The sequence below is a fragment of the Larus michahellis genome, chromosome 2 (assembly GCF_964199755.1).
Source record: "Larus michahellis chromosome 2, bLarMic1.1, whole genome shotgun sequence".
Lineage (NCBI taxonomy): Eukaryota > Metazoa > Chordata > Aves > Charadriiformes > Laridae > Larus > Larus michahellis.
The window spans coordinates 137,875,544-138,100,267 of record NC_133897.1 but is presented as its reverse complement, the minus strand read 5'-3'; the positions used below and the strand labels follow the sequence as shown (position 1 = coordinate 138,100,267).

The window sequence follows — 224,724 nt, the reverse complement described above, 5'->3', positions numbered from 1 at the left end:
TGAACATTTGTTCATGGACTAAGAAGCTGCAAACAAGGTAATTTGATATAATATTTTTATGAAGTAACTTCATGTATATTACCCAATACAGGCTGTTCTTCTGAAAAAGGCATGCATTATTATTATCAAGAGAACTGTATCACAGATACTAATTTTTTTTCATTCTTCATTCCAAACAGTTGCCATCAGCCATAAAATAGTTCTATTGCAATATCTAGCTTCAGGTTTGAGGTGAACTGTGCAGTACTATAAATGTGGCTGCTTGAAATATTGAATAATTTGCCCAGATTCTGGCTAATCATGTAGCTGCATGCACACACTTGGGAATAGAAAGTGTGAGCATCTTTGTTCTCTGCTGATCTTTGACATCATTTAGAAGTAAAGCTTTAACCTAACGGGAGCTTGGTATGCAATCAGGAGTATACTGCAGTGACACCTGGTGTTTAAAATAGAATTATTCCCTGTGAAGTGTGACTGTCAGTTTATTTTTAATTGGGTACCTATTCACTCAAAGACTCGCAGTTCACCCTGTGCTCATGGAGCATAGTATTATATTGAACTAGAAAGCATTGCAGCTAAAGAGTGGCTTGACATTACTTGGTAGAAAATGTATCTGACAGATTTGCTTCAAAAGCCAAAAATTGCAGTGGCATGATCTTTCATGAATGGCTGTTCTTCCTAGCACTCTAGCTGATGACATACTTTATCGCTACTTCTCGGTTGGTTATTACACAAATGAGATTGACCCTTCATATAACACACACCACTGGAATTTCCGTGCAGCCTTTATGGAAGGACTGATAGGCAAGAACAGCGAACTGCCAGTTCAGGCAGGAACCTGGGATCCCGTGCAAGTTATGGTGCTAGAAAGCGTATTAGAGCTACGATAGATAGTTCTGAAATAGTCCCTGCTAAAGAGCTTATTGACCAAAGTAGTCAAGGTCTGTAAGTTTACAGATGTGATTGCAACGGAATGTAAATCTCATCATCAGCTAATGTAATTACAGCTTATTAGGATAATATAATAATAACAAGGATTGTTATTATTAAAAATTACAGTTTGCCACAAAATGAAGAAAAATTAAGGAAGATCCGGTAGCAATCTGTGTATTCAGACTGTTGGAAAATTTCCATTATGCAAAAGTTTTCTGCAACCTGTTGTGAGAAGCACATACATGCTCCACATTTATGTAGTTAAACTTTGAAACCTGGCAAGGACAAAACTCTAAGGCTAGCATTGTGGTTTTCCTTTGTCCCGTAGAATTCCGTAAGGGTTTGGCTAGCTAAAAAGCCAGATTATCCTAAAATTTCTTGGTTTTCTTCATTAATTTTTCTAGGAAATTATGGGAGGCTGCAAAAAGAAACATGAACCTGAACCTTCTAAGGCTGCATTTGGGCCTTAAGTCAAACAGCAGAGAACCAAGCCTTCTCCTGTCAGCAACTCAAAGGCTAGCACTCAAACTAGCAGTCAGAGGTCTTTTTCCTCTCTTTCCCGTAGCTTATTTTCAGCAGCAAAGTACCAAGAAAAAGAAATCTGGGCAAAATGAAGTCTGGGTGGGCCACGAAGGGAACAAACAGCTGCTGCTCCAAGTAGAGTAATCAGTCTTGTAACCCAGCAGCAAAACCAGCATTGTGCTGTTTTGGGGTTAGAGGGCTGAGGCTGTCACACGCTGGAGAAGGGAGTTATCAGTAGCTTGTCTTTAAAATACCTAGGAACTGATACGAAAATGGCCTGTATTAAAATTTTAGTCACAAATTCAAGCACTCAGAACATGAGGAAATGCTAGATACCCAGTTGTTCACATAAGCCCAATTCCTTCCACAGTCCGTTCACGGAATGGTTGAGGTTAGAAGGAGTCCAACCCCCTCTGGGGGGTCATCTTGTCCAACCCCCCTGCTCAGGACACCCAGCACAGGCTGCCCAGAACCATGTCCACATGGCATCTGAGTATGTCCAAGGACAGAGGCTCCACAACCTCCCTGGGCAACCTGTGCCAGTGCTTGATCACTCTCAAAGTGAAAAAAGTGTTTCCTGATGTTCAGAGGGAATCTCCTGTGTTTCACTGTGTGCCTATTGCCTCTGGTCCTGTCCCTGGACAACAGTGAAAAGAGCCTGGTTGTGTCTTCTTTGCACCTTCCCTTCAGATACTTATAGGGGTTGATAAGATCCCCCCTGAGCCTTCTCTTCTCCATGCTGAACAGCCCCAGCTCTCAGCCTTGCCTCATAGGACAGATGCTACGGTGCCTTCATCATCTTTGCGGCTCTTCATTGGACTCTCTCAGTATGTCCATATCTGTCCTGTACTAGGGAGCCCAGAACTGGACCCAGCACTCCAGGTGTGGCCTCACCAGTGCTGAGTGGAGGGGAAGGATCACCTCCTTCTACCTGCTGGCAATATTTTCTCTAGTGCAGCCCAGGCTACCATTTCCCTTCTTTGCAAGGGCAAATTTCTGGCTCGTGTTCACCTTGATGTCCACCAGGACCCCTATGCCTTTTCTCCAAAGCTGCTTTACAGCTGGGCAGCCCCCAGCATGTACTGGTGCCTGGGCTTGTTCCTCCCTAGGAGACAGACTTCCCACTTCCCCCTTGGTGAAGTTCATGAGGTTCCTGTTGGCTCATTTCCCTAGTCTGCTGAGATCTCTCTTGGTGGCACCCCTTCCTTCCAGGCTGTTGACCGCACCACACAACTTGGTGTCATCAACAAACTTGCTGAGGATGCACTCAATCCCACTGTCCATGTTGCCAAGAAAGATGTTAAACAGCACCAGTCCCAATACTGACCGCTGAGGAATGCCATTCATTACCTTTGACATCCCTCACCAGATTTAATTCCAGTTGGTCTTTGGCTTTTCTGACTGTGTCTCTGCATGATTGGATGGGGTTTCTATATTCCTCACAGGTTACCTGTCCCGGCTTCCACCTTCTATATGCTTCCTTTTTCTGTTTGAGTTTTGCCAGGAGCTCCTTGTTCATCCATGCAGGCCCCCTGGCATTTTTGCCTGACTTCCTGCTCCTTTCGATGGACCACTCTTGACCTTGGAGGAGGTGAGGCTTGAATATCAACCATCTTTCTTCAACCCGTCTTCCCTCCAGGGCCTTATCCCATTGGACTCTTTCAAGCAGATCCCCTCCAGCCACCTCATTCACCAAACAAAGGGATTCTTGTGGAAAAGCAGTATTCTGACCTTATTTTCAATGACTTTGTCTTTAATTGTTTGATCAAGTGTGTTGTTTTTTCTCCACAGAAACTGTCTCAGTGAGTTTAAGCATAAAAATAGCAAGAAACTGTATGAAGTATGTGCAGGTATTTGTAAATCTGAGATTTCTTTCCCTCCAGATTTTGTAGTCTAGGTAACACTTAAAAAGGTTTGGTACATGATTGAAAGATGTCTTAAAGGCGCAGGAGCAGGCTGTCCCCATGTGCCAGAAGACAAGCCGTCGGGGAAAAAGGCCGGCCTGGCTAAACAGGGAGCTAGTGTTGCAACTTCGGGAAAAAAAGAGGATCTATGGCCTCTGGAAGGAAGGGCGGGCCATTCAAGACGACTACAAAGAGGTAGTTAAGCTATGTAGGGAAAAAATCAGGAGGGCCAAAGCCCAGCTGGAGCTAAACCTGGCTTCTGTTGTCAAGGACAACAAAAAAAGCTTCTATAAATATATTAGCAATAGGAAGAGGACTAAGGATTATCTCTGTCCTCTAGTAGATGGGGCCGGCAACATAGTGACCAAGGATGAGGAAAAGGCTGAGGTACTTAATGAAGTCTTTGCCTCAGTCTTCAGCAGTAGGACCAGTTGTTCCCTGAGCACCCAGACCCCTGAACTAGAAGACAGGGATGGGGAGCAGAATGAAGCCCCTCTAATCCAAAGGGAAATGGTGAGGGACCTGCTTCAGCACCTGGAGGTGCACAAATCTATGGGGCCGGATGGGATCCACCCAAGGGTATTGAAAGAGCTGGCGGAGGTGCTCGCCAGGCCACTTGGTATCATTTATGAGCAGTCCTGGACAACCGGGGAGGTCCCAGCTGACTGGAGGTTAGCAAATGTGACACCCATCCACAAGAAGGGCCGGAAGGAGGATCCAGGGAACTACAGGCCAGTCAGTCTGACCTCGGTGCCTGGGAAGGTCATGGAACAGATCCTCCTCAGTGCCATTACACGGCACATGCAGGAGAACAGGGTGATCAGGCCCAGTCAGCATGGGTTTGTGAAGGGCAGGTCATGCCTATCAAACCTAATATCCTTCTATGATAAGGTGACCCACTTAGTGGATGAGGGAAAAGCTGTGGATGTTATCTACTTGGATTTTTGCAAAGCTTTTGACACTGTTTCCCACAGCATTCTCCTTGAGAAACTGGCTCCTCATGGCCTGGACAGGTGTACTCTTCGCTGGGTAAAAAACTGGCTGGATGGCCGTGCCCAGAGAGTGGTGGTAAATGGAGTTAAATCCAGTTGGTGTCCAGTCACAAGTGGTGTCCCCCAGGGTTCGGTGCTGGGGCCGGTTCTCTTTAATATCTTTATCAATGATCTGGATGAAGGGATTGAATGCACCCTCAGTAAGTTCGCAGATGACACTAAACTGGGCGGGCGTGTTGATCTGCTTGAGGGTAGGTTGGCTCTGCAGAGGGATCTGGACAGGCTGGACCGATGGGCTGAGACCAATGGTATGAGGTTCAACAAGGCCAAGTGCCGGGTCCTGCACTTGGGTCACAACAACCCCATGCAGCGCTACAGGATTGGGGCAGAATGGCTTGAAAGCAGCTCGACAGAAAAGGACTTGGGAGTGTTGGTTGACAGCCGGCTGACTATGAGCCAGCAGTGTGCCCAGGTGGCCAAGGCGGCCAACAGCATCCTAGCCTGTATCAGGAATAGTGTGGTGAGCCGGACTAGGGAAGTGATCATCCCCCTGTACTCGGCACTGGTGAGGCCCCACCTCGAGTACTGCGTTCAGTTTTGGGCCCCTCGCTACAAGAGGGACATTGAGGTGTTGGAGCGTGTCCAGAGAAGGGCTACAAAGCTGGTGAGGGGTCTGGAGGACAAACCTTATGAAGAACGACTGAGGGAGCTGGGGTTGTTTAGCCTGGAGAAGAGGAGGCTGAGGGGAGACCTTATCACCCTCTACAACTACCTGAAAGGAGGTTGTAGAGAGATGGGGGCTGACCTCTTCTCCCTGGTGACAAGTGATAGGACAAGGGCAAACGGGTTCAAGTTACGTCAGGGGAGGTTTAGATTAGATATTAGGAGACATTTTTTCACTGAAAGGGTTATTAAACATTGGAATAGGCTGGCCAGGGAGGTGGTGGATTCACCATCCCTGGAGGTGTTTAAAAAAAGGGTAGATGGGGCACTGAGGGACATGGTTTAGAAGTGGCTCTTGTCAGGGTAGGCTAAAGGTTGGACTCGATGATCTTAAAGGTCCCTTCCAACCTCAACAATTCTATGATTCTATGTTGATTGCCACACGGCTGTGACATGTCCGTAGGTGACACTATAAAGGCTACTAAGTGTAAAGACAAGATGACAAGGATCCTGTCCTTTGTAATTTGCAACTAAAATACTCATTGGGCAGATGAGTACAAAAAGATGAGTGGGAGTAAAGTCCATTCTCTGCTTCAAAATAATACTTCTCTAATACATGTGGTATCTACAGGGCCTCCCAGCTCAGACACAGCCTGCTTTTGCGGTCCATATTACAGGAACATAGTCAGCTTTGGCACATAATGTAATATTCCCTGAGCTGCCCCAGCGCAGCTCCAGCCTGGTCCTGCAGGTCTCGCACCAATCCCCAGCTAATGAGCCTCCTTGGAGCCAAGCAAGCCCATGCAGAGAGAACTGGTATGTTTCTGTACCAGCACTGTGGTTTGGCCACAAACTAGGTAATTACCACACATAGGGGCGATAATTAGGTGGTTTTATTTGTTTAATTATGTGTGTGCGTGTGTGTCAAGGAGGAGGGAAGAAAACACAGAATCACAGCTTTGATATCATGTAACTTCCCGTTTCAAAGCTTTTCTTGTGCACTTTTCCACTTTGAATTGTCCAAGCAATGGCCTATAGTGAAAACTGTAACAAAACTCAAGATAGCACGAAAATGGGGGAAGAGCCTCCCATCCTGAGAAAGATTTCTGGTTGGTTGTGGTCAGTTCAGTGTGGTTCACAGAAGAAGAGAGTTTGGCAGCAGAGAACTCTACCACCGGAAACATGTGAGCTGGAGGCAACACCACCATGAGGTGCTACAGCAACAGAAACTCTTATTAATGAAGGGAAGACGGCCTGGGGGTTATCCTGCACCTCTCAGCCACATATATGACAAAATTAAAACCAACATGACTATCCTGGTGCCTGAGGTGTCTGTTCTTAGTAAATTAAGTAATTTTAGGTTAATCTAAGAAATCCTTGAAACACAAATTAATCCATTCTGGACCCAAGCAATTTTCCATTTGCTTTCAAAAAAAACCAACTTTAATATGTATGGAGGATACCTGTGAGGATATTATAGCCCTAGATGTTTAACACAAAATAAGAGTTAAGTGTCTGGGTCCCCTGTACCACTAATGGAGTTAAGTGCCTTCAAATGTAATGAGAACAAACTGCTTGAGGAACACAGGGGACAATATTAAGGACCTAAGACAGGCAGGTACTTCCTGGTAGTCATCTTTCACAGGCACAAGCCATTCCAGTTTGTTCTGACAGCTGGTATCTTAAAACCTGTGTGTTGGGTGAGATGATGACAACTACTATTTGTAGCATGAAAAAATTAGCCTGAAGAAATACTTAGCACATATTGTCTTCCAGAGAAGTGCAAGTATGAACTCATTCAGAGATTAAGCAACCATGACTGCATCCGTATGGGGAGCACGTGGCCTTTCAATTAAAAATGTCTCTATTTGCGTACCCTTGCCCTCTTGGCAAATCTGCATAAATCCAATGCTTTAAAGCATGTGTCATCTCCATTATAGTATCTCGAGAAATGTAAAGTGCTTTGTAACGCTCTGCATTCGGAATTGATATAGAACAGTGCTTGAACTCACATGAGATGAAGATCTGGTCAGGCCAAGACATCCCTCATTGATTTTGATGAAGTCCAGATTTCCCTCTAGAGTTTCAGAACAACAGAAACTGCTTATTGAGGGACCTGTCTCCAGTCATGCATGTACAATTTTCATACAGCAGGAAGAAGAAAGTCACAGCACTGAAAGCCAGCCTAGTCAAATAGTGCCATTTGAAGTGTAGTTAGATCATGATGAAGTTAATTCACCTGTTCCTCTGTAAAGTACATTTTCAACAAAGGCAAGAGAATGAGAATGCTATCACATCACAAGGAGTTCTTGCTACTGCTACTTATTCCTCATGGCCAGAGAGGACAGTTTGAGGTAGGCGAACAAACTACTAGAATTTTCTTCAGACAGATTTTACCTACATCTGCTTGATTTTATTATTTTTTTTAAGGACACATTCACTGAGGGGAACTGCTAACCCAGCAGCTCCTGTTCTTGGCTTGAGAGATCCAGTTTTGTAGATTTCAGTCGTGTTAGGCTTGGGGCTAGAGCTAACGGATGGCTTAGATGCCAAAAATCACCCAAAATCTGGAAGTGCAACACAGACCTACTGCTGTTTAGCAGCTGCTTGGTTAGCTCTAGAAATACAGAAATTCACTACATGCTCCTCTGTAGGACCTGCAAGTCCTCTGAGCACTTGCTTGCACACCAACTGGACCCTCCCAGCAGTAATCTAGTTCAAGTAATTAGGTGCCTGATTTAATTATATAGGTGCCATTGGTATCCAGAACCCAGACAGATCTTAAGCGGGTATGCTCTGAGCACACCTAATGTAACTCAATGTCATGGAGTTCAGCATCAAAACAGAGCCACATGCACATTCAGAGAAGGTGGGACATTTTCTGGTTAAATGCTAGGCAACGTGATGTGCTCTATTCCCAGGCAAAGGGATCTCCAACCACTATGTTACCTGACATGAGGGAATGCCTCACCTGTTGAAACAGGGCCTGTTGAAATAGGGACATGTTACTGCATCCAGCTTGTGGATTTGACACCAAAGGTCTAACCAGTAACTGCTGTTGTATGTTTGCTTTTCCTCACCATACTCAAAAAGTGTTCTCTCTTTCCTAGACAGCTGAAAGCCCTTGGCATGGTTGGCTCTGAATCCATCAATGGTCTCCACAGGATCCAGGACTTCCAATGCTCTTGTCAATGCACTCCTGAGGGTGCTATCGTTCTTGTTATGCAGGTTTTTGGGGCCTCCACATAGCTTTTCTCCTGCACTAAAAAGGTATCTTAGCTGTTTAATTCATGAATTGCACTCCATGTTGGGGCAGAAATAAAAAGCTTGCAATTAAGCTGCCAATAATTCCCTAACCCATTTCTGTACTTCATGAACAGATTCTGTACAAAAAGGATGAGAAGAGAGGCAATCCCCAGAGTCCATGGTCTTGGACAGCTTTAGTGTACTTACTGCTTATACAACATACATCCGCACGTAATAACAGCCGCTAGTTAACTACTTCTGGTCCTGCCCATTTTATTGTGAGCAATATTTGTGCTGCAAGGGATGTACCCCTCACTCCACTGAGCACAAAAGGAAGCATGTGTCCCAGAGACAATTTTGGACAAGCATGGCCATCCAGGGAGATTGCCAAGTCTTCTGTTCCTAATGGGAAGATGGTGGGTACTGCTGGGTACAAGAAACTGTATTGTTTGTGCCTGATGGGGTGGAAGGGCCAGGAGGGGAGGGAGAAGGTCAGGATTAATTTTCATTTCTAAGATTCCAAATCTAAGATTTTCATCGCTAAGATTCTAAGCTGAATCTACAATTAAAATTTCAGTCTTGGGTTGTGGCAGATATGCAGGACAGCAAGGACCCTCCATACAGATGGCTCAAAGTTCTGGGAGGTTTTAAGTTCAAAACAGTGACTTCAGCATTCAATAGCCCTGGCAAGTGTTAAGAGGAAAGCTTTGGCACGTGTTAAGGATCTCAAAAAGAGAGGGGAGGGGGAGTGCTGCCAAAAGCTCTCCATTTCAAACTCCGTTTCTCTCAGAAACTCAGTTTCTATTGCTATTCATTAAAGCTGCTATTCCTACACCTGGAAAAAAGAGACAAAGGAGGGGGAAAGGATGAGGCTCTTAGTTTCAAACAACTGTTCACTTCTTGCATTCCCACCCCTAGGTTTTTGGCGGTACATTCTTAAGTGAAATAATTATTGACTATGCTTCCCAACTTGAGTTTGGTTTAGGCAGTAACAAAGGCTTTTTTGGCAATTGGGCTTAATCTAGAAACTGAAAACAATGCTCAGTGTTTCTTAAAAACAAACAATGTTCTTACTGTTTGTTAAGGGTGGTTTGTTGGGGGTTTTTTGTGTCCTCTGGTGCTATTTTGAGTTCTAGCATGTCTATTGTACACAGGCTGGAGCGCTCACTCTGGTTGTTTACAACAATTTCCCTCGTGTTGCCAGGCTTTTCTACTATGAAGCATAATTTTGTAGGCAATGTACAAAACAAGCTGCAGTGTAAATAAACGGAGTATGTGTGAAAAGTGTTGGCTCAACACCCCTCAAAATTGTCTCTAGCCCTAAAATCGCCACGAGAGCATGAAACACGCATGGCAAGTCAAAAGCATAGTGGGTACCTACTTGGATTCAATGTTAAAGGATTGTTTTATTTGTGCAAATCTGGAATTTAAAAGATTTATCTAATTTCAGTGCCTTTAGGATAGGCTCACAGCTGTTGTTGCCACCGAAATGACTGAGACCACTAATTGCAAGGCTGGAGGAGACTTTTTTGGTTGAAATAGCTGGAAATTGTGTTTGTGGGGCAGCCATGCACGGCTGGCCACATCTGGGTACTAACAAGAGACAGAAGCTCTTTGTACCTTTGTGCTTTCATGTTCTCCACAAAAGGCCTATCTAGCTCACTTGATGCACACCTGGGAGTGCATTATGGTCATAGGACAAATCCAGTACTTTGCTGAATTTTTTATTAAACTTTCCTGGGGGAGGGCTAAGCAATCCAACACCTCACTGTGATGTGGGTTCTCTGGAGAAACAAGCAAAGAGTGAAGCAATGGGGAGTGCTCTAGTTATCAGTTCCTTCACCCTCAAAAATAGCTTGGTAGGGGGCTACCCCAGCCATGTAATCCACCATGCACGCTTCAGGCACTTCCAGCAGCCCAGTCCTGCACAGTGGTCCCCTCATCAGACACCACTTCTGCAAGGAAAAGAAGTTTTGAGAAGCATTGTCTGAATGTCAAAAGACGAAAAATACGTTTCCCAGCCCCACAGAACAGTGGGGACTATGCAGGACTGGAAGAGAAGAATCTCCCTGGACTAACAGCATGCCACCAGTACACAGTTACTGCTGGTGATAGAAGGCCAGCTCCCACAACATATCCCACAGGTGGTTCCCAGGAACTGAACAGGGTAGTTTATGTAGATCTTGAGCTGCTCTTTTCGAGCTGCTCTTTTCGAGCTGCTCCCGGACTGCAGCTCTAGAGAACAGTTCTGCAGGTGGCACATGGATTCTGCATCATTAGCTCTGATGTGGGCTTCAAAGCACAGTGAAGTCGGTGCTTGTTAACTTAGTAAGCTGCACAGAAGAACTTTGTCTCCTTGCTTCAGAAGACCAAGATGAGACCAAGGGCTGGTCTCATAAAGCGGTTCACGATATGCACATACAAATTACTGAATGATCCCTCCACCCCCACCACCACTGTAGTACTCACCAGCAAGCACCCTTCCTTGGCTAGGACCATCCCTTGCTAGCCATTTTTCACTGCATAAAATGCCTCCTGGAAGGCACTGTATTAAACACAGCCAACCTGTGTACCAAATACAGTGCCAAAGAGGGTCAAGCTGTGGTTGGACAAACCTACTGCCTAGGCTGCAAGGGAAGGTGAGTTGCACCTGATGCCAGTGATGCTGTTTTCTCATTAGATTTGTCCATCATGTCACACACATTTGCACATGCTGTGCTGGGGGTCACATATCATTCTCATCTCTTCACCACCCACTCATGCCGATGGCTTGTAGCCTAATCCTCCAACCAGGTGAAGCCACTCAGCCACTGGTGAGCAGACAAACAAATCCAATGCAAGTACCACAAGTACTTCTAGCACTAGATTCCAGCTAGGATATCACTGAGGGATCCACGTGTACTAAGGGCATCATACACAACTTTGTATCAGAAGAGCATTGTGGAAATTCTAAGCCGAACACTGGGAAGTCAGGAAAAGCCTGAGGTAAGGCTGCCTGTGCAACCTTAATTTGGCCTCCTTGTGTGTCTAGGTCATATAAAAGTCTTTAATTACAGTCACATGCTGTCTTTAACCACTAGTCCTTTGTTTGACCCTGTGCACAGAATGGACAATACCCACTTAATGAGCAGCTAGTCACTATTTTATTTTTTGCTTACTGCTTAGCATCTGGCCCCATCCTTTGTTTATCACATGCTTCTCAAATCCTGCTATGAAAACCTAATTATTAAGTCCCTTGTTGGGTGCTTCTGTCCTGCCCATAATTAGAACATTTGATTGTTTCATGAACATTTCTTTCCCTAACTCTATGGCATACTTATTATTTGATGTGCATACGGTACAATACAGCTGAATACAGTAATACTGAAAAAGATAAAAACAAACAAACAAGAAAAAATTGTCCATAAGAGGGTCACATGTGAACTGCTGAATATCTTCACGTTAGAAGAGTGGGGTGTAGAAGACATCCTCAACCAGTCTATATGAAAAGGGATGCTAATTAATGGATCCGTTACCCCAACCAGTGACAGCTCTAATTCTTCTTATCTAGTGGGTATCTCAACACAAAATTTGGTATGTGCAAGCAAGTGTGTATGCATAACACACGGGAGATTTAAGAAAAAAATATTGCACAAAATAGTATTTTTTTAAAAAAATCCTTGGAGCACTGAAGCATACAGTTACACTGTGAATTCTCCCTACTGGTTTAATGACCAGGCAGGAGCTTGTGTCATTCTCCTGTGTGCCCCTTTTCACAGTTAGAGTTGTCACATGCTCATCCTGCAAGCTCAAGGACAGCCACTGAAATCCTCATTGGTGGCTACTGCACAGACACATTTTCATTTGTTGTCATAACCACACTGGTGTAAAAGTTAGCCATGAAACATGGCTCTTGTGAATGGGTGTCTTATCTCCTCCATATGCTAACATGGACACCCTCTTAGTGTTAGAGAAAAACCTGACTCATATATGCCACCGCAAACAGACAAGAATGCTGTCGCGTATTTAAGAGCTAGGAAATTTGTTACAAGTTATTATTAAAACAGAATGACAAAGGAAGGTATTAGCAAGGCTTACAAATTTCTCACTATGATGGATGCCACTGTCCCCAAGGTAAGAGCTGCCCCAACTTGAACACACACGCAGACTTCTTTGAGAGCAGTTTCTGAATGCACAGAAGTAATCATTGCTGGAATTACCTCCCCCTGCATCTGAAACCATTAGGCTGGCTCCAAAAATGGTTAAGTAACTCAGAAATGATGTTTTGGTAGACTGTATGATCATGCAAGTCATCACAGAAAGGAAGTTCCCTTTCTATTTACCAGTTGCTTAAGAGACGGTTAGTAACACGGTCCAGTTTTCTGATGAGCTGGTGAAAAACTGTGTCCAGAACATCTGAGAACTGGCAGCTGTAGTGCATCTTAGATTGCCTCAAGAAAGAGGTCAGCTGCACTGTGAGACCTAATGTTAGAAAGAACTAGGGCTGCTGCCAGTGTGATTTCCCAAACAGAATACGTACACATGCTATGCGGAACACAAGCAAGATAAATTCAAGACTTCATGGACATGTCAAGTTTTCTGGAAGGCTGCAACCAGACCCCGTGTTTCCTAGAGGTGTCAGAGGCATTATGTCTACTGCATGGCTGATCTGCCCGTGTGCTGGATATACATGACTTTGACCAAAAGAAGAGATGTTTTGTTCAGCTTAAATCAGCATGGACTCTTTGGTGCATGTTTGCTCATGTTACTCCCATTTCCTAACCATAATTCTACTCATCTCCCCAAATGCATGCTGTAATTTACTTTCAATATGCACTTTTCCACTTCTGTGGAAAGCTCAGGCGGACACTTTGCTTCTGGAGAGGAAGCTTTCCAGGAAGGAATTGCAGTTATTTGCTCGAGGAAGCCATTGGTTTGCCAATTTGCTTGCTAACCTGAGGATTTCAAAAGGGAAAGAGAAACGGATTCCTCCTCCTCCTTTTTCTTTACTACTAAGTCTAAAAAAAGAAACTTCTAACCCAGTGAGACATTGATTTTAAGTATATCACTGAATCATTCTCCAATTTTTCAGTTGTTAAAGCTACCTAGCTAGCAGTGACATAGTAAAAGAACTTTATTTCTCCAGGTACCACTTGATATGGTTAAAGAATCCAGTAAAACTGAGACTAATTTGCTCTGAATACTGGTGCACTAGACCATAAGGTTGTGTGTCAGTAGAAAGCTGCATGTGACACACAGATTACAGGCTACTTTTTACTGTCAAATTCAATCCTTCATTCAAATGAATACATTGTCAGAAGCCTAATTATTTCTGTTAGAAATGCTGCAGCTTGTTAAAAAAGGGGCATAAAGTCTTTGTAAATTCTTGATCATTGCATTACAATTCCAAGCCATTTGTGAAATATTCCATCATTTAATTTACAGCCTGTTTCTCTCTATGTGGGCTCTGATTACAGAATCATCAATCATTATAAGGTATCAGCCCTGTGATGAACCATGCATTGTTTTTTTAGCTCTGGCCCCCCAAAAAATGCCATTAGTTTCTTCCTCATTATCTTCTGTTCCTCATAATTGCTGACAGGCAAACTGGAAAATCTTGCCTTTTATTCAATCATCTTGCTCTTTTTCAGGAGTGGGAATTCTGGGGTAGATTCAGTAACAATCCTTCTGGCTTCATCTAGTGGAAGCTGCTTCCCTGATTGTAACTCTGAATGGAATTCAAGCTTGATCAACAGAGAAATTTCAACAGGCCCAGCCCCTGTTGGTACATGTCTACACACAAAACTTGTAGCTTAATTATGCTTTGAGGGAACAAATGCACCAAAATAATAATATCTCTTGCCATTGCTGGTATCTCCAGGCTGAGTCAGCATACCAGAATTAAGGTGGCTGGAGTATAATTAGAACTCAAGGACCAGAAGGTCTGTATTTTTTTACCTCGGATGGAAATGCTGACAGCCGAAAGATGTTTTAGCTACAGTGTGACTTGTGCTGGAAGCTATGTAAATCTGTAAAAGTGATGTGATCCCAGTGGAGCACAGCCCAAAACAAGCATGTGGAAATGCTGGGTCTGGTAAGAAGAGCTGGAAGTGGCTACCTGAACAGCAAAGACCAAGGTCACACTGCAGGAAAATGTCCACTTGAGTACAAAAACAAACACCAGGTTTTTAAAGCTGTATAATGATATAAATCCCACTGAACAAGATTTACTACATCCCTGGGCAAGTAATGATACAGGGACAACCCCACATTGCTAGGTACCAGTTCAGACTGCCTTTGGTGAAACCTTGCCCTAGCTTTAACAGCTCAAGGCTATGTTATCTCCTGCCCAACATCACGAGCACCAGCTGCAAGTTATCTGTGGCTCGAAGCTCAGTCTGATCTGGCACTTTGAGTGAGAGAGAAGGAACAGCAGTTCTCCCAGGTAGGCTGCTACTGGTGAACACATTCTTCGTGGCTTATTGCTGTGAGTGTAGCACAGCAGTGACACAGCTTTCTTACAAGGTTTTTATGCCACAACCTTTGGCTTTATGTTGCTGATGTCAGAGTGTGTGTCACGTACCTAGCTGATCCACCAGTGGGAAACTGTACCTCAGAGGACAGCATAAGCCTCTGGAAGGCAGGTAAAGATACTGAGTAGGCCAGATTTTCAAAGATTTGCCTAGAAGAAGCCTCTGAAATACTATGAATAAATTATATCCTTTGCTGCACGTGGATTGGGAGTACAACAGACAAATCCTGAACTGGGAGCAACCTCCCTGTAGTGAAGCTGCCGTCAAGGTCTACTTGGGGCTTTTTAAGCATTACTTAGTACTTTCTACTTCGATTACCTATTTTATGTCTGTGTTGGTAGAACTGGATTTTCTGTAAACTAAGAGCTATGAACACTTTTGCTATTTTCTTTTGAGAAAGTTGGTTTAGTATATTTCTTTAGTTTAATAAGGAATTCACTGTGCTCATCCATTTTCTGAAACCAAACCCAGCTTTGGAGATTAATTGCTGTTCTCCTGGAGCAATTAAAAGAGAATAGAAGTCTACAGCTCGACCTGGCAGCAACACAAGGCTTTTGGGGTCTGTTTGCTTCCAGAAATTTAACCTAGTGTTTTTGAAGGGCTTATAATTTTCTGTCTTATACCTCAAGATAAAATAATACTCCTTGTCTTAAGAAATTTTCAGGAAGGAGAAAGAGGCTGATCACCTTACTTAAGAGAAAATTTAAAATTTGTCATTCCAGGATCCTGCTTTATTATAAAAGGTTGTGTTCAGTAAACTGACAGAAGTAATGTGATAAACATCAATACACGATACTGTTTAGACACATGGTATTTCTTACTAACATGAATGAAAATAAACCCCAAATTGCAAATACTCCTTCAAAAAAGCTTAACTCCTGGTTTTGCTTCTCTATTATTGCCTAGTTCTACTCACTGAAATAAATGAGTAACATAAGGGCCTCTTTCCATGAGGGAGTTCTCTAAATGAACACATTTTCATAATTTAGGTAATGATAATAGTGAAGCCCTGTTCCAGCTGGAGAGAAATACACAAATGAAAGATCTTCTCATACCTAGACCACCATACCATAACATAATTATCCATTAGAGAAATCTTACCTATGTGACTGTTCTGCAGTGAGTAGTATAAAACAGTGATGACTTTGCTAATAGTTGTAAGCTATTTGGAACCACTGAGCTCTAACTACACAAAAGCACTTTACCTGTTAAGTATCTACATTTTGGAAAAATACATCTTAAAACTGGGGGCAAGAAGAACTTTAAAACCCAAATGTTCTAGTGGTCAGGAGTCCCTAGAGGGACTACAAGTATAAAAGGAAGCCTCTGTAAGTGGCAACATACAATGTGGCTCATGCTAATGGCCTTAATTGGAAAATTAGAAATTAAGACGATAGGTGTCTCTAATGTTTCTAGATTTCACTGCATGTATTTTGTGATTACATCATAAACATCCATCTATTTCTAGTACCTCTCTTTCTGAGTAAGTCAGGCAAAGTTGGAAGATTATTTTGTTATGTTGCAGTGGAACTGAGAGAAACCTTTACGAGAAAACAATATGGAACAGATGATTTGAAGAGAAATGATACCATGTAAAAAGCATACTTGTCACAAATACTTCAGTCAGACTTTACAGCTAAATGAGGTCTGTATGTGTTACCTGCTAACTGGTCAAGACGTCAATGGAGACACTGGCATGAAAAAATAAAAGAGGCTGCTGATGTCACCTAAGGTTTTAGTGTTGCCCACTCTCTCATTGTGGTCAAATGAGACACATGACCACATCAGAACATTTAACTGGGACTTCCCTACTTTAAAATCACAGGCCTCTTCATGCTCAATTGAAGAACAATTTCTGTTAATCTTGCCATGGGAGAGAAAGTTTTATTTATTTCTACCATGAAGAGGGAGATAATACATAGACATCTGTAATGTATTCACCGAAAATAAAATCAAAGAGGTGAAGGAGGGTTGCATTCAAGGATTAAACCCACAAACAAGTGTGTTTATGTATCTCAAAGAAGCAACATATGAGGAAAGAGAAGTTTTGAATTTAACCTCTTTTGAATGAGGCAGAGAATCAAACAGCAATGGAAAGCAGAACTACTAAGGTATTACCCATTCAAAGGCAAGAATACGCATGAAAATGACTACTAAATCCATTGTCACAAATGTCTTTGAGATCAGTGAAGCGGAGATATTTAGCGAGTTGGCATTGCTCAAAACCCACTAATCTCCATGAGCAGACTGAGATTCAAAGCAGACCAGAGAGCAACCCTTTGTTAATCATAATAAAGAATTTGCTGTATTCAAATGAAGTCACAGCAAAGTGGATGCGTGCCAGTGCAGCACCAGTGTTCCAAGAGAAAAGCAAGCTAGGAAATTATAGACCCTTCATCTCAATGTCTGCAATTTGCAAAATAAAGAGTACAACCGAGGAGTAAGTTTGCAAAATGCATGTGCAAATGGAGTATCATTCTCTGTAATCTACTTGCAGATAGCTAGCAGGGATAGATGGTGTCGGTTAACTAATCTCCTTTTTGAAAGAACTGTGCAGCACTTCAGTTATTAAACTTAAAATACTCAAAATAATAATTCATGTGACAAGCTGCTCACCTAATGCTCTGTGGCAGAAGAGGTTAATTCTCCTCTAAAATCAGCATCTGTTATTCTGTAAGAAGAACTTCATGCTACTGTAGGAAAATGGTAATCTAGGTCCCAAGACTCCTAAATCTGGGGTTTGCAGACAGCTGAACATGTGAGCAGCACGAGAGGCAATGTGACCACAGAAACACAGAAAAAAAAAGATCAACATTTTTAACAAGAGCTGTATCACTTATCTTCAGGACACTTACCTGTGTCATGCGTAATTATCCCAAGCCTCTTTCACAACAGTGCAATGTCAGTTTGATTACCTGCTTCTCTTCTCTTTTGTCCCAAGTAAACAGCCTGCCTGTGAAGAAGAGTTGCATTCAAGGGAAAATCGTGAGGAAATCAATATTAGAGACAAAATTTTTGGTTTCATTAACACCTCTGCTACTATTCACTGCCCTGGGTCTACTCTCCCATTCCTACTACTTGATTCCCCTGCCCCTCCACTCTTCTGTTGCCATCCCTCTATACCTATCCTCTACCGGTTTTGTTGCTCCTTCTCTATGTTGTGTTTCCCTGAGCCACTTCGCTCAGATGTAGTTTTCTGCTTTGAAACTGCGTTTATCTAAGTAATGTGTTCCAAATGACTAACTCAGACAAGGCTCTAAACGCTTCATTAAACCGCAGCTCAAGTAAAACTCATTATCTTGCCATCTACATCAAATTTCTGCATTGTGTTAACACCTTTTGACCAAACACTTTTAACACCAAGAGGAGGGAAAGCCTCCAGGAGTACTTGGGTTGGCTTCTCCCTGTGCTCCCCTTTTCCCGACAGCCCCCAGACTTCCCACCACCCCACTGTTCTGTTCCTCCCACAGCAAAGCCTGGAGTAGCCCTTCATTCATATTAAAAAAAAAAAAAAAAAAAAAAAAAAAGTTTATACAAAAATAAGTTTGTTCTATAAGCACTGGAAAAAACCTTTGTATTTAGTAACACTTTCAGTACCCGCAAGGTTTTCTTTTTGCTTACACAAATCATAAATTAAAATACAACACACCTCTACCAAAGGAAGCCGGCAAAACAGAATAGCTCTAGTGTTTCTAAATAAAACTCAACCATTTAGAAGCCAAAAATTAATTCATAAGAACTTAAAAATTCAAGCTAAAAAATTACACTTGAAAAAATAATCACAAGAAAACGCTTAAAACACTGCCAATTCAAAATCCAGTTTTTCAGTTTTACTAGATCTTCCTTCTCAAAACAAAAGCAAAGACCTAACCACCAACCAGAAAAAAGATGAGATTTAGTATATGAAATTCAAGAGCTTTTGCTATTTCCTGGGGGGGGTTGTTGCAGTTCAAGAACTGAACTAGACACAGCAATTAGTTGTGACCTGGGCCGCATTTCATACCAAGTGTATTCCACCCAAACCCACAACGTGTTTAGTACTACATGCTTACACTTGTATTACGTCTGTAAAACAGGTAACTGCCGGAGTACGAACTGTGCCAACCTAATTCAAGGCATAGCTCCCCAGTTTATCAATTTTAGCTCAACAAACAGGAGGTGTGATTGAGCCAAGTTTGGGTCATTTTATGTATTTGACGATTTTTATGTGTTTACTTGTATCAAGTTTCCAAACTTCCCCCCCCCCCAGAGGAACATTACAAAGATTTTATTTGGTGGTTTGTTTTTTTTTTAAGGAAGCAGAAAGCTTTACACAATCCTCCCATTTCAGTAACGGGGGCTCCAAGGTGTTTATTTATAACCAACCCTGGAAGTGGTTATTGCGGAGGCTGTACCTCACACGGGAAACGGAGAGGGACAGGCGGTTTGAAGAGGGGGGGAAGCCGGAGCCAGGCCGCCCACCGCCGCCATCGCGTAGGAAATACGCAGTTACTAATAACGGCGGGACGGCAGCCCCAGGCGGCCGCGCCCCCCTCCCTCCCGCTAGCCCAGGCCTTTAACGCCTCCTCTTCCAAGAACCGAAGGGTGCCGGGGCCGTCTCGCCGCCCGCCCTCCCTGCCGCAGCCCTGCGGGTCGACGCCGCCTTCCCCTCAGCGCGACGGGCAGCGCCTACCCCCCCTCCCCCCCCCCCCCCCCCTCCGCGTTGCCGCGCAACCAGCGCCCCGGCTGGGCCGCGGGGCGGAGGGCGAGCGGGCGGGCGAGCGGGCATGGCGGAGCCCGCTGACAGGGCCGCACATGTTTACGGGGCCGCGCTCTGCCGGCATGGAGGAGGAGGGGAGAAATCTGAGGCAAAAGCCGAACAGGATCGCGGGCGGGAGCATGGAGGGCGGGCTGTGGGAGCTCGGCGGGGCCTCACGACACCGGCGGGCAGTGTGGAAACAGCGGCCTGTCAGTCTCGGCTCGTCCTCGGTGTGACGGCAAAGGGCCTCGTCCTGCAGGGGTGAAGCCCGTTTTCCAAGCGAATCCTCGTTTATTTGTGCCTTTCCAGCTCCGTGAGGGGTTGCTTGGGTTGTTTTGGGTTTTTTTTTTAATGGAGGAGAGCAGGGTGGGAGAGGCAGGAAGAGGCCAGATGGCTGCTTTCCCCAAGCAAAACAGGGAGCCCCCTGCCGAAGGGGGACAGGGGAGAAAAGCAGAACAAACAATCTAGAGGTGTCTTTTTCAGGTTTGTTTTTTTACAACGGAAAAACGGGCCAGCAAAACTCTGAATTTTCCTGAAGACTCCAAAGGAGTTGACTGGAAGGAGCACCTCCATCTGGACTAGAAGGAGAAACTTCCATCGGAAAATGCCTCCTACATCTAAAGCTAGTGACCTGGCTTGCAGCTGATTAATTAAAAAAATCTCTGAGGTGTGGGTGATCCTCAAGTTATCTGGTTATCTGGTGTTACCCTTAAATTTTGGTTACAGTGGTATTTACTTAAAGAGCCTTTAGGGTTAATGTCCTCGTGGTATGCAAGCCAAAACAATGTGGAGTGCAGAGCATTCATCTCCAACATTAAGAATTTATGCAAATAAAACTATACTATTTTATGATGGGTAACAAGATGATAAAAATAAAATTGCACCCATTGCTTAATTTATTGGAGTAAATATTTTTATTGCTGGCATTGACTTGACAGCTTTAATTTTTTTTTCTTGGTTCCAAAAGATTTACAGTGGAGTTTCCATGTAAAAAGTGAGTCTGTAAGTACTGTTTTATGTGGTCTTGTAATATTTATGTTTTCCTGAGTGCCTGATCTAATTTGTTCCTTTTGAGAAGAACGGCTAGTTATTTTCTTTGTAATTGCTACCGTTGCAAATTCAGCCTTGACTCTTAAGAATCAAGCTGAGTTCTTTGACACTTCACTGAGAAAGAGGAAGTTGACATGCCAGTCTTGCATTTTTCTTAATATATGTTTAACTTACAGAGGAAGTTACACATAAATTAAGACCATTAATGAATACACCTCCTTAAAATAATATTTCAATTATCGTCTTTCCTTTTCTGTATCCTTCCTTTAATTCCGGTGTCATTTTGTGGGTCATTATTCACCACATTGCTGTTACCACATGTGGGTGAGCACGAACAACTTTGAAACTCCTGAAATAGGGTTTATTGTGTAAAAAACCAACCAAACAAAAAAAAACAACAAAAAAAACCAACCCAGAAACTAGTCTGTGATCAAACATTTGCATGGCGGAGGCCTGTGTTTTCTGTGTTTCTGCCCTTAGTGTAGACTGATTATGACTTTTTGTCATGTGCTGCTTTTGTTAAATTGAAGTGCTTTTTTTCTCTCCCCCCCCCCCCCCCCCGGTGTCACTGTGGGCTAATTAAGCAGGAAAATGTTAGTCTTATTTTTTTTCAAATTCATCCCTCTGTCTTTCTCAGACTAGTTAATTTGAAAAAAGGGGAACTGTAATCATTGTATCAGTACTAGCATGAAACTTGGATGAGCTGACCTGTTTTTCTGGGCCACAAAGCCTTTTAAGAGACATAAATATGTTAATTGCGTGAAATTCCTTCTGGACAACAGCAAAAACTTTGGGGAGGGGTTTTAAGAGAGCTGTGCAGTTGTGGCTGATGTTCATGCTCTCACAGTCCAAGGATGGACTATCTGGAATTCCTTTCCGTACCAGTAAGATTATTCAGAACTAGTAAATGTTTCAGAGCAGTAACTGAGAAGAGTAATGCCTTAATGGCTGATGAATTTTGCCGTTTCGTTCCAATGCATGGCTGGCACTGGAATCTCCTTCAAGCAGAAGGCGCAGCCTTGTCTGCAGGGTGGCATTTTGCTGCACAACAGCCAGACGCAGAAGTGACCTCGTGCTCCCCGCTCGGTTGATGAGCGGGGCAGAGGCATGTCACAGAAGCGAGGATTTCGCTTACTGAGAAGGGGGTCGGGAGGTTGCCACCTCTCCTTTTTGAGCAGCATCTGGTAGACAATTTTCTGCCTAATATTGTCAATCATTGCCTTGTTCTTGAAGGTGCCTGACTGTCCTCCCAGCTGGAGTGAGAACTTCAATGATCACTATAAAGCAAAACAAATGCAAAGTTTACAAAGGGGGTGTGGAGGAGGCAGGTCCCCAAATAAAAGAAGTTGGCAGGGGCTCAAATGCCTGGGATTATGAGAGAAGTGGAACACACACATGGTTACTGCACATCCTGGTTTGAATACTAAAGCTCAAACAAATACATTTGTTGCACACTAACAAGTGAAAAGTGAGTGACTACTCGAGCAGGTTGTGTTTTAAAAAAAAAAAAAGGTGATTAAATGTGCCGAACATTGAGGTTTCCTTTGCTTCCTATTGCTGCCAGGGTTTTTTTAAAGGCATCGGTTAGGGAGGAGGTAGGAGCAGAGGGGATCTTGCCTCTAGTGATAAAATGCTGACATTCATGGGCATTTTTTAAAAGAACATAAATCAATAAATGTTTTCTTTCCTTGCAGGCACATCGGAAAAAAAAAAAAAAAGTAGTAGTAAAAAAAAAAAGCACAGAGCTAGCCGAGGTGGGATTCTGGGTGGTCCAGCAAAATGCAAACTGCAGTCAATGTATCCGCCTGCTCCTGTGAGGCAAACTGAAGCACAACGGTACTAGTGCTCCTTAGCCGTGGCTAGTGCTCGACGCTGCTGGCAGCTGCATTGCCATGCGATCGATCCTGCTGGAAGCAGCTCTGGGACCAGCAAGCGAGGTGATTACAGAGCAGTGCTTCCCTCAGTATTAGGGAAGAATCTCCGCTTTTCAAAGCGAAACGGACTCTTTCCCCGACGTGGTGTCAGGCAAGCCGTGCCTGCAGTCACGATCGCAGGATAAAGTAGCAGCAGCTGAATGGAACAAAATGTCAAACAGATCAGTAAATAATTATATTAAAAATGAGAGGAATACTTAACAGAGATGGACTGTATAAAATGTTTGGAAAAAGCCTGTATCATAAGAAAACTCCACCAGACATTAATCAGTATGGACTAGTTAAGGCAGTGCCAGGGAAAGCTAGATTTTTCTTCTGCAGCTAGTGCGCAGAATCCCAGTGGATTTATGGAAAGACTTTAGACAATAATTACTCAAGATGAACTGCAAACCTGTCACCGTAATTCACCTTCACAGATTGTTCTAGAAGAAAGGGAGATATATATGCTCATATATACTTATCGTTCAAATTGTCTCGTGTGTCTTTAGAGAGACATTTCTTGTTTGGAAATATGCACTGATTGCTAAAGTTATAGGCAAAGAAGCATCTGAAACGCTTCTGTGTTGGAAAGCTGTATACACAAAGGGAGTGCAAATGTGCACATTAACTTTTAATAAGCTTGGAAATCATTGACATGTAAACAGTTGTTATTATAGCCAGAGCCTGTACTTTCGTTAGAGGCATGTTATTCTGTAGTACAATCATGAGATATCTCTGTTTAGCTAAGTGTTACCATATTACCCTGAGTATCACAAGAATTTACTCGATGTCAGGATGTGGCTATGGGCCAGAATTGTTCAGCAGTTCACCCCAAGAGTGCTAAGACTGAGTCTCAGGGAAAAAATGTTGACGGGTGATAGTGGCTTATGGCTTGTGTTTGGCTCTTAAGTATTTGTGAATTTAAAGATACTGAAGAGGACTCTATCTAGGACTCCCTGACTGTCCTTAGAAAACTTTCTCCATAATCTAACTCCCCTGGGAAGCACTGAAAGGGCAATATGGGATCAGCTTCAGCTCCACTCATACTGCAAGTCAGACAGACTGGAAGAAATGGAGCAAACAGTCATTTCTATCTTTTGTTTGTATCAAATATTGTGAGAGAAGTTATTCTTACTACCGCTCCAATCTGGCTTGCCTGGGAAGTGCTAGAAATCTTTAACCAATCTGTTGTAGAGTTGTCAACACTGGCTTCTCATTGCATTTGATAACCCAGCAGGAGTAAAAAGCATTAGCAGCTCAGATTACTAATCAAAAGTCACTATTCTTCTCTAAACCCCTATCCAGGATTGCCCTGCCCATCAGCCCGGTGAACTCCGGACTGCCATTGCTTTTCCCTCCTGATCCCAAAACTATTTTGCCTCCTCTGCCTCCACCAGAATTTGGTTATACTCTTCCTCCATCACCCTGCCCAGCTTTTTCAGGGCTGACCTGCTCGGCTTTGAGAGCTGAGGGGCCATGACCTACGGGAGTCCTGGGGGAGAAGAGGCAGCATCCTGGAGAACGGAGCAACCTCCTGCAGGCAGGCAGGCAGCCAGGCCCGGGACGTTTTCTGTGTCTCTAAGAACCTGTCTGAGCCTCTCCTCTCTGCCTCCTGCCACCACGCTCCCTAACCACAGAACCCAGCTAGTAATTTTTGAAACAATTGTTGTTGAACTGACAACTAAAAGCTTGATTATTGGTAACAATCTCTGCTTTTATGTTTGCTCACTGAAACCTCGGGGTAAGAGGCGTTAAGTCATCTGTATCTTACAGCCAGTCCTGGAACTAACCTGATGAAAGGGCTGAATACAAAGTTCAAATAAAGGCTGAAATGTCATGGAAGTTAACAGACATGTCTGTGCAAGCCAAACTGTCCTTTCTCATTGCTGTTTCCTACAAGAGATCCTTCGGTCTCCACTCTGTTATTTGCTGTGTTCATGCTAGCACACATAATCCAATTCAGTGATAACACATTTGGTGTACATAATTTCTAATTTTGATTCTGTTCTTGCTACGATTAAAACATACAGACCTTTGAAGACCTCAAGGAACTCTCTCAACATTTATCTCAGTGTGCGGCAGATAGGAACGGGACCTTCAGTAATGTGGTTATAATTCAGGTAACTGTGAACACGGGCCACTACAGAAGATCACAATTAGATTTAGGTTGTATTCAAATGATACAAAATATTTCAAATAATTTTAATACTAGGAGGTATTTGCATTATTCCATTTCTATGCCCTTGAGGTACCAGTATGAAGGAGCTGAGAATACCATTTAAATTCATGGTGGAATTCATGTTTAAGGCAAAACTGAAGCATAACATTTTGTGAAATCTAAACCTTATTTCTGAACATTGTTTAGAAATAAAACTCAAAAGCATTTAATTATTTTTTTTCTTCCACAAATCTATCCTTTATGCGACATCAGCTTCAAAAACCCATGACTGACCCGCTCGACCGGCTATGAAGAAGCTAAACACCCGTACTCTGGCTGGAAAAAAGACGTGACACCTTGTCACGGCGTGGACCAAGGGCTTTGGCTGCTGTTCTGCTGTGAGATGGGCTGCCCCAACGTTCCAGTGCTGCTGAGCAAAGCCACAGTAAAATGTCTGGAAATGTCACTTTTAGATGTGTGGGGAAATCCTGCTGGAAGACCTGATACACCAGAATTTGCCAGCGATTCTGTTGCGGATCTTGTCCAGAGGTGCAGTCTCAGGAAACCTTGAAAGAATGAATGAAAATAACTGGTTTGTGGGGTTGGGTTGAGGAAATTGAAACAAATTCCATCATTAGACATGAAAAGTAACTTCATTTAAGAATAGGTACTGTATTATCTATAATTTCTTGCATAGAAAGCACTGCATGCTATATTCCAAAATGAATAAATATCACTACTTTTTGACAGGGACAAATTAACCTAGCGTTAGAGGTGAAGCTTGGCCCCATGGTGACATATGGTGTATACATTTGACCCGTTGGCTTGTCTCTAAAACAGAATGTGTGGGGAGAAAGGTACTGAACACTGAAAAGGGAATTACTGTAATTCGCTCGTAAATGGAAAAGAATATAGGGCTCAAAAATGACACGTAAATGCAGACTTAAAACTTACTTGTAGAGGAAGAGGTTAGTTAGAAAAAGCATGTGGCAACCTGAAGTATAACTCAATCTCAGGAGGCTTTAATAAATGGTATAGAAGCCTGTAATAAATCTAAGCGGTGACTGCAATAGCTTAAAACTCTGACTGGCAACTATTTGCATTTAAAAAAACTTTTCAGGAAGCTATTTGAAAGCTTAAAGCGCAGAAGTACTACAATTTAAACTGGAAATTATTTCCCTAACCATCCTGAGTAGTTTTCTCCTCGACAGGCTGAATTGAAGCCCTCCTTCAATTTTTCATCTCAAAAAAACCCAAACCAAACCAACAACCCAGTCTCTTCTCAGCCTTTTTTTTCCCCAAAAGTTCCGTTTCTTTTTTTTTTTTTTTCCATTCATGATTTCTGGGGAGAGGTGAAATCATTGTATCCCCCCCAGGCCCCAGACATCCGCCAGTCCGTCCCGCCTGCGGCGGCTGCGGGGCACCCCCCGCCATTGACACAGACTGTGGACGCCGGGGGGGTGCGGCAGGGACGGGCCGGCACCCCGCTCCCCACGGGGCGAAGCCGGCGGGGGCCGCTCCACAGGGAAACCCCCCTTCCCCCAACCTTCCCTCCTCCGCGGCTGCGGGCGGAGGCAGCGCGGCCCCGCGCAGCGCCCGGCGGAGCCGCGCTCGGCGGGAATCCAGTCCGGGTTTTGGTGCCGGGGACCGGCGGCGGCGAGGAAAGGCGAGCGGGAGCGGACCCCGACAGCCGGGCCGGGCCGGGCAGGCCGGCGGAGGAGGAGGGCGGCGGCGGGAGCAGGTGGGCGAGCGGTGGGGCGGCCTCGCCCGCGGGCCCCCATGGCCGCGGCGCGCCCGCCGCACACACCCACCGCCGCCCGCCGGTGAGCGCCGCCGCCGCCGCCCCTTGGGCTCGGCGCTGCCGCTGCCCGTAGCCGGGGCTGAGCGCGGCGGGAGGCGGGCCGGGCCGGGCCGTGCGGGCGGAGGCACCATGCAGGCGCGGCGCTTGGCCAAGCGCTCCAGCATGGGCAGCCGGCGGCTGAGCGCGGGGCCGGCGGCCGCGCAGGCGGAGGGGGGCCGGCCCCCCAAGCCCGAGAGCGCCTGGAGGCCGCCCCGGCGGGAGGGCTCCGCCGCGGCGTTGGAGGAGGAGGACGAAGACGAGGACGTGGTGGTGGAGGTGGAGGAAGAAGAGGAGGAGGAGGAGGGCGGCCTGGGGAGTCCCCCCCCGGCGCTGACCGGCCACGGCAAGGGCCCCCTCCGGGGGAGCCTGAAGGTGCGTCCCGGGAAGGGCGAGGGCGGGAGAGGGGCGGTGGCGGCAGCCGCCCGGCCCGGCCGGGTGCCGGCGGAGGGGCCCGGGCTGGGGGTGCCGGGCCGGCGGGGCGGGGCAGGCCGGGCCGCCCGGTGCCCCGGGCCGGGCCGGGGGAACGGTGGCGGGTGGCCGCGGTGCCCCGCCCCGGCCGGGCGGCCTGCGGCTGGCGGCGGGGCTGGGAGCGGGCTGGCGGCGGGGCGGCCCCCGGCGCTGCGGGCACGGGGGGCGGGCCGGGGGCGGCCGGGCCAGCGTTCAACAAGTCCCGGAGGAAGAGGGTGCCCGTGGCGGCGGGAAGGGGGCGGCCGGGGCAGGGGGGAAGGTGGCGTGCGTGGGGAGTCGCCGGTGTCAGAAGTAGTTTGAGTGTGCAGAATAACCGCTTCGCTGGGTAAAGTGCGCGGCAGCAGCGCTGCTGGGGGGCGGCGGGGGACGTTCAGCCCGGCTCAGCTTCGCGGAGAGGCTTTTTCCAGAGCGGAGTGGCACCTACGGGGTGTGCGGGTGGGTGACAGGGTGTCGGGAGGCTCCGGCGTGGGGAGGCGGCCGTGGGATGGAGACCTGTGTGGGCGATTGGTGAAAAGTTTCTGGATGCAGCAGTAGGGTGCCGAGGCCCGATTCACACCCCGTGGAAGTGTGGTCTGGATTTGGTGTGTTCCGGAGGGACCTGCTGAACACTGGCAGGCTGAGATCCCGCAGATTTAGGCTTAATTATTTTATCACGAGGGGTTTTCTGTAGTTATTTTGCTCTTGGGATAACCGGGATAGGACGGTTAAGTCTGTATGTAGGTCTGTGGAGGATTCGTATGATAAGTTAAGCACTGGTTGTGAAAAATAAATGTGTATGAAAGTTTAAAGGGTATCCATTTGGATTGGTTTTTTAATTTATTTATTTTTAAAATTTAGATAGTGATTCTTACTTAACAAGGGTTGGCATAGTAGCAGTGCCCTCTTACCATTGGGGTATTCCCTGTATCCAGAGAAATTAAAAAAAAAAAAAAAAAAGGAAACAAAACCGAGCCAACCAAACCACAAAAAAAGTCCCCAAAGGGAAGCAGCATAAATACAAATTATCCCCATATTGTATCAGAGGAAGTTTGATAGAGCAGTGACAGGATAAATCTGACCCACTTGGGTCATTGGATCCGTGTAGCTTTTCAGTGAATCTGTCAAAGGCCATGAGATGTGGTTATGGTCGGGATGGGTCGGGCTGTCTGTGCTACTGAGGCCTGACAGGCTGGAGAACTCTGCTGCTACAGAACCTTTTGACACTGGACAGGTATCCTGAGGATGAAGGGCACCATAATGTGCGTCTGGGCCCATCGGTCTCCCAGTTGCACCGAAACTCCAAGTGGTAGAGGAGGCTTAGAGAAACTTCCCCTGTGTACCTGGTAGGAAAAAAGTGTGAAATCCTCAAATGGAGCACAACAATCTGAAATATCAACCAGATTACATAGATAAAATCTGCATGTAACGGGGGGTTATCGGAGTGTACTGTTCTCTTTGTCGGCCCTCAGCATGCTTTCGAGTAGTAGGTCTGTTAATATAAGTGTTAATATAAGGTTGCTGGTATTTCTGCTTTGCACTTAAAACTATGTGTGCGTATTAGAACATGGTGCTTGCATGTATTTACTTCTCTGGACAGTAAATCTGATGAGTGGAGTACTGTGTATTAGGCTACTTTTAGTGTATGTAATAAACTCTCAAGTCATCTTCGGTAACCAGGTGCAGGTATTGACCCTCTTGAGAAGAATATTCCTAACCATCCCGACCTGCTCAGTTTTTGCTTTCACTGTTTATACTTTGAGTACTATAAACTAAAAAAAAAAAAATGTTACAATTTCATTTTTTAAGGAAATTGTCTTTGGTTTCTGTATATTTCTTTAGGGATAGTGTAGGAGTACATAAAGCTTAATCTAAGTGTTCTTCCAAGTAATTTCAAAGCAACAGATTAAATGTGAGAGAACTGGGCATGAAATGAATGCAGAGGTCCAACTGCAAAACTGCAGGAGGCACGGTCTGGCTGCGGTTTGTCAAACGGGATTCCTGCCAAACGGAGAACTGGCATGGGGTGAGCAACATTTGACTCCCAGACCTGGCCTTTCCGAATTGAGGTCCGGGAGCAAAGGGAATCAAAGGGGTGTCCATTGCTGAGTGAGAGCATAAATTGCTACAGTGTCCAGTACCCTTCAGAACAAGAGAAGTCCTGAAGAGCTTCAGAATTTAACCAGACTTGAAAGCATGGTGGCCCGGGTGCTGGTTTTGCAGTATACACACAACTACATATACACTACAACTACTTGAAAGGATGTTGTAGAAAGGTTGGTGCTGGTCTCTTCTCACAGGTAATTAGTGATAGAACAAGAGGGAATGGCTTCAAGCTACAACAGGGCAGGTTTAGACTGGACATTAGGAAAAAATCCTTCACAGAAAGAGTGGTCAGACACTGGAATAGGCTGCCCAGGGAGGTGGTGGAGTCACCATCCCTGAATGTGCTTAAGAGTCGTTTAGGTGTGGTGTTGGGGGATATGGTGTAGGGGAGAACTTTGTAGAGTGGGGTTGACGGTTGGACTCGATGATCCCAAGGGTCTTTTCCAACCTAAATGATTGTATATCCAGATAATGCAACTAAAAAGCAGCACGCAATGTTTTGGTGCGTGGTATGGGTAGAGATGATGCACACGTACACTTGATGTTCGTGCCCTTGGGTGGAATGGCATTTTAAAGCTAGAGGTTTCATGGGCTCTTCACAAAGTCACTTCCATGGTTAGCACCTGTGATACATCAATGAATTCACCAATGGAATTAATATTTTTAAAAAGTGCCTGAGAATTTGGTTCGCTAGTCGAGATGAAAAAAGTACCTGCAGCATCAGGTCTTGTAGCTGTATTGTCTCCACCAGAAAGAAGTCCACTGTGTGGCTGCACCACTGGTGGTCCATTTTTGACCCTCACTCTTAAGTGTGGGGGTCAAGAGGCAGGAAGAAGTGCTTTATAAAGACAAATCTTATTTTCTCCAATTTCTAAAGTCTTGGAGATAACAGGTATGACAAAAAAGAGAGTGAGAGAGACTGCTGGTCATGGGGAAGGTACAAAAATTCCTTCTTTATATTGCTGTAGACACGTAGATGGCCAAGTGGAGGACACTGGAGAACACTTAGTTGCTTTCTTTTCCCTCTGCTGTTCTAACACGATGCTGGGAGGCATGAGCGTGCTGTGTGTAATGGCAGGAGAGCCGGAGAGACTTTAAGAGCCTGTAAAGCCTTGTTGAGAAGTGCTGGTATTCTTATTTTGTCAGAACTCATTCAATTGTCTGTATAGGAAAACAGGTAACACGAAGGTGCTGATTATACAGGCTCATTTTGCACGTGAAACTATCTCCGTGCAACCCATACTTGCTGCTTTGGCTGCAGCTAGATTTCCAGCCGTTTGAAATTACATGAAAAAGAATAACTAGTGTAATTACCTGTACTTTGTCTTGAAGTGTGGATTAATTTGCAGTCCTCTTTATTTCATCTTCTGTACGAAGCTTGGTTCAGGTACCACAAGCAGCCACATTAGTACTGTGCTGGGGTTAATTCACCCTGTGGAAACTGCTCTTTTTGGCAATATGAAGGGGTGGTTATGAAGTAGGGGTCCGTCAGCGCTCTGCGAAGCTGAGTTTGTCAGGTACTTGGTCAGCAAGCCCCGCTGAAAGTCGCAGAGCCATGCTAATTGGCCCGTAAACCACTAGAGCGCTATGATGGAGGATTTGGGCTAGTAACAAACATGGGCTTGTGATAACTTGCCAACATGTTGCAATGTTTCTCTGCTCTTATAAATAGTAAAGGGCTTAGTGCTTTCTTCTGTTTAGCCCAGTTGAGCTACCACTTCATTTCCAGCTTGTTTTCTGTCCCCAGGCTCAGAGTATGGACACGGGACATTTCCAACCCAGCTGAGTATGGGGGCTGCTCCTGTTCCTCAAGTGTTATGTTTCCGTGGTCTCTGCCCTTTACTTTACCATAAGCACCCGTGAAATTATTCATTCCAGATACTGTCTTGTGTGTGAGCACTTCTTGGTAGTTCAGAAGGATGAATTTCCCGCAAACAGATTTGTTCCTGAAACTGTGCAACTCCCAAAATCATGAGAAATGAGCAGATGAAGAGTCTGAAAACTAAAGACCCAGAGAGCTGTGCTGTGGCACTGGAGAAATATGAAAGCCCAAGCTGTGTAAGAAAGGTTTCAACTTCATGCCCACTGGGCTCAGTTTTGCCCACCTTGCAAAGAGGAATTGCAATAAGTACAAAGTATGGAGCACATGCAGGTCTGTGCTAAAGGTTGTGGGGCAGGGGTGGCAGATATTGGTAGGAGTCTAGGTTAATCCAGTAAAAAGTATGCTTTTGGACATGATGGAGTTTTTTTTGGCTTGGTTTTGTTCTTGTTTTGTTTTGTCATTGTTTTATGGGGTTTTTCTTGTTATTTTGTTGTTTGTTTTCTTTTTTAATATAGAGACATCTGTGTGATATATGGGATGTAGAAGACTCTTCAGAGTTTGGAAGAAATCAGTTGCCTGTTACTTACATGCATTGCTTGGCTGGGTTGAATTCTCTCTCCACTTTTTTTCTCCTTTTCTCTGCATTCTTTTCAAAGTTGTGTGTGAATTCAATGTCATCCTTTAAATCAAACTTTCAGCTTTACTGTTTGAGTGGTTTATAGGCTCATCTTGGGCAAAACAAACTTATTTTTTGCTTGTTTAGCAGAGTGCCATTTAATTTAGTTTTCATATGTGCGTGCAAGTATATTTTAACAGGCAATTTGCAAAATGCAGGCTTCAAATACCAGATTCACTTAGTGGCGAAGAGATCTCAAAGGCACATTAGAAACTTGCCTACTAACTGAAAAGTACACTGAAATATTCCCTCTCAGATTAATAACGATAAAGATATTTTTATAAATACTAATAGTTATTAATACACCAGAACTCATGTTCTGACCTTGGAGCCAGATCCTTTTAGGTGAGGCTGTGTAGGAACCCAGAACATGCGTAACCCTGTTCTACCCTCTTCTATGAAGTGGAAGAGTAACACAAGAGATAACAAATGGATGCTGATGGACTGTGGAGAACAAGTAAAGGGTGAGAGGCAAGAGAGGCAGATTAACGCCAGCAGCTTAGCCATGTTTTTGTAAGTAGATAAACTTTATTAGTTTTTAAATTTCAAACTTCATTCAGTTTCTTTAAGTCCTTGAGTGAAAACCTGGCAAGTGAAGTGTGGTGCATGACTACACCTGGGATTTTTAAATCCATATAAAAAATTCTTTTAAAAGTTTGTATATACTAAGGATTAGTGGAGGCAGAGCTGAGGGTGGTAAGACTGTAAGATGGTGTTGTGGGTTTTTTTCTCCACTCTCCTATAACAAAGAATGAATGGGTGTAATTTGCAGAGGATTTTTAATGTAATATTTTTGTTGTTGTTTGTTGGACACAGACCAAGTATAACCACTTTGCCCTTAAAAGGAATTGTATTAGAAAATTGTAACTATGTGAGAAATAAGAGGTACAGTGGAGCCACTAACAGTTTTGATCCTCATTTGCTAGGCTGTTTTCAGTCTACAACGAGTTAAACTGAGAATGATCAGTTGTCTGCTTTCAGATATGCAGTCTGTACCATAGACATGTGCTGCTCAGCCTTTATCACAGAATGGTTGAGGTTAAAAGGGACCTCTGGAGGTCATCTGGTCCACCCCCCTTCTTTCTCAAGCAGGGACATCTAGAGCTGGTTGCCCAGGACCATGTCCAGGTGGCTTTTAAATATCTGCAAGGAGACTCCACAACCTCCCATGGCAACCTGTGCCAGTGCTTGGTCACCCTCACAGTGGAAAAAGTGTTTCCTTGATATTCAGAGGGAACCTCCTGTGTTTCAGTGTGTGCCCATTGCCTCTGGTCCTGTCCCTGGGCACCACTGAAAAGAGCCTCGTTCTGTTCCCTTTACACCCTCCCTTTAGGTATTTGTAGATATCTGTAAGATCCCCCTGAGCCTCCTCTTCTCCAGGCCAAACAGTCCCAGCTCTCTCAGCCACTTCTCATAGGAGAGATTTTCCAGTCCCTTAATCATCCTGGTGGCCCGTTGCTGGACTCGCTCAGTATGTCCATGTCTGTCCCATACTGGAGATCCCAGAACTGGACCCAGCACTCCAGGTGTGGCCTCACCAGTGCTGAGCGGAATGGAAGGTTCATCTCTTTCTACCTGCTGGCAATACTTTGTCTGGTGCAGCCCAGGACACCATTCACCCTCTTTGCCACAAGTGCAAATTGGTGGCTCGTGTTCAACTTGGTATCCTCCAGGATGCCAGGGCATTTTCTTTAAAGCTGCTTTACAACTGGGCAGCCCCCAGCATGTGCTGGTGTCCGGGGTTGTTCCTCCCCAGGTGCAGATTTCACATTTTCTCTTGTTGAAACATCATGAAGTTCTTGTTGGCTCATTTCTCTAGTCTGTCAAGGTCCCTTTGGATGGCAGTATGACCATCTGGTGTATGAGCTGCTCTTCCTTGTTTTGTGTCATCTGGAAACTTGCTGAGGTTGCACTCTGCCCCATCATCCACATCAGTAATGAAGATCTTGAACAGGACTGGGTCCAGTGGTGACCCCACCATTTACTGGCCTCCAACTAGACTTTGTGCTGCTGATCAACACCCTCTGGGCCTGTCCGTCCAGACAGTTTCTATTGCACCTCACTGCCTGCTCATTCAGCTCATACATTAACAGCTTGTGTATGAGAATGTTATAGGATATGGCAACAAAAGCCTTCCTCAAGTCTAGATAGAGAATATCCGCTGCTCTCCCTTCATCTGCCAGGCCAGTCATTTTGTCCTAGAAGTTCATGAGGCTGGCCAAGCATGACTTCCCCTCAGTGAAGCCATGCTAACTACTCACACTGATTTTCTTGTCCTTCATATGCCTGGAAATGGTTTCCAGACTCCATCGTGCTCCCGGGAATCAAGGTGAGGCTGATAAGCCAGTAGTTCCCTGAGTCCTCCTTCTTGAAGACGGAAGTAACATTTTTTGTATCTGAAAACTAGGTATTGAGAAAGTGCTTTTCATGGTCTGGTAACTAACATTTGTAATGTGTCCTACAAGAAATGCGGACACATGGGCCATCTTGGACCCCTGTGCTCTTCCAACCTAGCTTCTGACCCAAGGTTACGGAGAAGCCTGACAGTCCTGTAGATCAGCTTTGAACCCTTGAGTCCTACTCAAGGGTTTTCCTACCTGCTAGATTAGAAATTCCAGTGCTAGGAGAGCACCAGAGAGATCTTAGCAGACTGCAGGATAAATCTGTGCCTCAAACTGTGCCACTGGGCCATCTCAAAGATGGGAGCTTTGCTGCTTGGGCAGTAGGGAACATGCTGGTCCTGGCTGATGTCTGCTCTGCAAATAGTGCTGTGGATTGAGCAAGGGTTTTCCCCTCAGAATGAGAATGCTCGTTGGCTTTGTAATACTTTCAAGTGATTTATTGAATTGCTTATTTCTAAAAATAGCGAGCGGCTTGACTATTCCTGATGCTCGAGGCCAGCCCAAAGAATACAGAAGGACGGTAGACTAAGAGAGAAACTCGTGTTAGTTTTTGTGTTTATTTGTGAAAATTGAACAGGAAATGTAAAGCGCATAGAAGGAACGTGCACTAGCTCCTATGGTGATCAGCTTCAATTTCACGGAGTTGTGTTGATGTTTTTCAGAGTAGCATGTTGCTGAGCAGAGCCCATAGGAATTTAATGTTATCGCTGCTGCTGAACAATCTGTGATGGGATCACTTTCACTGCTCTGGCACTTTGCCAAACTTTCCAGTCCCAACCAACGATTGCCGTGACATTTGTCTCATTGTATTGAAAAGTACATGTGTGGGTGGTATTTGTTGTTTGACAGCAAAACTAATGACGACAGGAAACTGAACAACTTCTGTTGCTTGAACTCTGGATAAAAATACAGATCTTTTGATTGGGGATTTTTTGCAAAATATAAATAATCAAACTTCCATAAAATCCTGACCCAGGTGAAGTTGATGGAAAAGTCCTGCTAGTTTAAGCAGATTTGGGATTTCAGACCAATTATGTAACCACAAGGGTGTATCCATTCGTCTCCTAAAACCTTTCCACAACAGTCCTAATAATTTTTAAGTATTGCTTCGGACTATAGAATATGAATATATATTATGACCACCGGACACAGAATCAGAGGGAAGGTAAAACGCCTCAATGATTAGATACCGAAGTGTGAAATTATATAGCTCATCATTGTGCCATCTTTAATGTATTTTTTTAACATAGCAGAGAAGAGGTTACTTGAACTTCAGATAGGCAACGCAATTATAACAGGCAGTCATAAGACTGGATAGTTACTTAAATATTTTTTTCTGCTTCAGCAGATAAAGTGGCTAACGCTTGCATCGTACTGACATAGAGAACAAATTGTACAATAACCTTCTACAAATTGAACTTTGTAAAGTTGGCAAGCTAAACATTTGAGCCAACCTGATCTTTTCTGTGTACGTGCATAACCCTTTGAAATGGCGGAAAGAGCTCTCTTTGGATCAAAAATGGTTTTGACCTCATATTTCTCAACAAGTCACTTTTTTTTTAATGTAACTGTGACAAATATAAGTACTGCCAAAGGAAAAAAAAATCTGATTCTTCTACTTTGAAATACTTCTAAAGAGAACACTGTGATGCAGTTCTTGCTGCTCTTAGGTCTAAATTAGTGGTGGTTCCTCTGTAGCTCATGGTTCATAAGGCCATGGAAAGTGGTCCTCACCTGGTTTACAGAGCTGTATGGAAAAAAGCAGAAAAAAATGAGTAAGGGTGAACTGGTGTTTGCGAAGGATTTGCATTGATACTTTGCCTCAACATGCATGGCCATCGCTGTTGTAGACAATTGTTCTTACTTTCTCATGGCAGGAGAGAAGTGGTTGGTCTTGCAGGTGTTTCTCTTTCCATGTTGGTAGGTCCCTCGGCTGGGGCAGCAGCCTTTGCAGCACAGAATGCTTTGTGTGAAGGCACTGGGTAAAACCAAGAGGTGTTTGTGGAGCCGTGGTGAGATGATTTAATATTTTGTTGGTTCCAAAACGGGTGAAGCATTCCCCTCTCTGTCCTTCCTCCAGCTCCCAGCCATGCACTGGCTACCTTGGACTTGTGCCAGAATTTGTTGTGTGCTTTTGTGGGCTATCAAAACAGCGGGAAACACGTGCAGCAGAGAGTCTCTAGACTCCGTAACCTCAGTAAGTTAAGGTGACTCAGGGAAGGGCCGGTCAAGCATCTTGATAGTGCAGAGGAAAAGAAGGGATATCACAGCTAGGACATGCATAGGGAGGAAAAGAAAGGCGAGCAAGGGAGCAAGCTTTCCTCCTTTAGAGGACAGCATCCTTTTGACTGGTTGGGCTGTGCTTGACTTTGGACTTGATTGTTCTTCAGGTTCTTTGTGAAGGCTCTTCTCCAATGAGACATAGTTGCATCCCTCTAGTGCTTTGATAGAGGGCTGGTTTCTGGAGTGGCTGAGGAAGAGAAGGTCATGTTTGGTCTCTGCAGGTTTCTCCGAGTGTTATTCCATTGCTTCATAGGATAATGAGATGGAACTCTCTGGTACCATTTCTCTGTGTAGTCAGACCCAAAAATAAACTAAGTTTTTGGCACCTCTCCCACTCTGAACAGGAAAACTGCTAAATGTTTTTGTCTGGAGCCAAACATAGATTTGGGAGAATCTCTTAACTGTGGGCAACACTCCTTGCTTGTTCATCTCTTCTGAAGGACCATGCTTTCTAATTCCAGAGTTGAGATCGGTTAGAGGAGATAAGGATGTGCACTTAATTCTGGTTCTGATTCTTAGTTGATTTAGATCAGCACTGGCCCTTGAAGCTTTCATTCACAGTGCCTGCTTCATTCAAAAGTTACAACAGTTGGATACATCTGTGAACTACCTTGGTTTAATTTAACTGAAATCCCATCATTTAAACAAACAAAAAAAGAGCAGTCTCTTTATTCCCAGAATGTTAAGGCAAATGGATTACATTTCCATATTCCTTTTAAGTGATTTGAGATCTGCAGCATCTCATCTTGGCCGGCTACTTCTGAAGACAGACAGTTGCTTCTGACCTCAGAAATCTCACACCTCTCTGTACCATATTTGCAAGAGATCTTGAAAATAAAGCTAGTCTGTTTTTCTTCTCTGTAGACATACTCTGCTATGTATCTCTATCCAGACAGAGGAGGAGGGCCTTCAAATGCAGATGAACCAATCAAGGGTTTCTTACTGAGGAGCAGTGAGGCAGCATTTCCAAAATCTAGTAAGGGAGTTCCCCGCTGCCTCTTGTATGGTGTGATTTTTGGGAGCTCTTCTTACTCAATCCTGAATGAGGTGATAAAAGTGGTGGTGGTATTTCTCCCTTCTGCTTTGAACCGCTGCCATCCTTACTGATCCCAAACCACCAGCAAATGAAAAGAGAAACAAGTGGATCTTCTTGTACATCTCCAGCAATGGTCTCGAAATAGTTGAAATTAAAGATATTTTATTTGTACATGAAATTCGGGTAATACAGGCCAGACTGATATTTCTGTCCATAAGACAATCCGTACACAAGGCTGTATTAAGTTACTTAAAACCGAAGCTGTTCTGTACAACTTCTTAATGTAGACAGAATCAAAATTAGGGGCAGCAAAGACAGTAGAAACTTTCTCACTGCCATTAGGACCCTTTTTGCATCTCTTACAAGTAGGAAAAATCACCATTTCAGAGAAAACAGATGTTCATAGGCTTACCGTAGAAAATACCCTGATGTGAGTTTTCACGGCTTCAGCCAGTGCAGTGAGAACAGCTGATTTGGTGGTGCTCACTAATTACAGATTGTAATTGTGAGCAGTAATGTAATAGAAATAAGAACAAAAATGTTTGTTTGAACTTCCCTGCTACCCTGCATTAGCACACTCGTTTTTATCTCCAATTCCAGACTTTTCAAACTTTCCCAGTGGTGGCCAGCAAGACCCAGGTGTATCCTCTTCTTCTGCCCTTCAGTGCTCCTTGGCCAGCCCAGGGCAGGCATTTCCAGTCCCTCTCCTGTCCTGTGCATAGGCGCAGCTTGTCCTGGTGGCACGGGGCACTTCTCATGCTGCTTTTGCCGCAGGAGAGGCGACGAGGATGCGCTGCCTGGCAAACATCCGTCCCGCTCGCACGGCCAGGCACGTACGTCGCTGCAAGAAAATGTGATAATTGGTTTAGTTCATTTTAAACTCGCTGTTTGGGAAGCCAGTAATTGGCAAGGCAATTATGGCTGCCTGTTCCTGGCCGGCCAAGTCCTTTTTAGCCTGGTGGGGTATCCAAGCGCTCTATGATGAGCGTGTTTAGCAAATACTGAAGTGCAACAACAGGATCGCTAAATGAAAAATGAATCTGGTTTTCTTGCGACTACGATCCTCCACTTTCCTTCTGTTTAAGGCTTTCCAAGCTAGCTTCTTAATTTTTAGATGTTTAGAGGCAGTGTGTTTCTCAGGGGCTTGTTTTATTTAAGAAAAGGAAGACAGGGCTGAAAGACGTCTGCTGAGATCCTTCCAGACGTGCCATGCCGGGGGGCTGTCGTCCAGTTGAACCCAGCTAGCCGGGTCCGCAGGCATCCACTTGCCTGTGCAGCATCTCCAGACTACAGAGCATGGAGTTATTTCTTTGAGAATTAAACATTGCAAGCAAATTTTGAAGATATATGCATTCAATAATTGGTATTAATTTATGGTAATGGTTACTAATTGGTGTCTGATTATCTTAGAAGTCATGTCATGTGCTTTTCTGTAAGGAAATGGATATGGCTCGTATGGGATGGGAAAGGAAGCTGCTGTACTTTCACATTTTCATCCTTTTGTTCATATGGTAGAGAGAAGAAGGCTCAAATATCTCTGAACCATTTTTGTTTTGACCTGAAAATGGTGTATGGGAAGGGCCATGGATTCCCAGTCTTCCTCGCGGTCTCCCCCTGTAATCTTAGTAACATCTCTCTGTCCAGTTTTAATAACCTCTGTGCTGCTGGGGACAGTTAGTGCAGAACTTCAAATGTCACAAATTGGCAATTGTTCTATTTGGGATACAAGAAGTACCTGGATGGGCACCGAATTTCAAATGTGGGAGTGAAAGTTTCTGTCATTCATCTGGGTAGATGGTACATAATTCAGAAACACCTTAGGCTGGTGCTGGGGCACACGGGTTTTGTAGATGAGTTATATTTAGCCAGATAAGCGCTGACATACATGTGATGATGAAAGGGTGGAAACTTCTTGCTGACTCCTAGTTCTTGCTACCTAACACCATATCATGAATCCAGGCCACACACATGTTTAGATTTGTATTTTAAAATCTAGAAAATACATTCTGTGGATGGTTTTGTATATTCGGTCAAATGCTGAAGATAGGGACTTTGTCCTAGCCTGGCTGAAAATGATTACGTTACTATACAGTAATGCATACTACATATTGTAAAGAACACTTACAGTGACCTTAAAATGCAGTATCTTCTGTATTGTTAGAGAGCAGCAGTTTACAAATGCTTAGAGTGATTAGATTGACATGGTTTATATGTAATGAGCAACTGCTGGTGAAGTGAGTAATTAAATGCAAAATATACTCGAAAATGTAATAATACATTGAAATTCAGGGCAGATTATTTCCAAGCATCATTACGAGAATCTGTCTTATCTCTTTGTATTCCAGTATGAATAAAGATTTCTGGTGAATTGGAAATTCAATGCATTCTATCCTTCCAGTGAGGATGCCGTTTGAGATGGCAAAAATTAGAGCCTTTTTACATAAAAAACTCTGTTATGGGAACTTGAACTGGAAATACTGTATGAAGTAGTACGAATAAACCAAAACCTTTGTCCTTCTGGGGATTTAACTTAACTGTTTTTTATTTGCATGATGTTATCTTGGTAATAAGTTCGGTATTTCTCATTGTTGCTTGTGAACTTTATTCCTGATTTCTTTGTTGTTCAGAAAAGTGGCTTATCCCTGTCCCTAGAGGATAGCCTAGCTGTTCAGGCTGGCCTGAAAAGAGCCTTGCAGTTACTAAGCTCTTGTTATGGCTGGACTTTTAAAATGTGTATCGTATTAAGGACATACATTTCATTATTGTTTTCCATTAATACACTATGGTGAAATATCTTGATTCCTTATTTTCCTTCCCCTGTTGAGCTGCATTTTTCTTCTGTAGTGGATCAAAAATGTTGTTAAAGCCTTGTTTAAAAAAAAATAATCCTGTGACTTTTGTTTTCTTACCAGATGGAAGTTTTATTGGCAGTCCCTAGCACTTAGCATGCTTACAACTATTTCAGAAAACAGAAAGAGATGGTCATAAAGTCAGAATGAAAAAATTGTTTATAAAAACCAAAAGAGTTATACAGCAGGTTGGCTGGTGCTAAACCATCTTGTAGCTATTGGTGTTTAATCAAAAGAGTTTTTTGATGGAATTAGACCAACCGATTACATAGTAAGTCAGATGGAAATCAAAAATCCTTGTTCTGAACTGTCTTCTTTAACAGCTATATAGTGTTGATACTGTACATAGGACATACTGTACATATTGTGGCTAGGACTCACAATTAAGTTAAAATTATTTATTGACAATGCACATTTATCCAGCATTGGAGCCATGTGTTGGGTGACTGTTGTTGGGGGTGTTGGGTTTTTTTTAATAGTTTTTTAATTAACGTGTTCTCTCCCCTCCTCCTGCCTCCCTGCAATGTGGAAAGCATCCAGTGTGGCTTGTGAGGGATCCTGGTGGTTTTGGAATGAAGTGACACTGCGGTTGAGTCCAGTTATGGTGGCCTGTAGCTGAAATAAAAGAAGTATAACTTTACAGGTTGAGGTAGAAAAGGAAGTTTGTACAAAAATGGAAACATGGCAATGGCATCAGGATTATTAAGATAAGTCTTTTTTTTTTTTTTTAAGCATCTAGTTTCCCAAAGCGTATTCCCAGTAGCGTGTTTTTTTTTTTATAGGGAGTTTTGGATGCAGTCAACTTTTGTGCAGGTACTTCCCTACACCCCCATAATTTTAAATTAGTAAAATTTTTACCCCCGTAAATTAAAATTAGTGTTTTTTACAGGTACTTTTATTGCTGTTGTTATAAAATGAGCTCTTTTATCTGTATGAACAAAACATAATAGGCCATAGTTGCAAGATTATTTAATCTACCCAAGCCTCTAGGTTTCAAACTGTGCACGGAGGGGACTTTCTCAGACATCTGAGTCCTTCCAGAATCCCAGCAGACAACGTGAGGAGAAATAGGAGTTAGCCGGTGTCCCCCCAGAAGATCAGGGGAGCCTGCGGGGCTCTCATGGCCATCCTGCTGCCTGACAGCGTGACACAAGCCTTGCTCTGCCGAGCCCCTGTTTGCTGGCCTGCTTCTTGGCAGGCAGACGCAATCGGTGTCTACATCTTCTTCAGCTGGAGTAAATCGTTGTAGCTTCATTGAAGATCATAAAGTCATAGAATGGTTTGGGCTGGAAGGGACCTTAAAGATCATTTAGTTTCAACCCCCCTGCCATGGGCAGGGACACCTCCCACTAGACCAGGCTGCTCAAAGCCCCATCCAACCTGGCCTTGAACACTTCCAGGGATGGGGCATCCACAACTTCCCTGGGCAACCTGTTCCAGTGCCTCACCATCCTCATAGTGAAAAATTTCTTCCTGATATCTCATCTAAATCTGCTGTCTTCCAGCTTGAAGCCATTACCCCTTGTCCTGTCACCACATGCCCTTGTAAAAAGTCCCTCTGCAGCTTTCTTGTAGGCCCCCTTGAAGTAGTGAAAGGCTGCAATAAGGTCTCCCCGGAGCCTTCTCTTCTCCAGGCTGAACAACCCCAACTCTCTCAGCCTGTCCCCATAGGAGAGGTGCATCAGCCCTCTGATCGAGGTGCTGCCTCAAGCCACAGGGTTGGAGGCAGTGCTGCTTGGGCGTGCGATGCTCTGTGCTGGGCAGCTGCCTTCTGCTTGTAAACTTCCATCACATCCACTGCCCGACTCCTCGTTGGTAAATCAGCCCCTGAATTGTTAATAAAACCGTCAACAAAGTAGGCAATTCTTTCGGTATTTTTTCTCTATTGCCATCTGTTGGTGTAGACCATTACAAAGCCTGTTAAAAATGAGGTCTGTGCTCCTGGTGTGCCCACCTGGATCTGCAGGTAACGCGTAAAAAAATTGGAAATTTGAAAGGACATAGGTGGGAGTCAGTTTTCACATTCGAAGGCATATTTCTGAACATTTGGGTCACACACAGGTAAATGATGCTAATATTTTGGGGAGTTTAGTACTTTCCATTGTATAAGAAACACAGGCATCTTGATCCCTGTTAAATGCTAGTGAACTATTTGAAAATTAAATAACTTTAGTTTTTAAGCAGCAGTGCACCAGAAGCAAGGGAAGATGCTAAAGCCCAGTCAGGTTGTACTCAAGAGATCACATATATAATCTGTCAAATGTAAGTCTCTGCATTTGCATATAAATATGGTATGACTACTTTAGTGTTTGCTGATGCTTTGACTAGGCAGTTCGATACTTGAGCTGTCTGATCGATAATTTTTCTGCTGTTCAGGGCAAAATCCAAGCTGAAATTGGACTGAAATCGGAGAAGACTGAAGTTTGACTGCAACGTGAGCATCTTATCAGGCTGTGCTTTGGGGCATAACAAAAATTGACTGCAGATAAGTTAAAGCCTAAACTATTGAAAAATTGCCGTCTGCACATCCTCTGTAAAGAATAAATTTCTTTAAATTCCTCAAAATTTGTGTTGATGTTAATCATGCTTTAATTTGGGCAGGACTTCCTTTGCAACTCATGGTCTCGATTGGGGCACGTGGAGTTCAGGGCTGGTTATGAGAAGACACCACCAAATACAGTTTCTATAGGCAAGTTAAGATGACTTTTGCAGTGAAAAATTATTAATATACTGCTGAAAATATTAACTGAGGTAATCATTCAGCTGTCACACAACGTATTAAATTTTGTCACTTTAATAATAATAATAATGAATCAGGCAAGAACTGAAAAGTAAAACCCTCAACCTAAATATATACTATTGTCTTGACAACTTCAAAACAGAAACTAGAACACTTTCCTTTTTTTGTTAAATAAAGTTTCTACTTAGAAACCAAAGCACGAAATTGCTTTCAGTTTTTGCAGGAAGATTAACAGGTTGCCCAGGGAAGTTGTGGATGCCCCATCCCTGGAAGTGTTCAAGGGCTGGATGGGGCTTTGAGCAACCTGGTCTAGTGGGAGGTGTCCCTGCCATTGACTTGCAACTAGATGATCTTTAGGGTCCCTTCCGTTCTGTGATTACTAAACAGCCTGGTTGAAGCAGCATCTGTCTAGATCTGCTGGAGTGGGGCTGCCACAGCACCATGCTGCTGCGCTCAACAAGCAAGAATATTTCAAAACAAGCAAGGGGAGACTGCTCTGTGACCCAGCTCATGCCTTTGAAGAAGTTCATGGAAATGGTCATGCTACTAGGTATTGAAAACCTGAGAGGAGAGTGAGTGGCGTGGCCGGTGCTTGCTGAGAAGCAGTGGAAGGAGTAAAGCCAGATCAGACCCAAAGCATGGGGCAGTGCCAGAGCTGAACTTCAGGGCGGAAGGTGCAGGTAATACTGAGTGTGGCGTATCAGAAGTTTCCCTTGCCCAATGGTGATGGGAGAGAAGTTGTCAAAGGCAGGTGAGGGTAACTGCAGACAGAAACAAAACTATCTTTTAAAATTTGCAGATGGTTTGTAATTCCTGTTGCTGTGTCTGAATTTCCAAGTGATGTCGGCTGCCTGAGGCCAGGTTGCAAAGGACTCGGTTGAAAGTAAGCTGAAGGTTGCTAATGGCTTAAGGGTGAAAATACACAACGAATTGCGTAGAAAACCAACCTGTTATAAAATGGCTTTGTACAAGCAATAATTAATTAAGTGTATGGAAAAAACTCTGTTAGGTTTTATCAGCAGTTGATACTGGAGGCAATAGGGTGGCAAATGCGGAGGTATGATGACAATAAAAGCCAAATCATCCGGGAACAACGTGATCATGGAGTTTGAGAACAACTAAGGAAAGAGAAAAGTGAAGTGTTGGGAGTAAGCTGAAATAAATTGATGTTACAGTGTTAACATCTGTCTGTCTCCGAGCCAGGCTATGTCTACTTGGACTAGACCTTCCATGAAATTTTTGCTGAAATATGTTAAGGACTTAGAGGACCACCACAAGCCTCAAAGTGGTTAAAAGAATATGAAGGATCTTTGACCCCCAAAAAAGTTCCTGATAAGATATGACAGAACACTTACTTATCTCTAAAGATATATTGGAAATTGTCCGTATTATCTCTGAACTGTGAGTGATGGTGAAGTAGAGCTTGAAAGCAGAAGGGTCCTGGTAGTTAACGTGTTTGCCACAAAGTGAGGAACCTGATCAGTCAAGTGACTGCGGTCCTCTTTGCTCCCCACATCAGCAGCTGCTTGTGTAGGTGGCTGGATTTCCAGCAAAAGACCCCGTACCCTTCCAGATAGGGCAGGTGTCTCAAGTGGAAATGGCTCCCGTAGGCACGGATGAATTAAAATAGAAAAACTGCCTGGGGAGCAGGAGAAAGCTACCGGAAACTTGCAACTGGGGGAAACTCTTGGCTTTCTCTCATATCACCTGCTTTTAAAGCAGAAAAGATTCTTTATCTGCCATCACTCTCAAGGGAAAGTTTAGAAAGAGGTTAATATTGCCAAACATCTGTTGAAAACTGAAGGAGAGGAAGAGAGTTAGTATAAGCATCGGATTTGGTCTTCTGCTGCTTCTGGCCATTTAGCCAAAGGAGCGGAACTCTTGGCAGCAGCTCTGCAACCTGAACATGTGCTTCTGTGTTTTTTGTCTTCCTCACTTCTGTATGCTTGCATGGGAACGGCTGTTAATTATGGCGCATTGACGTATGAAAACCAAGCTGTTATTTGAATATATTTGAACTGGATGTGAATAATTTTGTTATATATGAATACCTGGTATCACAGTACGAGTATTCTGCTATTTATATTTTAGGCTGTATTTTGTAGAACATAGAATGGTTTGGGTTGGAAGGGACCTTTAAAGGTCATCTAGTCCAACATCCCCCCTGCAGTGAGCAGGGACATCTTCAACTAGATCAGGTTGCTCAGAGCCTCATCCAACCTGACCTTGAATGTTTCCAGGGATGGGGCATCTACCACCTCTCTGGGCAACCTGTGCCAGCGTTTCACCACCCTCATAATGAAAAATGTTTTCCTTATATCTAATCTAAATCTGCCCTCTTTTAGTTTAAAGCCATTACCCCTTGTCCTATCATGACAGGCCCTGCTATTTAGCCTTGTAGTCTGAGTCTGCAACCTCTTGTCACTATTTAGGTCTATAAAGAAAACTTAATAATGTATGGCACAATGTGTTTGCTGAAACTGAGTAAAGTATTACAGTTTCGTAAATTGAGGAAAAAAATACTATTTTTTTTCCTTCAGTAAAATCATGGATTTATTGGGTTAAAAAAAATAAAAATCATCCCGATGAATACCGTATTCAGCCTGGCATCGGGGAGCGGGGAAGGAGGGAGGCTGCCCCTCTCCCCTGCTCTCAGTGCTTTCTCCACTAAGGGCTGCGCAGAGCGAGGAGGAAACTGCTGGGTCCTGTCTCATACCTGTGCCATGAGTGCCACCTGTGCCACACCAGCACCTTGCCAGGTACCCCCCAGCATCCTACCACGCACAGCGGGTGTAGCAGCTCATGCCCTGCGTAGCACCGTCCTCTGCACCGGATAAGGTGGAAAAAGAGGGTGGAAGAAAAGATGTGTGGTCATGCAATGGAAGATTCCATCAAAAAAGATGTGTGGTCATGCAATGGAAGACCATGTGGCAACAGAGGGGATGGAATTCAAGTCTTACGCATACTTTTGTTTGGCATTGTATAATTTCTAGGGGCTGGATATTGGAACTTGGCTGTTTTCAGGCCTTTTTTTTTTTGCTTTGGTGCATAACTTCTAAGCCAATTTTGATGAAAATTGAAGGCAGCTCAGCATCTGTTAAAATCCTCAGGTGCTCAAAAAAGGGCTTACTGTAAATCTAGAAGTATTTTAAAAAATAATCATTAAATCAGAATTAAATTTGTTGTTTATATGTCTTCTCCTAATTCTGTGTGATCACATGCTGACTGTTTTGTCTTCCAGGCAGATTTTCTTGGTAATGTGTCATCTGTTTGTGTGTGAAGGAGTGTAAAATGACTAATTCTTTCTACTATTTACATTCATAAAGTAACAATTCTAGTTTTGTTCTTGAAGCAACTAAAAGCCCTTCCATGAAAGCACTAGAATGAGACAATTAAATCATCAGTTGTAAGTATTTATGCGCTAGCGATGTTATATACTTTGCCGAACAAAACAAAATTACCTTGGCAAGATTGTTTTTCCTGTGGACTTAAAATTGCTTGCACCATTTTTATACCTGCCAAGGTCTGAAAGCTGTAAACAGGGAGATTTGTGGTGAGAATAATACATTTTTATCTACAAATATATACACGTATACACTGATTATTTTTTTTTTGATGATGAAAAGGAGGAGGAGTACGGGGGAAGAGTTTACATGGGAATTTCAGCTTATTGGTGCTGTTACTGTCTGAGGGTGACACATCCCAGATTTCTCCACCATAAAGATCATCAGTAATTTACAAGTATCTAAAAAAAAAACAGTTTGTGAGTCCTAGAAGGCGTCTGGATTTCTCCGAGGTGGTGCATGTGGCATGGAAGTACCTCTGCTGGAGGCAGGACAAGCAGCCCTTTTGTTGGTCTGTATTTCGCCTGGCTTTTTGGGTTGGGTGGAGGGGTTGCTGCCCTGGTGCATCTCCTGGACTTGTGGCAAATTGCCAGTTGAAGTTCCTGGTAGTAAAAGCACAGATATCCAGAAATAACTCTATTAGCAGATGCTTCTGGTGGGCTCTGTGTTCACAGGGACACGAGGAAACCAGCAGGTGGAAGGGCTGGAAGAGCTTGGCCGATGTATGGCAGGATGAGAGGGTGGCGACAGCCTGGGAGATAGGTCTGGCCCTGTGAAGCTGAGGAACCTAGCTGGCCAGGGAATGGTATTGCAGGGGAAAATCAAGATGCTGGACTTGGTTTTGCTTTCTGGGAAGGTGGAGTGGCTTGGTTCTGCTGGCTTTCCATGCTCTTCAGTGCATCCCTGCAACAGTTCTCTTTATAAACACTGACACATCATATTCCAGAGAGGTAGCTTATCTCTTAAGATACCTATTTGGCTGGGAAGTCTTTGCTTACGGGAAGCAGCAGGCCTGGAGATCTGGGAAGCACTGTCAGCCAAAGAGACAACCGGACACTGCTTCTGTGTGTGTCCCTCCTCCTCACCGCTGGCCAGGCTCCTTGTGGAGATCCTGCCACCATCGCTTGCTCCCCTTTGCCTTCTGGCAGCTCAAGTGGGATCACAGCATATTACTTTTATGCTCATCGAGAAACCCTCCTTGCAAATACAACTGTTAACCCATTAAGTGGCTGTCGGAAGTGCTTTAGTTTCTTGGTTGCCTTTTATCGAGGTAAAATCTGCCTTTTTTTCCTGGAATTTTAAGAGGAGGACAACTATGATTTCTTTTGCATAGTTATGCAGCACAGGTGTGTTTACATTAAATATATGTTGTATATACTGTGGTTTCTGATACTCCAAATACCTTTTTAATTTAGCATTAAGAGGTAACTGATAGCCTTGTCAAATGGACAAGAATTGCTTATTTTCCGGGATAGTCTTCAACACTGTTGAGAAATTAATGGCAGTTTTAGAATTTATAAAGGGCAAAGAAATGGTATCCTCTGATTCAAAGAACTAATTAGAAGTAAATGCCTGTGGGTATTGGGTTCCCCCCCCCTACATTTCAGGAGAATTAGACAAAAATTTAATAATTGCTTTTAATTTTACAGGCAACCAGCGTCAAGCGTGAAATGACCTTCCCTGCATTTCAACAGGAGGATGTAAAAAGTGACATCAGTCAAAAACTGCCAGACCAACAGTTTCTCCTGTTCACCACAAAGGAGGAAGATTTAAAAACAGCAGAGACCAAAAAACCAAACAGAGCTCATGAGTGTGAAAAGGAAAACACTCGCTCTGTTTGTCTTCTGGAACAGAAGCGCAAGGTTGTTTCTTCAAATATTGATGTGCCTCCAGCAAGGTAAGGAGAGTTGGGTTTGGTTTTTTTTGGTGTTGTGTTGTGTTTTAAGCTCTACCCCCTCTTCTTTTCAAACGGGATATTAGAGGCAAATTTGGTAAGCGGTACAGTGAACTGGTGAGACTAGTATTCGTGTCCAAGCAGTCTAAAGTCAATCACAACTCTAATACTTGAGAGATCTACTAGAAGACTGAAAACACTGGTAGCAGAAACAGACCATCTGTGGTGTAGGACTGTATTGCTTTTGGAATGTTTTTGCTTTTCTAATGTGCTGCAGCTGAGGTGCTCCCAGAAAAGGACGTGTCTTAATGGGAAGAAATTTTTGACCCAGCTTCATTCTGAGAAGAAATCTTCTAAATTAGACACAGAATCATCTTACCTGCTAGGAATTTTTTAAATTTTTTGTACTGTCATTCATGTAACCACTCTATACTCATGGAAGTGTGCAGTGACTTACGCTGTGTAGTGAGGATGTAGTATCTTAGGTTCTGTTACATCCCTGTATACGTGTACATATAGGGCTGGGTCATAACGTGGTCTATGAAAATAAGTAATAGAAAAATGTAGTGAGGAAAAGCCAATTCAGGGAAATCAAATTTGTACAAAGTGGGGATTTTGGGATTTTGGTATTGCTTTTTAATTCATTATTCCGTGAGGATCTGTTGTGAATGCACATAAATGTTTGTGTCTTCAACATTCACATCTGGACGGTTCCACTTTTAATTATAAACTATTTATAGGGAAGTATTTTGAGAAGAATACTTGTTCTTTAATCTGAGATTTGACATATATCACAGCAAGAAATTCAAGGTTTGTTTTTCTATTTTTTTTGCTTCCTGATATTTAAGTGGAATAATAGTAAGAGAAGGCAAAACTGAGAATTTCATACTGGCTAGTGATTTAAGGAGAAGGGGCTCGAAAACATCAGTCTAGAACCTTGAACTTTGGGGAAGGACTTCACTGCTTTGAGAGAGAAAGGAAATGACTTCTCTAGGAAATGCTGAATATTAGTATAAAAGAAACATATCCGGTAATGCTAAACAGTCTCACCTGTATTAATGGTGAAAAACTGACAACAAATTGAGTATTCTGTGTTGCAAGATGACAAGTGCTTTTGCTTTTTGTTGTTTGTAATTTCATGTTGGCATCAGATTTTTTTCTTAACCTGCCTGATAAATTCACTTGCACATAATATTCAGTGAAATGCCTTCTGAATTAGTAGTGCCACTTAAAAAATATGTAGTCAAACTGGATGTTTTGTTGTTTTTTAGTTTGTTTGCTTTCTGAAACCCAACATAAACCATCAGGTTCAGCTACATCATCCAGAACAGCGTGACTGTTGTTTTCCTCTGGCTCTCATAGATGACACTTGTGAAAATTGCTAAGTTCATGAGCATTTTGACAGGATTTCCCCATATATCTAGTAAAAAGCTATGCATTAAAGGCTTGAAATTGTATTTGAAATTTTCACCGGTAAGCAACCCTGCAGTAGCTGAGTGTCCTTCTCATTCATATTTATGCGTCTCAAAGCAAATAGGACCATCAGAAAATTCTGGTCAGCAGGGACCTCAGGAAGTCACCTAGTCCAACGTCCTGCACCAACCATACGTTAGCATTTCCATTTTACAATTCAGGCAGCCAAAGTACAGGATTTAAGGGCCTTTTTGTGTGGCTTCATGCAGATAATCCACCTGAAGAAGGAGTCAAGCACCCCTTTTCTGTAGCTGCAAGATCATCCCTCTTTGGAGGGATGAACATTTTTTCCTCAACAAGGTGGAAATGAGAATGAATAAACATCTTTAATGCCTTCTTAAGACTAATTGTGACGCCAGTTGTGAGCACAAGATGCTTAAGATGATAAGAAATATGTTAATTTGCAAAGGCTTCTTCTAAAATTGGTCATTGTTCGTGTGTTTTGTTGCGAACAGATAAGTGATCATATTATGTTGTTGTGTGTTTTCAGACATGCAGGTTGACCTGCTGCTTTAGGAGAATTAGAAAATGAAGTAGAAAAACCTAGAGTCTAAATTTGATAGTATGATAAACATCTTGGTTGCTGTTGCTACAGTTTTGAGGACAAGTTCAAGTTTCCCTTTTAATCTAAGGTGATTTATTGGGCCATTTGTCCACACCAGACAGGAGGAACACTAAAACCTTTGCTTGGAGATCTTACTAAATATTTGTTGTTGTAATGAGAGGAATGCCCAGCCTCTCTTACTCTTCAGCACAGTTTGATCTCTTAAGTCATATTCTCTGAGAAGTAAGAGTCCAGGCATTTGGCGTTCTCCTGCCTCTTTGTAAGCCTTTTCCAGTCTTCTCTCTAGGACTGCGCTGATGGAGTTACGTGTTCCACAGAGGTGAATTCCTCCTTTGTTCTCCTCCTGGCAGGACTTGCTAACTGTCCTCTCCTCTGATGAGAACATTCATCCGCCTTTGCAGCTTGCTGATTGCCTTCGCAGATTATTTATCATATCCAGTTGTGAAAGGTCATCTTGAATTAATCAGATTATGTTTACAAAAGTGTAGGCGAAATAAGGAGTTTAATGCGATCTTCATTTTCTTATTGCTACATACGCCCCTTTTACAAAAAAACTTTCTTCTGTGGTTTTGAAGTAGAAAAATGCAATGGAAATGAAGCTTGCTATTTATTTTGTTTTAAAACCTTAGTGGAGCTGAGAAGGTTACCCACTTTACTTCAGATGCCAAGGTAAAGGGTAGCGTTAAATTTTGCGGTATCTCTCTAAACCCAGGACAATACGTAAGTGATTTTGAGACAGAAGTTTGTAATAACTGCAGAATCCTTATTAACAAGGGCATGTGAGTGTCTCCTTAAGAGCTCTGACAAAGTGTCTGCAAAAGAGCTGTTAACGTGGATAAGTATACTTCACTTTCACCACAAAATGAAACAAAGCCCATCCCATTTTATCTGTTTTTAAGGATCTCAATGAATAAGAATGAAAATCTTTGAGTCCTGTATCCAAAATAACTAACAGTTCAGAAAACACCGGCATAGTAATTGTTGCTTCTGAAGCATTCACTCACAGGGCTCTTGTTATTGCTTATAGACTCTGGAATTTTAGAAATGTGAAAATATGTAAACTGGGTCCCTGGTGTTCCGGGTGATGGATACACTCAGGTGCACTGGAATTACAGTAGATGGAAGTGTAGAGCAGGGACAGGCTGGTCGCCGTCGCACGTGCGGGAAAATGGGAAACTAATGGCAATCACGGACACTTCAGAATTTTGTGTCTTAATGAAATCTGGAATGAAGGGGTAGATCTAATTAATTAATACAACATCAAAAGGGCCTGAACCCACACCTTCCACGCTTCAGGCAAGTGCGTAACTGTTATTAATTAGATATAATTAGCCCAACACTTACCTAGTTGCCTGAAGCGTGGAAGGTGTGGGTTCAGGTTCTTTAGTTGTTTTATTTGGAACAAGGACCTGAACTGGGGTACCTGGTGTACAAGGGAGGTGTCTTAACCATCAAAGTCCTGGAATATTCAAGGTGCTTCATAGGGCAGCGCTTTAATAGCATCAGGCTAGATGTGGCAGACCTGAAATAAATATTTTATTGTGTGTAGGAGAATTTTAATATTGAAATTAAATTAAATTTTTAAGTTCGTTGTTTACATTTTCTATTTCATCTTATAAAAATACTGTAGACCTTTCTTTCTACGTTATGTGCTGTACTTGATTAAAAGAGGAGGAGACCGTGACTTTTTCTTCCTGTTTTTTATGCTTGGGAATGCAAAAATGAAATGAGAGGTTAACAGCATTAAGTCTTTCCCTTTTCAGATTTCTTCATTTGGTCATTTTGAACAAAATTTATATGAATTAAATAGCTTTCCTACTTCTGAAACTCAGATGTGCTTAAATGTAACTGTTCAGCTTGAGCAGATGAATTGTTTAATACAATAAGGAAATTTGAATTCCTTCCTTTCTCTTTAAAGTTTAAATTTATTGGTAGTTTTGGTGCATAAAGGGCTGCTGTCTTGGAGAAAGGGGTCTAACCACTCAACTATAAACTGCAATTATCTCTGAGAATTGAGATGTTATCTGTACAACAGAGGAGAGTATGCTTTAGATTGACCTGCAGTTCAAACACGAACGATCAAACACAGCCCAGATCCCTAGGATCTGAGTAGTGAAAGGTCATTTTCTAAAAAGCGAGTGGTGTTACTGAGGGACTAATCACCTTGTCTTGTGGGCAGAAGCAAGCACAGGTCTACCAGTGTTTCAGGCAGCTACATCTGTAGAGGTCTGATGTACTCGAAGATGATGGCCCCAGTAGGCAGCAGCAGGGAAGTTAACAGAGCCTTTTTGCTCATCTGTATTTTCATCAGTTACTTACCATAACGCACACTTACTCCCAAAGCAAGTCAACAAGACAGATGAGAAAAAGCCTGAGCTGCTGATCTGGTCGGTGTGAGGGTGTGAGTCATGATGTAGGGACCCAGTGCAGGTCAGGGATGTGGGGAACGGCTTCTGCCTCTTGGAGGGTGAGAATGGAAGGGTGGGCAATGGAGAGCAAGGGATGAAGTCTGAAGGGATGAGGTGTCCCTGCCCATGGCAGGGGGGCTGGAACTAGATCATCTTTAAGGTCCCTTCTAACCCAAACCATTCTATGATAAGTTTCCTTTTTTCTGGTAAAAGGTGAGAGTAAGTGTCTGGAAATGGTGAAGGGGTTCAAGGTCCTTCTAGACAGAAGTATTTGGACCAGCTGTAGCTGGAAACCCTTCAAAACCTCTATGAATTAATGTCAGAAGTGATGTCCTTTCTTGTGTCTCAGAAAGGAGTAACTGTAGACATCCCAAAGGTTAAGAGATTTAAAGAAGGAACTAGGCAGGCATCGCTCCTACCCCTCTGATGGGTGGGAGTGTTTGAATAGTTTTGCTTTTGTTAACCTTTTGCTAGATGACCTCAAAATATTGTGAAATTTTTATTATCCCCTTGCCACATCGTTCTCCTTTTCCCCAGTCCTCCTGTACCCTGTCTTCTCCAAAAAAAAAAAGGAAAGAAATATGAACTTTCTAACTGCCTAACTTTTTCTACATCATTTGTGCTCTTACAGGACAAGCCAAAGCTAAACCTCAGCTGCTTAAGCACTTCCTATGGTGTGAAAATAGCTATTGTGTAATAAAACCTTCTAGTTCCCGTGCTCTTCTGGTTCACTGCTATTAATTAGTGACATTTGCCATGACAGTAATATATTGGATTTTGCTGTCTTCTGTTTGTTTTGTATAAAAGACAAAAACAAAGTTTCTCAATTACGGCAAAATTAATTTTTGTTCACGTACCTATACTTTATCTACTAATTAGTTTATAGTTTAATGGAAGAATATGTGAAAGAATTGAAATGAAGTAAATGAAACGTCTCTAGGAGTTCTCTCCCCCATTGCATCTTTAGGTCCTCTAGAATAGCTACAGAAAACAGGGGTGAAATGAAGTGCAGACGTGTTTTCTGACCATCGTTATAAAGAAACAGTGTATAGGTAGTGCTACATTCTCATCCTTAAAGGATATTCTTGTCTGGTCTCTCCAGGAACGTAGCTCTGGGCAGCCTTCTGATTAGAGGGTGTGTTGTTGATCCGTAATCCTGCTGGGCATGATTGATTATGTACCGTGCATTTCACTGGAAACATTTGCATATTTTCATAGCCAAAACTCTCCAGGAGCCTGACTCCAAGATCAAAAGCAGTATCTGCTTAACTATAATATCCTCACTAGGAGGACTTTCCAATCTGCTCCCAGAGGGAAGCACGTGACAATGAAGTTGTGCTTTTCTGTTTATCCAGAGGTGGTGTTTATTCAGAGATTGTATTCTGTGATGCTTCTCCATCTGTTTTAGAAGACGCCTCAGTTCTCCTTGGGGGAGCTCCTTTCCTGTACCCCTCACAATTTCGGCAGAGGGGATTGATGGGGCAACTTCAGAGGGCATCAGCTGTTTGTTGGCTGCTGAGGCTTTTCAGTCAAATTGGATGTAAACAAAAGGTCAAGAAGCCAGGCTGTGCTTCAGATTTACTGACTGCAGCTCCACGAGCTTCTGAGCTCTCTAGCTTTCCTTCTAGCCCAAAAGCTCTTGATTGAAGCGTGAGGTTTTTTCACCATCCTATAGGTTGAATGCTCCCATTTCTTAAGTTTTATTTTCTGTGCATCTGTGGTAATTAGAAACTTTGGAAACGGTTGTTTTTCATATGATGAGAATTACTCCCAGAGTCATTCCCGTATTTCAGGGCTTCTGTAAAAATGTTGGCAGTTGCCAGTACCATGCATTTAAAAGCAGCTTCTCCAAATATCCACACCAGCTAATTATTGAAGTAATATAGTAAATTGTTGCTTTGTTTTGCTAGACTACTTTAGTTAAGTATGTGTGCAGCTTGATTGGATTTCACCCAAGCAGTCATTAGAGCTTGATTATGTTTCATATTGATGGTAAACTGCTCGTCGTGGTCCGCTGCAAAAAGGTGCGGTACCTTTTAGGATCTGACTGTTAGCAGGGAAAAAGAGGCTTATCCAAAGAGCAATCAGAGAATTGGTTTGTTAGTACATTTTGAAGTAAAAAACTATGTATTTCTTGATGCTGTTTTCTACTACTACATTTTCGTCATGTTCTGGAAAGACTGTTTATGTGCTTTCAGCTCGAGATGCCTTTGATCTGCCTGCAGCATGCAGAAGGGCCGTAGCAGAAACTTCTTTGAGAAGTGTAGATTAAATTGCAAATAAAAAACTTTGCAGGTAGCTACCACAGAGACAAACTAGACCTTCAAAAGTCACCTTGCTCATTTAACTGGAATGTCATCTTCCAGATTACTTGCCTGGGTGTGCATGGTGTTTGTTGCTGTGACAACTGAACCAGCTTCTCACGATGCTGAGACAGATGACCACGTTTGTGACTCCTTGCAAACTGTTGGAAACTCACCTTTCAAGCGGTGAGATGGATCAAGTCTCAAGAGTGCTGGGGAGAAGAGGACACGCTCAATAGGCCTGTCCCATTCAAAGGGTAGCTGACCGTAGGGATGGTTGAGCTTGCTATAAAGATGGTTGGATTTCATAGCTGGGTGGTACAGACTCGGGCATTAGCATTCAGAAGGTCCCCACTGCCAGAGAGCCATATGTTGGGTAGGATCATTTGTTGAGAAAGATGTAAGATCCCCTGCTGTAGAAAAATTTATTCTGAAAGTGTGCATGACGTATCTTTATTTTTCAGTGGACTTTTGTCAGTTCCCCCATTTCTCTCCTTTGTGTTGTACTGTGTGCGTATCTGAGCGTTTCAAGACCACAGAATCATGGAACGGTTTGGGTTGGAAGGGACCTTAAAGATGGTATATCTCTTACTTAACTGTATTGCTGACATCTCCACAGCCATCATGTCTAATCAGTTGCAGGTTGTAGAGGAACCAGTTACGTGACAATTTATTCTTTCATCAGCAGTCTTGGATAAGCTGGCTGGCCTCTCCAGCAGGATTTTGCCAACATAATATTCTTGTTAAAGTGTGAATTTTGGATAAGTTAACATTACTCTTAAGGTATTTTTTTCCTGGCAATGTTCAAAGCAAAGGGAATATTAATCTCATGAATAAAGCAAGGTGCTTTTTCTGCTCTTTATTCATAGTGTTTTGCATTTGATAGGGATTTTCTCACAATTTGGTATAACGGCAACTGCATGTGGTTGTAGCCTTTGAGCCTGGTTTAGTATACTTGATCCTGTGAGAGCAGGATATGATTTAAGAGTGATGGACCTAGCAAGAATACGGATAAAGCTTACTTCTCATGAATAAGTGGCTTTCTGTTTGGTAGGGCTTTTTTGTAGCAACTGGTCATCACATGGACCTCTTAGTTCATTATTCCTGGGTTTCCATAGTTGTCAATGTTCACCCTGTCCTCTGATGTGTGCGGAAGTATTAATATTAGGAGAGGGAACTTCTAACACCAGCTGGTGACTTTAAGCATCTGGATTTTTGGCCAGTGTTATTGTCCAGTTTTTTAACTGTGGACTTGCAATGGTGTTCCCAGGGAATGAAATTCCAGTGAAAAATAAAAGCATGAAAATTTGGTTGTGCAATTAAATGTGGTAATGCTAAGTTGCCCTACTGCCTGACATGGCAGTCTGTATTATTGTAGGTAATTATTATTTTCAAAAGAAGGTTTTGCTTGTGTGTGTATACATATACATATGTCTATATACACATATAAATCAGCTTTCCATTTCTCTATAAAATCCCGTATTCAAAGCACTGCTGAGAAAGATTTGTCTTCACCTCTAGAAGTGTAACTACTTCCCTTCAAAGTCTTCCTCCACTGCTAGCCAAGAGAAAAGTCTAAATAATTTTATCTGTGTGATGGAAGTTGCCAATGGACAGTGATCTCATTACCAAGCAAATTTCAATGAATTCCTCTAATGTGGCGCAGAGGAAAAATGTGTGGTTAATCTGCAGCGACCATTAGGCACGGGTTCTTGAAGAGCTGCATTCAGTCAGCGTTGCTGCTTTATCTGTTAGCCATTGATGTGAATGCAGGGCTTGTTCTCTGCTCTTCAGTTCCCTTAAAAAATGGAGTGTAATTTCCAAACACTCTTCAACAGCAGGCAATATTCAATAAGAGTAATTTCTTTGTGGTTTGTGTTAGCTGTGGCACAAAAAAAAAATCCACTTGAAATGCCATCTGTGCTGAGAAAAAGAAAAAAGTCAATGGGTACATGGTTTATAACTTGTCTATCTGTGAAACGTGCAAGAATGGGTTACAATGTATATGGCTGCATAGATTACATACATCGTAGCTATGTTCATAGCTATAATTTTATTTAAATGCTATAAAATTAAAATATTCTAGTTTATGCAGTGGTGTTCGATGTTATATCATTGAGGTCAGGAAAGACATGAAGCTGGCCTTTCTCAGAGAAGTTGTGTCACTGATTATTATTTGTAAAATATTTTTAGAAATTTCTGTCTTAACTCCTTTAGCATCATCTCCATGAAAACATTCGTTTTACACTTTTTTAAAGAAGGTGTGAGTTTTCTCCATTTATAGCAATATGCTTGCATTATGTGTACAAGGGTTTATCAGTGCTTTGTTTGTGCCCTTAAGACAACTACACTACAATGAAACTCATCTAACCCTATTGATTTTATGAGGTTCATAAAGTGTATAGTTGGTTTGTATAGAAGAAAGGTTACTTTTAAGGCGCATTTTATAAATTTCTATAAGAAAGATTTTCTCGTCTCTATTATATGATGGTTTATACGCATCAGATACCTGTTTTGTGTATTACTACTTCAGTTCTTGTGACAACAGGAGTGTTGTCAAAGGACGGAGGACTTAATTGCTTTGAAGTATCAATATCTAGATTAGGATATGTATGTAAATCAGATTTTTCTAACAGATTATTTTTATTTGAAGCAGAACCACACCTTGTGATTTTAGGCATCTGCATGGTTTAGTATAAGCTCCAATTCTTCCCTTTTAACTCCCTGGTCTTTTTGGGAAAATGGAGTGTTGCTAGATACACAAGGTTTGCATGAAACAGCTACAATTTTTTATAAGTTGCTAGTCTTTCCAAATAAAACGTGCTTTGACTTTGTAACCGAAGCAGCAGTCGATGGCATTGTATTGCCCTGAACACGTACTGCTCGTGACCTGCAGCATGGCTTTTGTTCCCTATGGAAAGTGTAGTTCCATACCTGGCTGAATGGCTGCTTTTTGGAAGTTTGCAAGAATTAAACTGTTGTGTTCGATGTATTTTTAAAACATGCTGAGTCATAAGTTCACATTTTTCTCAAGCCAACGATAAAAAATAGGGTTGTTTTTTTTTTTCAAGTACACTAGTCAAGCTCGCTACATAAGGAGTTTTGTGATTTTGCATGGGTCTATATTAAATTCGGCCACAGAACTTCCTGCAGAGGATCTGATACTGTGTCTGATGTGACCTTGGACCATCTGTGACTGGTACCCAGTGAACAGAACAAAGGTAGTAGCATCTTCAGTGGACCAGGAGAAAGCTGTGTGTGGAATATGAGCATCTGCTATTAGTGGTCCCAGCACAGAAAGTACATCCTGAAGTACCTTGCTCTTCCATCCCTAGAGTAAAAGATGAAACGAGATGAGACATTTTGCTAAAAATATTTAATGTTCCCAAGCAAATGTATGTTTACACTTTGTATAGAACCAACGTTTAGAAACATAACTTTGTTCTCATTTTGGGATAAAACATTCACTGTTAGTGGCTGTGTATGTGAAATGGTTTGTTTGATAACCACATCTTCAAAATAGCTTCCTTGGGGAACTGAGGGAAAAACTATAGAATAACATTGCCAGAAGAAAGGAGCAGAGTGTTTCTTTTCTTTAATTGTACATTATACTAAATTCTAGATATTTGAGAGTTGTCCTTGCTTCTGTCCAGGAACATACCAGAAGCCCACGTGTGGCTGCACACCTCAGCTGTGTTGTCCTATGGAAATAATTGTCTTCTGCAGTGTCAACATTGGCATACTGCTTTGAGGCTGCTATTGTGTTGACACATGGATGTTTTTAAGTAATAGCAATATTCCAAATGGTAAATGGAGTCAATGGCCAACTGAAGCTTTTAATAAGTTATTCTTATATTGTAATACTGTTGCTCCTGATTTGATTTAGTTGTCTACCCAAAACTTAATGTCTTGGTCGTTTCTTTGAGGAGGGACAGAGGGCGATATTTTGACCAGGAGCAGATGTACCATCATTATGGTCAGCTTTATAATGAAGTAAAGCCTGTATTTAGGTAATGCTTTCTCCATGAAAACACCCATTAAAATACTTGGTAGGTCTTGTACATTCTTCTTCCCATACTTTGCTTCCAAACTTAAGCTCCCTGCTGTGTCTGTCTGCTTTTCCCCCATATCCTAATTTGGATCATCTATTTTGTTTTCACTGTGAATGTCCTATTGGTTGCTCCCTTGAAGTGGAGGCAGGCAGTGAAGTTAGGTTTAAAAAAAGGCACTTAGGACTTTCCCATACACACATACTCAGTGCCACATACGACGTGGAGCAGGAAGCACTGTGTGCCTAACGGCTTGGTGCGAGGAGATTCCTTGCCTGGCTGGGTGAGGAGGGAAAAGATGCCGAAGAGGATGTGCTGGGCCTATTCTGATACTTCTTTCTAATGAAAAGTGTCTGTGAAAAAAAGTTTGATGCCAGTTCCTGAGAAGTCTGTGCTGATGATTTAGAAAGAGTATTTTGGCCTCTTTCCTAGCTTGTTAATTCCTGAGAACTGCATCCTGAAGTCATGGATCTTTGTTTTGTTAACGTCCTCTTGGATTAAATGATTTGGCCTTCTCTCTTCCCTCTCCTCTCCTCTCTAAATCGGTAATAGTGGGGCTGTTAGTGTGGGGCATGCTCATGCTATATCTTGCTTCTCACTGTTCCTTAATTTATTTTACAAAATGGTGGTTGCTTTTATAGGGGTCACTGGGCCCTTGGCTCCAAGATTACGGATGTGTAATTCTCATAGTAAGTGCAGAGTAGCTATTAAATATTATTTTTTATGTATATATATAAAATTATATACGTATATATAATGAGAGGGTAAGCATATGTTTGTGTGACATGCTTATGCACTCATCTCTAATATCCTGAGAAATATCTTGCTGATACTTAACCTTTCTAAACTAGTGTTTCTACTTCTAGTACCTAGCTAGCCTACTTCTAGATCACAGGAATAACAACAGCAATAGTAAAAATCTAATTGATGTTGAAAGCCTTTTAAAAGATGTCACATAAAAAGGCTTGTGGTTACACTTATTTATATTTTGTGGTATATATATTTTATGATGATGTTGACAGAAATTCAAAGTATTACAAAGGAAGATGCATTACTATTTCTTGCTAATCTTAGAAGCAGATACATGTAGGGGAGTGTAATAATTTTGTCATTTCATTATGTTTTGATCTAAGTAAGAAGCTTGGAGAGAAAATCTACGTTGAATGTATAATATGGGTCTTACCGAGGTAAACTAGGTATGTGCTACACTTACCATAAATCATTAAAATTAAAGCAGTGCAAAAGCAAGCTTTCACATCTTAAATTAAGACATAATGTGTAACATTAATAAACATGTCTTGTATTCGTCTTTCAGATAGAAGCTTTGAATTACATTATGCAGCAAATGTTCTTAGTTATCTTTGGGGTTTGGTTTTTTGCTTTTTTCTTGGGAATTTTTTTTTTGGCAACCTGTTGTGCAGACATCCGCACTGTTCCCAGTATTAATTGAGTTTGCCTGTCGTTATTATGGCAGAGGAATTGGAGAGGCAGCATATCTGCGGTGTGGAGTTGGATTTACGAGCCAGGGAAATATGTAGTTGCTGTGAAAGAAACCGTGAGGTGTCAGTAGATGTCCCACCTACCAGTGCTGCCCAGCACGGCCAGGGCTTCCTTCTGTGGGACAAGGGTTGAGGTCTCGGCAGCTGCTGCCCTTCAACATCATGGTTGCAGCTGAGCCTCCACAGAGGTAGATGCTGTCCTCGTTTCACCTATGGAATCCCCCCCCCGAGATGGAGGGGACTGCTCAGGTACAGCCGAGGAGACCCTGTCGCACAGGTAGTTTTTATTGTACGTGTCTGGTAAAATGCAACCCTTGTAAAGGAGCTACAGTTCATCACAGTCCTTCAGTGCCGTCTGTGCCTTTTAAAGTACCGTTGGCTCTATTGTTATTTGCCTCTCTGTGGTCCCAGAAGTATGGCTTATTTACCTGATGTCAAATAGATCAGAAACAGGAAATACAGAAGATAAAATCTTTAGTCAGACTTCAAAACTAAAAACAACCTGTCATCTTGTCCATCCTTATATCGAGGGGCAAATATTGGGCCATTCTATGTGTTTCTGCCCTTCTTACCTACTTTTTTAAATTAAAGCTTGTCCGAGCCAAATGTATCCCTTGATGTCATGGGAACTTAAAAAGCATCTGGCCTAGATTGCCCTCCTGCTTTGTAAAATCTCCTGTTGACTCACTGTGCTATACAGCATCCCACCTACCCATCTCTTGCTGCATGTTCTCTTCCTCCCACTGCTTCTCCTCGTGCTGTTTCTCCTGCGGGTATGCCTCTGCTCTAGCCATCCCTTAAAAACACCAGCAACCCTCCAAACCTCGCCTTCTTTCAAATACTTTACATTTTTCACGGTTGGACTTTTAAAACCTTCCCTTCAGTTCCAATGAGGAATACATTTTTCTTCCTCTCCAAAAGATATGCTTCCAAATACTCTGAAATGACTCCTCAGGCTTCTATGATGTATTCTATAAGCAGTGTTTGGGAGAAATTGTATTGTGCTAAATTAAGGAATTATATGGTGAAAAGCTCCTGTTCTCATATTATGCACTGAGTGAGTTTGTGAGCCTGGAAGATATCCAGGTAACCTTTGCCTGCCCTGCTGCATTGGGAAGGAAGGCTCCCGAGAGCAGTGCAAGCTCGTGGAGGGAAGGAAGTAGGTAGGAGAAAGCGGATCTGGCTAACTAATTATGCGAACCCAATGATCATTTTCTCACTACTGGTTTTGTTAATTTATCAACGTTTGTTATATAAGCTGATTACATCCAATTTTTATTTGGGCGGGGGCGGACACGGACGGACACAACAGTGAACAACAGACTGAAGTTCAAAATCTGCTTTGCTTGGTGGTAAGTATCTTCGTTGCTGTGATCTAGCCAAAAGTAACAAGCTTTCATAAGCAAGGTCAGATGTGTATACATGCTAGGATATGTTTCTATACAACACTAAATCAACAACAGGATAATTAACGTTCTCTGAGTAACTCCTGCGGTCAGGCCACAAAAAACATACACATTATTGTCTGTATGTAAGCAGTGACAGACAAATTGTTACCGATTGCTGTAAGCAGTGCAGCCTAAGGAAAACACTAGACTTTGAAGAAGCTTATCTTTCTAGTTAAAAAAAAACACCAACAACAAACACACAGAACAAAAAAAAAAAAACAAACTAAAAAACCCCAAACAAATCCAACCAAACAAAACCCCAAACCAAAAACCCACAAGCCAAGTGAAGAGTAGACAACAAAAAGCCTGGAGAACAACCGTTATGAACAGATGGCTAATTTCCTCTGTTCCTAAACCAGTTTTGTCAGTATATATTGCTAAGTCTAATGAGTTGGTTTCTGTTTACATTATACTTAAGCCCAAAATGCGCATAGTTATCTCTAGACCATTACAGGAGCCTGTTCATAGCAGTATGGGGACCCCATTCTGCCAGTTCTGCAGAAACATGAGTGGCTACCTGTTATGAAAATTACATTTTATGGGGGTTGAGGGTACCTTGGTTTGTCCCTGCGTACAAAACCAGGCCTTTTTTAGGCTATCAGAAAGCTTTGTTCATTACTCAGTAGGGCAGCTACCTCTAGAGGACAAGAACTGGAGATGGAGATGGATGCCAAGCTGCCCATGCAAGGGGCTGCTCTTGCAACTGGTGTAGCTCCACTGAAGCACATTGGCTCTGCTACCATACATCTTCCCGAATTGATTTCAATCAAAACAAGGTCTGACCATCATCTGCAGTACCCAACGTGCGTAGAAGTCTGGGGATTTATAAAAGATGTTACAGAAAGCTATGCTGTGATTGGTAAAGACTTATTTATTTCCTTGAAACATCTGTTTATGTATGTACACAGAGTAAATTCTTATTTTATGTTTATTTTGATGGGATAACTGGATATGCCATCATTATCTCAGAGCTTTGTCTTGTTGATAGAGAGAATTGCTGTTGTTTTATTGGAAAATATTTGAACAGATTTTAACAACCTTAAACTCGTACCATGTTCTGTTTAAAAAATATGCTGAATACTTTCCCAAACTCTATCTTTTAGGAGATGCATGACTGCATGTTTTATTTCTGGTGTATCGCCAGATTTCCCATATCATCATCTATGCCAAATAATTGCTCATTTATTATACTGGTAGCTTAAATACTGTTGCCTCAGAGATGTGTTTAGAAGATATGATAGATATTGGCACATTTTGATTTATAGCATTGGAACAGCAAAAATACAGGTGGAAGGTCCTCCACGGGTCTCATAGGTCTTCACTTGCCCCCCAGCCAGATCAGTTGTATGTATCCCTTTTGCTAACTGTCTAATCTGTTCTTAAAAGTTGGTATCTAATGACAGGTCATCATTCAGAAAGGCAGTCGGTTCCACGGTTTAAATATTTTTACTGCTAGAATTTTTTGCAATTACAGCTAAAACCTCCCTCATTGCTTTTCACATCCGTTGCTCCTTCCCTGTACCCCAATGGGTATGGAAAGCAATAAATCCACTCTTTTTTTATTTTCCCCTCCATCATTTTACATAGTGGAAGACAGTCACTTTTTTGGTGAGTGGAAGGGACACCTTTTATCCAATCACTATTTAATATGGGTTGCATGAATTAAGTTGAACATCCCATGGATAAACATCCCATTTCATGATGGCATAGATGTTCAGACTGTGGCCTTCTGCTGAGGGCAAGGGATTGAGGCACCCTCCAGGGAACCGGCGGGTCAAGTTGGGGATGGGATGGGAAGGAATGGAAAGGGATGGGAAGGGAAGGGGACTGATGCCGGTTAGCAGAGACGCACAGTGGCAGAAACCCTTGAGCACGTCGCAAGCACGAACCGAAGATGCCTGTGGCTTCTGTGTTGCTCATGAAGAATTTGTGGATGATGCCCTTTAAGCATCAGCATTTCCTGTGGCTTTATTATTATTTCCCACTCCTCTGTTCTCCAGTTTTAACATAGAAGACAAAATAGTGGTGAAGAAGATTAGAGGAGCTCCGCAGCTGGTCAAGTTGAGTACCTCTGTGAAGTTAGTGAGTAGAATAACCGGGTGAGACTGCTGGCGTTTTCACGTGGTAATAGAAGTAACAGGTTCTGAAAACCGAATTCAGCATTTGTTTTCTGGGAAAGGGAGCATAATATTTTCCACATTAATGCATTGTATGGGCTCAGCGTTGGACCCGACCCAGTCTGCTGTAGTTCATGCATGGCTGGAAGCCCAGAAATGCCACTTATGTCCACTGAAGAATGGCACTAAAACTAGTTTAGAGAAGGCATATCTGTTGTTCACTTGTAAAAGCAATACTCTTGTCACCACTGCTAGCTCTGCAATTTAAACTGGGTTGTCTCTTTTTTATAATGTTTAATATATACAGTTGCTCCTCCTGCCTGTGTCTCCTTCCCTCTGTGCTCCCCAAAATGTACGTAGGCTCATGAGAGCAGAGTGCCACCGGAGGTAGGGAGACTTGGTTTGAGGACTCGGTGCTGTGAATGCTGTTTATTTACAGCAGGTATAAAGCAGATGCCATGTTTTACGCTCTAAAGGAAGGGGGTGGGTTGGCAACCGTCCATCCGTGTGGCTTTGAAACTTGATTACTATTCGTTTGAATAGTGATGCACTAGATAGGTTTTGACAAACTGCAGATGGCAAAGCAGTGGTGATGAAGCATTCATTTTGTATAAGTGTATATATATGTATAGTATTTATAAAATATACATGCATATCTGTAGAGCCTTGTGAGTGTGAATTCAGAGAGTCTGTGGTTGAGATGGGTCTCAGAGGTCATTTCTATTTTCCCTTCCCCTCCCAAAGATACTTTAATTGTTTTCTGTGGGAATCGGATTGAAGTTAGACCTGGGGATGGTTGAACAGGTACTCTGTTAAAAGTGAAGAAGTGAATATTTTTAGGTGTATCATCCAGTTGAAAGGCAGGGCATCCAAAAATTAATCGCTCTGCAAATGGCTGCTTTGCTAACTGCATTTGTTAGGAATGGTTTCCTCTGTTCTTTCCCTTGTCCATGTGTGTGCACTGTTACGTGCTTATGTACTGCAGCGCATCTTACTAGTGCGCTCTATAATTTAGAAGACAGGTTGCTTTCTGCTTTGTAACTGAACTTCATGCATGCAGAGAGAGATGACAGTTTATTTTGGGGGAAAAAAAGGAATTATTCAAATGGTGATACCTTCAAAATTTATCAAGTCCGCTTATCAATCAGTGAGCATATCAGTGTGTGCAGGGTAGCAACTGTGCTGACAATAAAAGCAATAGTGCTTAGTACAGCATTTTTACGATTCAGTGCTGTACAGACACTAACATGTTCTAAAATAACAGACAACAGTAAGCAAAAATGCTTTAAAGATGTTCAAGAAGTGATACAGCAGGAGGAAGTGGCTGCCCAGCAAGGCAGGGGCTGTACCAGGATTAGAAGTGGAGACTTCCTGACCCCCAGCCCTGCTCTCCTTCTGCTTCTGAATCCCAGAATCCCAGCAGCCAGCTTCTGTTCTAACTTTTATGCCCCATTTATACTTCCCATCTGAGGTCCCTCATTTGAAATCCCACCTCAAAGTCAAGTTGAAAAATAGGGGAAGACCTCTGATCCAAACCAAAATACTTTCTACTCCATGTGAAAGCTTACACCCCCTCCTGTAAAAAAATCTGTGTCGTTCCTGCTTTGTATGCCTAATGGCCTTAAAAAAAGAAAAAGCCCATGGCTTCTCTTAGATGTTAAAATGCTTTTTCTATTCTCATATTTAGATTCAAAGGATGGTCAAAAGTATGCATTCTTAAAATGTCATTTATTTATTTAAAACCTTTTATCTTTGGGTGATTAACTCATGTAAAGCGTGGGTTTTGAAGGTGCTGAGAACCCAGACTTGCAGATATCCGTGACATTTTGAGGTGAGACCCATGCATGAGTTTGTCAAACTGGGAATCATAAGCTTTCTGAAAACGTTGGGGTAAGTGAATTGTCTAGATGGACACAATGGAGTTATTAGCCTTGGTAGTGGATTCTGACTACCCATCGTGCTGCGTGTCGCAGTTTTAGGTTATTGCCAGTCTCTGATCAGTCCACATAAGGTGTTAAAGAGCAAATTTTAATAGTGGTCAGGGGACAAAGAACTGAGATTTTTATTTTTCCATCTGGTTTAAAGCTGATTTTGCAGTCAGGTTGGTCTTCAAACAGAAGAGTGTGTTTCACAGCAGTGGAGATTTAAAAGAAGAATAAAAGCATCAGTCATTCTTTATTTGTAGGTTACCTTATGAAGAGCTTAGCATCTGTGATACCAACCTTTATACCTCACTTACCCCAAATATAAAAATGAATAGCAGAAGAAGGGTACATTTTTCAGGTGAAACAATGTTCATGAGTTTGATGTTCTCTGCAGCTCAGGCCACAGGACTGGCCTGAGTGACTCCTCTGCCAGAAGGAGGTGGGGGGTTCAAAGCACCTGTACCGTGTTTTCAGCAGTTACACACTTATCAACCTAAGCCTCATGGAGAAATACTAAAAATGGGATTTAGGCTCCCAAGTCACTCCGGCTCCTGAGGAAAACCTCAAGGGAAACAGACTCCACAAAGTCTCTAGCAGCCATGATCTAGTTGGTTTGCTTTCAATTAAATAAAAAAATAACAAAGGAAACACCTGTGGACATTGATAGTCTTTGGAATCTGATGGTGCTTGTAGAAGAGGTTACAGCTGCCAGTTAGCACTGTGTATTGTAACTGAAACGCGTTACAGAAATGAGGTGCAAGCGGACCTGCTGGGGGGACACGCAGCTGGTCACCTCCGAGGAACACGAGGGGTTGGCCACTTTCTACAGCTGACCCTCTGCAGCTTTTGAAAATTCCTCTTGTGTGCTCAGAGGAGGAAGGTGGGCGCTCAGACTTCACTAGTTTCTTTCAAGCACATTTATTCTCAATGAGATCTTTAAGCCAGAGTAAGTCACGTTTAAGTCACTGCAGATTTTATAGGCACATAAAATTTTTTAGTATAATGTACAGCAAAAAATGGTTTGTTTTTATAGCTGAAATCATGTTTTAGAGCTGAAACTGCTGAACGGATTTAGCTGAAAAGCTCCAGATAAACAACCTTGCCCATCCCTGTGGGTCAAACCCAAACTCACAAATGTCTGGGCCGAAGTGAATTAGTTTGAGAGGGTTTTTCGAGGAGCTTAAATAGCCAGCGTACCTTTTAAACTTTGAGATGAGTTTGTGAGTCATAAATAGTGGTTGTGGGAGTGTTGTCACTGAGGGATGTGTGATCCCTGGGGAGGAGGAGGAGGAGGCGGCAGTGCCTGCAGTGAGTGATCTGGCTTAGCCACTAGTCATGCAGCCGTTAGCCCCGGTTGGGCAAAAGCCTGAAAGGTGTGGAGGTACTAACCCTCCACTCACAGATCTTTAAAAATCAGTGTCACTGATTCAGAAGCAGGAATTGATTTGGAAGCGTTTTTGGAAGGTGGTTGCAAGGACTTGCCACGCGACTCCACTTGAGTGCACTCCAGGTCCACGTGGTTGGGTACTTGAAGATAAATGAAGGGCTAGATAATTGAGATCCACTGCGTTGTATCACATGTATTTTTTCTCTTACTTGTACACCTTTACCTTAAGGTTAGAAATGTAAGAGAGAAGGTGAAGAAGAATTTCTTCTCAAAGCTATATGTCAATACAAATTTTTGTGCATCAGGCCATTTCTCAACTGTATAATAATTTCCACATTATTTTCTAATTTTCCCATTTTCCGGCTTATTCAGATTTTCCTTTGCTTGCTGCATCTCCAGTTGTGATACAGCTGCAAATTTGGTCATGCTATAAATGCCCACCAAAGAAGCATTTAAGAGAATGCTTTGTAGAGAATGTTTTTTAGGTTAATTTGCTGAAAAATAGCTTTTGGGACTCTTAAAATGGACTATACAGCATGTGTGCATATTTTATAAATATATATATAAATAAATGAAACAGTACTACAGAAAATTCATGTCAATCACAGTCACAGTGGTGAAAATGGCTCTGTACAGCATCAGTGGTTCCTACGCCTTTGGTTGCCAGTCTCTCGCAGGGGTTTGCTTGTGTTCAGCAAGACTCTTCGAACTAAGCATCCCATCGCAAGGATAGAATAGAATGGAAATGCTTAAAAGACTCTAATCTCAGTCTGATAAACTCCTCTTTCTTGTTCCACATAGCGGAAACCCCTGAGTCCAAAGAAAATAAAAAAGTATTTGAAATGCCTGCCATTAGTCAAAGGAAGCAGAGCTAAATAAATAGTTATTTAAGTGCATGGTTCAGCTGAAGAAAACGTCGTATTTAATAAGTGGTGTGATGATCTGAAGTAGCGCGTTGGTGTCCTGCAGTTCTTGTCTGTTGTTTGTCTAGCAGCAAATATTAAATGAAGTTCGAGTAACGGAGCTCTGCAAACTACTGTATTGCCTTATCTTATTGAAACTGGAAAAGCTGTATTTAACCAAAGTAAACCTCTCTTTTTACAGCAGATGTTAGGGACAGGAGGAGCTTAGAAGAGCAGAGTTAGCATTCTCCTGATTATGCCGATGCTGTTTATCTTTAACTGGAGAATAAGCATTTTTAGAACAGACAGTAACTTGGCTCTATTTTAAAACCTTTTTTTTTAAATATTGACTAGAGCTGTGCTTTGGTGAATTGTGATTTTCCCTGTTTAAGCAGGCCAGCACAAGACCTGGGCTGATTTTCTTAAAGCTGATTTTCTTTTCGTACTCTTTTATTAGTAATATTTCATTATGCTTCACTGGGCACATTGAAGAGAAGCCGTACAAGCAGAGAAACGAAGTAGCCAGTGAGGAAGCGTGATTTTGTCTTCTCTGATGGTTTTTGAAATCCTGCATTCACCAGGGCACCCTTCCACTCTGCCCACTGGCATTTCAGTGCTTCTGATGGTGCCTCCATGTCTCTCTGAGCTCTGTCCTGTGGATTGCCTTGTTTTGTTCCCTGGGGATCTCTTCCCTCCTGTTTTCACCCCGGGTGTGTTTTCTGGTCCACAGGGACTCTGTTCTCTGCCGTGATTTTACGTCCACCTCTCACCTGGCACATTGTCCTCTCTTTGCTGGTTGTCCTTCTCTGTTGTCCAGCTCTGATTACTTCTGACCATCTTTGTTCTTGAAGTCTTTCTGGTTATTTCATCTAAAAGTTCCTTTATTGCTTATTCTGCTTGTGCCCTTGTGCCAAGCTATGTGTGTCCCATGGCTTGCACAACCTGATTTGTTCCACAGGTCTTTAGATATTCCTTAAAGTGCCACTTCTGCCCAATGTTACACAACAGATTGACCACCTCCGTCTGTTTTCGGTCATGCACCTTGTTTTGCAGCTGGTGATGGGGCACCTGCCCATCTTGCATCTTACGGTTTAGATCCCTGCCTGCGAGAAACTGGCAGCAGTCCTTGGCTCTGATCTTGTGTTATGCAGATCAAAGAAATGTAAATTAATACATAGCATTATGAAAAAAACCACATAAGCAAGTCTTGCATGCAATTACGGTGCTTCTATGAGTTTTTTTTAAACCATCCTTTAAAAAGTTGTAAATAAGTTACACTTGCTGTTCATATATACATATATGGACAGCATATATGTGTGTGTGTATATATATATATATAGTAGTAGTATCGTTGAAACAATCCCCAGAAAGGGTACGTTTTATATTCCATAGATTTTCAGAATAACTTTCACAGAATTAGATTATTTTTAAAAAACATTAATAATAAGTAATCAAAGTGCACCTATCACTTTCACTATCCAGGTGGAAATCACTCTGTGCATCTTTTGAAAGCAGCAGAAATACAAGTCTTTTATGTCAATAGAGTTCTTCCATATTGTAACTCTTCATTTACATATTTTCTGCTTGGAGAGGCTTATTGAGCACTGAAGACTAAAATTGTGTGCCATTAGTCACTAAATTGCATTAAATTTTTCTGCTGTTGTGTGCAGAGGGAAAGAAGATGGGAAAGAGCTTAGGTAAAAAGTTTTTTTTCCTAAATTACAAACCTAAAATTACGGTTTTTAAGTGGAAGCATTACTGATGCATTTTTGTTAGCATCTTCTGGGGCAAGGTAATAGCATAGAGAGATGAAACGATCTGTTGTTTCGTCTAAACGTTCTCTTTCTGCTTAGCCGTTGTCCAGATTAATTCCAAGCATCCCATTTTTGAGGGGAGAAGAGAGAGGTTCAAGCTGTTTGGCATTTTAAGAAGAGTAAAACTTGAAGGACAAGTATGTATCCTCAAAATGTGGTATAATGAAGCCACAGAATTTGGATCTGGGGGCTAATTGCTAAATACTTTGATGCTAAGATGGGAGATTTCCAAACAGTTCTTTATAATACGAAGTCTGTTTACAGGATTTAAAATCTGCACTTGGATCAGAAGGGATGTATTGGCGTGTTTTCCTCTGCTGAAATCTTATTTTCTGAAATCTTGAGCATATCAATGTGCAGCTGTTTACATAGGAAGGCTAGGCAGGATCCCTCGGAGTGGAAGGAGATTCAAGGAAGAGCCGAAGCGTTTGTGCAGACGTTGTTCTACTGCATCCTGTGTTTGTACATGTCCCAGAGTCCCACAGAAATTCCCCACTCTGAGAGGATCATGCCTTACCTTACTGTGCCTTCCTGTGATATAGAATCGTAGAATCATAGAACGGTTCAAGTTGGAAGGGACCTTAAAGATGATGTATGATTTTTATCCCCTGCCATGGGCAGTGACATCTCCCACTAGACCAGGTTGCTCAATGAGCTTCTGCTGCTCTACCTGATAGCCCCAGCTAAATCATAGAAGCCCCAGGAGATCATAGAATCTTAGAATGCTTGCAGTCCTTTGCTTTGGACTTGGTGTATGGTTTTATTAGTGCATTTATTCTTTTCTGGGCACATGTATTTGAGTTTTCTTAATCTCATATCTGAAAATGTACGTGGGACTTGTATTAGTTTGAAATAATGAGTCTTCCTGCTTGTTCATGGAAAAATTACTTTTACAGTTCAGTGAGCAATGAGCCTCTTCTGTTTTGCTTTTATGTTAGTATCTGAAAAGGGTCCAGGAATGACACCGCTGTACTAGACACTAAAAACGCTGCGCAAAGTCTAGTCCTAAAGTCCTCTAACCTAAAAAGGTCCTCTAATCTAAGTGCCTGGCTTTTTCCCCTTCTGCTTCCACACCAGGCGGGTCATGTCAGGCTGTAATGGTCATAGAATCATAGAATCATTTAGGTTGGAAAAGACCCTTGGGATCATCGAGTCCAACCATCATCTCCACTCTACAAAGTTCTCCCTTACACCATATCCCCTAACACCACACCTAAACGAGTCTCAAACACATTCAGGGATGGTGACTCCACCACCTCCCTGGGCAGCCTATTCCAGTCTCTGACCACTCTTTCTGTGAAGAATTTTTTCCTAATGTCCAGTCTAAACCTACCCTGTTGCAGCTTGAAGCCATTCCCTCTTGTTCTATCACTAATTACCTGTGAGAAGAGACCAGCACCAACCTCTCTACAACTACTGGAAAGGACATTGTAGAGAGTGATGAGGTCTCCCCTCAGCCTCCTCTTCCTCAAACTGAACAGTCCCAGCTTCTTCAATCCCTCCTCAGGGTCCTTTGCCCCTCTGCAGCCCCTCGTGTCCTCTGACTTGTTCCTTTCTTCTGATGGGTTTTCCAAGTGCTCCTCAGACGTTTCTAACACTTTCAAAACACCCTGGTTGTGTTCCCCTCTGAGGTGAGCAGCTGTGCCTCCATGGTGGCTAGAAGACCCCTCTTGCTGCAATGCACCTTTTATCTTGGCTTAGGCCATGTGGTGCTGACTTCTGAATGCATCCTGCTGCCCCACATCCTGCATCGCTGTCAAGTGCACTGCTTCTGTATCTTGTCTGTGTTTGGTTTCTTCTCATTTTCTATTTTTCCTGTGAATCTACAAAGCCATAATATTTTTCTTCAGAGGCCTGTTTTAATTCTCCTGTATGTTGCTGTCTGCAAAGCTCTTCAGATGTTGCCGAGAATCTGCTGTGTGCCTTTTTCTTTCTCCAAACTGTGGATTTTAGGTAGCATAGTTCAACAGGCAACGTGAAGCCTAGAAAATCCAGCAATTTGGAATTATGACTAGCCAGCCTGTAAACCTCCTGCGGCCATATTCTGTCATTCATGGAGCAGAAACCTGGTCCTTTGGTTTTGCTGTGGACTACATAAGGCAAGAGGTGATATTGCACATTAAAACTACGCTACTTAGCTTTTCGTATGTTAATTTAGGTAGTTTTTATAAAGGCTTTTAGAAGTCAACAGAAGGAAGTATCAAAAATTTCAAAATTGCAGAAAGCATTTTTTTGTGTGTGTGTTTTGTGAGGAAAACATAGTGATAAGGTTTAAAACTTTTCTTGGATTCTGTTTCTTGCCCCTTACATTCTCAAATGGGGGTTTATGTAGTATGCCCTTATTTCATACGAGGAAGGAAACCTGATCTTTGCGTGGGCTGTTTACCAGACCAGTAGATGCTATGAGACTGAGAGGTGTTTCCAATTTTGTTTCGTTGAGTGGTACGCTGACTGCATCGGACAACTGAGCTGTGCTTTCTACTGCAATCAGTAATTTTATAAACTTCTCCAGTAAAATAATAGCTTTAATTATTGAAGAGTATGAAATAGACCTAAATGAGCTTGTTAATATTAATGCTTGAAGTACTCTCTGAAGTTGCTAGGCTGGTTATGGACCTGGGCTGGCATACTCATAAAAGTAAACAAACGCAGCTGCCCTTTCTGTTCATGGACAATTAGGAAAACACCTTGGATTTCTGCAGGTTAGTATCAAAATTGTTCTTTGAGTATTTCATTCCGATACGTTATTTCTGTCTGTGGGCTTTTTATTAACTGTTCAGTGTGTCTGTTAAGTTATCCGTTATTAATAGGTTCTGACTGTTCACCTGTGTTGGATATTTTTGTATCTGCACCTTAAGTGTCTGATGGCGAACTGAAACAGAGTTAGTGAAATGAGAGGTTTCAACAGCATGGCTGTACGAACATTTTATTTTTCAACCACATCTGTTTGAGACCTTGTTTTGAGAGGGGTTTTGCACGCTAAAGGTCATGACGTTGCGTGCTTGATGAAAATCAAGTAAAAGCATTGAGCAGTCCTTTGAAAAGTACTTGTGGGTCTTACTCAAAGGCATGTCTCTGATACTTTTTTTAAAGTATTTTCTGAGCTGGACTGATAAATACACAGTTTCGTGCTTTTCCAAACAGAAAAATCTGTCTTCTGTGTCTGCGCAGGAGCTGTGACAGACCTAACAGGACAAAACCCAAGGATGCAGCAGCAGATCCTCCAGCTTCTGTTCCTTCTGCCTAGATGTATGTGTATATAACGATCTTTTCTGGGGGAAAAAAGCTATGTGAAAAAGTGGCAGAAATCCTGCGTGGGGAGGAGGAGACAGGGAGCGAGTGTGAGCGCGCGCGGGGCTTTGCGAGCATGATGTCATTCTAATTTGCAGCGCCGGGGGATGAGCTCATCGGGGAGGGGACTGGCAGAATTACAGCTGTGCCAATTCATCCCTGGTTTGATTAACATTCTCCAAGCTCCCTCCTTGAACTAAACAACAGGCGCCGCGTTATGAATTATTTAAAGACCTATGAGAGCTTCTACTAAATAAAATCAAGCATCAGTTCAAAACAAAAAAGAGTGAAAACTCTATTCTGCTTTCACAATGTTGTTAGAAAATGGCATATCTGCTGTTCCCGAAAGGATAAGCAGGTTGGGGTTTTTTTCCCCCCTATTCCTGCTCCTTAACATTTTTGCACTACTAGTTTGCACCAACAATCTGAGTTGCATTTTTGTGGAAGGTGGGTGTATAGACCTAATATATATCTGTATATACGTTTCTTGTTTAGATACGGTGTAGCATGGACAAGGCTGTATTATTCCACCCTATAACTGGGTTTTCATTTCTAATAGGAATTTAAATATAAAATGTGGACTGTTAGAAAAAAACCAAGCATATTCTTATATTTCTAGAAGCCATGCTTAGAGTCATTATTAATAATCCGTGAGAAAATATCTGAGAACTAAATACCTTTGCCCTTTGTTGTTTTCAGGAATTTGGCTAAATTAAATATGAGATAGTTAGGATTTTCCTTAATCAAATTTAAAAAATAATTTTAAAATTCTGCCTGCGTTGTAAAGGAAATTGACCTCCTGAAATAGCTGAAGATCCAGTTTGGGGTTTTTCGATTTGTTTGTTGTTTGGGTTTGGTGTTTGTTTTTTGTGTTGTTTTTTTTTTTTGACAGAAATCATGCCATTTTGCAAATGGGACAGAGCAGCTGGTTGAAAATCAGATAAACTATCTGGGAACTGCTGCTGCCATGCTGTGTCTCCTGCGTAGCCGCGGGCTAGAGGTGTTGGTGGATTTGTATGTTTACATTCACTGAAATTCTCCTCAGAAACGCGTTTAACAGATTTTTTTCGAAAGATCAAAACACTAGATTGAGATGTGGGGTGCGAATGGTGAGAGCAGAATTGTGCCTAGCGTCTCAAAAATACTTTGGGACCTCTCTAAGAAGCAGAACGTCGGATAAATGTTTGACGTTATTTTGGTTTCTCATAGATACCTTGTGCCTTGTTCTTCAGCGCAACACCCACCTCCTGAGGTGAGGACAGGGAAAACTTCTCTGTTTCTGAAGTCCTGTTTATTGCTACTGTCTTTAGCAGCTTTATAGTGTTATTCATTCCTGATGTAAGATACTTTAGCTGCTTCCTTTAGATCCGTGTGTCTTCGTAAATGTAGTATGGCGAGCAATACAAATACAGGGAAACTTGGAATTAAATACAGATGGAGGTTGAGTTATGCCACCTGGTTACTCTAATGTTGCCATGTCCCCCTTTCGGCTTTGTGTTTGGGGTCTGGGGGCAGAGTCTGCCTGAATACCTCAAAATGACCAAACAGCTGAATATTTTGCCGGGGACTAATACTAAAAGAGCATGTTGCTGGGTGAAACGATTCAAAGATCGAGCTGGTTTGATCAGTAAGTTCACCAAAAAGTTGCCAAATTAGAAAATCATAATTTTCTAAAACTCACGGGGGACAATTAGAGTGTGGAAATAGTGCGCTGCCCCTTCTCTTCCCTGAAGGGAAAGAAAGAGTATTCTCTGTATGCTGTAATAATACACATAGTTTCTTAATAAAAAAACCCTGCTACTGAAGATGTAGAAGGACTTAGTGTAATTACTATCGTCTCTATAATTTGCATGGGTGAAGAAATAGGTTTGGGTTTTTTTATCTTCGTGAAAATATTCTGGACACATGGAGAACAGGTAGCGGCTCTTCAGCACCTAGGAAAGGCTTCAGCTGGGAGCCTGCTAGCGCTCCCTGTCCTTCTCCCGCTCCCGAGCGTTAGGAAAACCTGGAGCAAAGCAAATAGACTTGCAGTTTGAGCACCCGCTTCCTTACAGTCTGCTTTATCTGCAACAGACAAATTGCATACCATGCTAGCTTGTATACTTTCAAAATAGTAATCTTCTAATTTCATACCGTGAGTGGGAGCAGTGCCAAAATACGCTTATTCAGAGGTGAACTGGGAGTGCCTTCAGCAGTACCAGCCCAGCATGTCCCTCTGAACAAAACCTGCAGTGTTGAGTAAACACTGTTTACTTTCCAGTATTTTACAGCATTTTACGTACAGCTGTGCTCAAGGGTGAACTTAATCTTCAAGACAGCAAGCAGTCTGCATTCAGAGTCAAAAGCAAAAATAAGCCTCCTGCCCAAACTTAGGCGTGTTGAGACAAAGCCACACCTTGGTTTTGTTGAAGTAAAGCTTAATTAATTGTTTTGGAAAGTTGCCTTGAAATGCTGTTGGGGATGCTGCTGGTTCCAGGATTAACGATGGAGGGGGATCTGCTCTGGGTTTCACTGCTGAGTTGGTAGCACCAGCTGATGGTGTAGCTGATGCTGGGTAAACTCCTTCACTCTTTTGCCTTTCCATATTTATAATTAGGACTATTTTACTGTACTTTTGGGGGTCTTTTGGAAAGAGCTAAATATTACAGAATAGTAGGGTATATCTTAATTTTAGGAATGTAGTTATGATTCAGCTTGTCAGTCAACAGCAAGTACCTTGGTAGAAGTTGTTGTTTAAATATAGGAGTTTTCTTATTGTGAAAAACTTAGTAAGAACGGGATTTTCCTTTCAGATGGTGGAATGTAAGTATCTCGTATAAGCTGTCATTGTGGTCAGGATATTTCCTCAGTACCGGGGCCAGCTGACATAGAGATTATTTCATCATCATCAGTTCATGGGGACAAACTTTACCAGGGCTTTTTGCGATAGGACAAGGGGTAATGGCTTTAAACTAAAAGAGGGTTGATTTAGACTTAATATAAGGAAGATATTTTTTACAAAGAGAGTGGTGAAACACTGCGACAGGTTGCCCAGAGAGGTGGTAGATGCCCCATCCCTGGAAATGTTCAAGGTCAGGTCGGACGGGGCTCTGAGCAGCCTGATCTAGTTGAAGATGTCCCTGCTCATTGCAGGGGGGTTGGACTAGATGACCTTTAAAGGTCCCTTCCAACCCAAACCATTCTATGATTCTATGGTCTTACCCTGAAGGAAGCACCAAGCGGGAGATGGCGTTGGCTGGACATAAGGATGCAGTGCCATGTTACGTGCCATCTGGTATTTGAGATGCCTGTGAGGAGCTCTGGATGTGACCCAGGAACTGCCCGAGACCTTGCTCTGGGAGCAGAAGTTAATGGCAGGGGGGTTTGCAAAGGCATCTTGAAGATGCTGGATACCTAAATGTAGGCAAGCCCAATCTTAACCCTGCCGGTAATGGCTGCTCCCTGTGCTCTGCTAATTGTTGTGACCAGGTTGCTGTTGACAGTGGTGAGGAGTACAAGCACATAGTCCACTTGTACGCATAAGTATAGATGTCCTAAACTGGAGCTGAATCCCACCCCGTGTCAGCCGGCTCTGCACATATTTCTAACCAGTCCTTCAACTGAAGCTTGGTGTCCCAAGTTTTCGGTTTAAAAATCCTCAAAAGGACCAGCATTTTAAAAACACGTCTATGTTGCTTATGGCAGTGGTTCGTAAAGCTTACTGATGCTTTAAAGGCAATTTGTTTTAAAATGCAAAAAGGCTTCTGTGAGAGAAATGCTTCTTGACAGAAACCCGCGCTTCCCTTTGCAGATCCTACGGAAGGAGCAGTGCTGGGTGTTGCACTGACAAATGTGGAGTTCTAGGCATTGAGGCAAAAATGTAGGTATTTGAGCATGGGGACTTGGAGGGAGATGCAGTGCTGCTTTCCTGCTAGTCCTCATAAGGGTACAAAAATTTGTTTCAGAGCTGCAACCAAAAAGCATCCCTCAATTATGGTAGTTAGGGAAGCATATGGAAACCACAAATCAAGTATGATTGCAAGTGGCTTGCGGGAGAGTGAGAATAATCAGTGCTTTCAACTATACCCTTTTTGTTCCCAGGAAACTGAATTAAGCTAGCTGGAGGCAGTATTTTACTACATTTAAAAACTTAAATACAGGCATGAGTGTCCTAGATTTGTTACCAAAGCTTTCTGAATATTTTTTTGTTTTCTACTGTTTACTGGTTTTTTTAAGATACTGCTGACTGTAGGTGTGGTGGGAGAAGACGGGCCTGAGGGTGGAAGGAGGAAAACTACCTCTTGGTTTTATATATCATCAAACTCAACAGAATGTGGTTTTTAAATTCGGGGCTGGGATTTGATTCCCTGAGGCGAAGCCAAGATTTCCAGGTTCCTGCAGATGTAAGAGCTTTGCCTGGGAGATGGGGGATGCAGGTTTGAACTTCCTCCGCTGGCACCGCCACCCGTGGTCCATCGCCTACGCCTCACCTTGAACTGCTGCACGAAGGGTGAGCAGCAGCATCCTTGTGCTGCCTTCTCCCCAGCAGCAGCCATCCTACCTGCTGGGACCTGTGTCAGCAGATTCGGAGCTGATTTGTGTATGTATATATACACAAATATATATTTATAATAATGTGTATATATATTATATGTATTATAACTCTGTTGTGTTGTGCTGTACAGGTGCATTTTAACGTGTGCTCGTGTTTACTTATTGAGTATTTCAGGAACTCTCATTTTGAAAACAATTTATTTTGAAGTGACTGGACACGTGCATTTTTATGTGACCGTTCCCAATACATAGTTTCCAGAACTGAGTTTTAAATTAATGGGAACATTTTTTCCTGGTATGGAAATGTAAGGCAATTTATCCACTTAGCTGTTCCTTAATCCTGCATTTAATTTTCCTAAATAAATAAATAAATAAAATCAAAGCGATTCATCACACTCTCTTTTACAGGGATGAATGCATTTTAATCCTGTAATAGATGCCAAACAGGCATTTTCTGGGTGGATTGAGGTTTTGTTGTAGAGAAAAAAAACTATGTGTTTTGGTAAGATTGTTGGAATGAACTGAATTTTACAGGATTAAACCCCGATATTTATGAAAAGTATAATAAAAAGTAAAAAATTTGAAAAAGTACATGGTTTTCATTAGTCCACCATTTGATTTTTCTAATCTGAGGACTTCTCGAAGCATTTTGTGCAGCGCACTGGTGGTACCCTGCTTTTTGGTGGTTTCCACAAGGCTTGGAATAGACGGTCATGCACAAAACCGTTGATTTTAGCATGTTTGGCTTAAAAACAGCACAGAGGAAAGGATCGCTTGGCTAAAGGAACCAAGTATTTGCAGAAACTTCTTGTTGAGTCTTTTGTGTTCCCTGCTAGGAATTTCTCCGGTGGAAAATTAATGGAAATTAAATCAAGTAGCAACTCACCGGGGCTGTCAGCTGATTTCTGAGTAGAGCAGGTATTTATTTTTTCTTTCCACCAATAACTATATTCTTGTCACTGCTATAAATGAATTTTAAAAAGTGTTACATAATCGATTGCTGTTGCACATTCAGAGCTGCGGTTCAACTTGTTAAACTTCCCCTTGTCAAACGACGCCTTAACCAAGAGAAGAAAAAGGCAGCATATAGCTTCATGAAATATTTCTGGAGTGCAAATATAGGGGGGAAAAAGGCTACCCCTTTTATCGTGTCTGCTTTTTGTTTAGTACAGAGGAGTGCGGGCTGCTGAAACAAAATTTCAGCTAGTGAATTATCCCAGGAATCTAACGTGGGAAAATGCAGTCTGTAAGTGTGCTGAAATCCTCCTGTCTATACATACTGCTTTGCTGTGTCATGTTCTAAGGCACGCTTGACAATGTGTGATTTTCATCTGATAAAGTAGTAAAAATCACAGCTTCCATGGGAAAAAGGTGGAAAATGGATACTCACTCTAAAGCTTGATTTAAGAGTACAGTTAAAATTCTGGTTGCAAAAAAGCTTCTGTAAATGTTTGTTTTTTACAGACTTCTGTTCATAGAAGTTGACGCTGAGGTGAGGCTCGAGTTAACAAGGATAAATACTCACCCCACAGATTTTGTTGCTGTGATTTAGTTTTGGGAACAGGCCTTATTCAGAATACTGCCAAAAATCATTAGAGAAAGTCTCACTCCCTCATAGCGGTCTCTCTTCTCCCAGTTTTTAAAGCAAATAACACTTTTCAAAACTGACATTGTAATAACCCCCAACCCACTCGTAACCATTCAGACATACTGGATACTACTACTGCAAGCAATTTTCAGTGTTAGAGAACATATTACATATACTATAGAAATATTGTTCCATGTTGTATCTGGTGAGAACACAGCCTTTGCTTGCTGGATTATATTCTGAATTTAAGTCACTTGTGAAAATTTTTGTGAAGGCAACTTTTAAAACATCACATGTTTCTCTGACTCTAAAGAGTCTCCTGTGATTTTTTTTCAGTAATGATAGTTTTAAAAAAATCAACTGAGAAAGAAACTACTTATTCTCGTGGAATAAGAAATAAGAAGATGAATCAAAAACTGAAGGCTGCGATTACTTTTTTGATTACTGCATTTGGATTATCCAAAATTTTGACTGTTCACCATGGCAATAATACCACAGCAGAGTTATGCTAGACATTCAGGTTTCCTTGTATAACTCAGGTGCCCTCCAGGCTAAAATGTGAAATCAGTTTTACTTCTGCACACCTCTGATTCAAGAGTGATGTGTGGCGCTGTGGTGATCACATTGTCTGATTGCAACAAGTTGTTTTTTTTTTTTTACTTTTTTTTTTGGAAAGCTGCCACCTTAACATTTTCTGAAAAACTGGTCCTTCCAAGTTGGTAGTGTGTGCCCCGAATTGCTGATTATGCCGGAAAAATCATGACTGTGAACACGTGTGCAACAACATAGTTCTATTTTACTTTAGATTTTCATGAAGTATTTTGGAAAGATGATATTTTTGACAGGTCTTCCACCGTCAAGTGATTAAGGTGGTTCAGATATGCTCCTCTGAGTCTGGATACCAAAATAGCATCTGTCTGCTGGAGTTGACAGCACATGAATATGCTTAAACAGCCCTAACACACCTTTATGCTACAGTTGTTGGTTCTCACATCAATAGTTAAAAGTTTAAATTTGTCTCAAATGTGTTGCTTGGGAGGGAGGTATGCTGAAGGAAGGTGTGAATTACAGAAGTTGGCCAAAGCTTTTTTCTTTTTTTTTTTTTTTTTAAATGTATTTGACTCTGTGCTTGCACCCAGCACTATCTAATTGAAAATCTCTGCTTTCTAATTACTCGTCTTTGGCTAAGGCATGCGTGTTACTTAAGTGCGTATTTATCTAAATGCCGTTAAATTGGGCACAAACCTTTGTGGTTACCAGGAGCCCCATTATCCAGGCAGCAGCACAGAAACCAGACCAGTTCAAACCAGTGGGAGTTTCGTACATCCCAGTGCCAGGCGGCTGACGGGCCAGCGGGAGCAGGAGGGAGCAGCTTTCTCTTTCTCCTCCTGGGCTGGTGTCTCTGCTGGGCAGCTCAACCACACACACGCTTGGTCATCAGATGTCAGCCTGGATGGAGAGTCAGGAAAAATATAACGGTTGAGGATGAAGCCATTGCATTTTCACCTTCCATTCTGTGGTGTTTGGGTTTTTTTTTTGTGCTGGGTTTCTGCTTTTGAAAGGCAGGATTTTGCCAGTTCCCGGTACTGCAGTCCCAGAGGCAGCACAGTGGGTGTTGTACTGCCAGCACTCTGTGTGCTGCTCTTCGTGAGCCAGGTACGGCAGGGAGAAGTCACACAAACGTCATCCTGTGAGTTATTTAGAGAACAAGGAGAGCCTTTTAAATACAAAGCGCGGATGCCGACACACGCTTGGCTGTCCTAAGGCGAGCAGTCGCAGCCCGCAGAGGAACCACAGATGGGCGCGTTGGGTAACAGCCCTGCTGGTCGGCCGGTTGACGTATCCCTTGTGACAGAGCATCCCTTCAGCGGCACGGAGCAGGGAGGGCAGGGAGGAGAGCAGCCGTACGGAAACCGTCACCATCTGAATCTGCCCTTGAGTTTATTTTCGGTTCCATAGAACACGGCCCTGGCTGCAAAGCCAGACCCAAAAAATCAGTCCTAAAGCGTGTGTTATTGTTTTAATAATATTTTTGTTTGTGGAGCATTTTTTGGAGGCTGTGACCTTACAGGTGCTTGCTTCAAAGTGATTTATTGTGCTCTGCATATTGCTGTTTATAGCCAAATACCTTTTGTTAGCAAATCTTTTTTGTGGATCATGTACAGACAGAAACGTGTGACTATGATTTTTTCTGGCATGATAAGTTAAAAATTCTCTTTTAAAGATAGTCCTTTAAAGTGAAGGACAAATATGCATCTGATACGTGGTTCTTTATCTTGTTTTATATGAAATTAATCAAAAATTCAACTATATTGTCCTATGCAGGAGGATGGAAGATGAGTTGTAGAACAAAAAAAAAAATTATTTTGCACGATGAATGCGTCTTTTCTAATTTTCTGTGCACATGCACACGTGCCCTTTCTCTCTCATCCCAATTTACCCCAATTGAATTGTATACATTATCAAAAAGTCAGTAAAACTTCCAGCCATTGCAATTAACGCGGGCTCTGCAACAGGCTCTGCCCTGTATTTCTTCCCTATTAGCAGTCATCCCTGCAGCACAGAAGTTCCACTTCCCTCCCCAAACTGTTTGTCATGAATGTTGCTTTAATCTGTTTTAGTTGGCCAAGTTATGAGTCCCACAGTTCTCCCAAGTCTCAAGTCAGGCAGTTCAGGGTCCTTTTTTTCCTTTCTACCCAATGGAGTAGTGCCTGAAACACACTGATATTTTGTGTGTGTGTGTCTCTATGCTGTCAGTGATCGATACCTTTCTGATAGTGCAAGCCAAGGGGTGGGTCAAACCTGCTACTGAAGTTGCAGCCACAACCATCAGGGCTGTAAGAGTAGCCTCTTCTTTTCTCTGAAAAAAGGGAGAGTTTGGGATAATTTGCAAAACTTCTGACGTCATCAACAACAGGAGGGTAAGCTGCGGTGGTCTGGGGTCATGCTTTACATTGGCAAGCTGTCGGTACATGCTGCTGTAATGGGCTTCAGCTCACACGGTTCACTACCGGAGCTTGCTCCTGCTGGCATGAGAACCGGCCTTGAGCGTTTGAGCCAAGTCCTTCGGCATCAGCGAAGGGAAGAACTTCACAAATTGAAGACGGCACAGCCTGCGAAGATAAACTTGTCCTTCCTTACTCACAGCGGGCTGTAAAGAAAGATGCTGGCCCAGATTTGCTCATCTGCTAAGAGCTGCTGTGCAAACAGCAAACGCCTGTCATGTGGAGGATAGAGAGCGATTCCCGCTGCCCAGGGGAGCTCTTCGCTGGGCGAGTTGTCAGACGCACCTCCATAGTCACTGGTGTCAGCTACACGATGCCAGTGGGACTGGGAGGGTGGAGGAGGGGCTTTTAAAGGTAGGAGGAGATGGGATGGGTCTTGCATCCAGGGAAGCTTTCCTACCTGCATTTTTTCCTTAACATCAAGTTATATAAAGACTTTGCGCTGGAGGCGAAATAAGGCAAAGATTGCCCTAAGCAAGCCGGGGGAATCAGTGACCTGACAAGTTGTGCTTAGGAGGGGAAGAGAGTCAAGGTTGTGTGTGCGTTTAGGAAGAGATTGTTGAAGGAAAGTAAGAGAGAAATAATACGATTGATCTATTTTGAAAAGCCAAAAGGTGATGGTAGAGAAGAGGCAGCAGTTAGGCTGTGCTGTCAGCTGCACTGGGGATTGAAGCTGCGTTGCAGATTGTATTGAGAAGTGCGAAGGAGGAAGAATAAATTCAGTTGCCTTGATTTTTCTGGGTGAAAAAAAAACCAGAAATTATGGATATTCTAAAGACAGCTTATTCCTTAAATAATGGCAAAACACAGTAATGTTGTGCAACAAGAGTGTTCAGTTGCAGTCCTCCGGGTGACACAAAACATAGTGTATCTACAGGGGAGCAATGTAATCTACTTCTGGAAGTGGTCATGTTTGTTCGTATCATATTTAAAACTGCTGTCAGGTAAATGCTGCTTTCAGACAGTGACTCATGGAGAAGTAACTCATTCTCTGGAAAGGCCGCGTCTCTTTTCTCCAAAGCAGCTAACATCCTAACGGGGGGCTCCCAGGAGAGCAGCGAGGAGGAGGTTGCAGTTGTCCATCACTGCAGAGGACTCCATCAAAATGGATCTTAAGCAGGCACCAGACCTTGACTGCCAGCTTCTCACTGGCTGAAGCTAGTCCTTTTCTTCCCTTTTACTAAAAGATGTATTTATTTGTTAATGGCTTCGTTTATCTTCACCTTTGAATTTTCATTAAAATGTAGCAGGAGGTTTTTTTCTCCCAGAAATTCTCTGATGGTTGCAGAAAAAGGCAGGCGTGCTAGGGGAAGTCCGTCATCAAGAAAAAAGGAGAGTACAGGAAAACCTGAGCAGAGCTTCACAAGACAGAGGGACTAAGATGACAGGGGAGAAGCTGAGGAAGAGAAGATGTTTGAAATTATGGACCGTCTGTCTGACAATATGCAAAGCGGGATGTTTTGCATTTGCAGTTCCCTTTGGCTCTCAAAGCCTATGTTTCCAGTGGGTATGATTTTAAGACTAAACTAATAACAGCGCTCCTCTGAGACTTCCCTCCATTCTGAAAAAAGAGGTGCCGTTTGCTGTGTTGTGTGTGAAAACAATTATTTAAATAATTTTAGGGAAAACTTTAAATGTCAACACCTCTGTAAATACTCTCGTTTGTTGTCATGGAGCATTGCACATGCTCGGCCGCTTCTAGGGTTGTTATACGAAGACAAAGAAACTAGACCGTTAAGCCACTGCTAATAGTGTGGAAATAGAAAAAAGATGGGAAATGTTGTGCATTGTTGGCTAACAGTGGAAAGAATCCACTTCTCTGTATGGGAATAGGAGAAGAATTTAATTCTGTAATGGAAAATGAGGCCATCTTGTCTGTGTTATCTTTGGTAGATAGACGTAGAAATAAGGTTAGTCGTTTCAACTAGAACATGGACGTTTTATAACTATTCAGTAAGACCTCGGTAAATTTTTACAACGTGCATCTGTAGTTTAATACCGAATACAGCTTCCAGGGGACAGTATGGAACGTGGTGAAGGTGGTGTCTTCAAGGTGAAGAAGGTATCTTCATCGCAATTAATTTTTTTCTGTGATTTCTTCAGGTGAGTATTACTGTTGTTCATGTATCTCTCAGTATCAGGAGTAACTTTATGGAAGTGTGAGACTGAATAACACGAGCGTAAAACCAGATAACCACAATAAGTGACTGGCTGGTTTACGTCGTGATAATTATTGCTTGTAGTATTTGTTAGAGCAGCATTTTCCTAGACAAAAAAAAAAAAAAAGGCAAAACCATACTCTGCTGTGTTATTTTAAAAGTTACAACAGTGTTATGGCTTCATAAGCAGTTACTCACACATACATGCATTACCCAGGAGAGGCTTCCTTCGAACAGAAGAAGCTGGAGAACAAGCTGGACCTAGTACTAGCCAGGGGCTGGGCAGTGTATTCTCAATTTCCCTTTGATACCTGCAGGCCACGGTTTAGTTACTTTCACGAAATGAAAAAAAAAGGTTGAATTTCAGACAAGAACATTAAAGATGACAGTAGAGTTAAGCCAGATGCATTCTTCTGCTACCACGTATTGTGTCAGTGGTTTCATTCTTTTAAATGCAAAGCATTCAAGCAATTAAAAATAAAAAAAAAAAAACCCTCCCCTGGACTCACAGAGCAAACCTGTTATAGCACAGTGAATGTTTAATGTTAAAAGCATCTTAGAAAAACATTTAGATTGGGAGTACTAATGAATATTCCTGATACCTCCCTTCAGTTTTAATCCATCTAAATTGACCATCTTGTATGCTCACAGTGGTTTATCAAAAAAACAAACGAGTTTCATAAGACTTCCTAATCCATTTTTGTTTTCATAATATCTCCACATTTTTGTAAAGTTATGTCTTTATTTCATTCAAAATAGAAGTACCTATTTTGGTTGCCTTTTCCTATAATGATGTTACAGATCATAGGTAAACTACTTGGAAACAAGTGGCAAAGCAATAATGTGCAGATTTGGTTTACACAAATCTCCCACTGTCCTGATAAGACCATGGGTGGTAATTGCTGCCCCCAGCTTTTTCTGGGTCCTCTACTACTTGGAAGGTGTTTCATATATTGCCACTTGCAGATTATTAAATACAAGTCTTCCCCTGCTCTCAAATGGTGTGTTATCCCCCCACTTGCTTGCCTGTGCAACCTGTATTTTTTGATGATTTGATGTTACCCTGTTGCAGTCGTCTCAGTTACAGGGTCAGATTCCAACTTCAGGTCGATTTGTTCCACCAGGATTGTTGTGTGTATTTTAAAAATATAATCAACATATAAAAACTATGATTTTTATTTTCATTGTAATCTCTCCATAAAAGGGCAATGTGTTCCCTTCCTTCAACGAAGGGGGATCAAGGGTGAAAAATCAGAGCTCTGAAATTTCTTGAGGGCTTGCATGACTTCCCAGTGGCTTTAAAAAGAATCTGTTGTATATCCATAGTTGTTACAAATCACCACTTGTTTGCTGATGGGTTTTAAATGCTAGGACTGCTTATAAATAAATAAATCTACATGGATTGGTGGTGGAGGAGTCCAAAATAAAACTTATTTAGTTTAAGGTAGAGCTGAAGGTTTGATACAGATAAAATAACGTTGCATAGTATACGTGAACTATGGCAAATTGCTTAACGGTCTGTAATGTAGTGTAATGCAAAGCTGTGGTGCGTAGTACTGTTTTCTGTACCGTGGCCAATCTTTCTCACTTCACGCTATTCCAGGAAGCACCATCATTCCCAACTGCAATGTTGACAGATTTGTGTGTGAAACATCCCTGTTTCATGCCCTTGGTATGTTTTGAAAGCACAACTGAAGGTCTAGTTTTGTGAATTTTAACTCTCATAATTTGAGGTGCGGGATGCTTAACAATGCTAACACCAATGAAACAAAATAATGACTCATCTGCCACCAGTGCTCATGGCAAACATTGATCAGTTAGAAAATTGTACCCTAAGAGAACATCCTGAGTTGGGAAAATATGGAAACAATTTTAGTCGTTTACAGACTAAAGAGGGACTTTGGACGGGAGATTATTTTAAAGTCATCATCAGTGGGATTGTTAAGGAGGAGCATCTTCAGTACAGTAGTTAGCATCGAATAATGAAGAAATATGTACAGTAAATATGTATAGTAACAGAGTCTAGTGCCTGACATCAGTGAATGCTGGCTGCTGTCTAGAATACATAGTCTATATGAGGACTTTCTCATTTTCTTGACAAAATCATTCTGCTGTACATAGATACCTAGATAATCTTGTGGAGAGTGTGGTTATTCCAGCCTGGGATCTCCAGGACAGTCAGGCGCACACGCTGTAGATCACACACGCAGGGATCAATGCTCTCCGGAAGCCCAGACCTTTCCACACACTGACTGTGCCGAAGGCTCCGGCAGCCCCAGGGATGCTTTGGCCTGGCTCTGCGGTGTCAGCCACCTTCGGCTCCTGCCCAGTAGGTCCTACTTTGCCCAGAGGCTTCCGAGACATTTCCTTAACTGCACATCCATCTCCTCGAATGGCCTGTCAGATTCTTGTAGTTTTGTAGTGTCTGGTTTTATATCCACCATTTTTTAAATATCTTCAGTTCATATCCATGCAACAAATGTTTAAATCGTGGGATGAGAAGATGGCCATCCATAAGGTTTTACTTGGTTCCTGTGGAAGAAATTAAGTTGTTAAGGATCTTTGAAAGGGTTGAACAATTGTTTTAAAGGCAAGAAGAAAGACTGGTGTTTACCTTAAATATATTTCATCTTTATAAGAGATGGTTCAGAGAAGAGATGTCTTGGTGCCCTGTTTGTTTCAAGACCAGGTGCCCTTGTTGAGACACTTTGTGTTAGCTGGGTCTGGAGATCTGGTGGTGGTACTTCACAGTTCATAATGTGAAGTTCAAATTTTGGGTGACAATCAAACAACGCAAACCTCTCATCTGTAACTGTGAGATAAAGAAACCCGCAACCCTCCTGAAAAATCTGAAAGACTTAATGGTAAACTACATGTCACCTGAAATGAGATAATAGAGTAGAAAGGGATTATACAGTATAGAGTGTGTGCAATGTGGTTTTACTTACCACAGAATGTATTTTTAATGTGGTGGTATCTATTTCAGTCTGTAATCTAGCACGTTCTTTCCTAAAACAGAAGGACCCAGTCCTTCTTTAGCTCTTCAACACATGGCCCATCAGTCAGAACTTCAGCTTCTCTCCTGAATCATCGTGGCATAGAATCGGTGAAGGTAGTTTCTTGCCACTGGAATAGCCTTGGGGGCTTCGCTTTGTATTTTTCACATACAATTTGGGGCAACTGTGGGTTGCTATAAATTGTGTCAGTGTCTGGGTCTCTGGCTGACTGAGGCATTATCATTCAGGAAATCCTGTTACCATTTCTTCGCTGGCAATGGGGCATATCCTGAACTATGGCTTGATAAACATAGAAAGAGCTTGATGTAAAGAAATACTGAAGTTACTGTGTATGTTCACATCAAAAAAGAGATTTATAGGAGGAGATGTCATAGTAAATAAAGCAGTGCTGAGTTTAGAGCTTCTGCTGTGCATGTCTGGTATTGTGAAAACAACAGAACAATTGGAAAAGTAACTAAATCAAACCTGATAAAAGGTAATATTTGTCTCCTGGATAACGTAACTAGATTGCAGTGCTCCCTGCCGTAGAACATGACTGAAGCCCAGACATGAGGACAATGTACAGACGAGGGAGATAATGTGGAAAAGAAGAGTACCCAGGGTGATAGCTGATAAAAAATGTATTGGAAGATCTACGTTTTGTTTGTGTTTTTTTAATCTGGTCAGGTCACAGAATGTAAGAAAATTCATAATTCCTTGGAATGGTATAGTATATTGATTGTGGGCACATCCCTATTGCATCATCCTTTGAAACAGTCAGTGTTGGCCACAGAGTACCAGACCAAATGGCCTGCAGAGCCCCACATATAAAGTGTGGGAGTTTATGCATTACCGATATTTGCACTGTATACCTTACAGCCCTCCCTGAAAACTGTCTGGAAGTGCTGCTATCTCAATAACGTTCCTTCTTGAGAAAATGAAAACCAAGAAAGGAAAATCATGAAAATCTGGCCTGTAATCAGGTTGGGTGTAAAGAGAAATGTTAGTCGTGTTTGTGACTGAATTTTGAAGGAAACATTTTAGTCACCCTTTCAAAAAGAAAAAAAATTCTCTAGCACCAATTAATTCCAACTTCATTAGCTGTAAACAAGTGATGAAGAGAAGGGCAGTGGGGTTGTATTGTTCATTACAGATTACTGAGCTATCCTTGTGAGTCAAATCAAAGAGATTTCAGCAGAGACAGGGAAATAATACTGTCCTTGTAGGAGATGTGGGCGAGACCATATCAATAACACTTGGAGCTCTGTTCGTGATGGATGTACTTGGCATCAACATGGGATGAACACAGGCTTGTCGGATGATCAGGGAAGTGGAAAGAGAACCCATCTGAATAGGTGTACCTGGAAACTCTCCATGGAATGTGTGTGCATAGACAAAACAGCTGTCAGCTAGCTATCACAGGTACTGTTGTCAACGTAGCCCTGCAGAACTGGTCCAAGGACATGGAGATGAAGGGAAGGTGAGAGTGGAGAGGACAAAATGAGCTAGCTCTGTGCCTTCCCTGTTCTGAAACAGGTTTCTAAGATTGAGAAGGACAAAAACCCAACCCGTTGTGAGGTGAGCCGTGGTGTGTGTCTCCTGAATCGCTGCAATAGCAAAGGATGACCCTGGGAGATACTTTACAGTGCTGTGACCTCTTAGCTCAAGTATGCCATAGAAACAATGGTTTAATTTTTGGAAATTCTGTTCTTTAGGATATAATATCTTGCTTTGGCAGAAAGCAGAGGGTCATCTCAGAGGTGTTTCTGCCTCTAATCTCCAAATCTCTTTCAGCAGTACTGGTGGCTGTGGACAGCCTGGTCCAGAATTGGTAGTTTTTTTCTTTACAATTTTATTTGCTTCTAGCTTTAAACAAATAAGGAACTGGAAAGCCCAAAAGACTGACATGTAAATATTAACAATGAACAGAAACTGACCCTGTGGGTCATTTTTGAGACTGATTTGATTTCAGCAAAGTGCTCGCCATCTTCTTCACATTAGTAGTTATATGTAGTAACAGGACAGCATGCTTGTGGCTCTGATTTGGTGAGAGGAAAACTTGCAGGCTTTTTCAAGTGTTTCATCAATGTATATTTTATTTGAAAAAAAACCCTGTATTTTAATGTGTGAAGGAAAAAAGCAGTTAAATATTATTTTAAAGTTGACTTACAGCAGCTTTTTAGAGATAAATTGTGCTAAACCAATGATCCATGTAGATCTGTTAGGACTGTATATAGGCATTGATATTATAAAATATATTTTGTGAATGTTAGAACTAAGTTCTAACTTAGAAGTTCTAACTAAGTTCTAACTTAGTTCTTTGGCAGAAAGAGTTAAAGAGTTAAAAGAGTTAAAAAGAAGTTAAAGCTAACTTAGTTCTTAGTTCTAAGTTAGAACTAAGAATCATCCTGTTTGCAATAGATGAGGGGGAAAGAAGAAGGAAGAGCAAAAAATTTCTGGCCTTGTATTTTGTATTTTACTTTGGGAAAGACAAAGTATGCGTAGCATCTGCCATAAGGATATCTTCAGCTGGTAAAATAATTCTTCTCAAAAGTTAAGGAAGATTTACAGGAAAAACAGTTTTGCAAAAGGCGGAGTGAGAGCACTGTGAAAAAGAGACATCAGATGCGGTGGTACTTGGGGGGCTCTGACTGCGGGGCTGGGTGAGGGTCGCAAACAGCAGCAGGCATTGGAACTGGGATGCTGGCTACCTGGGGAGGCAAAGTGTCTAACCCTCTCTGTCTGTTACCAGCTGGCATCAGCTGTCCCCTTAGCACATCACACCACTTCCTGGCACCGTTCTTATTACATGCACTTCATGAGCTGCGACCGTCGGGGTTCTGTTCTTTTTTTCCATTTCCATCTTTTTCCGTTTTCAGCATGATAAGTTGTATTGCATTGAGTGGTACCTCTTGGGCATCGGAGCAAGTGGTCCAGCCCCTTTCCCTGAAGAAAGCATCAGAAGTGCAAAATTGTCTTTCTGTAAACAGTACCCCATCAAAGCAATCCCATTTACGAAAGGGGGTGTGCCTGCGACCAAGCTAAAACAGTAGCTAAGGCGAAGGCAGAAAAGGGATGAACATGAATATATTGGGTAATATTTGGAAGAATTGGTCTGTTGCTTCGGGACATCTCTATACTTGGTTTGTAGAGACTGAGTTATTTATTGCATCAGCAAGCGGCCTCTAAAATAGAGGAGATGGAACAGAAAATCTTTCTAGAAAATCTTGGAGGCTTGTGGGTGACGGTAAGGTATAACCATTCTCTGCAGGGTTCTGTTATTCCTTTATGAATTTAATTTTTGCTTTGCACTCATAATCTATCAAGTAATTACCATTTATTTGGTTGTTCTGTTTTGAAGCAGACAGTTTCTGTGTCGTATTCCTACTTCAGCTTCTGTCGTTGCCCCGAGGGCTCTGCACCAGATAAGTTCTCCTGATATGTCCCAGCTGTTTGAAAAGTAAAAATTATTCATTGGATCAACTTCTTCAATACATAGAATAAATTGTTCCTGTACACTGCGGCTTACCTCCAAGTGTTGAATTTGGCTTGCTTAACTGTTTCCATTTATGCAGAGTATTTAAAAACTGTCGGTTTTATTACTGGCCAATAATGAGAGCAGTGTTTTATTACCCATCCTCTCCCTCCTCACCCCCAGCACACTGTATCCTGCGTTTTGTAAATCAGAAGGCAACCTAGAGTTCAGTCCTGTTCCTATTTGGATAGGTTTGAAATTTCAGCTGCCTTCAAGGAAGGCAGATGAGTTGCTTAAGAAGTGGTGATAAAAAAAGGCTTAAACAAAAAAGGCATTTTCCATTTGTTTTGCAGGCTTTCCCTTAAACGGACTTTTCTGGGGAGTCTTAGAGGGCAAATCAGCTATTCCTGCCACCAGGCTGTAGAGGGGATGGTGGCAGCAGAGCGTGTCCATGGGATGCGTTTGCACCAAATGACAGAAATCGCAGTAATTTCACATCCTTTTTGCTGCTGGTGCAGCTCTGCCAGTGCTCACCAGAGAGGTCTGGTGCAGTGGTAGCCTACAGAGCAGCCGGAGTAGCATCACTGGGTTGTAGCCCCGCAGGGAGGAGGATGACATTGGGAAAGTGTGCTCAGGGGCTCCCTGGGGATGTGCCTGGCTCAGGAAGCTGTCTGTTCTCCGGGGTCTTGAGGAGGGGGCAGAGGCAACTGAGAGACAGGTGAGACCCCCGAGTATGGGAGAGTACACCTGCCAGCCTTTGGAACCAAGTATCATGTTTTCTTTGTTATTCAAATACAAACAGTTGTAAAAGCCAATTGATTATATTCTGTCAAGTTTTAGTGCTTTTAATGATAATGGCTAGAGAACCATAGAACCATAGGGTTGGAAGGGACCTCTGGAGATGATCTAGTCCAACCCCCCTGCCAGAGCAGGGTCACCTAGAGCAGGTTGCACAGGAACGCCTCCAGGCGGGTTTTGAACATCTCCAGAGACGGAGACTCCACCACCTCTCTGGGCAGCCTGTTCCAGTGCTCTGCCACCCTCAAAGTAAAGAAGTTCCTCCTCATGTTCAGGGGGAACTTCCTATGCTCAAGTTTGTGCCCATTACCTCTTGTCCTGTTGCCGGACACCACTGAAAAGAGCCTGGCCCCATCCTCCTGACACCCACCCTTTAAGTATTTATAAGTGTTGATAAGATCCCCCCCAACTGTCTTTTTTCCAGACTGAAGAGACCCAAATCCCTCAGCCTTTCTTCATAAGAGAGGTGCTCCAGTCCCTTGATCATCTTTGTAGCCCTCCGCTGGACTCTCTCCAGCAGTTCCCTGTCCTTCTTGAACCAGGGAGCCCAGAATGGGACACGGTACTTTAGGTGCGGCCTCACCAGGGCAGAGTAGAGGGGGAGGATGACCTCCCTCGACCTGCTGGCCACACTCTTCTTGATGCACCCCAGGATGCCACTGTCTTTCTTGGCCACAAGGGCACATTGCTGGCTCATGGTCATCCTGTTGTCCACCAGGACTCCCAGGTCTCTTTCCACCAAGCTGCTCTCCAGCAGGTCAGCCCCCAACCTGTACTGGTGCATGGGGTTGTTCCTCCCCAGGTGCAGCACCCTACGCTTGCCCTTGTTGAATTTCATAAGGTTCCTGTCTGCCCAAATCTCCAACCTGTCTAGGTATAGAGAAATACCTGTTTGTTACAGAGTCTTCTTTCTGTGGAGCAGTGGAAGGTCTGATGCGAGGAAGAATAAAAGACTTTGAGAAACACACCTGCATTACACATCACTTTCTCTTAATTTCTTCTCTTAACTGTGTTTTCTTCTCCAGGATGCTGAGAACCACTCTCTGTGAATGTCTCCCATGTGATACCACTAATTTGCAGAGACTTTTTATTGTCTTTAAACCATTACAGTCCAGATAGAAAGTCTGTGTCTGCATTGCTGATGACTCGATCAGCTCTCCTTGGCCTCTTAACAGACCCGCCAGGCTTCCAAAGGTCCTTGGAATAATTGAATCACAAAATCTTTCAGCTTGGCTGGGGGTGGTAGAAAGCTTTGAGGTGGCCTTTGAAGCACTTTTCTTTTTTCCTTGAGAAGTTCAGGTATATATGTTTTTAGAAGAAAAGTTCCTGTATTAGTATAATAAACAACTTTATCATAATTAATTTCTAATCTCTGTCAGTATCCTAAAAAATTGCTGGTGTATAACCAGAACACCAGAGAGAGACACAGAAATGGCAATTATTTTGTGTATGAACTAGATTGCAAATACCACAAAATTAAGAGTGGAAAAGGTTAATTCTCTGTTTGGCCATGATGAGCAAAGGCAGAAATCCCTAACTTCTAATTAGCGCATGCTATTATTGTGTCTGTGCTTCGGATATCAAACGCCAGTTCTCTTTTTAGATGTGTAAATAGTAATGCTCCCTTAAGTTTTAAGATGATCATTATAGTACTGTAGTGGTTTAATATAATCTTTGAAAATATTTCCCTTTGCTTTTTGCTTTATTGTGAAAAGTTACAGCTTTTACCAAAGAGGACTTAGGAACACAGACTGGTTATATGGATCATTCTCTCTACAATTTTTCCTTTTGTCTTTGGCAAGCAGGTTAATTTTAAATCTTTATAATCAAGAAACAAACCTAACGGCAACTAGTGAGATCATTCATTTATCTGTACTGTCAATATTTTGAGTTGTTAGATGGTAATCAAATATTATTGTAAATGTAAGGTATTTTATGGATTAATGATATTTTGCGGCATGATACTGTAGATCTTTTCTCAAGACAGAAGACTGGTTGTAGTTACTTTAGATATCTGGAGTCACAGCCACATACATGGCTTTTCTTGACGGTTCCTTGTTAGGATGTTGCCTTTGCCATTAATGAAGAGTTGAAGAAACCTAAAATCTTTTTACTTAACTGTAGAATGTAATTTAGGATTTTTATTTCTTTCAGAAGTACTTCTGTTGTTACTAGTGCACTGATTACAATGATTCATTGTATGATGAATCATATTTTTGGCATATAAAAGCCTGTAACAACATGCTTATCTATCAGTATCGATACAGTGCTCAGTATGACGGCATCAGTGTGATGGGGCTATAATCAGGTGGTCAAAATAAGACTTCAGGGGTCTCTCTATGAGCATTTAGAACTATAAGTATGGGAGGGAGAGAACACCTCTCCTATGAATGCAGGCTGAGAGAGTTGGGGTTGTTCAGCCTGGAGAAGAGAAGGCTCCGGGGAGACCTTATAGCAGCCTTCCAGTACCTAAAGGGGACCTATGGGAAAGATGGGGAGGGACTCACTGTCAGAGAGTGGAGCAATAGGACGAGGAGTAATGGCTTCAAACCGGAGGAGGAGAGGAGAGATTTACATTAGATATCAGGAAGAAATTTTTCACTATGAGGGTGGTGAGGCCCTGGAACAGGTTGCCCAGGGAAGTTGTGGATGCCCCAACCCTGGCGGTGTTCAAGGCCAGGCTGGATGGGGCTTTGAGCAGCCCACCTCCCTAGTGAGAGGTGTCCCTGCCCATGGCAGAGGGGTTGGAACTAGATGATCTTTAAGGTCCCTTCCAACCTAAACCATTCTATGATTCTATACTGTTATTCTGTCTTAATTGTAGCATATTAATGCATGCATATTTATACGTTACTTCCTTAACAAAAGGTCCAAGATGTTTTGTGAACCACTGTCATCAGCTGGTTTTTGTGTGGAGGACAGAAGCCAGCTAACATAGCATACTAGCATTTTTGTGCCTGGCTGCCGCTGTTCTTGATCAATCCTAGTTAAAAATTTTTATTTTATTTATTTTTTACTGGGTCCCTCTGGTGGGGATAGCAGTAAGAAATAGGTAAGCGCATGCCTCTGCCAAAACAAAGAAAAATGTAAACCTTTTAATAAATCTGAATGTTTCGGGCATGTGGGCTTCAGGTGGTTATTGTTTAGAAAGTAGGATAAGGAGAGGCAAGCTCAGCAGCGCTGGAACAGCGGGGGGATGTGGCTCTGCAGAAGAAGGCTGGGTCTGTGACCATCAGCTTCTGTACCCAACCTCCACTTGAAGTAATTGGAAATGTCCTTCCCCTTCCCTTCTCTGTGGGCTCATCTTCTGATGGTCCTGCCAGCTGGAGGATGCTGCCCCCCCTCTCCCCTCCCACCTTCTCAGTGGGATTTTTAAGGATTTTTGAGAGAAAGCCTAAAAAACCCGGTAGTTCCACCTATAAATGATAGTGTGGCTGATACAGAGAAAAAACAGCAGAGGTGTGGTGTAGGTGTGTCCAGGTGGGAATAAGGCTTACTAGGGAGTGTGAAGGTGATGGTGGCCAGAAGAGGACCTGTGCACCTTTTGCAAAGGAAGGTCAGGGAGACATCCCCTCGCCAGAAAGTTGCTAGTAGGGAGGAACGACACCAAAAGCTTAAGCTGGATTCAGTCCTGTAAGGAAACACAAGTCCTAGGGGGAATCAGCTGCTGGCTGAGGCAATGGGACAGTAGGACATGGGCTGTTGTGTCGTCTTTTGACATGGCTATAGTACAAGCGGTTTTGGGACACTTGCTTAGCCTTGGACTTGTCTTGGACCCTCTTTTGCTCATCTTTTGGAGCTTAAATCCAGCCTTTCCTTGCAGAGGGCTCTGACTGTCAAGATGTGATAGTTTCTTAACACCATTAAATGAATTTTAAAAAATGGTCAATTCATCAGCAAAGCAAAGGAAAAGATTGAGTAAGAGTGAGTGTAGTAACTAATTTGAATTTGATCTTGGCTATTGAAGAGAAGGACTATTTTAAATACCAGGCTAACCAGGTTAGAGTATCATAGGGATCACGTGAAACCATTCTCCCTGCCGAGGAAGCAAGGAGACATGAAGCTGAGACATGGGGTGGTGGTAAAAGATCTGTCCTCAAGGGCCTCTAACTTCCGCTGCTTATGCCTGAACTTGTTCATTAAAATTCAGTTATTTGCATGTGTTTGGATTTACAAAGACTTGGAAATAAAAGATCCAAAACAGTTTGGTCTCAAATACAGACTGGGCTGACACAAACATATCCATCCAGAAGCTGGGAGGCTGCATTTGGAGGCTGGAATGTGGGATTGGAGAAAAGAAATCTTCATAGCTATGCAGTAGATGATTTTACAACTGATCTAGATTTCATTGCACCTAATAACAGGATAAGCAATGGCAGGGATTATAACTTCGCTCTGCAGAAAATCACCTTAGCGGTGGTGGAATAAATGGTTTGTGAACAATCGATGTGTAACGGACAAGTTATTCTCCCCTCTGAATGCAAATACTGTTCAACAGCTGTGTGTAGGTTCAACTTTCCAGCGGAGAAAGCTGGAAAAGACTGGGGCAGTCTTAAGACATGGACTCGCATGTGATGCTGACTAAATGCAGATGGCTTGAGTGGTTCCTGTCTTCAGTTTTATGCTTTGCCTCTCCCTCCAAGGCTGCTGCTGTTCCTGCAGTGGTGCTGGCTGAGTGATATGTGAAATATGTGTGTTTACATTTATAAGCCAAACTGTAAAAATGTGTTTGGGAGCAGAGTCACATAAGCCAGCACTTGTAGCTGCTAAAATTCTTGTGGCAGGGAAGTACGAGCGGAGCATTCCTTGTTTGCCGGCTGCAGCTGAGGAGCAGAGGAGCAGTAAGTAGTAAAAATGACTGTGATTCGAAATGGGCAGGGAAAAAGTCCAAAGTTTTATTTATTTGGTCTTTCCATATTGAAAACCTGTTAAATTGGATCAGGTAGAACAAAACATTCCAGTAATTGCAAGAGTGTGGTTTAGCATGGTTAGAAATGTTGGAGGTAGGGTGGGGGTGGTCATGACCACTCCTGTCCTTTGCCTACCCCTGAAAACTTTCATCTTAGACACAGATGCCAATGCTGACAATTTTTGGGACTTTATTGACGAAATTATTGGTTGGGGTTTTTTTAAAGGGTTTTTTTTTAAAGGTTGGGTTTTTTAAAGGTTGGATTTTCAGAGCAGCAGTCTGAGTCATTGTAGAAGGGAAAAACATTGATACAGAAGAGCTAGAAGTTAAATTTATAGACTATTTGGAGGAACTTTGGGATTAGCTCTGGATCTAGACTCTGACATCTTGACACCAACTTGGCCAACACTTGCAACAACTGCTGTAGCGTGATTTTGCAATTCTGCAGAGGCCTGGCTGGGAGCGCGTTAGTCCTGTTACCACACACACAGAATCGCCCTGTTGGAGGCCTGATTCCAAACACTAGCGATCAGCTTCTCCAGCGTATCAGGAACCTGTGGTCATTTTGTCTTCATACGTTGCAGAAATGGAGATATTAGTGGTTCATCCATGGCTGGATAAAGGAGTAGGGACAGTCCGTGTAGTCTTGCAGGAGTGGACTACAGAGCAGCTGAATGCTTCCCAGAGAGTGGGTTTTCATACTGGGATGTTAGGTGATGGGGAAATCATCCGGCAGGGTTGGTCTCCGGAAAATGTAGCATCTCCACGACATCCTTGAGGAAAGGTCTTCTGCACCCAGAGGAATTTGGCATTCTGAGCAAAGTACTCCTTTGCAGGCGAGAAGACCTGATGGGTGATGGATTCGGGTATTAGCTGATTATAGCAGATATCCAAGACATTTCCAGTACTTGATGATGACCATATGGCTGCTGTGCTCTTCGCAAAAGCCTTGGCTGAAGGAAAGGAGGCTTTCTATGGATATATTCAGAATGCAGCAGGAACCATCATCAGTGTTTCAGTTCCAGGCACTGATGTGTTGCAAAAGACAGTCATGAGAGCTAAGCTGTTGCACGGCATGGGAGAGTGTTCATCGGCATCTGTGCGGGTCCTTGCATCAGCCAGAAAGCAGCTGTGCACTTTTTCATGGACAAGTTTGAGGTTTGCTCACTAACATATCAAGGGGCTGTGACTGTAGCATAGTTTCCAGTTAATGTTCCTTTACCCTGATGGGTGAAATGGGATTCTAGGAAGGGGACTGCAAGCAGCATGGTGACTTTTGGTGACTTACCCATCAACAGGTGACAGAAAACATCAGGTAGATGAACACTTCTTATATTGGGCTTTAAATAAAGACTCAACCTGATCAGTTAAGTAGAGCTCGTTTCAAGGCACGGAGGAAATTCTAGAAACCCCACAATGCAGCATAGAGGGGGGGAATGTATTCTTTTATAAGAACAAATTTAACTTGATCTCTGGTAAATTAGAAGATGGGCTTGGATGATCAATTGTATGTTTGAAAGCAGGTGTTTTCAAGAAGCTATCTGCCTAGGTTCCACAGTCCCACAAGGATGGAAAGCTAAAGTCTGCTAAACCTAGTGGGTTTACCAGTTCTGTTTTGGTATGTACACTCTTCAGAATTGTACGTTATACTGTTAACCTGTCAGGAAAAATTACTTCTGGGGAAAAAAAAAGTGATAGTATGTACATTTTTATAGCCCATGAAAATTCTTCATTGTCTAAAATAAACATTGCTCCTTGAGCAGTGGGTCACTGAAGCCTGGTTTCTAGAGGCAGCCGTTGTCTCCAAATCCTCTTCTCCCTCCCCTGGAAAGCTGGCTGCCCTCCTCTCCCTTATTACCCCTTTCCCATGCCCTCTCCTCTGCTGCTATGCTGCTTTTATGGTTGTTTTTTTCCCCCAGAACTCATCGGCCTCAACTGCATGAATCGAAGCAGCGACTTAGGGCTGGTTCCCAGCGAGGCCGAGCTACAGCAGCGATGGGTCCCTCTCTTTCCACTGCACTGTCCCACTGGCTCAGGCACCCATCACACCTGCAGAAAAACTCCCCCACCGCACTGGTTTTCTGCCAATTTACTAATTATATTAAAGAATTAGTTTATAATTTGACTAGGAGAAATTCAGGATGAGTCTTTTGGAGAGAGTACGGGAAGTTTAATAGTGTTAAGCAGAAGCAACAAAGAAAAAAAATCACATCCCTCAGTTCCAGTTCATAGCTCTTCCTCACCCTACAGCGAGCAGTGTAGGTTGTCGTGGCTTAACCCCAGCCAGCAACTGTGACCACGCAGCTGCTTGCTCAATTCTCCCCCTTCCCAGTGGGATGGGGAGAAGAATCAGGAAAATAAGGAAAACTCGTGGGTTGAGATAAAGACAGTTTTATAAGTAAAGCAAAGTGAAACAAGGAATTCATTCACTGCTTCCCATCGGCAGGCAGGTGTTCAGCCATCCCCAGGGAAGCAAGGCTCCATGACTTGTAACGGTTACTTGGGAAGACAAACGCCATCACTCCGAATGTCCCCCCTTCCTCCTTCTTCCCCCAGCCTTATATACTGAGCATAACATCATATAGTCAGTTGGGGTCAGCTGTCGCAGCCGTGTCCCCTCCCAACTTCTTGTGCCCTCCCAGCCTGCTTGCTGGTGGGGCGGTGTGAGGATCAGAAAAGGCCTTGAGAGCTTAGCAACAACTAAAACCACCATCACCCTATGAACACTATTCTCATTCCAAATCCAAAACGTAGCACTGTGCCAGCTGCCAGCAAGAAAGTCAACTCTATGCCAGACGAAACCACGACAGTTATTAATGTTACTGGTAATCTTACAGGGTTTTGCATCTCTATGTCTTCATCCAAGGAAAAAAACTTAGACACTTAGCTTTAAGGATATGAAATTCTGAAAAAGGGGAACAGGGTCAAACTAATGGAGGGTCACAGTAATCCTGACAATTTTATACAAAGATGTACTCTCTTTTCCCACTGCCTTTCTTATTTACGCTGAGCTTGTTTTCTTAAAGTAGCCACTTGGTATGCTCAGGTTGCCAGAAGGCGAAAGCTTTGAGAACTCTGTTTGGTGGCTTGCTTCAGTTACTGACTTAGGGTTTGGTCTGTTATTTAAAAAAAAAAAAATACTAAAAAGTTAAGCATTTGCTGATGTGTTCCCTTCCTCCTGTTCACTGTGTTTCAGAAAATCTTCAGAAGAACTGGACATGGATAAAGTAACAGCAGCCATGGTACTCACCAGTTTATCCACCAGCCCTTTGGTCCGCAGCCCTCCTGTCCGACCCAACGGTAAGCCTTCACAGCAGCGCCTGGGCGGGGGCTGTGTACACGGGGGGCTTGTTTCCAGGAGTTGTGGCTATGGTGGAGGACAAAGGAGGACTGGCAGTGGTGCCTACGTGCTGGGGATCGTACTGAGGGAGCTTTGCTCCCGCATAGTTGAGGTCTTGGTGCAGCATTAGCAGAAATTAGAAGAAACCTTTTCTGTAACCATAAAGTGGCTCCAGTTTATGAAACAGGAGATGCCTCATGTCATAAATGGGAGATAAGCACTACAGAAGATCTCATAACCTCACTGTAACGCTAATTTTCCAAACAGCTAATTTGCATTTGCACATATGCAGTAAACACAAAAGCAGTGGTTAAAAAGTGCATTAAAAAGAGTGTGGCCAGCAGATTGAGGGAGGTCATCCTCCCCCTCTACTCTGCCCTGGTGGGGCCGCATCTGGAGTACTGTGTCCAGTTCTGGGCTCCCCGGTTCAAGAAGGACAGGGAACTGCTGGAGAGAGTCCAGTGGAGGGCTACAAAGATGATCAAGGGACTGGAGCACCTCTCTTATGAGGACGGGCTGAGAGACCTGGGGCTGTTTAGCCTGGAGGACACTGAGAGGGGATCCCATCAATGCTTATCAATATCTAAAGGGCAGGTGTCAAAAGGATGGGCCAGACTCTTTTCAGTGGTGCCTGGTGGCTGGACAATGGGCAACGGGCACAAGCTGGAACACAGGAAAATCCATCTGAACATGAGGAAAAACTTCTTTACTTTGAGGGTGGCGGAGCACTGGAACAGGCTGCCCAGAGAGGTGGTGGAGACTCCTTCTCTGGAGACATTCAAAACCCTCCTGGACACGTTCCTGTCCAGCCTGCTCTTGGTGACCCTGCTTTGCCAGGAGGGTTGGACTAGATGATCTCCAGAGGCCCCTTCCGACCCCTGTCATTCTGTGGTTCTTGTCCCCACCTCATGGAAATCAGATCAGATTTTACTCAACACTGCAATGAGGCAAAGCACTTCCAGGTGACAGCCCTCGGCAGAGAGGCTGTGCACTAGCAGTCTGCATGGCGACAGGTCTGTTTCTGCCGTTGCAGGATTAGACCCTCAGTTCCTCTGCCCTTTGTAACTCTCTGATGGTCTACCATCAAATCCATAATCCCTTAAAAGACTACTCCATTCATGGTATAGCAGAAGACACACAAATGAAAATAAATCTATAAAGTTAATGGTAATAATGAGATTGCTAATGAAATATAATTAATCTATGCAAGCTTGACTGCATTTACAAGAAATTCTTAAAAGTGTTATATTTTAAGGAATAATTTAAATTGGGACACCCTTGTTAGGATGTCTCAGTATTTTGTGTGAGTGGCTTTTCTTACTCATAACTGTTAAATTGACACTAAATGCCCTTCTACTGTAAATAATTGGAGTACTTTGAGGAATACTAACTGATTGCAAATTAATGGGTAAATAGTCTTAGCAGTTCTTCATGGAAGCAGGGGCAATCCGCTGAATGATGTTGTACCATGGATGTTGTACCAAGGAATCTGTACCATGAGAAATGTCCCAGCTTTCAGGACTTTTGAACAAACAGTGTGGTTTTTTTCATTCCTTTCCAGAAAACTTAAATTTTGCCCATTTCGCTGGAAGTCTAGCCATGAGCACCCATGGCTCCTACATGTGTGCTTTCCACACACTTGGCAAATGTTGAAACCAGAAGCATTTATGGAGTATCACTGCCCTGAGGAGCCCTGGGAAACCTCTGGCGGTGACATCCCCAGCGACTGTCCCACCTCAGGGCTGGAGGTTGCCAGCCCCCAGGGAAGGCCAATGGAAGGCAGAAAACATTCCTGCTCTCCAGCTGCTCCGGGTCACAGCCAAAACCACAGATGAAGGTGGATCTGTGCTGATGTCCCAGGCAGGGATTCAGAGTGGCTGAGGCATGTGCATGTCCCACGTTGCATCCCTGCTCATGGGGAGCTGCTCTCGTGTGGGGCAAGGCAGTATCTGCCACCTTAAAGAGTTTGAGCAGATGACAGTTGTCAGGAGCAGTGGTGCATGCTGTCGGTTGGAAAGATCTTCCAAACAAGCCCTTTTGAATTGCTAATAGGTAAATGGTAGCTGTTAACTGCCTTTGATATTTCTTCATGCAGCCTGAGTGCTCTTTGATATTTCTTCACATAGCTTGTCTGCTTGTTTCCTGAAATCTGGGAGAACAAGCCTGAAAAAGTAGTTCACGTATTTTCAGTAGTCACAGACAAGATTTTGAAGCTGTTGTTGGGCACCTTCTCCCTGAATATCTTAGTTTTTCCTGAGTGAAGCCTTACTAAAGACTTCCATGAAAGTGTAAAGATTTGATAATTCAAAGCTCAATTGGTGTTGCAGGGCTAGGCTCTGATCTCAGTAATACGAGCTACAAATGTACTAATGATTAATTCTTTCTACATCCTTTTCCAAAAAAGGGCAGTAAGTAGCAGTGTAATTAAAGGAACATTTGTTTAAACAAATGGAATTTTGCCTAGAAGTAAAAAAAACCCTACAAAAGAACATTAGCATTAATATTAAAACTTTTTTACTTTGAGGGTGGCAGAGCACTGGAACAGGCTGCCCAGAGAGGTGGTGGAGTCTCCTTCTCTGGAGACATTCAAAACCCGCCTGGACACGTTCCTGTCCAGCCTGCTTTAGGTGACCCTGCTCTGGCAGGGGGGTTGGACTAGATGATCACCGAAGGTCCCATCCAACCCCTGCCATTCTGCAGTTCTGTGATTAAAGTCTGATCTGTCTGGAATTACTGGGGATGACCCCCCATGTAAACTGGACCAGAGTTTGGCCCTTGTTTCCCTGCAGCTGAGTAATATTTGGTCGGGTTCTCTTTCACGCAACTCCAGTAATGTGAAAAGAGCCCCAAAATAAGAGTAAGTTGCATTTATTTATATTTTAAATTTCTTTTCATTGACAGATTTGTTAGTATTAATGAGAACCAGTGTTTGTTTTTTCCCTGGTGTTAGCCTCGTTCAGTCTTTTCCATACTACTTTTAAAAATTCTTGATTTATATCTTTTTCTCAGCAAGGTGAGGAGAAACTGTAAACCCTGAGAATACAAAGTACCACCATAAATGTGTCAGAAAGTAGTTGAAAGGGTGTTGTTTCCTTTGGTGTTCTGAAGTGGAAATTTTAAGCTACGCTGAGGTCACAAGTTGATACCAGATGTACTTCTTGGCTTTGGCACGAGACGCAAGTATAAATACTTAAAAGAAACAAAACCCGCCTCCATTACAGTCACATGAAGGCTGTAATCACGAACCAAAACATGACATTTTCATGTGTTAACTTATTAGCTACCGGAAATGTATATGTCCTTTTCCAAAGAGGAATTTGCCGGGGGGAGGGAGGGTTGATCCCATTTATTCTCTGTGGCCCTAATCAGTAAGTGCAGGGACTTGGCTGCTGCCCTCGCAAGGGGTTATTTTTATGCATGTGCTTACATGATGGAGCGCTGCATTCTGTTTTGTGAGCAGCTGATGTTAACGATCAAGGATTTCATCCAAAAACAACTGAGTTAGGAGAAAAAAAAATAATTCATTGGTTTGGGGTTAAGCTTTTAGTAGCAGGTGGTAGACATTACTTTCTTGCTGATGTCATTAGTTAAATTTATCTGTAAGAAATTGAGAAGGAATGAAGGAGTGACTTCTGCAGAACTCTTAAAGGCAGGCGCTGGCTTGAAAAGACTCCTGTCTCACACTTAAATAATGTTTCATGAGCAGATAAGATGTTATTTGCTTGCCAACTCCAAAGTTGGGTATTGCACAATACTCTGGCACCTACATTGTCATTGGGAAAAGCCTCCAATGCCTGAATTAGGGAGAAACAGCACCTAAACCGTCCCTGCCCACATCCCCAAGCCCTGTGAGAACCTAAAACTTCAGGCGGAGCCACCTTTGGTGGCACTGCTGGACACGTGTGGGCCATACTTTTGATGAGTTGGTGGCTGACTGTCCTGGGTTGAGCAACACGGGACTAACTTCTCTTCTAATGCTTGGGAGAACTCCACTTTTGGAAGACGTTAGTGTTGGAATTTGTGAAAATATTTACTTTATAACCGGCTAGGCTATGTGGGATTCAAGGTCTCGGTGTTTTCAAGCCTTGCAAGGTGCAGGGATGAGGAGGAGCGAGAGTCGGGCACTTGACCCTAGCTGGCCAACAAGATTATTTCATACCATGTATGACACTTTCAATATAAATTAGAAAGTTTGCTGCGTGGTTTCTCTCTCCCTTGATGGCAGTGGTCCAGAGAACTTCTTGCCCCAGTGCCGGACCCCTGATCCCTTCCCTTCCTCCCAAAGCCATTGCACTTGCAGTGTCCAACACTTGCTGCCCACCGCTGGGAGCGCATAGCTTCCTGCTGATAGAATCGGCTGAGTATAATCCTTCTATATCTTATATTAGTATCGGGATCAACACTGGTTCTTTAGTATTATTGTTAATTATTTAGTATTATTCTATTAAATCTATTTATATTTTAACCCTTGTATTTCCATATTTTCCCTGGTTTCCCTTCCCAGGTGGGGAGGAGTCATTGGGTGATAGAATAATTGTCTAATCGACAATAAATTATTATGGGTTTTCTCAAACCTTAACACCTACATACTCCTCTCCTGCCAAAAGCCCTTTAGGGACTGGGAAGAGTGACATGCCAATGTCTAATGCCTGAGGACCTCAGCACGTGAAGCATGGCTCAAGCTGTACTTCAGAGCAGTGCTGTTACTCCCACCCACCATGTTGTAGAGTAACCTGTTAGTCTGAGCGTCTGCTTCCCACCTGATATCAGGGGAACCACTGCAGTGAGGAGGGAGTTTCTCCAGCGAGTAGGTGTGGAGGTGATCCAGCATTATGCATCCCACTTCCAAAACCAGATGCCTAACAATACACACGTATGAAGAAAAAAGGATATCCTTCCAAGGATACGTACCACTTCAATTAGAGATTCAAATTAGGCAGGGGAGTGTACACGGGGAGATAATGAGAAGACAGTTAGAGTGTAATTATGGTTTTCTTTGGTGTTTCAGTACTGGGATGATGATCATGTTTTTGCAGATCTGGTTAGTGCCCTGGGGCTCAGGGCGTATGTCCTCTTCCCAGGGGATCTCCTGTTGGAGGTGGCCGTGCAGTGGCTTGGAGCTTGCTGTGATGCCCCACCACAGTCATGTGTTCCTATTGAAAGTCAAGGGTGTATTTGAAATGTTTCCCTTAATCATGCATGCAATATCTGACTGCTTATTGCGGTTTATGCTCCAGAACAGGTTATGTTTCCAAACCCAGCATTTCTTTTTTAAAAAGCACTTGTTTTTTAAAAATACCTGAAACATTAAATGTGGAATATGTCATTTGTGTGCAGTGGGATAGATGTGGTTGTCCTCTCTACATCCAACATTTTTGCTTTCCTTTGTTGAACGTACAGTTAATTACCAACATGGCATCTAAGCGTGAGATAGAAGAGCTGCTTAGCCCTAGCACAGGATATTGTTGTAATGATGGCTGTCGTTGTTCTTGACAGAATCCCTAAATGGATCTTGGAAAGAAGGAGGATTTGTGCCTTCTAGTACCAGCAGCAGTGGATACTGGAGCTGGAACGCTCCCAGTGACCAGTCCAACCCATCCACCCCATCTCCACCTCTGTCAGCTGACAGCTTCAAAGCTTTTCGGACACCTTCCCAGCCAGACGATGGTATTGATGAAGCTGAAACAAGCAACCTTCTCTTCGATGAACCCATTCCTAGGAAGAGAAAGGTCAGCCTCGCGTTAAATTTCCATACCCATGGGCAGATGGGATGTTGGTAGACGTATTTTGCTCTGAGAAAGGAACAGGTCACCCAAACAGCTCTGTGTGTGTATCCCTCCTCGACATCCGATTAACGTAGGTACTTAGCCGAGTCACTATGTCTTGTTCTACCTAGTCACCTACTGCACACACATGCTGCCACCAGCACCGCATATTTGCTGGCAGATGGTGAGGTTCTACAGAGCCTCCTGCTCAGAAAACACTAGAGTGACTTCCAGAAGGTGTTGCCTCTGGCCATTCAAGGGATTTCTATCCAACTTTGGCAAATTCTTTGTATGCAGGATGCAACAGGCAGCCTTTAGATGTCATCGCAAAAACTGGATATGGCCTTAATACTTCTTGTTCCCTGAAAGTGCTGTTTGTCTGACAGCATGTCAGATACCTTAATACTGTGAAGCTTTCTCTGTGCAAACAGATGGAGTGAAAAAAGGAGACAGAGAGAGAGATCAAACCTGATGGCTTTTGCTGCAGTATTAGCAGTGGCCAAATTTATCCTCAGTAGGAGTGCAAAAGCAGACTAAATAAAACACAGCAAGGATAAAAACCAAACCCAAAGTCCAAAACTAACCCCAAAAAAGCACCGTTATGCTAGCAAGCAAGCTCCTTTCAAAGAAAAAGAAAACAAAGAGATGGCACTAGTCCAAGTTTCCTTCCCTCCCAAGGCAACAGGACAGATTTTACATAGCAAGATGAAAAAGGGCTTTTTGTAAGGAGAAAAACCAGAGAATTTATCCTCCTCAGTGACTTTGTTTCTGGCTGAGTCTGAGACAGTTAATTCCTTCATCACAAGCAGGAAGAAGTTTTAATGATTGTTTAAACCTGTTCAGATTTATCCTTTTGCTCCAGAAGTTGCTTATTTGCCGACCCACGCTGTTCTGCCCTTGTTCGTGGGATAAGGGTGTAAAACGTTCACGCTTCTTACTGAAAAGGAAAAAAAAAATATTTTGGAAGACACCTTTGTTATAATAAATTAGAAGTTAGAGCTGACTGTTAAAGACAGAGCTGATGTTTGGAGGGGCAGGTGGGACAGGAGGAGCAGGAATGCAGAAGTGTGCTGCTTTGCCTTTTACTTCTCAGCTAAAGTTCAGCTTATTGGCATCACTCTTCTTGCTCAGCTGCGATGAGACAGATGGGTTTGCAGCTGCCATCTTTACTGTCGTATAAGTTGTCTTCGTATATTTCTATTTACCTACCCACCACAGACCTATTATGCTATCTGTTATGGTTCCAGGGGATTTTGCTCTAGGGCAAATGTTTGATTTAGATAAATAATAAGGTCACCTGCCAAACTTTGTTTTATAAATGAACTGCATTTCCTGCGGGTTTTTTTATTCTGGCCCCAACACGGTCTTTTATCTGAGCAGCTTCACGCCTTTAGAAGCTGAAGTAAAAATGTTCAGGTTATTTCTTCTTCAGGACTGCAAAAGTCAGAAGGAATAAACCTGGAAATAGATCGATTGGTAAACTTACTTATTAACATTTCTTTCATTTTGTGTTTGAAAAATGTCATGTTAGCAACCACTTCCCATTAAGAAAGTTGTTTGCTTAAAAGTTTCCAGTAATGTAGTTATTCCTCACGAAACCATTTATGTTCCATTGTTTTCTTAAATAAAGATTAGGCCCGATTAGGCAATTTTGGGACTAGTCAGAAATGGAAGAAGGCTTTATGTTCTGTATTTCTACTGAGCAAGATTTCATTTAGTTACATTAAAATGCATGGGTGTTTGCAGACTCCTAGCACTGGCAATAAAGCCAAATGGAGCTAGGAGATTGGTTTTACCATCAAACTGGAGATTGATGTTAAACCATTCTACGTTTATAAAGATGCATATGGTGTTCATGATGTCATATCAGAATTCCTAAGATGTAAATGATAAGCGTGGTCTTCATCTTGCCGCCGTGGTTGGTTGTGGGTTTTTGAGTGATTATAGTATTTAGTAGTGTATTATAAAAGTAAAAAATGTCTCTATCAGAACTGCTAGATAGATTATATTTAATTTTAGCAAAAAAGAATTCTGTATCTATTGGAATGGTAGCTGTATTCTCAGATCAAAACATTATAGAGGGAAGTTATGTGCAGTTTATTCCAAAGTAGAAAGTTTTCACACAAACAGTATGATCAGGTACCTCAAATCTTAAAGCCCTTAGCATCCATACTTTCAAACAGGAGATGTTATACTGTTAAACTGCCAGGTAACAATGAGAACATGCTACTACAATCAACTTGTATCTTAAAAAGCCCATTAGCTGAGATTTTTTAAAATTATCATAGAATCATAGAATGTGGTGGGGTGGAAGGGACCTTTAAAGGTCATCTAGTCCAACCCCCCTGCAATGAGCAGGGACATCTTCAACTAGATCAGGTTGCTCAGAGCCCCGTCCAACCTGACCTTGAACGTTTCCAGGGATGGGGCCTCCACCACCTCTCTGGGCAACCTGTTATATTCTAATCATTATCTTTCTAGCAAATGCTAAAACTTACCATCTATTGGCATGCAGCTCCAAAGGGTCCAAATTGAAGAAAGCACCGAATCAACTCTGAGGATGTGCTTGTTCCCTTTCTTTTTTTTAATTGAGCTTTATATGAATTTATTCATTTAATCTTACATGTAACTAAAATTATAGGATAATAATACAGTATTTTGAAGCTCTTCCTCACGTTTTCTTTAGTAACGTGTTTTGTAATAATAGAGAAAATGATTTTTGAGAAGTACAACTTATTTAGATTTTTTTAATTTAAAATTATAAAGTAGGTTTAATTTTGGAGTAAAATTAGCTTTTAAAAAAAATCTATACAGTTCTGCAGCATCTGTGTTATGTGCTACCGCATACTGTGCTTTAAGACTAGTTTTCTCCCGAGTCTTCAAAATGTTGAAGATTGGTGTCGTTATAGCCTTGTTGGCTGTGCTCTCAATCAATAACAACTCCGTTTAGGCCAATGAAATGATATTAAAGAATATAACAAGAATATTAAAATGAGATTATACACATATTCTTTTAAAAACGTTGAATGCAGACAGATGGCTTCTCATTCTCTTTGCCAAGTAAGGGTCACAGCAGCTTCTGAATGAAATAGAAGGAGGTTTTGCCAGCTCATGGGTGAATATTGTCATTGCAGAAGCTACGTTTTTCTGGCACAATATTTTTTACGTGTTGCAAAATTCACGAGGGGAAATATTGATAAGAGTTTGCTTTAGGAAGATCTTAATTTAAGAGATACCTCGCATTACGTGAGAAGTCCTCATCAGTTGTTCTTTGAAAGTTCTCCAAAGAAGCGTAGGAAGTTTTTATATTGTCTGTCTCCTTGAGTGGGGAGACAGAAACTGGAACTTGCGAATGAAAAAGCCCTGCCAAAGAGCGGAGAGAGGTCAAGTTTTGTCACAAGCTGCTCCTGCTGCTTTTCGCTGGGATTCTACTGAGTTCAGTAGGATGACGCTGATGACAAGAGACTGTTACGTCATTAAAAATGTGAAGTTAGAGGCTCTGAATCTTCACAGTGTAGTTGTATGTCTGGTTTGGGTGGTTTGGTTTTCTTTCTGTCTTCCCTGCAACTAATGTTGCTTTACTCATAATTTTCAGAACTCCATGAAGGTGATGTTCAAATGCCTGTGGAAAAACTGTGGGAAGGTACTGAGCACAGCTGCAGGGATCCAGAAACACATACGGACCATTCACCTTGGGTAAGAGAGCAGGCTCTTCCGAAGTCTGAAGGATTTGGTATAGAAGGGGGGAGCAGTCGCACCTGGCTGGGGAGATGAACTGGATTGTCCTTGGCTTTTCTGTCTCAGATCCCTCAGTTTCTGAGGAAATTGCGGGGTAGTGCCTCAAGGTGAACGAGAACTTATTCCAACAGCAAGGCACCTTCTTTCCTGAACTTTATTGAACTTTGCTAGAAGATCAGAAACAGCTCTGGGTCACACTGCACATGCCTAATGGGCACACAGCTCAGTGGCGTTTACTTCACATGTGCTATCTGCGTGTCGCATCCAGGCTGACGCCGTGCAAAAGACAGCAGGTTTCAGGGTCCTGCAGAAATACTTTCCAGCCTTGTTTCACATCAGATCAGGTGCTTCTGTTAGTTCTGAGTCAAATTCAGGTCAAAAAAAGAAAACCACCAAAGAACCCACCTAAGAAACCTAAGAGAAAGAAACTGAGCTGCAATTTCTTGTGTATGTTACTTGGACTAGAAGCAGAAGTGAATGAATCTTGTACAACACAAGCTTGTTTCAGAGCTTTAGTTTGCAACTGAAATCTCCTGCGCTGAGTGACCTCGCTGTCTCATACCCCCCCCCCATAGTTACAGTGGGGACTCGTGGTCTTCACCTCTTAGATATGGGGAAATACATCCCTGTTGTGTAAGTCTGTGTTATCCAGTGCTTAAAAATTAAAGAGCTGTGGTGTGGAACTGAGGGGAGTCTTGCAAAGGTCATGGTAATTGCTGTTGGGCTTTAGGCTCTGAAGAGTGAGGCTATCTGAAACAGAGCAAATCTCTCAAAATGCAGTTATGAATGTTACTCTTTGTCCTGTGTATTGTGGGGACATGCTTATCGTGGCACAGGAGAGGGAGAAGTAAACAGCAGAACTTCCCTGGAATTTGGAGCTTGTAACGTTACCGGAGAGAGGGGTTTTGGTGAGTGACTGGCAGCGGTCCAGGAGGTGGTACTTCTGGTAGAGCCTTGCAAATCTGCTGAACCCGTGCTCTCTGCGAGTTTTGTTGAGTAAGGTGGCAAGAGGACCACAGGTAGCGGTACATGGGCAAGCAGACCGCGGAACTGGCTAGGGGCTGTTCTCGAGGTGCATGCCTGGGAAAAGAGGGGCCCAGCGTTCAGCCCTGGTATGGACATGCAGGCAGGAGGACCCTCAGGGCTTCCAGATTTCCCATATGGAGGAGAAAATACGCATATGTGAGCTGTGAGTTACATCTGTGTAGCATGTGGATTATGAATGTGCTAAAACAGTGGTTTGCTTCGGACTTCAAGGTAACGTGTACGGGGAACTACCTATTGGACTGGGCTGCTTCGCTCCTAGCACTCATGCTCAAACCTGCAGCAGATAGTGCCAGGGCACGCAGGGGCAATTAAGCCTTTTACATCTCCTCCTTCAGTAAATCTGCTTCTGGAGGGTAGGACCAGAAAGTCGTGCACTGGCAAGCCAGCCCGTCTGTGTCCTTTCTCTGCCTGTGTCTGAGCGAGTTGCGCGGTGAGACTGTTTTCTAGCAGCTTCCTTGGTTACGCCAAGGAAAGTTACGGTGAACCCCGGCCATAACATTATTTGGTTTAATTAAGTAACCTATGATAAGATTACATCTTGTTTGCCGTAACATTAGTGAAGTATATCTTGCCTGTGTTTGTTATCTTTACCCGTCCGTCCGTGGCTGCTCTGTCATTTCTGAAGTCAAAGTGTGTTGAGATTCTTGTTAACTTCAATAGCTAGGAATGAGAGGCTGATATTTAAGCTGAAGCACAGAAGTTAAACGTCTACTCCAAGGTCAAAGAATTAGTCAGAATAACACAGAGAGGAAAAAAAGTCTTAATTCCTGCTTCTTTTCCCTTCAGACTAGATGATTTTCTTTTCCTCTCCCCCATCCCTGCAGCCAGAATGCTGATACTTGCAAATGCAGATTTGCAAGTAGGTAGGGTTGAAACTGGGAATATTAATTTATTGACAGTATGAATATATTTGCTCATGCATCTGGAATTTAAATTTTACCTTGGGGTTCCAGCTTTTGTTTAATCAGTCCTCCGTTCTTTGTCTTGATACAGACGTGTAGGAGAGTCTGACTACAGCGACGGAGAGGAGGATTTTTACTATACAGAAATCAGGCTCAACACGGACTCAGTAGCTGATGGCTTAAGCAGTCTTTCCCCGGTCTCTCCATCTTTAGCGTCTCCTCCTCCTTCCTTTCCCACCCAAGATGCAATCCGTCCTGAAACTTCCTGTGCCAAAACCGAGACTAAATTGATGACACCTCTGAGCCGCTCAGCTCCTACCAACCTCTACCTCGTACACACGGACCATGCTTACCAGGTAACGCTAGTGAAAATGAACTCCACTGATTGCACTCATGTCATTAATGTCTAAAGAAATGTCAGATCACAATGTTTGGCTTTTAAAAAGCCAAGTCTAGTTTCAACGAGTTGAAAAGTTTTCAGGGCAGCCCAAGGGGTTTGTCTCATTTAGATTTAGATGTCCGCTTCAGAGCTAATCTGTCTGTTTGTTTGTGCTCCCACCACAGTCGGTGGATTTTGGGGTGCCACACATTTATTTATCCGGCCACACGTAGGTGCATACTTCAGGTTGAGAAGAGTCGCTCTGTGCATCCTGCTGCCTACATCAGTTCATTCTCCACTGACCATAAGGAGGGCCCAAAGTGACGTGCTCAGATGGGGTCTCCTGCACTGTAAACATTCTCATTCCGTCAGCCGAATCCCTCCCAGAGTCTTCATTTCGTCTCTGCTTGTACTGGATGTGTCTGTAGGCAAGTACCCAAGGGATGCCAGAAACAATTAATTTCCTTTATTTGTACAGTGTGGGATGTCAATTTGCATATATGAAGTAGAGCAGGAAGAATGAAAAGACATATATGGTATCCTCCTACTTTTAGAGGTAATGCTTTGCAAATGGCAAAAATCCAATCAGATCCAAAAACTGCTGTTCCAAAAACTTCCAACTAAGTTCAGACAGAAAGCATTAATTGTAAAAGTGCACTAAAATTTGACGTATTTTGGTCTGGATGCCATATGAGAAAGGAAGAATAGAAGCTTTGAAGTAGTGTGGTCCATGACCTGTGTGTGCACCGGAGAACTGAACTCTGTTAAATTTATCAGATGCAATAACTTTGGTATACGGCATGGTGCAGACGAAACCTTTTTGTTGTGCGCCTGGAGCAGACCTGCTAAAAGGGCAGAGGGAACCGCGCAGAATTCACAAGCTTGTCACAGACTCTCGTGCGCGGCAGAAAACATGGGTGGAAGGTGGGCATCTCAGGTGGGAGCTGCATTGGGTAGCACACCAGCCTGGGATTTGATGAAGCCAGCTAGGAGGAAGACTCTTCTTCTCAGTCTGGCTTAAGCCCTGCCTCTCACAGAGTCTAGGCTACTGAGAAGGGTCTCACTTCATTCTGGATTTGCAGTCGTGACAGTCTTCCCTGCAATTTGGAGATTTGATCCTGTTTTATAAGCAGCCGTTGAGTACAGCACTTGCCTAAGGAAATCCTAGTTCAAATGTTTAAGCCGCTTCAATTGGATTTGAATTGATGTATTCCACGACACGAGGCTACAAGTGTCTGAGGCCTGTCTCCTTTTCACGTTGCTCTGGTTTCAATACTTGGTTTCATCAGCGAGGAGTGACGCAGTCCACGCTGTTGAAGGCATTCCTGTCGGAAGCAGCAGAGGGGGTCCCTGCTCCAGCTCACATTCAGGTTTTCCTTGCAAAGGAGTCAGCTTCTGCAGCGCAGGTCAGTGGCACCCTGCGCTAGGGTCCCTCTGGCCCTCCTCCAGGAGGCAAAGTGGCGATGCAACTCTGACCAGCAAGAGGGGGAACTGAGCCCAGCTTTCACTGGTAGCATTTAAGCGTTCTTGGGACTAATCTGTGGTGTAAGAGGGAATGGTGGGGAATGATGACAGCATCTTTAATACCACACTTCTTGCCATTTCCTTGCTGGAATGAGCCATGTACAGAATTTCAAAACTTTTATTACTTCTGATAAAAATATTATCTGTATCAAAACTGAAATGAAGTGTTGAACGGGAATTAGTGATGAAGACAATCTCTCATATGAATGAGAGCATGAAAGTGAAAATTACTTCATTGGGACTGAAGAGGCAAAATTCACAGCTCAGGGAACTCAGACAAGGGAGGCTAAATAATGTCCATCCCAAGATTCCTGTTAAAAGATGGAAAAAAATGCGGAAGCCAAGGCTGGGTCACAGAAATCCTAGACAGATCTGTTAATTGCCATTTCCCATATGACTGGAAAATGGCAAATATAATACCTGTAGTAAGAAAGTATTAAAGGGGAAGTGATCTGGCAAGTCCTGACTCTCTTCTCTGACCTAGACCTATGGATGAGGAAGGATTTAGAGGAATGATTGAAGAAATTGTGGGAAGTACAGCAAATGAGACGAACTGCAATGGAAGAACCCCGAAGAAAGATTATGCTAGAACAGTCTAACATCTTCCTTGGGCAAGGTAGCTTTGTAAACAGCAAAGTACAGAAGAACAAATCCCTCTGGATTCGAGGAGAGCGTTTCATCTTAAAACATATAGGCAGTGTTTGTTAGGCTTAGAGATTAAATTTAGTGTAGGAGAGAGAGCTGGGGAGTCAGGGAGAACAGCAGTGAGTTATTTTGAAAGGGCTATTGAATGTTATTAGTGGAGTTGAATGAAAAGCTGTTATTTGGGCCGGATCTCATTTTCATTAAATCATTTTGTTACTAGAAATACTATAAAAAATACTATAATAAACATTGCTGATAACGAACTCAGGGGATGTCAGAAGCACAGCCAACAACAACAGGTCTGTAAAGAGGAAAAAAAAGTTGCCAGCTTTCTTGAGTAAGAAATACCTAGGAGAGACAGGGATTTTTAATGCCATGTACAAGACCCCCGGATAACTTCAGCTGAGATCCTGAATAGAGTTCTGCTCAACCAAGTTCAAGGATGCTGGGCTCCAATTAGAAGAGGTAGAAAGGAGGTGATCAGAGTGACGAGGGAGGACACGGGGTGCCTCTCCAGCCCAGGGACCGCCAGCTCGGGCAAAGCAGGGGCGAGGAGAGGATGGGATTGCTGCCTGGGCAGAAAGTGAGAGGAGAAGAGGACAAGCCTGTGCTGTTTTGGATATAAGGGCAACGTTGGCACAAATAAATAATGATAAATTATCCAGGAATGTATTTTGATTGGAAATTAGGTGAAGGTCTGTAAGCAAAGTGAGGTCATAGAAACTCTTCAGTTGGTTGTAATGCTGTGGTTGCTTACCTTGTGGAAGAGATTGTCTAAGATGTCAGCCTGAAAAAGGTGACTGTGCTTGATAAGCAAAGATGCACGTCTGGGAAGCAACTGAAGAAGGCGATTGACTGCCTAAATCTGATCATGTCTGAGGCAGATATTTAGGCACTGAGAAAAAAGAACCGAGCATTTTAGGTAACTGCAGATTACAGCAATTTTAAACTTTTCGTGCATAAGCACAAGTCTTACGAGGAGCGGCTGAGGGAGCTGGGGTTGTTCAGCCTGGAGAAAAGGAGGCTGAGGGGAGACCTTATCACTCTCTACAACTACCTGAAAGGAGGTTGTGGAGAGGTGGGGGTTGGTCTCTTCTCCCAAGTAACAAGCAATAGGACAAGAGGAGATGGCATCAAGTTGCACGAGGGGAGGTTTAGATTGGATTTGAGGAAAAAGGTTATGAAGCATTGGAATAGGCTGCCCAGGGAAGTGGTTGAGTTGCCATCCCTGGAGGTATTTAAAAGACATGTAGATGTGGTGCTGAGGGACGTGGTTTAGTGGTGGAGTTGGCAGTGTTAGGTTAACGGTTGGACTTCATGATTTTAAAGGTCTTTTCCAACCTAAACTATTCTATGATTTTATGATCCTCCTTTATGTTTCATTGTGAAACCGGTGCCCATAGCTGTTAAGTTTAGCTACAGAGGAACTACGGGCAGGCTCTTTCAGCATCAAGGACTTCCTTGCAGGTCTTGTTGGAATACCTCAGGAAGTCACTGTGCTGAGCCCAGCTTTGAGCTGATACCCCGGTGGGATGCTGAGCAGACGCAGTGCCACCCCGCTGCCCACCCAGCCGCCTCCGGTTCTTTCTGGCAGGAGTGCTGTGGTCATCCACTCCTGCCTGTTGGAACTGGGTTGTGATGAAGCACTGCTGGTACCATCTGGAGTTCCCAAATTTTTCTTGATACCTTTCAGCGAGGTTTTTATATTTTATAGAGCTCAGTGGATGTTTGCTCCTCATGTCTGTGTGGATTCTCTCAGAGCTGTCAGCAGGCTCGGCAGCCCGCAGAGCATCGCTGCCATAGATGGAGGCATTCGGTGGTCTCAGTTTCTTCTCCTTGGAGACACTCCAGGGGATTGCTTCAGCACTTGTTAACTCTGAAGATTATCTTTAATGGGGGACTATCAGGTTGTAGTTTGTCACCACTGCTCTCTGCCTGGTGGCTCAGGGAAGCGCTCTGTTCCCCGAAGCGGTGAGACAACTCCAGCAGCCTCAAACACGAACACTACTTAATAAGTGTATTGCGTTATTGTCAGGTGCAGGCAACTGAAAGGCAGAAATAAAACTCATTTTCAATAGCAAGGTCTTTATGAGTTTAAACCAAGGAGCCTTTTTTTGTGGTGAAAGCTTGAAATTCCAGAGTCAAAGGGAGCCTGTGTTCATGGTGGCTGCTCGCTCTCCTGCTAGGCAGGGTGACTGCAAAGGTACGAATTTCCTGACTCTGTAAATTAAATGGGGTTCAAAAACAGGCAGGGGAGAATTTCTGAGGGCTCAGATCGCAGTGAGAAAACCGGAGGGAAGGCGCAAGGTGAAAGGTGCTCAACGGTCTGAGCTCAGATTATTGGGCGTCGCACCCCAGGGCAGCGCTGGCTGTTACAGTCCAGACGGGAAGAACTAAGAGTTCAAGGGTCCCAGGGCTCCTTGGAATATTTGCTTTAGCTTAGTCTTCTAAGAGCTGCTTTTTGAATCCCAAGGATGGTTTTCAGGTCCTTGTTTTTAATAGGAAAGACTGTTTTAATTGGGATGATTCTTAACAACCGTTACTGTTGATCATTAACCTCAGTGACCAACAAGACTCGCCAACTGGTCTTCAGTTGTTTAAACCAGCTGCCACCAGTTTAAATACTGCCTTGTTTGTCACTGTGGAATAGGTGATCGTTTGTAATATTTTTAGCTACTAGCTGGCATTATTTTAAAAGTTATTTGTATATAACGCTTGATTTTGTGGGGGTTTTTTAATCAGATCTAGCTTTTAAGGGTTTTGTGTGGATTTTTGTGAGAGCTATGGGCTGTCTCTAAACAAGGTTTTAAGAACAGTGATATATAAATATGTCCCTTCCTTACTGGTTTGTCCACGATTATCCCTCTCATAAGGGTAAAATGCTTGTTCCCATGCATTTTTTTTCCACCTCGGAAAGTCTCTCCTAGATGTACGGTTTCATGGAGTGAAAGATCCCTTGAAATGCTTTGGAAGAGGAATGGTTCTTCTTACTGGAATAATATTTTCTTTTTGCACAGGCCACTCCTCCGGTGAACATTCCAGGGTCAGCAAAATTCACTCCCAATGGCAGTAGCTTTAGCATCTCTTGGCAGTCGCCTCCAGTTACCTTCACCGGCATTCCAGTAAGTGAACAACATTAAAAAAAAGAGAAAGAAAGAAAGAAAGAAAGAAAGAAAAAATAATACGTTTTTAGAAATTTTTGTTTTGTTTCACAGTGTATCACAATAGAATTAAATCTGACATAACAGGTACTGAAAAGAAACCAATTAAATATGTGCCTCCGTTTGCCAGGATGGCTGATTTTAACACTTTTGCCAGTCTCTTTAATTCAGTACGGTTACTTTTTTTTTGCATCAGTGTCTACAAGCAGAGAATTGGATCTATAATATATTTTTTGAACTATATGCTTACGAAAGAACGTTCTGGTAGGTGCAGAGCCTGGCACCGTGCGTTCCTTTTTGTGCCACTAAGAGATTTCTTACAAAACTAGATGGAAAATGAGCGAGGTGATGGTTAGGCTAACAGGCTAATTGGATTCAGGCAGTTAGGGCTGTTACCTAAACGAACTCTGCAGATGGAGCATATTTCAAAGGCAACTGAAAGAAACAATAAGACGAAATGCAAAGTCTGATGCTAGTAGGCTACATATTTGTAAGTCCTTATTGATATCAGAAAATTCTGTATTGAAATTCTGATTTCTTATTGAAATCAGAAAATTTTTAAACAGAAAATATGTTTGATCCGTATTGCATTTTGATATTAATACATATTGCAGTTTGTCATTTTTAATGAAGATGTCTTAGATGCACGTATTAGATCTGAAGTCAACTCTGACCCTTTCTTCCAAGCAGCTAGTGTACAAGGCCGAATTCCATGAACAGGACTGCGGAGGTGGGATGTTTGCTTAAACTTAGACTTCCAGTGGTCCTAAATGGAACACACTACAGGTGTGGATACTGTAGGGGGAGTTAAAAACCTTTATGAAGAGTTCAAAGGGATTGGGCTTCTAGTGCCTAGCATGCCGAATACTAAAAGTAAATGTAAATCACTGTTTATGAGTAGTGGGAAATCTTCTGTATAATAAATAGAAATAAATATTAATGTAATGTATCCTAATTTTTATTGAAACGCATTTTTCAGTATAAATGGATATTCTGTAATCATAAACCTTTTTGATATCATAATATTTCATTTAATATGGCACTTTATGGATTTATGAATTTTTAAAGTGTGTTATATAAGGCACATTGCTCACCCAAAGAACCACATAGCATTTTTTCTCCTGACAGGGAATATTAGACATGGCGATAAGAGATACTATTTCTCTCCCTTCTCTTCATCAAGTGAATCTCCCAAGCTTCTTACTGTCAACCTTTGGCAAATCTTGGAGATTTTCTGCAGAGGCTGTGGCATCCTGCAGGGCCGATAAAAAATGAAAGTGGCTGAATCAATTACGCTGCACTCTGCCAATGAATATTTATTAAATTCCATCAAGGAACAACTAACAGTGAAAGACACCATGCTGGCAGCAATTTGAACAAGAGTGGCTTGACAGAGCATGATATCCATAAAGTTCCTCGAGAATTTGATTTCCCAACAATGGGGTTGATGCAGAGTAATTGCGAAACTGGCTCCTTTTGTGGAGTAGCAGAAATTGGTGCCAGGAGTGTTGGGAATCTAAAAATGCAATTAGCCACATTGTAAATCAGACGCTTAAGAGGACAGGATTAGACACGTATGCATTGAGTTTATTTGTTCGAGCAACAACGTTGATCTGTGGCTGTAGAGCTGAGAGTTCTCAACAGCATTTAAGAAATGCCAGATCACTTTCTGAGGATTGTATGGAGATGCCAATGATTTAAGTACAATTTAAAAATAATCCCAGTACAAAAACGTGGGGAAGCACTGATGATGGCAGAATTATAAACCGCTCAGGGAACCATATGAACTGCTTTTATATCTCTGTCTAACAACATTGATAAGACTGTTTAGCGGAAAAAAAAAAAAAAGGAAAAAAGCCCTCTGGGTTTGCACACATTAGACTATTCTGTCGTCAGTGAGATCATTTATGAATTACAAGGGCTTGCCTGCAGTGAAAAACTATGTGCAGTAAGTGAGGGTGCAAACACGAAGTGATGTTAAATAACCGTATATTAAATGAAAGTTTCATTTCTCCTGTTTCAAAGTAAATTAGATGTTGCCTTATGAAAACAGGGCTCTCTCAATTCCCACCCCTTACACTGAATGTAACTGCTTTTGGAAAGCTATAGTATAGGGGACGTTCTCCTTCTCTTGTGAGATTTATTTAAGCCCAGACTATGTGACGCACTATAAACTCATGCAGTTGTATACGTACGTGGTCCCTGAGATTAGACACGCGTCTGTAGCACCCAAGGGAACTTCAGAGAGTAAGTTCAAACCATTATTTTTTATCTGACCCTTAATATTTATTCAAGCAGTTTTCTGAAATGGCTTTGGGATACTTTTTTGGCCTGGACAAACCACTGAGCAGTAAAGGATTAGGTACCGATTTGCAAAAGTGCCCAGGTCTACACATTTCTTCACATTACTAGCGGTGTTGGAATGGGGCCAGTCCGTCCTTGACCCATTAGAGGGCTGTTGGATCCTGGTTTTGAACGGTCTCCACTCTAGACCTGTATGTCAACAGTTAAGTCCATGAGAAAGACGAAATTTCAAAATAGTCTTCTTTTGTTGTTTTTTTGACACCTGCCTTAGGCATTTCCCCATTCATTCCCATGGACATTGAATTCCGATGCCACTGAGCACTCCCTGCTTGCTGTCCTGGCAACTGGGGTGCTCAGACAGCCATCGTGACTTGCATTAAGTCCTCGCTTTCGGGCAGCCTTTAGCAGAGCAGCACCCAAAGGTCTCTGTGAATGTGACTGTGCTTATCAGCCCGTTCCTGAGCGCCTCGAAACAAGCCGTAATGTACAGCTGGATCCGTCAGGGTTCAGTATGCAGCTGCCTTAGGCTCAGGGGTATCTAACCATAGGCATTTATCTCGAAGTCTTGTAGTCATGAATGAGGAGAATTAGAGGAACTTCCAAAGTCCTTACACTTTGTGCTCTGAATCGTGCATGAGTTAGATTCCCAAGGTAGATGGGAAATACACTTTTTCGTACCATTTTCCCAAGATAACTTTGCAGGTGCAAGAGAAGGTCGAGTGCTGGCACAGCTACGCGTCATGGCTAGGTTCGATTCTCTGCATGAAGCAGAAAGGACAAGTTCATGTTTGCTCTACCACTTGAGGCTGAAGTAGGAGAAAAAATAAGGCACAGCATGGGCATGTACGAGGAGGACGAATTAAATGATGCAAGTGGGATGAGCAACAGTGGAGTCTGTATCTGTAGGTACTGAAGGACTTAATGACCACATACTTCCACTTTTATATAATGTAGGATAAAATAAATGCCAGCGTGATCTCCACTGTGCGATACTGATTTTTACTTCCCTGCTCATAAGACCCAAAAAGGCTGAACAGGCGAGAGGATCTTTAAGTTCGATAATCTGATGTTTACAGATGACAAATCTTCTCCGCAGTTTCCCCCAGGAGATGTAACTGGAAACACCAGGTCCTCCCTTCAAACAAACTCTATCGTTGCACATTAATTCTCTGCGTTAGACAACACTTCAAACGTGAAAAGCCTCCGAGGGCAAGGATTGCCTTCTCACACCCTCCTCTTAATCTGCTCATAGTGTCGCCTACAAAGGAGTTACAGCCAAGCGGTATTGCTCAGACCTGCTGCAGAGCGTATCAAAATACAGTAAAGCTCAGCCTCGGTGCAGTTTGGCTCTCGGTCTGTCAGTCGTGGACGCCATCGTGCAGAGACTCTCTCCCGAGAAGGTGATCGGGGACGCAGGCTGCACGCTGCAGTTACGGCTCAAGCCCGTTCTGTGTTGGGAAGCAATCAGGGTAATTGCTTAGAACGTAGGAGCCCATCAAAGTACTTTTCCGTTCAGTGATAACTAAGGAATATGTTATCAGTTAGTAGTGGTAGATATGAAAACTTTCTGGTTTTTAAAACATGTAAGAACCCTGGCAGAATTGACTGGAGATCGCTGGTTGCCCGTAGTGACTGGAAAACCGTGCAGTGTGTGGTAAATGCCAAAGGCGAGAAAAGCGTTAGCGCTTTGCATTTTATCTTCAGTGTTTCAGTCATTCGTAGGTAAAACAAGGGAAGTGGTTGCTAAAGGATAGGGAAAAAAAGTAGTAGATAACAAGCTGCCCTGAGTATCATGGAGTGATAGGACAGAAGGAGCCAGGGTAGTCTCTGGGTGTTTAAATCATGACTTACGGTAAGCAGGCAGAGAGAGAGGAAATTTCTTTCAAGTTTTGGAGATATATTTCATACAAGGGCCAAACTTGATCAGAGCATGAGCTGCACATGCAGTTAAATCAGAAATTTCTGTAGTTACCAGCCAAGAGTAAAAGTTGAAAGAGTGTCTGCACTCCGTTACAGTATTAGTTAGTTTTTTGCTACTGTGGAGTAGCTATAAAATAGACTTTATATCAAAAATCAAAGCACATTCAGTAACTCTCTTCAAGTCAGCTCAGTTCCCGTTCTGCCAGACATTATGAGACTTCAGAAGGGCAGGAGTGAAAAGCCGTAGCAATGCAGGGAACGATGACAATATCTGCGGTCCCTGGCTGCAGGAGGCAGTGACTCCGTGCACCACATGCCCAAATGAAGCTTGCTACATTCTGTACATAACAAAAAATGAGTATTTGTAAATTTTTTTCTGGTGTTTTAGATGTAAAGTAGTTGTGGCCCTTACTCAGGAGCCAAATAAGACCCTAGCAGTAAATAGTTTAGGAATTATTTAAGACCAAGCTTTATGCCATGTGATTACTCAAATAATGTTGCCAACCCCCAGGCTCATGTAAGAGGCTTATTTGGAAAGTCAGAAGACCAAACTAAACCTGTCACTGGGGAACGTTTGCAAAGGAGGACACCTGCTGAGAAGGATTACAGTGCAGAATAAAGGAAATAATCCAGTGTATCTTGTGAGCAGCCTTGATCAGAAGGGCCGCCCTGCGCTCCCAGTAAAACCTTGAGGGCCGCATCGTAACTCTCCTGCAGCAAAGCCCCTTCTTTGTCTCTCCGCAAAGAGTGGTGTGTCACAGACAGGAGCAACACTTGAAATCCCTTTATTTTACCGGGGGTTATTGGTATTGATCTCAGCGCAGGCTGGAGTTTATTTTTCCGGTTGTTTTCTCTGTTTAAGTTGGAGAAAGCTTTCGCAAGAGCTGTTCAGAGTTGTTAAATAAGACTGAATGCATTTCCTCTGTTTCCCAAAACCTGAAATGATGCTGATCTGTGTTCTGGTTGGCTGTGTCTGGATGACTGGAAGTACAGGGAAACGTAATGGAACTAATATAACATACCTAATGCCAAATGGTCATCTTTCTAAATAGACCTACAACTTACTTGTGTTGTATGTGATAAAATAACCTTTCCACCGTGCGTCATGAACTGCATTTTCTGGGAAAAGTGTTTATACTGCATTGGTATGTGTATGTTCTTCATAAGCAGCTTTTTTGTCTGTATTGACAGGTCTCACCAACTCATAATCGTCCTGCAGGGAGTGGAGAGCAGAAACAGTCCCACACAGTTCTTTCATCACCGCCTAGAGTAGCATTTGGCTTGAGGTATGGGACCATTAGCTCCTGCTGACAGGCCAGCAGCCTCCAGACCCGGAGGGCATTTAGTAAATAAGATGTCAGTGGCCAAAGGAACAGAAAAAAACACACCACCAACCCTGATTGCAGTTGTCAGGCCGTTTCTTACTAGAATGCTTCAGAGTAAGGGCTCTGGACCTATTTTGCTTTTCATTACCATCAAAGGTAAAGTCCGGGGGGAAAGTGAGCTGTTGCGAAATGACAAAGGCAGGCTGTGAAGCAAAACTGCCGGCCTTACGCCAGGCACGTCTGGAGTTCAGCTGCGGATCTAAATTGCCCCGTAAAGCGACGCTGCCCAAATTCCCTGCTCCAGCTGAAGCATCCTGACCTTCATTACGGGGCTTTGCTTTTTTCCCCTGAAAGGCTGGGCTGTCGAGAGTGTTCATCCCCATCCAGTCGGTATGCTGTTTGGTTTCAGCTGAATTATAAGAAACCGCATCTTACAATAAACTAGATCAAAACAAAGCTTTTTATACCTTGTCTTCCTAGACATAAGCTACGTTCACTTCCATTAAAGCTAACTGATTGCCTGCTTTAAAAGTGTTCGAAAAGTTATGTTAAAAAATCAAAGTGTGATGTTAAATTTCTTACAGTAAAGAAACTCCTTATTTCTCACAGTCGTAAAGGCGACTGTACCCTAAAATGAGACAAAAGGAAGATTTCACGCTTTTCATTTTCTTCACGACTCTCAGATCATTGCGTATGCTACAAACCAAACTTAGGATCTCCCCAATTCATGGATTGTGCCCATTCATGAACGTTCAGTAATCAAAAAAATGCATAGGTACGCAAGAGAGGAATCACCAGGCAATTCCCATGGGTGCTATGCAGCATGTAATATGGATATTAAGCAATTCTGTCTCGACAGTTATTTAATTTAAAGATGCCAGGACAGAGGGCACTGCTGTAGCAAGCGTTGGGTTACTTGTTGTAGTATTGCTCCTCAGGTTTGCTGGCTTGCTATGTGTTGAATTAAAAAAAAGTTCCATTTTAACAGTTTGATCATTTTCTAAGCTTGTGAACTTTTGAGTGTTGTTATAAGATGGAAAACATGACAATCATTACAGCTTTAAAAGCCACTACTGCCTTTCCTTGCTGACTTTGGGGAGGACAGAGAAGGAGCACGGATGAACGTGCTGCAGATGAGGGCAAGGGTTAAAACTTGATTTCAGTCACTTTTTGTTGTTTTGCAGTCAGTGAGCTCAGAGCAAGCCATGCAGGAAGGACTGGTAAAGCATCGGAGCCGGTAGCTTTTCCCTTCTGCATAGCAGCTACCTGCTGGTAGTCAAGGTCTGCTGCTCAGAGCTATGCAAAATATTTGTACCACAGCTCTCAAGCAAAGAGGACTTAGATTCACAGAATGGTTTGGGTTGGAAGAGACCTTAAAGATCACCTAGTTCCAACCCCCCTGCCATGGGCAGGGACACCTCCCACTAGACCAGGCTGCTCAAAGCCCCATCCAGCCTGGCCTTGAACACTTCCAGGGATGGGGCATCCACAGCCTCCCTGGACAACCTGTTCCAGCCTCACCACCCTCACAGTAAAGTATTTCTTCCTGATATCTAATCTAAATTTCCCCTCTTTCAGTTTGAAACTGTTACCCCTCATCCTATCACTATACTCCCTGATAAAGAGTCCCTCCCCAGCTTTCCCATAGGCCCCCTTTCAGTACCGTAAGGCTGCTATAAGGTCTCCCCAGAGCCTTCTCTTCTCCAGGCTGAACAACCCCAAGTCTCTCAGCCTGTCCTCATAAGGGAGGGGCTCCAGCCCTCGGATCATCCTCACGGCCCTCCTCTGGACCTGTTCCAACAGGCCCATGTCCTTCCGGTGCGGAGGACTCTAGAGCTGGACGCAGTACTCCAGGTGGGGTCTCACCGGCGCAGAGCAGAGGGGCAGAATCACCTCCCTCGACCTGCTGGCCACGCTTCTTTTGATGCAGCCCAGGATGCTTTCCGGACTTTCTGCCTGACGTGACCTGGACTGCACTGTAGAATAGCTGTGACTGTCCATTACGGCTTGGCACTTCCTGCGGCTAAAATACCATTTATCTAGACCGGGTTTAGCCGCTGGCTGAAGTCAGGGCTGTATGTTCCTGGGATCAGCCCTGGAGCAGAGGAGAGGGCTCAGCAGCTGCTGCAGAGGCTGTAGAAGCCAGGTGAGGAGATGGGCTGGTCCCTCGGAGCTGTGGGGTCGTGGCCATGTGTCTCTGCTTTGTAAGCTCCCGCTTGACTCAAAAACAACCCAAATCCCTTTGAAACGCTGCGGGTTCTCTGCCTGCTACGCTCCATTGGGATTGTTGTCCTGATTTTAGGGTGATGAAGCAAAGCTATGAAACCGTCTCGTTAACCAGCTTCCCTTTCTCTCTGACAGGAAGCCTAGAGGGGAGGGGAAAAAGTGTCGGAAGGTCTATGGGATGGAGAACAGAGATATGTGGTGCACTGCCTGCCGGTGGAAGAAGGCCTGCCAAAGGTTCATCGACTAAGGATTGAAATTATGCAGAGGATTTGGGGATGGGGGAGGACAACAGCAGACCCAGATTGCTGCAGCTGCACTGTATCACTTCCCACTTCCCCTCCAGTGATGTGGTGTTGGGAGGGTTTTTTTGTTGGTTTTTTGGGGTGTTTGTTTGGGTTTTTTTTTTAAAAAAAAGCTTTGTATTTCAAAGTGAAGCACTTCTAGCCAAGGAGAAGCACTAATCAAAACCTGTGTGGAGCAATAGAGAAAAAAAAAAAAAGCAAAACCAAGAACATACAACAAAATTCTGTCTTATTAAGTATGGAAACCAGAGCAGCTATTAGTGTTTTCCTGTAAAAGAAAGGAAAAAGTTAATTTTTTTGCTAACTCTGAGCTACTTGCTCCGTAGGATCATTTTTAACCATTTCAGTCTCTGTGCTGTGAACGTCTGTATTTGCTAAACTGAACAATTTTTCCTTTCCTGAAACGAAGATCTCTTTTTGAAAGCTTTCTAATAAACACTTCTGAGTCGTATAAGCTACAGTTTACTCAACAAAAGCTGTACTAAGACTGGAGACTGCAAAGTAATTCTCCTGATACAAATGATCATGATTATATTATATTTTTGGAAAGGGGGCCAGGGGAGGAGTTGGGATTTTCTTTGGTTTGTTTATAGGAGAAAAGCAAAGTCTGAGTTTGCAAGAAGGACAAGCAGCGCTCCTGGAAGGTTTTTAAACCAGGCACAGACCGGTGGAGTGGAACAAAGTAATTTAAGTACCAAATTGGATTTTGATCCTCTCGAGGAAGAAAAGCAGCAACGGAAAGTCACCAGCCGATACAGTCGCAACAAGAAGTTTAGGGAAGAAATCCAGCGATGCTTGATTGAAACCCGTAAGAATATAATGGGGCTCCAGTAGCTTTTCTTACCGCTCCCCTGTTTCCGAGGGAGGAGGGAGCAGTTGGACCAGCACGTCTGTTGCTGCAGGAGGCCTATAAAGAACTGGTACATGCAGCCACCAGGATGATATGTAAAACCTATTCAGGGACACGATCCAGCCCAGCAGTTCTGCTCTTGCTTCCTTTTCTCTTATTTGAGAGAGTGTTATTAAGATAATGGTCTGCTCAGCTTCCCCCCCCCCCCCCCCCTTAAAGTTACTAAGATTCATTTGATGCAAAAAATTGGTGGAGAAAAAGAAAATACCCCCTTTCCACAACATCATCTCAGAAAAAGAAGTAAAACAGCAAAGGAGCAACGTATTTATGGTAAAAGTCCATTTCTTGGCTCATTTTGATACGCAAATGGCCAAGTTCCTCTACTTGCAGTACTTGGATAGATTTGGGTACTTTAGTTTCTCTGTCCATTAGAAATTATACACCGGGATGCGGCAAGCTGGTGTTCTGGCTCAACTTGTATCGAATTACCATTAATTAACAATTATTTCAGTGCAAAAATAAAGTGAGGATTTATTAGGGTATGAATGTATATGATTAAACAATACTTGCCTGTTAAACAAAACAAGACACCTTAAAAAAAAATCAAAGACAGAAGCAAAACTTCGCCTATTAATAGAGGCGTGAAGGCCCACAAATTCCTCGATTATTTTCTTTTATACCATTTGAAATGAGACCAGATTTATTAATTATTTTTTTTTAATTATGTAAGCCAGCTCATTCGCACTGCAATAAGGGATTCTAAGTATCCAAACAGCTTTCTGAAATCTGGCCCAAAGTTCACTTGATAGCTTTATTAAGCGTGCATCGCTGCTTATGCCCATGTAAAAGCACAAAATAACAATGCAGATATTTAGAATATACGCTACAAAATCAGCAAAGTGGTACTGAGGAGTAAAATGTGTAACAGGAGCTACCGAAGGTTATCATCTGATTTTCTTTGAACAAGTTAATTGGGCAATCAGGTGCCTAATTTGAGCATGCTATTTCTGCAGTTGTTTACAAATTGTGTAATTTACATGCACAAGTGGCAAGACATGCTTGCATGCACGCAATTACTTGATTATTTTTTGCCCAATTACGTTCCTAAGTCATTTAAAAAAAAAAAAAAAAGAAAAATAGACTCTGAAATCTAGTAAGACCCTGAGATATAGATACACATGTGTGTGTATGAGTATTTTTTTATATATATAAAAAACTATATTATATAGTTTTATATATATATAAAAATCTGGGATCAACAGAGAGAGGAGGAGAAAGACTGTTTTCTTTATAAATGTAAAACAAGACACTAAAGGTCAGTGGATATACATAGCCACTGGTTTATTGTCTTTCCTCTTAGTAAAATGTGGGTCGTGGGTTTTCTTTGGATGTTGTATTTTATTCAATTTCCATAGTAAAATACCTCCTAGTAATTCACAGTCTTTCATCTTCGAACACTGAGCTTGCTGACAGTATAGTTACTTTGGTAGAACTTAGAAAATTTGGGACTTCTCCAAGATACTCCTGCCAATTTGCCCCTCCATTTTTACAAGCACTCCAGGACTAACTATAAAGCGTTCCATAATTAATTTGACTATTGTTAGTCGGACAGTATTTGCCTACGTATTTGTTGTTCCCTCCTTTTATATTTTCCCTATTTGCTTTGGAGGATTTTTTTGAAAATTATGTATCAGATTGTATATTGTTTCTATAATGTCATGGCATTGTGAGCACCTTTCCTGAGGGCACTTTACGAATTATTGTAATAAGATTATTCTTTATAAACTTCTGCACAGAAGAATGGTTTTGTTGCCAGACCAGATTGCCCTCTGGTAAAAATTCGATACGGATTTCGTAGCGGCACAAAAAGCCACAAATCATCAAAATGGGCTAGAAAGTTGGTGTTAACAAAACAGAGGACAGAAGACAGCTGATAAATCCTGCCAGGACAAAGCTAAATTACCAGTATTTTTTACACAACTTTAATCAGCAATTTATATTAAATCAGTTTTGCATCTTACGGCTGTGGCATTTTGATTCAAAAGCAGGCACTCCCCGAGTTACCGTGTCTCGTCCGTGGCCAGCGACAGCGAGAAGGCACGGCCGGCTGGACCTGCGTGAAGCGTTCACTTGTCGCTTTGTGCTTTGAACTCCAAATACTTCACGTGGCACGAGCATTTCGGCGCCCGCCGAGGTCCCTTTCGGCCTCCTGTCACACCCAGCACGAACAGAAATGTCAGCAAAGCCTTTCCCGTGCTGGCAGAACCGAGCGGAATCTGGAATAACCTCTTCCACTTTTCAGTCTCTTGCTTCAGTGTTGCTTTAAGCTGCATCGCTGTCCTCCTAACGTCCGATTCATCTCAGGCTTCTGCACCAGCCTCTCCAAAAGAGTCAGATTTCTTTGTTTTCCCAAGGAAGAGCTGGCCTGAATGCTTTGGTCATTTATCATCATCGAACGTGCCATTCCCCCTATTTTCGGTGTCTCTGTGGGAGGTAGGTCATTGTCTCTGACCTCCTGGTGAAGTCAGAAAGAATGGCCTGAACTATCACGCGGTCTCTATATGCTACTGGGATTTGGACGTGGGTTCATGTATGTCAAGAGCCAGAACTTCCCCTCGAGATATAAAAATGGAAGGATCTATTTTATTGGGTTTAACCACTTATTAGTATTGATGCTGGTAACAGAAATTGCCAGCATAAGCATCAGAGTGGAGATAAACTGTATAGATCCCAAATATTTTTCTTCAGGAGTTTTCTTGCTATAACAAAGCTATTTCCCACTTCCCCATCCCCCAAAAGATCTGGAAAAGGAGATAATTTTAGAAGTGGGAAACTTTATTGGCAATTTTTAAAATGTGGCTGTGCTCCAGCTGCTCCTGTATGAAGCTATTGGATGTGAGAAACTCGGACCATCTCAGTTGTACAATGCTTTCCGCCCAAAACAATGTGCCTGATTCTCTAGTGCCTTGCACAAATGTAACAGGATACACAAGATGCAAAGTGAGCAAATACTCTGCCATTCCAATTTGCAGGTTTACACTTACTTTTAACCAATACCAGTTGTCACCTAGCAGGTACCCATTGTCGTCTAAGCCAGACCTGTAAGCCCTGCTTGTGTGATTGAGCTTAGCAGAATGCCTGTCTGTTGAATTACTTTTTCCAAATCATTAGGTTGGTATGAACGTTGGCTCTCTAATGAGCTACAGATTCCTTGCACCCATTTACTCTCACCAGTGTCACTTTGTTCATTCTTTCTCCCCTTCATTTTTTAAGGTAACGACTAGGTAGGCAACACAACAGGAGGCAAAGCTTTAGCCAGAAGTTCTTGTAGAACCTGCATGGAAGAACGGATTCCAGCTCCATGCAACATCCCAGGTGTCCTTGTCACTGACTTTATTTTTTCCTTCATTCTGATCTAGTGCGTCAGGATAGTTTTCTAGTTCTTGCCATAGTCCGGGACCAGCTAGAGTGGCCCTCTTGAGAATTCAGGACAATTGCTCGAAGTGTGGCAATACAAAGCAGTTTCTTTCTTCCCCTGCCTGTAAATATGTTGAAACACCGTCTCAGAAACAGGAAAGCTTGCTAGCCATGTGCGGAGACAGAAGAGGTTGCCAGTGAGGTCTGTTGGTTCAAACTCCAGTCATCTGTTGGACAAAGTTGTGCTGCGCCTTTTCTTAGAAATATTTTGGTAAGGAAACATTTGTAAAGTCTCATCTTGGTCTTATATTTACACTTTATTCAATCTTCCTGGAAGGTGGTAGCACTGCAGCTGAGACCTGTAGGGAGTATGGGATTTAAGTGTCAGGATTTTTCTGGTAAATAACTGTGGGCTGTTGCAAAGCATCGTAGCATAGATTTTGTTCTGCTCTAAGTTCAGGAGAGTTTTATGGCACCTTTAGCAAAATAGCTAGAAAGTAAGTCATGAGCAAAAATTAATCAAGCTGAGGGTTTAAATACATTCTGTATCTGCCAGACGTAAGCGGCCCCTTGTCTGCATCTGTGTGGAGCTTGAAAAGCTTCAAGATTGCAAAGGCGGCAATGTGCAGCTAGAGTGGATAGTGCCCGCTTGAGCTGGGTTTTCCGTCTTAGACTGCGTACAGTGCTTTCGCATTGACCGTGCTCCCTCTTGCTGCTATCCAAATGCAAGATTAAAAAAATGTGTATCTTCCACTTGCAACTTTTTTGAGTTTACTCCTCAGTATGAAAAACACTAATCCTGTTCTTTGTGCTTCACCCAGACCATTTTTAATAGCAATCCAGAAAAACCCTGGAAACAGAAGTCGGTCTGTTTCTGATGGCACCAAGCAAAATACAATATGGTTTGCTCGTGCGCTTGCTCATGCTCACAGCAACAATTCATTTGGCCAGTTAGCTGATGGAATGTAAGGGAATGGATAAATTTAGTAACAAGCCAGTGTTCTGCTTTTTTTTAATACGTCTTAACACCAAGAATTTTTTTTGCTACTGTGTTTGAATCTGAATGTGAGATCTCTCATATACCTTTGAGGGAAATTAATTTAGCAGTAGAAATGCTGTTTCAGCTTTCCTATTACTTGGGCGTATGCACAAGATTACACTAAATGCGGTAGGCTTTTGAGATTAAATCCAAATTCTTGATGTAATTCAATGCTAAAGATGGACTTGAACATTTTAAAATGTTTGAATGTTAGTGTTTACCATTTGCCAATCCTCTTAAAAAAATCAGGTTTGACTTTGGAGTCCTTATCTTAGTATGTTACACCCTGCAGCAGTTAGTGTATGATGTGCAATGGTCAGATAAACAAAAAGTACCAAAATGTTTGTAAAAAACTGCCTCGGGAAGACAGAAAAAAAAAAAGATAGTTAATACAAATTTCCTCAGGGAATGTAGAGGGCTGTAAAGGCAGGATGCAGGTTTATTTGAATGGAAGATATCTAAGAAAGGGATTATTTTTTTTTCTATTCTGGGCAAAATTTAAAGAGCAGTATGTCATTAAAATTAAAACAAAGCACTAATTAATGAATATGGTCTAACTTAATGCTATAGCTTATAAAGTTCCAAATAGAAAAAAAAGATGGTAGATGATTAAAAAATACATAAAATGAGCTTGAACCGTAAACTAATTACAATATAAATCCATACACTTGTATAAATCTTTTCAGGATCTACTGTAAATATAAAGGCTTCTTGTTCCTATAATTGCTTGGTAGAAGCATACTTTGTCTCTAATTGGATTGTTGCCTTAACAAATTACTCCAGCAAGCAAAAAAATAATACGTTAGCGTGGTATTCTGGCGGTGTTGAGTACTCCACTTTGCAAAGTGCAAAAAGTCTACATGAAATTAAAAGAAAACATCCCACCACTTTTTTTTTCATATCTGCAAAGGTATCAGCTTCAGTAAACCCAAGGTTTTATTGAACCATGTTAAGTAGTATTATGAAGAAATACATATGCAAATTCTCAAATTTTTCTTTTTTTTTTTCGTATGCAAAGAAATTATTCTTGGTCCATAATAATTTTTCCTATGTCCAGGGACTCCATTCTGCAAATTCCCAAATATTTATACTGTAGTGAATAAAAATCACAATCTTCAATATTAGGACCTAAAAATGTAAATAGCACCTGGCATCAGAAGTTTTAGTATCAGCATTTAACTGTAGTAATTAATTCGTACAGTGATGCCACCACATCCTTCAGTGGAGAGGTGCACATAATCTATAAATTCGCAGGTCTGGCTGCACAGAGGTAGAACCACTGGTATTCCACAACAAAATGTAGGCTTGGACTCATCAGAGCACTCAAATAGGTGTTTTAACTTCACTTGCAGAGTTTGTTGCTGAAACTATCCATGTTTCTAAAGTTAGGCATGGATTTTTATGCTCCTCTGAAATCAGGCCTTGGCAAGAGCAGACACTCTTACGGCTTTGTTTGAAATATGCACTTTGTAAGACAATCTGTCTTCTGATTTTATGCAATTTATCTTGTATTTAGAAGACCAGGCAGATTTAGAAAATCCTTTTTTTTTTTTAATTATTTTTTGCATTGCAAAGGGAAAGTGAGAAAGACGACAAGTTGAACTGTACATTTCAGCATGTGAAAGCATTGCTTAGGTTGGTAAAAGGTGTCCATTTGCCATCACGCGCAAAGGAACTTATTTGAGCACATCAGAAAAAAAAAATGCATGACAAGCAGGTCACATTATATACATTTATATAGTTCTGTCTGTATGCCCTGTACACTCGACACTCCTCCAGGCAACTGGAGGCATACGAGCTCTGAGTATGCAAGGAAATAAATAAGTTTACCTGAGAACTTTCAGAATACCGTGCTTTTAAGCCACAAGTGATGTTGTCTATATGTGATTTTTAGTGTTAAAAGAAAATAGACAGTAGCCTTATTAACAAGGTGCAATACTTACAAAGGGCTAAATTACGGAAACAAGTAGTGTGTGTTTGTACATCACTGCAAAATGTGCACTCTTTTAAAACTGACTTTGATAGCACTGGGATCTTATTACCTCTCTGAAATGATAACGTCGGTATAATTTTATAACCATTTTATTGTACATTATGAAACAGGATTTGGGATTTCCTAAGAACCAAAAAGAGAAGAAGGAGGAACTGTAAATCACGTAGAATAGTGAACAGTGGTATGTTGTTTTACATGGCAGAAGTAACACAGTAACAGTTACAAATTCAGGCTTACTGAAAGAAAAAAAAAATTGTCTTGCCCTTGGTTACAGAGATAGTTTAGTCTGAAATTTCCCGTGGTATCATGAAAATGCCTACTTCAGTGTTCGATGTTTGTTTGTCTCTTGCATTTTATTATTGGGTTTTATTTGTTTGTATTCTGATTGTGAGGACATTCCTAAATTATCAATACTTGGCTTGAAAATTGTATTCTTTTGAAAATAACTTTTGAAATTGAGAGATTTCTTCATCATACTGTACAGTCTTGAGTGAGATCATACAACATGATCTGCTCCAGCTTACGTGGAGGGTTCATGCTTGAGCCAGCCAGGTAAGACCTGGAATAAAATCGCTCAGAATTGGATCCCAGTAAGAGGAAACCAGTCTTAAGCAGAAAATTACAGAAGTGTTTTGGTTTGATTTTTTTTATAAATTGCAAGCCTGATAAAAAATCTTGTTACACAGTTAAGAGCAAAATGCAGATAGCATTGTACCTAGCTGAGCCCTTGAAGCATTACAGGTTTTCTCAGGAGACTTGCAATTATTCCCGCGACTAAGTGCATTGATTAGGACTGCTCACACGGTTGTAGAACGAAGGCATTGGGGTTTCCTCTGTGTCACTATTTCCACTGTAATTGGGAGTGTGAAATTGTGAATCTCATTTTCTGAGTGCTCGAGAATTTTGCTCTTAGATTTTGCGAGAGGGATGGATACGTACCTAGGCACACTTGCGTGGCTGTTGGAAGATGTTGGCTCAGTTTCCAGTAATACCAAAGTGGCAGTACTTTGGATGTGTCACCTAGTGACAGATTTAACAGCTGTTAAGCACATGGTATTCAGCCTGTATGTAATCCATCCTACAGGAGGAGGTTTCAGAATGGGATCCAGGAGAGCCAACCTGCTGTGAAGGGAGTCACCACCGTAGCCCATGTGCTGTCAGCAAGTGCTGGAGCAAGTGCTCTACTACTTGTGTCCAGCTTGAGGGAGGTGGTTATCTGCATTCATGCACGACCCACAGTACAGAATGCTCTCTTGAAGAATATTCTTTCTTTCAGAGATTAAAATAAAACTGTTGGAGAACTTTTGTCATATGGAAGGTCACTGACTAAATTACAGTATTGTCGGAGCTGAAATCAGAAGTGGTGGTTTCCCTCCTTCCAGAGCCATGCTGCAGCTCCCTGACTAGCCGGTGGGAGCATGCTCCTGTCTGGGCTCTTGTGGAGCCCTGTAACCTTAACTCTGCCCTTTTCCCAAGACTTGCTGGAACCAGCAAAGAGCCCTAAAACCAGGCCAATGTGAGTTTGACCCCCAGGTAAAGGAGACTCTTTCCAACTCTTTCCCAACTCTTCTACTTGCTGAGTGAGTGATTTATTAGCCCCATCACTTTCCAGTGGCATTTCTAACACAGCACCAGCCACCTCTGCATTTGCAAGGAACCAGATGTTATCTTTGTTAGGCATGAGGTTTTAGGAATATTATTTTAGATTTAGATCTCTACATTTCACCTAACGCTGTAGTTCAGGTTAAGTTGGCATAAGCTTGAGCTGCTGTTAAAAGAGCTGTGCCTACCCCCTGGCAGAGACACTTCTAGAGAGAAACGTCCTGGGTTATGCTGGCGTGAACCACTCCTAAAAGTGCAGTCTATATAAAATGCCTAAAAGCTAGGTCATTTTATGGCTTGCTGAGTTCATACCTCTGCTCTTCATGTGGCAGGCATGATAATACTGCCTTTATCCCACCCTGGCTTGGCTGGAGTCTCATTAAGGGCCTGGAGTTGCACATACTCCTACAGCAGCCAGCTCAAGAGAGCTCCACTAATGGCTGGTTGCTTAGCACTGCTAGAATACCATTAAAACAGCATTGATTTTGATATGAAATGGGATCTGTAAGGGAAAAAAGAGGATTTAGATCAGTAATCCTACATGCAATGAGTCTTAAGATTGCATCTTAACTGTACCACGGTTTTGCTAAGCAGATATTGGAGGAGTTAAGGGGCATGAAAAGGAACCGTATTGGACCTTGCTCCTCCCCTGACCCCAGGGGCGTCCTGGAGCCCGTCTGATGTTTCTCAGGGTAATCTCAGGCCAGGCAAGGTTTATTGGGGGGTGGGGAGATGTGACCTCTGTATGAGATCTCTGGGCCACAGAAAACCAGGGTGTACTTCTTATCCAGACATGGCAGCAAAGAGGAGAGATCCTCGGCTGCTTTGCTAGTGCAGTTTTTCAGTCTCTTTTTATTACAGCATCAGTGTAATAACAATGGGAACGCTAAGGAAAAGGTAAGAAGATAACTGTAAGCGTCAATTGCACTATGTTTTTTTTAAACTCTTTGAAAAAAAAAGCAATTATGTTTTCTTGTAATCTGCTACTCATATATTATTTCATCTAAGGAAAGTATATCCATCACAGAAGGTGGTGAATTTAGCACAAGTTAAGCAGCTGTAGCAAAACAAAAGCCCCGTTGACCACTGTTTATGAATATGGGATTTCTAATACACTCTGCTTGCATGAGACTGCAGTAGTTAGATCCATGCATCCTTTTGTCTCGCTTCAGTCACAAAAGGGAAATATCTGCCCAAATATATTGTTCTTCCTTTGTTTCCTATCAAATATTGTTTTGGAGAATGTAAAGTAAATTTAAGTTCTTTTTTTAAAAACATTTTTTCTGAATTACTATTTTTAGAACCAGAGCATTTTCTCTTTCACTCATTGTAAAATTACTGAGCTTTAATTTGCTCTGCATTGCACTTTATCTATTTCTTTACTTGTTGGGCCATGTATTTTTGATGTACTAAACAATAAAGGTTGTGTTGATCTAGTTTTAACTAGAAATTTACCATGAAACTGAGATGTTTTATAAAAATACAAGGTCCATAAAATACAGCAAAAAAACCTATTTAAGTTAGAGACATTTTTAATGATACGTTGAAAAATATAGCTTCTGAAATGATTTACCATTTGGTAAATTCGATACATTAATGGATAGCATGGTTTTAAAATGGAATATGAATATGCAGGAGACAAAGTTCAAGACATTGTGTTTGCTTATATGCAAAACCTGCATTAGTTTAATTGATATGGGTCTTAAAAAATTACCCTAATCTAGTTTAAAGAAGTATAAAACTATTTAGTAAGCAGGGTTAAGATGAAGAGAGCTCACAGAAGAGTTGAAATCGGTTAAACTTAATTACCAAAGAGATAATTTTTCAGTACGCTAATGCAATGCTGTATAGTCTGAGAAGCTCCTCATCTCTGGAGGGGCGACACCACCAGAAGCTGTACGTGAGTTTGCATTTTCTTGCTTTACACAGTAGCTCTCCAAACTCTTACACTTACAGGCCCACTTCAGGTTGACAACAGTATTTCCATTTGTTTTTTCCCCTCTAATATTGGGAACTAGTGTCCCAAAGACAATCTTCTTGTTCCTAAATGAGCTAATGAAGAACTCATCTTCCCTCTGGTTTTACAGCCCTAATACCCTTGGATGTAATTTAGCTTAAGAATTTTTAGATGCCCGTTTCAACAGTTCAAACAAAGAACAGCTACTCTGCCCCAGCACAGAATCCCTTCTAATTTTATGGAGTATATTGAAAAATAAAGACCTTTTTTACTTCTACTTTGTCCAAACTCTTTATTCCAAATCACACCTAGAAAAGTGGAAGTCTGCAGTGACTGGACAACAAAGCACACGGCAGTAAAAAGGGGTGAGAGAGCAAGACAGCGATGCTCTCATTTTCTTCCCTGGGTGAGTCCTTCCTGGGCTCCCCTCTGCCAGGCTGATGAGCGTGTGCGTGCACAGACCACGCATAGCTCTGAAGTCCTTGACACGGCAGTGTGAAATCCCTGGTTTGTCATCCCAGAGTCCCCAGTTCCTTTTAAGAGACGTTCAGACATTCTGCTTTTTCATTTCTACATCCATAGGTGAAAGTAAAAGGTAGCTGCTGCTCCAATAGCATGAGTACAGTCTCACCTTGAGTTGCAAATGTATCATCTTGATATTTTTAATCGAGCTTCAGTTTCGCCTACAAAAGACGTGCAGGATCCAGGTATTTCTGCACACTGTAAAGCTGTTGTGCCCTTTCAGGGACTAAGAGGAGTCCCTGGAGCGTGGCAAGTGCACTGCCAGTGGCATGCAAGCTGTGTGCTTAACCTTGGTGAGCACCATGATACCTGTGCTGAAGAGAAGGCACAGATTAATGTTACCTACACCTCCTACCAGAAATGAGTGCTGCACAGCGCTTCTCAGGTCTTGCAATTGTGAAAAAACTAAGTTTAAAACCTTTGCACTCAGCACAGGGTGTCTCTGAAAACACAATTTGCATTTGGCTGAGGAGCAAGAGCAGTTAACAGGCCTACTCCAAGGTGGCAGTCTGTCAGGCAGCACCAATAACAGCGCTGTTGCCTGGCTAGTTTTCTCTTTTCATGTATGATTGAAGGAAAGCATAAAAGAGAAGACTTTTGCATGTAGACAGTACTCGTTTGCAATCTGATTTAATTCTGCCCTCTGGGGGCAATCTGTGGGCCAGCACAGCAGATTTAGATAAGGTATTTCCACACCACCAGTGACTCACACATTGCAAAACCTGTTTCTTATTAGAAGTAGGTGCTTTTTCTTTGCTTGTTCTTAAGAGAAAAATTCCACGGAACAATAAAATGTCACCATGCAGACCTTCGTTGAACTCTCATTGTCTCCCTGTGGCGCTGGCAGCTGGGGAGAACTCCAGAATTAGAGGACCTTGGCCATAACTCATCAAAACGCCTCTGCAGTCTATTGCCACTGAAAATGTTTTAGTCTTATATAAAAAACATACAGACTTGGGCTCTCCAGAATTCCTCTAAGAATTCTGCTGTTACTTTATATGAAAAAAAGTGTTAAAAGCTTTGTGTTTGGCATCTGAGTCGATTCTGCCTGCTGAACCAAGAGCACTTCCAGTAAACTTCAGACACGTAGGGAGTCATTCTCAGTGCAAGTCATGATGCTCCAAACGTTTCAAATCTTCTTCTTAAATTAAAAATATCTGCAAAATTAGCAATGTGTATATTAATGCCTGAAAGTCAAGGAAAAGAATTGAGATAAATACTAAGAAATATGTGCTTGCACTTGAAACTTAAAAGAAAGACTACTGAATTACTAATTTGCTAAGCACTAGCTCCTGAGTTTGTTAATGCACTAAACCAGCTTTGGACGGAGTAACTTTTTCTAAAAATTGAGAAGGAACGCTTTTTCCTCAAGTTATTCAAGTAATTCAGGTAATGAATACTTTGTTTCTGGATTTTAGAATGAGCAAATCTCATCCTCTTGCACTTTTAATATTCATTGTTTGTATGGAGAAAAATATTTTCTGATTTTCGTTTCCCAGTGAATTATCAGTTCACTAACTACAGGCAATGTTTCTTCACTTAGATTGCAAAATATGCTTTGATAAATTTACCCTCCTCCTTGTGAATTGTGATTATCTGATTATTATATTTTTTCTAGTTTCGAGCCTGCTTTTGTGCAATTTTCATAGATATGATTGAATAAACATTGCAAGGAAGAATCTAAGTAATCTAACAAACAACTGCATTAACGCTTTTTTTCCCGTAAGTAAAAATTAATGAAGAAACATGAAGGTGAAGTATCATGAACAAAGTAAATTCATCGCTGAATTAAATATTTATAGAACATCTTGATTAGTAAAAAGGAGTGATCTTTGTTAAAGTTCCATTTAGTAGCAAACTACTGTGTTTTATTAAGTATCACAAGTGAGAAAGCAATTTTTCTTCAGAAAAAGCACAAATGGAAAACTAGATTAAAATAAATCATTTAAACCAAGGTTTTTCTCCTTGTCTTTAAGCCCATCCTGCCTAGTACATTGCTGTTGTTCATTCAGGGATGCTCATGACAATAGACATTCCTCATGGGAAGCAGCTAGGTTCCAAAGTGTTAACTGAAATAAAAGCAAAAGTGAGAAAACTCGTAGAATTTTCAAAATACTAGCTCAGCTATTGCCAAAAAAGCAAAAAAGCACTACTCGCTACTGAACTATAATTTCAGCATTTTAGAAGAATCACATTTTAATCTAACTCTCACACCATAGTTAAAACCAGATTTCTGTTGGTTTGCTTGTTTATCTTACAGGGCTTATACTTGTAAATAAACCTCAGAGCAGGGTGTACCAATACTCAGAGGACCACGGTTGAATTGGAATCTCTCAAAATCCCAAAATCTATGACATGTTATTTCAAAAACAACAGTCTTTGAATGAAAAACTACTTAAAATTATCTCCAAAAAGCAAGAAGAAAAAGAAGCTAATTATTTGGGAAATGCCATTCAGCTACCATTAACTCACAAGCTGTGTGTTTAACTGCTCTCCTGGAGCTTTGTCAGGTTGTGTTTTTGTTGAAAGCAGGTGGTGATTAAACTACATAGCAAAGAACTTTCCTTTGATCTTTGTAAATGAATGTATACGTACAAACTATGCATTTTCGTACAGCTGCATACTGTATCTTGAATCAGTTCAACCTTTTCCCCTAGGTTAGCAACCCCCAGACTTCAGCAGCTGAAGCTTCTCCCATCTCCTTTAGCATGTATTTGCCTCCTGTCTTGTTTCTGTTCTCCAAAAACCCAAGATGCAAGATGGAGGAGTGCTGAGATGCAAGGTGCCAGGAGCAGAGTGTCCGGTGGCCTGTGGCCAAGGCAGGGACCTGGCACGCTCTGGGGGACCAGTTTGGACTCCCGGGCGCAGCGTGGCCAAGCAGAGAGATGTCGTACCGTGCTCGCTCAGCCATGGCTGCTGCTGCTCCAGCCCCGGCACCTCTTGCACATTTGCTCAGCGTCTTGCACGCTTGGACAGCGGAGGGGGACCAGCAGCTGCTCTGTCACATGGGGTCAGTAGGAGTTTGCAGCAACACTAGATGCCAAGAGGAGGCCACTACGAATTTGGTTTGCAGACATAATCCTCCCCCTTGTGGGAGTTTTCAGCCACCCTACCAGCCCCATTTCGTTCTTACCACCACTTCTCCACGGCACTCTGCAGCACACCGCTGAGGGAGCAGGGATGGCTTCTTGGGGTTTGTGGTCTCACAGTTGAGACCTGTTGCCCCAGATGATACATTGCTCAAAACTCTCGGTCCTCCATCCTAATCATTGACTGGACTTCAGGGCTGGGGTGTGTAAGAGGCAAAGGATCAGACCTTGTTTTTTGTGTGCCATCTGTTGGAAGGGAGTAGGAAAGATGAAAAATGAATGACTTGACTTGTTCTTGTTGCTGGTGTAATTAAATAAAGGAAAAAGGTATTGCATGCAACATTCTTACTTCAGTTTTGGGTTGTTGCTGTAGTATACATCAGCCCAGTCTGGGCAATGAATGAAATGTATTTCTTACAGTTTATTCTACAGCAAGAAAGACACACAAAAAAAAAAGCATTAAGAATATCCTTGCTTTAGAGTAAAGCAAGCCTGGACTCAACAACAAAAAAAGATCTTGTTTATATGCAAACTATTTAAATATTTGTTACCAGTATGAAGGCAGTAGTATTCTTATCTATCCAGAGGTGTGCACTCATTTAGATTATATTTAATTGAAAAATATTTTTACAGTCTGTATTTGTATTTGATGGGCTAAGGCCTTTGGTTTTATATTCTTTACAAGAATTAGTGTGGAAATTATGTTTTCCCATTTATTGAGCTACCTGCCCATGCTAGTTATCCATTTGCATAAAGAATATTTCCACTACTTCTGAGTTTTTTGGGTTGTTTGTTGTTTGTTTTTTTTTAAACACTGTCCTTTTAAAAAAGATGCAATGCTTTTTGTATGTTGCTCAATAGAAGAACATATTCCTTACCAGGGTCTCTTCAACGTGATCCACGGAACCCGATGACTTGAAAAAAAGGTTGAGGGCAGGTCTTCAGTGGTTATCGGCTGCCATATCTCCCACAGCGGTGACCATGTGTATCAGCAGAGGACCTGTCCCCAGGAGGGTTACGCAGAGGTAGCCGTAGGGATGCTCGGTGCGGAAGGGGAGGCTCTCTGGAGCTGGCAGATCTCCATTACTTGGATGTGGCCTGTTACAGCAACAGAAAGACACTACCACATTTCTCTGCAATCTGCAACTGTCCCGGGGGCCTGGTGTAGCTCCAGCTGCAGTCCCGCAAATCAAAGCTCTGACTGCAACTGTCAGTCCTTTGCTGTCACTTACTATCACAAAGTTAACTTTTTAAAATGAGAAAGAGCTTCCAACTCTGGCACTAATGGAAATACTGAATACTTTTAATATATATATATTTGGAAAGTATTTGAAAAAAGTGTTTTGTCTTTTTTTATACAACTTTTAGCCAAATAGAAGTATTCTGATTATTACTTCTGTGGATACCTGTCCACTTGTAAATAAACTCATATATTCAGGTACATGAACCTGAAGAAAAAAATAATAAAGACTGTTCACTGGCTATGCGCTTTGCTAGCTGTTGATTCCTTTGTACGTAAGAGGTAACTGTTCAAATGTGGGGTGGGGGTTTTTTTTATTTAATTGTTGTTCCTCTAAAGAAAGAAGAAGAAAAAAACTTTTGACTTTGTTTTCTCTTTTCTGAGTTAATACAAAGATTTTCTAACTTTTTACTGCAGAAATGGATAAATACCCGGTGCTATGTGAATTTGAGTTAAACTGGCCATAGCAGACACACCAGTTAGAATGCACTTTTCCTGTGGCACACAATGTATTTTCTCAGAAGGGACTTTCAAAGGACCATCATCTGTTTACATTTCTTCTTGTTGCCCCAAATAGTTTTGAATATTGAAATAACTTCCAAAAAATAGAGAAAGTCATGATCCATTACTGATGCGAAGAATCCTTACATTTAGGTATCTATGACAGGTTTGTACAAATACCATTTTAGAGATAGTTGAAATATTGGGCTTTCATACTTTGTAATGCTTTGATGTTACAATAAATATGCTGTTGCTATCTAGTCTAACCTCATTGTAGACCTGTAACTTCCTGTTTATGGTTATGTCATGAATTGCACTGGCCATTCAGCCAAATACTGACTGTTCAGCTGAAATATTCCGACTGTTACAATGTCCACAAAACATTAATTAAATGCACTTGTATCTGACTACCGTGGAGTATGTCAAATTATTCATGTAATAAAACCCTTGTGTATAACTTTTGCTGCTTGTTTATGTGAACTTTAGTTCTTTTACAGCTGTGAATGTCAGTCCATCAACCAAGGACCGACATGAGTCAAGGACAGCCTTTGCATTGACTTCATTACAAACAGGACCGAATTCCTTCCGTTTGATCAGAAGGCAGGTATTTAGACACCATAACGTGAGCTAAGACACCCAGGACAGGAATGCAGCCCTTGAATTTTATGTTTGGGCCCTGTGAATTTTAAGTGCAGCCTTTAGCTAGTGACTGTATGGTTTCCCACTTCCAGGCTCATGCTATAAAACTGGTCTTCCTGATGCATTAAGCTCGCAACACTTTTCCTATCCTGCTCTTGCCTGGCAGTGGAGGAGTAGCCTCCCTGTTCACAACTAGGAACACTCCTGATGATAGCAAAGCTTCGTTTGGATATGCCTTTCTCATGGTAAAGCTAATGAAGCTTTACCATGCAAGTTGGAGAGATATTCGTGAAACAGGGAGTAGCTTGTTGAAGAAAAAAAAAAAAAAAAAAGGGAAAATTATAAACTAGTACCATTTCTGTCCAAGTTCTCAGATCCCCTTCTAGCTTTGTTAGGTCATATTTAGATTTTCCTTTGGCTAATGCATTCCTACCCATTGCTGCAAAGCCACCTCCAGTATAAATAGCAAGGCTATTAAATTTAATGAGCAGTTCAATCACTCTTCTTTGGTTCGCATTTTCCTCCCTTCAAGCAACACCTCACCACACACATGCATACTCGGTCATCCATCTCTAGTAAAGAAGATCTCTCAACTCATCTGTTCTCTAAGCCAGAGGCAAAACAGCTCAGGCAAGGAGACCCTGCCCTGCTGCCCAACAAACATGTATCATCACTAACAGTCAGGCTTCTCCAAAGGGTCCCTTCCTGAACATGCATTTAATCCCGCAGATACCAGGCACTGCTGGAGTGAAGGATGCTCTTTGTAGCTTCTGTTGGAGGAGTCTGTTGACTTCGTAGCCCCACTCCTGCTGGGCAGGTACCCAAAGCTGTCTGACTTGTATCATTAGAGTAGTTAATCCTACGACTGATTCCTCTAGATATAAAAAGGAAGGGATTTGACATCATTGGCAAGGAAGTGTTTTAGTGGTATTTCAGATAAAATTCCACTAATTAAATGCCACTTTAAGAGATAATAATCTCTGCTGTAATTGATGTTTCTGAAGACAAGCACACAGACCGTTACAGTTCTCTTTATGCAAACAATGTTTTCTACTTCTGTACATTAAAGAAAAGGGACTGCATTTTAGCCCAATATTCCATACCTACATTCCCTTATCTCCCCTCCCATATAGGCTTTGTCTCTTTTTGAGACAGTTCCGAACATGACCTTAGGTGCATTTGGTTTAGAAATATTTCATATCCTAATGTACCTCATTTAGAAAATTTTGAGACATAATGATTACTTCTCTGTCTGCAACAATAACTTCCTCTAACCTCATTTCTTTTAGCTAAAATAATTCACTAAATTCAAATTTGAGCTTCAAATACTCTTGGCTGCAAGAAAACAGTTTTTGTTGAAATAGCCTGTACATTTTGAAAGGGGCCTACAAGAAAGCTGGAGAGGGACTTTTTACAAGGGCATGTGGTGATAGGACAAGGGGTAATGGCTTCAAACTGGAAGAGGGAAGACTTAGATGAGATATCAGGAAGCAATATTTCACTATGAGGGCGGTGAGGCACTGGAACAGGTTGCCCAGGGAGGTTGTTGATGCCCCATCCCTGGAAGTGTTCAAGGCCAGGCTGGATGGGGCTTTGAGCAGCCTGGTCCAGTGGGAGGGGTCCCTGCCCATGGCAGGGGGGTGGGAACTAGATTTAAGGTCCCTTCTAACCCAAACCATTCTATGATTCTATGATTTTGTACTTCAAATGTTGCTATAGTCTTTTTTTTTAATGTCAGTACCTTTGAGACCTGATTTCCAAATGTGGGGTTACAAAATCATTATGTTGTAATCTTCTGTGAGGTCCTAGTGTAAACCCGCTGCACCAAAAGCAACTTTTTAGCAATGAAATACCACTTAGAGAACACTAACATTATTTTGGTGCCCCTTAATTGAACACATTATTTTCTAGTTTATTTTCTTAAACTGCCATTTTTTTTCTCTCTCTCCCACCCACTCTTTTTTTATGATGCCAAGAAAAATATTTAGTTTATAAAAATTGCCATACTGGTTTGAAGACTAAGTTACATTTCTCTTTTTGGCTAACAAAATAAAAAGCAAACATTATGCTAAGATTTATGTTCTAAGTTTAGCTTTGGAGAGCAGAGAGAGAGAGAGAGAAAGAATCTGCACCTTCCTGAATTATATTTTCCTGCTTTATTCGCAGATGATACCACCACAAACAGATGCAGGTTTTCTTTCTTTTACATTTTTTGGGAAAGGAGAAGAGTTTTCAAACACATTTATTTCAGTGCAAGGCAAATGAGAAGCAAATTTCTTGTTACTCTTTTTCTCAGCTTTACCTTGGAGTTACTGCAGTACAGCATCTTGCTGTGAAACAAGACTACATTGATTTTTTGTCAGGTTGTAAAAACAACAAAAAGTCTTATGGACAGGGAGGAACCAATACCAAGGACTGGTTAAACGACCAAGCTTGTTTTTAACCAGCCTTATGGCATAGCTACAAGTGTCTCAATCTGACTCTGAGGATCACTGGTCCACCAAACTTTAACTTCATTTTTTTTTCAGTAATACGTGAACATTCCCTTTTGGCTGGAAGCACTTACTCTTCCTTCACAGACTTTTTAACTGTTAGCTTTGCAGGCTTTTTAGCTTTCCTTCATAATACTATAAGCAGCATTTTTAAAATATGTATTATAATATATAGAATATATGTAGAATAATATACATGCATGTGTGCAAAGGGGGGGGGAACTGTGCGTGTGTATATATATAGTTCAGAGACCCCTTTCACAAAATTAGTTTTCAAAATAAGAACATGCATAAAAAGGGAAAATAACCAGAAAACAATTATTTTTAGGAGAGATGAGATTAAACGTATGTGCAAGCTAAACCTGTATTACATAAAACTGTCACTGAAAGGAACTCAGCGCTCACCAGTTTTATTGAAACAGGTGGGAACTGTGCATTCTCGACAGCTGAAAATTTGTTAAGACCATCCACTGGAAGTGCAGCCTTATCCAGTGCTGACCTCTTGTGGTACGCAATGAATCTGCAGTGGCCAAAAATAGTCGGAAAAAGTCACCACCACGGCGATGCTGGAGAAATACCAGGAGGCTGGTCCTCCAGACCCAGACCGGGAACTCGAAGAACACATCCCAGAGGGCACAGACACACCCCCTTTAAATTGTCATTTTTAACTCTTGAGCACACAAAATCCTACATCTTACACAACACTGAAACATGGCAAATCTATCAGATTAAAAACAGTTCTCAATTTTGAGAAGGATTTATCTAAATTCTTCACAAAGCTTTAGGAACAGCTTTAGCTGGGAAGCACTAGAGTAACAGAAATCTCACCATTGATCCTTGCAGATCAGAGCTGTGTTTGTATCATTTTATCACAAATACCAAAATATTTAATTACGTACAAAGCATGGAGCATCCCCCTCTCGTTACTTGTGGTTGAGAGCATTTGATTAATTAATCTGCAGAAGCCAAGTCTCCTGTCTCACTTCTGATCTCTTTCTTGTTGCCCTGTTTCCCACCAGCATGGTATAACACAACAACTGTCACAGTGAGGCATATATGCTCTACATCTCCATTATTCACTCCTCTAAGCGCTTGTCCATACTGCTCAAATCAATTCACCCATTCTATTTAGCCTCCAGAGGATCAGAAAATGAGTCAGTAAGTGGAAAACCAAATACTTCCAATAGCGTCCCTCAGCGGTAAGCCCATTTAAGATCAGAGGAAGCAGGTACTACTAGCTCTGCCAGGAGTGACCTGTCAAAGCCTGAGGGCTGTGACAAGGCGGATGGGACTAATCACATTCTCATCCCACTCAGAAGTCCAGCTGCATTAGAAACCCCTTCATGTTGTTACAACTATATCTACCCCACCTGACCTGCTTCCTACTCCCCAGGATACACCTCACCGACTCGCCAGCCGATGCAGGGCATCCCCTACCCTCAAAGCAGCAAGGCTCTCACTAACACTGGCCGTACAAGCACTCAGTAAAAAGGGTGCTCTAGGTCCTACCTCAGAAGAGGGAACAAATTCATTCCTGCAGCCATGCTCTTTTAGCACTGTCAGAAAAAGCACTATGTACAAAGTCGGCCTTCCCAGTGCACCCTCAGAAATGGCAGCGCACTGAGGATGCCTTCATCTTCCCACACAGCTGGAGCTGCTACTCAAACACAAACACGAGAGTCCTTCTAGCTAAAGCTCCTGTGCTTTAAAGTCTCACCCTCAGAGCTAGCAGAGAGCAAGCCACCCCCAGAAATCACTGCCAGACATGCTTTTTACCCATTTTTAGGCCATCAACACACTTTCTAGCCATCCTAGAGCAGAAACTGGCTCTTTATTTTTGCTCCTCTTTATTTTTCCCCTCTTTTCTGTTCCTTGCAGGTTCCTTGCTCTGGTGTATATTAGTATCACTGTCGTCATTTCCCATCATGCCTGAGGTATGATGTTTGTAAAGTGGTGACTCACGTAACCAAGTTTAGCCTGAGCTTTTAGCTAGGACTGACCAGGCTTTCTGAAGTGCCGTAGTGCGGAGGCTTCAGTTAGGAGACTCAAATGATGTCCTTGTTAGAAAGGGCTGCTTCCTTCCTTCTGGTCACGGACCTCTTGACCTGTGAAACCAAACAGGATACAGAATAAGGGAAGGCAGGAGGAAGGAAAATGGTTTTTACTTCCACAGCTTTGGTAAAAATCTGGAATTTCCAAAAATATCTGGAAAATCCCACTCCCAGGCTGCTTCTTTCTTGGGTTCCCTTTTCTTTAAGTGCTTACATTTTCTCCCATAATGGTGGTCAGGAGTTTTGGCATTTCAAGCTGAACTCATGCCTTGTGGCTCGCTATGCAGGGTGATTTTCAGACCTCATCCCTCTGCCAGCTCTGTTGCTTCCCAAAGTCAGCAGCAAAATGAGAAGTACAGTCTCTCACTGAAGATGTTTCATATTTAGAATTGGCACTCGATAAAGATGTATCCTGCGCTGCACTGCTACAAGACATGTGGAGGGAGGCAGACCTGGTGTAGTGTCAGGGCAGGGGAACTAAAAAGCTATCAGAGGAAAGCAAGATGAAAGTGGAAGGGAAATGAAGTAAGTGGGTGATAAAATAATTCTGTTATATAGAGAGAAAGCCAGAAGGATCAAAGGATCTCTTTTATTTGCATTTTATCCTCACTTCTGTTCCTTGCAGTTTCCTTCCTCTGCTGTATATTATTATCACCTCTATTATAAAACTTTCTGGTTGCTTGCAATTATCCCCCCTTTAATCTCATGCTAGGCTCTTCCCCTTTGATCCATTGCAGTACACGCCTCCTTGCCATATGACTGATTGTGTGATTGCTGCATGTATATGTAAAAACATAATTTTTTTTCAATCTAATTTCCCCATTCTGTCTCCAGTTTAAGTCTATAAAGTCTAGGCAAAGTTGTGTGTCCTTCACAAAATCGTTTCTGCTTATCTCAGGGTGGATTCAGCCCCCAATAAAAATATTTCAAACGGAAAGCTCCCTCTAACATGTTTGTTTTCTTCTTGCAAGTAAGTTACAGTTATAATTTCAAACAATAAAAGAACACGAGCTACAGAGAGGGACACCTAATTATGCCCTTCATTGCAATGCTGAGTTCAATGAGACGAGACAAACCTGTCACTGGCAGATCCTTGATTCTTTCTCTTCAACTTAGTAAAAAAAACAAACACTCACCTCCTCCTGCTGCTCCCTCCTTCCTACCAGCCTCTCCTGGGACCAGAGCTTGCCCAGTCCCCTGTCTTTGCAAACCGGGCTTGACACCAGGGCTGAGATATACTGAAGAATGCTGGGACCTAAGGGCTAGGAGAAGAGCCCTGAGATGACAGGGAACAGGGCAGAGGCAGTCGGGAAGTCGATAGGGAAGATGCTCCTTCTCCAAAGGACAAGCCACTGGTGGGGAACAGGAGGCAAAGCAGATCTGCCCAGCCCAGCCTGGCCCCATCCCTCTGCGGAGGGCAGCTCCCCACTCCTGGGCAGCCACTGTCTTATGGGCCTAACAACAGGCAAGACCAGGAGAAGCCCTATTCTCTGTTTTCTCACTGGTTTTAGGTCTTTTATCATTTTTTTTAAAATTTTTTTTTCAGCTGTGCTCTAGTCTTCTGAGTGTATGAAACATGCTGACCCTGGCTGGCAAGGAAGTCTCATCTTCATTCTTCTTCAAAGGGAACACTGAAGGAACAGTGTATGGATGGTCTGAAGTAGTCAACTGCATTCCTTACTGCTATAAAAAGTGTCAAAAAATACCAAAGCCCACATAATATTTAAGCAGTTTGTAGCACGAATATCGTTAACTAAACCCTTTAATTTGAAAAGGAACATGATTGAAATTTGCTTCCTTACCTCGTTCACCCAGGCTGAATGAATTCCTGTCAAACAGCTACAACAAGCACCCTGATATCTCAGGAAAAAAAAAGAACCACAGAAAGGAGCTAAGAGAACACCGAAACTGTAACTCTCATCCTGGCCTACACAAATCTTCCACAAAGCAACACATCTTCCAGAAAAAGCAAGCTTTTATTCTCCTTGGCTATAAAGAGCACCTGCTCCTCATGTCCTCCAGAGTATGAGTTCCCCTTCCAGATCCATTCCCCCTTACTCCTTGCCTTCCACATCCACAGTTACAAACTTCTATCCACCACCAACACCATCCCATTTTCACTATCACCTTTCTTGTGAAGATAAGAGCTATTTGAGATTTAAAAAGAGCAACAAGTGACTTCATTTTGTTTTCCTTCACGTGAGTTTTGTACTAATAACCACTAAACAAAGGATCTGCAGAGATGGGAATGACAAAATATATTTAGATTTTTTTGCTTTAAGCTCTTGCACATGCAGCATTGTCCCTCTGGAATTAAATGGGACTACGGCTGTTTCTTATGTCGCTCTGCATTCAAATAAATCCACTAGTAATTGCACAAGATGCAGCATCTCATTTTCTAGTATTCTTTGATCACAACATGACCTTGAACATCTTCCCACTGCCACCTTCACAGACTACACTGCAGAAACACAAAGGATTTGCACATATTATTGAGTTAAAAGAGAGACCTCGAGATCTTGCTATGTCACACCCTTCACACACCCTACTCTCCTCAGCACACTGGCACGTCTCTGAAGATGCAGCACAGCTTTCGTTTTCTCTTTTTAAAATCTCAAACAACGGCGAGTTTATTGATACCCCCTGTGCTCTACCCTGGTGATTAATTACATTCCCCTCTCAGAAATATACTTTACTTGATATCTTTTCAGAGGTTCTAACATCAAGAGCAAGAAACTGGACCTTGCTATGCAGAACTGAAAAGCCCTGCGCTAAAACACCTATTGCAGCTGTGAGTATCAACACCCACTCACCATGTTGCCTTTTTCAACCTTCTCTTCAGTAAGGTGCATTAGTCAGGCTCCTGAAATAAGCACCTTCAGGGCCTATTTTCCGTTCTCGTGGTCCTCCTTTGAACTCAAGCCAGCCTGTGCCTTCCCAAAACATTAACAACTGTGGTAATAAATATATCTGATAAGACTTCACAGAACATTAACATCAGCAAGCCAACAAATGGCTAAAAGTGTTGGAAAGCATTAGATGCGGGGGATACGTAACAGACCGTGGAGTCCCTTTAAAACCTCCAAAGGGCAGCTGCCCTCCTGGGGAGTGGTGGATGGGCACAGCTGACTCACAGGACTGGATGCCCAGCTCAGAGACTTCAAAGGCTTCCAGCCTGGGAGGGGACTAGGTTGTTTGTCTTGGTGATTCAAGTCACCATCCCTGGAGGTATTTAAAAGATGCAGGTGTGGTGCTTAGCGCCATGGTTTAGTGGTGGACTTGGCAGTGCTGGGTTAACAGCTGGACTCAATGGTCTTAAAGGTCTTTTCCAACTAAACGATTCTATGATTCTTATGATCTACTTGAAGTAATAAAGAAAGTAGTGGTCTCTGTTGGTTTATTTTTGCTGGGTAGTGGTGTTCTGATTGCCTAGGCTTTAGGAGAGAAATAACGTTATGTATGCATCGCTACTGAATTAATAGTGATAGCAGTGATCTTAGGCTGGTTAAGAGGTATGACGCATGGTCTCTGATGTGGTGATGTGTCTGACATTCATGAAGGGGAGATACAGGAGGGGTAACTTCCGATGTTGCTCCCATGAGACGTGGGCCCTGGGGTTCTCCGTTCAGTCTCTCCTGCGTTAGCAGTACAAAGCAGAAGGGCTCTCACAGGCCATTCTGTCAGTTCAGATTTCCTGGGGTGTCAGAACTGCACAGGCAGCCTCCTGCTGCCAGGAGCCCAGCGTTGCAGTGTGCAGGGAAATCCCTCAGTGACCTGCTCTCCTAGGGTAAGCTGGACTCCATTTCCCCGAGTGTGGTGTCCCCCGTCATAAGCGGATAGAAGCGGACCACTAGATACAGAGGTCTGTCTCAGGTTTTGATGTTTTCTCTTCTGATCTTAAGGTGTGATCTTCAGTCTGTGTGGTGCATGTTTCATCAGGAATCAGGTTTCAGTAGCATATGTAAGGGATTTTCTTTTTTCACAGCCTGGAGGCTCAAGGTTGTGCTGGGTCTGTTCAGATGCTGTTTTCTCTCAGATTCCCACAGCCTGTATTCCATCTAGAAGGACTTCAGAACATTGCAGATACACAAAGGCTATCCACCATCTCAGTGAACTTTATCTTAACCACCCAGCAAACTACACAGCAAGCTCTGGTGGGAAGTGAATTGTACAGTATGCCTAGTTAAATCTGCAACGGGGATATAGACACACAGGCTGTAATTATCCAAGTGGAAGCTGGCCAGAGCACAGGGCCGTGACTTCTCCCTGTTACTCCAGATTACTTCTGGGGGAAGGGGAGAGTGCGCTGGCAACCGCAATCCCACAATGCAGAAAGGAGATTCTGCAGTGTGTATTGTTCACCTGCTGACTTCAAACACTGTGTCAAAGCACAGATACGAGGGCTAAGGTGGAGAAGGATGCACACTTCCTGTTTCAGAGGAAACACTTGGTTACCATAGCTCTTCATCCAGACAGACAGGAAGAATTATTGAATTCTCATTGTAGGGGTCATAACTGCAGGTGTCACTGGGAAATTCAGAGCAGCTGTCTTAAGGCATAGACAAAGACAGTGAAATTAGAAAAGCGGTACCTCCGACTGAAGTACAGTCAGCAGTGAGGTTATCTGAACGGGAACTGATATTCCTAATGACTTGTGACAGAGGATGAAAATACAGTTTTTATATTGTGAAAGCTGCAGCACTGAGGACTTCGGCTTCAATTTCACAGTAACACTTCCCCACCATTCGGTCTACTTCAAACTAAATTGGCTTCCTGGAATTTCTGAATGGCATCCTTCAACCTCAGCCCTTCTTCTGAGGCGTCAGTTGTATTCTGAGCTGATGCAGACCTTGCGGCTGTGCTGATTTCCTTCTTTCACAACAGAACTGTTCTTCTGCTTGTGCTGCAGATAACAAGAACTTGGTTACTGGAGGGGAAGATCAACATCACAGAATCAAGCTGGAAGTGACATTTCTGTCTAGGAAAACTATGCTAGAGATTAATCCAGTTATAGTAGTCCTGTTCAGTAAACATTCAAACACTTTATTTTCTGACCAAACTTTGAAGAGTTGAGCCTGGGTGCCCCTAGTCTGTATTAAGAGCTGTAAATAAGTGGATAATTGTCAAAATACGTTAAATTTTACAGTTGCTTTAAAACTCGCACCAAAACACTTTTTATTGGAGAATGTAACTATGAAGAAGGTAATAATTTTATTTCCTAGAAAAATTATGTACTTGATCAGTGAATCAATCATCTTAATTCAAGCATGGCTTGCTGAAACACACTGGAAACAAACTGAACCAGTTTGTTAGTAACCTGTTTTTGCCTAAGCTCCACGAGACATTTCTGTGAGATGTAATCTGAGATACTTAATCCTTTTTCCTCTGCGGGATGGTTCTTCTTGTAATTTTTTTTTTCCCTTAATACACTCTATTCTTTGGCTGGAATGGAACATTGCACTAGGAGAACTGTGACTGTGTTGAACGGGGTAGATCCCGAGGTCTATAAAGCAGAAGCACTAGAATTACCTGTGAGCATGCAGCCCCATGTGAAACAATGCCAAAATTAACTGGTTTGAATTGCAAAATGCCAAAATGAAACTTTTTCACATGACAACATTTCTCAATATTTCACTGGAGTGTTAGTTGTGGTCTTATTTCTCAGTTTTTATCCTGAACTTGAGACAAAAACATAGTGTTGAAATATCAGAACTTAAATGTGCTGATTTCTTACTTATTCAGCAAAACACCTGCAATTTTCATTGAGGTCAGCTCAAATCGAAGTTTCTAAAAAGAATGATAACTACAACAGCAACAAAGCTCTACCCCTGATGCTGGATTGTGCAGCCAAGCAGTAGGGTGGAAGACATCATGTCTCCTGTAACATGCCCCGCTAGGAAGCAACCTTCCCTGTTACAGACCTAGGATTGCGCGTATGCTTTCTTTGAGCACTGACGGAGCACGTAAAGGGATGACATACTGCAGTGTATTCGTGCTGGCCTCGTCTTACAGCGCGTTCAGAGGTGCAGTCCCCACTTACGCAACACGCTGTGCAGACTGAGAGCTTGTTGCCTGGGAGTTGGAATATGCGTGGGGTTGAAGGGTGCTCTCTACTGAGAAAACAGGCTGCTGTGGCCAGCCCAAAGGGCCCCCTCAAACCAGCACTGCTCAGACTGCAACAAGTGCAGATCACAACGCTTCCTTCGTAAGAAACCTTCCCGGTGTGGAAAGGCTGTGTCTTGAACCAGACAGGAAATGTGGCTTGCTTAAACCAGCTTGGCTTCAGCACCGTGAAGGCCAGCACGCATGTAAACCATTTCTGAGGATATTATAATCACTCCCTGGCAGGTTATAGCAGGCAGAGAATTCTGCCTTGTCAACTGAGCAAATGACTATTTCTGAGGACAGGCCACCAGATGTTTTGTGTCACCTAGTTTCTGATTTTAAAACAGACTTTTTAAAATCTGGCAAAGATGTCTGGTGGCAACTTCTTTGATCTGTCCCTGTTAAAACACAATTCAATTTGATTAATTAAATCTACATGGAAGGCAAAGTATGCTGTGAGAGGGCAAGTGACGGTCCAGATTAATGGAACTTGGGTTAGATGTTTTTTGAGGTAATCACAATTATTACTCTGAAAACACTTCTATTCCATTATTTGTGCCATCCATATAACTCACATCTTTGTGCAATTCTCTGGTTGCCTGAGGGAGGTAAAACAGGAGGCACCCTTTTGTTGATCCCACTTTTAGAAAGGCTGGTGCTTGTTGGCCTGCTGTGAAGATAAACTTCTGAGCCCTTCTAGTGCTCTTCATTATACCTCAATAGCTGGATCTTACTTTTGGCACAAGCTGAAGTAGGAAATTGAAGAATGGGCTTGTAGGGACAGCAGCCACAGGAAAAGAACAGACAGAAGATAAGACGGTCTGTGCTCATCATAGAGCTGTGCTTAGATGCAGTGGAGATGTTTTATCTTAAGCTGGCAATGATTTCTGCTTCTTTGATCTACCAATGTACAGTTGAGGGAACTGTAACAAGAGAGGCTTCAAAATTGGAGGAATTTTAACACAGTATTTTCTAAAGTACCTTAAAGTTATCTAAGAGACGTGATCAGACAGTCCCTGGCATGGAAGGCAAAAGGATTAGAAAGTAGCGGACAGCTAATAAGCATCTGGTGTGGAGAAAAAGGGAGGAAGAAGAGGAACTTCCCAATGGATTAAAAAAAAAAAAAAAAAAAGGAGGGGAAACCAGTGAAATGTTTGGCTTGGCTGGCAACATAAATGAGTGGAGTGGAGGCAAAGAGTTTTTAAAGGTCTTCCCAATAAACTCCATAAAGCACTGCCACAAAACACAGCACCATAAAACAGGCACACAAGCGCTTTGCTGAAGGTGTCTTAAAATGTTCTTCTGTCCTTTCCTTTCTTCAACCTTTCTGTACTTGTTGTTAACCCCAGCCAGCAACTAAGCATCACACAGCCGCTCACTCACTTGCCCCCCTGGTGGGATGGGTGAGAGAATCGGAAGGGTAAAAGTGAGAAAATTCGTGGGTTGAGATAAAGACAGTTTAATAGGTAGACCAAAAGCCACACATGCAAGCAAAGCAAAACAAGGAATTCATTCACTGCTTCCCATCAGCAGGCAGGTGTTCAGCCATCCCCAGGAAAGCAGGGCTCCATCATGCTTAATGGTTATTTGGGAAGACAAATGCTGTAACTACAAATGCATCTCCTTTCTTCTTCTTTCCCCAGCTTTAGATGCTGAGCATGATGTCATATATGGTGTAGGATGTCCCTCTGGTCAGCTGGGGTCAGCTGTCCCAGCTGTGTCACCTCCCAACCTCTTGTGCACCCCCAGCCTACTCACTGGTGGGGTGGTAAGAGAAGCAGAAAAGGCCTTGACTCTGTGTAAACACTGTTCAGCAATAACGAAAACATCCCTGTATTATCGACACTGTTTCCAGCATAATCCAAAACACAGCACCACAGTAGCTACTGTGAAGAAAATCAACTCTACCCCAGCCAAAACCAGCACAGTCTTCCTTTAGCCATTCTCTATAGCTGTCAGCTACGCTGCTGTGCCCTGTAGTTCAGCCCTCTACCATGTTCGTGTCTTCTCCTCTTGCCCCACTCCTTACAACTTGTAAGAGTCCACAGAAACAGTCTGACAAGTTCAGCCCATCAGCCTTTTAAAAGTGGGATGGAAGAGGTTACTAGTGTTTAAAATGGGGGTTATTCCAAGGGGCTGGTGGCTTGGGCATTTAACGTAAAGGAGTGCTGTATTTTTGTAAAGGACAGAAGGTATCAACTCAGGCCTGAAAGCCAAGAAGTAAGCAAATAAAAAAGATAAACGAAGGACAAGTTCTATCACTTTGTTTCTTTCAATTCAGCGCCTAAAAGACTAATTTCACCACACCAAATACAAGCTGTGGCAAGTACCCCAGGAACTGAGAAAAAGGAGAAACAGGGATGTTTTGTTTTAGAAGTGGTTTTCATGTTAAATTCCAAAGATGAAGTGCATTTTTAGCTACTTATTAGCGTTAAAAATACACTATACAAAAATCCACTTGAATTTTCCGTAAGATTTCATTTAAGTTCACATACAGATTTTTCGACTATTCTCCTATTTAATTAGTGGAATTGTTTGGGGAAATCTAACCCTTTTTCTGTGTTCCACAGTTCTGATGAAAGGCTGAAATAAACAGGGAAATACACAGTTATGTGGCTGTAGACTTGTGTAGGTCAGAGGCTTTTGACACACCAGCAAGCACAGAAAGCCCTCCACTTAGGAGCAATGCAAAAGCAGCGACAGCTCATTTCAGAAGCACTGCAGATTTCTTTGGGTCAAGCCAGGGTGCCGCAGCTGTAAGATAAAGGGTAGGATCAATAGGATCAACAAGCATTTCAAAAGCGGATTGTCCTCCTCCATACTGATAAGGAAAACCTAGAACCTGTGAAAGCCAATTTACAAAAGCACAATGGCTGGAGTTGTTTGAGGAGCCATTCTCACTGAAACGATGCACAGCTACCGCCGCTTCAAGGGAGCTGGGAGCACACGCTGGCATCACTTTTGGTGAAAAAATGATTTCTCAAAGTCACTTAGCTCTTCTCTTTGTGCCCTCGCGTTAAGTCTGTACTTCTAATTACTGTATTTAAGCACCCTAGTACCACTGAAAATTGAATACCCAAATCCCAGAGGTACCTTTGCAAATTTCAAACTCATAAAACAAAGGAGTATATGAATGCAGTGCACTATCTCTGCAAGTCTGGATTAGCACATCCCGATTCCACACACATCCAACTTTGTGCTGCAAATAGCTCTCCTCCTTTATTGTACGCACGCATATAAGCTTTACCTGAACATCCATGTCTTTCCCACATTAAAAATGACCTGTCTTAAGTATGTAGCGGGTAAGCTTGTAACTTGATTTTAAAGGCTTCTCAACTGCATAACCCATCTGCTCTTCCACAGACAGCTGTTTCAGGGTATAAGACTACTGCTCTGATGAAGCTTCAAGTCAGCAAGACACTCACTCCAGTGACAGTCTCTGTGATTTAAACACCCCAGATATCCATACAGCTGAACAGGAGGAGAGAGGAGCAAAAACCTCACGGATTTTAAAGCAGAGCTGCTTTAGAAGCAAGGACTTGCGTTCGCTGTCTTGTTTTTAAGGAAGGCACATAGGTCCCCTTGTGTTTCCAAGCTTAACTGGACTTCACTGTCTTAAGATGTGAATCGGCCAAATTAAAAGTGCTTGGACTTAACTGCATAGACAGCCTTCTTGCCTGAACAAACATCATCCAACCCTAAATGTGGTCTTAACCCTGCAAAACTGCCAGTAATTGCTTTCAGTCTTAGCTGACATAATAGCTCGGGATGAAGTATTGCCTGGCTTTTCCCTGATTCTCTACTCAGGCTACTTGGTAAAAGGGCAGCACCAGGTGAGGCCTCTACTTTGTCAGGTCTTTTTTCCATTCCCTATTTCTGCTCTTATTATCACAAAGCCATATTCTCTAGCACTGAAGGAACACACTCTTTCCTACAAAATGACTGTGGTAAGTGGAAACTTTGCAAGTAACCTAAATAGATGACCACAGACATTATTTAGGGAGAACCCAGGGTGTGTGGGGTTTGGGGAGGGAGAGGAAGGGAAGCTGGCATTTATTTTGTTCTTTTACAATTGCCGTATCCCTAAGGTTAGTGGCTGAATAGCTGAAGCAGCGTGCTGAAGGAGACAGGTTCCTGACATCTCACTTCTTCAAGCTGATGTTGGTCTCTCACAAACGCTCGCAGGCTTAGCAGTAATGTCTGAGGCGTGAACACACCCAGCTCACACAACACCCACTGCCAGAGGTTACAGACTTCTACTAGGAGAAGAAAATACAAATTTTATCCAGCTTCCTTCTCCCTTTACTTTGGAGTTATATCCTAGAGGAAACACACATTTTTCTGACAAAAACTACTCAGATATATCTGGTGCAGCTGAAACGTGATAAAAATCTGTATTTTGTTACTTCTTAAAATCACTATATACATTCAATAAAGAAACCAAGCAAGCAGATACATGCATCCTACATGTTCCACTGGCTTGAGATCCTCCTAACAGATTCTGTGTAGGACCAGGACCATTACACAGGAAAGGTGTAGGACACGCAAGTACGTAATGAAGCTGAGATTTGCGGCAGTGCTTCATACTAGTTACCTGATTATCAAAAGCTGAAACAGCAAGACTGTGAATCTATGGCCCTGAAAGTTAATAAAAAAGATTTGTATCCCAAGATCTCCAATTGCTTGCCCTGACTGCTTCACCTTACCATTTGCTCCTCAGCTTCCCAAGTGAAAACAGGGAACTGCCTCCTTTATATATTTCAGTTACATGTGTATTAGCAACCCAAACAGGTCCAGTGCCTGTCCTCTGACTCTACGGGCCAGTGGCACTGCCCAGCTTGTGTCCATGTGGCAGCATTCTCCTTCCCTCCTAAAACAAGTCCCCACACTGCCTACTGGGAATGGTTTCTGGCTTGTGCCTGGGCATTGCCTGAAGAGTACTGGCTGCAGGGATGACAGCCATCCCAAGAGGCACACTATCAGCACAAACAGTCACATATCAGTGACCACCTGTGCCCTGTTTAGCTCCTTATTTTTGTTATTCCAGAAAAAGGGAAAGCGCTTTTCATATTTTCTTATTAAAGAGAACAAAGTTATGAAATACTATTTCTTCAAATACAGACCTACAGGCAAATGTGCAACAGTAAAGCAGAGTATGGAGTGCTGTGGGGACGCAATGAACAAGTCCTTCCAAAAACATGCAACAGCACAATCTGCATTTTAGGAGTTTTTAGACCATGATTTTAGGAACAACTAAAAAAACCCCAAAGTAACCACGCCTGGCAGCCTAACTCTTATTTACTGGGAAATGTAAAATAAACTCTGGAGGCAATGTTATGTTCTTAAAGAGTCACTGTCAAATTAAAAACAATAGGAAAAAACACTTGCATTGCAAACCTATTTGTCTCCTGGTGTTGTATGTCACACAAACTGCAAACCAGATGCTATTAGCAATATTTTTTTCTTTTGCCTGGTGTGCTGGCAATCTTCGGGGCTATTTTGGTGGATCTTCCGCGCAGCAACAGGAAGGAGAAAACATTTTTGAAAGTGTGATTGTAAAACCACAAAATACTAGCTTGGGAACTTGGCCACTTGTCCCTGAAGCTGCCCTTATTTCAAACCAAAAGTAACCCAGCAAACATGCACTAAACCTTCTAGATTCCCCACCCTTACCAGTCACCGTTTCCTAAGCTATAGACAACCTTAAAACAGTCTTTAAAAAAACTGTTGCTGCTGGATGGGCTGTGCTACTCTGTAAATAAAGAGGTTATTCCCTCGTCTATATCCAGAATCCTTAAACCTATTTCCTTATCTCTTTTTTCCATAAGACAAACAGAACAAAGGAAACTTCTGCCCTTCTAACTTCTGGCTTTGTTAGCGCCTGCTCTCTGGTCTGCCGAAGCGAAGCGTATTGATCTCTGGTGGGGCAAGCCATCCTCTCGCAGCGCCCAGCTGCCCTGTTCTCTCTCTGCCCTCAGGCAAAACTCTCCCCTGGCAAATCAATATTGTATCCTGGAGCCTGCTTTTCCCTGGGGAACGCAGGCTGCCTGCCTCCACCCGCGCAGCTCAGCACACAGGCTGCTTTCAGGGGGAGGAAATTAATGCAGCAGCCCCTGTCCGGCTCAAGAGCTACACCAGGCTGGGCTGCCCCAGCAGCAGGCAGGACTTGGGAGGTGTCTACCAGGTCATCACTGCTCCTCGGGCACTGGGATACTGCTCACAGTCTGCAGAACCTTCCCAGATGTCACAGGCAGGTTAAAATGGAGAAACAGCCATCCTGATCAGATCTAAATGGGAAGAGAGGTATTTTGGAATGAACAGACTATCTCAATGGAAATTAGTATTTTAGTCAAATCATGGGTTAAGAGCTGTGCCCTTCGCTTAGGCCCCTGCACAATTGTGCGAGGATGCAGTCTTTAATTACATGTGATGTTCTAAGGTGGGTTTTTTCCTGTGGGATTCTGGCATCATTTGGTGAGCAGAAGAGCCAGTGACCACTTGGTGAGCGCCTGGTCAATAATTTGATTTCTCCTCTGTTCTGCCTGTGCTTGTATGTCCTTATATGCCCAATGTTGTCCTAACTCTGCTCTGCACAGAGAATTATTCATTGATGTTGCTCAGGGGCTCAGATGGCACAGTAACTCACCAACATATTAACGTATATGTTGTTAAACGCCTTTTGGAGTTAAGTGGCAAGTTTTCACACCATCATTACTACTCAAGTGATGAGAGACTCGGGGCACAGTTATAGGAAAACTTTCTTCCCACAGCAAAAGCAGTTGAAGACGTTTCCTTTCTCTCAGCCCCCATCTCCACCTGCCCAGTCCCGCTCCCGCAGCACAGTTCTCTGCCTCCATAGTAGCACTGATGCAATCATTTATGAGATTGGCCTCTAAATCATCTGCACTGCAGGCTCACAAAGGGTTGCATTAGTGCATTTGGGGAGCTGGTAGCTGCTGCACAGAAGCATGGAACAGCACACTGGCAGATGTGATGTGGGGAAACAGAATCTAGCTTTAATATCACAGAAATTTTTAATTTAACTAAAGCTTAACGCTGGTAAAGAATATGAACAAGGGACACACTGCTTTGTATTCTCAGTCTGAGACACCTCCAACTTCTGTTTTGCTTACTGCTTCAGAGTATTTAGCAATTTTTTGGCACTTTCTTTATTGGGAGTAGAAGTCTGATGATGTCAGCTGTAGCTGTGACAGCCCAGGCTGGACACCCGAGCAATGGAGCACATACCTGCAGTGGCCAGCATGCTGGAGTTCAAGCTGCTGCCCAGCATTGTGTAGCAGCTCCATCACGCAGGCAAAGAGAGACTGCAGTTCTGCTACGTGACGTTTAACCACCTTGCTCCTGGGACCATTCCATCTCCCTTGGACTTCTGCCACGCTGCTCACTAGACGTGTTCCAGTTTCCGCAAAACTGAAACGGGAGACAGATGGGTAACATCCCCCTTCAGTGCCCAGCTACAACTCATGCCCTCAGCACCATCCACCTCACGCACTGAGGAAGAGAGGCATCCTGTGGAAAAAAACCACACCATCATGCCATTGAAACCTGCAACATGATGAATATATGCAGGGGGAGGATAAATTTTAAGAACGAGTCCTGCAGCATAATTTTGCAGGTTGTATTTAGAGCAAAGAAAGGACACGCAGCCCACCATCTGAAATCATCTGTTACTGCACGATCATTAGGAGGATTGATGAACTCTGTCCCTCCACAACATGCCCTTCTGCCGTTTGAGCTGGAGGATTAACCTCTATCAGTGGCAAATTGCCATCTTTTAAACAGACGAGCGGCACAGGGATGTGACGGTTTCTCACTGTTATTTGTTGACAGCAGAGGAATAGCAAACCGCGGGTGCAGCTCCACATTTCCAGCCCAGCTGGTCTACCCTATTCCCCTCAGCTCTGCACCAGTCACCAACCCCTCCACCATTCTGCTTCCTTGCCCTGGTTTTGGACAAGATTAGCAGAGGGCAGCAGAAAGGATGAGGAGAGACTGACCAAGGCTGCGCTCCAGCAGTAGCCGGCCCTGGGGCCACCTCGGCTGCCTGGTCAGTCAGCACCCTGCGGGGCAATGGGCCCTCCTCCACCTTTGGGAGGGGAATGGCAGCTGATGAGGAGCAGATTTGCTGCCTTTGCTCTTCCGGGCAAACCTTACGTTCCTCCCCTTCAAGCCAGGGTGTTTCTTTCTCTTTGCCTCGCTCAGGAACCCCGTCTTTCCCTCTGGCTTCTCCCTCTGCCTTCCCATCCACGCCAGCTCCCTCCCCGCCGGCTGCACACCCCAACTCCGGTCCTTCCAGCTGCTGAAGGAGGAGAATTGCAGCACCATCAGCCCACAAACACATCCCGCCCGACCTCTCTTTCTTTTCCCAACCGCCACAGCCGCCCCTTCCAGCCCCCGCCACTCCGCCCGCCATTCCCTCAGCGCCGCCTCCCCTTAGCGCCTCATCTCTCCCCCCGGCCCCCCTTAAGTACAATTCCTCCTCTTTCAAGCCAGAAAAAACACCCCACCAACTCCGCCCGCCGCCGCTTGGTTATTAAAAATAATACAGCAAGTGGTGCGCTGACTAAATTCGGACGATGATTTTTATTTTGTTTGCCCCGCAAAACAGCACTGCGTGGCGCGAAAGAAACCCCATGACGCTGCGTTTTGGGTTGGCTTCTCCCGAGTTTCTCTCAGCCCCTCAGCGGTACGGGACGGGGAGGCGGGGGACGGCGGGCGCGGCGGGGCCGGGGGCGGGAATCCGCTGAGGGGACTCGCGTTTCCATGGCGGCAGCGGCCGTTAAGTCGGCTCGGCGCCCTCTTTCCCGCTGCTGGGCGGGAGAGGGCGGGAACGACGGCGGGTCGACCCGACCCTGTCATCCTCCCCTTCCCCCCCCGCCCCGGTGGCCTCTCAGAGGAGCCAGGAGGGAAAACGTGAGGGAAAAGACACGATAGGGGCAAATCTTTGTTTTTCAGCCCAGAGGATCCGCCGTTAGCCCACACGGAAGCTCTGGGAGGGCGCAGGCCTGAGGGCTGCGCCCCAATTTCCAACCCAGCAGTTTTCCCCATCTCCAGATAGACTTGCTTTTTCCAAGGGGAGGTAGGTTTTCCCCAGGAGATTTCCATGTCCACATGGAAAACATGTTGGTGGCTTCCCAGGACCTGCTGTGGAGTCAGGCACCAGAAATGTAAAATGTCAGCCAACACATAAGCATGTGCCGCATCAGGGAGAGGGTCTGTGGCCTTTGTCTTAGCCACTTTTGGGAATGCTGCTTTCCAGGACAGTCTTTTCCAAGCACAGAACAATACTGCAGTCTAAACCATTCATATTTTTACTAAAATATGTGTATTTCATGGAAAACTTGGTGATTAGTATCTTTTCAAATGTCCCTCTGATGAGCAGTGGGAGGATGACGTTACAGTCAAATTGATCTGAAGCAAAAATCATTATTCAAGGATATTTCTATTTTTTTATACATAAGCAACATTTCAGTCACAAGTAAGACCAGAAACTCGAGCAGCAGTGGTATCTCAACCCTGCTTATTTTGCTCGCAATTTTGGTACTGAAACCTTGCATGAAAATGGAGAACAAAATGTTCTTACAAACACCAGTGTTGTTGAAATTACATATGACATCATTTAACTTTAAAAAATCAAGACCATTAAATATAGGCATCAACAGTGTACTGCTAGCGTGTGCGTAACTGCATACATTATGTCATTTCTTATTTCAGGAAACTTAAAGAAATCCACTGCTTCCAAAATGATTCACTCCTCCAGCCTGGCACCCAGTTTCAAGTGAGTAGTGCAGAAGAGTAACACATCCTACACGTTCCCTGCAAACTTTGTTTAAAAATCAACTTCAGGAATCCGGGGATGGGCAAAGCTCTGCCACAGCCGAACTATATACACATATTGCCTTGTGCTGGAGCCCACTTGGCTATGTAATTGTACGAACTTGTTTGATATTTTGCTTATTATGTTGCTGCTAAGAACTCTCACCCAAATTAAATAGTTTCGGAAAGTTGCTTTCCAAGCATGTGTTAAGATTAGAAGCCCCTTAAGGTTCCATTTATGGGCTATTAATTATATTATTATTATTATTTATGTAATACCCGTCTGTGCTAAGCACTTGTGACTCCATGTGCTTAAGGAGCTTACTGGATGGATTCCAAAGCAAGGATGTTGCAAAGCAGGAGAGGAAAGAAAAAGCCTGCTGCTTTTTAGAGGAAGGCAGCAGGTTATGTAGGGCTCGTGGAAGAAGTTGTATTTAGGCATACGGATGATGGGAAGCATAAGAAGAAGGGACAGTAGGTGGGTTTCAGGTGTGTGCAAAGTGAAGTTAGTGGGAACGAGAAGCTCAATTCACGATGGGGATTTAAAAGGTGCCAGCAGTTCCTTTGAAGCACCTTAGCTTTTAACTGCTCTGATACCTAATAGCATCCACAGGTTTGAAGTAAGAGACCTATTCCCTCCTGAAGTGCCTGGCATCGGAAAACTGAATAGGGATCTCTCTGAAATAGCTGTAGGAAATGCTAAGGAGAGAGCCACAAGTTAACCCCAAGGGACTTAGGCTCATATTCTTAAAGGTAATTAGGTGCCCTTAAATACAAGTTAGACATCTAAATCTTTGAGGCTCAGGATCTTACTTAACTAACTCTGGACTGGAGGAAGTCTCCTTAAGTGATTCACAGCCACGAACCCTTTCCTGGATTTGGATCCTCTTTTGTCTTTCAGAAACTGAACAGGGCATAGTTTTATTATCATGACAATTAGGCCGGTGTGGTGGGGACTCTAATAGTCTCTGGGAAACACGAGATAGAAATGTGGGTTGGATAGGAAATGTTATAATCATTGGTCTCTTGTGGGGGGAAAAAAAAAACAAAACCAAAACACCATCAAACTTGCTTTTGGTCAGCACTGAGGTTTTCCTAACATAAGGAAGCCAGTAAAAGTAAGGAGAGAAAGACCTAATTTATCATGCCCTTTATTTTGATGGACATCACTTATTTCACAGCTATATTCCTATATTCTGGGGATATAGGAAACTTGCCTTTATGCACCTCAGGCATAAAGAGCCTTGAAATTGCAGTCAGAATAATTCACACTACATGCAGGAATCCTATAGTACTTTAAATTAAGTCCTTGAAATATTTGTACATGTTCTTTGTTTTGGGCCTGCGACACATATTGCATTCCACACATGAGTCTTGAGGGGTTCAAAAGGATTCATAGCATACATTTCTGAGAGTTACACTATTAGAAGTATAGTCATATATTTGCTGCTGTGTAATGTTCAGCTTATAACAAGTGACCTTCTCTCTTTGTCTCTCTTTGTCTCTCTTTGTCTCTCTCTCTCTTCTGTCCCTGCTGCCTACTGTCATAAAACTACAGTTTTTCTCTTTAGGAATCTTGACATTCGTTGTTTTGACATTATTTGGGGTATAATACTCAAAATTTATGAACCCTTTCCTGCTGTAATGTTATGAGGTAAATAAAAAAGAGCTAAATTTAAAAGCATCAAAGCTTGTTCTTGTACAGTGTGAGAAATTCATAATAGAGATGTTTCTCTGATTTAAGATCCAGTGGAAATTGTTTTCTTTCAAGTTCCCTGAAGCATTTACAGCCCAAACATTACAGTTTCACAGCACTGAATGACATAGCTGCTAGAAATAAAATGTAAAAATGTTTCTTTTCAGTCGCTGGTGGAGTGAGATTCTGGAAAATTGATTTCATTTTTTTGTGTTTCCATTTTTAATAACTTGGAATGGAACAAACAACAAGCCACCTCCTAAATAATGATGCATTGAACTAAATCACTCCCTTTTCCACAAAGAAGATGTTAAGAGGGAGTCTCAAGCACACTCCTCTCTCTTGCTGAGCTTCCTGTGGAACATCTCCTCCCAAAGGATTAGGAGGCCCTTTGCAGCTCCTTTCCTAGTCTCCGCAGAGCTATGACAGCTCACATCTTCCTGCCCTTTCTCCCAACTTTTCTCTGTCTTAAAAGCCTTTGCAGCCTTGCACACCTGGCTAGACTAGAGCTGCATATTTGTACTCGTTATGCCCAAGGAAATAGCATAAGTGCCCTAAAAATTGCTGAGGATCACATCAAGGCCAGGTTACTGCAACTGAAGAATCACTGTAATAGGAGAATTGTCATATTTTGAGAGCTGTGTGGGACAGTCATAAATACTCCCACACAGTAGCTGCTGTACAGGGAGTGTTCACTGTGGTGACTCTTATATGTTATAGGGGCTGCTGGAATAAATTGAAGGAATTCAAGGGCTACTAAAAGAGATTCAGTTCTTGATGTGTGTGGATCCCCTAGAATCCAAGCATAAAAAGAGCTGCCAAGGTACATTAAGTCACTTCTGCATCCCTTCCCCCATCTGTGCCTTTGAGAGGTGATACAGCTCGGCATTTGGTGTCTTGTTATCCAAGTTAGCAGATGTGGTATAAATCTAAAGGGTTTTCATAGCAGGAAGTGGTAGGTGGAGACATCCTAAGGGCTGGAGCAAGCCTGAGACACAGCTGCCAGGGAAACTCGGGTGGGTGGGTGGGAGAAAGAGGCAAGAACATGCCTGGCAAGAGAGAGAGCCTTCCCAGGGATGAACACAGCTGACAGGGAGAGTGACAGAGAGAGTGTAACTGAGCAGCAGTGGCCAGGGTGGGGGTTGTCCAGTGCTCAATTCAAGGCCAGATGTGGAACGGAACTCCCTGCATTGTGTCGTAGAGAAGTGAAACAGGAGATGTGTGAATCTTCTCTCTTACTCCTCCCCACCTTTTCCCTCTCTCCAAGTAGAAGAGGAAACTTTATGGAAGGAGGGCATTCTTTTCTTAAAGCCAAAAGAATGTTTCACTCCTCCCAGTATTCCTTTCACAGTGTTTGTTAATTGTGCTGTTGTTACCAGCAAAAAAAAGGTCTGAGGAACTCCAATCTCTGCTGGAGCAGAAAAACCGTTGTTCTGAACTAAGACCTAACCCTCAGCTTAGAGATGGAAAGTGAGCGTCAGATGGTACACATGGAAATTCCAGCTGTGCTGCCCTCTTTATAGGGTCTAACACTGTATTTGTTCTTGAAGCCAGCACTGGGGGAGCATCACTAGGAGGCCTTCCAGGGGCTGAGGTGGCTGGAGCAGCTAGCAGCCACTGCTGCCCACAAAGGTATAGGGAAGATGTTTTGGGTGTAGGCTGGTCAGAGGCCATGCCCCCACTAAACCTGATTGCTTACCAATTTCTCGGAGGGAAAAAAATCACTAATAATTAGGTCCTGATTTTATTGGGAGATCTTGCAACGGTAATTGAGAGGTCTGCCTGTGGGCTAAAACAGCTCTTTGGAAGTTGCAAGTAAGAACTTGACACAAAGCACTAGTATAGGAGAAAAGTCCGAATTCCAGACAGGAACTGTAGATTTGCGCATAAATGACATTGTCGGTTCTGTCCAGGAGCTCATGAGCTGGTGTTGCAAGTAACATAGTGACAGAGGTGGCTCTGCTGGAACTGGAAAGCAAAGGCATGTCAGCTACAGGCTCAAAGGCGTTTTTTTTAAATCCATGCGAGTGTAGCAATCTTCGACCTTGATTGTAAGAGATTCCTAAAGCCTGTTACTCAGCAAAAGGCTAATAGAGAAAAGGCAGATTAGACAATTGTTAAGGCTTTTTTTTTTCTTTCCTAAACAAGTTATACACATCTGGGTTTGCTCCCTTTGTTCTGGGAGCAGTAACAAATATTTGTCATACGAGCATACTCTCTACAGATTTCAGAAAGATAGTATCTTTTTTTTAAAAAAAAAAAGCTTTTCATTTTGTCTCTGCAGACAGACAGGCTCTCACAAATCAGTTGGAGCAGAGAATATAAAGAAGCTAGAGAAACAAGTCTGCCTACTGGAACTTGAGACATCATTTCTCTATCCTTCTGCAAAATCAAAACTGAAAGCATAGGAACTTCAAAATGCTGAAGTAAATGTGTTCATCTAGGAAAGCATACTTAAGTCTTATATAGGGGAAAAATTATTCATTTGACTAACAGTAGGAAAAGAAGATGATTTCCTTTGTTTAAGACTCCATGGAGAATTCCTTATTTGGAAAGTGTGTGCAGTTCCCCATATTTGGGAGAATCTGTTTGCTGTTTCCTAAGGGTGTGTTCCTAACTGTGAGAACAGCTTAGATTTTAAAGTCAGAGGACTTTCTTCCCACTAGGAATGCAGTCTACCAAGCTGCTTCAGCTGCTTCTCTGTCCAACTGAACATTTGTCTTTCATTTGGATATTGAATTCAGTTATCTGTTTGGAGAATACAGATTGAATGACCGTCTTGTTATTACGTCCTCTCTGGATCCTAAACTTAAAACAGACAGATATTAGTTTTAGTCATTTATCTGAAACAACAGGTGGTTTGATTAGGAACATAAAGGACATAGCAATAGATGAGGAATTATGCAGCTGGAATAAATTAAGTGTCTCCATGTAAAAGTCTGTATTTACCATGGCTCCAAGAGTGTTTTGCATTCATTCACAGAAGTGACAGCATAGGATTTTGTAGAATGGGGGTTTTATGCATGGCAGCAAACTAGAAAATGTCAAAGTGACTGGGAAAATTCCTTAGGATTTATGTTTTGAGTTAATGCTTAATCAGACTTTGCAAAAAGCCAACCAATCTGATAGAGTGGTGAGATAGGAGTCAGGTCAGACACAAAATCCCTATTATAACATTGGTAATAACATTATAGCACCATAACTAGTAGCTTTGTTTTCAAAGTAGGCTGTAAAATGTGCTTAGGGTTGAAATACAGTGTATGTAATTAGGTTTTCCTGCAAAACTTGTTTCTGGAGGGCTAATATTCCCAGCTGCTCAGGACCAAAAAAATAAGAAATTCAGAGAAAAGCTATAGAAAACAAACAAACAAAAAAGCTTACATGTTTTATGGTCTCATTAACTTGTATGTACTTCTGACTTCTCCATTTCTGCAGTATTAGAGCGTAGCTCCATCTCACTGCTCACCAAAATATTGTTGGGCACAAATATGAAACAACTGTTTGACTTTGCCTGAATTGCATTGAATATTAAAGTGTTATTTTTTTGAGCATTATATTATCTCCTTGTGTGGCTGTGGCGTTCCTTGCAGGGGGATCTACATGCCCAACAGCCAGGTGGTGGAAACTGGGCAGATGCTATTGTTTGCTATTGCTTGCAAGCGCAGAGGGAAGTCATGCAGGTAAGTGGACTAGTGCAGTAGTTCTCTTGCCAGTACAACAGTCATGGTCAGATGTCCTCTCCAGACCTAAAGAGCTTATGGGACAGAGAAAGCTTATGGGACAGTTACAGGTCTGCATCCTGTTCTGGTACCATTTTACCTGCAAAAAGGGAGCTGTAGGCCTTATTTCCACATTCTGCGTGTGGTCAGTAGCTGCATCTAAGAAAGACAGAGTATGGAGGCTGCACATGGGCTGCATGTTCTGCATCTGGGCAAGTTTCTCCTAGCAAAATAAAGAGCCATTCCTGAAACAGTTGGGGGCCGTGCTGTGCTGTCAGTCCCCCCGAGGACTGAAGGGGAAATTAGTCATCTACAGTAGAGCAGTGGGAAGGAAAAGATGATAAACAAAAGAAAAAAAGTCACATGCATTTTTTTTTGGTCTTTACTTCTAAACCTGAACTTTCTCCCGATGAAAGTAATGCAGCAGCCAAGGATTTCAAAGGCAGGAGAGACATAAATCGTTATTGTAGGTGACCTTAGCTCTTGCTTCCCTCCTTTTCAGTGGAGTATTGTGACTTCTGGTTGTTTTTTTCCTGCGTGCACATCAGATGAATTAAACTGAAGAGTGTACTGCTGCAGAGAAACGTGAGAAATAAGCTACAGCATCCCATTACCTGGAGCCCTGTGCTACAGGCCCACCCCGTCATTTGGCAGGCAGGCAGAGCAGGGCTGTACACACCCATGCTAGGGGCACAGTTTTGCCATTATAACTCTCTAGTTAAAATATAAATATGTTTCCTAGATTCCTCCTTATGATAGCTTGAAAATCTCCGAAACTTTGCAGTACCCAACTGATACTTAAGCAGTCTGCTGCTTACACTAGGGCAAGTCTCTTCATTACTAGTTCCTCCAGTATTTCACTCTTTCTCCCAGATTTGGCCCTTTAAATCACTTTGTGTGTTTTTGTTGTTTTTTAATGACTGCTATTATTTTCCTTTCAAAGGAATCAGATACATGACTTCAGTGCAAAAATCTCACAATGTAAATCAGTCTCATGATTTTTATGAGTTTGTAGTTTTGGCCGTATTGGTGACTTTTGAAGAGATCAGAGACTCTCAAATCTTTAATATACAACTGTTAATTAGATTCTGCTGCAATTCAATCTAAGTAAAGATTTGCTGTCTAAGCTATTTAGCTCTGTTAAGACTGTTCAGCCATCAAATAAACCTGCTTTGTTGTTATACCCAAACTGCCCATATCACAAAGATTCAATGAAGGCTCTAGGACCATTGTTTGAGCTTTATACCTAAAAAAGAATCTAAACTTGTGAGCCCGAGCAGACAGTACTTCTCATGAAATAAGGGCTGAATATTCATTTTCCAAATTTAACAGCAGTTCAGACAGAAGTCATTTTTTTAGAGAGTTGTAATCTGAAGTGAGAAACGTGAGATGATGATTAAGGGTGGCTGAACTGTAAGAACAAACATACTGTCATAATGCTCCTCAAGCACTCCAGAAATAGTCCCCAGTCCGTTATTTTCAGAGCACATATTTGTGTCTCTGCTGTATTAGGTCTACTCATTTGGTCAAAGTTAGGAGTGTTAGGTTTTTTTGTCTATTTGGGACAGTAATTCTGACATCTGCTTAACAGTTTTCTCAGCGTTCCTATGATGATCATCTTTAGCCTAATGTGCTGTCTTGAGATTGAAATACTACAAGCCAGCACTAACCCAAGGAACAAATATAGAGAAATAATATGACATTTCCTGACAAGTTTTGGCAAAGTTGGCTTTAACAGTTGCTGTGAATATGAAAGCATTTAGGAGATGAGCACATTTACTTGTTACCAGCTGTCATTGTTTTATCCTTAGTCTTGCACCATGGGTGGGTTTTTCCCCATAAAACCATAAACTCCATTATTGGAGTTAAGATTATGCAGGAATTCCACCTTTTGCTTCCTTTGACATTGACAATTCTAATGGTTTCAAAGAAAAAGAAGAAATTCTATCCCATAAAACACTAGATTTTAAAAAGAAACAGCAATGCTTGAAGTTTTCATAGCATTTGATTTAGAGAGGCCTGACTTACTGTGACAGCTCAGTACTGCACATGGCTCCACAGGCACTGTGATGGCCAAGAAGCCACGGAAGGAAGTTTACTAGTAAATTTTACAACAGTTTGCAGTGTTTATATTTCTCCATCCACTTTTTTCATAATAGCTGTTCCTAATTCTTAGGTTAAAATAAAGTGGCTGGATAAACACATTCCCAGGATTTCAGTAGAAGTTTTGTTTGGCATTTCGAGTCACTTCTCTCAGAAGCACTCACCTGTGACAGACTACTAGGACTACTAATTTATGTCTCAGCCTGTTTTACATTAGCTTGTCCTTTCCTGACTCCAATAAAGATTTGTTTATGTAGTTTCTGGCAGATCTGCCAAGCTTGAGGATTAAAAAAATGAAGAACTTCTCTCCCACACGCCCCCCAGTCAGGTGCCCCTGCACTGTGGTTATTTATTTTGCGCAACATTGTTAGGCTCTTTTATTTGCTTTCTGGTTTCTCAGCTTGAGGGTGGACCTGACTCACATTTTCCAAGCGCCGTGCAAGCTGTGGGGCTTATTTTATTTTTTCTTTAGAAAAGTTCTGTTCTATTGCAATCCCTCTATTCCTGCAACTCAAATATCGAGAAGGAAAACCTATTATAAAATGAGCTGCAACAAACCCCATAGAAGCTGGCACCTCCCTGTTGTGCGTTACTTAAACAGGACGGAGAGTTCAGAAGCGGTGTGCGGTGGTCCGTTTGTTGCAAGATGAGAACAGTAGGGTTCCATATTAATTGTTGTATCAAAATACTATGTTCCAGCCAGAAGTAAGAAAATTGCAGTCAGAACATGATTCCAATTCTTACGTGATCTTTGGAAAAAAACCCAAGCCCGTACTGCTTTGTGGCCCAGCCAACAATTCCTGAGCAGTAATTTATAAGGAGAGCAGGCCAAAAAGGCTACCAGCATCCAACCAAAACCCACCACTCATGCAGAACAAGTCTTGCAGAAGACGAAGGTGCTTTTCTAATTCTAAATACTTACAGCTCCCACTTATACTAAACCTCTGAAGTGTGGCTCCACAGCTCACTGATACATGGCCTTTTCCCCTCGAGATGTCAGTTCTCTGGTGGCTGCCCTCTGCTATGCCGCTCCCCTCTCCCAGCCAGCTTGTCAAGGAGGTATGATCACCTCCAGTCCCCCCAGCCAGACTGGCCTCGTTTGTTCAGGCACTCTTACAGTTACTGCTCTTACAGTTTTGGCTATGAAGCTATTATTCTGTAACGAATTGGAGAGTAAAAACTTTCATCCAAGTGTACACAGTGAATTTCCACTCCCTCAGATGAAATATCCTAGTAGAATTCATTCCCTGCCTTTTCTTGAAGTACAAATGGGAAAAATATATTGCAATCTATGGCATTCAGGAAAATTGCTGGAAGAGGCAGAGGTTTTTCCTCATCCTGATCCCAATTACATTAATTTTCTATTTAAATACGATATCGTATATTCATAGCAGTTTCGATGCTTAGAGTGCTCTGCCATGGTCCTGAATAGAGCTTTGTATCTCCCAACTCCATTTTGTGGTACTGAGAGTATCATATATTGGCCCAATTTTTATTTGATGTCAGACACAGAAACCCTAAGAAGAAGGTGGAGCTCAAAAAAAAAGAGAAAGTTTGGAGGTGTAATTGTCATTGCTAAATCAGCTGTTGTTTTCAGTTTGCTGCATTGATCTAATTCCATATAATTTCAGGTATTGTTTTTCCTTCCCCAGTATAAAGCCACATAAAAACCAAAACATGTACGGACTGGTCTGCACTTAATGGTCATGCCGTAGAGCTGTGGCATTAGGCATACGAGCCCATACGCTTCTTGGCATTTAAAGCAGGACTGTCATTCCCTGTGCTTGAGGAATGTAAATATGTTTGTATCAGCATGCAGAAACATAGAAACAAGAAGTAAAATACTGAGCATTGACTACAAAAATACTTACAACTAGCCCAGATTTGACCAACCTTCTTGAGCCTCCCAGCCACAACACTAAAAACTGCAGACAAATTGATAGCCACAAGCAATGTACCATGTTTAATTTTGCAATCGATCAGGACAGAGAATGTGCTAGAAATGGCTCACGGGGAGGAGGCGATGGTGCTCAGGAGTCCCGTAACTTCGCTGCTGGAGGAGACGGGTCTCGGTGCAATTCTGCAGAGTTAGCTAAAACTGCTGTGGCTGATTCACTCCTTCCCACAGGGTGTCGAGCAGCCCTGCTGCTGCATTGGCCTGAGCGACAGCACGTGTTGGCCCCTGCGCAGGAAATGTTTCAACTGCCTCTGGGTTGAGTGGGTTAAAACTGATTAAAAAAAAAATCTGCGTTACCAAACCAATGTGTTACCAAAAACATTTTCCTCTGTTGGTTTTTTTCTTTTTCAGGGTAAAGCTTCAGCTTCTTATTTGTCCGTATCTTTCCTAAAGAACATTAACACCAAGTGGTCAGGTAGAGCCATTTCATTAAAGAGGACCTGACAGTTTTAACATCATATGTCATATTTGTGAGCATTTTGAGACAGAGTATTTAGAAAATCCGTGGAGATTCCCATATCTTCCTGGAAAATATCAGTTGGTTAAATTGTTTCGAGATTAAAAAAAAAACAAAACAAACTTTTAGCACATTGCGGTGCTGAAGTACTGAAAACATTTAACACATCTGAATAAATAATGAAAGTGGAGGATTTTGCAGATGAGTCAAAAATGAGTAAAAAGAAATTATTAATATTCTAAAATACAGCAACACAGCACATTAAGTAACTTAAATGCTTGTAAATGTAATAAGGACTAACTAGATGCAAAAATAATAGGGTTTTTATTTCTTTAGAAGCAGAAGAGCTCTGTGATACCAGGGGGAAATCAAAAAAAGATGCTGCATGCAAATCTGCCTCCTGCCTTTTAGTCTCACCTTTCTAGTGCTAAAAGGGTCTACTTATGCAGACAGATGCACGGTGACATGTTTACAGTGACTGCATGTTTAAGAAGTTACCATCTTGTTAGCTGAATCATGATACCTCTGCCTGACTCTAAGCCATTGCAATAAAATCGAGTGAGACTGAAGCATCATGAAGGTAACTTAGCATCCCCTGATTAATCTTCTTAAAACTGTGTGAATAAATTGTGTTAACCTCTGCCTGGTGTTTGGTCTGATGTGTGAATTGTCGCAATGCATTTTGCGTGCTGCATGGGTAAGGGCAGCAGTGAATGGTGGAAGCAGCGGCTTCTGCACACACACCGGTTACTGGCCACCTCACCCCAAAACAAGCAGAGCAGAATAAACAATATATTCCTGTCTGAGCTGCTCCCATTCCCGGCTCTTCATGTGAGCTTAACCTATGAGAAGGACAAGTTGATGCTACTCACGAGGAGGTGGCTGTGGCACAGCCATCAATCTGTTGTAGGCTGTTCTCTCTGCTTGCGTGAGCAGTAGCAGGTCTCTGCTGACCTTAGCTATGTCCACCACCACCTTGGTGTGATTCAAGAGGACTCATCTGCCGTCTGAAAGCCACTTAGCATGGGCTGGGCAGCTTGCGTCAGAGCTAGGATGAGACCTGAGAGGCGCCTGATTGCTACCCTGGTCTTGCTAATGCCTGAACTGGGTCTATTGTGTCAAAATGCATTATGACTGTAGATTGGGGAAGTTCAAAAGATGTCCAAAATGTCTGTAGCAACACAGCTAAGGATTTTGATTTCCAAAAGCACTTTTTAATCCCTTGCTGTAAGAGTTTGATAATCATTATGCATAACATACTACTAGTACCAATATCAATGTACATTATAAACCACAAGTTTTCTCCTTCCAGCAGCTACAGCACATCTACTCTACAGTTGGAAAATGTAAGCTGGGAGGCCAGCGGCTCCAGTTCTGGCCACCTAAAAGCTGCAGTGTCAAGATGTAAGTGTTTAGACTGATTTCTGACTTCTCTTGCCTATAATGCCACTGCTTTCTAAATCTGTTCACATCTCGTTTTGACAAAAGACAATTATCTTGTATAAAGTTTAAGCCTTCTTCAAAAGCAAATTTTTAACTAATCAGCAGAATACATATTGTCCTTTGAGATGGGGACAAGATCGTTAGCAGACAACGCCAGTGCACACAAGTGGCAAACTATTTTAAAGTCACTCTCGTATTTTCTAATTTAGAAAATAAATTCTAAAATGGAAACTGAAGCTCTGATGGAGTTTGTGGTGGAACTAATATGACCAACCCTTTTAAAAAAATTATACATAGGAAACTCCAATAAATATGCATACTTCTATGTGCATGGTTAACATGCAGTAGGGAAACTGAGCCCTTCGTACAGATTTGGAGACAGCCACAGCCCTTTGTCACCATTCGTACGTCTTTATAACAGCACGATTAGGAAGAGAAAACACCTGCATTTCAGATGCCAATATTTCAGTTTATATTGCTCTTTATGGTACTGTAACTAAAACTTTGAAAAGTGTGCTAGTAAGTTTCAAGCTTTGCTCCAATAATTAAAGCATTGTGAAATGCCAAGAGAGCGCCTGGCTTTTTTTTTTTTGCCCTTTTTTTTTTTTTTTACAAGCACTTGGCAGATCATAAATAAAGCATGAGAAAAACAAAGGAAGTGAAATTGTGCCAGCCCCCAAAGCACCTGAAAGTTCATTTAATTGCCAGAAGGATTTTCCCAGTGAAGGAAAATTGCTCGTATAAAGTAAGATGCAAGGCAGTGGATGTTGGCAGCATTCAGTTTGCCTGTATATCTTATCCATTTTGTTTTATTCTACTGTATCACAAATTTCTACAGTGTTTGCAGCTGCATACTGGGTAAGTTCAGATTTGGTTAGTAATGAACACATCTTTAGAAATTCTACAATTTTTATCATTGTGGGGAGTCAAATGCATTATGATCAAAGATATATTGGCTAGCTAAGCATTTCAAATTAAAAAAAAAAAAGATGTTGCATAAGATACATTGAGTTTGAAGCTGAAGTAACCTGTGTTTTTGTGAAAGGGACTTACTGTTGCAATATTAACTGTTCAGCAACAGTGCTCCCCTCAAAAATAACCCAAGTCAAAACTGAGGAACCTTTCATAACAGTCAATTCAGTCATTTCTGAGTCTGTGATATGTCTATTGGTTTTAGCCCATTTTAGTTTTACAGAAATTCCTCCATTTAGTTTATAAAACGTTAGGAGGAAGTACCCAAGGCAAAAGATATTTGTAATAGCCTATCTGTTGTATATAACTTGTACAGCCTGATTCTGCCAAAATACCAGCCAATTGAAACTAAAAGTAGCGTGCAGAGAAGCCTGCATCATTGGTTCCTGGAAAAAATGCAAAATGTTTTCAACAAGTTAGCTTGCATATTTTTAAAAGACCTTGGATCCTCTGGACAGATAATTTGAAATTCAGGTATACAGAACTGAAATCCATTGGTACAGAATTTCATTGACTTCCAAGTGCAACTGAGAGTTAAACTAAATATCCTAGATTTAAGTCTGTTCTGTAGGCTTGTATTCTGATATTTCTTTTTTCTTACTGTGAATCTGTTGGTGTGCCTTCATTCGTCATCAGCTCCTCCATGTCTCTCATGTGATACCTGTGTATTGTGTACAACACCTACTTGGACCTACTTTGGATCTACAAGATCCAGAAGAAAGACTATGTAACAGTTCAGGACTCAATACCTACTAACAGGTGTTTTCCCTGTGAAGTCCTTGGATTTGTCTTCTGGCAGTGGAACAGAAATGAAACTCAGGAAAAAAAAAATCTGAATTCCAGTAACCAACAGTTTTAGTTCCCAGTCTAGATATCCTGCATACAAAATCTGACATTTTTGCACAGTCTCGGCCAAGCCAGTGGGACTACCTTCTGGTGGGCTTTAAGTGCCCTCCTGCCTTTAAAAGATGGAAGCTGTAATAACAACTTCAACTTGAAAAGGAATGAAGAGCAAAAAGTTATATACATTTTTACAACTGTAATTTGGTATTCTAGGACTGCACTGTTACGTGCTGCAGTTTGTAGAAGAAAGGCATGGCACTCTGCATGTGTAAGCTCCTTTATTAAGCATTTTTTGAACAGGTATGACAGACTTGATAAGAAATTAATGGCTAAATATAATTTTACAGCTACATGCATTTTTATAGTTTCCTGAAAGTTAAAGTTTGTACAGACTTGCTTTAATTACCTAATTATAAAACAATTCATAATGCCAACCAGCTATCAGTTGGCATTATCTGTGTATGTCAGCACCAGTTTGTTTTGCTGAGCTTTTGCTTAACTCATGACTCCCTCTAATTATTATACTCTATGAATCTATCAAAGGTGAATAATACAGCTTCTCCCACAATAGATATTCTGATATATTTTCTGCACGTTACAGTTAAGAATCTAATCATAAGCAGCAGCCACTTCTAAAGAAATTCTGATCTAAAGAATTGGATACCAATCTGAGGATTTCCTTGGCAGACGTAGCACCGCCTGGCTTTCTGCGGCGCTGTTTGCCACGGCTGACTCATACGCACGTGGAAGTTGCTGGTATAGCAAACATTGTTTTGTGAAATCAAGAATAAAGGACAGATAAGCCTTACTCTTTGGCCCAAGTAGGTAACAAAAACCTGGAGTCCTCCAGATTGCTGAAGACAACAGCCAACTGGCTTTTCCATGCGTCCCCGTATACTTCACAAACCCTGTTTCCCTTAGCAGAGAATAGGAGGGAGCATCGCTCTACATATCAGCATATGTATTTTTCCAGGCCCTTCTCAAGGTCATGTACCTAGTGTTGCTCTGGGTCTTCACTAGGGCTCTCTTCTAGCTTTCAGCTCGTCAGCTCTTCTGCCTCATGAACTTTCAGAAACAGTAGATGCATCAAATGAAATTGTTACCTGACCAAGTACAAGGCAAGCTTTAGCTCCAGATCAAGACGCCTAAGTTCAGATGTCTACCTATCTAAATAGGCTCAACAGAGTCTATAGTGTGATTCTGCTTACCCTAAAAGAGACTCTCAAGAGCTTGTCCACTAAGTGGCTTTTCAGTCTATGTTTGGGCTGAGCAGTGTAGTGATTAGCTCTCAAATGACTCTAATGGACACAGACCTCAGATGTAGCCACCTGCTTTGGTTTCTTGGCATCAAACCAAACTCCATCCTATGGAATCAATTCAGGGCTTCAGTTTCTCAAAACATCCATGTGGGACTGGCAGGTACCACACAGGATCTAGAAGTCACCCACACGCTTTCTGACCAGCAGTTGAAGCCCAGGTGAGATACCCTAAAACATACGAAATTGTGTGAAATAGCCATGTTTGGACAGTTGAATTAAGCCCTAGCTCCCTTCGAGTGACAGGGGTTTCTTTTATAATTACTAAAAGAACATAAGCACCTCCTGGGTTAAGTTCATCTTGTTCTAAAGCAGATGTGTGGAATGGAAGAGGTGAACATAGACAATCAAGGTGAGATGCAATCTGGTGCTGACATTATAAATCTTGTGTATGCCTTTGGGTGGAAAAGCACGTCTGTGTTAAGAGCAGAGGTTGCAAATGTTTCATATATGTCATCGTAAATTAAGACAAGCAGATACATCCCTCAATTCTAAGGAAATTTTACTATTTCAGTCTTCCTAGCACATGCAATTAGGTTATTTTTCCTTTAATTAAAAATGTTGCCAGCATACTTTCTCATTGTTCATTTTACTTAAGTTTATTGTTTGTTAAGAAGCCTGGCCTCTTTCCAGAAGGAAGCTTTGATGCCTCTCCTGCCTGCACAACTCTGAGAAACACACAGAATTTTTATTCTTCATTTCCATCTTAGCGGCAGCAGTCAGAAATAAATTACATCTAGCTAAAACTTGGAAAGAATGACAACCATGATGAGGTTTTAGGGAAAGAAAAAAAATCGAACTAAGTGAAGACGTCTGCAAAATCCGTGAATGATTTAAACATCATTCTGCAGTCAGCACTTAGCTGGGGCTGTCACAATGGCATTTTATTAATATAAGCGTGCATATTAAGTAAGATAATTAAGCGCAGAGAGGTGAAAACAGGCTAGCACAAGACAAAAATTCAAAATCACACTGGACACTGAAAGAGTAAGGCCTGCCCTGCTGGCTCAGACCGAAGATACGTGTCTTCGATAACGTCATGCTCTCTGACAGCAACCAAAGGCAGCTGCAAGCGTAAGAGCAATATGGTCTACGCCGTACTACCCTGACAGCAAGAGCGGCTCAGGGACAGGAGAGTATGAGACAACACTGAATAAAGGACCACAGCAGTGTGATTCAACATCTTTAAAATCAATGCTGGCATTTGGTGGAAAAGTAGGGTAAAGATAAATGGACTTTTTCGCAAAAATGACCTTGGTGAAATTACAAAAAAAAAAAAGTGAAGGACAAAAAAAGGTGAACTGGGTCTTACTGCTACTTTGTTTTGACACATATAATGGCATCCATGCAGATTCCTGCAAATCAAGTCTAAACCAACTACATCACTTCTTGACAAGGATGTGAAACAAATGGGTTCTGAGGAGGTGCTTGAAAGGGAATAGAGTGGGATTTCAGGAAGATATTTATCTCTGAAAGAACTAATTGTTCAATTAAAATTCACTCTTAAAAGTGACTTAAAAAGAAGGCTCTCTAACATTCTTTGACACGTTCTAATTTAACTGCAAACACTGTGTGTTTCTCTTCCCCTCCCTCTCATTTTCCAAAGTGCTATTCAATATAGCAATCTAATAAAAATTAAATTTGAGAATTCTGTGTGCCAATCTAAAGAACACAGATTAAAATCTATGCAACAGCTACCTGGACGACTGATTATTTTACACAAATGCAAATGACGGGAAAGCTGTTATTAATGGAAGACATTGCACAGCTGGAGGTGGTTGATATTTCTATTGAAGTCATTTCACAAAAAAAAAAAAAAGAGAATACCTGCAAGAACCACACAAAACCAACGTCTATCAAAGAAAAAAAGAACACAGCACCCATCTTCTAAAAAATGAAGTAATATAATACCTTTACCAAAACTCCTAAATCCATTTTAACAGATTTTTATGAGTTGGAAATAGGATGGTCAATCTGAGGTCTACCAGCCAGCCTACTTAGAAGGCATTTGGAGAGCAAAGGTTTTCACTACATCCTTTGACTGATTCCTATAACTATCTTTTCTACTAGAAATTTTTTTTTGGTGTTGTATTAAAGCCTTTGCAAACTCTTAAGAATCTCAGGCAACCCCCAGTACTCTGGATGACTTGAAATAGTAAATATTTCAATAGGAGTTCAGTATTCAAGTCTATGCACTAATTTCTTTTGAACTGGCCAATATCTTCACGTATTCAGTGATTAGTGTCACTGGATCAGGCTCCCAGATACCTACATAAATTAAGACCTGGATTTTTGAAGACACTTAAGATAAAAGCTATACTCAAGTGCTTTGAAGAATCAGGGCATACAAACTGAAGTCAAACTTCAGGAAACATTTGATTAATCTTCTTCAAATCAAAGAACTAGCATTTTAAGAAGTTGAAATGAATGATCCAGAATTAAATATTTGCTTTGGATTTGCCACTAGTCAAGAGTAACTGATAAGAGTAATAAATCTGTGTCAGATTGTACATGACCAGACAAACTAAAAGCAGCACATAATGAAGGAATAAACGGCTAAGGCCTATCTAATTAATATAATATGGATTGACTTGTCACAAAATCTCATGAGAATATTAAAAACACTTGGGTTGAAGTGTTACAACTCCATTATGAAGTGAAACAGCTCAAGATCAAAGGTTGTTGTTTTCAGAACATCTCTTTGGATGCATAGCTCCTGGCTACTGCTGCTTTACAGGGACGGACACCTTCTTCTGGTTTGCGTGGGAATCGCAGATTAGGCTCTATAAGTTCAAGAAGATGACAATAGCTAATGCTTTTCCATGCAGGCATAAAAAAAGCCCACACCTCTGTCAATACCAAGGCACATAACTAAACTAAGACGCTGAGGCTTAACTGGGCATGCCTTGCTGGAGCAGGCTGGGGTGCAGGGGCTGTGACACGGGTTCTGGGTTCCAAAACAAACCCCAGACCGCTCTTCCCTGAACTGAAAGCCAATTGGATGCAGGACCTTCACCAACTGCACCAGTCACACTTCTGCAATTAATTCAACATCTGTTTGCCAGTTTCAGTCAAACCTAACAGCTGGGCCACATCGGCTGGGGAAAATAAAAAAAAAAAAGACACTTCATCAGTACCCTGACGTAAAATGGCTATTAAAAACAAAAAAAGACCGCTGTCAAGGAGGTTATCTTTACACCCACTGATACCATGCAGGTAGGAACAAACTCAGACCTTGTCTGTTTTGAATCCTGCGCCCCAAAATTGTCCCTTTCCCACTCACCCTTTCTCCTCCCACTGAAATTCACCCTGCATGCCTGGTGAGAGATGCCAGCTTGCTCCCTACGGCTGTAGGTATTCCCCCCTCCATAAGGCAGGCATGATGGCTACCTGCTTTCCATTATTACAGCACAATCAGTGTGATCTCTGGAAGGTGCCTAATTTGTGGCCACTCATTTAAATGTTTATAAAATCTCAGTCAAAGTTTCCCACTTCGCATGATCAAAGTCTGATTAGTGATTTTTGTGAACGCTAGAATAATTAAAAGGCTGGTTTCCAAGCTAACCCTTGTTATGAGCACACACAATTGCATTTTAAGCAATGGGATGCATGAAAAAAAAAAATCAAGTGTAGCTTAGTTTCTCACATTGCCACTCACCTTTATTTTCCACTCTCAATATGCTTCATAAACATTAACGAATGCCTATCAAAATGTAACTTAGGAATGTGATGAAGATTTAATCAGAATGAAGGAAGATTACAATCAATGTTATTATCAGCAGAAAGATGGACAGTAGAAGGTTTCTGAACCAGTTTTGCAGTATGTAGATGCACTCCCTTGTGTTACATGATGATTTATGAAAATACCTTAACTAGCTTGTTATCATTTCTAGGACACAACCTACAACCTTGCAACTCCCTGCATAGGAAGGAAAACAGCTTGGCTTGAGAAACAGTATTTTTTCCAAGGGAAGGGATATAAAAGCCAATGGTTACCTGGCTTTTCTTCAAGAGATTTAAAAAATAAAGGAATAAAAATTGAATTCTAGGCAGGTTCAATCAAATGATTGAAAAAAAAAAAAAAAGGCCTAAAAAGCCACTGAGTTTAGTCAGTTTGATTTATTTTGCAATTTTTTCTGTCCACCTTCCCCAAATTGGTGTGTGACAAACAGACAAGCAGGCACCCAGGTCACGCCAGACAGCGCCTGGTGTGTGCAGGGCTCACCCGGACACTGCCCACACCGCTGGCAGAAGGAAAAACTGAAGGAAAAACCAAGATTATGATAGCAGGGCATAAGGAAGTACCGTGATTTGGCCCTGTTAGTGCAATTTCAAGAAGAATTGTAAGATACAAGAAATACTAGAATATGTAAAATGACATATTAACAGCTGTATTTAACCTACATCAATGGAGAACAGCTGAGTTAAGTATTTCCATGGTGGTGACAGCCGTTGCCTAGACAGCCTTTCTCAGCAAGATGCTCAGCAAACACAGCATTCATAAGTAGGTGCAATGTTATACCTAATGTTTTTCAGAGGAATAACGAGATTCCCTACGAGAGCCAAAGCATCACAACACCCCATGAGTAGGAACACGCCTGGAAAGCTCTAGGACAGCGGTTGTCCCTTTTGTCCCTCGACCATGTTAGCAAAAGGTTAGGATAATCACATCCACAACTTAGAGAGCAGTAATCCAGCTATCAGTACCGCCGCTTTTCCCCCACCTTAGTTACTGTCACCACTTCCAGTGAAGACACTATGTATGTTGCACCAAAAGAACAGTTCTACAAAGGAGTTTAAAGATTTTAAAATTTAAAGAGTCTTTGTTGGTTTCAGCTTCATCCAAAAAAGTTAAGCAACAGCAGGATACTGATGCAACACAAAGAAAATAGGTGAGAACATGCAAGATTGGAGGTACTGCTTCATCAGCAGGAAGATAAATACTCCCCCAGCTCCCAGGCTGCACAACATCACACTGTTAAAGACCTCGGGTAGGAAAAACTGCCAGTAATTATCATGGTTTGCAAATCACTTTTTTCAGTAATTACTTTGGAATGTAAGAAATTCTATGTATCCTCATTTTGGTCTTTGGTATGGTTGATGCAAGCAAAAGCAGCACAGCTCTAGGATAACATTGATTTGGGGCCATTTTGGCCATGTCTTTAACTTCCGTGACCCCATAAAAGCAGATCTGTAAACAGTTGTTCAAACTATACACGTTTCAAGGAAATTTTCCTTTGAATTAGCTCTAATTTGGTCCCATGGACAGCGAAGCATTCATGGTTGAAGCATATCAGGAGCGCTCCCGAAGTACGCTTTTGAGTTTAGTTTCACTGAAAAGGAGTTCAATGAAGCATTCAGAGAGCTCTGCAATATAAACTGAAGGAGGGTAAGTGGGGATGATGGAGCATTCTGCTTCAGAAGTGACCTTCTGATCCAAAATAACTCACTGACTTGGAGGCACTTACTTTCTTTTTCACTGATTGTACTGGAAAGCGATGCCTTTTCTTTACACAAACACAGAGTTTACAAATTGAAATGTCTGCACCTTGACTGCACAGGACGTACAGGATAGTTCCAAGTCTTCTGGTCTCTTGTCAGCCCAGAAACAGCTCATGGCGATGCAAAGATGAGTGTTGTACGCAGTGTGAACTTCTGATAGGAGCTGGATGGAGGATCTTCATTGTTTCTCCCAGCACCAGTTCCCAGGGTGTCACTTTTTTTTCAGTGACAGAAGACACCTGGAGAACTAAGTCGCCTTTGCTTCATCAGCCCTTTGGGTTTGGATGTTATTAACACGAATATAGGGCCCAAGACATTCAAGAATACTAGCAAAAATGCCCCAACCCTAAGGGTTTGTTGTTGTTCTTTGTTTTTAAAAAAAAACGAGCGAAGTAATGAATTGCACTTCCCTGTTGCCACAACATGAAAAAATTGTATCCGAATGTGAAAGTAGTTTAATGAGAGTGTGATTCATGCAATCTTTCAGAACAATACATCATTCAGGTTTATAACTAGGTTTATATATGTAACAAGGAAAATGAAAAACCTCAGAAAACAGCTCAAAGAAAACAAACTTTCCACTGCTGAAAAATTTCTATGCAACAAAATGGCAAAAGACCGTGGACACCTAACAACTGAAATTGATCTTTTACAGTCTCAAGTACTGGAAGCCAGAAGGCAACTTGACAGAGTCCTTTTCTAAAGCAAGGTCATTCAGCCTCGGTGAGGGGCAGGGGACACTAGACAAAAATAGCTTGAATTGGTTTATAGTTTGCTGGAAAATAAGAAAAAATTGATCACAAGTATGTGATAAACGAGGCATAGATAAATTTTCAGAAAATTAAAATTATTTTTTATGAAAATAGAAGTCTGAATGCAGTAATTTCTAAACGAGCCAGACCTGAGTAAAAGCAGACTGGTCCTTTGCATAGCATCCGTGCTGATTCCCTCATTATTTCTTTTAAATCACGATGATCTGACAAGGCTGATTTGTACTTTACTTAGATTTAACAACAGCAGTGGCAAACTGATAAAGCTTAAGAGTAAAGTAGCTTATTAGCACTGGCAGCTTAGCCAGCAAACATCATAAAAAGGATTTAAATCAGAAATTGAATCCCTGCCCCTTGCCTTTTAGCTGATAACAGCAGAAGATACAAGATACCGATGAATCAATTGCATCAGTCACCGACTGCTCAAACTGACAAGAAGCAACAGTACAGACTTGACAAAATCTGTCAATATTGAGTGTGTCATCCCTATCACCTACATAACGTGTGAGCTCTGTTAAGAGGTAACAGAGAGCTCTGTATCAAACTTAAAGCTGAACATACACCACCTCTCATGACAGAGTTTACCAGGTATCTGAAGCCCCAACAACTGCCACAGTCTTCCCACGCTATTTAGAGAAGGCTACAAATTAAATAACACCAAGCTCAAAAGAATACCCCTCTCCCTGGAAAGAAGGTGGGACACCTGATGTACTTGCATTTTATCCCGCAGAGATGATGCTAAGGAGAAAACCACATGCTAGAGGACGAGCATCGCTTCTTGGCAGAGAGCAAACAAGAAGGACACAAACAAGGTTTTCTGAAAAGCTTTTTGTGTCACAAGGCTGGCTGGCAACGCTTTGTGCCGCAGCAGCCCCGGCTTTACCCATACCTCAATTTCTTCCACTTCACCTGCACAAAAGATCTGCTGCACTTCTCTAGCACAACTGCATTCCGTACCACGTTTTGTTCATAATTACAGTTGTGCCTGAAGGCACACACTTTGGCATGGAACCACCAGAGATTGCTTCGAGGCAAAGTTGATACTACATTACTATTAAATGCATTAATAAGATATTGCTTTGGCCATCCTGAACATAGAGAGGTCAAATGTTCAGGTACAACCTTTATTTTAGCACCTGAAAAACACTGAGCAGCTTTTTTTTTTCCTTGGAAAGAAGTTATATAGTGTAAAAAATACCAGGTTTCAAACTCTGTGTTTACCAAATAAGCTAAATATGGTATGAGGAGTTGGATGTTTCATTTGGTACAGGAAAAATCACTGAGAGGTGGAGAGCAGCTGCATTTCAAAGTGAAATTCTGAGTATCCCTACAGGAACAAAGGAAGGCAACCTGAGCTCAAGCTTGCTTATCTATCTGAAGTAACGACTGCAAGATGAAAGACAAAGCCCTTGTTGCATGTGAAAAGGTACTGCATATTTTATCTTTTATATATCAATTGCATTAAATTGTGACTACACACAGGGTGTCAAATACTGGATTCTCAAGTGCTCATGTAGAAGCAGCTTTACAAAAAAAAAAAAAGTAAACGTTTAGTTTAAGTGGCTTTAAAAACAAAATCTGACATGGCAACACCAAGTTGCAGAATTAATGCTACAAACGTACCAACGAAGCTCTTCCATACTGTTAAAAGGGATGCGGTGTAAGTTCAGACTTGAAATATCTAAGCGCCCTAGCACAAAAGTTCAAATTCCAGCAGGACTGACTCAGTCCTTCCGCCTTCCAAAGTACATAAATCTAATTCCATGCAGTTTTACTGTGAAAGGAATTCTTAAAAGCAGGGGTCCTCCTCCCTGCTGTGCCAAAGCTGAGGGTTCCCTCTCCTATGGTATTTTCCGTTGTTTCCGGCCATTCTTCATTAGAGAACTGACTGGCAGGCTCTATGGCAGGTCCAGCAATCAGGTGGTTACTTGATATTAAATATATTGCGTTGAGACACCAATATCAAGTTACAGAAATACAAATGACTTTCAGTAATTTACAGTTAGTCCAATATAGTTCCAAATGCTGGTTACATAAAAAACCCCCAAACTATGTTTTAAGATACTTCACCTGAAGTGTTTTAAAAGGGTGTCATCAAATCCAGAATTAAAAGCTACTGTTTGTTTGCTTACAAATAATTTATTAAGTATTCTAACAAGCTAGCAATCTTCAGGATACACCAAATTTGCAGACAGTTTGCAGTCAGTTGTTTGGCTGATGCCCATGATGCATTCACTTTAAATATTTACTGTAACTGTTCTACCTTTAGTGGGTGTGGGGAAAACCAATCATCTTCATTAACATCAGTAAAAAAAAAGGCAGCATCACAACACCCCCCCCAGCCCAGTATTTTATAGCCCAGAACTTATATTAAATGTTATTAGTCTTTTCCCATTGTTTAATTAATTACTATGATTGCATTGAGAAAAATCAAGGTTTTTTGCAACTATCAGCTCATATTTATCAGACCCAGTTCTCACTAACTCCACTGGATTTCTTCCTACAGAACTCCTTTCCAGAGTTTTTGTCTCCAGCAAGGAAGGAAGTCTACAGATCTAGAGGGACAATCATTTGAGCCATCTAACAGAAGTAGAGAAAAGATAATTATGAGCTCAGTTGAAGCATTACAGCCTGTGAAGAGGAAAAAAAAGGGAGTATCTGGTGCAAGATAAACAGGTAGAACTGTTTCTTAGAGAACAGCTGAAATTTTTAGCTTGTGATGATAAAGAAATGAGTCATCCATCACAATGAATATGCTCCAAGTTAAATCATTTGATGTGGTAACTTAAAACCGCATTCAGTTTTAGATTCTTTTCTAAACCTACATCAAAGAGGAGGAACTTCCAATAATTCTCATTAAACACCACAGATATACAGAGGTACTCCAGTACTTAGGCTATCGAATGGCACTTTTCTCACTACTTCAGGAGAGCTTTATGAAGTATCTCAGCAAAAAGGAAAAAAAGAGGCAACGATGTAACCAGGGAAAGACATACATGGGACAAAATAACCTCCCCTGTGTCACCCAGCAGGCCATGGCACAAATGGACAACAAAGGGCTTTTACAAAGCCCTGTCAAACACTGTAATCAGACTACACCAGTTTGAAAGCTATCACTATTAAAGCAGTGCAAACAGTAATAACTGCAGTTAAGAGCTGTGCAGCACTGTAATGAGATCGTATTTTTATTAAATTGTGTATAAGCACCAAAATTACCACACCAGTTCAAACTGACTAGCGGTCTCTTAATACTACTATTCAGGTTTCAAAACTAAAATGCTTCAGAGGAAGGTGCAAGAAATTCCAAGGGAAAAGTCTGCTTCCAGTATGAATTTATATGTGCCTTTTTTGCAGATTAACAGGTTTTCCACTCCCCTGCCATGAGCGTACAGTGGGCACCATACCGCTTTCCACATCTTCCAGACAGTAAAAACCATCATTTGAGGAGGAATCCAGGGCAGAATAATACCTTTCAACAGAAGGGGTTATTGACAACTTCTTTGTTAACATTATATAGTCATATCTGTTTCCAGAAACTGAGATTATTTGAAGTTGTAAATTATGTTAAAGGTATTACAGTAAAGATCACTTTGAGATTACAACTCCAATAGATTTGAAAAAAATACAATTAAACATGGCAATGGTGACTTTTTCAAACTTAGCCAGAGTAATGTTATATATCCCATGCACTTTATAAACATCTTGGCATATCAAGTCTCAGTAAGGTTTAAAAGGCAAGCATCTTCCCAAATTCCAATTACTCAGAGATTAAAGATAAATCTTCCCACTCCCCCCCCCTTTTCTAATTACCTCAATTTCTGAGAAAGACAACAAAAATGCATAGACATATTAATAGTGTATCTTTGAATGAAGCGAACTAGCACTGTGCCTCTACTGCATGAATTTAGGAAATAAATGCACTGAGGTGGTATAACCACTTATATGCTCAAAACACCCTCTTTGATTTGAAAATAATTTAGGCTGTTTCTCAGCCTAAATTTGGTATCTCTTAACAGTTAATCCTGGAGGTGTTTTCAAGTTAAAGGGCTAGAAAGAGGCCGACTGTTTAAAAGTTTGATTTTAGGTCTATCCTTTAAAAGGTCAGCATTTCAAGAGTTAAGGGTTTTTACAGCAGCATCAACTCAGCCATGCTGCAGAGATAAGCATCTTTTCCTGTCCTTGATGAATGCAGCTTGACTTCAGGTCCATTAAGAAAGCAGCTAGAGACCATTTCATTCAGCGCTGGCTTTTTTCATGACCCTCCCACGAACTTTTCAGTTCGTCTTCTACAACTGATTGCCCTCCCAATGTTAATTCTTATCTAATTAGATTGATGAATTTTAACAAACATATTTCTTTCCCTGCTGCTTCTTTCTAGCTACTAAGTCAATGCTATTCTGTGGAATCTGAAGCTCTTTTCCCAACATACTGAGACAAAACATAATAGTTTACGTAAATTTAACAAGAAAACATCACATGACTATATAACAATTAACAAGCTGAAAATATATTCAAATCTTGAAACAATTCAGATAATTTTAAAAGTAATACAGAAGTTCGTTCAATGGCCTACATGTTACTTTCCAGGCTCTCCCAAAACCAGAGCCATTGTCTCCCACAAGACAATTTTCTTACTTGCTTTATCCGCATATTTCTTGCGCACGATCAGACAGAAAGCCACACAGAGCCAGCTAATAGGAAAAGCCAAAGAGATGGAGGCCTCAGTCTTCACAAACCCCTTGTATCCATGTCAAGATGTACAAGCAGATTTGCCTATCCAGGATAAAGAACCTAAAATTTTCTCTACGGGGCAAAGAGAAAGTTTTGATGCTTTCAAATCCTTGAAAGAACTGATCATTTTTTAAGCAAAGGAACCCACTTGTGCATAACCTACTAAAAATAACACTCATGTAGGAATAAAACAGAAGCCAAAGATCAGTTCAAACACACATCCAGCATTACTCAGTCAGGAAGCACTTGAGAAACCCAGGTGAAAACACTTTTTCCAAACATCTCAGAGAGAACAAAATACCATGGCAAAGATTTTGGGCACGCACAGTACAACTGCGTTTCTGAGGGGATCCAATCCTTCTGGTATGCACTAGATTGTGTCTAAAGTATCCCTTAAGTAATCTGCTGAATGCTGCGCTGAAGTTTGTCTAAAATCCAGTTTTAGGAATACACATCTTATCTGGGATGCTGGTTTTTGGAAACTAGTTATCTTAAAGTGATCTGCCTTATTATGAGTGAAGTTTAAAATACAACCTTAAAATAAATTCTGTTTTCTACAGACAGAATTCTATTCTATAAATTCTGTTCTATGTCAGAAGCAGAAACTAAGTCGTTTGCAGCAAATGATTGTATGTTAACACTTATCCATCCAAAGAAATCTCTCTGCATCTACTTGTGGAGGGTGAGGAGGCAGGCCACAGATAAAAATAGATAGAATGAAATAGTGATTTTTTTAAATTTATTTGCAGTATGGTAACTTAAACGACTGGTGCACATAGTATTAGAAGCCTTGAAATTATGTTTACATACCAATATATTAGAAATTACTTATGTCTGTATTCTGAAGTGGCTAATCCAAATCAATTCAGGTAGGCAAAACATTATGTATAGCTTATTTTAAACATTCGCTTCAAATTGCCAAAATGTTAAACACAAAGTACTTGTTAAGCCAATTCTATTTTCCAGTTTAATTCATAGGATCCTTCTAGTATATTTTTACCTTTTTTCACACAAAAGTATTTTAAAAACCCATAGCGAAGTATATGTAGGATCTTCAACATCTCAAAGGGTTCAGCTCAGCAATGCCCCTGCCCCTGGATTTCAAACCTGTGTTTTCTTTATTACAAAAGACTTACTTTATTACAGGTTTGTTAAAGGATACTGTATGAAAACTAATTTATTTCTTTTTATCCATTGTGTCAATACTTAACCTTTACTACACTGTTTAGTGAAACACAGTAATATGCTACTAAAACATGTAAGAGACAAATCTCAGTTCTAAGGAGCAAACATTTATCAAACAAAAAAAGGGTAACATTACATAGTGAAGAGGGATGCTAACAGAAGGGTATATGGTGAAATATCTACAGAAAACTACTCAGTGGTACTACTTCTGCAGAGTCTGGACCATATCCTGGAACAGAATAAACTCAAAACCGGGCTTCTTGCATAGCTTCTTCATCAGAAGGTTGCCACCAAATTGTGCTAGAGTGAAATACAGCGAATTGTCTGAAACACTCATGTAGCAAAGCAGAGGAACTGTAACAACTCAAATCCACTTATCACATTGCATTCAACATTTTTCTCCTTTTCAACTTTCTTTTGGCACAACAAGTTTTTCAGGCTAGTGGTAGTGTCAATTATCTTGCGTTCATTTCTCTTAGTAGTTTCCAAAGCCATTTAAATACAGCAAAGAACAAAGGAACAACCAATAAGGTACACTTCTTGCAAAGTGAATTCTGCATCTTGTGTGGGGTCAGCAGACTACAGAAATATTTTAGAACAAGGGGGAGACTTGTGTCAAGAACAGGAAAAGTCAAGTGAAACAAGACTTAAAGCAAGCAAACCACAGAGACTGGCCTCATTAAAGAAAATCCTATTAAAAGCCTTACCAACCTAAAGCTAGGCAAAGAAAGCATCTCCTGCTAACAGCATTACTGTGACCCACAACTAGAAGCCTACCACATGGCGATGTCCTGGCCCCAAACTTTTCTTCACCTGGTAATACTTACTCTTTTCAGAAGGAAGAGGGGCATGTAGTAATACCTGAAAACTGCATTTGCAGACGTATATGCATCTCAAAAAGTAATAGTGTATACTATGGGGACCAGTAATTTCAACTCTTACTTCTTAGGGTGCACCATTGTGTTGACAACGAAGTATCATTTCTGGATTTCAAAAGTGGTTTCAGTTCAGAAAATTAATTTAGTAGAAGATCTGTTTGTAAGCTGAACTATTACATTTTCCTACACAATTGGAAAAAAAAAATGCCATTTTTCCTGCAAGATGCATCTGACATTGCAATTGAAAAATGCTTGCTACTGCATTGGAGTAACACTGGCATCAGACAAATGCTTTTCACCTTGTCTGTCTTCCTCACATCACATATACTTTGACAGGGACTTCTAATCAAAGTGAATTTACTTACTGATTTGATTTTGTCCTGCACCACAGTTCCCTACCAGGAAGTGCTCTGTATGTTTATTTCTAAAAGATAACCACCACTGCTTGTAGAGCAAACAAAAAACCCACAGAAAGGGGCAATCTCAACATCACAACTCTGCGTTTGTCTGTTTTTATAACATACATGATTCTTTTCATAAAACTACTCGTGTGGCATTGGCCCACATAAGCAAATCTGAGACATTTGGTTTGAGAAGTGTTTAATCAGACAACAAAAGGAAAGACTGGATATCTTTTAATTTGATGTCGAGGCCAGTTTAAGGGCATTAGTCTTTTGTCTCTTAAAAAGGAAAAAAAATAAATCAAAAAACCCGAAAAGAGACAAACTAAAATTCACTACCATGCTACTACAGTATATCTCCAGCATTTTTTAAGGGGAAGACAATTTCTAGTGCAAACAGAAATCTCTTCTTACTTTTTATAACAAAGAAATTTGAGCTGTCCCTTTTTTTGAAGTTATTCTTAGGAAATAGGCTCTTATTAATTTAGAGCTCCCCAATCAACGTAGTATATTTAAAATAACTTCTGAATAAACAGCTTAGAAAATTCAGACTGCAGATAGCATCCAAACAAATTCCTTTGGTTCTCCAACGCAAGAAGAGTGGATCTCCATTAAACTATTTCACACCATTTGCTAAAGAGCCAGTATCACATTTCAACAGTCATCCCTCTCCCTCCGATCCTACCAAGGGCAATTACATGCAGCTTCTAAAAACAAGCAGTTAAGTATTATCAAGGAAACGATGATTGTCACAATGCAACAGAATATTAAGGCCAGTGAATAACTGAATATTTATAAATAACACTAATTTCTATCAAAGCCTGCTTTTTCAAATATAATCAGAACAAAAGCACAACAATTCTGTAGTGTACGAAGTGTATATTTCAATTTACTGTATGCAGTCTAACAACAAATTTGGTCATAATTTACCAGATATACATAAATGATTTAAGTAGTAAAAGAAGGTTCAGTTCCAAGAGAATAAGTTCATACCTTGAGGAAAAAAAAAAAACAAAACAAAACAAAAAAAAAGGAAAATACATTAAGAATGTAGAGCCAGGTCCAGTTTCTAAGCATTAAGTGAGCAGTATTCTAATAAAGCAGATTTAGGTGAATTTCAGATATATATATATATATTTATATATATAGACAGATCTACCAATTGTAAACTATGGTTTTAAAGGGGATAAGTGGGATGGAAAAATCTTTATGCTATACTTACATATTCACAAAGCAGAACATTACTTTAACGTTTAAAATACTTTTTCATTCATATCATCTTTGCCCAACTAATTTCTACTTTGGACCCCACCAGAATTACACATTACTCATTTCAGCCTAGAACAATGAGAATAAGATGTATTCTTCAGTGTAAAAAAAGGCATCCCACCCTCCCCACCCTCCCCCAAAAAACTAATCATCTGTTAGGTTTACAATGATGTGGAAACTACCAATGAAACAAGTGGGTGATAAAAAAAAGCATTTTAATTCCCATATAACTGTAGTTCAAACTTATCTCAGCTTCAATCAGCAAAAACAATGTCTTAACATTATGTTACTGTTCTACTGATGTAAAGGACAACAGTAAAGCTTGTCTCTTTAAATACATACCAACTTTGATCAGATGGAGCACCATTAAGATTCTGTCCGTCAAAGCATAGTTCAAAGTTATCCACACAACTAGCATAATTTAGTTACCTGATATAAAATAGGAAAAAAATATACTCATTTTAAAATTAAAGAAAGCTGAAAAATATGGTGACCCTCAATTGGTTTTTATACAGTACTGTCACACTGGCCTAGCTACGTGTCATGATAAATGCTCTGCATATTTACTCATTGTGACGTAATAGTACATCAGGTGAATTGTTCCAATGATTGCCTGAATTCATTTGCCTTAGGCTGGACAATACAGAGGAGCTTAAGATGAAGGTGTAATGCCCTCCCCTCCCTATGAAAGAGGCCTGAAATCATTGGTACAATGTTACAAGCTTAGGGAAAAAAAAAAATCCACATGGCTACGAAAATTCAAGTTTCAATGCCTCCTAGAAAATTTGCAATAAAGAGCGTAGGGAGCATATCATCCTGAAAAGTAGACAACTCAAAGAGCATTATTTTGCTTTGGACTGTTTCTCTTTAAAAAAAAAAATTCCAGCAAATTAAGTCAACAAGTTAAATGTAGTTTGTTTATATTAAAAACTAGCAACAACCCATTAAGTACAAAAGAATAAAAAATAGTTTGTGTTCATTTTAATGACAAACAATGGGCACAATAGCCTAGTGTCCAATTCACATCACATAAACTAGCCAAAAACTGGACAAGTAAGAAATTTATCAACCAAAAATTCATTTAATATGACACTTTCTCCATTCCTTGTGGTTTTATTCTGTGGGACTGAGGTATACACCAGGGAAGTCAAAAAGTTTGAGAGGAGGGGGGCCTTAGAGGAGGAAGGAAACATTATTACATCAGACACCTTTTAGCATGACTATCTCTTTTGACTAAGCGGCAGAAGAGTTACCCATGCTTTGATCAGTCTATTATTTTCATGATTGGTCATTTCTTCTGCAAGATCATTATGGAACTGACGAATCAGTAACAACCTTCTTGAAAATTCAAAACTGTTGAGGAAACAGACACTAAATTAATGCCATTATTAACTTCTCCAGTGCTTATCACCTATACCACCTGCCAGCATAGAGCCAAAAGTTTTAAAACCAAATTTCAATATGGTGTTGGCATTATCTGTGATGCATATTTAAATGATTGGCTTTCACCTATCAGAGTACGGGAGAGGTAAGGTTTGTATGGCAAAGACATGCTTGTAGAAACAAGAGCCACTAGCCCAAGTTAGCTTAATTGACAAAGTACGAGTGGATTTGGGAAAGCTGTCTTTGTATTTCCATACCAAGTTGCAATTTTCTTCATTCATGTTAACAGATACATGAATGTGTAACATAAGTACAGTTACTACTATGTCTGAATAGGACCCAAGTAGCTATATCCTATAAATAATAAAAAATACATTTTTCTTTTGATAACTGACTGTAGATGTGAGGACTCTGTATAATTCAACCAAATGGTTGTATGCTGTACAGTCCTGTGCAAATATCATAAAAAAATTAATAATCCTTTTTTGCTATAAGGCTTTGACCCTACATTTTTCACAGCAACATAACTACCATCCAGCCTGTACCATATTTCGCAAGCCTTCAGTCCAAAAATTCAAATAGTCAATCCATATAGTGTCCATTCACGGCACCCTGAAGTCATATGCTCTGTCAGTCATCTAAAGGCATACAAACTTCCCCAGATTCATCCCATCGAGACTGGTCGTTCTGTTCTTCTACATCGTCACCAAGCTCCTCATCACCTTCTCCCACTTCATTTTCCTCGTATTCTTCATCCCTAGGGAAATCTGTGTCCTGCACCTGGTCTCCTCCCTCTTGCCCTCCAGGTTGAGATTTATCTGCACAGTCTACACAAACTCCGTAACGTCGTGATCCGTGTCTTATTCCAACGCTGGCTGCTAGCATGAAAATCTTCTTACACACCATACATTTATACTTTTTATCCTTTTTATGCACCTATGGAAGACAAATATTAACAGCTGAAAATATGCACATCAGGTTGTGTTTGCATATAGTACTAGAAAACTAATAATAACAACAACAAATAAAAAAAATAATCATTTTTTGAACTCTTCTGAAAAATACCTCAATACTGGAGAGAGAGAAGTACTACCAGAGATCCATTTTGAATACATGAGCTATTGCCCACAACCAAAGTATCTGCTTACTGTTCAGCAGGTAGCTGAATAGCTGCCTTTTCCGTAAGCAGGTGAGTGCTCCTGTTCTGTACAGTGAGTAGACATAAAAAGACTACAAAAGGCAATGAGAACAGTATCAGCACTGATGCTGCATACAGGAGCGTATCTCATTTAGAAAACTGCCTTTAGAATTTGAAGTCCTAGACACATTGAGAACAAGCAGGAGTTATAAAATTCTGCGTGAATTCAAAGAGCACCTCCCTCCTGACACAACCAAACCCAACGATATCTTTCCAGGTCCCGCTGGTGAACTTTTTGTCCTGTAAGTAAAGTGAGCTTGTGTATAAAATTAGAAGGCTGCTGTTGACTAACTTGACTAAACACAACTTTAATTTTGTTTTTGGGAGTATGTTAGTTGTACAAGTAACTGAATTCAGCAACCTTGGAAAAAGTTACATCGAAGACTTCTTTCTTCTATCTGGTGTTCCCACACAAGATTACAACTACATGCTTAAATATCTCATTTGAGGTCACATTTAAAAATTTGCTATTTTAGATAAAACAGAAATTGCCACCCAGACAAGGAAGAAAAACACAAGGTCAAGATACAAATAGTTACTTCAGTCCCACTGTATAATCTGTACAGCTGATACTACATGTTTTTTCCTCAGCTTCTAGACTTGTTATGACAATGTTTCACACAAAGCAGAATGTGAGGTGTTTGTAGAACCGAGGTTGGGGGCGGGGGGGGGGAGAGAGAAAAGAAAAAAAAAAAAAGAAAAAGGTATATAGCTATTTTCACTCTGTCTGACATCATCTCCTGTCCTGGAGGGGGTGGGGAAAAGTCTTCAGCTACAAGACCTGGTCAGATACTGCAGGACAGAAACCTGAATTCCCATTCTACTCTTCCTGGTAGACCAACTGCCACCCACTGTTGCTATCTTCTCTGGTGAGCCACAAAGGAAGAAGCAGAGTAGCTGCCGGGATGTGTTATACTTTATCACCACCAATAAAGTGACAGGCTGAGAGAGTTGGGGTTGTTCAGCCTGGAGAAGAGAAGACTCTGGGGAGACCTTAAAGCAGCCTTCCAGTACCTAAAGGGGGCCTATGGCAAAGAAGGGGAGGGACTCTTTATCAGGGAGTGTAATGATAGGACAAGGGGTAACGGTTTCAAACTGAAAAAGGGTAGATTTAGATTGGGTATTAGGAAGAAGTTCTTTACTGTGAGGGTGGTGAGGCACTGGAACAGGCTGCCCAGGGAGGTTACGGATGCCCCATCCCTGGAAGTGTTCAAGGCCAGGCTGGATCGGGCTTTGAGCAGCCTGGTCTAGTGGGAGGTGTCCCTGCCCAAGGAAGGGGGGTTGGAACTAGGTGATCTTTAAGGTCCCTTCCAACCCGAACCATTCCATGATTCTCTAATGACCTAAACCTCCTCCGACCAGCCACAGAGCTGCCTCGTGCCATCACCTCCTCCCATCACTGCAGCCACCTATGCACACCACAGAACAAAATGTCCTTCAGACTTGGTAACGTCATAGGTACTCCTGTCCCTTCTGACATCTAACCCTCCACCAGGTGGTACGGGAGGAGGTGTAAGGCAGGGTGGAAAGATGTGTATCTATGATGAGAGAAGACCAGTGGAACATAAGAAACATGCTGGTTCCAAAATTTACGTAGGAGCTATTAACACATGCCTTTCCTACCTGTAAGGCATTTTAAAGGATACTTAAAATTACTACAGTGGTCTTATAAATATCTTTTATAATTATATCCTGATATGACTCAGGTTATTATTTACTTTTAATAATATTGCTGGCTAACAGAAAGTACACTTCATGATAGCACAAGCTAATAAGGAAAGTTCCGAAGACTTACACCAAAAGCTCTTTTCTGCATCTGCATTAAAACCTGGATGCTAACAACCACTTTTTCTACTCACGGAGGAACAAAAAGCCAACTGTGAGGAGGCTATGGAAACTTATGGAACACCTTCATGAGGGAGCAAGGTGGTCCACTGATTCTCAAAGGACTGAGGAAAGCTACCAAGATGAGTGCAATTTACCCCATTCCAGGTACTAACCTATTCTGATATCTGCAAAACATGTTGCAAAACGGTGTTTTTTTTAAATCACAGCTTGAAGAAATGTTATTACCTTCTCACCACCAATGTGATCTTGCTTTTATTACTCCCCTAAAACACACCTTAGATTGTATACAGTAAATATTACTCTGTAGTCTTAATTTCCTTACAGACTAGATATAAAGTGCCTACAAAACACTCAACACAGATAATACTTTCTCTGGATCCTGAGATAAACAGTACTCAGGTCAAATCCCGAGTTATGCAACACGCACAGGACTGGGTAAGCTCAACTGCTTATTATGGCATTGGCAGAATGGAAGTCAGAAGGACGTTTACTTTCTGCATCTGAGATATTTTTCATTCTTTCCTAGATCTCAAAGCAGATACTACACTATAGTTTTGTCCTGTTGTGAAATAAGTGTTTCAGAACTACTCCAAGATATTGTGCAATTGCTGATTAACAGGGTGTCTTCACAGAAAATGGTGATGCAGCATTATAGACAAGAAGACGTGCTATTCTATTGCAGGAACACTACGCCAAAATTCCCTTTCATTATCTACAGAATACTGGCATATACTGCATCTCTTTATTATGTCACTTTCAAAATCACCTTGAAATTATCTCTATTAAGAATTCCAGCAACTGTCTTAATTGACACTACATTTTCCATTAAGAATATAAGAGATATAGTTATAATAAAGAGATATTTATCTTCATCCATTTTAGACTAAGATAAAACAACTTACATTACAGCAAATTAGAGAACAGTGTTTCTCCCAACTACCAAAACATCTGAAAAAACCATAAAACCCACTCGGATGTGCGTATGTACACACACGTGCGCGCACACACACACACACACTTGAGGTTACCTACCAAGGAATGTCTCTTTACATGCTCTCTTCGAGTAAACAGCTTCCCACAGATGTCACAACTGAAAGATCTCACGCCTGTGTGAATGAGCAAGTGTCTCTTTAGTGTTCTTCTGTATTTGGCTACATAATTACAGTGTGGACACTTCAACTTGTTCATGATTAATGCAGAGGAATCGCCTACAAGAAAATAAGCCATCAGGAGAAAAGATGATGAAACACAAAAAACTATTTCAATATGTTCTGCCTGGTGCACAAAAATAAATAAGGTGCCAACACAATAAAGCACCCACATGATTTTTCATCAGCCAAATCAGGACAATGCCTGCCTGCAGAAACCACAAATACTGGTAGGTTCTGCATGTATAATCTTGCTAGAAAAATACCTACTTGTAACCAAGGAACTTTTACCACAAAAGTACAGATCGATTCTTTGAAAAGGAGTCTTATTTCATGAATAAGTTAGCTACAAGTTAGCAGCATTCTATTTTCTAGAGGTTACCTATACCAGAAAACACTTCCCTCAGCGTTAGAAACCCTCTAGCTCTGCGGCATTTAGACAGTTACAATCTTCTCTCCCAGTACTCTATTTAGAATTATGTGCAGGAACTGCCTGCCAAGATCTGACTCTACAAATAAATAGAAAAAGAAAGTATAACTAAGCAAGAACGAATATTGACAAAAGGAGTAAGACAGTAAGAGTTAGGATAATTCTGAAACAGCTAAAAAGGGAAGTTATTGGTTCATATCTTAGCTATTCTCTACCCAAAGTCTATTTTGGTCTAACAGTATAAAAAAATAAAGAGAACAGAAAGAACTTCTGGAAGTAGCAATATCCCACTTCTTCCTTATGGTGGAAGAGAGCTATTTACATACCCTTGGACCAAGGATAACATAGTGTGCAGAACAGGTTTACTACAGCTGCCTATTACTGTGTGAAATAGAAAAGCACAGGATGCTGCGACAGCTCTGATGAAGGCCGCACAGGAATACAAGGGTTATTTTGAGAATAGGGTACTGGCTCAACTTACTACAGGTGAGATGGTTACAATCATGTTCATAAACTATCTAGAAGCATCCAAAAAGTGCCAACTAAGGCTACATGATTATATGCGCTCATACGGGCAGGATGAAAGCAAAAATAATTGTGTGTTATGTGCATGGGCCTGCATGCCGGTATCTAAGATGCCTCCTCCTAACCTCAAAATCCATTGTAACATGGAAGTTAAATTTTGCTAATATTCAAAAGTTTGCCGCAGTATATCAGAGCACTCATGCAAGCTGCATGGCAACATGTCATGTAGTGGCTTACATGAAGAAAAATAAGTTCAAAAAAGGTTTTAAATTGCAGTCTTATACACATCAACAGGGGTATGACAGACAGGCAGTCATCTGGGCTGTAAGATATATGGGAATTCAATGGTTTAAGAACAGGCAGACCTCCTGAGATCAGAGGTTCTAATCCCTTGCCTGCTAGTGAATTTCACCTTCTGATGACCCAATTTCTTCCACTGTAAAAACCAAAATATTTAAAGCAAACCATAAACCACATCCCAGTAATAGCTCAAAGTTACAGAGAAGAGGTAAGCATTACTGTTACCCAGTCCTTTAGATCCTCTTTTTACTGAGGACTTTATGTATTTTAAGGATCTAGCAATAATTATTTTAGATGTGGTGGTTTGCTTGGTATGTTTTCAGACAGAAAAATAATTACAGATAATTGCTTGCTTGAAATATTAAGAAAGGCATGTAAGTTGTGGAAGGGTAGGTTATAAAACACAGTTTTGATTGAAGAGTGCTTTTAGTTATGGCTGCATTAAATTCAAAACCTTTTTTGCAATGAAGCTTTTATTTTTAATAGCGAGAAATATGCTTTCAGATCTACTTTTAGTGTTATATTTAACTTTGTGTCCTCATCATCCAAGTGTTCAATTTCAAAGCCCATTTATCTGTAGTTAGCTTACTAAGCTTCCCCCCGACCCATTAGATCATTAAAGACCTCAGGTATCTTCATATTCAGGCACAACACAAGAGCTGATATAAATCACTTTCTGTTTTTACTTTTCCATACATTTCAATTCTTTTTTCTCCCTCCAAGGAAGTATTCCTATTTACATTAACCAGAAAGGCAAATGATATAGAGAAGAAGATTATGTAAACACTAAATCTATCAGCAGTGACACAGAAGATAAGGAACCTCTATCACAGGTAAAAAAACAACCTCCTCTCCATCAAATATACTTGCCATTTTCCCAAGCTTCTTTTGGCCATGATTCCGGCAGCAGTCCGTACTTGAAGTCACTGGAAGTACCCGGCAGCAGTCCATACTTGAAGTCACTGGAAGTACCCGGCAGCAGTCCATACTTGAAGTCACTGGAAGTACCCGGCAGCAGTCCATACTTGAAGTCACTCGAAGTACCTATTACAGACACAGTCTTACTTTAGCTTCCCAGCTTCTAATCAGCCATGTGGTTTAGCAAAATATATATTCTTTTTGAACTGCGACAAAAGAGTTTCAAACCTTAAAATAGTAATTACAATCTTTTTTCATATAATCTTCAATACTGAAATGAAGAAACTGCATTCCCAATTTCAATGAAGTTTGATCTTTGAGCTACACCCCACAGCACCATTTCTTCTCCCCATCCTGAGAAAATTCAAAGCCTTTTTCATACTATGGGAACTTTTATGGTAAGGACATTTATTCCCTCACTATCATCATGACAGGGCTAAGAAGTTTTCCACTGAATTCTCTTTACAACTGCTTTGTGCAGTTACTTCATCTGGTCTACCACAGACAGTCTAGTTGGTACAAAAGTAAACATTTTCTACTGGAGGCGAGATTTTCTTTATTGCCTTAAAATATCTCAGTGGTATATAAAGTGCTTTAAATACCTTTATTTATATAAAGTACCCTACAGCTATGTCTAAATTCTTTTTTGAATAATCATCTCCATTACTCTATAACCACATCAATTCAAGAGACCATAATTACTTGGAATATACCTGCTTAAAAGACTAGTTTGCATATTTACATTTGGTCTTTAGACAAGCTTTCTACACAGTTTGCGTTGTCTTTTAGCTTTTTTCCCCCCCCTCTTTAAAAGAACAAAATCATTCCCAAGTGAACAGTGCCTTAAAAAGAAGATCCTTGTTTGCTTAATTCTGTACTTTTGTAACAAGTAAGAGCTGCATGAGTGAATATGGAATCACTAGTACACAGCACAGAGAAGAGAACTATAAATAGTACACAAAAAAGCTGCACTAGGCATTTGACAAAACCGTATTTATGGGGCAAAGACTTTTCTGGCAAAAGTGCAAATCAATCTTCCACCCCAATCCCCAAGACAGGAGTTTGCTGGAAAACATGAACTCATAAATCCATTACTTTCCTCACAGGCACACAGTTGTTAAGTAAACAAACCACAGTGGAAACTGGCAGATTTCCTTTTATTTGTCTGGATGGTGCTCAGGTCCTCACACTGGATTCCCAATGTCACTGTGGAGAAAAGTCTTGAGAAGGGCTTCATAGCAAATAGATAGATTTTTACTTTCAATCCTGAGACTGTATATTTTAACAGTCCAAAGACTTTTTCCTGTGTCCCTATACTGCTCGTTCTAAGGATTTTTCCAGGAAGGGAAATTCTTTAGTGTAAACTAGAATTTCATGCAGCGAGTGGTAAGCTGCATGCTGAAACACTCTTAACTTTCAGCTTTACTGTAGAAAAAGTAAAGACGACAAATCCTCACAGCGTTAGACATATACAGCAATTTCATTCACTGCTCAGGCAGTGTTACAGTTGGCAGCAGTGGTTTCATCTGCAACATAAAACAACAGTTCAAAAGGAAATCAATTAACAAATGAATAGGAAGCTTATAATTCTACCCTATCTGTTAGACAGTGGCAAGTGATAAGCAAAGCTGGGTCGCAACTGCCAAACTAGGTATCCCATCAGAGCTTTTAAAAAGCAGAGCTTGGGTGGATGAAGGAAGAGAAATCCCAGTATTTTAGCTCATCCACCTAGCTATTTTGGTATAGAAAGAAAGAAGGGGAAGGGAATAACTCACTCTCTCCTTTAAGGAACAAAGTAGTGAGGAGAATATTTTTTATTTTTTTCTTTAATCACTGACTCTAATAGCTGTTATGTCCAAAAGAGGCAAGAACTCCTTACACTAATTTGGAATTATGGACTCCAGCAACGGCATCTCACAACTGCTCAAGGAATAGAACACAGATACCCTATGGGCATGCCAACTACACATTCCTTTGAGGTGAGCAGTAAAACTTCCTTCTGTAATACACAAGAAAGGATTACCAAGGAAGCGGTGTTGTACAGTTCTGGGCAAGAGCAAAAGAGATTTGACCTCAAGGCTAAAAGACTCCAAACTAAAGCAGGCTTTAGGCTCTAACAGAGAAAAAAAAATAATCAACTTTTAGAATCCACTTAAAATATCAGACATTTACTTTACAGGTTTTCTCCCTCTAATGGAACTGTCCTGTCTCTAGTCAACTAGTGGAAGATCAGTGATCGAAGTATTTTAAACACATTTCCCCCCCGCTTATGTGACGAGTATCTGTAAAATCAACAGACCCAGCCTTTACTGTGCACAGATGTGACGTATACGCTGCGTATAGACAATATTGCGTAGCTTCCTTCAAAATAAGCATACATCAAAGACAGACCATAAGTAAGAATTATACCAAGCTGAGCAGATTTATAACACTGTCACTTTGAGAATTCTTCTGGATCTAAGAGAACACAAACTGGATTTCATTAGGAACATTTCTGCTCACAGCTGGTCTTGAAGTTTGAGGGAAGTTAGCACCTCAAAGCCCTGCACAGGTCTAGATCTTAGAAATTCTAAGCCTCGGCATAGAGCCAAATAGACATGAATGTTACAGTCTAGTGTAGATAATAGCTACTAAATCTTTCTACTTCCAATTTAAAGAGGGGACCTGCTATAACATGAAAGAACACCAGCACAGATACCACAAGAGATAAGAGGTTGCTACAGACACTTCAGTCTCTGCACAGTACAAGATTAAGTAGATCATAATTAAACCTAATGCTTATTCTTAGAATAATTCGTTGACCTAGAAAACCTGCTTTCTAGATTAAGCACACATATAATGTGTTCAAAACAAAACAACAAAAAAGTCATTTTTAACATCTATACTGGAAAGACATGAATTATACATGTACTGGGAACTGGAAGCGTAATACCTAGCCTCCACTAGTTTCCCCAAGTGGACATATAGCCTAGTCAGATAAGCTTCTGACTGTAGCCGAGCCAAGCATAAGATGTTATGGACCCCTGTGGCTTGTAACATCTTCTCCCATTCTTCCCCCCACCCAGGTTACTGCCCCCTGAAACCTGCTTGCAAAACTGCAGATACAGTCATAATCTAACCTGTTCCTGACATCTTAAACCCAGATGATTTTGACAGGAGACTTAAAGCAGCTACAGGTGCAGTCGTACTGGTAGGCTGGCAGTGGGGTGCAAAGGGGAAAATACAGCAGTGAGAAAGGTCTTTAAAAAAAAAAAGAGAGAAAAAAAATAGGGTAACTAGAAGCAATAATGTTCTGTATCTCCAGACCAGGTCATCTGACCACAACTTTCTTCTGATCTAAGGATACCTTTTTACAGTTTAGTTGATTCCTAAGAGAGGTGTAAGTTAATAATTCAAATGTCAATCAGACTCCAACATCTGCTCATTCTTCTACCCTGCATAGGAAAGAGGTTTCTATCAGTAACCTGATCTTAAAAAAAAAACTAAACACAAATGAACGCAAAATAATAAAAATAGAACAGAAGACAAATAAGCTGATTAACTATCATCACTAAAATTATCAAGATGTCAAAACAAGAAGACAGTCCAAAGTACAATGAAGTGGTTGTGGAGGCTTTGCATAATTAACGAAGACTTTATGGAAGGATTTTATGTTCTACTGTGTGTGTTCTCAGGAAAAAGGATAACCGGAAGTCAGACACACTGATTTTCAGTTTTGAAGGCAAGAGGTAGGGGAGTATCACCAGAAAAAGAGAACACATCTGAGTGGAAACATCCTCATTTGACAAGTTTTGCTCTTTTTCTGTAACTAGAAATATACTGATTATTTGTTAAGAAAAGGAGATGTTACTGAGTAGGGGATGATCAAGGAGATTAATGAGAAGACCAACAACAGAAGCCATTGCACAGATCATTATAGAAAAGGATACAGACGTAGGGTGCACTGAGGGAGAAGACACAAAACTTCGCATTAGATACAGTTGTCTGTAATGAACTGAACTTCTGTTTTCTTTATACATATTACCACTAAAACCAGTGCCAGAAGAAGAGAAAAAGGAATACTGCTTTTTTTTTCCACCAGGTTCTCTGACACTGACTGCTCATTTAGATCAATTAAAAAAGACAGAAAGTAGACAGGATAAGCGATTAGGCCATAGCTTTCAAGGATTGTAAAGAAAGCAGTGGTAATCTACTGATACAATCTGGATTGCTAATAGAGAGCTGGATTTGTTGCTTATGTTAGGTAACATGACAGAAAAAACAGCACTGCCAAGACTGACATACTGGGCAAGAAAATATATTGTACTCCATTTGTTCCCAGAGTATTACTCACATCTTTAACCTTGCTTCTGAAAAGAGGTCAACTGCCTCTTGCAACAGAAGGCTCAGACAAACTTAAGACGTCTTGCCAATGCAATTTTACTCATACTCTATGTACTGCTCCCAATTGCTTTTCATTTTTACTATTTCTCATTCATGAAAAACAAAAAAGGTTTATTGCCTTTACTATGGAGGCAGATCTATCACCAACTAAGCCTGCCAGAGGACCATCAATCGATGCCAAATGTATCAGCCACTTGCTTTTTCAACTTGCTTACCATAAATTCCCTGAAAAACTCCTCCCTGAGAAAGGGGTGCCATTCACATTAGAAAGCTATTTTGCTCATTCCCCCACAAAAGCTACATCAGTGAAACACAAGCTAGTACGAGCTTTCCTCATCCGGATCATTTACTTGCAGGGGACTTACTGTTCTCAGGGACTATCACAAAAACTTAGGTCTGAAGGGACCTCTGAAGGTCACCTAGTTCAACCTCCTACTCACAGCAGAGCTAACTTCAAAGTTGGGCCGTATGTTGCTTTGGACCTTGTCAAGTTTTAAACATCTATAAAGATGGGAGATTCCATAAACCCTCTAAGCAATCTGTTCCAGCACAACTGCTCTCATGGTCAACAATTTTCTTCATATACAACTGGAATTTCCTTAGCTGCAACTTGTGACAACTGACTTTTGCCCTTTCACTGCACATCTCTGAAAAGCATCTGGATTCATTTTCTCTATAATCCCCTTAAGGTGGTAGAAGACGGCAGGCAGATCCCTCAGCCTTCTCCATACTAAATAAATTCAGTTTCTCAGCCTCTCCTTGAACAACACGTTCTCCATCCCCCTGACCACCTTACTGTCCCCTCTACTGAAGTCCCTCCAGCTTGCCGGTATCCTTCTTGTACTGGGCTGCCCTAACCTGGGTACAGATTTCAAATGTGATCTTGCCAGTACCGAGCACAGGGGTATTTTTATCACTTCCCTCAGCCTGCTGGCTATGTTCTTGCTAATACCACTACTATGAAGCTATTCTTCATTGCGCCTAGGATGCACTGCCGACTTACGTTCAGCTTGCTGTCCACAAGGACCCCCTGGTTCTTTTCTGCAGAGTTACTACCCAGCCACTCGGTGCTCCACTTCTACTGATGCACAGGGTTGTTACTTCCAAATGCAGGACTTGACCTTTGTCTTTGCACGGCATCTTGGGAGTTCCTGTTGGACAATTCCTATGGATTGTTGAGGTCCATCTGAACAACAGCCCAGCCTTGCCCTCTAGCATATCAACCACTCCCATCAGTTTGATGTCACCTGCAAACCTGCTGAGAGCATCTTCTGCCTTTACTATCCTGATCACTGACGAAGATGTTAAACCATATGAGACTAGGTAAGCCGTTTTCAGGAAAACAGCCTCTCTTCACTTCACTGCCAAGAAAATACCTTCATCCATAAACTTCTGGACTATGTTGGGAGCTCAAGGGCCAGACCATGAACACTGCAAACAAGTCAATTTAAGGATGTACCTCAAGAGCTTTCTCAAGTAAAGCATTCAAGAAATAACTCAAAGACTTTCTAATATAAACATTTCACATCCCCTTTTCATCAAGTCTTATATTTAAAGCATTACTGTAAGTAGGACTTTCAAGGAGATATACATGCAAAAGGCTGCATGAAACTCCTAGAGACTGACTGGCATTTAGGATTAAGATCCTTCAATATAGTAAAAAACACCAACAATTCTAGGTACTCTGATAACTGAATTAAATGTCTCGGCATTATGTTCTGCTCCTATTTTCTTGCTAACTCTTTGAAAAAGCGACTGTAGAACAAATCCAAAGAAGTAAGTTTGATTTTGTCCTCAAAGCTGCCAGTTTCCCCCTAATGAAGGGATAAAAAAAAATCATCCAAGCGAAAAGAAAAAAAAAAAAGTAAAATTAAGTTTATTCCCATCTTAGCCCTAATACAAGGGTTCTCTATGCAGTAAAGCCATTAGTTTTTTTCTGCATCAGCATTAGACAACTGCTATTGCTACCATTTTATCAGCTACACATTGTAGCTTGTAAACATATTTTCTTAAAGGAAGAATTAAATGCCAGCTTGAGGGACAGGAAACAGAAGTATCACTGTGCATCACGATCAAAGACCATTGATGTGGTTGTAGTCGAGACAAACACTGATATGGGTCAAGACATAGTAGTCTATGTGGTTGTAGTCGAGACAAGAACTGATATGGGTCTTCATTTGCATTTATTCTTATGTAAAGACATAAGCACAGATAGCATTGCTGTGTAGAGACTGTTTTGGTCCAAGCAACTTCTTATGCTGACACAGCTGAAAGAAGATGCTAAGGAGATCTTCACTTCATGTTAGCTTCTCTAATTGCAGGCAGTCTTAGAAGCAGTAGCATAATTGACCAAAATCCTTGTGCTGAACTGGCATCTCAGTATCATTCATTCCAGACTCACTTTGCCAAAGCCTAGCTTTGTCCAGGAATACTGAGGGATTTTGTCTTTACACTGGGCTTTGAAGAGAAGCACGGTACAAGACAGAGGCACAAATCTGTAAAAATACCAAAACAAAAAAGAAAACCCCCAACCTTCCAACAAAAAAACCCCAATAAACCCAAAAAAACCCTTCAAAACCAAACCCCTAGATACTTCCTTGGAAACTCTACATAGTAAGATCTGTGAGTACCTGACAAACTAAACTTGCCAGACTGGTGTCATGCTCTCCTTACAAAGTAACATGCAATATTACACCCTAAAGAAAGGGGATCAACTCAAGTCACAAGCAAGCAAATGTGTAAGAGACTGGAACTTTTACACAGCTCATACTATTCATACACATGACCTGACCATGAAAGACAACTGCTGCTTAACAAAGGGGTTTTTTTCCAGCTTTAAAGATCATGTTTTCAAAAATGTCCCCTCAACACCCTGTGAATACCAGAAGTGACTGAAGTTCTGCAATTGTGGCCGCATCTTTACAGTAAAAATGGCAATTCTGATCTTGCTCTCCATTGTTCCTAGTATGACAGGATGAAGCTTACAATAAAGCTGCACCAATGAAGGCTACTGGTTAAAGTCAAATTGTCTCCTAAAGCTGTACTCCTACAAACGCATGTCTACTGCAAGTACTAGAGGAGCTGGGATTGTTTAGCCTAAACAAAAGGAAGCTGGGGGGAGACCTTATCGGTCTCTACAAGTACTTGAAAGGAAGCTGTAGAGAGGTGGGGGTCAGTCTCTTCTCCCAAGTACAGGCGAGAGGACAAGAGGAAATGGCCTCAAGTTGCGCCAGGGGAGGTTTAGACTGGATATTGGGAAAAAATTTTACACTGAATGGGTTATTAAGCATTGGAACAGGCTGCCCAGGGAAGTGGTGGAATCATCATCCCTGGAGGTATTTAAAAGACGGTAGGCATAGTGCTTAGAGGTACGGTTTAGTAATGGTTTTTGTCAGTTAGGTTGATGGTTGGACTAGATGATCTGAAAGGTCCTTTCCAACCTAGGTGATTCTATGATTCTACTACAATGAGATTTAGTGTAAATGCATAGTATAAGCTTGCTATGCTATTGTATTCCATATTTAGTATAGACTTTCTACACTGTGAACACATTTCTTGTTGAATGTATTTACTGATACCTGCCAGAAACTGCCACAAGAAATGCTGCCTGCCTCTCTCCTCCATCCCAAAAAACAACTCCAAGTCCTGTACACAAGAATTCCAGAAGGTACACAGAGAATAAATAGTTGGGCAATGAGCAAAACAGCTCAGCAAGGACAGAGAACCTGAAAAAGAGAAGCTGAAGGAACTGTCTTTTAGTCAAACTACATGCCACTTAAAACCTATTCTACTCAGCTACCAACACCGAAAAATGACCTATTCCTTCCCTCAAATTTAAAATAAAACCAAAACAAACAAAAACCTCCCAAACTACAAAACACACTAAGACTTGTAAGCCCACAGTAACTGAACAACAACTGATCAATTTATACTTCCACAAACTCTTATGTGACAAAGTCACTCTAGCATAAAAGTGATCTCACAGGGAGTTATGGTGGTGCAACTGAACTGAACAGGCCTACCAACACAGAAAACCTACAGGTTAATACGAAACCTAACATTGTTTTTCTTGCACTGTATTTCCGTGAAGCCATAAAGGATATTTTTAAAAGTCCTTTAGCAGTCTTTTGCTTCATAAATACCATATGGGAATGGACAGGCATGTGAAGACAAGTATATAGGAGATAAGGAAGATGTGGATAAAACCAAAACTTTACTTTCTAGGGTATTACTATCTGGAAAAAAAGCTTTTTAAAGGAAGTTGTATTCTAATCTGCATGATAGTTTAGAAAAGCTCCACACTAGTTTGAAAATCACCTACAATCCAAATGGATCTGAAACATCTGGAGTAAAAACACTTTCACTATTCAGCATGTGATAAAATTAGTTAGATTTGACTTACTGAGCTACATCTTCCCCAACCCAACCACTTGCTTGCCTTTTTTTTTGGCAAAAAACCCAAAAAACTACCAAAGACAACACCACCACCAGAAAAATAAAAAAAAAAACACAACCAAAAAAAATCACCAAAACCAACACAAAACACTAATAGACAGGACATCGCTTAAAGTTGCAAGGTCAGTGGTTGACCATACCATGACAATGTGAGGATCTGCTTGTCTTGGGGATCATCCCTGGGAGATGTAAACTTAATGAATGGGGAGGAGGTTGACCCTCAGATGCTATACTCTTTAGAGGACTTCTAAAAACCTATGGGACCTTCAATACCAAGTTACAAAGGGAATGGGGCAAATAAAGAGGTTAAAAGTCCATTAAGCAATTTGTATTTATCAGTCAGGGCACCAGCTGGAGATCTGAGGAAGATATGACCAAGAGTCATAGTACCATGGAAAAGCAGGAAAAAAAAAAAAGCTTAGTTTTCTTTTGCTACTTTTTTTTTTTAATTTGTAATTCAGACAGTCAAGTGGGGTTTATCCCTATGAGAAATATATACATGTCCAGATAAATCCATCAATTTTGATTTCTTCAAATACAAAGTTACCTTTCTTTATTGTAAAGTACTGATCAAGTTATGATATGCTGCTCCCTCCCGTTATGAGGAAAACTGTGACCTGCACTACGTTTTTTGTAAGCAGCTTTAGCTGCTGCTTGTATCCTTGTGAAAAGTAGGTGCTTCTACAGCAAGCTGAATTAAATTCCTTAAGAACACCCTACAAAACCATCCAGGAACCCTCCCCTGTTCTACAAAAGGGCTGTTTTCATCCTGCCCTTGTTATCCTTTCCCTCACCCACACCCCCAACACAATATATGACACAGCATTATCTAGCCCGAAAATTACGGTAACAAATAATCCAGTGGTAACTTCATAAGAAGTTATTGGAATATTACATACAAGTCTCCCTAAGAATGAACATGGTCAGCTCTGGAAAGCATAAGCAATACTTCACAGTTGTGTTCTGAAACCTGAAGATAGGACACTTGTACTCAAAAAACCAGTCCCAAATGAAAAACAATTTCAAGTGACAAAAATTTATAAAAAAAGTAGGAACAGACATTAAGAATATGATGAATTGGAATCACTGAGCTTTTATGAACTCAAAACTGTCTAAGAGATGCTGACCAACTGCACTGTTATTTTCGCCATGGTAAATGGTTAATTGTAGGATGCACCCCAGTTGTAAACAGTAAAGACGTTTTTTAGCAGATTATCAACTAGAAGGGAAAACAGTAAGATAGGCGGTAACATTCAGTATGAAGAAACACAGCTATTTTAATTAATATAGCTAAAAGTGGAGAAGGCTTGAAAGCTTCAGTAAGAGTAGGTGAATAAAGTAGGTAAAGGGTACATGCAATTTAAAATCCATCTCAACTTCATGGGGCTTTTTGAAGCTCAAAGTGCCTTTTTTTTTTTTTCTTCTCAGGGAAGGTGTTAAACATAAACTCACTGGAAAAGCAAGGTGAGAGGAAGGAGGATCTGACATATCCCTATGGATACCTGTAGGAAAACTCATATTTGGCAAGGAACAGTTTAACATGTTTGCTCTACTGGGACAAGAGGGGTAGCAGATAGATTATCAACAATAAAAGCTTTCTGAACTAATACTTACTTAGCAGTACCCAACTGGAAAGTCCATTTACTATAGAACTCAAGATAGTGGCTTTTGGGGTAAATTTTTGTAGTAAGAGGAGTGTTCTTAAATAGGCATCCCTTCCACCGTATCTATGGTATTTCGTTCCCCCCAGAAAAACACCAGATAATCCAAAACCACAATCAAGGACACAGCAACACACTTCGCATGTTAACTGGACATCTCATTACCAGCGCTGGTGTTGGTTATCCTCACCAACACATGACAAAGCCTAACAGCAGAAGCTCATTCTTTCCCTTTTAGCAACTAAAGGGACAGTGCACTCAGCTTTCATCATAAGATTCTACTATTCTTTCTTTTTCTTCTTACAGCATTGTGTTATATCAATTCCATAAGACATTTTCTCATGCCTTTATAATTCCCAGTGCCTACTATTTTTTGGTAGATTTTCATCTCCACAAGAAATTTAATCCACAACTAAAAAGTTACCATATAACCTGCGGGTTACTCTACAACTCATTCTTGTCATTCTTCCAATTCTCTACTCCTCCCCCTTCCTCCTCCCTATTGCACCTTTTCTTGGGCGTAGAGGGAATAATTGAAAGAAGAGTGTTTAAGAGTGGAATCTACCTGCAGAGCAAAGAAAAAGCTAGCCAGCAGTAAAGGAGAAAGAACACCGAATGCTGAAGCACAGACTATGAGTGAAAGTAAGCTATACCAAGCCCTATTTCCAATATCTCTTCTTGTTTCAAACCGTGGGCATGCACATAAGAACTTCATAAAGTAAAGGTCTTAATGCAAAAATATGGCTTCCAAAATAGTTGTAACACTGACAGAAAATGTAAGTCTTTACCTGGACCACTTACGTTGTGCTCTGAAAGTACCAAGAAGATAATTAGTTGACACTATTTTATAGTTCAATAAAACACTCCCCTCTGCAAACACAGAGCTTTCAACAGTTTTGGACAGACACCACAGCACAAATTCAGCGTGTCCCTAGCCTCTAATACAGCTCTTTTCATCAAGATGTTGCATGGATATGTTTTGTAATTTAATTCTTCAGCACAATGAGTTACTGGAAACCTTGGTGCTTCTGTCCAAAAAAACTGAACAAGGACTAAACTTGTTTAATCATTACTGCACTGCCCATATTCTCCATTATTTCTTTAAGAAAACTCCACAGCACATAGTCAAATTCTGCAGAATGCAAACAAGCATTTATTTCAGTCGCTAGGGTCATCATTGAGTAGACATATTCTCTGTGGTGTTTCCTATGGTAAAAAAGGTTAAATATCTACCCCATATAAATCAGAAATAGAAATTACATGTTAAATTTTGTCAGAAATTTATGTTTGTGCAATTAATATATATACACATGTCCTCAGTTCCTGCTCCAGATTCTCTGCTGCTCTTTTTCATGCAGCTGCAACTAAATACTTATTAACAAGTAGCGTAGCCCAGCACAGGCAGATTTGTTGTGTGGGTGGCTGAGGACTCAACATTCCCACTACGCGCATCCAAAGGTGCTTTGCTAGATCTAACCTGGCGCTGTGGACCCACAGCCTGTTAGCAGCTGGCACAATAGGCCTGTTTCTGAAACACAGCTTCTATTTTCATTTCAGCCAGAAGAAACCCTGTGCAGTCTAAGAAAGCTTAGACAGTAAGAGAAGACGCGGAAATTCACTTTACAAGCGCACACTCCCAAGATGAACTGCAAATCTGAAGTAGATCTACCCACTGAGTTGAGAGGTGAAGGCTGGAGATAAGCAAACCCCCTGAAGCATTGACAGAATGACTGTTAGCTCTTCAGCAAAGCTGCTTCCCCAGAGCTGCTCCTGTTGTGCCACAGCACTTGCTATCGATATGGATGCATCTCGTACTGGCTGCCCCTGCTCACGGGCCAACGTACACATTCCATAGCTCCAGCCTGCATCACCCTATACTGTCACGTGTCATTGCGGTACTCATGCACGCACACTGGCGCGGTTCAGCCCAGCGCAGCGTCACCACGTGCCCTCTGCCAGGCTGCTCTCCACCTGTGGCCTCCATGCACCTCAGTGGCTGCCAGCCACATGGACCAGCATCCACAGCACTGCGGGTGGAGGCCTTTCAGGGCCCCAGGAGAAACGGCCTGTCCCTGCCGCTACTGAAAGGATTCCTTTCAGCCTTGTTTTCAAACAGGTCCGGGGGTACAGGAAGAAACTAAGGACATCCTTCCTTCCACCAAAATAAATATAGGTTCCTAGGCCCTCCCAGAAATCAGGTTGTTTTCAAATCTCTGTTTTGTCACTGGAATACAAAAATATTCGGAAGTAGTCTACACTCACGGGTGTGAGTGCTGATTTCTTTTTTTTTTTTTAAATTAATATTATTATTTTATTTCCCTCTTAATTCTACCCCTTGAACCCAGGAAGCAGAGGATGTCTACGGTGCCTTGATATTTGAAGGGGGCATACATTTTAAAATGCTTTAGAAACAGATGCATTAAATAACTTTGTTTCAGCTATGTCTCAAATTCACCTTTAATTTTACTTCTAAACCAGGGTAAGTTTTCAAAACTGCTAATTCATGTAGAAGTGATACAGGTAAGTAGCAGTACTTCAACTATTCATACAGTATAATGACAATAACTTAAAAAATAAAAACCTGAACTTAATTACATTACTCCAAATTACAGTTACACTGTGAACAGTCTGCTTGTAATTCTTTGTGTGACAGTATTTGTTTAGCAAACAGATATTTAATCTTATTCTATCATTTACATTAACCACAGATCCTCAAGGAAAAAAATCCTATGAATTCAGTCACTCTGAGGATTTGTTTAAAGAATAGTTCAACAAAAAGGTGTTCCCTCTACTATGTGTTATTATGGCATCTCTTTCCTATGTGTTTCACAAATGTGCTTTTAGAGTTCCTATTATGCTAGCCAGGATTACTCCATTTTGTAGCTTCCCAGACACCCCTACAATAAACATCAGCAGAAAGTTGACTTCTGTTTCTGGGTGACACTCAGGTGAAGGAGATTACCAGAAAAATCTTCTGCTTGTGTAGGGAAGGAAATGATAAAGGCCCTTTCTCTCTTTGGAACCCGCTAACATTATTAGCCACCAGCTACCAATCCTTGATTTTGTGCCTAATATAGTGGCTACAGATTAAATGTAAATGTCAGATTTTTTTTCTACCAGCTGGTAAGGATCACCAACGTAACCATCAAATGCAAACAGTATGTTACCTGCTGCCTGTCAGAGCACTGTCATTCCTTTCTCTAGCCAAAGATACACTGCTGTGCCCCAAAGTGGAGAACCAGATTACTGATTTAGTAACCTGACTGGTGTGCTGACTTTACTAAAAGATCCTACCCAGCATACCTGTACAGAAGCTACATTGTCACATACATAATTCAATAATTTATTTTTCAAACAACATGATCGACATTAAGCAATATTTACCTGCTTCTTCTTTAATAAATGACAAATCTTCTTCTGGATATGGGACTGACGGTTGCAACACTGAGCAATCTTCTGAGTTCTCTTCAGTATTAGGTGGTATATTATAAATAAATCTCTTTGCAGTTTGGTTTTTCCTTCTTGCTTTTCCAGGTTCTTGAACTGATTGTCCCTGTGCGCCCATGTCATTCCATACGAAAACTTTTCCCTCACCTTGAGATTCATTTTCAGCCATTTCAGGTGAGCTGTCCTGGACCCAACTGCAGTCATTCATTTGGTAGCTTTCCATTTGGCCCTCATCAATAGAGTAACCATCGTTCTCAGTTTTTATGCTACTTGCCAAGTTGGTAAGGTTTCGCGTTGCCCAGAAGCTGGCAACTTTCTGATCCCTTGGAGACAAACCATCCCTACTAACAGATCTTCTGTTGTAATCCACGACAACGGTCTCTGGAGCTTCTGATTTTATACTTATGTTTAAGGCATCTTTAATGAAGTTGCGGCAGGACTGGACAACCTCCGTCATCTGAAGGTAGCTGGCCACTGACATCACTTCAATGGCATTTTGGCTCGTAAGTACGAGGTTACCAGAATATAAGAAGTCCAAGATGACAGAAAAACCTTGAACAGCAACAACGTCTAAATAGGTAACAGTGGTTTGGTTACGGCTTTCTTTGTTTGTAAAGCAATACAGAGTCTTAAAGAAGCGGCTGCCTGCAACCAAGATGTTCTTGTGAGCTCTGAAGACCCTCCCGCTCACCACAATGTTAACATCACAAAGAATGCCTTTCTTCCTCTGCTCATTGAGCTCTTGCAGGAGCTGGTAGCAGTAAGAGTTCTCATTTGGCCTGCTGTTAAAATCACAGTATCCTTCATTATTCAGTTCTGATGGTAACTCTGACTCCTGCAATTAAAAAAAACCCAAAACCATAATTAGCTCTTAATGAATGCTCTCCTTAGTCCTCCAACACTACAATAAGGATATGAAAATAAACTTAAGAAGATAATGTCATTCAATTTTTTTTTATTTATGTTCTTTGTCATAGAGGCAGGCAAGAATATATAATTAAAAAAATATTTCTGAAAAATTAAGAATCACGATCTCATCCTGCACCCTCTGCTCCCAAAATCTGAAACAAAACCAGAACTAGCAGAATTGCCTTGAGAGCAAAGGAAGTGAAATTTCAGCCAAAAGTAAGTAAAGATTTAGTTGAGTGTTAAGTACTTATTTTTCTTAACCCACACACATTAAAGATTCAGGAGTCTTTCCAAAGATTTAACTAGATGGTTCTCACATATCCAATCCCACCTTCTTCCCTAGAAATCTCCACTTTAACAGGTAAGTAGAACCCTGATAACCAATTCAACGTTTTCACATGCCAAGAGATGAATATATAAAGATTAGGTCTGTACCTCCCAGTCTGTCTTGTATGTTATAAAGACAATATATTACTGAAGTAGTTATAATAGTAGATGCATTTCTTACACAGTTCTACAAATTAGGCACTTATTCTTTATTTACTAATTGCGGCAAGTTTAGGATTAAATAGCTGTATTACATGACAAATGGATAGAATATTGCAGGCAACCAAACAAAACTTAAGCTTCTGTTACATTATTTAACTAAAACTTTCTTGAATCAAGCTTCAATGAAATTTTCCAGTAGCAACACCTTTAACTGGTACATGCTTATTTATACAGACATACGTGCTTATTTGTCTCTCTACAACATTTTTAAGACGTGATCTCAAACACGGCTTTAAAATCTTGCTAAAAGTAGCATCAGACAATCCAACACCAAGAAATTAGTTGCCAATAAATTGTTATTAAAGATTAACAGACAGTTAAGAGGCTGGTCAGTCACAAGAGACCTGAACTGGATTTTAGAGCATTTAGAAAGACGTTTAGACAGTGATGATTCAGAGCTGCTACAAAGCAGCAGATAGGAGAAAGCAGAAAACAACACAGACTGACATATGTGAGACCATACTTAAATTGACTGACATGTGCTGCCATCAAGAGCCACGATGATGACAGTCTGGTTTACACTGGATCTCTGAGACTCTGTTCTTCCCTAGCAAGTGAGGACAGGTCAAAACTGGCTGGCTCCAATATGGTTTAGGAGGACAGATCAGATTTTGCAAATTATATTGTTATTTTCTCCTCTCATTTTCTAAAACAACTCACAGATTTGGGGTCTAGAGGTATTGTTAAAGCTTGACTACCCCAACATTACAGGCCAAAAATCAGCATTAACAAAGTAATGTTAATGTTGTTATGAGCCCATAACCTATACTGGGGCTCAAATACATGTTGCAGGAAAGTACTACCCTGGATTTGGGACTATGGCAGAAGCCAGCTATTTTATATATTAAAAAGTTACTTTCCACCACACAGGAATTAGTGCATTAAATCAGTACTCACCTCAAGTTATAATCCCAGTGTGGATCACTGGGGTGACAACGGAGGCTGTAACTACATCCGCTAAAATGATATTTACATCTATAAGCAGCAGATAATGTTCAGAATAACCAAAATAGAACTGTACTATTTCAGCATCACTTGCAGAGAAATTTCAGTTTGCTGTACATTCAAGTTGCTTCTAAATCTCTGCTCTTCTCAGAAACACACTTCAGTGAAAAGAAGCAGTAGAAATAAATGCAATTAGGCTTTTATGTGAAAACAGATCTTTGTTCAACCTTGGCTTAATTCTTTCTGCATACTCTCTGACATACCCAAGTACTCCCTCAGATCAGAGCTCTGAAATAGAAAGTATGGCCCAAACGTGAGGCAGCTAAGTCTCTCATTCCTTAAGCTCTCAGCAGATTTCACATCTGGACTAGCTTCCTGTCACTCCCGCAGTGGAGCACTGCATAGTTTCAAGACACCAAGTATACTGACTTTGGATCAGATTAAGACGAAAATTATCGTACCCGAAAGTGTTGTCACTCTAGTCAAAGTCAATCATCAGTGACTTGCATCTCACACAGTAAATGTTAGGTAGATGCTATGATAGCTGACAATTTCATTCTCTGAGAACATGTTAAACACCATTTAAAAATGATCTGCAGCAGTTCTTATCTTTTCACAAATGTCTGATTAAAGAATGGAGATAGAGTACACTTTAACTGAGCATGTGTATGTATCCAATTAAACTGATAAAAAAAGGAAACTGAGATTTACAACATAGTTTTTTGTTTTCTTAAGAAAATTACAAGCCAGCATGGCAAAAAGGAGCTGCAGATCAATCACACGTGCTACAAAAACACAAGACTGAAGTCTTCATTATGAGAACACCAGAAGGCTGAGCAAAAAATAAGAGACATTATTCAACTGATGTCCAAACTAAAGGAGGGCTGTGTTGGGGGAAGGAGATCAGTATTACAGATATGGGTGCATAAAGATTTTTAAACTAACTGTAATATTGGAAACAACTGTTTAACTGCTGGTATGGAAGCAGCTAACCCTATTGCCACACCTCAAATGAAATGAAAGCCCTGACATCTGAACAGTTATCAAGCCTACGTACACCAAGTGTGACAGCAGATTTAACATTTACTATGAGAAAAATGAAAATGTAATATCCCTTGGAGTTTTAAACTCAGTTTTGTTTGTGGAATCTACAGCCTTGTAAATCTGAAAAGCTTGTTTCTGTAGGTGAGATTAAGAAGCAGTCTAACAGAATAGAGACTGGCCAAGGAAACTAACATTGTGCTCAGTTTCAATTAGTTAGACTCATCTGAATATACCCAAAGATAAATGACTATCCATATGTATAATTCGCTAATTAAACTTGCCTAAAAGCTAACAGGACCAGAAACAGATGATCAAAAACTGCTACTAGAAACTCGCTTTTCTTTCTCCTCCTGTGTCATCAGCGTTCTCCGTCTCCCGGGAGTAAGAATGGGGGGGAGGGGGCAGGGTAGGAAGAAGGAAAAAGGGCCGGGGGGGGGGTGGGTGGGAGAAACCAAAAAAGAACCAAGCCCAAGCTAACCATAGATTCCATCTCAGCTGTATGTATATGAAAAGCAGTTATTTCTGTAATCCTTTCCCTCCTACCACACCTTTCTCTACAGCAGTTCCCTATGCACTCAAATTAATTCTAATCCTGAAAAATGGATCCTCTAACAAAAGCTATCAGGAACTTAAGCATGTGCAGCTACAGAGGAAAAACTATCTCAAAATATGCTCCTATCAGCTGCACACATGATGCTCTGCTGCTGTTCTACATGCCATAGCATCGCTCACAGAAAACTCAGCAATTTAAAACTGTTCCATTAAGTGCCTAACATCCAATTGAGTAGTTCAAGGTCTGATAAAAACACTACATAAAAATACATAAAATGATAGTCCTTACTCTGAAGGTCTGACTTCCTCCTCAACTTTTTTGCTCTGCAAAGAGTAATTCAAGAAGTTAACTTAGAACACTATAATGTAACTCTTACATCTGAAGCATGACTTCTATTCATCACCGCTCACATAATGCAAACAATTACAGTTCACATGGAAAAAAATAACACATCAAAGGCCTTCCTCCTTTTAGAGAGCTTCTGCTTTAAACCAGCATGCCTGTTAGGCTGGAGAAAGCTTTTCTGGCAGTATTGCCAAAGCTCAGCTTCAAATTATGTCCAGAGAGAAAATGTTTTAAGAAGCTGCTTCGAGGGGAGGAACCCCCAGCAGCCAATAAATCTGCATCTAATGGAACTAAATTCACCACAGAATTAAAATCTTTTTGCAGTGATTTCCTAGCAAGTGCCTATTTAAGATTTTTTTCTTAAAAATAGACCATTTATTTAAAAAACAAAGGTACTTTCAAGATTACTATACCTTTCCTTAAGCTGTAATATGAAGACATATTATTTTAAAAACTAGAACAGGAAAAAAAAAAAAGAGTAAAGATTTTTGCCTTCGAAAGAAGCACCGACTGACAGCTCAAAACCCTTGAATTACAGCAGCTGCAACCACTTGTGTTGTATTTTGGCATCCCAAATTAAATGTATCCCAAAAATAAACTGAAATCATCACTCATTTCTTCATGAGTGTAATATCCAACAGACCTATAGAAATTTCCACTGCTTTACTGTCTTAACACCTACAGTTTCCTTTTCGCACTTGAACAGTGGCACTATGCCATATGTTTATTAGCAGCTGTTAAACATGCCCTGCAGTTGAAGCTTGTCAAGTCAAGAATACATGTGTGTTGTCTCCAAGACAAAGGCTGAAAGATCTCTCCCAAGTTTCATTAAATCTAAATGGCTTCGCTGCCTCATTATGTATGTTGGAAATATGGTCGGGATACAAATTACCTACTTTTGTTCCAAGTATCTGGTATCACGGCATTAAGGGAAAAAATGGGGCTATTGTTTTGGTATTAATTTAAACATACGTATCAAGAGAAAATCAAGTGCTATTAAAAGAGTGAAAGGATATGGAAATTAAACATAAAAGCGGAAAGAAAACAGAGATTCTAAATCAAACTTTCGATAAAGCAAATGTAACCTGAAAGTGCACCACAAGGAAAATTACATTGACTCTTGAAAAACTGCAATTCCTTCCCTTGGGAGAAGTTTTTAACTGGAATGTAATCACACAGGGATGCATCCGGCACAGTTTTCCACTTGAAAACACCGACCTCTGTACAGCTACCTTATAGAAGCTTACTTTGTCCAAACCTTATCTTTAATACAGTACAAAAGAATCACTGATGCTGTGTGTAGGATACTATGTGACAGTATCCTACGGTTTCCTTTATTGTTACTGCAATTATTTTTTCTTAAACTGTCAGTGGTATAAAAGCAGAGGCTCATTTTTATAAAGATTCCCATGACAATGAAAGGCTAAATACTTACAAAATAAATATTTACAACAAATACTTACATTAACTTTTAGACCACTGTGACACGCAAGCCAATGTTCTGTCCCCCCCTCCCCCCTTCCCGGTATTTAATAGTCTTAGAACAGGCTGGGGATAAGAAGACAGAAAGAAAAAAATAGTAACTTTAGTAAGAAAACCTGCTTGGAATATGTTTTATTTACATATAGCTCAATGGAAGTAAGAGAAACTTCCAAGTGTGGCATGAATTAGCAACAGTTAGTGACACAAAAGGCTACAAGATGACGGGACATACCTTTACAAGGTAATCTTTCACAACTCAAAGTATTAGAAACTAGGCAACAAAACGGTAAGGAATATACCGCAATAACAATAAACAAAAAGAATGTTTTCAAAGATATAAAGAGGTAAAAGAAATTAAGAATGAAAGTTTGAAAATTAGAAACAAGTTATTTAAAGCAAGTTTGGCTGTAACACTGGAGAGTGAATAGCAAACCCCAGATCGGAAGAAACTGCTAAGATGACCTACTGCCATGAAATGTCTGTAACAGCTGCCTCAGACATACACTTACTGAAAAGGCAGTATTAACTCACCTTGAAGGTGAGCGTTGTATTTGTAAATCCAAAAATATTTTAGGTAACTGATATTTGGGCACCATTAGGGTTTTCCTTGCAGTCCTGCAGTAGTTTCACATAAGCTTGCATACTTTTTCCAAGTAGCTCTAAAAAAACCCTACATTCACCCAATATTTAATCTGTCACCCTGATGTCCTACCCCAACATTAGAATAGCAGCTCTTGTCCAAGGTACCCTGAGCTCCTTAAAGCACTCAAGTAATAAACTCAATTTAACTACTGCACTACGATTTGGACTCCAGGTACATCCATAGAACGAAGGTGGGTGTTTTAATTAAAACTGAGCTCTAAATAAGGAAAAACAGAGTGATCGGGGATTAATTCTGGCTAACAACTCACGTTCAGCCTAACGGTTCAAGTACTAGCCTAACCTGAAGCACATTGGCTTGTGCCCACTGGCAAGTTTAATGCCAGCTAGGTGACTGGAGTGAACTTCTGCAGCGCAGACATCCTTAAGAGGAAAGGCTGGTGATTCAACACGAGCACTCTTTAGGAGCTTTCCATCCACATATGTTCTAAAGTCAGCCCTGCCTTATTTGCGAGAGCAGCCAAGAAACACAATAATTTTAAGTTCAGCGGGGAACATGAAGAGTTTCAGCAGTCCTAGAGCATCAGAGGAGAGCTGGCATATTAACATGGCTTTCAGGAAACCACATGTTTATCTCAAGCATACACCAAGCGATTGCAGGCTTCTTGCTCAGTAACTCAATCTAAAGCAACACAATTGGGAAAAAGATTTAAGCGTGAAGATCTTGACTACACAGTTGGGCGATTAACGCACAGGGGCCATACCGTTAAGAACGGCAGAGTAATTCTTACTTTCACGCTGGCAAGCACCAGTTTCACACGCCGCCGTCAGCCGGACACTGCCCTCCCCTCTCCCGTACCGCAGGAGGAAGTTGTAACGAGTGTTTTTAAATCAGTGCAGCAACACTGGTATTCGTACGCAACTTTTTCCCACATCGCCGGCTTATCTCCGCAAGATAAACAGATAAACTAATGAAAACGGCACTCGCCGCCTCCGAACAGGTAACGTTAACCCGCTACAGCCATAGGCAGTGGAAACGCACCCCGGATCCTGCGCCTGCCCGGATCCAGCGGGAGAGTCACCCCAAATGGGACAGCGATCTTTTCTCCCGCTCCGGAGACGGCGAGCGAGAGCGGCACGGCGTGTGCCCAGCCCGCCGGGCGACAACAAACACAGGAAGCCATTTAAAGAAGTCCACACACACGTGGGCACAACACTCCCCTCCACCACCGATGCGACAGGGGCTGCCGGCCTCCTCCGTGTGTGTCCCCCCCGCCCCACTCCCCGCCACCCGTCCCGGTCGCCAGCCCTACCTGCTCGGCGCTGACGGGCTCGTTGAGGCGATGCTCGGCGGAGAGGTGGTGCCGCAGCAGCAGGGCCCGCTTGTAGTTGCGGGTGCCCTTGCAGAGCTCGTCGTGCCCCCCGGGCAGGGCCCCGCCGGCCATGATGAGCTCGGGGGGGGCGGCGGCAGCCGCGGCGGCGGTGCACCAGGCGCAGGACATGAGGCCGGTCTCCTGGCAGTAGTAGAGCCATGGGAACTCCTTGAGCCAGGAGCCCTGGAAGGAGATGTGCAGCTTCTGCAGCAGCGACTTGGGCCTGGCTAGCGGGAAATGCTTGATGCTCTCCCCCTCCCCCGCGCCCACGCTGCTGCCCTCCGCCTCGTCCCCTCCGTCGCCCCCCGACCGCCTGCTGCTGCTGCAGCTGCCGCCCTCGGCGCCGCTGCCGTCGCCCAGGCTGCCCCCTTCGCCGTCCTCCTCGTCGTCGCTGCTGTCACTCAGGGAGCCCCCGTCCTGGACCAGCTCCTTCCCCTCCAGCAGGCCCTCCGGCTCCAGGCCCTCCGCGCCCTCCAGCTCCATCTCCTCGTCCGCCCCCCGCCCATTGAAGTGCTTCCGCGGCCAGGCCGAGGCCTCGCAGCCATTGTTAGCGGCGGAGGGGGCGGCCAGGAGCCCCCCGCCGCCCCGGAAGGCCAGTGTCCGGCGGTTTCTCTCGGGGAACATGGGGCCGGCGGCGGGGGGCGAGACCGCGTCCTGCGGCAGCAGCAGCTCCTTCTCCTCGGCGGCGGCAGCGGCCTCCAGCTCCTCGGCCTCCAGCCCCTCCAGCTCCACTTCCTCGTCCGCCCCGCGCCCGTTCAGCGCCTCGGGGTCCTGCCGCTCCCAGGCCTCGGCCGCGCCGCCGGTCCCACCGCCGGCCGCCGCCGCAGCCGCCGCGATCAGGCCGCCGCCCCGAAACGCCAGCGTCCGCCGGTTCATCTCCGCGAACATGGCGGGCGCGCCCCCCGCCTCACGCCCCTGGGTCCCCGCCGCTCTGCCCGCGGGAAGGAAGGAGGCGCCCGGTTGCTTGTGCGGGAAGGGCGGGGGACGGCGGCCGAGAGAAACGAAGTCCGGCCGCTTTTCTTTCCCCCGCCCCCCCCCCCCGCTCCCCCGGGGCTCCGGCCTAGATCACCGCCGCAGGGGCTCTCCCCCCACAATGGATCCGGCTCGGCGGCGCTTCCGTCCCGACAGGCCCCGGATCAGGTCGAATGGCAAATGAACAACGGACGGCTCCCACAATGCACCGGGAGAGCCACCGCAGGGGAGGGGGAGCGCGAACGGGGGGCGGGCAGGCGGCGGGGGGGGTGGGGGGGGCGGCGGGGCGGGCGGGCGGTGCCTCCGCGCCGCCCGCCCGCCCGCCCCGCCGGCCCCCCCCAACCCCACCCCCCCCACCGCCTGCCCGCCCCCTGGCAAGCGAAAGGGGGGGCCCGCGGGTCCCGAGGGGCGAGCGGGGCCAGCGGCGCGGCCGAGCCGGCCCGTGAGGGGCCCGGTGGCGGCGGTACCGTTAAGTCGCGTGGCCTGCGCGGCGCCTGCGCGGCTCCGCACGTGCCCGGCGCGGGGCGGGTCCCTCCGCGGGGCCAAAGGCTCGAGGTGTGAGGGGATCGGGGGGGGGGGGGGGGATGGGGCGGAACACAGACACCCCCACCCCGCCACATCGGCGTTCGGTGGTTTGTGGCGTCCCCCCTGCCCCGTGGCACAGAAGAAGGAAAGGAAGAAAAGCTCGTCGGGTCAAGGTACAGAATGGTTAGAATAACTGGAAAATTGGGGCGAAAAAAGAAGGGAAATGGAACATGTGGCACACAGGCATCTCCACCTCCCGCGGGTACAGCGATGCCCAGCTAATTCCTGAGGGAAAAGATGGTTACTTGCCCCACCTCCAGGGGCCTACAAGAAATCTGGAGAGGGACTTTTTACAAGGGCATGTGGTGATAGGGTGAGGGGTAATGGCTTCAAACTGGAAGAGGGGAGACTTAGATCAGTTATGAGGAAGACGTTTTTCATTATGAGGGTGGCGAGGCACTGGAACAGGTTGTCCAGAGAAATTGTGGATGCCCCATCCCTGGAAGTGTCCAAGGCAAGGCTGGATGGGGCTTTGAGCAGCCTGGTCTAGTGGGAGGTGTCCCTGCCCATGGCAGGGGGGTTGGAACTAGATTATCTTTAAGGTCCCTTCCGGCCCAAACCATTCTATGGCTCTGTGAATATCCCTTCCATTGGTTCACGTCATGTGCCCAGTTGTGTCAACCCCAGCCTCTTTGGCACCCCCGATTCTAGTCTCTGGGGGAGCAGAGTAAGAAACAGAAAAGGCCTTGGTGCTGTGCAAACACCCTTCAGGGATCACAAATCAACCCCAGTCCCATACGAACTGCTATGAAGAAAATTAATTCCATCCCAGCCAGATGCAGTACAGCAGATAACAAAAGATGTCAGAGAGGGAGAGCTGTGAAGTCTTCCAGATGAAGAAGTACAGTGGTGTAGCCGTCGTGTAATGTCGTATATTCTGTAATGAAAAAAAAGTTACTCCCCTGTGAATTGGCCTGGAAATTTGAAGGGGTCTGGGAGAGTTGACTTTGTCTTAAACTTCTGAGAAGAGTTTGCAAGGATACTACAAATGCTGTTAATAATCCTATAAGAAAGAATGCATTCCTCCTTCCAAAGAGTTACTTGGGAAAATGAGACCTTTGGCAGAAAAATTAACTTCCGCTTCTGGAAAGATTAAGAAAATCTTTCTAAAATTCTAGGGGGGAGAGGAGAGGAGAGCTGGTCATGGAGAAACAGAGAAACTGTAAAAGGCAGTATCAGATTTCCAGGAGAGGAGCAAAGATGGTCTAAATTTAGGCAAGGGGGCAGAGGAGTGAGAGGAGATAAAGAATTCTTAAATTTGCTGTGCCTCTCTGGGGCACAGGGTGGAGATAGCGATTCAGATCTGGGCCCATCGAAGCGAAGGGTTCCTGTGATACAGCCTCCGTAAAATGCAAAACCAACCTGTATTTCATCAAGTTTTAGGCTTTGTGCTGTATCAGTGTTTTTGGATTCCTGCGGCACTTGATCCCTGCCTGCCAGCATTCGTCAGCTGACTGGCACCTCAGCACCTACCTACATTAGCATTTCTTACCCGTTTTAAAGTTGTATTGTTTTTAAAAGAAATGTGTGGTGTTGTAGATGACTTCTTACTGAATCTTTAAAATACTGCAGATTGCTATAAGTGTATGCAGAAAGTTTACCTTAAGAATCATGGCTGGGATTCACATTTACCAAGTAGACTCTTTGTGATCTCGGGGAACGCAACCTGCACCCAGGACTGCTATGTTCATGTGCTACCCAGTGGACATCCAGGAATGAGCTGGGATAAGATATGTAGGAGAGGGACGGTAAGGTAACGAGCTACTGGGTCCCTGTTTTGGAGAACAAAGAAGTGTCATTTGATTG

The 224,724-nt window shown here is 42.0% G+C and overlaps 2 protein-coding genes across 6 annotated transcripts; one reads left to right on the top strand and one right to left on the bottom strand.

Annotated features, from left to right (window-relative positions):
• Window positions 1–25,951: 25,951 nt before the first annotated feature.
• On the top strand, window positions 25,952–142,791 carry ZNF704 (zinc finger protein 704). Of its 5 annotated transcripts, none has more exons than XR_012585762.1 (10): window positions 25,952–26,843; window positions 47,823–48,070; window positions 99,908–100,011; window positions 105,548–105,780; window positions 109,412–109,512; window positions 111,595–111,859; window positions 117,069–117,173; window positions 122,628–122,722; window positions 125,123–128,632; window positions 140,640–142,791. XR_012585762.1 is itself a non-coding variant. In XM_074577331.1 (9 exons), the coding sequence occupies exons 1-9, from the start codon at window positions 26,562–26,564 to the stop codon at window positions 125,232–125,234; spliced, it is 1,545 nt and encodes a 514-aa protein (XP_074433432.1). In that variant the 5' UTR covers window positions 25,952–26,561; the 3' UTR covers window positions 125,235–136,424. The 5 variants fall into 5 exon arrangements, 2 of the variants coding, with proteins under 2 accessions (XP_074433432.1, XP_074433434.1); XR_012585761.1 differs by having other exon boundaries at window positions 125,123–129,139; XR_012585760.1 differs by lacking the exon at window positions 140,640–142,791 and having other exon boundaries at window positions 125,123–126,469; window positions 128,185–136,424.
• Window positions 142,792–192,060: 49,269 nt separating this feature from the next.
• ZBTB10 (zinc finger and BTB domain containing 10) lies at window positions 192,061–222,417 on the bottom strand. The gene is made up of 5 exons (XM_074577330.1): window positions 221,302–222,417; window positions 213,499–214,396; window positions 199,568–199,741; window positions 197,327–197,502; window positions 192,061–194,184 (listed from the first exon to the last, which is right to left on the bottom strand). The coding sequence occupies exons 1-5, from the start codon at window positions 222,247–222,249 to the stop codon at window positions 193,879–193,881; spliced, it is 2,502 nt and encodes an 833-aa protein (XP_074433431.1). The 5' UTR covers window positions 222,250–222,417; the 3' UTR covers window positions 192,061–193,878.
• Between the last annotated feature and the right edge of the window lie 2,307 nt (window positions 222,418–224,724).

Excerpts from the sequence above, each read along its gene's own strand:
- ZNF704 (XM_074577331.1), top strand. The coding sequence starts at position 26,562 with ATGCAGGCGCGGCGCTTGGCCAAGCGCTCCAGCATGGGCAGCCGGCGG. Across the intron at positions 105,781-109,411 it reads CCATTCCTAGGAAGAGAAAG|AACTCCATGAAGGTGATGTT; the intron begins GTCAGCCTCGCG and ends CATAATTTTCAG. Across the intron at positions 109,513-111,594 it reads ATACGGACCATTCACCTTGG|ACGTGTAGGAGAGTCTGACT; the intron begins GTAAGAGAGCAG and ends GTCTTGATACAG.
- ZBTB10 (XM_074577330.1), bottom strand. The coding sequence starts at position 222,249 with ATGTTCGCGGAGATGAACCGGCGGACGCTGGCGTTTCGGGGCGGCGGC. Across the intron at positions 214,397-221,301 it reads AGCCCGTCAGCGCCGAGCAG|GAGTCAGAGTTACCATCAGA; the intron begins GTAGGGCTGGCG and ends TTTTAATTGCAG. Across the intron at positions 199,742-213,498 it reads ATTTATTAAAGAAGAAGCAG|GTACTTCGAGTGACTTCAAG; the intron begins GTAAATATTGCT and ends TGTCTGTAATAG.